General features: G+C 38.5%; 2 protein-coding genes across 11 annotated transcripts; one reads left to right on the forward strand and one right to left on the reverse strand.

Annotated features, from left to right (window-relative positions):
- Positions 1-48,902: 48,902 nt before the first annotated feature.
- LOC121498771 (inactive serine/threonine-protein kinase PLK5-like) lies at positions 48,903-170,491 on the reverse strand. 4 transcript variants are annotated; one of them, XM_041768910.1, is made up of 5 exons: positions 170,126-170,491; positions 78,310-78,484; positions 65,120-65,199; positions 53,611-53,667; positions 48,903-49,317 (listed from the first exon to the last, which is right to left on the reverse strand). In XM_041768910.1, exons 2-5 carry the CDS (start codon positions 78,329-78,331, stop codon positions 49,120-49,122), a joined length of 357 nt encoding a protein of 118 aa, XP_041624844.1. In that variant the 5' UTR covers positions 78,332-78,484; positions 170,126-170,491; the 3' UTR covers positions 48,903-49,119. The 4 variants fall into 4 exon arrangements, 2 of the variants coding, with proteins under 2 accessions (XP_041624844.1, XP_041624843.1); XM_041768909.1 differs by lacking the exons at positions 48,903-49,317; positions 53,611-53,667; positions 65,120-65,199; positions 78,310-78,484 and adding an exon at positions 153,662-154,725; XR_005989890.1 differs by lacking the exons at positions 48,903-49,317; positions 53,611-53,667; positions 65,120-65,199; positions 78,310-78,484 and adding an exon at positions 155,974-158,137.
- Positions 170,492-170,744: 253 nt separating this feature from the next.
- PCMTD1 (protein-L-isoaspartate (D-aspartate) O-methyltransferase domain containing 1) lies at positions 170,745-236,932 on the forward strand. Of its 7 annotated transcripts, XM_041768902.1 has the most exons (8): positions 170,841-170,976; positions 177,670-177,754; positions 178,457-178,576; positions 199,845-200,275; positions 213,923-214,025; positions 225,417-225,588; positions 227,191-227,314; positions 235,855-236,932. In XM_041768902.1, the coding sequence occupies exons 4-8, from the start codon at positions 199,969-199,971 to the stop codon at positions 236,217-236,219; spliced, it is 1,071 nt and encodes a 356-aa protein (XP_041624836.1). In that variant the 5' UTR covers positions 170,841-170,976; positions 177,670-177,754; positions 178,457-178,576; positions 199,845-199,968; the 3' UTR covers positions 236,220-236,932. The 7 variants fall into 7 exon arrangements, with proteins under 7 accessions (XP_041624840.1, XP_041624836.1, XP_041624842.1 ...); XM_041768908.1 differs by lacking the exons at positions 177,670-177,754; positions 178,457-178,576; positions 199,845-200,275 and adding an exon at positions 219,767-219,958 and having other exon boundaries at positions 170,845-170,976; XM_041768903.1 differs by lacking the exons at positions 177,670-177,754; positions 178,457-178,576 and having other exon boundaries at positions 170,860-170,976.
- Positions 236,933-288,358: the final 51,426 nt, after the last annotated feature.

The following is a 288,358-nucleotide window of genomic DNA, read 5'->3' on the forward strand; positions in this document are numbered from 1 at the left end:
CTTTGAAAACAAACAAGGGGGTGAGCATTCTGTGACAGTAAGATACTGAGGACAATGAAGGGTTTTCTATTAACCATTTATCTTCTACCCAAAAACCTATTAAATATTTAGATATTGTTTACATTAATTTCAGCCTCTGCTACACTCAGTTAAGCCATCTGCTAGAGAGATCTTGTTTGTTTTTTAAGTCCAAGCTAATTCTATTGCAACCCCCTCTTGGAGGGCAAATACAGAGTTTAACATGTAACCATATGACTATTTAGGTGCTCTGAACACCCCCATATTACCTCTCTTAGGACAGAAGTGACGATCCACTGTCCAGTTAATCATTCTGTATTTGATAGGCATTTGATAGGCAAATCCCTCTCTTTGATCTAATAACATTTAGAAAGCCACAAGAACTACAAATTTTAATTTTACAATATGCAAATAAATATTTCAGAGAAAGGTGTTAACAGCTCTTGATGTGATTAATTTAAGGATAGAGGATAACAGTCACAGTTTCCCAACTGCACTGGACTGTTTTCCATGAGGAAGAGAAAACATGGTACTTGGTATGAGTACTTTGTAATATACATTTTACCAGTGTTGTTGCTGATGCGTTGAAAGGAACCTGGAGGGATAAGAGAAGCTATTTTTATCTTGGCCAAGATTTTCTTGCATTTTCTCACCTGCAGATCTGTGAACAACAATCACTGCCTCTTTATGGATATTGCTTTGTTAGTTGGATTGGCAGTAAGAACTCTCCCCAAAAGGAAACTGTGTTTTTCCTCTAGGATAGGGCCTGGCTTAAGACTAGTCATCAGTCCCATCCTGTCACCTTGGTAAATTCGTCCTTATACTACCTGGTATGGATATAGCCGGTGTTCATTTAATTTTAATATTCATGTCCTTTGGACTTATGATAAGAACTCACTGTTCTGGGCAGCCTGGGTGGCTCAGCGGTTTAGCGCCGCCTTCAGCATGATCCTGGAGACCCGGCCCATATTGGGCTCCCAGCATGGAATCTGCTTCTCCCTCTGCCTGTGTCTCTGCCTCTCTCTGTCTCTCTCTGTGTGTCTCTCATGAATAAATAAATAAAAATCTTTAAAAAAAAAAAAAAGAAGAAGAAGAAGAAGAAGAACTCACTGTCCTTTACCCTCCTTAGCTTTTTCAATTCCCTCAAAATGGATACCCCCTTATCTTAGGTTTATTGTATGTAGACTAAAACCTGTATTAATGGCAAAGTAAATATGCTTATATAATAGCATTTTTATTGAAGTATAATTAACAAATAGTGGCGTATTAGTTTCAGGAGTACAATATAATGATTCAACAATTCTATACATTACTCAGTGCTCACCAAGCTAAGTGTACTCTTAACCCCCTTTATCTGCTTCACCCATCCCCCCACTCACCTCCCCTCTGGCAACCACCAGTTTATTCTGTGTTTAAGAGTCTGTTTTGTTGTTGTTGTTTGTCTTTTTTTTCCCTTCGTTTATTCATTTGTTTTGTTTCTTAAATTTCATATGAGTGAAATCACATAGTATTTGTCTTTCTTTGACTGGCTTATTTCACTTTAACATAATACTCTCTAGCTCCATCCATGTGATTGCAAATGATAAGATTTCATCCTTTTTATGGCTGAGTAATATCCCATTATACCTGTATCTTCTTTGTCCATCTTCTTTATTCAGTCATCTATGGATGGATACTTGGGTTGCTTCCATATCTTGGCTATTGTAAATATAATAGTATTTTTAAAAATAAGCAACAAATAAGTTATCAGTGAATCCTTCTTTTACAGACCTCAGAATTGAGATCTATGAAGGAAGTAGGAAGACAATGAATGGTTAGAGCTATAAGAGGATCAAAATAGACTCCAGTTCACATATCTCTTTTAATTTCTGGGATTTGTTATTGTGACACATTACAATTAGCTCCCCATAATGATATCCTTTTTTTTTTTTTTCCATAATGATATCCTATTGGATTTCTGTCCCAGTGTTTCTGCCTCCCCACACTCATTCTCCTTCCCCAGGCATCTCTTGACAATTCATACTAAGATTTGCCAAAGATTAATTTATTCTCAAAGATTCCTTGTTAATCAGAACCAATGCTGATAATGACCAATGCCTAAAATGGCCAATACTTTTACTCAACCTTGGTGAGCTTAACTAATCCTTAGCATGCCTCACCTCATGTCTGATATGATATCAGAAAAAAGCTTTTCTTCAAGTCATTTATGTTTAATTTTCTCTCTTTTGTGCACATGTGCATAAAATTAAAAAGATGTGTGCAAGTATGTTAATTGCAGTATTGCTTATAAGGAAAATATAGAATTATCTTCACCGTTAAATAAGAGGATACTTAAGTTACTTATGGTACATTCATACAATAAAATATTATAACCATTAAAAGGTAACTTAAAATTATGTGCACTAATCTAGAAAAAATTTTCTAGTATACTCTTATGAAAAAATTGTAAACTTAAAACAATATGAAAATATAACTATATTACCAATGGCTATCTCTGATTAACGAAATTCCTGTTGAAATATACTTATATTTCTTTTATATGTTTCCAGAGTATTCTTTAAAACTTTTGAGCTTATTCCATTTTCAAAAAAAATATCAGGACTGTTAACATACTTACTCCATAATAATACTGAGACAAATTATTGGAAAGGCAGATAAACATCTTCAGAGACAAAAAGAGAAGCCAACAAAGTCATGCATAATTGAAATTTGCAGATAGTTTAAAACTTATTTTCATATCTTCTTTCTCTTTTTTTTTAAGATTTTATTTATTCATGAGGGACACAGAGAGAGAGAGGCAGAGACACAGGCAGAGGGAGATGCAGGCTCCCTGCGGGAAGCCTGATGTGGGACTTGATCCCAGGACTCTGGGGATCATGCCCTGAGCTAAAGGCAGATGTTCAATTGCTAAGCCACCCAGGCATTCCTCAAATCTTTTCTTTTTAAGCAAACATGCAAATAAAATCAGTTACCGAGTTTAGTTTCAGCAATTCCCCCTGTTCCCTGACAAAATTAGGGGATTATGGAGAGTGAACCAGAGCAAGAAGGATCATATATATCCCCAAAATAACTCATCAGTTACACATTTACTGGCCCATTGATTGGGTCAAGGTTGGCTATAAGTTCTCATAATCAATATTCATGTTAATCAAAAGAGACTGAGAGGGCCCAGTAATTTTGCTGCAACTGTGTGTTACTGTAGTAAATTGTGAGAGTGAAGTGTAGACATCCATAGCATTTCTTGTCACAGTATTTTCCACGCTTCATTTTACCTTCATAATTATTATCTCCCCTTAGAATGTAAACTCTTAAGAGAAGGACACATCTGTTCTTCCCACAATTAGAGTTCCGTTCCCACCATATGCCTAGTATGGCTACTTTGGCAGTACACTGTATTTGTTAAATGAACGAATCAATGAATAACAAATACTTGTTGCTGCTCTTCCACCCATAAAACATATCTTATACTTCAGTTTCTGCTGGTTCTGATCTTATGCTCCTTCTAGCTGGGATGGGCAGGAGCCCTGCCACCATCATCAGGGGTAACTGTGGGCAACTTCCTGTCCCTCTTGCTCAGCCTCAGTGATGTCATCCAGGAAAAGAAATTGTGTCTGTCTGGGTAACTGCTTCTAGGTAAAGTAGCTGCATGAGCTCCTTGAGGGCAGGCTCAGTCTCTTAACTCCTTTCAATCTTTACCTACTGATTAGGGGCCCCTCCACCCTTGGCCTGAATAAAAGTTACTTCCCTTTCTCCCCTTTCCTAGAACTACAAGATTCAACCAGAATGCTTCTCTATTTGCAACAGAGAAGAGAAAATAAGTTGCTTTACCAGTATTTTAATTCAATTCCACATATTTCTTAGTCCCAAAATTGTCTCAAATGGAAGAATTGGTCTGAAAGTACTCTTTCAGCAATTCTCCAAACTACCATTTGGAGCCTGGATAATTATTAACGCCAATCTAATAATAGGAGAACAATCTGTTTGTAGATATTTTCCTGGCAGTGGTTGTGATGGTTTTAGTCCACTTTGGATCATTAAAAAAAAAAATATTCATCCTTTTACATTATTATCAAGTTGCTAATTTTTTACAGTTAAAAAAAATTCAATTTTGTAATAGCAAAGACTTTAGGAAATTTTTCCTTACTGATTTTCACAAATGAATCCAAGTTTTTTCCTAATATAAAAAAAAATTACACATTTTCCGTAGAATTTGACACTTTAGCTCTCTTAGATTTTAGATTTTTCCCTCAACACATTTAAAACTATTATTTTTAGCTAAACAGCATCAAAATAATTTTTTTCTGGGTTTAAGCATAGATGTATACATTTTTCTGTTTTCTGAAATTTTATTTTATAAAATGAATAACATTCATAAAATTATGCCCTAACAATAAATTTAAAAAGTGTGAAATAAGCAATTTTAAACCCAGAGATTACGGTTCATCCTCATGATTAAACATAACATTCCTGACATTGTTTTGCAAGCTTTATGCCATAATACCTTTCCGATTATCTCCATTGTGAGGAGGTGTGTAAGTTCATAAAGCAACTTTTTCTGCAGTTGGTACTTGTGATAACTGCACTCCCACTGGCTTTCTCCCCTACCTTGTACTGTTACACCATCACACCCATCACAAGTATCAAATACTTGTTACATTATATGCAGAATCCAAAGCCATTTAATACCACCTTTTACTGATGACTCCCAATTTTATGCCTTTAGTCCTGATGTAACCCTAAGTTTCCACATCTAATTCAATTGCATACCTGAAATCTATACTTGACCATCCAATGGGTATTCCAAACTCAACAAATCCCAAGCCCCTAAAGATATTATCCTCCCAGACTTTCCAACCTCCATACCTAGCAGCACCTTCCACACAATTACTAAACTTCAAAACCAAGAACTACAATAAACTTTGTCTTATCACTCATTCCCCACACCCAATCTAAACAAATCTCAAGTTTAACCCACTTTTCTTCTTCACTGGATTACTAACAAGCTTCTATTTTTGACCTATACATTCCATTCTGATTTCAGTAAACAAAATGATCTTTGTAGAACATAAATCAGCTTCACCTCTGACTTGAAACCCCTCAAAATGTTCACATTGCAGGTAAAGAAATACTAAGTTATTAATGGGCTGATTAAATAATATCTTTACACCCTAATAGATCCAGAAGACAGGCATATAGAAGGCAAAGCACAATCTTTACTTCTGATAAAACTATTTAGAGAATGCAGTGGAGTATCAGCCAACTAGGGCTGCTGACAGCACAGCCCTAGATTAGACAGTGGCACTTCCAGATGATCATGGGCTCGATAACAACAGCAGGCAGAGCTCATCACATGACAGAGCACAGACATGACACATGCCTTCTGCAGGCAAGTTTATTTCCCCACAAAGAAGAGCTTGGAAGGGGCGTGTTCAGCTGCCTTTCCCAGTCTCACCATTCAGCAGATGTACTGGCCCCCTGTGGATGGAAAGAAGCTGGGAGTATTCCCTAATGGAAACCTCACTTCTTGGGACACAGATTCTCCCAATATTCAGCATGGCTACAAGACCATTCCCCACCTGGATCCTGCCCTCCACCCCAGAGAATTTTTATACCAGACTTCAGCCACAGTGATCTCTCTTGTCCTCGGATATGTCAAGTTTCTCTTTTCCCAGCTTCCATGTCTTTGAACTTATTTTTGTTTGTTTTTTACCTGCAGAGTGTCTGTCCCAAGCCTGAATGCTTTTCATCCTTAAAGTCTCATACCAAATGGTATGTCCTTAGAGATGACAAACAATATAAAACAAAATCTTAAAAATATGCCCAAATTCATCAGAAATTATTACTATTGGAAACATTTTTTTTTAATCTAGCAATTTGGTGCTTATGTAATATGGGTATAAGGCATAAAAACAGAATTAAAAATAAAGAATTGGAAGAGGATATCAGGCAAACCAAAAGATAATATAAAGATCTTAATACCAGACAAGAGGGACTTTGAGGATAAAGCATTAAGACAGATGATGTGAGATTGTACATAGTAATAAAAAGGGACAATTATGCTAGCAGATATAATGAAATCATGAACTTATATGCCCCAAATGTCCCTGAGATAAATATAGATATTCTCAAAACCCAATGGAATCTTTTGGAAAACTGCCCAAACTATCATCATGGGGGGTGACTTTAACACATCCTCATCAGAAACTGATAGATCAAGATGGAAAAACTCAGCCATTCCATATTGGCTTCAAGGCCAGGCAGTGAGACAAACTTCCAGAAGCCTCACAAGACAGTGAAGACTAGAAGGTCAGTGAGGAAATAAGCAGCTGATTTGTGCCAGGATAGCAAGAAACTCTTGCTTTCAGTAAATGGACAACAAAAAGGATTCCTAATAAAATTAAAGATGTGGCTAAGGAGATTTCCATGACAAAATGTAACTGGCTTCTATTAGCTGCTTATAATAAATATTTTTCCCACAGGAAAAATAAAATGAGCTAAAGAAAGAACTGTTTCATTTTCAAGTGAAATTTAGAGGAAATGCATAATGACCAAGACCTTCTGAGTTCCAAAATAAAGCTATTTTTCATCCCCAATCTTTTGTAGTGAAAGATTCTCAACATTATCAATTTCCCCAGAGCAAAGATAAAATCCAAAGTGCTGCCAGTAAGAGAGTGATCCCCAGAATAAAACTCTGTAAGATACTTTGCTAAGACTTCAGGAATTTTTATAGTGAAACCTCACAGACTCTCAGGTTCACAAAAAAAGCTTCATTTCTAAGTACTGTAAGACTGTACCTAATGGACTACCCAGGTAGGCAGTAAAGCTTCTAAGAAATTTAATTTATCCCGTACTACCCTCACTTTCACCTCAAAGTAGAGAGAGATATTTCTTGAAGGGATTTTTGGATGTGGCTTTTATTCAATAGGGTAGATTTATAATTTGATACACTGGAAATTTGATAATTTTTCAAAGGACTTACAATATATTAGACTAAAAAGACCAGAGACAGTTCAAAATGAAAAGAGGCTTCTAGGTCTCCAGCTTCCTATGGAAGAAAACAAGCTATGTAGAAAAGGGCTAACTTAGAAGGCCTGAGTTTCTCAAACAGTTCATATTCCCAGGAAATATCTGTCTTCACAACTGGGCATTGGCTGGATCCTGGGATATGAACTCTAAGACCTGGAATATTTTGTATACTGGATGCTGGAGTCTGAGTAGCTGAAGTGTGTCATGCAGGCACCATACGCCTACATGACTGATCTAGTAAAAACAGTGGCTGTTAAGGCTCAGGTGAGCTTCCCTGGTAGTCAACACTTCCTATATATTATTACACGTCACTGCTGGAAGAAATAAGTCTGTCCATTGACTCCTGGGAGAGGACACTGGGAGCTTGCATCTGGTTTCTCCTGGGTATTGCCCCTTTACTGATTTTAATATATATCGGTTTACTGTTGTAATCCATAACCATGACTATAATGGCTTCTGAGTTTTCTGAGTCTTTCCAGTAAATCATTGAGTAAGGTTTGGTCTTGGGGACCTTTGATACAGTGGACACTCATAGGTGGCATTTTCTAGAATAACCCTAACTCACTTGAAATATGGTGACAGCATTGTTTGGGGAAAGGCAAGGTGATAGGATGGAGGATGACAAAACTGGTGCCTGAATGGCTACCAAGTCACCTGTGGAATGACAACTGCTGTACCATAACCAGTTATTGGAAGTAAAATTTATCAGTGGAATTTAGGGAGATAGACCCAACTCCTAAGGAATTGACTACTGGATATGGAAGGAAATGCAAAATAATGAGAAGCAAACTCAGTATGTAACCTTAGTTGGTCTTTATCTATAATAGCTTAAATGAAAGTAAAAGGTTGTTGTGGAGCAGATCCTCGACCTCTGATCACTAAGAAGGTAGTCTTGGTGGTTAGGGGAGGCAAAACAAGAAAGTACTAATATTTTCACTTTCTGAAGAACTTTTACTAAAATGGGCTAATTTAGGGATGGTCTCTTTGGTTTTGAATACTGCAGAATGGAGGAGCATGTTTGGGTTGATGCTTTTCTGGGTCTATCTAGGGAAGAGGGTATGCTAGGCTTGCACAGCTACTCAATTTCCCCCCATATCACCTCAACAGCTCCAGGACCAGAGCTGTAACAGTGGTGCTAGAAGCAGGAATGATCCTTAAGCAAGAATATTAGCTTTAAACATTTATGCCAGAATTCCCAAGGACTTTATGTGGTGCAGTGTGTGTGCCTTCACTCTTACTGTCAAAATTAGGGTTGACAGTGAATATAGCTATATTACCTAATGATCAAGATAGTCCATTAGTTCTGTACCTCATATCAGTGGAAACTTACCCCATGTCAGTGGAAATAGACTAAGTGGGAGGCACTTGCTAGAAAGCATTGCTGCTGGCAATCAGAACCAACACGGTGGTAGAACCTAGGTTCCTTCCAAAATTGGAAAAGTTTGTGTAAAAATCAATGACAAGTGGAAAAAAGGAGAAACTTTAGCCAAGGATAAAGTAATGCATAAATGAGCTATGAAACGATGGAAATCCAATATTACTTTGCAGCCTCAAGAAGGTCTCAGAGGAAGGGATGATATTCTCTTAGTTCAATTATAATAGATGTCTGAAAGGGTAAAGCTATATACCGCCAAGACCACACCTGCTTTTGAACCTGACAAGATTAAATAGAAGCCTACCCTACCCAGGTAGGCAGTAAAGCTTCTAAGAAATTTAATTTATCCCGTACTACCCTCACTTTCACCTCAAAGTAGAGAGAGATATTTCTTGAAGGGATTTTTGGATGTGGCTTTTATTCAATAGGGTAGATTTATAATTTGATACACTGGAAATTTGATAATTTTTCAAAGGACTTACAATATATTAGACTAAAAAGACCAGAGACAGTTCAAAATGAAAAGAGGCTTCTAGGTCTCCAGCTTCCTATGGAAGAAAACAAGCTATGTAGAAAAGGGCTAACTTAGAAGGCCTGAGTTTCTCAAACAGTTCATATTCCCAGGAAATATCTGTCTTCACAACTGGGCATTGGCTGGATCCTGGGATATGAACTCTAAGACCTGGAATATTTTGTATACTGGATGCTGGAGTCTGAGTAGCTGAAGTGTGTCATGCAGGCACCATACGCCTACATGACTGATCTAGTAAAAACAGTGGCTGTTAAGGCTCAGGTGAGCTTCCCTGGTAGTCAACACTTCCTATATATTATTACACGTCACTGCTGGAAGAAATAAGTCTGTCCATTGACTCCTGGGAGAGGACACTGGGAGCTTGCATCTGGTTTCTCCTGGGTATTGCCCCTTTACTGATTTTAATATATATCGGTTTACTGTTGTAATCCATAACCATGACTATAATGGCTTCTGAGTTTTCTGAGTCTTTCCAGTAAATCATTGAGTAAGGTTTGGTCTTGGGGACCTTTGATACAGTGGACACTCATAGGTGGCATTTTCTAGAATAACCCTAACTCACTTGAAATATGGTGACAGCATTGTTTGGGGAAAGGCAAGGTGATAGGATGGAGGATGACAAAACTGGTGCCTGAATGGCTACCAAGTCACCTGTGGAATGACAACTGCTGTACCATAACCAGTTATTGGAAGTAAAATTTATCAGTGGAATTTAGGGAGATAGACCCAACTCCTAAGGAATTGACTACTGGATATGGAAGGAAATGCAAAATAATGAGAAGCAAACTCAGTATGTAACCTTAGTTGGTCTTTATCTATAATAGCTTAAATGAAAGTAAAAGGTTGTTGTGGAGCAGATCCTCGACCTCTGATCACTAAGAAGGTAGTCTTGGTGGTTAGGGGAGGCAAAACAAGAAAGTACTAATATTTTCACTTTCTGAAGAACTTTTACTAAAATGGGCTAATTTAGGGATGGTCTCTTTGGTTTTGAATACTGCAGAATGGAGGAGCATGTTTGGGTTGATGCTTTTCTGGGTCTATCTAGGGAAGAGGGTATGCTAGGCTTGCACAGCTACTCAATTTCCCCCCATATCACCTCAACAGCTCCAGGACCAGAGCTGTAACAGTGGTGCTAGAAGCAGGAATGATCCTTAAGCAAGAATATTAGCTTTAAACATTTATGCCAGAATTCCCAAGGACTTTATGTGGTGCAGTGTGTGTGCCTTCACTCTTACTGTCAAAATTAGGGTTGACAGTGAATATAGCTATATTACCTAATGATCAAGATAGTCCATTAGTTCTGTACCTCATATCAGTGGAAACTTACCCCATGTCAGTGGAAATAGACTAAGTGGGAGGCACTTGCTAGAAAGCATTGCTGCTGGCAATCAGAACCAACACGGTGGTAGAACCTAGGTTCCTTCCAAAATTGGAAAAGTTTGTGTAAAAATCAATGACAAGTGGAAAAAAGGAGAAACTTTAGCCAAGGATAAAGTAATGCATAAATGAGCTATGAAACGATGGAAATCCAATATTACTTTGCAGCCTCAAGAAGGTCTCAGAGGAAGGGATGATATTCTCTTAGTTCAATTATAATAGATGTCTGAAAGGGTAAAGCTATATACCGCCAAGACCACACCTGCTTTTGAACCTGACAAGATTAAATAGAAGCCTGCAAGCATGAGAGGGATGGCTCTGGGAGATGTTTTGGCCATACAATATGATGAACTAGACCAATTTTTAATAAAGATGAATGGGACTCTAGTAATTTATCATTATCTTTTGACTCTTATTTTTCAGGTCACATCTATTACAAAGCGTATCATCTGGCAAGGAATTTCTGGGAACTACTCCACATATAGCCATTGAGCTGCATAGTGTACAAGTCTTGGCAGACTAATCTATGTAACTATAAACCTTGATGACCAGATGCTTAGAAAAGTTCATGGATGTAGTGAATAAAACATAGAGACTGCAAGCCTGACATGCTAAAATATTCTGTACACAAATACATACAAGCTTTGTTTTTGTGTATGGAAATCTATGAAACAGAATAGAAAGGCTGATGGGAACTAAGCAAGAGACATCACATGATGGCTCTGAAATTCCCTAAGCAATGGTCTCACTCTGAGACAAGGAAGGCTGTGGTGGCCTTATGGCATACTCAGACTAAATTACATCTAGGTGTGACTACCATCCACCTGATCCTAGTATGGAGGACCTAACATTTTTGGGCATACAACAAGCATCTAATGCACTTAAGCCATTAGAACATAGTGGCAGCAAAATGAATGGTGGAGTAAGCAAAACTGGCCCACAAGATGGAAAAGGGCCTTAGGGGGACATTGGTGATGGTCTAGGTATCCCAGGACAAATTGAATTTGCTTTAAATGAGGAGCAGCACTCAGAAGAAAAAGATTCACTAACTCGAATATGCAGATTCAAGGGTTTTCTCTCTCAGGAAAAGAGTAATGGATGACAGTCAGCCTGGAAAGATAGGGCGCTTTTAGTGAAGTGGTCAGGCAAACTCAACAGATAGTGCTGAATAAAGCCAGAACCCAGCATTGGGAAAGGCTTGGCCCTGGCCCAACAGAATCTCTGGACTGATTTAAATAGATGGACCTTTAAAATATCAAAATTCCCTAAGAGCACTTATAATTTACTTTGATGTTCTATGACTGCCTTCACCCCAAGAACAGATCAAAATAAGACATATCTTGTAGTAAGCAGAATTAGGAAATATTCTGAACACCACCTGGGTCCTTCCTGTAGAAGGCATGTGGACCCCACTTTATAACAATGCACAATGGAAGTCAGTCTCAGTACTGAAATAAGAGAGAAGAACTGGCTTTTCCCCCACTGACTTGGGATCAAAAACTGACCAAATCATAGCAAATGTAATCATTCCTATCCATTATAATTTCTGGTATATGGGTAAGGGATTGTTCTGTTGAAAAGGCATAGCAAATACCTCTGTAATTCTTACTGATATCTTCTCTAATAAAATTGAATTGTACCATGACCATACTGCAGTATGGTGTAACACTGGCATTGTTGAGAACAATCAAGTGCCTTATGTATAAATAAGTGATATGATAATACTGATACTGATGATCAAATGTGTTGGGAGATCAAGTTAAAACCCCCTCAAGATGTAATGCCAATGGAAAATTACCTGCCTGGGAAAGTACTAGATTTAGCAAACCTTCAGCTGATTTCTATGTTAAATAGTTCTGTACAAGCTTATCACAAGGTAAAAATAATAGATTTTTGCAAGTAAATCAGTGCAAAAATATAAAATGTATGTAATGGATTTGTTGTTTTTTAAATCTATCCCTATCCCACAGTGACCTCTCCAAATGTTAGGCATATTCATACTGATATTATTACTATATCTGTCATATAAATGTTATACTAAATGTAGGTGCTTATAAAAATATGATGATTGGCTTGCTGAAGGAGAGCCTAGGACAAGGACCAGAGCAGGTGGGCTATGCAAAAAAAGGTTAACTTAGGAGGTCTGGGTTTCTCAGACACTGCATATCCCCAAGAAAGGCATCATTTCAGAACTGGACCTGGCCTGGTTTCTGGGTGATGAGCTGTGAGCCCCTGAAATATTCCACCTGATATAAGAATTATTCTGAATTGGGCCATGCTGTACCAGTTTGATCAGAGAGTTCATGCTGATGATATGATTTTGGCGAATACCTGCTTTTGCTCTAATGATCTAGAGTCTGAGTAATTGAGGTATTGGGTACCTGTATAATTGACCCCAATAAAAACTCTGGACAGTGAGGCTCAGGTGGGCTTTCCAGGTTGGCAACATTTTACTCATATTGTCACACATTATTGCTGGGAGAACTAAATGCTTTGGGTCAGTTCAATGGAAGAGGATACCTGACAGCTTGTGCCTGCTTTCTCCTGGACATCACCACTTGTGCCTTTTCCCTTTGCTGATTTTAATCTGTATCCCTTACCGTAATAAGCCCTAACCACAAGAATAACAAGCTTCCGATCTCTGTGAATCTTTTTAGTGAATCACTAAAATTGAGAGTGGTCTTGGGGACCTCCAAAACTTAAGCTGTGAAAACCATCTTCCTGTAAGCAAAGGTCGTTCCTCATAGAAAAGACATATGAGACTCAGAGTGGGGAGCTGAAGTCCATGGAGAAACACTCCTAGGTAGGAGAACTGGAACTTAGTCAAGGAACTAGCAATCTGTGCCCGTCAGGATTTCAGAATTGCTATGGATCAGTGACTGCAATGGGCCTCTTATTTTTCCCTTTTCTGATTAGAGTTATCCAGTTTTACCCATGACTGCCTCTCTGAAGTAGGTTGGTGGATGGAGGACAGATCATTTGGATCTCGAGTTCACAGGTCTTCAGGCTGAGCCGGTCCAGTCCCAAGGAGCCCCATCTACTCCTGGACCTAATTTAGTAGATAAGGAGATCTGAGCCTTACATTATAATAGAATAAGACATTTGGAAGGCATTATAGGGAGTAAGTGTATAATATGTGATAGAAACAGGAATCATTGGGGGTCAGAAGGTAGATTGTGGTAGTCTGCTGAATTGGTATCTCCATTTAACCACATTTCCCAGTATTCATACTTCCCTTTGAGTCCAGGCGGGGCCTATGACTTGATTTAGTCAAAAGAGTATGATGGAGAGATATTGTGCTCATTTTGTGACTACTCTCAAATTCTGGAAGCTTTTAGTTTTGCACTTTGGCAATCTCTGAGCTTCCATGTAAGAAGTCTGGCCAGCCTGCTGGAGAAACCATATGAGGAAACTCTGTGACACCATGTGGATGCATCACAGGGAACAAGAGAACAAGTAAGAGCAAGACAGAGAGTGGCAAAGCCCCAGAAGCTACACAGAAGGAAACTGAGAAACACAGCCAATAAAGAGATCCTATGGCCCTAGACACATCATCCAAGTTGGATGGTCTCAACCAGCCATTGGTACCATCTCATCTGAGAAACTAGAAATGAGTGGAAAGAACATCTTAGACATTCCAATCCCTGAAGATATCACATGGAATTGGATGAACCACCTGCTGAGCCTTGCCTGAATCCCCAAACACAGAATCATGAATACATAAAATGATTGTGATTTTGAGCTGCAATGTTTTGGCGTCATTTGTTTCACAGCAGCAGATACTCTGTAACAAATGCTCCCCCCCACATTCCACTCTCATTTTACCAACTAGTTCCTTCTTCTCATCCAGAATTAAAGTCGAGTGTTACTCATCCATTTGATTGGTAGATAGTATGGAATATTAACCTGAGAACTAAGAGTCCAGTTCTATCACATTAGCTGCGTGACTCACTCCTTTACCTTTAAGTTACATTTTCTCACACAAGAAATAGGAATAATATTGCCTTGCTGCCTCATGATGAGAATTAAGTAAAATGATAATAGTAGAATATCTTTGAAAACTAAGCTTACTCTTCAGTTCTTCCCACAATGGAGACTGTTAATTTTTACATGAAGGAGCTTCTTCTTCCCCATGTGACATTGTAGGACAGTGAACATGGTGACTGTGTGGGCCATGTTCAAAAGGTGTCTGTCAGGTACTACAACATGGCAGTTATCCTGGCTACAGAATAAGAAGCCACAGCCTTCCAAAGGATACATTTTATATTTATACATATTTTAAAGTGACTATTTTGACTATCATTGAAATCATAGGGCTTTTAAGTGGCTGCTTTTTCACTTGGCATAAGCATAAACTTTAGAATCAAACATGGATTGAAATCCTGAATTTCTTGGTTACTCTATGAGTGATTTTGGATGTCACTTAACTTCTCTAAAATCTATTTCCTTTTTCTGTGGAATGAGAATAACAATACATATAATCACTTGATATTGCATGTTTTAAAATATTTCTGATAAAAATATTACACTAATTACTATCACTAAAATTTATATTCATCTACTCATCATAGGGACTGTTTTAAAAATTTTACCTAATTACACAAAGAATGTACCTATTTTCCATTCCATAAATAAAAACACTGGTGGTTGTTTTAAAATTAATGTTAGAATAAACTCTTATTGCATGAATTAGTCAATAGATGGCAGGACTTCAGGGAAAACTGAACTTTTGTTGCCTTGTGCAAAATACTATCTGCATAACCGAAAGATCATTAACAAAGATACCCTAGCTCCATTTCAGAGTTTTCAATTCAAGCTTTGTTTATTAATATCTTAAATGTTATACTATCCTCTTTTAGTCTAGCAATAATTTGTAATTTGTATTTTTGTATAATTTTAACAAAAACATTCCATTAAGCATGAGAATATGATGATATGCTATAGTGCTATGCTAAAAATATTTAGTGTTTTAACACTACAGAAGATACATAATTCATCTCAGAATAGATGGCTTTTAGTTTAGGAAAAATTTTTTAGGGAAAAGATAAAACCTTCAGGGTATAATATGGAAAGACATGGAGAATAAAGAAAGCTAATTTTTTTGTAGCTGAATTAAATGTTAGAGAGACCAGGAGAGAGAAATTGAGTAACACAGGAACCAAGAGAAAGGGCAAACATGTGAGGACCCCATGAGGAAGAGTTACTTGGGCCCCCCTTCTTGTAGCCACTTTTGAACTCTTCTGCAAAATCTGCAACCCCCAGAAGCATCTTGTCCTTTTGCATATTATATAATGTCTCCCTCTGGACCATGAGATCTCAGGTGTTTTAATGTGCTATAAGCCTGGGGCTTCATTCTGATGCATATTTGCATAGTTTTACAAATGTTCTTCTCCTTATGCAGAATCTGCCCTCAAGTTTAAATCTACAAACAGCAGCTTGAGTAGGGTTTTGTAAATTAAAATAATTTTCAGGCACACTGGGACATTCATATCCTATATTACCCTGGCACTCTTGGCAAGAGCTCAAAAGTAATTGTACACTACATTAATATTAAACAAGCCCTTTAAAAATCTTTCTGAAGGTGGTGATACAATTTCAGTAGCTTCCCCCCCCCCCAGGCATTTATAAATATCAAATTGGTTTAGTAAAGAGGCACTATTAGAAGGCTCCATCATAAACTGCACCTCTTAAGATAATCCTTCAATATACTATGTAGAAATCCCCAAAACTATGGTGTTGAAACAGATGGCACAATTGTGCTATTTAGCACCAATGCCACTCTTGGACTATTAATTCCAATTATAAAATTTGAATCATGGAGGGATAGATTATGCTACTGGTGCCAATCAGAAGAAGTGTGTTTTCATAAGGTCACACACTTCTTGATGTTAGGTTATACAGTAGGAGACAGGACTTATGACACTTATACAAGAGCACTGCCAGAAATACAGGAGCTTAATTTTAGGACACTCTGGGTTTGCCTCAAGTAAAACCAAAGCCTCTTGGGGTAGGTCTCAAGAAGTTGGCTGACAGAACCCCAAATTTACACTATCTTTCTCTTATTTGAGAGGTTCCTCTAAAACAAGAAGGCAGAATGAAATAATGGCTGAAAGAAGCAGGAAGCAACATCTTGTTTTCTGAAACTGGACAATGTAAATAACATCAAAACCTAAAAGTGGTTAAAACTTTGCAAGATCCTCCTACAAAAAAAGGGGTACAGCTTCACACTATTTATTATCCTGAAAAGAGAGTCTGAAAGAAAGAAAATCAAAATATACTTAGGATTTTTAAGTATCTCATACTCTTGCTTTCCAGTCCTTTGAAATAGTGTGTGTACTATTAATGATGAGAGTTAACAAACCTCAAAAATCTTAATAATACCACCACATTTGCAGAAAAGAGGTCCAATGGATTTGGTTCTTTGGAGAGTTAGCCCCAAAAGATGCAGAAGACCATCTGAAAGTAGAAATGCTTCTCACCACTTCAGTAGCTCACCATTTCCACTGCAGGTTGGGGAAAAACTGCCACAATTTGTCTTATTTTGTTTGATTTGGCTTTGTTGGTAATAAGAGGAAATGGAAAGATGTTGGCCCACCAATAATGGAAGAAAATATTAATGTAAAAAGGCAAAATTATCACAGTCATTATATTAGTTTGCTATAACAAAATTCCACAGACTGGGTAGCTTACACATCAGAAATGTATTTCCTGACAGTTCTGGAGGCTGAAAGTCCAAGATCAAGGTGTCAGCAGGTTTGGTCTCTCCTGAAGCCTCTCTCCTTGGCTTGTAGATGGCTCCTTCTTACCATTCCTCACATGGTCCTTCCTCTGTGTATGTGCGTTCTTGGTGTTTCCTTTTTTCTTTATAAAGACAAAGGTCATATTGTATTAGGGCCCTAACTATATGACATTATTTTAATTTAATTATCTCCCAAAAGATCTTGTTTCCAAATAGAGTCACATTGTGGAGTACTGGGAATTAAAAGTTCAACATATGAATTTGGGGTTGGGAAACACAATTAAGTCCATGACAGTGGTCTAAAATAATCTATAATCCATCAAAAGAGACTCAGTAAAAAACATGAGACTTAAGGAGATGTGAATGAGATGCATATTGGGCATGGAAATGTGAAAAACTCCACAGACCCACTCCACAGTGGAACTGGTGAAAATTATAAAAAGACAACCATTTAAATCTCTGGAAATAGTCCTAAGGTGAAACAGTAAGTGAAGGAACATTTATTCAAAAAAACCTACTAAAACTTGGTAAGAACAGCAGGAGTCTACCGCATATAAACCATGGCCCATTTCTTCTTCCTTTCTCTCTTTCCATTGAAACAGAATTCCATTCCAGATGCAGGTAACCAAGAATACAGGGTTCTCTCTCTCCCCAGAAACCCACTAGGAGGACTAAGTTATCTCCTTGGAAGGGTAGGATGTCAGCATTTGTCCTCCTGGTCTCAGCAACCTGGGGCAGAAGCTAAGTTACAGAAGGGTACAGCAAAGATATGGGGATTCTTCTTTAACACAGTCCTCATTTGTTAAAATGAGGGATTTTAACATTTGTTAAATGTTAACATTTTAACATTTGTGGGATGCAGGCTCTACTTTGGGTGCAGACTGAAAATACTGGGACCCAGATGTCTCTCAGCCCACCATGTCTCATAAGGTTGAGATTTTTCCCTGGAGAGACAAGCTAAGAAGACCAAAAGTGACTCTGCCAATTGGCAAGAGGTAAACAAAGTTTTACTCAGAAGGAAACCCCAATAAGATTATAGCAGACTTCTCATCAGAAACAATAGAGGTCAGGAAAAAAATGGGAAACATTTTCGAAGTGCTCAAAGAGAAAAAAAGTCAGCAAAGAATTCTATATCCAGCAAAGTTATCTTTTAGAATTGGAGGCAAAATATAGATATTCCTATATAAATAAACATAGAAATAATTTGTTGATAGCAGACCTATCTTATAAGAAATACTTAAGAAAGTTCTTCAGACTGAGAGCAAGTAACAGTAATTTGAATCCACATGAAAAACAAGGGCTCTGGCAAAGGTTACTATGGATCTTAAGACAGTGTAAATTCATATTTCTTCTCCTTTCTTCTCTTAACTGTCCTAAAAAAAATCAATTATATAAAACTATATATGTGTGTGTGTGTGTGTGTGTGTGTGTGTGTGTGTGTGTGTGTGTATATATATATGATTGTATTGTTGGACCTACAACCAATCCCAATATTTTCCCAAAATGACAGAAAAGAGAAGGATGGAAGCAAAACTGCATTAGGCTAGAGAGATGACCACATATATGTATACAATGGAATATTACTCAGCCATTAGAAATAAGAAATACCCACCATTTGCTTTGACGTGGATGGAACTGGAGGGTATTATGCTGAGTGAAGTAAGTCAATCAGAGAAGGAGAAACATTATATGGTTTCATTCCTTCGGGGAATATAAAAAATAGTGAAAGGGAATAAAGGGAAAAGGAGAGAAAATGAGTGGGAAATATCAGTGAGGGTGACAGAACATGAGAGACACCTAACTCTGGGAAATGAACAAGGGGTGGTGGAAAGGGAAGTGGGTGGGGATTGGGGTGATTGGGTGACGGGCACTGAGGGGAGCACTTGACAGGATGAGCACTGGGTGTTATACTATATGTTGGCAAATCGAACTCTAATAAAAAAAAATATATGAAAAAAAGAGAGAGAGAGAGATGACCACAGATGATAACTCAAAACTCTGGGAACAAATGAAGAGAATCAGCAATGGGAAAAAATAAGGTTAATATTACAAAAGCTATAAATATATACTTACTCCCCTTTCCTATCTCAGTTCTTTAAAAGATATAAAATTGTGCAAGTGATTATTTGTAACCATATGTTGTGGAGTTTGTAACATTTATGGATGCAATATGCACAACAATAGTGCCACAAAAAAACAGAAAAAAGTAATAAAGCTGTATAGGAGCTGCATTTCTATATCTCATTAGAATTAAGTTAGTATAATATGAAACTGATTTATAAATTAAGATGTATATCAGAAGGCCTAGAGCAACCACTAAGGAAATAATTCAAAAAATAGTAAAACTTTTTTTTAAAATCAAAATGTTTATTAGAAAATATTTACTTAAAAAAAAAAAAAGAAAAGAAAATATTTACTTAATGCAAAAGAACATAGCTAAGTAGTAAAAGGAACAGAAAAGACATGAGACACTTAAAAATAAAATAAAGTGGCACACATAAATCCAACTACATCAATAGTAACATTAAAATGTGAACGGATTAATCTAATCAAAAGACAGAGATTGTCACACTAGATTTTTTTTTTTTTAATTCAACTACATGCTGTCTATAGGAGATACACTGCAGATTCAAAACCACAAAAATACTGGGATGCCTGGGTGGCTCAGCCCAGTCAAAAAAAAAAAAAAAAACACAAAACACATACAAAAAGGGACTCATTTGTGGCTAGAGTTCAGAAGTGATATGATTGTGACAAACATTCCAGTGGGCAAGGCCACTGTGGACAAAGTACTGCTACCAAACCATTAATAATCTTAATCACCAATTGGTCTCAGACTCTTCAGGTTACTACTTCTAAATTACACATGGACAACAAGTTAAGTTTTATTAAACCAGACTCATAAAAGTAAGGATTGTGCTTCTTCAGGTTGACAAAATATAATTCTAAGATTCTGAGGAAAATAATCTTATATCAGTTCCAGGGAACTTTTCTCCCCAAGAGTTGATTGGTCACTTTCTTCTTGAATACCTGAGCTCGCAGCCAGTATAACTTATATTCCAATCTCCTCTTCTCTCTTTCTCTGCACTTCTGGAAGCTGCTCATAAATTTGTTTAGATCTCTGAATCATTTCCTTCTTCCCAATAGGCCTGCTCTTTCAGACACCCAGGAAGATGTTTCGGGCCTACCTTCCACCCAAGGCATAATCCTGGAGTCCTGGGATCAAGTTCCACATTGGGCTCCATGCATGGAACCTGCTTCTCCCTCTGTCTGTGTCTCTGCCTCTTTCTCTCTCTCTCTCTCTCTCTCTCTGTCTCTCATGAATAAATAAATAAATAAATAAATAATCTTTAAACAAACAAACAAAAAAACACAAAAATACTGAGTCAGAAATGAAATAGGGGCATTACTTCCAGCCTTACAAAAATAAAGAGGATTATAAGGAATAATATGAACAATTTTGTCAATAAATTAATTAAATAAAACATATGTCTTTCCTAGAAAGACAAAAACTACTGAAACTTACACAAGAAGAAATAGAAAAACTGAATAGACCTATATCAAGTAAAGAGATTAAATTACTAATAAAAAAAAAAAAAAGCTATGTTGAAAGAAATACGTAAGCCCAGATAGTGTCACTAGTGAATTCTACCAAATGTTTAAAAATTAATACTAATTCTTCATAATCCTTCATTCTGGGGGAGGGAACATTTCCCAAATCATTCTTTTTTTTTTTTTTTTTTAATTTATTTATGATAGAGAGAGAGAGAGAGGCAGAGACACAGGCAGAGGGAGAAGCAGGCTCCATGCACCGGGAGCCTGATGTGGGATTCAATCCCGGGTCTCCAGGATCGCGCCCTGGGCCAAAGGCAGGCACCAAACCGCTGTGCCACCCAGGGATCCCTCCCAAATCATTCTATGAGGCTAGTGACTACCCTGATACCAAAACCAGGCAGACATCATAAGATGTCTAAGAAAACTATAAACATCATAAAAAAAAACTACAAACAAATATGTCTTATGAATATGGATGCAAAAATCCTCAACAAAATACTAGCCAGCTGAATTTAGAACCATAAAAACATTATACACCATGATCAAGTGGGGTTCATCCCAGTAATGCAAGGTTGGTTTACCATCAATATATGATGGTTGGTTTACCATCAATATGATATCAATATAATATCACTATATCAAATGAATAATAAATAAGTTGGCTGAAGGCAAAAAGAATGGACAACTCAATTGGAAACCTCTAGATTCAACCTAAATAGGTTGAAGTTCTGGTATTATTCACATTGTCTGGTATATATTTTTTTATAATTATGGAATAACAAAATTTAAATATTTTTGTGTGTATATTATAGGGCTTTAAATTTAGGGCTTCTCTACCCAGATGTTTCTCATATACTATATCTATTAAGCAGCTACTTCATTTCCCATCTTAACCCTGTTTTGTTTCTTACATTCTAAAAAAAATAAGCTGCCTTTGCCAACAAATAGTGATACGTACTTCCTGACAGTGGCTCTTCTCTGCTTTTTTCTACTTCAGTATCAAAAGACTCCCTCTTTTAAACTTCTAAAATCCCACAGGAGCTCCCTGAAGTATTATGGGATTCCCATCATCAAAAAATCATTTTGATTCCTATTCTGTGCCTTTCAAGGCAAGAAAATGGCTTACTACATTTAAAAATGGTGCACAAAGAGAAGAAAAGTCATGGGCACATGGCCAGGCTGCTTCTTCCAATTGCCTGCTCTGAGGATGGGCCAACCAGGCTTCCCTTTAACTTCTCCAGCCATAGGGACTCACCACACAGAGTGATAGATCTAGGAGTCATCATCCACAAAAGAAGGAAGTTTTTAAAATGCTGAAAAGGCATTTATTTTTGTTATTAGATATTTCAGACATAACATGAAGACTTGAGGATAATTTAAGAAACACCCATGTATCTTGAATCCAGCTTAAGATATCAGCCAATATAGACACATTTTGTTCTTATATGCTTTAACATTTATTTGTTCATTGACCTTTATTTTCATTACATAACAAGAAGTCTGAAAATATGCTAAGAATTAGAATCAAAAGTTCAGGTCACATTCTTTGGCTGAAACATGGACACATATTTTTCCTTTTTCTTTTGCACCTCAGGCCAACTAAAATCTTTTTGTCATAATTGCTATTAGCTACAATGGGTTTTTATTTTTACTTTTTCAAAAGCAGGCAATCAAAAATTACAATAAAAATTCCTTTAAAATCAGTCTGTATAAAACTATTAAAATTTCTGACATATGCAGGTGGATGTACATAATGTACATAAAGGATGTACATAAAGGAAGCTTTTAGGGTATCACTCTTAATTATCTCTAAAAAAATTAGACTTCTTTTATCATTCACTAGATATTCAGATAACTAATGACTGTACCATCTGGTTATTTTTATAAATGCATATAACAATTATAACATGAGTATGGAAAATAGTCACTACTTGTTTGGGCCATTTTTAGGCTTTTTGAATCACAGGGTACCCTGGTTACAGCCAACCTCAGCCAGCAGAAAGATAGCATTGTTATTTTATGACGCAGGCACTTCTCAACATTCCAACAGAAAGAATGAGTTTTGAAGTATGGCCAGTTCTGATTGTAATCTAGTCTGGAAGCTGAAATAGTCATTTAAGTGTATATTAAAAACTCTTGTAAAGTTATCTCGTCAAAAGCAATTGCAGAAATTGAAGCAAAGTGAATTTACATTCCAATTTATGAACACTGGTTGGTTTTATCCTGGAATATATTTCACTAAGATTTTTAAAATACTTTCTCTGTAGAGTTTTTCTTCAATAAATTGGAAGTGGCCCTTCCAATTATTAAATTGTTTCACTCTCTAATTTAGTGGAATGTATATGTAATGTTTATTTTTTTGAAGAACTACAGATGAATCGTAGTAGATTTTCTTTTAAACCTTGGAAATGACCCAGAGCTATGACTTATCCATTGCCAGTCTCAAAAATATAACACTTGATAGGAGAAAAGGATTCAGAGACATATCTAACACATTTTCTCCTTAGTTTCCTAGCAAAAGGGAGACTGTGAGGTTAAATCAGGGTAAATGATTCACTACCTATTGTTCACTCAGAACAGCAGTGAAAAATCAAATGTAAATGTTATTGTGTAGTCTTCGAGGGCTGCCCTAACAAAATACCACAGCCTGGGTGATTTAAGCAATAGGAATTTATATCTCACAGTTGTTGGATTAGGGTCCATCCTTATGATCTCATTTTAACTTAATTACCTCTTTAAAGACCCTGTCTCCAAATACAGTCACATTCTCAGGAACAGAGATTAGGTCTTTAACATATGAATTTAGGGGGACACAGCTCAGCTTATAACAATTACATAACATTTCTGTAAAGCCAGGGAACAGAGGCAGGGCACTCATACATGGTGCCACTCTCTGGGAAAAGCCCTTTTATTTTAAATCAAAACGGTGATTTTCATCCTTGTTTTCAATTCTGATTCAATGTTAACTATGCTAGCGGACTCTAAGAATCTGCTAAGTATTTACAGGAAGAGAAATAAATTATTGGCTATTCAGCTGAAAAGAAAATACTCACCTTGATTTTCTAAGGCTGCGAAGTTTAGACGTCAACATGTCTTATGGCATTCCTAAAGGGGCTTTGGCATCTGTTAATAATGGAAACACTGCTCTGCTAGCAGCTAACAGTTTCAAGGACTCTACCACCAGACTAAAAGCACTTCAAGTAACAGGCAAGATCATTAGGCACATGGGGCCCTAATGTCCAGGTCACACTTTCATCTCCAAGAACAAACTGAGTCCTTCAGTGAGGTGAAGAGGTACCAAGAGTCTGCCCTTTGCCTTCATACTGCTTTCTTCAGTTGGACTCAAATTTAAGTAGAAAGATTCTAGTCCTTTTTATACATATAAATATATATTATTTTAATCTTTATAAATGTAGAAATTGAATGTTATACATAATGTATTTAAGGAAATCATGTTATATCCTGGGCATCTATCTAACACTCCTAATCTCTATGGCTTGGGAACTTATTACCATGGAACCTACCTCTGTGGCTTGAAATACCTGGTGACTCAGTGGTTGAGCATCTGATCCTGGGGTCCTGGGATAAAGTCCCACATCAGACCTCCTGCAGGGGGCCTGCTTCTCCCTCTGCCAGTGTCTCTGCCCCTCTCTCTCTCTGTCTCTCAGGAATAAATAAGTAAAATTTTGGGGGGAAAAATCTGTGGCTTAAGGAATTCTGAAATAATTCATGCTCTAGCAGCTCCTGGGGCTCAATTGTGAGCTTTAGGCCTAATATAAGAGAAGAGAAATCCCAGCACATGACTGTCCTGGGAGCAATGTCACAAGATCCAGCAGGGCCATTCAGCCTCTGAGTGAAGGGAAAAAAGCAATCTGGGTTGGGCACCTTCTTACAAGGCTCATCTTACCTGTTCATTTCATCCTTACAAGTTTAAGAGAAAGTATATGTGTCTGTCTGTCTTTCTTTCTTTCTTCCTTCCTTCTTTCCTTCCTCCTTTCTTTCCTTCCTTCTTCCCTTCCTTCCTTCTTTCCTTCCTTTCTTCCCTCCTTTGTTTTTTTTTTTTTTTCTGCCTTTTTAGAAAACTGAAACTCAGGGCTGTTACTTTCCTATTAGCTCATAAGGAGAAATGCCAAAATTCTATCACATAGTCATCATCCACCAATACTTATGGTATTTAAGCACTGCATGCCTTCAGTTAGGTGCCTGGGAACATGCCTAGTCCTGAGTGGCCATCAGAGTGTGGCAACCTTTTGTGAGATGTTCTGTCAACTTTTTAGGGAAATCCATTTAGCACTAAAGAAGTTATATAGAGTTTTCAAGTTTTCGAGAATATAATTTCAAACAAGTCTGTCTATGAGTTATTTTTATGAGTTAACTTGGCTCAAAAGACTAGAGTTTCCAAGGCCTTAGTAACTTTGTTGAGAGAAAAGAATAGAGACGCTTCCAGAAGTAGGTAACAGGGAATGAGCATGTCTCTCTTGGTGATGAACTTGACTTCACAAGTAGACTGTCCCAGTCCAAACCCTTCCTCTGCCTCCCACTAAATATGTAACATTGAGTAAGTTGTTAATATTCTGTGCCCCAGCTTTCTTAATTGTAAAATGAGTGTAACACTAGTAGATGAATGGATAAATAAACTCTAATATATCCAGGCAATGGAATACTATTCAGTCCTAAAAAGAAATGAGCTACCAAGCCATGAAAATGCATGAAGGAAACATGTATATTACCAAGTGGAGGAAGTTCAATCTCAAAAGGCTACATACTGTATGATTCTAAGTATATAACATTGTAGAAAAAGTATAACTATGGAAACAGAAAAAAAAAAATAAGTGGTTGGCAGAGATGGGAAGAGAAGGGCTAAAACAAATGAATACCTCTCTCAGTCAATCTGTCTTGAGACCAGTGGATTATTCTGTATAAACCACTAGAACTGGCTGGGTCAGAGTCAGCTCTAGAGACTCTGAAAGGTGACTTCTCTTCTTCAAATGAGGACACAGCTAGAAGGTAACCATCTGCAAACCAGTAAGAGAGCTCTAACTAGGAACTGAATCAGCTGACACCTTGATCTTGGACTTTCTAGCCTCCTGATTGTGAGAAATAGATTTCTGTTGCTTAAGCAAGACAGTCTGTCTGTGCTATTTTTCTTATAATTGCCTGAACTAAAACATTGAGTATCAACAGCACCTGGAGGGCTTGTTTGAGTACAGATGTTGGCCCCACCTCCACAGAAGTACTAATTCAGTAGGTATGGGGTAGGGCCCAGTAATTTATATTTCTAGCAAGTTCTTAGGGGATGCTGATGCTGGTCTGGGAACCACACTCTAAGAATCACTGGTTTACTGAAAAGTCTGGTGCTGAAAAGTCTTGCAAATTACCTAGGAGATTATCAGCACAGGTTAGTAAACTCAATATGTTTAAATAATTAGTGTTTCTGGTAGATCTATAATTCCTTGACATCAGTTTTTTCCAATGAGGTAAAATCAAGAACATATGGGAAATTGTAGGTAATGAAATAATGAAAAAGGTAAAAGAAGTGAAACACTCTCTTCCTAATAAAATGGCCAGCCTCACATATAATAGGAAAGGAAAGGGACCAACTTTTTTGAAGTAAGTTAAGCTGCTAAAAATTCAACAGAATTTTTCATAAAAGACCAAAGAAGGAGGGTTGAAGATGGTATTATAGAAAGATCCTGGGGCACCTGGGTGGCTCAGTGGGTAAGTGTCTGTCTTCAGCTCAGGTCATGATCCCCGGGTCCTGGGATTGAGCCCTGCATTGGGCATCCTGTTTGGTGGAGAGTCTGCTTCTCCTTCTCCCTCTGCCCTTTCCCCCACTCATTCTCCCTCTCTTTATCTCTTGAATAAATAAAATCTTTAAAAAAGGAAAGGAAAGGAAGGAAGGAAGGAAGGAAGGAAGAAAGAAAGAAAGAAAAAAAGAAAGAAAGAAAAAAAAAAGAAAGAAAGAAAGAAAGAAAGAAAGAAAGAGATCCTGAACTCAATCCTCCCACAAACAGAATAAATCTACAGCTACATAAGGAACAATTCCCTCTGGAAAGGACCTGAAACCACAAAAAAAAAAAAAGAGATAAGAGAGTCACATCAAGATAGGTAGGAGAGGTGGAGATGTGGTCTAGCAAGAAATCCCACTCCAGATGCAGAAATCCACAATTGGGAGAGATCTCATAATATGGAGCTTGCCCCTGAAAAGTGAAGGGTTTATACTCCACTTCAGGTATCCCAACCCTGGGACCTACACCAAAGAGACAAGCCCTCACAGAATCTGGCCTTGAAAATCAACAGTGCTTACTGCCAGGAGAACCACAGGGTTGTAGGAAACAGAAAATACACTGTAAAAGGCTTGTGCACAGTCACCTCAGGTTTCAGCACAAAAGCAACAATTTGTAAGTCACCAAGAATGTATGCAGAGGATACTCATTTATTAATCTCAAAGCATTTGCTGGAGAGGCAGGTACCTGTCGGGACTCCCTTGGGATGGAGGTACTGGTGGGCATAATTTTGTGCTCTCCATCTGCCTTATTGCTGCTAGTGTTGGCAAGTGCCATTTTTGCACCCTCTCCTGCCACATAGGCTGCTAGCTGTAGTAGGAGTACCTTGCCCTCACATGCCATAGTTCATCCCCACCACAGCTAGGCAAGCATGTGCAATCCATACAGGAGATGCCCCCTAAGCACCTGGCTCTGGTGGCCGGGAGGGATTGTGTTTCTGTGTGCCATGGGTCTGATATAATTGGAGAGACAATCTTTGGCTGGTTACCACCCCCAGGGAACTGCACAAACAGCAGACTGAAACATATCCCTCATCTTCACATGCAATAAGACTTCTTGTTCCTCAGCTTCATCCTAAGGATCAAGGCTTCAGGTTTGCCACATATCCAAAAGCTACAGGGGTGTCCCCCAGGAACATAGAAAAACATTATATAGTACCCTTCCTTGGTCTCATCACAGCTTGCTGAAACCTCAGAAAGGATTTATACATCCATTTAAAGCAATGATATTTGTAACTGTTGCCCAAAGGACACCTCCAGAACTCCTCATCTGGAAGCCACAATTTTAGGTCTACCAGACTGTATATATCTGCATACCTTAAAAGCTGCTGCATGAGGATCTGGCTTAATTAGGCACTGTCTGAGATCTCTGCCTTTGGAACACTGGCAGGTCTTGGCACATCTTCATCAACTGGGACCTATGAAGAACAAATCAGGCTACTTAGATAATCACAAAGGTCTGATAAAAAAAAAAAAACAAAAGCTATGGCAATGTTAAATAAGAAACTTCATCTCCTATACAAAACCACACCCTCAAGATTGGAAGAGGTAGCTATTTAACCTAATATATAGAAACAAATACAGAGAATCGAGCAAAATAAGAGAATAGGAAAATATGTTCCAAACAAGATAAAACCTCAAAAAAAAAAAAAAAAACCTTAATGAAACAAAGGTAAGTAACTGTACCTGATAAAGAATTCTAAGTAATGGTCATAAAGAAGCTTAGTGAAGTCAAGGGAAAGATAGTGAACACAGTGAGAACTTCAACAAAGAGACAGAACACCTAAGAAAGTAGCAAACAGAAGTCACAGAACTAAAGGATGTAGTAACTTATCTGAAAAATATACTAGAGGGGTTCAACAGCAGACTGGATGAAGCAGAGGAATGAATCAGCAAGATGAAAGAAAGGGCAATAGAACTCACACAGACAAAGCAGCAAAAAGACAAAAGAATTTTGAACAGTTAAAATAGCTTATGGAACATTTTGGACAACATCAAGAGGAATAATAATAATTTCTGCATTACAGAAATTCCAGTAGGAAAAAAGAGAGAGAAAGGGGCAGAAAACCTATTTGAAGAAATATTATTAGCAAGGAGATTGAATCAGTAATCAAATAAAAAAATCAACTTCCAGACAGAAGTTCGGGAACCAGGCAATCCTACCAAACATCCAAAGAAAATGTAATACCAAACATCCTCACACTCTTTCAAAAATTGAAGAGAAGAAAGTGCTTTCAAATTCATTTTACAAGGCTAGCATTAACCTGGTACCAAAACCAGGCAAAGACACACACAAACAAAAGAAAGTTACAAGCTAATGTCCCTACTGAGCAAAAACCCTCAACAAAATTTTAGCAAACCAAATTCAACAATACATTAAAAGGATTATACACCATGAATAAATGGGATTTATTCCAGAGATGCAAGGATGGTTCATCATCCATATATCAACCAATGTGATACACCGTATTAACAAACAAAGGATAGAGGTACCTGGGTGGCTCAGTCGGTTAAGTATCCAACTCAGTCAGGGTCATGAGTCCAAGCGTTACATTGGGCTCCACACTGGGTGTGGAGCCTACTTAAGAAAAAAAAATGGATAAATTTCATATAATCACCTTCATAGATACAAAAACAAAAAAAAAAAAGCATTTGACATGATTTAACATTCACTTATAAAAACTCTAAACGAAGGAAAGATAGAGGGAATATATCACAATAAATCAAGGCCGTATATGACAAGTCCCCTGCTAACATTATACTCAACAGTGAAAAGCTGAAAGTTTTTCCTCTAAAATCATGAACAGGCAAGTATGCCCAATCTCACCACTTTTATTCAACATAGTATTGGAAACCCTAGCCATAGCAATTAGGCAAGAAAAGAAAATAAAGTCATCCAAACGAGGAAGAAAAACGTAAAACTGTCACTATTTGCAGATAACAGAGTTCTATATAGAGAAAACCTTAAAAACACCATCAAAAAACTATTAGAACTAAAAAGTAAATTCAGTAACATTGAAGAATACAAAATTAATAGAAAGAAATCTGTTTCATTTCTATATACTAATAACCTATCAAAAAGAGAAATTAAGAAAGCAATTCTATTTATAATTGCATCCAAAAAATACCTAGGAATAAATTTAACCAAGGAGGTGAAAGACTTGTACACTAAAAACTACAAAACATTAATAAAAGAAATTAAAGAAGACAGAAATAAATGGAAAGGTATCCCATGCTCATTTACTGGAATAATTAACATTATTAAATATCCATATTACCTGAAGCAATATACATATTCAATGGAATCCATACCAAATCCCAATGGAATTTTTCACAGAACTAGAACAAAGAATTCTAAAACTTGTATGGTACCACAAAAGATGCCAAGGAGCCAAAGTTATTTTGAGAAAGAACAAAGCTGAAGGTGTCATGCTCCCTATTTTCAAACTATCCCACAAAACTATAGTAATAAGAACAGTTTGGTATTGTCCTAAAAACAGAAACAGACATTAGATCAATGGAACAGAAGAGAGCCCAGAAATAAACTCACATGCGTATGTTAAATGTATTTATAACAAAGGAGCCAAAGATACACAATGGGAAAAAGAGTTAAAAATAGACCTGCCCTATGACCCAGCCATTGCACTTCTGGGGATTTACCCCAAAGATATAGATGCAGTGAAATAGCAGGACACCTGCACCCCGATGTTTCTAGCAGCAATGTCCACAATAGCCAAACTGTGGAAGGAGCCTCGGTGTCCATGGAAAGATGATGGATAAAGAAGATATGGTCTTTGTATACAATGGAATATTCCTCAGCCATTAGAAATGACAAATACCCACCATTTGCTTCAACGTGGATGGACCTGGAGGGTATTATGCTGAGTGAAATAAGTCAATCGGAGAAGGACAAACATTATATGTTCTCATTCATTTGGGGAATATAAATAATAGTGAAAGGGAATAGAAGGGAAGGGAGAAGAAATGTGTGGGCAATATCAGAAAGGGAGACAGAACATGAAGACTCCTGACTCTGGGAAAGGAACTAGGGGTGGTGAAAGGGCTCAGTTGTACAGTGACAGTTGTTAACTGGACTTATGGTGATCACCGGGTAGTGTATACAAATGTGAAGTTACGACGTTGTATACCTGAAGTTTATATGATGTTGTATACTGATTTCACCTCAATAAACAAAAACAGAAAGGTCAAGGAAACGATAAATTAAATACAAGAGGAGATATCTATCTCCTTTAGATAGCAGAAAGAAGTATTTATACTGTTATTAAAGAATCACAAGATATTCAATGCCTGGAAAATTCAAAAGATAAAAACCACAAGTGTTGTGAGCAAGAGCCCATGACAAGGTATAGTCCTCTAGAGGAACCTCAGGGCTCATGTTTAACACCACCAGCTCAGGTCCTTTACCCACCCAAAGTGATTCTGTAAGGGAAGTAAACACACAGTTGTAGGAACACCTGCCTGAGGAAGAAGTCATTGCAGTCCCAACAACAAGAGGTAGTGATAGTGGCACAGGAGTTGCAGACACTGTCATTTGTCAGAGTTCTGCCCTCAGCTCAATCCTAGGAGGTCAAGGTCACTTGGGAAAAGAAGGGACAGTTGAAACAGAGGTTTGATCATGCTGTGTGGGAAAGAAATGCACATCAATAAAGCTTTGGGACTGTAGCTGCAGCTTATGCAAATTTCTAATTTTTGCAATGAAGTTCGGGAGGAAACACTGTGCGTAGATGAGCTTTCCCCAGCTTGCTGCATGAGTTTCTTGGGTTTTTTTTTTGTTTTTTTTGGTTTTTTTTTTGCATGAGTTTTTCCAATTAAACCTCAGTCCATACAGTGGTGCTTACTAACTGACATTGTGGTGCAATTGAAACCAAAAAAGTCTAGATTACCCTTCTTCCATCAGTCATCACCCCATCTTTGCACTGGGTGCCAACAGTGTGGGTCCACACCGCATGAGTTGCTGGGTTCGGGGGACATGATTTTGCCTCAGTTAACCATGATACCAATGATGATTTGCTTATGTATGGATCCGTTAGGTATGTACCCGTATGTGTGGGTACAAATATCTGTGTGTGCTTATTGTGCCTTGTATGCATGTGTGTGTGCACATGTTTGTGTCTATGTGTGTGCATAGTGCATGGGTGTGCGTGCATACTCATATATAAGCATTTGGCAGGAGTGGAGCTGGTCATGCGGGACATGTCCTATTAGCCCTCTGGATTCTCTAGATGATGAAGCACTTACAGGCTTGCATTACCTCAGTTGGACTTCTGAAGTCCTGAAGGAAGTGTGGTTGGCAGAGACAGCCCAGGCTACAGCTGCCACCAGGAATCACAATGAAGACTTTTTGGCTGAGGCTGAGAGGAATAAAAACTGGGGAGGATCATTTTGGGTTTCTACTTTCTCCCTGGAAATCTATTAATATACAGGAGTTCACCAGGGGCAAACTGGGAGCATTTCTATTTGCTGGTGTTATAGAAGGATGCACTTCCAGTTGGTCTTGGAGTGAGGTTGTATAATGTCTGGAGATCCACACTCTCCTACTCAGCAGGGCCTGCCCGGAGAACACAATCAGAAGGGGATTATCAGCCTCAGAGCCATTCTGGAGCGTAAAGGGGTGCAGTGACACCGTTCAGGGGCATAAAGGGGGGCAGTGAGTAACTGTGCAGGTACAGGTGAGGTAACCTGGAGTGATGCGGGCACAGCTGGGTGTCAGAACACCCATCTCATGAGAGCTAGAGGAAGGTTCATGATGAAACATTAAACCGCTGACTTCCTCCAGCCAGGGATCAAGCCTCAGCCTATTGTAGACAATTGAAACCCAAGGGAATGTTCCTCATGCCTTGGAGATTTCCGCGGATCACTTTGACCGGAGCACTCTTGATCCTTGTGGACTCCGCCTCTATCCCATACTCAGTCTCCCAGAGGGAGACCCGGTTTCTCAGATTGGGGAATTGGGAGAGGGGACTGAGCTTGTCTGCACTGCTTGCCCCTTTCCTTCCCTGAAGGCAGCTACCTGACCTCCAGGCACGCAGCCCGTGTTCCCCCATTCACGTATCACCCTCCAGCCTGCCGGGGAAGGCCTCCAGCTCGGGAGGCAGGTGAGAGAGCGAAGGTGTGAGCTTACTGGCTGGATGCCATGTGCATGCTCTCCCTAAGGTGCATCAGGAGGACAGAAAATATCATTTTGACCACCTGTCTGATTTCTGCATCTACTTCTCCATTGGTTCTGAACTTGAGAAAGGTCTGGAGAATGCATGATTATCTCTGCTTAAACCTCAACTGTGGTAGCAAAAACTTTTACTGGATATGGCTAGATTGGTCCTGAGTTACAAAGAATGGTGTCTCCTGGTCTGTCCCCTCTGTTTGAAACTCTGCCACTCGGGCTTTCCCACAGCTAAGACTCAGGACGTGCGCTCCAGGGGAGTCTCGATGTCTGCTCTTCGGCAGGTTTAGCACCGAAACTCAGCCAGCTGCGGTGCCTGGAGTGGGGAAGGGGAGGATAACTGAAGTCACCACCAATATGTAGAGCAAAGCCCAGTTCCAACTCCCTCCTCCATAAGCCCCTTAACTTAGTTACTAATCAAAACAAAAGCAAAAAAGCTATGCAACACAAAATCTGCTTTATTCATGACTGTTTCCCTCTGCATCCTGGCCAAGAGTAATTTTCTGCCTTCCATGAACTCCTCGAGTTTTTAAGGCTTCTGTAATGCCTCCACTATATTCTAACATATTATAGTATTCATGGCTTACATGCTACTTGACTCTGAGCTATTCAAGGGCAGGAACTTCATCCTGTTCATCCCATGTCCTCGGGACAGTGAGCAGTTGATACAAGTTTGCTCAATGAAATCAGTTTTTACCTCCTATCGAAAGTATTTAAAGTGCTCAGCATTACAGCTTTGTACATTCATCCCATGGGGAATTATTCTTTACCACCCAGAAATTGTGAATTGCATTTCAGATGAAAGCTTTTGATTAAAACAGGCCTTGCTGGCAAAAGCACCTCATGTCACTAGCTGCAAGTGGTGCCAGAATGCGAAAATGAGCTGGGTCCCATCCGGCTTTCAGATTTCAATAAACATCAATACTCATATGTTTAAAACGGAAGCAAAATCCTTCAAAAGATCTTAAACTGTGCTGGAGTGAGGATGAAATATACTGCTGATCTGAGAGTTGGCATAGGAGGCAGAATTTCTCAGCTCTTTGATCAATGCTGAAACGCTGAGAGTCTTACAATGGAAAATAACCATGTAGGTTATGCAGTCAGAACCCTCCTCTCGTGGATGAGGAAACTGAGGCTCAGACAGGGCTGTGGAGGTGACCGGTGATGTGACAAGCCAGTCAGTGAGATGGGCCAGAGCATACATCCCCCTGACTCCTGCTGAGACTGGCCTGTGAAGGGCCACAGATACCACTGCAGAGACTCAGGATTCGTCCAAGTCTGACTGCTGAGAGAGCCACCGATGACCTTTGAGCACAAAACGTCATGGATTCAAGTTATAGAAGGAACAGTCTGGAGGTTATGCTCAAGGCTGGACTGAAGCAGAAGAACAGGGACTAGGCAGGCCACCGGGGAGACTCTGGGCCGGGAGGAGCTAACAATGGCATGTGGGTTTTAGGAGACACACTGGGGAGAGAACATTCTATAGAAATAATTTGTTTGATAAACCACTTTCTAAATAAATTAAGGAATGTTAGTCCTTGTTATGCTTTTTGATACTTCTTTCCCTGGTGTCTCCTGCCAGATTGTTGTTCTTCTGGGCAAGACGTGAGAAAATGATAAAATTCAAGTTTTTTGTTCACAACAGGGAAGATGTGTCTCCTTTTACCCATCTCAGAGGAGGAAACAAAAAGACCCTAACACATAAAATAGGATACATTAACACTTTGGAATATTAGGCAGCTATGAAAAGACTATGGTCTTCTGTTGTGATGTGCCAACATTTCAAGAACCCCACGTAGTCCTGTGAATAATACCAGTCAGAGAACAATACAATAATACCAGCCTATTTATTTTTAAAAACAACAACAGCAACAAATAGGGCAACAATCAGCACATGCATACACATCTCTATGTTCATAAACACAAAGGTATCTCCCTGAATCATTTCTATGGGAAAAGGAAGCATGCCCTTGTCCGCCTATAGCCATCTACACAGTTCAAAGGTTCGCCCACAAGAAGGTATTTTTGTGATATTTTTACTAAAAAATAAATTTAAAGCCTGCTTACTATACCAATTATTTTTGCATTACAAACAAAAGGGAAATTTCTACCCAATTTTCTTGGCTTGTAGAGATGGGCAGAAGGTACAGTGAGAAAGTCTTGAGAAGATGTGGCCTTGAAGGGGTCAAGAGGAGCAGGTCCAGAAGCCTGGAGACTGGGTAAACCCTGGTGTGGTAAAGCAGACACCTGTCCAAAGAGGCGTCAACTGTTGTCAATGCAACAAGGTGGCATGCTAAATGGGCGGCCTCGGAAAGTCCACGTATACCTGGTATTGTCCTGCAAGGACTCAGCCAGCAAGTCTAATATATGGATTATAAGAATTTATTGCACACTCAACTGTACAGTTTAATCAATAATGTCTGTGTTTCTGTTTCTTTTCTTGATTTTTTGTAATAAAAGTCCTTCCTCTTCATTAAGTTAGCCTTAACGGTCAAATGAGACAAACTTTAAGTAGTAAGCAGACCCTTCTAATTCAGAGTAGCTAAAAATGACATTAAAATTTTCACCACATTCTCCCTTCCCTTCTTTTCTTTCACTTAGCAAAATGATCTGAGGTTTTACTGGCCTATTTTATTTTTGTTTTGAAAATTACTTGGTCTTCTAAAAAAAGTGATCCAGCAATTTAATAATTGATTATTTTTAAGATTAAGATTGCCTGGGGACCATAATTTTATTCCAAATACATTATCCATAAACTACAGAAAAATCAGCAACTAACTTGAAGCTGTGGAAATACTGTTAATATAGATCCTAACTAATACTGAATGTGCCCCCTTTAAAATGAGAAAATAACCTTCAGCTCCTTTAAAATGTAGAGTTTGGCATTTTACTAAATTTCATAGGGAGAAAATGTAATGAGTCAATAAACCCAATTTGGAGGCTGGTTATTGTCACATAAATTAATTTGCCTGCTAAATGATCAGATTCACATCCACCTTTTTCCCCACCATCTGCCTCACAACAAAGTTGGCATTGTACTCCTTTGAGGACGGACTGTAAAAATGTCATTACTTAAAGGCTTATTATCCACCAAGTCATGTTAAACTCCAATTTCCCTGTGCTTGCTAGCTAACCAGGTAAAGAACGAAGTTTAGATTTTTTTTTTTTCCAAAAAATTATATACGCCAATAGCATACCTCGAGGCGTTTCTTTTTATTGGGCTATTGTCCAAAAGAACAGTGCTGCCATGTGACCTTGGACTCCTGCTTGGCAAGCCACCCCCATTTAGTGGGAAGATGGCAGGCCACATTTCCATGGCTCGGTTTTGACTTGTCTCTCCAAACACTTGTGATCTGTGAAATCTCTCCTGACTGTCACACCGAGTGATCCCATCCCATTTCTCTGTGCAATCAGGCACCTGGCAGGCTTTGCCAAACAGAATGCTGGTCAGGGAGGGGTGTGCAGGAGCCAGATTTTGCTTTAGCCAAGTTCTAAATATGACCCTAATGGAATCCAAAGGCCAAGATAATCCTGACCAGGATCTTCATACAATCCTTGTTTGATGGAAGAATGGGAAATACGCTCAGTAGAAAAACAAACAAACAAACAAACAAACACAAAAACATGTTAGGTGTTAAAAACTGTTTAGTATTTAAGTTTTTAGAAGTCAGAAACCAAATCCAGAGTCAGTGGTAATGGCTTTTTTTCTTTAATAGCTAAGCTATACCACCCAGTTGTGGGTAATGTTTTTGTTTTTGTGTTTTGATTTTTTGCTTTTTCATTTGTCTTCTCTAGCAGTCAAGATAGCATTATCTATACCAAGCCATTATGTGCTGTATATTTCCTGTTTAAGCTTCCATAATGATACACTGTGGATTTTGTTAGATTAACTCAAAATTTTTTGGAAATATGTGATATGTAGATCATTGCAGTTACTCAAAAAAAATGGCTCATAATGATATGACTTGAGGAAAAAATAGTGGGGAATGTATTTTGACCTCGGATTTTCACAAATATATTATTAATTCACAAAAATTTGGGGATTTACTATGCATTAAATATGCAAAAACAAATACAATATAAAAATATATAATCTGTGTACATAGGGCTCCTTGTCTAGACTTCTAGTAGGAAAATCAGACAAGTCAAAAATGATGTACTCTAGTGTGTACACACAAAACAGATCACACATCCGTGATGTGATACCAGCAAATGTTATGTTAGGTACAATAGAGGGACAGAGTAAGGGTATCATGGAAGGTTTCCCAGTGACAGGGCCAGGGGCTTCCAAGCAGGAGGGTCCCTGTGAGTAGGGCACAGGACATTGTAGCCTGCAGTGAAGCCTGGGAGCAGTGGGGTCCAGCATGGAATGCGACTGGCAGCTGTGCCAGATGCAGGCAGGAATTCAGCCCTCAAGGGTTTCAGATGTCATGTAAGGATTTTAGAATTTGTCTAGTTGGGAGCCATTGAAGAATTTCAGACAGAAGAATAGCAGAAGGTATGAGTTTCGGAAAGCTCATGTATTCCGCCAGCACCACAGCAAATGTGTTGGGACTCAGAGGAAATTCAAAGCGTGGACCACCAGAGGAGGCTGCTGTGGGTCAGTCCAGAAGGAGATCATGGGTCAGAGCCACACAGCATCAGTTGAGATGCACAGAAGGGTGGGTTCAGGTGATGAGAAGGGACTGTGGTTAGCCATCGGCACAACACAAACAGAGAGGAAGGCAAATGTCAACTATGATTCCCAGATGACTCGAATTGACAACTCATCACAACCAGGTAGGTTGAATATCCACATCCAATACAAGTAAGAGTGAAAAGCAATGAGAGGCACTGATCACACAACTGACCTGCAGGACAGACAGTTAGCTTTGGGGAGGGGAAGAAGGTTTTGCTGTCCAAACAGCATGAAGATGAAGCAGAAGAAATGGACAGAAATCTAGTTCTCAGAGATTATTGTTCAGCCACCCAGAGAGGAAATGGGACTCGTGAATTCAAGTTTTAATTTTAAAATTAGATTAGAAAGTGGTGAAAAAGGGTGTCTGCGTAGCTCAATCCGTTAGGCATCTACCTTTGGCTCAAGTCACCATCTCCAGTCCTGGGATAGAGCCCAGGCAGGCATCAGGCTCCTTGCTCACTGGGGGGTCTGCTTCTCCCTCTCCCTCTGCCTCTGTTCCCACTTATGCTCTCTCTCTCTCAATCTCTCTCTCTCTCTCTCTCTTATAAATAAATAAAATCTTTAAAAAGAAAAAAAGGAAAGTGGTGAAAAGACACAAAACATTGACACATGCTAAATATGTCTCCCGTTGGTGGCAGTGGGAGGAGGAGGAATGCGGAGGTCAGTTAGGAAAAGAAGACAGTGATAAGGGAACAGAGACAAGGGTGCACACACACCTCCATGTGAAACCCCTCCCCGCCCCCGCTGCACCCTGAGAGAGGCTGCCAGTCTCCCGGGAGGGAGGTGGCCCAAGCCACAGAAAGCCCTGGCCCCTCCTGAGCTCCAGATCACCTTCCCTGAGCTTGCCCAGTGCAGCGTCAGTTCCTGCCTCAGCTGGAATCTTGTCTCCTTAAAAAGATCCACTCCTCGGTACATTTCCTCTATGAGACCCTGAAACATCTGGCTGAGTATTGAGGCAGCTTAGGAGGAATCGAAAACATTTAAGAAACAAGAATCCCAAGTCAAGTTCCAAGATTTGAGGTTTCTGGGCTGACATGAAACTTGTCAGATTAATCTAAAATATGGACATTAACTAAGTCATACTGCAAATATTTACCTCGAGACTTATATTATCTAAGCCTGTTATCTTTATTCACTCCAAATTGGATAATTTCCAGATAATCCTTTTACTTAATACTGCACAGACTCAGCTCGAAGGATTCATTTCCAGAAGAAATTTCAAAAATTCAATCATGGCTTCACATAGCAGAGTTAAAGAGAATCCTTCCCAAGGTTAATGCCAAAGAAGCCCAAAGTTCATACTACACCGCCGCATTATAGAAATAATCCCAACATAGCAAATATAGCTTGAGTAGACAAGAGTGCTATTAGAAACCAAAAGTATTATAGAAAACAGAGGAATCACATTTACAAATTGTCATTTGTATTCAGAAAATATAACATCTACTGGAAAGATACCCCATGCATTATTTACATGATTTGAGACCACTTTTTCATACAAATGATTTCAGTACTAACTCTAGCACCACATAGCAATTTAAAACCTTTTTATCCTGAACTTTGTAAAGACATTTTTGGTCATTTTCATATTATAGATGTTAGTGATAATGGCAAAAATCTGTCTGAATTAGTTACTATCTGATTTTTATCTTCTTCCTGTATACTTTCTAATTTTTAATTTAAAAATAAAAAGTATATGACTTGAGGATGCCAATTTAACATCAAACTTTTTGATAAATTAGTGCTAAGTTACACAGTAACTTCACTGAAAATTTAATTCTATTTTAAGTGTGTTGTAAATCAGGCATATTTATTTCCCTAGAAAAGAGTTATTTGTGTCCAAACACCCTTTAATAGTATTGGTTTGTTTTTAGTTTTGGAACAAGGTTAATTATGACTGTAACCGGATTATATGGAAAATAAGTTTTATTGTTTAGATTTTTTTCTAGATCAAATCTTTTGTTTCTCCATAAATTGTACTTCTGGCTGTGATTTTTGAGCTCTTATAAAATGTATTAATCTCTTTGTTATATTCTAATTATCATTATTCCTTTTCATTTTGACATTGTCATTCCTCCTTTTTCCTAGAGTCAAAAACTGCATGTCTGATGTGTCTTTAAATATTACGCTATGAGTCAATAATAATAAATTTTTATGACAAAGATGTTGGTATAGAATCAATACCCAATCTATGCACATCATTTCATTTTTCTTCCTGAAAATTATGACAAATTTAAGTACTAGTTTACTAAAAGGGGTTTGCTGTTGGAATAGGATTCACATTCTTTCAACAGAGATGAAAAAGGAAAAACTAGTCAAATGTCAGGGATATATTTAATGTTGAATGAACACATACACACACGTGCACATGTGCTCACAAGCATATGTACGTTAGAAAGTCTGAAACCAATGGATATTTGCTTAGAACCGGAGATGCCAGATGATCTATACCACACATTCATTATTCAGATCTCTGCTTGCAGCTCTGCACTGGTACTATTTAAATTGCATTTTGTTAACTCACTTTGATAATAGGATTAAGTAGCTGAATACAGTTTACTCACCCCAGAAGCAAGTACCTATATTATTCACAGCTGTTTCAATTTGAAAACCACAATATTTCCAGGCCCCGACTATGTACTTCTTAGATTGTGGATATATCTATTCTACTATTTGAAATAATACATAATGCATATTAATACATAAGTAATGTGAAAAGAAGATCTAATGACAAAGAACAATTTGATTTTTAGGATTCTGGATCTCATTCTGAAAAACTCAGAAAATCATAATTGATCACCATCCCAATGAGATATTTTTGTCTCCATCTTCTCATCACCACTGTGGTAAACATAAATGCTTTTAAGGAAAAAATGTTTTGGCTATTCCTCACAAAATTAATACAGACTGCTGTGTCACAATCCCAGTGGATCTCTAAGGGACCCAAATAAGCAGGTTGGAAAAATCACAGTCCACTGTCTGGATCTGATTTAAGAAGATCTTTCAAATAATTTATTAGTGTCTTGGTAGTTGAAAGACTATCCTCCTTTACATGAACTTACAGCTATTTTTACAAATATGATAGTAAGCCCTGGGAGGATGTGGGCATCTCTATCTTTAGAGCCTCTCTCCTAAGACTTACAGTAGCTGCTGTATAGTAGATGCTCAATAAATATTTGCTGAATGAAAGTTTCTACACTAATATAAATGGGAGAACTGAAAGACAGGAAAAGCTCCAGACAATTGGGTCTTTTTTTTTTTTTAAGATTTTATTTATTCACTCATTAGAATACACAGAGAGGAGAGAGGGAGAGAGAGAGAGAGAATGAGAGGCAGAGACACAGGCAGAGGGAGAAGCAGGCTCCATGCAGGGAGCCCAAAGTGGGACTTGATCCCGGGCCTCCAGGATCATGCCCTGGGCTGAAGGTGGTGCTAAACCGCTGAGCCACCTGGGCTGCCCAGCCCCAGACAATTGGAAGGTGCTGTGAACATTTTGCAGGCAGCTCACTTTCTCTTTATGTTGAATTCTACTTGATAATTAACAGGTGAGGCTAAATATATAGTGAACATGTTCACCAACATGATTATAGACTATGCATCACCCCAGCCAAGGGTGCACATTGTTCGAAAGGACCAAAGAGATAAATGAACAATGGATAGATGCAAACACACCCTCAAAGAAGTCTGACAATGGCAGAGATAATACCCAAATGGTAAGCCTAATGGATGAAATGCCCCGCTCGTCTGGCTGAAGACCTATTACTGAGCTAGCCCCCTGCATTAAGGTCCGAGGCATAGAACTAGTTGTAGAAGGATGTTGGAAATGCACAAGACAATTGGGTGCCAGTGGGAGCCTGCACATGGGCAGTTCATTTTCTTGAGTCAGAAAATTAAACCAGGACCTCCAGTCAGGTAGGCCACCTAGATGGAACCCACAGAGTTTTTTCTGGAACCTCTAAAAATGGACTTTCTTTCCTTCCTTTCTCCATATTGCCTTTCTCAAGGAACATTCTTCCTCTCCTAAGATTGCCTAAGAGACTGTTCTTATCTTTCCAGTTCCCATTCTCCTTGCTTTCTTAGAAAAGAGAAACACACTGTGTTACTTGGGCTTTTACTACTAATTTACCCAAAGGCAACAAGAGGTTTGGAAAGTAGCAAGCATGGGAAAGTTTCAAAGGCTCAGGAAACCCCCTGAAAATAATTGACATGAGTTATTATGTGGGTCCAGCCTTGCTCTAAGCACTTTCCATGTACTAGCACATTCGTTGTTATGGCAACCCAAATAGATAGGTGCTATCATGATTAGTCCTGTTCTTAAAATGAGGAAACCAGAATTTGCACAGTGGTTATTCCATTACCTGGGCTGTAATGTAAAATAATCCAGACCTCACTTCTCACAGTGTTTTCTTTGACTCCTTTCTAAAAAGTCTGGAAGTTTCTCTGCCATGAAACTTTCTCCCTTGGTTCCTGGAGTTCATCACGTCTACCCACCCCAACCTCATGAAACATTCTCTTAATAACTGGTGACGCTGTGTGAAACAAGAGGAAATGGCACTCCCTATGGAGCATCGTACTCGTTGCTTTACATAAACTTCTTTATTTAACCCTCATAGAAAACATAGGAAGGATCCTCCCCAGTTCATAAAAGACAATGAGACACAGACGTTAAGTGGGTGTCTGTCACGGAGCTGGCACTCGGGGCAAGGGTTTGATCCTACACTGTGGCATCCTTTCAGGCTGCCTGTCTGTGGGCAAGTAGATCAGGATCAGCGATGCAGCCCACAAGAGATTAGCAGAGGGGAAGAAGGCAAATAGCCTCCATAAATTCAGAATTTGAAGCCAATTGCCCAGGGACTAAAGTCTGGAGACCTGGACTGAGCTGGAAGAGGTAAGAGCCAGGGAAGAAGACAGATGTTGCAGATGTCACAGATGTCACAGTCCGGATTCAAATAGCACTCATGGGGCTAAGCTGGGGACCCTTGCACCTGCAGGCAGTTCCTGAGCTGGTTGCATGGGTTGGTAGCAGTCCATGGTTTTTCACACTTGTCTTGTGGGTAACTTCCTGTGCTCCTTCCAGTGCTGCTTCTCCACCCTTCCTCCAGCCCTGCACTACCCCCCAGGGCTCCTGAGCCCGAGCTGGAGACCAAAGAGAAAGCGGAATTTTTACTCCTGGTCCCTCCCAGCCTGCAAGTGGGATCCTCCCTTTGATCCCAGGTCTCCTTAACGCTCGCTATTGGCTGTGCACAACTTTCCCTCTAGTCTGGGGATAGCCCTGGGCTGCCCACACCCAGCCCACTCCTTAGGAAGGAGCCCTCTGTTAAACCTTCCTCACCGTCCTCAATGGAGCACGGCATCTGATCACTGCTGACTTCAGGAGTGATACACACAGAAGACTACAAAACCAGTGTGAAGAATATTTTAATCATAGATTCCTAATTTTGAGAAATTATAGAAAATATGGCCAACATGCACATGAGAAAATGCTCCGCATCACTGGCCATCAGGGAAATACAAACCAAAACCACAATGAGATCCCACCTCACCCCAGTGAGAATGGGGAACATTAACAAGGCAGGAAACCACAAATGTTGGAGAGGATGCGGAGAAAGGGAACCCTCCTGCACTGTTGGTGGGAATGTGACCTGGTGCAGCCACTCTGGAAAACTGTGTGGAGGTTCCTCAAAGAGTTAAAAATAGACCTGCCCTACGACCCAGCAATTGCACTGCTGGGGATTTACCCCAAAGATTCAGATGCAATGAAACTCCGGGACACCTGCACCCCGATGTTTCTAGCAGCAATGTCCGCAATAGCCAAACTGTGGAAGGAGCCTCGGTGTCCATAGAAAGATGATGGATAAAGAAGCCGTGGTCTATGTATACAATGGAATATTCCTCAGCCATTAGAAATGACAAATACCCACCATTTGCTTCAGTGTGGATGGAACTGGAGGGTATTATGCTGAGTGAAGTAAGTCAATCGGAGAAGGACAAACAGTGTATGTTCTCATTCATTTGGGGAATATAAATAATAGTGAAAGGGAATAAAGGGGAAAGGAGAGAAAATGAGTGGGAAATATCAGAAAGGGAGACGGAACATAAAGACTCCTAACTCTGGGAAACGAACTAGGGGTGGTGGAAGGGGAGGAGGGCAGAGGGTGGGGGTGAATGGGTGACGGGCACCAAGGGGGGCACTTGACGGGATGAGCCCTGGGTGTCATTCTGTATGTTGGCAAATTGAACACCAATAAAAAATAAATTTATTATTAAAAAAAAAATATAGAAGATACAGGAAAATTATTTTAAAAATATAAGAAATTATACTTCCACTGAAACCCGTATCTACTTAAAATTAACTTTGGGGCGCGCCTGGGTGGCTCAGTGGGTTAACTTGTGCCTTCGCTCAAGTCAGGATCCTGGCATCCGAGGATGGAGCTGCCTAGCCCTCCCTGCTCAGTGGGGAGCCTGCTTCTCCCGTCCCCCTGCCTGCTGCTCCCTCTGCTTGTGGGCTCTCTCTGTGTGTCAAAAAATAAATATGATCTTCTAAAAATTTTTTAAATTAATTTTTGAACTATTGAAGTGAGGCATTTACACATTAAAACATCCAATCTTTCACCCCTGCCCCCTTCCTGGGTATCTTTCTCAAAGCCAACTACATTCAATTCATTTAACTATTCCCTCAACACTTACCTCTCTATTTCCAGTTTTCAGGATTGTCTAAAATGCCTTTTTTATTTATTTAGCTATGGTCTGCTGACATATGAATGTGATGGATGGCGATTTAGTCTCTATCCTGGCTATGCTATTTTTTTTCCTGCTTTCCTCCTAATACAAACACATTGAAATGTTTCATCATTAACTTCATGTGTAAATACTTCTATTGACCTTCTGTGAGTATTTTTTCACTGCTGAGCCAATCAGAATACTATAAATATATTTTCTTTCCTATACAATTTTATTAATTGACTGATTTTTTTCCATCAGCTTAATTTGTCTGTCCTTATTATTAATTTTTTTTTAGTTTCAGATGTAGTGTTCAATAACTTATCAGTTGTGTAAAACACCCAGTGCTTATCACGGTGTCACATACCCTACTTAATGCCCATCACCCAATTACCCCATTCTCCCACCTGCCTCCCCTCCAGCAATCCTCAGTTTGTTTCCTATTCATTCATTCTTAAGCTTCCCAACAGTATCACTTAAACATTCTGAACACGATTTTCTATGTAGTCCAGTGCATCTAGTAGTTTATCAGTTTGTTTTCTTTTTCCCAGGGAGGGCCCAGTTCTTAAGCTCCAATAGGAACTGGACACCCAGCTCTGCTGCTCAAGTGTCTCACTGGGACTTTCATTGCTCTCTTATCTGTGTCACATCACCTGTTTTCCGGAACCTGAATCTTACTCTATTCTGACGTATACCTTCATACTGGGAGAAGACCCTCCTTTTTTTTTTTGAAAGTGTATTTGAGTGGCTAAGCTTTTTGAGAACTCCCTTGTGTGGAGTTGTCTCTGCCCTCATGGGTTAGAATTATTGTCCTTTGTGGTTTAGATGGTTTGTCTCCATTGTCTCTTTCAATTCCAATGTGATCTTCAGAAGTATCAGAGCATTCTGATCTTCTGTCTTTGCTTTAAACATTTATTTTAATTTTGTAATACATTTAGACTCTTTCCTTTGTTACCCATCGTCTTTGGGAGATAGATTAGTGGGAGGAGAGGCTAGGCCAACCCCAAAACTAATTTTCTTCAATTTGGAAAAAGAGAAAAACTTGCTTTCAGAAAAGATTTTTCTCTTGTGGAGGCCAAGAAAAATTAAGGCCATTCCACCTCAAGTTTAGCATTAGCACAAGTACAGCCATCTTAGGCCCCTGTGAATAAGAGCTGGTCTTTACAGGAAAAACTGCAGAATGTCCTCGGCAGGGAATCCCATATCAGAAAGACAACAGAGCTCAGAATTGCCCTCCACAGAGAATCTCATATCAGAAAGACAACAGAGCCCACGCCCGTGGCAGAAAGTCCCATAATAGAATGAGAACAGAGCTCAATGCCCTTGAAAGCCCCACATCAGAATGTAAACAGAACTTGAGAAATTCCTCCACCCCCTTCTGAAAATCCCCTAAACTAGCCCACAAAAAATCCAGCTGTAACCCACTTCGGGGTCCAAGTCCCTGCTCCGCTGTGTCGGGTATACTTGGACCCAAGCTTGAGCTTGCAAATAAATCCTCCTGCGCTTGCATCGGTGTCGGCTCCTCGGTGGTTTCTTGGGTTCACAATCTTGGGCACAACACTCTCTCCCAGAGAAAAAATCTGTTTAAAGAAATTCTTTATAAAACATTGGAATTCACAGACTACCTTTCTTATTTTCTTACCTTTCCTCTCCCAGCTTTCACTGTTTTACCATCTTATTTTCACTTCTTCTGGTTGACTTTCTCCACTCCACGTTCTGAATTTTCAACTGAGTTTTTAGTTTGAGTTCTCACATCATATTATCCAGAGTTCTTTCTTATTTCCTCTTTGTTCCTTCTAATATTTTTAAGTGAATAAAATAACATTTCTTGGAGAGGCTGGGTGACTCCGTCAGTAAAGCATCTGACTCTTGGTTCTGGTTCAGGGCATGATCTCAGGGTTGTGAGACTGAGCCCCACATTGAGCTCTGCACTCAGCACAGATTCTGCTTCAGAGTTTCTATCCCTCTTCCTCTTGCTCACACTCTGTCCCCCCTCAAATAAATAATAAATAAATAAATAAATAAATAAATAAATAAATAAAAGCTTTGATCACCTCTTATTTCTCTGAAAGTATTAAGTATAATTTTACTGTTTGATTCTAGTATCTTCATTATAATTTTCCCACTGAGTTCCTTCGTGTGTTTTTTTTTTTTTTCCTATTTTCTTTTTTTCTAAATCATTGACTTCATGACTTTATCACTGATATTGGCTGTCAATTCATACTTAAGAATGAGACACTGAAAAACTGCTTGAAACCTCTTGCCCACTGAGCAGGACTTGGAAGGAGTGGGCTTCCTTGAGGATGAATCAGCTGAGGAACTGGAGCCTCAAAACTCCCTTATCTCAGGCATTTTCCCTGAGGTTGTTCAGTTTCTCCAGGGAGGAGTCCCCCAGTGCCCCACCCGGAAGGGAATGAATGCCAGGAGCCCATGGGGAGAAGAGTATGAACATTTCCCCATTCACCTATAGAATCTCTCATTTCCCCAAATTTCTTCAACACATCCGCACCCCACCCTGTGTTGAGTCTAGTGAGTTTGGGCCCAATGAGACTCACTCTCATGAGATATTAAACTTCTCATGCCATTGTGGGAAAGAGTGTTTATGGAACAGAGCAGGGGAGGGGGAGAATCAAGTCTCCAGCTACTACACCCATTCCAGGTACTCCTCTGGTTCTTAGGCCCAGCCTTCCTCTATACCTGCTGGCTCCCCTTCTAAGCCATTCCTGAGACTTGGAGCAGGACTGGCCAATCCTTATCAGCAGTCCCTCCACCAACCCTTCCAGTTCTGGCATCTGTTCTGCGACCTTTCCTTCAGTCACCATCTGCTCTGTGGCCACTCATCCATTCTTCTGATGAAGGACAGACTGAAAGCTTCCTTCATTCACTCAGAGTTTATGGGCTTATGTCTTTCTAAGTTTTTAGCCTTCATTTTGGTGGCTAAGGAGCCAAATAGGGAAAGTTCAGGAGGTAGGGGCCACCTGACACCTGATGTGGTATGGGCCAGGAGCAAATGGTCAAGGAAGAATTCACAAGACTTTTTCTTTCTTTTAATATTATTTATTTATTTATTTATTCATGAGAGACACAGAGAGGAAGAGACATAGAGGGAGAAGCAGGCTTCCTGAGGGGAGCCCATGTGGGACTCGGTCCCAGGACCCCAGGATCACAACCTAAGCCAAAGGCAGACGCTTAAGGTCTGAGCCACTCAGGTCCCTCATGAGATATTTTCGGTGCAAAAAGTTCTTTTTACTATAGCACAGGGATAGGACCCATGAGCAAAAGATCTGCTCTGGGATTGTGAGGAGCCATTGATTATATACTTCTAAATTAGGAGGGACAGAGATGAAGTTTCCAAAAGGATTTTCATATGTTAAAGAAGACTTGCAGGATCCTGGAGGCCTGGCTATTGTCAGGCTAAGGTTATTTGTTCCCTCTAGCAAAGCATTAAGAGAGCTGGGAGTTCTGGAGGAATGTCATATTCTTTGTCAATGGGTTGCAAGTTGTAAGGAAATCGAATTTTATCTACATTTCCTTTTGCCTGCATTCTCCACACCAGTACCCATATCCCCAGTGAGCACTGCCTTCATCCAAAGGCTTTGTTCTTCCATTTCAAACTTTTTCCTCTTATTTCTGGGTAAAAGGTGAAACCTACGAATCTAGTCTTTAATTCAAAAGGAAATATAAAAAAAAAAAAAAAAAAGAAAAAGGAAATATCAAAATTTAATGTGATTCATGTGGAGATGTTTTTTGCATGATCTTTTTAAAAATTATTCTTGGGAGTTAAATAATTATGTTTCTTTTTTAGCTTTATAGGACATTTATAGTGGAGCAAAAACATCCAGAGAGGAAGCTGTGCTTGGCCAAAGGTTAATAGTCAATATTTTGACCGGACACGTAGGAGAGACTGTAGAGCTATTACAAAGGAGATCCAAAACCTGGCGATCATACTAAATAAAACTTTTGTGTTTATGTCTGACTATGAATAACATAGTCATAGAATTAAAAGGAATGAAAACAGCCCTAGAAGCACAAAGTGCAGTGATGATATGTGTGACGACGTAATGGTTATTTCTAAGTGCCAGATTTATGAGGGTGCCCAGATATTTGCTCAAACACAATTCTAGGTGTGTCTGTGAAAGTGTTTTGGGATGAGATTAATATTTACATCAGTAGACTGAGTAAAGCAGCCTGTCCTCCCCCGGGGTGAATGGGCCTCATCCAATCAGTGAAGGCCTGAGTAGAACAAAAGTAATCCTCTCCCAAATAAGAGAATTCTCCTTCCTGACAGTCTTCAAACTGGAACATAGACTCCTCCTGGTTCTAGAGCAGCTTCCAGCCTTTGGACTTGGACTGGGCATCAGCCATCAGCTCTGCATATTTTGGACTTACCAGCCTCCATAACCATGTGAATCAATTCCTTACAATAAATATCTTTTTATTTATCTATCAATTGATTGGCCGACTGATTGCTAGATATGTGTGTATATACACATCCTATGGGTTCTGTTTCACTGAAGAACACTGTCTAATCCACACTGTTAGTATTATACTGACCACCCCCATATTCCCATACTTCATGTCTTGACCACTGTCACTGGGTGCTCTACCACGTGGGTAGTGTGGGTAGGTAAGCGACTGACATTGAGAGTCTTGACCAAGGCTGCACACTGGAATCCCTAAGGCAGCATCACAAAGTGCACTATTTTTGTCCCCCCAAAATTATGTGGCTCAGCTTGGGCATTGGAGTTTGAGAACTTAGGTTATAAAACAGCACCTACAAAATTTTGACCTAGCAAATCTGAGGTATCATTAATTAAGCAAGTGTTGGAGGGTGGGTACATAGTAAATACTTTATTCTTTCATTTGACAAAAACGTATTGATAACCTCCCGTATGGCTGTCCAGTTCTAGGTTCTGGAGAAATAACATCTGCCTAAAGACAGAGGCTCCTCTCTCATATAGCTTACATTGTCTTGGGGAGCAAATGGGGCAAGTATGCCAGATGGCGATCAATGGGAAAGGGGGTCTGGTTAGGGAGGGTGGTCAGGGAAGCCTTACTGATACACTGGCATTCCATCAGAGTCTAAAAGAAAGAACCAATCAGGTAAAGGTCAGGAGGACAGCAAAGCAGCTGTCAAGTGCCAAAACTTTGGGGTGGGAACATGTTTGGGACATTCAAGAGATAAGGAGGAGGACAAGGTGGCTGAAAAAGAGGCATCAGAGATGAGATTAGTAGAGAGTCATCTAAGCAGCAGCCGGGAGCCAAATCAGAAGGAACTTGTAGATCACAGTAAGCACTTTGGATCTTGCTCCAAGTGAGAACAGGAAGCTTCTGGAGGGTTTTGAGAAAAAGAGTGAAATTATTTAATTTAGGTTACTCAGGACCCATGAGTATTAGACTACAGAAAAGAGGGAGTAAAAATATTCTAATATTATTATACGATCAATATTATTAAATTGCCACTAAAACTATGGTTTTTATTACTAAAATGAAGACTACATTTTGCATACAGAAGAATAACCGGACCACAAAAAAATAAAAATAAAAAATAAGTTATACTACGTGAGTTGATGGATGTGTTAACTAATACCACAATAGTGGTAATCATTTTACAATATATGTATGAATATGAGATCGTTATGTTGTACACCTTAAAGTTATACAATGTTATATGTCAATGATATTTCAATAAAACTAGAAATTAATTAATTAATTTAATTTAATTTAATTTAGTAAATAAGAGTAACTGGAATGGGAAGATCTGAGTCAGGGCCTCCCCATTTAAGTGGACAACAGAATCCCCTGAAAGCCCTGCTAAAACTCAGATTCCTGTGCCCAAGGGCTTCTGACTCAGTCTGTCTGGAGTGGGGCCAGGAATGTGAATTCCAACAAGCTCCCTGGGGCTGCTGCTGCTGCTGGCCTGTGTTCACACAGGGTTGCCTCATGTAAATAACACTGATCTACAGATTTTCTCCCTGTTTTCAGTATACTTCACGCCCCACCAAAATGTATATACTTAGTACTGATAGAGTGTATCATACGTGCTTTTAGTTGCATTCTGTCAATGCTTTTATTTAATCTCTGCTTACGTGTTTTATTATTCATTCAATAAATATTTGAGTTTACTATGCATAAGCACTATGGTAGGCACTGGAGTACAAGTTCTGTTTTTTGTTTTGTTTTGTTTTGTTTTGTTTTTTAAGATCAGTGATAGAATAGTCCTAGAAAAAAAAAAAAGACAAGAAAGAGTATTTAGCTGAAAGTAAGCATAAGATGGCTGAAACATGGACAGTATTATACAAACATTTTACTGTAAGCGAGCAATAATTGTGGATGGTTAAATGTTGCCCTGTGATTTCAGAGTGCTTAGCACTTCAGAAAGAATCCGCTATTCTCATTTGAGAATACAACATAGCTGGATTAGATCTATTTGGCAGATGAGGGAAAAGCGTAGAAAGATAAACCAGTTTCCTAAAGATACAAAGGTAATGAAATGTAATGCCTGGACTGGGACGTACATGCTCTGGTTGACAACCATATATGTTTTCCCCTATACACCACTGCCCGTCTAGAATGACAGCAATGAAGACAGAGGTTACATTTCAACATGGAAATGAAAGGTCTTGAGCACCTGGATGGCTCAGTCGGTTAAGCATCTGCCTTGGCTCAGGTCATGATCCCCGGTCCTGGGATCCAGCCCTGTGTCTGAGCTTCCTGCTGCGTGGAGAGTCTGCTTCTCCCTCTCCCTCTGCAGATCCCTCTGCTTGTAATCTCTTTCTCTCTCTCAAATAAATAAATAAAATCTTTAAAAAAAAGAAAGAAAGAAAGAAAGAAAGAAAGAAAGAAAGAAAGAAGAAAGGAAGGAAGGAAGGAAGGAAGGAAGGAAGGAAGGAAGGAAGGAAGGAAGAAAGAAAGAAGAAAGAAAGAAAAAGAAAGAAAGAAAGAAAGAAAGAAAGAAGAAAGAAAGAAAGAAAGAAGAAAGAAAGGAAGGAAGGAAGGAAGGAAGGAAGGAAGGAAGGAAGGAAGAAGAAAGAAAGAAAGAAAGAAAGAAAGAAAGAAAGAAAGAAAGAAAGAAAGAAAGAAAAGAAAAAGGCCAACTGGAATTACTAATCAGTACTATGAATTACAATTCCATTTTTTCCCATACAATTCTGTTATATTCTTCCTCAAAAGCCTCCCTTAAAATATCTCTTCAATATACACCCCTTATTATGTGGACCCATTGAAATGAAATAACAGGAACACTGGAGGTGATTGCAAACCAAAATAAAGGAAGGAGCCATTGCACCTGCTCGGGATATTATCAATGTTCAGACACATAGATTGCACACTTTAGAAAAGAGTTGACTATTTCTTTAAAAATACACTATGAACACCAAAATAACCCCATAGTAAAAATATTTTTTAAGGTAATGTTTGTTTAAAAACAGATGAGGCAAATAAATATCTTACTTTATACAGTGCTTTGCGATTTGAAAAAAAACCACTTCCGTTACTTTTTTTTTTAAACCTGGGCCATCACAGTCAAGCTATAGAGAAAATATATCTCATAGTTTTATTATCATTGTTTTATGGATGAGAAAGTCAAAGCTCAGAAGGGCTGCCCAACCACTCACAGTCACATAGGATCCATTGTTGTAAGATGTTCATTATTGTACAGTGGATTGACAGAGCTACTTGACAATGATTAAGGTGATACTGAGATTAAAACATTTCCCCTTAAATGCAGATTTTCTTAAATGTATTACTTAAGGGATCCCTGGGTGGCGCAGCGGTTTAGCGCCTGCCTTTGGCCCAGGGCGTGATCCTGGAGACCCGGGATCGAATCCCACATCGGGCTCCCGGTGCATGGAGCCTGCTTCTCCCTCTGCCTGTGTCTCTTCCTCTCTCTCTCTCTCTCTGTGACTATCATAAATAAATAAAAAAAATTTAAAAAAATGTATTACCTAAGATCCTCTGGTAGTAAGATGAACTCACTCTGTGAAACAAGTGAAAAGGGACTTATTGCAGGGCCTTCAGACAGTTCCTGGAGTGGAAAGAAAACTGCAGAACTTACCTTTGGGCTGATCAGAACCAAAGGCAGCTCTAGAGACTAGATGCAATGGACACCTGGACATATGGGGACAGAGTGCGGGATGGAGAAGGAGCCTAGCAGGTCACCACTGATTGCACAGGAGAGTGGGAAACATCTTGATCTACAGTCCTAGCAAGAGAGACGGCTTGGGGGAGTTAAATCCCCATCGTAAATGTGATGCTGTGACCTAACGAGAAATAGACACTAGGCAAGCAAAATGACATCGAACCAGTCTTCTTGGTTCAAAGCTCTAGCTTATTTTGGGTGATGCTAAACACAGAGTAGTCCAAACTAATCTGTGCGATTTCCAATGCACCTTATTCCTAGCAAGTGGAAAAATATGGCTTAATAAATGCGGAGTTGGGTTAAATCCCAAAGAAGTTGAAATTTCCAAGCCAACAGGAATAACTCTTATTGTTGCAGTTTTTCTCAAGAGAATGGAGCTATCAGAGCTGAATAGAACATTTGAAGCTCTGTAATTAATGGTCTGAATTAGGTTTGATTTTGTATTTAACCAAATTTTGAACGATTGAGGACCTCTGAGTTAAAAATTCTGAGTAGAAAGGATGGAAGCCAGTTTTTTCATCCTGGAAATTATTTTGTACAAGTGAATCAAGGCAGTAGAATTTAGGTTTCTGGTTTCTCTTTCTAATCAGAAGTTAAACTGAAAATATATTATTACAAAATATATTTTGTATTGTATATTGTCTATTGACAAGATGAGATTTTTCTCACTGCTTTAGCTGTACCTCATGTCCTGCTAGAGTTTATGTACTTGCTGCTAATAGACTACATTGTAAATATTTTTAGTTGCATTCTTGTCAATTCCTGTACTTAATCTCTGAGCATATATTCTATAATACATTCAACAAATATTTGAGAGTGTGCTAGAGCTAGACTCTGGGCTAGATGCTGGGTTACAAAGACATGAGTAGACATGAGCAGAACCTTATAGAAATCATAATGTAGCCAGTGTGGATGGAGAATAATGTACCTATTTATTGCCTTTTCTCTAAGGTAATCATATTCTCACTGCATAGAGGAGTTGTACCCAGAAGTCTATAGAGCTGAGGGTTGCGGTGCTGGAATTCAAGCCCTGTGCTCCAAAGTTGGTGCTATTTTAACAAGACGAGGCTTCCTTGGAGGAGTTAGCTATGTGCATGAGTGTGCACACTTTGATCAATGCTGAAGAGGTTGTACACTCCACAGTGGGACCCCAGAAGCACAGTTCATTCTACCTGGTGAAATGGTGACATTTGACTCGAGCCTTGAAGCACGTGTAATATTGTGCCAAGCAAAAAGGGAAGACTAGATACCTCAGGTAGGGAAAAAAAATAACAAAAGGAGCACAGAGAATTAACATGCACGGAGTTTCCATGGAATGATGAATAGCCACGTGGTAGGACATATGCTGACAGGGGAACCTGATTATGATGCTGAAAAGACTGGCCAGACCCAGTAGTGAAAGTCCTAAAAGCCATCAAAATTAGTTTGCTTCTCAAAATGCTGATAACAGTGGCTGAATGTGGCCATGTAACAGGAACCATTACCTGATGTTTCTGTTTTCCCAAGCTGTAGATAGATAGGCCCGGGAGGCGTAGCTCTCTCTTGGTAGATAGACAGACAAACAGATACAGAGAGATATAAATGCTAGAATTCTTTTAATTCAGAACACAAAGTGAATACATTCTCAATATAATGAAAAATATCAATCAGCAAATACAAAATTCCATATATTAACTACACGGGATAATCACAGCAGTGATAACCAATAATAATGCCCCAGCTTTATGACTTTGTTTTCCTTTAATTCTCATTTCTAGATGTACTCTTAAGTTTTTAGAAATATATATATATTTACATGTATATGATATATATATCATATATACATTATATCTCGCAGGGTGGTGTATAGATATAGTAATTTTTTTTTCAGAATCATATATAAGTTAGTGAGGACCTGGCACAAGTTACTACCTTACCCCAAATCTTAGCTCGGACTTAATTGAGAAACAGAATGCTAAAGGCAGACAGCATCACTCAGAATCAAGAGCTTCCACGACTATGAGGACAGAGACAGCAGGAACCAAGGAAGAAAAAAGAGGATGACAAATATGAACAGGATCCATTTTAGAAATACATATTTAGGCCCCTGCCCTGTCGGAAATACTTTCACAAAGTATGTTTTTTTCACTTTGGAAACTATGTTTTATTAAACCATTCCCATGCTAGCTCTCCCAAATTCCAGAGGACCCTAGTACAGTGTATGGGTCAGTGCCAGAAACTTCTGATCTCATTGATGTGGAAATTATGGTAGAAATATTTACATGCCATTAACAGTACTTACGTTAGACTGACACATTCCATTCATTTGCCATCAGATAGACTCTTTCTCTTCCCACTTCCCGTCAGCAAATCACTACTCGAAACCTGTGATTCTCTAAGAAAATATCTGAGGGTATTTTCTCTTTTGGAAGTATGCTGACATCTGTTAAATATGGGTGGTAGTTTCCTATTATGTTTTTTACTATGTTTTTTTTTTTTAAATACATTTTAAAGATGTAATCATAACTCTTTAAATGATAACTATTAAAAGGGAATTATTTGTCAGTGCAGAATGATTTACAAATTTTAGAGGAAGAAATTATCAGAAGAGGATTGTCACATTGGTCTGACTCATACCCTAACCCCAGGCTGGCATGACACTATGACAGTGCAGCCTGGCACAAACCAAATTTCTCTAAACACTCCTTCAGTTCCAGAAGGGAGGGCAGGCCTTGCTAAGCCTTTCTATTCGTTTGAATGTGTAGCACTGAGTATCCTGCGTGAGGGCCTTAAACTTTTACTACAATACTGTGATGACTAAGCAAATACAAATTCCTCTTTTTCTTCTACAGTCTAAAATCAAGCGCCTTTTTTAGAGTGGTTTTCTCTTCCTTTTTCTATTTCTAGTCAAGCTAAAATGATAGAGTTTATTGAAGATGTCTGAGAGAGCCAAGTAAAATTATTCTAAAAGAGTGCGTCTTATTTTCAAAGCTTTGATTAAACGTTTACAGGCTAAACGTTCAGTGAATCATATACAACAATCGGGGTGGCTGTTCTTCAGGACGTATTCTGTATATTCACTAAGATACAACGCAAGATGCCTCCACAGAATCTGACCAGCAGAAAGAAGCAGTATTTGAAGCCATTTTGTGGAAGATTTGTGCATAGCTTTGTCTTCCTGAGATACATTAAAGGACTCTACTATGAAATAAATTCTCCACCTGTCAACCCAAGTGGTCTTTTCTAAACAAAAGACAGACGGTGGTGTTCCTCTGTTCAAGCCCTGGAATGGCTTCCTAGCTCCTCAGAGTAATTGCCAAAATTCTTGGAAACCTCACCCCTGACATCCAGGAGCTGGCCCAGCACTCAAAGAGAACTCCCGGAACAAATGAGTGTCCTCCTGTTGAACACAAACAATTTCACACCAACATCAGACAAGGCCATTCTGTGGCCATGACCCACCAAAACAAAGGCAAGAGCCACCCCCCAATTTGGTCTGAACAGTCAAAACATTAACATGTTCAAACCACAAAATGACCAAACATCCCCCTCTCCTGGTTAGGATAAGTCATTGCAGGTTTTCTTTTTTCTTTTTTCTTTTTTTTTTTTTTTTTGCAGGTTTTCTTTATAAATCATAGCAGCAGCCTTGCTTCTCATCACGTAAGAGATTTCGTGAGGGATCCAATCACTGCTTCCTGACAGCATCGTTCCTTAGCCATTGTTGAAATCCAAAATCCTCATCCAAATCCTCATCCAAAATCACCTCACACAAGCCCAAATCCCATCACTGGCTCTTTCCAACACCTTACTGAGGGATCCGCGGCCCCCCACCCAGTGCGCATTCTCCCAGACTGCAAGAGCAGTAAACACAACTTTCTTAACCGCCTTGTGTGTTTGGGTGGGCTCTGGCATTTCCCCACTATGATGTGGCTTTTTGCCTTTTGCTATTAAATCCAAAAACTCAAAAAAATGGCTTCTAACCACTTTTTCATCTGATTTAATGAGATTTTATGAAGGATTATAATTGAATATTATTTAAGGTCAAACCACAGACTTCACATTTAAAATCTACACTGTGTCGATTAAGAACTACTTTGCAAGATGAAAGAGATTAACCCAGACAGGAAGCTGCAGGATCTTAACACTGTTTTTTTAAACATACAAACTGCAGGTCTTCTCGTCAACTAAGAGCAGCTTCCAGGACTGCAAGGGCAAAGGCCTCTGAGCCCTAGGAGGGAGGAGAGGGCATGTCTTGTAATCACAGACTGGGAAGCTTCAGAAAGGCCATCTGGAAAGAATCACCGTGTTTGTCTGGGAAATGTGATACTGAAGATTTTCTCTTTTTTTAGTGGGGACTTGAACTTTCTCTGTCTAGCAACCAATCTGCAGCACTGAGTGCAGAGATTGCATCTTTACTGACATATCTACAAAGATATGGAGATTTTTCTTCACGTTTGGTTGCCTGCTTTGTAAATATTGGACGCTCGTGATGCCTCTATGCTATTACTAGCGTATCCGTCAAGATACTAAGCCCAGGCTCATCATTACATTGCAAACGCATTTTTTTTTAACTTTTTTCTTATTGATAACATCCATTTTTGTGTGATTCATTGTCAGATGTCATTAAGCGTTTGTTGTTTTTTTAAAAAAAAATTTTTGCCTCGTAACATTACTGATAATTAGTAATTATAACTTAAAAAATATAAGAGCAACAGCTCTGACACTTTTTTAATTTTTAGTTTGTGTTTACGCTGGTGCCATTAGTTTGATTTATGATTTCTTTGAAGGAATCTTTTCAGTCTCTTGCTCATTTTGCAGCAGTGGTTTAGTTAATGCCAGAAAATGTAATCTGCAAATACATTTCACTAGGCCCCACCAAACTGTGTAACATCGCGGTATGCTGAAGACAAACAGAGACAACATGACACGCTTGACCCGAATGTTCTCCCCGGAGGCTTTGCAAGTGTGCTTGAAAAGGAACCAGATACAGGAACCTCGTGAAGACACAGTCTTCATTGGGACCGAATACTGTTGCAGCTCACTTGCTTTACTTACCTATGATATATAAAAACACATGGGAAAAGTTCTAGTTTTTTCTCTTCCTGCACTGAAATAGAGCAGAGCGTTGCTTCTCATATTATCTTTAGTGAAGGACTAGTGTCCTTCCCCCCCTTCTTCGACAAATGCTTTGGAAAATACAATAAAAATAAATTACTAGAAAAAATATTTCTTAACGCATTCAACATACAAAATAAGTTTTTGCTATGATATTCATAAAACATAAAAATATTATCAAGCTGCCATGTTTCTAAATGATCACTCTCAGTTTCCATGCTGCTCTTCTCACAGACCAAGAGTCTGTGGGTTGGCAATAGCCGTCCACCTTGCTTAAGGCAGCACAGCTCAGAGCGCTGAACGGGGAGGTGAGCTCTATAAAGACAGAAGTGGGGACAGCACCATTTACTACTGTACCCCCAGTACCTGACATGATGTCTGGAATTCAGAGGATCCTCAATACATATTTGTCAAACAAATGAATGAATGCAAGCAGGAATGATATGAAAGGAGCACCATTCATTCATTTGTAAACATGTATTGAGCATTATTTTGTATCAGGCATTGGTCTAGACGCTGGAAATGAAGCACTGACTGAGACAGACTAAGTGCTAACACTGCTTATAAGAGTAGCATTTATTAAGACTAAATGTTCATACTCAATGTCGGAAAACAGGAATATGTATCAAGTGAGGGTCTTTAAAAAGTTCATATCCTTTGATCTCATAATTTAATTTTGGAGAACTATCATATGTTATATAAACATATTCTATATAATTATGTATTACATACAATATGTGCATACTATAATAAACATATAGGTATGCGATATATATCTCACTATATATGTATATACATAGTAAGAAACAGAGTGAAAAGTTGAAAATCTACCACCTAAAAATCTAGCAAGCTAGAAAAGAAAGTTTAAAGATTTTGTTTAAAAGTCTACTTGGTGAAATATTATGCAGCTGTCAAATTATATGCTACATATAATTGTTATATATATTATTTATTGTTATATATATATTATATAGTGAAATATTTGTGGATGAAATGATGTAACATCTTAGATTGGTTTCAAAATACTCCAGGAGAAACCAGGGAAGAGGCAAAGTGACCGGACATATAGATGTGCCAGTGGCCTCTGCCCAAACTCTGTATCTTTACTTTTGCCAATATTGTGTCGACACATGACAGAATGGCAGATGCCTCTCTGGACTTCACTATGTGCCCAACCACTGTGCTAAGTACATTAGCTACTTCAATTAATCCTCACAAAACCCAAAGTACATACCTACTGAGTGCAGAGAAAGGATTGCCACACAGGCTGTCAAGTACGAACTACCACGCTCTGTAAATATTTCTACAAAACCCACATCAGTGTCTTTTCCAAAATAGACTTGGCTTCACCCCATAAGTAAATGAAAGTCTAACTTCTGGCAAAAGACAAAACAAAAGGAAGCTTTGAAATGACATTCTCATCTGCTTTTACCCTCCAATCAACTGTTCATTTCAAACCTCTTATAGATAACTTTTGCCTTCAGCTCAACACACTTGTATCCCTTTCATTCCTATCGACTATCTCTGCTAGAAAATCTCTTCTACCACCAAGATGGATCGTCCACTGAAGGAATCTTTGTATCCAAAATAGTTGACAGTGGGCCCGCAGCCAAGGACGGAGGCCTGCAAATTCATGACAGGATTATTGAGGAAGAAAGAGGGCGAGTAGGGGGTGGAACAGAGAGAGACAAGCAGACTCCCTGATGAGGAGGGAGTCCGACATGAGGCTCAATCCCACAACCCTGGAACCATGCATGACCTGACCTGAGACCAGGAGTCTGCTGCTTAACCGACTGAACCACTCAGACACCAGATGCCCCTCAAAAACGTCTTAAATTAGAAATACTGCCTTTATACCATCATATTTTATGAAACAGTTTTATTAAAACTTCACTTGCATATTAAAAAAAAAAAAAAGTCCTTGTTTTAAGAATGGAAGTTAGCCCAGCATTGGTGACAATAAAAGTCTTCCTTCCTCTTTTACATTTAGCTTCCAGAATTAAACATCCTCTCCCTCTGTTCTATTTGCACATAATTGAGGGAACTGCTTTTAACAGAAGCATAACATAACATACCCACAAAGAAGTAGAGATTCATCTTCATCATGTGTTTGTCATGTTCAAGGCCTCAGGTGGTTTGGTGTGGCTAAAGCATGGAGCACACAGGAAGGAGTGATGGTAAGAGATGGGCCCAAATGCTGAACACCTTGTAGACATACCGTGCCAAAGAGTCTAGATTTTTTCATATGCAATGGAAGAACCACTGCAGCAAGACAGTAACTTTATCAGATTCATACTTTAGAGTGATAGAGGCAGGGTTCGAATTAGGACAAAGCTTCCTACACTTGAATGATCCGCTCCCAGCTTTACAGTTTTTATAGAAAGAAAGTAAACAAGGGCTTCAATTTCACTTTTTTTTAGGAACTCATTTTTAAAAGAAACTTTATATTATCAGCACCACCATAAACGGCATGACAGTATTATTTGTCAATATAAGTAGGAAAAGACATTCAGGACAACACAATCACAGTCTTGAATCCTAGGTAGGCATCCTTGCCATGTAAGAACCCCAGCCTGAGGCTGTCTGATTTTAGGTATATGTTAGATCCAGGTTGAGATATTCCCTTTAAGTGATTGGAAGGATTGAAAAGGAATAATTTTTCTTTATGAGTCAGTATCTTTTTTTTTTTGAGTCAGTATCATTTAAAGCCATGTCTAAGAAATACCCAAAATGACCTCGTCCTGTTGCTGTGCATTTCACTTCATAGGAATCCCTGAAAAAGAATATCGCCTTGATAGTGAGGAAGTGGACCCACGGCCCGTTTAGGAGGCACAAATCATAAAACCAGGGGTCAGATTAGAAAGACTGCTAATTTCTTATGTCAAGCCACTCCCTTTCCTTTTTCAGATGTTGGAGTCAACCTGGTTAAAGAAAATTTTTCAGCAAAACAACTTAAAAATAAAAATTGAAACATATGAAAGAATAATAGTCATTATATACGCACATTATATAATTCATATAATACTTTCTTGTTCCTTATCCACGTGAACGGCAAGGAAACAGTTCCTTTGAATAAATTTATTGTAATGGGTAAAGATCTAAAACCAGGTATAAGTACAGGCCCCAGATTCTTTGACTAGACCTTGATTTGAATCTAGTTAAAACTAAGAATCCAAATTTCTGACTTGAAAACCTTGACAAATGTGTTTTTGGTAATACAAAGAGGTAGACTGACCATTGCTTTTTGTTTAGAGAGGAAAGAAAAAAGGTCATTTAATATTTACTCATTATTATAAAAAATAGATTAAATCTCTACCTATTCTGTGTCTATGTGTCTCTTTCCTCCTGTCAGGTCATTAAAAGGACAAACATTTTTTTTTAAGATTTATTTACTTATTTGAGAGAGAGCACAAGCAGGAGGGGCAGGGGCTGGGGGAGAGACAGAGGGTCTCAAGCAGACTCCGCTCTGAGCAGGAAGCCCCGCATGGGGCTCAGTCTCACAGCCCTGCGATCAATACCTGAGCTGAAGTCAAGAGCTCTATGATCAGCTGAATGTGCCACTTAGGTGCCCCAACAAAAAAATTCTCATAAAAATAAAAAGTTCACCTTAATAATTCCAAGAATTTATGATCTCAAGATTCTGATTGTTATAAGAATCTACATGGCAAGCACATTGGTCATAGGAAATTGTGTTTTTCTAAAGCCATAAACAATCTTTTTCTCAAGGAGATTGACTACCTTGTCATGATGAACTACAAAGGCCTCAAAGATGTTAAGAAGGCAGTTAGATATAGATGTAATAGCATTTTCTTATGAGTTAGAAACATCTAAAAGTATTTGTTCTGCCTTATAAAAGCTACTGCCCAAGTGAAATATATAAATACTTTAACACATTAACTAGAGAATACAATGAAAAAAAATCCCAATTTTTCACAAACTAAAAGAGAATAAAATATGAAGAGGTGTGTAGTCTCAATAATCTAAACCGAAATTCATTCAACACACTTTTCCTTCCTAACAAGTTCATTAAAATGCACTGCAGGAGGCTCTGGACTTCAGCAGGTTGTATAGGAAATGACAAGGGAGAAGCAGGTCCCGACCAGGCACGGGAGCAGTGTTCCTGGTGCTGCTGGGGAAAGAGTTTGAAAGGGAGGCTGAGCCCCACAGAAGGGCCGTGCAGGTGATGCTGCCCTTGGAGGAAGTCTAGTCACTTCCCGTGCAGCATGCGAGGTAGGGCCCAGGCCACCCGATTGCAGCGTGTGTGTTTGTTATAAGAGCAAAGGGCAGAAAGTTGCTGTAGCCAGTGGAAGTGAACCAATTAAGCTCATATATCTCAAGTCATGCCAGGGAGTTGTTTGCAGAACTTATAAGTCAGTCGCTAAATGAGAGCAAAGTACTTATCAATTTCTCTCTCTCTTTTTAAAGGTTTTATTTATTTATTTGAGAGAGAAAGCAAACACACGCAGGAGCAGGGAGAGGGGTGGAGGGTGAGGAAGAAGAGGACTCCCCTCTGGGCATGGAGCCTGAGGACTCGGGGCTCAATCTCAGGAACCTGTGATCATGACCTGAGCTGAAGGCAGACACAAGCGACTGAGCCACCCAGCCGCCCCCTGTCAACTTATTTCTGAAGAAGACTAAATTGAAATGCAGCCCCATTCTTAGATGGGTGCCAGGAGAAGAAGAGGCGACCCCTCATCCCCCCTATCACATCCCCCCTATCTGGAACTTCACACCTGGCCCTCCTTATCACTGTTTGGAAAGGTTTGAGGATAGGACATGCATCATTTAAGAGTTTTTAGCTTGATTTATCACTTTTAACTCACGATATATTTCAGCTGTTGGCCTTGACACCACAAAAGTGATGGAAATCATGAATAAGTTTAATATGTCGGGGTGATAATGAAAGTCTGAAAGGATTCCAGAAAAGTGAAATCAAAATAATAAAAAGTGGGTCAACAGGTCAGACTGATCCAAAATAGAGGGCATCTGAGTCCAGTGACCCTCAATTTAGAGTCAAATCCAGAAATAGACGTGAGGAATTCAGCATCTACCCTGGTGTCTTAGTTTGCTCAGACTGAGGTAACAAAGTTCCACACACTGGGTGGCATGAACACATGAGATTTATTTTCTCACAGTTCTGGAGGCTGGGATCTAAGATCAAGGTGTCAGCAGGGCTGGTTTCTCCTAAGGCCTCTCTCCTTGGCTGGCCGACAGTTGCCTTCTCCCTGTGTCCTCACAGGGTCTTCTGTCCATGTGTATAGGTGTCCCATTCTCCTCCTTTTATACAGACACTAGCCACTGGGTTAAGAAAACCCATATGGATTCATTTCACTCTCATTACTTCTTCTAAAGACCCTGTCTCCAAACATCGTCACATTCTGAGGGATGGGGGGCTAGGACTTCAACAAGAATGTGAGGGAACGCAATTCAACCTGTAAGACCTAGCTTAGAGAAATCTTATCCTCAGCATATGCAGCACCTTCTTCTGTTCCAATCCTATACTCAGTATGAAATTCTATGATGCAAACTTTTGTCTTCCGGTTCAGCTCCTCAGAAGGAAAGAGCACCATGTGCAAATGACAGTTATCAACCCATCGTAAAATCATAGACTGATATTTGGGCACCTTTCAGATGGTCTCTTTGAATATCAATGGGATTCCTAGATGGAAAAGTCCTGAATAAAATAATAAAACCCAATTCCTGGAACTACCCTGTGGAAGATAGAACCCTAATCCCACTGCCAGGCAAGTCGTGTTCCAGGGGAGGGCTTCACACAGACTGTTCTGCAAATGCCCTCTGCCTGCTCCCCCAGGTGCGCCAGGCTGCCCACCTGCCTGTCCTGCTGGGAAGTATACTGGTTGGATGACTTCAGTGCACATTTATAGGCGCAGTTTTATCGTCTATAGGTGCCCTCTTCAACACAGCGGCCACTATTGAGCCCTTGAAATGTGGCTAGTCCGAAGAGAAAGGAACTCTCACTGTTCACCCTAGATTTCAGAGCATGAGGAAGAAGAATGTGGAATAGCTCATAAACAATTTGATACGGATTACCTTCAAAACTATAGTATTTTGGAGATACTGGGTAAAATATATTATTAAAATTGTTTTCACCTGTTTTTTAAAATTAATTGATGTATTTGAGAGAGAGACAGGGTGTGAGCGTGAGACAGAGAGAGCACAAGCAGGAGGAGGGGTAGAAGGAAAAGCAGACTCCTCACTGAGCATGAAGCCCAAAGCAGGGCTCGACCTTGGCACTCTGGAATCGTGACCTGAGGTGAAGGCAGATGCTTAACCACTGAGGCACCCTAATTTCACCTGTTTCTGTGACTTTTTAAAAATGTGACTACTAGAAAATTTTAAATCACCTCTCTGACTTATGTTAGATTTCTATTGGAAGCACTCATCTATAACGTGACTTTAATGGCCATCTGTCCTGGTCTGCCCAGAACAGTGTTAAATTATGCCTGGCGTCCTTATGGAATGATCCAGTTTGGCACTTTTCCTGGATTTTTTTTTAACAAAGTAGTACTAATAGTTGCATTAAAATTAGCTGGAATGAGTTTGCAGATCTGCCTGCGACGTCTCCAGCTTTGGCTGTGCTCTCATTTAGCCGAAGAGACACATCTCACAGGGAACAGAGGCTGGCACGCAGGCAATTCTTGCAGTAACATGTCTCTTCTTGACCTTTTCCAGAAGCAATTTTACTTACACCTCCCTTTCAAGGACACATGCCTGCACTTGTGGATTAAACAAAATGCACTCAGAAACCGGCATATTTGCAAATACTTGTGCATTTCGACGGCTGCAGCTTATCTTTGTAGTGGAAGGACCCCACAGTTGGTGTGGACATGCCGTCACTATGTCTGCATTGCAACCAAGTCCAATTGCTTCTCAGCCCCAGTTTTCTTTTTTTTTTTAATTTTTTTATTTATTTTATGATAGTCACAGAGAGAGAGAGAGAGAGAGAGAGAGAGGCAGAGACACAGGCAGAGGGAGAAGCAGGCTCCATGCACCGGGAGCCCGACGTGGGATTCGATCCCGGGTCTCCAGAATCGCGCCCTGGGCCAAAGGCAGGCACCAAACCGCTGCGCCACTCAGAGATCCCTACTCACAGTTTTCTTAACTTAGTAAGTACAACATTGTTCCCATGTCCTTTACACCCACAACGTTTTGTATTATCTTCCCCAAACTCATATCTTCCACATGGCACAATGTACTCGCAGTTGCTAACACGTCAACACCCAGGCAGAGCTTTTCCAATTACAAGTGTTACAGTCCACAGAAAGAAGTCAGTGGAAAGTACCAATAATTCCAACTTCATTAATTCCGACTGGAACTTTGAAAAAGACGGCAGGCAATTTTATTTCTAATGATTTTAAATAATAACTATATTGAAAAAAATATATATTTTCAGAAAAATACCAGCACCATGCTGTTTAAAGAAAAGATATATCTTAAAAGTTGATTAGAGTATTTGAATATAAAGTACTATAGTATTTGAATATATAGCAGGAATAATGACTGTTTATTTTGATGATCAGATAACCAATCTCAAGTCATTTAAAATTTTTCTTTGATATACACAAATAAATGTTTTTTTTTTATTTTTTAGAAAGAATAGGCATTTGCAAAATGATTTTTGAATGTAATTATTTTACAGAATTGCCACTATAATAAACCAATGTGTTGGTCAATAGATTGATAATTCAAAATTTTTTTTTTTTTTAGTTTAGGGACTCCTTTTTATTCTCAGAAGTGTCCCAAGCTAAGTCATCTACCATTTGGTCACCCAAGCCCAGAGACAATCATTACCTCCTCCCCCCAGTGTTGTGCGCCGGGTCTGCGGGCTTCTGTGTGAAACATTTTGCACATACATCCTTCCAGATGCACCCGTCCTACCTGTGGCTGCCAGGCCTCCAAAGGCTTCCCATAGATGTTCCTGTTTCCCTCCTTTCCATCCACATCATCTTCAAAGGCCTCTACAATCAAGGGTGGTATTATTACACTCCATTGCTATGTTAAAGTAGCTGTTAGCTAAAAACAGATACTTTAGCACATGAAACTTCTCACCCAATTTGCCTGTTCTGAATAACTTTTTTTGGAGACTTTTTGATATAATATAGGACCAAAAGAAGTGTCCTTTCTTTGAAACGACTAAATGATCACAATTCAGAATTTTTATTACCCAACAACTATACCTTTCAAGTTAAGAGAATACTAATTAAATCACAGATTGTTTTACATTTTTAACCAGGACATTTGTAAAAATGTAACTACTTACATTTTTAACTAGTGGTATAATGTTTAATCATTACCTAATTTGCCAATATATGTCTTCGTTGTTAAACAAAATACAAAGACTAATTCATTAAAATTATGTTAGTTATGTATTAATTATTAAGACATCTGCATACCTAAGATGGCTTAAGAGTGAGTATGAAATGAAAAATTTGACCACATGCCCAGGACGGTTGAAATCAAATGTTTTTTAACATTTGGGGTTAGATTTGCATTTTCTGACATGTGGTCTTCCCAGATTTTCTATTTTGATGCTATTATTTTATAATATAAAATAAAGGCTAATAAATCAGTAAAAAATTTACCCTGCCTAAAACTCCAAGGACACGGGGGTGAATTCAGAGAAAAAGAGTGATCGCACTGCTTCCATTCCCTGGGTTGTCCTTTCCAAGCCTATGCCGGGAGGCCCTGGGCAGCAGGGAGGCAGCAGCCTGGCAGGGAGGGCGCCATCCAGGTCCCTGCCAGCCCCCAGCCTCGCCTGGACCAGCAGTCACACAGCTCCCCGGCGGTGCTGTCAGGGGCAGCAGTCTCTGGAAAAGCTCAGACTTTCTGGACCTTTCTACAGCTGTATTCTTTCATGAACTGCAATCACTGCAAGCCAGTGAAGAAGCTCACTGCTGAGACTACAACAGAGGTCCTGGTTAAAAATGTAAAACAATCTGTGATCTGGAAAATCGATGGTTCAAGCTTTCAGGGAAAGCTGTCTCAGACAGACACAAGCTTCACGCCCACGTGAGTCATTCCTTTCGTGCCTCCTTCTTCACTCAAGAGGCAGAGCTCCAGGGAAGTGTCCGTCCTTGTGTGCACAGTGGGCTGCACCTCGTGGAGGCTGCAGAGACAGAAGAATCTGGGTGGCAAGAGCAGCAGCGCTAGCAGCAGCAGTGGTGACCCCCCCAGAGAAGGTGGGGGTGGAAACGGTGAGCAAGTGTCTGCCTGGCACCACAGGCTGCAGCTGGAGGTCCCCTTGCTCTTCAGTAGGCCCAGATTTCTAAGGGAGGCCTCCAGGGCTGGGGAGAGGGAGCAGGGAAGAGGAGGGGAAGAAGGCCTAGAGCTCTGAAAGAGCAGGGTCCCTGCTGTCTGCCCTGGTTCGCAGAGGCCCTCCTCCCGGACTCGGGGACTCCCCTGCTTGAGCATCTTCCCACCAGCGGCCACACCCGAAGCCCCAAGGACTGAGCATAGCCTCCCTCTAGCTGCCAACCAGGGCCTCTCTTCTTTTATACAGGCCCCAAATCCAGGCCCCACAGCGCTCCTAAGAGAAGGTAAAAACTTGTGCTAAAGCTCCACCTACTGGAAAACAAAAGAACGGCTTTTTTTTTTTTTTTAATAATAAATTTATTTTTTATTGGTGTTCAATTTGCCAACATACAGAATAACACCCAGTGCTCATCCCATCAAGTGCCCCCCTCAGTGCCCGTCACTCAGTCATCCCCACCCCCCGCCCCCCTCCCCTTCCACCACCCCTAGTTCGTTTCCCAGAGTTAGGAGTCTTTATGTTCTGTCTCCCTTTCTGATATTTCCTACCCATTTCTTCTCCCTTCCCTTATATTCCCTTTCACTATTATTTATATTCCCCAGATGAATGAGAACATATAATGTTTGTCCTTCTCCAATTGACTTACTGCACTCAGCATAATACCCTCCAGGTCCATCCACGTGGAAGCAAATGGTGGGTATCTGTCGTTTTTTTGTTTGTTTGTTTGTTTTTTGTATTTCTCGTTTCTAATGGCTGAGGAATATTCCATTGTATACCCAAACCACATCTTCTTTATCCATCATCTTTCGATGGACACCGAGGCTCCTTCCACAGTTTGGCTATTGTGGACATTGCTGCTAGAAGCATCGGGGTGCAGGTGTCCCGGCGTTTCATTGCATCTGAATCTTTGGGGTAAATCCCCAGCAGGGCAATTGCTGGGTCATAGGGCAGGTCTATTTTTAACTCAGTTAAAGGTTGAGGAACCTCCACACAGTTTTCCAGAGTGGCTGCACCAGTTCACATTCCCACCAACAGTGCAGGAGGGTTCCCCTTTCTCCGCATCCTCTCCAACATTTGTGGTTTCCTGCCTTGTTAATTTTCCCCATTCTCACTGGTGTGAGGTGGGATCTCATTGTGGCTTTGATTTGTATTTCCCTGATGGCAAGTGATGCAGAGCATTTTCTCATGTGCATGTTGGCCATGTCCATGTCTTCCTCTGTGAGATTTCTCTTCATGTCTTTGGCCCATTTCATGATTGGATTGTTTGTTTCTTTGGTGTTGAGTTGAATAAGTTCTTTATAGATTTTGGAAACTAGCCCTTTATCTGATACGTCATTTGCAAATATCTTCTCCCATTCTGTAGGTTGTCTTTGAGTTTTGTTGACTGTATCCTTTGCTGTGTGAAAGCTTCTTATCTTGATGAAGTCCCAATAGTTCATTTTTGCTTTTGTTTCTTTTGCCTTCGTGGATGTATCTTGCAAGAAGTTGCTGTGGCCAAGTTCAAAAAGGGTGTTGCCTGTGTTCTCCTCTAGGATTTTGATGGAATCTTGTCTCACATTTAGATCTTTCATCCATTTTGAGTTTATCTTTGTGTCTGGTGCAAGAGAGTGGTCCAGTTTCATTCTTCTGCATGTGGATGTCCAACTTTCCAGCACCATTTATTGAAGAGACTGTCTTTCTTCCAATGGATAGTCTTTCCTCCTTTATCGAATATTAGATGACCGTACATTTCAGGGTCCACTTCTGGGTTCTCTATTCTGTTCCATTGATCTATGTGTCTGTTTTTGTGCCAGTACCACACTGTCTTGATGACCACAGCTTTGTAGTACAACCTGAAATCTGGCATTGTGATGCCCCCAGCTATGGTTTTCTTTTTTAAAATTCCCCTGGCTATTCGGGGTCTTTTCTGATTCCACACAAATCTTAAAATAATTTGTTCTAACTCTCTGAAGAAAGTCCATGGTATTTTGATAGGGATTGCATTAAACGTGTACATTGCCCTGGGTAACATTGACATTTTCACAATATTAATTCTGCCAATCCATGAGCATGGAATATTTTTCCATCTCTTTGTGTCTTCCTCAATTTCTTTCAGAAGTGTTCTATCGTTTTTAGGGTATAGATCCTTGACCTCTTTGGTTAGGTTTATTCCTAGGTATCTTAGGCTTTTGGGTGCAATTGTAAATGGGATTGACTCCTTAATTTCTCTTTCTTCAGTCTCACTGTTAGTGTATAGAAATGCCATTGATTTCTGGGCATTGATTTTGTATCCTGCCACGCTACCAAATTGCTGTATGAGTTCTAGCAATCTTGGGGTGGAGGCTTTTGGGTTTTCTCTGTAGAGTATCATGTCATCGGTGAAGAGGGAGAGTTTCACTTCTTTGCCAATTTGAATGCCTTTAATGTCTTTTTGTTGTCTGATTGCTGAGGCGAGGACTTCCAGTACTATGTTGAATAGCAGTGGTGAGAGTGGACATCCCTGTCTTGTTCCTGATCTTAGGGGAAAGGCCCCCAGTGCTTCCCCATTGAGAATGATATTTGCTGTGGGCTTTTCATAGATGGCTTTTAAGATGTTGAGGAAAGTTCCCTCTATCCCTACACTCTGAAGGGTTTTGATCAGGAATGGATGCTGTATTTTGTCAAATGCTTTCTCTGCATCTAATGAGAGGATCATATGGTTCTTGGTTTTTCTCTTGCTGATATGATGAATCACATTGATTGTTTTACGAGTGTTGAGCCACCCTTGCGTCCTGGGGATAAATCCTACTTGGTCATGGTGAATAATTTTCTTAATGTGTTGTTGGATCGTATTGGCTAGTATCTTGTTGGGAATTTTTGCATCCATGTTCATCAGGGATATTGGTCTGTAATTCTCCTTTTTGGTGGGGTCTTTGTCTGGTTTTGGAATTAAGGTGATGCTGGCCTCATAGAACGAATTTGGAAGTACTCCATCTCTTTCTATCCTTCCAAATAGCTTTAGTAGAATAGGTATGGTTTCTTCTTTAAACGTTTGATAGAATTCCCCTGGGAAGCCATCTGGCCCTGGACTTTTGTGTCTTGGGAGGTTTTTGATGACTGCCTCAATTTCCTCCCTGGTTATTGGCCTGTTCAGGTTTTCTATGTCTTCCTGCTCCAGTTTTGGTAGTTTGTGGCTTTCCAGGAATGCGTCCATTTCTTCTAGATTGGCCTAATTTATTGGCGTAGAGCTGTTCATAATATGTTTTTTAAAATCGTTTGTATTTCCTTGGTGTTGGTAGTGATCTCTCCTTTCTCATGCATGATTTTATTAATTTGAGTCTTCTCTCTCTTCTTTTTAATAAGGCTGGCTAAGGGTTTATCTATCTTATTAATTCTTTCAAAGAACCAACCCCTGGTTGTGTTGATCTGTTCCACAGTTCTTCTGGTCTCGATTTTGTTGAGTTCTGCTCAAATCTTTATTAACTCTCTTCTTCTCCTGGGTGTAGGATCTATTTGCTGTTTTTTTCTCTAGCTCCTTTAGGTGTAAGGTTAGCTTTTGTATTTGAGTTCTTTCCAGTTTTTGGATGAGTGCTTGTATTGGGATGTATTTCCCCCTCAGGACTGCTTTTGCTGTATCCCAAAGATTTTGAACGGTTGTATCTTCATTCTCATTAGTTTCCATGAATCCTTTTAATTCTTCCTTAATTTCCTGGTTGACCTTTTCATCTTTTAGCAGGATGGTCCTTAACCTCCACGTGTTTGAGGTCCTTCCAAACTTCTTGTTGTGATTTAGTTCTAATTTCAAAGCATTATGGTCTGAGAATATGCAGGGGATGATCCCAATCTTTTGGTATCAGTTCAGACCTGATTTGTGACCCAGTATGTGGTCTATTCTGGAGAAAGTTCCATGTGCACTTGAGAAGAATGTGTATTCAGTTGAGTTTGGATGTAAAGTTCCCTAGATATCTGTGAAATCCATCTGGTCCAGTGTATCATTTAAAGCTCTTGTTTCTTTGGAGATGTTGTGCTTAGAAGACCTATCGAGTGTAGAAAGCGCTAGATTGAAGTCACCAAGTATAAGTGTGTTATTATCTAAGTATGTCTTAATTTTGGTTATTAATTGATTGATGTATTTGGCAGCTCCCACATTCGGGGCATATATATTGAGAATTGTTAAGTCCTCTTGTTGGATAGATCCTTTAAGTATGATACAGTGTCCCTCTTCATCTCTCACTACAATCTTCGGGGTAAATTTTAGTTTATCTGATGTAAGGATGGCTACCCCTGCTTTCTTTTGAGGACCATTTGAATGGTAAATGGTTCTCCAACCTTTTATTTTCAGGCTGTAGGTGTCCTTCTGTCTAAAAGGAGTCTCTTGTAGACAGCAAATAGATGGGTCCTGCTTTTTTATCCAGTCTGACACCCTGCGCCTTTTGGTGGCGTCATTAAGCCCGTTCACGTTCAGAGTTACTATTGACAGATATGAGTTTAGGGTCATCATGATATCTATTCAGTCCTTGTTTTTGTGGATTGTTCCACTGAACTTCTTCTTAAAGGGGAATTTTAAGAGTCCCCCTTAAAATTTCTTGCAGAGCTGGTTTGGAGGTCACATATTCTTCCAGTTCCTGCCCTGTCTTGGAAGCTCTTTATCTCTCCTTCCATTCTGAATGAGAGCCTTGCTGGATAAAGTATTATTGTTTGCATGTTCTTCTCATTTAGGACCCTGAATATATCCTGCCAGCCCTTTCTGGCCTGCCAGGTCTCTGTGGAGAGATCTGCTGTTACCCTAATACTCCTCCCCATAAAAGTCAGGGATTTCTTGTCTCTTGCTGCTTTAAGGATCTTCTCTTATCTTTGGAATTTGCAAGCTTCACTATTAAATGTCGGGGTGTTGAACGTTTTTTGTTGATTTTTTTGGGGGGGTGTCTCTCTATTTCCTGGATCTGAATGCTGTTTCCCTTCCCAGATTAGGAAAGTTTTCAGCTATGATTACTTCAAATTCATATTCTGCCCTCTGGCCCTTTCAGTGCCTTCGAGAACCCCAATTAAACGTAGGTTTTTCTTCCTCAGGCTGTCATTTATTTCCATTAATCTATCCTCATGGTCTTTTAATTGTTTGTCTCTTTTTTCCTCAGCTTCCCTCTTTGCCATCAACTTGTCTTCTATGTCACTCACTCATTCTTCCACCTCGTTAACTCTCGTCCTTAGGACTTCTAGTTTGGATTGCATCTCATTCAACTGATTTTTAATTTCTGCCTGATTAGGTCTAAATTCTGCAGTCATGAAGTCTCTTGAATCCTTTATGCTTTCTTCTAGAGCCACAGTAGCTGTATAATAGTGCTTCTGAATTGGCTTTCTGACATTGAATTGTAATCCAGATTTTGTAACTCTGTGGGAGAGAGGACTGTTTCTGATTCTTTCTTTTGAGGTGAGGTTTTCCTTCTAGTCATTTTGCTCATGGCAGAGTGGCCAAAAACAAGTTGTATTGGGAAAAGGAGAAAAAGAGAGGAGAGAAAGAAGGAAAGAAAAGAGAAAAAGAAAAAAGAAAAAAGGAAGAAAAAAAGGAGAGAAGAAAAAGAAAGAAAGGAAGAAAAAGGGTGGGAGAAGGAAACAAATCAAAAAGCAAAGAAGCAAAAAACAAAAAACAAAAAACAAAAAACAAACAAAAACCCACAGGGCAGTATCTTCTGATTCTGTAAACTTTAAGTCCCTTGACTCTCCCTGGAACTGGTCCGTCCAGCTGGTCTTCTGCGGGAGGGGCCTGCTGTGCTGATTCTCAGGTGTTAGCACTTGGGGGAGCTGCTCTGCCCCTGCCTGGTGCAGGGCTCAGTGGGGGTTGTTCACCCCGTGAGGCCCCGGGAGGAACAACCGCAGTGGGGCAGCAGCTCTGCAGCTCTGGAGTCAGCTCCCGCAGTAGCTCCAGGGCTCTCCGTCTGCAGGGCCTGGAGGCTCCGGGCGATGCCGCTGATCTGCGCAGCTCGGGGCAGGAGCGTCCTCGCTGTCCTGGGCCCTCCCGGCCTCTGCCTGTCCCCGGGGCGCAGGTGCCTGTTAGTGTCCCCGGAGCCCGAGGGCATCCCCGCCCTCCTGGGTCCTGCTCTAACTCCCTGCGGGCCCCTTTCCGCCCGGGAAGGTTGGTGCAGCTCCTGCTCCTCCGGGACGGGGCTCTCCTGTCCTGGGGACACTCGCCCCGGCCTCAGCCCGGCTCCCTCGGGGCCCCTCCCCCTTGGGGGCCTTTTGTGTCTTTATTTCTTTTTCCCCGTCTTCCTACCTGATAGAAGCGTGAACTCCTCTCACTGTAGCGTTCCAGCTGGTCTCTCTTTAAATCTCAGGCCGAATTCATAGATTTTCAGGATGATTTGAAGGTTATCTAGGTAATTTGGTGGGGACAGGTGACCTGGGGACCCTGCTCTTCCACTGTCTTGCCCCTCCCCCTCAAAAGAACTGCTTCTAATTGCCAACCTGTTGAACCGTCAGAATCCAAGGGAACTAAAAACCTTACCTAAATACCTAAATAAGAAAAGTGTTCACTATTTCAAGTGCAGCAGCAGAGGCCTGTTTCATCTAATAGGAAAAGTCACAGCAATACGGCATCACAAAAAGAAAATGACAATCCTTCAGCAACCCAACAAGAGACATGGAATATTGGGAACTAACTTATATTCAACAGCTGTTATGAAAAAATTCAACAAGCTACAGTAAAACTCAGAGAGGCAGTTCATGAACTCAGGAATAAAATTAATGAACAGGAATACTTTACCAAGGTGACTGAAATGCTAAGAAAGAACCAAATAGAAACCCTGGAGCTAAAGAACTCAATAAACAGGATGAAGACTGCATTTGAAAACATTGGAAACAGAGCAGATCAGATGGAAGAGAGAATTAGCAGTCTGGAATATAAGAACTGATGCAGGTGCCAGAGAGAGAAGAAAGATTTTTAAAAAGGGAAGAAATCCTCTGGAAACTGTCAGGCTCCAGTAGGAGAGTCAACATAAGAATAATGGGTATACTAGAAGGAGAAAAGTAGGAGAAAGGATTGAAGAGGTTATTAAAAGAAATAATAGGGGGATCCCTGGGTGGCTCAGCAGTTTGGTGCCTGCCTTGGGTCCAGGGTGTGATCCTGGAGACCCAGGATAGAGTCCCACATTGGGGTCCCTGCATGGAGCCTGCTCTTCCCTCTGCCTGTGTCTCTGCCTCTGTGTGTGTGTGTGTGTGTGTGTCTCTCATGAATAAATAAATAAAATCTTTAAAAAAAAAAAAGGAAATAATAGCTGAGAATTTCCGAGACCTGAGGAAGAAACTAGATATCCATGCCCATAAAGCTAAAAGAATATCTTACTATCTCAATACAAAAAGACCTTATCCTGGACACATTACAATGAAGTTGTCAAAAGTCAATGATGAAGAATTTTAAAGGCAAAGAAAGAAAGTAACTGGCCCACTAGGCCATCAGCAGATCTTCGGCAGAAACTCTACAGGGAAAGAGAGAGTTGAGTGATATATTTAAACTATTGAAATTTTAAAAACTGCCAGTCAAAAATATTCTAATTAAAAAATACTTTTTTAAAGAATGGCCTATCCAGTTAAGTTATCCTTCAGATATAATGGAGAAGTAAAGGTGTTCCCAGGCATATAGAAGCTAAGGCAGTTCACCATCACTGGATCTGCATTATAAGAAATGTTGAAAGGAGCTCTTCAAACTTAAGTGAAAAAACAAAAAATGCACAAACTTCAATTAAGGTGATAAACAGGCAGTCAGATTTTTAAAACTGTAACTGTATTTTAGAAATAGGGTGTTAATTATACCATCAAGGTTAAGGTAAAAATGTATTAAAAATAGCAATAGCTGGGGCACCTGGGTGGCTCAGTCAGTTAACCGTCTTGCCTTTGGCTTGGGTCATGATCCCTGGGTCCTGGGATGGAATCTCCCATCAGGCTTTCTTCTCAGGAGGGAGTCTGTTCTTCCTCTTCCTTTGCCTACTGCTCCCCCTGTTTGTGCTCTCTCTCTCTCTCTCTCTCTCTCTCTCTCTGTCAAATAAATAAATAAAATCTTAAAAAAAATAACCATAGCTACTACAATTTGGTAGCAAAATCACAGCATAAAAAGAGAGGATTTATGACATTAAAAATATAAAATGAGATGAAAAGGATGAAACTTTATAAGTGAATGAAGATAAGTGCCTGTCAACAGAAAAAGGATGATTTATTTATGAAATGTTTTAGGCAAACCTCATGGGAACCACAAAACAAAAATCTAGAGCAGAGACACGAAACATAAAAAAGAAGGAAACTCAGAAAAATCAGCATGGAAAATCACCAACTTACAAAGGTAGAAACAGAAGAAAAAAGAAACAATGGAGATACAAAATAACTAGAAGGCAGTAGTAAGTCCTTACATATCACCCTAATGTAGCCACCCAATAATTACCCTAAATATAAATGGATTTAACTCACCGATAAAAAGGTGCAGAGTGGCTAGATGAGTAAAAAAGCAAGATCCAACTCTGTGCTGCCTACAGGAGACTCATTTCAGCTCTAACGACACACATAGGCTCAAAGTGAAGGGATGGAAGACAATATCCCGTGTAAGCAGAAAACAAAAGAAGGCAGGCACGGTAGCCAGGCTGTATCAGACAAAATAGGCTTCAAGCCAAAAAACATAACAAGAGACAAAGAAAGTCATTATATAATGATAAAAAGTTCAACACATCAAGAAGATATAACAATTGTAAATATACACATTCCCAGCATCTGAGCACTGAAATATATTAAGCAAATGGTAATAGATCTTAAGGGAGAAATAGATAACAAGACAATCACAGTAGAAGACTTCAGTACCCTCACTATCAGCAGGGATAGGTCATCCAGACAGAAAGTCCACAAGAAAACATTGGACTTGAAACATCCCTTAGAACAAATGGATTTCACAGGCATACACAGAACATTCCATCTGACAACAGCAGAACACGTATTCTTCTTACACACCACACAGAACAGTCTCCAGAATGGATCATATGATAGGACACACACACAAAAAAAATCTTAGCAAATTGAAGGAGATTGAAATTCAATATATAACTATCAAAGTAACACATTGTGCATCTTAAATTTACATGCTTATTTAAAAGTGAAAGAAAAAAAAAACTATCTTACCCTGCTTTGCACCTAATATAAAGTAACATAGTTCTTTGCTAGTTTAAGTACCATAAATTATGCCTAAGTTGTTGTTGAAAGTGAGCTAAATCAATGAATCGGTATGAATTGGTATAAATATATTATGTATTACTCTTCATTATTGCATAATAGTTTATTACAAACAAAAGATTATCTTAGATTTGAATCCTGACTCTGCTGCTTACAAACTGCATGATTTGAGGCAATTTGTGTAGTCTTTTTGGAATCCTATATCCATAAATAGTTATAGATTTTTTTCATAAATAGTTATAGATTCTGTTACATATAAAGAAAATCCAAAAGAACTGGCTTAAACAAGATGGACATGTCTTTCTATCACACATAAACTCTACCATCATTTGGGATCCTAAAACTTTCTCTTTCTGCTCTTTTGCTCTCAAGTTTTGGACTTGAGATTTATCTTTAAGATTTAATCTGTAAGATTACCTCATAATCCAATATAGTGCCCAGATCTCTAGCCATCACTTTCATAGTTCAGGAGGCAGAAGAATGAAAAGGAGAAGATCAGAAGCTCAATCAAGTTAGGTTCTTAACATATGTCTCAGAATTCCTCCACAACACATGCAATCACATCTCAGGAAATAGAATGCAGTCCCATGGTTTCATCTAGTTGTAAGAAAGCGTACTTTTGGGCAGCCCGGGGGGGCTCAGCGGTTTAGCGCCGCCTTCAGCCCAGGGTGTGATCCTGGAGACCCGGGATCGAGTCCCATGTCCGGCTCCCTGCATGGAGCCTGCTTCTCCCTCTGCCTGTGTCTCTGCCTCTCTCTCTCTCTCTCTCTCTCTCTCTCTCTCATGAATAAATAAATAAAATCTTAAAAAAAAAAGTGTACCTTAACTAGGTACCCTGATAGTTGCAAATGTAGTAAGAACTATGCTTCTTAGGAAGATGAGAATGGTTATTGGGAAGCAACTATCTCTAACACTGTATTGATATATAAAATGGAATAAATAATACCCAACCAAATGGCGGGGAATCCAGTTCAGGTCTGAAGGCCTGAGAATCAGAATCAGGAGCACCAAGGGCGGAAGATTGCAGTTAAGCCTCCAGCCGTCAGGCAGAGTTCCTTCAATCTTTCTCTGCCTTTTTGCTCTGTTCAGGCCCTCGGTGGGTTAAACAACATCCACTCACATGGGGAAAGACAATAGGCTTTACTGTCTTCATTGATTCCAAAGCTAATCTTCTAGAAATCCCTTCACATAAACACCCCAAAATAATGTTGGAACACATATCTGGGCATCCTATGGCCCAGTTAAATTGATGCATCAAATTAACCTTCATTCCATGGGATGCCTGGTTGCCTCAGCCGTTGAGCGTCTGCCTTTGGCTCAGGGCGTGATCCCAGGGTCCGGAATCGAGTCCCACATCATGCTCCCTGCATGGAGCCTGCTTCTCCCTCTGCCTATGTCTCTGCCTCTCTCTGTGTGTGTGTCTCTCATGAATAAATAAATAAATCTTAAAAAAAAATTAACCTTCATGCCAGCAGAAGCAGCCTCCCCCCGAGAACACGAATCAAGCAAGTAAAGGCTTCCTTTACATAAAGACACATAATAAGCTCACCTAGGGCAGTTTCCATGTGAGGGGAGGCCTATTTTCCTTAAGATCCAATTCAGCTGCCTCTTGTTGCCACAAGACTCAAAGCTGGCATCACGTATCAGCATCTCCAGGGGGAGAAGAACAAAATCTGACTGGAGGAAATGGTGCACCAAAGTAATTACAAGATTTTGCTAATTTATGTTGTCTGAAAGCTGAGGAATCTGTATGAGAATGGGTTCTCACGATGTTATATCAAGGAAAATATATTAAAACACCATATGGAGACAGAATTACTGAAATGAGTGCACCTATTAGAGATTCTGAATTTAATGTGCTAGTTTATGCCGTTATAGATAGGTCTGACAATTTATTTGGGTTTGTTGTCATTGTTGTTGTATTTGAGTATAGTTGACAGATGATGTTACATTAGTTTCAGGCATACAACATGGTGATTCAAAAACTGTATGTGTTATGCTATGTTCACTATAAGTGTAGCTATAATTTCCAATAGTTTATCCGGTTGGTTGGTTAGTTGAATCTTGGACCTAATGGCAGCTTAAAGAAACAAATATATTAGAGTGAATATATCACTCCATGACCTGTATACCCACCCACCCCACTGCATTCCCTGAAAGGAACCAGAGGACTTTCCCTCCATTAAGACACTGAGAAATGTATTAAGCATTGGGGCGGGGCACTAGCATCTTTGCAAAGTTCTGTAGTGATTGCCCTCTGCACATCAGATGTCAAAAGAGGAAATACCACCATTGAGGTGGACTCCCTGATTTCAAAGGATGTAAGTGACAGAATCCGAGAACGGCAGAGTTCAACTGGCAACGCATAACTTCCAAAGACAAAGCAGGTCACTAACCATGATGGACAAAGCAGGTCACTAACCATGATGGACAAAGCAGGTCACTAACCATGATGGACAAAGCAGGTACACTAACCATGATGGACAAAGCAGGTCACTAACCATGATGGACAAAGCAGGTCACTAACCATGATGGACAAAGCAGGTCACTAACCATGATGGAAAAGGGATGGAGTAGTCATGAAAATGTTTTGGCCCACCGGGATTTTTGGCCGTGGCAAATTGTAGTGTCTCTACAATGAAAGACGGAAGCAGCTTACTAAAATGTTCCTTGATCTCCATAACAGGGAAATTTTCCAGGCCTGTGACCGAAATCTGGACTTAGGACACCACAACGAAGTGTCACCAACTTTCATGTAGGTTCCATACGTAAGCCATTCACAAACTCACAGCGCCTTGACTACAGTGAAGGCAGATCCTCTTGAGAAAAGGACCCTGCAACACAAACACAAGTGTATACATGAGTCCTTTTTTATAACAATGTTCTTCTGGAGAAACAGCTTCTGGTTTACCGGGCTCTATCCCACAACCTCAAGATCATGACCTGAGCCAAAACAAAGAGTCAGATGCTTAGCCTACTGAACCATCTAGGTGCCCCATATTAGCCAATTTCTTACCTCTTCTCCTTTCCCTTAATTTGGTACAAGATCTGTTGGTGATGGTAAGTATTCCACTTCGGTGTTTAGATAACAGAGTATTTACATAGATCTGTGACTGAATTTAAAGAACAATTAATAGCCCAGAAATACATAGTATCTCTCTTGGCACCTTAGTCATCCCTGCTCTGGGGAAAGAGTGAGAAACTCTTTGTAAAAAAGGCGACTGCAGCTCATTAAGAAGATTATGGAATTATTTTGGATGTAGTATGGAAGTTCAAAAATGAATGGAAAGGTGGTGATAGACTATATCAATGATTAGATGTACTTTCTCAGCTTTGTATCCATCCTTCTAAACTCCACTGGGGGGTTTGCAGACCACACTTATATTTTCCCCACTGGTTCCACGTTAGACTCTGCCAATCAGGGCACAAGAGGGTGACCAGAAGTTGAAGGAAGAAGAAGGGACACACTACTTCTTTTTTCTTGTTTGTTCCAGATTCTGCTTCCTGTCACTGCCACCAGGCAATGTTCCCTGAATCTGGTTGTGGCAGTTTGCTCCAATAGCAGCAGTTGAATCACATACCTAAGCTCATCATGTCTTTTTTTTTTTTTTAAGATTTTATTTATTTATTTATTTATTTATTTATTTATTTATTTATTTATTTATTTATGAGAGACACAGAGTGAGAGAGGCAGAGACACAGGCAGAGGGAGAAGCAGGTTCCCTACAGGGAGCCCGATGAAGGACTTGATCCCAGAACCCCAGGATCACGACCTGAGCCAAAGGCAGATGCTCAACCACTGAGCCACCCAGGTGCCCTTCATCATGTCTCTTCAAAGATAACAGCACCAGTTGGTGCCCCCTCTTTGGAGGTCTGGGTCCAGCTCCCTGGAGCCTTCCATGAGCTCAGAGACACCAGCCTGGTCAAGCAGCCTCCCTTCCCCAAGGCATCCTCAGTTCTTTGGGGTCTCTGCTCCAAGTGTGTAAGTTCTAATAATCCCACCCACTATCTCACCCACTTCCCTTTGTTCCCCCAGCCCAAGAGGTGGCAACTGCTTCCTGAAAAACAGAGCATCCACCTTTCTGAATTTTCAGTTCATCGATACTAGTTAACAGTTGTTATGTAAATTATCTATTAAATACTAACTAATGGAAAAATGACTTTGAACTTGGGAGATTTGAGCACAAAACCTGGGTGCACAGAGCATGAGCTATGTAACTCGGTAAAGTCATCCGTCCAAATTAGTATTGCTGAAGCCGTGAGGATTAAGTGAGGAAATTCAAGTAGAACAGGTTTATTCATGACAATCGCAGCACTGATGTACAGGAACAAAACAACTTTTCTGTTATAGAAGTTAGCTTAGCTCTGAAGCACCCATTTCCATTGGTGGTGGAAGTAACTTAACCTCGCCAGCTAACACGACCACGAAGTTAACGACATCACTTTCAGGCTCACCCCAGTCATGTTCCCTTTTCAAAGATTCTTTCTTCCTGTCTTCTTTCATGGTCTGACCAGTTGGCTCCTGGACTCTCAGGAAACTTAGGTAAAACGTGGCACCAAGCCAGCACATCATGTCCTGTCCTCATGGGCTCCTCAGAGGCTTTTCACCGGCCTTGTCTTTGGTGTGTCATTCTGTCTTTGGTCCTCCCTGTGGAGCTCTGACTGGTTCACTCCATCTGCATGACTCTGAGCCAATCGGGCCACCTGGTCCCCCCAGCCACCTCCTGCGCACACATGCCACCCAACACCCCAATTAAGGACCCTCTTAGTCTTGGCTCTGTTCCCTGGGGTCCCTTATGCTCTCTTGGCCCTCTGGGTTTCTGAACAGTCAGAGGGCATGAACCCATTGCCTCCTCATCCTCCAACATCCCAGGGGCATCTGTCCCTCCCACCCCTGGTCCTCCTCCTGGAAGGACCTCAAGGACACTGGCTTTGTAGAAAGGGAACGAAGCAGAAACTGATAGAAGGGATTTATTTTCACTACAAAACACGCTGTATTATTTGAATTTTGTTTCATAAGTGGGTTGTCTCTATTTCATTTTTTTTAAAGATTTTATTTATTTATTCATGAGAGACATAGAGAGAGAGAGAGGCAGAGACACAAGCAGAGGGAGAAGCAGGCTCCATGCAGGGAGCCTGACGTGGGACTGATCCCGGGTCTCCAGGATCAGGCCCTGGGCCAAAGGCGGCGCTAAACTGCTGAGCCACCCGGGGTGCCCTCTATTTTAGTTTTTAAATGGTACAGAGCTTATCTGGGTAGTGGATTATGAGCCTTTTTTGCTTTCTCATAATATTTTCTTCTAAAAATGAATAAATGCTTGATTAATATAGGGGAGGGGCACTGAAAAACTTTCCAAAGCATTTGCATACCCTAAAGGGTCTGGTGGCCTGTCCTGTGTCCCATTCTGCAGTGACTCATCTCAACCACTGGCCCACATAAAGCCAGACAGCCTCAGTGCCAGGAAGGACAGACATCCAGTTTGAGAAAAGCAGGGCAATTCTCTGCTTCAGTAATTGTGGCTTTTAGTCACACAAGGAATATTGCAGGTTTATGCTAGATGAGGCTTGCTTCCAATTTATTATACATTATTCTGTGAAGCATTACTCATTATTCCACATTTGTGTGAAAGATAATGTCGTTAGTAGGCAAGAAGCAGAATGTGGCTAGGGAGTTTACCAAAAAGAATTGATTCAAAACCATGCTTACTGATTATGATCCTTATTGGAGCAGGGACAGAAAAAGAACTGGTTATGTATTAGCAAAAATCAAATTGTGATTTAAAGGCAGTAATTTAGTTAACCGAATGTATGCAAGTGATTAAAATGCAATATTGCTGTGATTATAATGCAATCAGCAAATTATTAAACTGCAATCAAAATGTAAACAAGTCCTATGTGTCTGCCAGAAGTCTCCTCATCTCATTATTTTAACTCAATCTGTAACTAGTTTTTTAGTAAATAAACTCTTTCATATTTATCAGCTGTCACATTTCATTTTTTTTCTTTTAATTGTTAACTGAAAGAAAATAGCAGAGGGGCACTTTTCAAGAATGTAATGTATCTTTCCCAATATAATTTTTAAAAGTATACAAATCAGGGTATACCAGTATTATTGTATAAAATTTGATTTGCTAAAAGAAAAAAACTTAAACATCTTGTTTGCTTGTTTATAACACAAAAATTAAGCAACATGTTAATGAATGATAAGCTTAACACTATTTTTATAATTGGTAGATTAGTTTACAAATTAAGTTTTTAGAAGTCTATTACATATGTAAGTGTACTCAACACTAGCAGTGGGTATGATTACACTTTTAAAATGTTTTAATGCAGGCGATTGTTAAATGTTAAAATTATACCCTTCTCAAAACGTAACTATCAAACCAGTGCATTTCATTTAAATCATACATGCTGACCACATCCTTAGCTTTCTTTGTCCTGCCTATATTCTCTGCAATATCTTACTAATTTTCTGATCGTAAGTCATACAAGAAAGAAATAATCTCTCAAGTATTTCACCTGTCTTATCCCAGTACATGCCCCTAAAAGAAAACCTAAAATATTTTTCATCAACAATATCCTAATTTTTATTTTAATTTAACATTATACTATCTATTGTTTGATGTGAACCATCACTTCCAGACTTCTTTGGATTCCTACAATTTAAGCTTCAATGAAGCTTTGTCCTTCACTGGAAAATTCTTGCTAGAAATTCTGACTATACCTGTAATGTTGCAATATAAGTGGGTTGGGCTCCCTTCAAAGGTTGAGACACAAAGAGCTATTTCATTTAAGCAAAATAGCATGTCTCAAAATTGTTTTCTCAGAGTAGGATGGGTCCCAGTGACAATTATGATATATGAGGCTTTGCTTCCAGACAGCCTACATTGTCTGTCTCTGGAACTAGAACAGCTTAAAGGCATTTTAAAACTGACCTGGTTATTAAAGGAATTTTAATTTCTCCTTTCTGTATTTTCTTCTTTAAAAGAACAATGAACCAAGTTAAAACAAAAAATGTAAAATAGAATATTTTCTGATTGCAATCCTTAAACACTCAAAAGTTAAATATAAAATCAATGCATAAGTATATTAGGCATTCATATTTTTCTTTTCCATACAAAAAATTTTATGAATCTACTTTTCCCATGTTTGCCTTTTAATTTACGATAAAATTCTGTGGTTTATTTATTCATTCTATAAGTACTAAAGTTGTTTTTAATTATTAGAGCTATTATAATTATTGAGTTGTTTCTAGTTGTTTTTAATACTTTATAAAGCTATCTTTATACAAATAATGTTTTTCTCACCTTTGAAATAAGTAAATAAAATGGATTGATGGTGTAATTCATAAAACCAAAAAAATTTAAACACCAATATTAAAGAGAGAATTCATTGAACTTCAAGAACATTCTATATACAAAACAATAATATGTACTGGACAATGTTCTAAGTGACTTACACATATTTACTCCTAATCCTTTAAACAATCTCGTAGAGGTGAGATCATTTGTAATCATTAATGTTGTTACACTTTACAGATAAGGAAACTGAAGCACAGAAAAGTAAAGCCACCTGCCCAAGGTCACACATTAACATATAAAAGAGCTAATATTCCAACTCAGGCCATCTGGTATCAAAACACCCACTCTCAACCATCATAGTACACTGCCTCTTTAATAACAATAAAAATAAAGGATCCAAAAGTAAGAAAGACTGGATTGAGACAGTGGACTGAAAATGATAGTGGACACACAAAAGGAAGGAAGAAAAGAAGGAAGAGTAGAAGGGAGAGAAGTAGGGAGGACAGGAGAAAAAGAAAAAGGAAGGAAGGACAGAAACACAAAACCAGTAACACTGCTGGAAAACAAGAAATAAGCACCAGTGGAAGAGAATGGGTGAGAAATTCCTGCATGCCAAGGCCATGATAGTGAATGGAACAGTGGACCAGTTGAGAGCTCCTCACCACACGCACACACACACACACACACACACACACACTCACACACACACACTCACACACTGCAGGAGAGGTCAGCACTTGGCCTAGACCAGAGCTTTAAACCGAGAACACGTCCTGTGAAGAAAGTGAGCTATATGCCTTTGGAAGATTCCAAGTAGGGAGTAAATACCTGCAAAAAAGAGAAGTATAAAAAAAGGTGGGGGGGGGAGTATATCTCCAGAAACTCTGGACCTTGTTTTATAATAACAATCATAAAAGAGAAAGAAATAAAAAAGAACCTTCTACCCAGATTGGGAATACCACTCAGCCAAGTAAAGATACGTTGACTTGGTTCTTTGGGATCCTTGCCCTGCCTATGTCATGCTCATGACCCTAAAGTGAACCTACCATTCACACACTTTGTCCAGCTCAATGACCTGCCTGGAGTCAGCCCTCCCATTCAAGGAAGAAGTCAGTAGAAATATGGACCTACAAATTGCAGAAAAACTCACACCAGCAACCTGCAGGGGGTAGGGAGAGAATCATCATGAAACAATTGATCCTTAAAAGTCTAAAGTGATTCAGGATGCAGAAAGAAACTAAGAAAAAAACTAAAAAGTTATTAAGTATATCTGAGAGAATAATGTACAAAAAAGAACAGAAACGATAGACTGTCTTCTGAGGTAATGGAACTGTTTCATATCTTCACTGTAGGTTTGGTTACATGACTGTGTGCTTTAGTTAAAACTCATGGAACTATATGCTAAAATGGGCAAATATTACTCTATGCAAATTATATTCAATAAACACGACCTTAAAAGAGTTCTAAATGTGATTGTATAAAGTTTTTAAAATTAAGACACCTAAGAGAAAAGAAACGACATAAGTAAATCAGTAATCTGAGAAACAGTAAGAGGACAAAGTCAAAAATTCTCTAAGAACATAAAGTAAAAAAGACGAAAAGAAGGGCCATATGAGAAAACATTTTGCAAGGACAAATCACGAAGTCCATTGTGCTTTTAGTAGGGGAGCTCCATTATATTTTTAAAAAGAGAGTGAAAAGGGAAGAGAAAACATCAAAAAAGAATAATATTTCTTCCAGTTAAAGAGAGGCACAAGTCCTCGAGTTCACTTGCTTAGTCTAATACTGAATAGGATAGTAAGTCAAAGACCATAACTAACATGCATCTTGATGAAATGAAAGAACTCAAAACACAAAACTTCTAATAGCGCTGGTTAAGATAGAAGATGGAAGAATAAGGAAGGATCAGACTGGCATCAAAATTCTAATGGCAGTTAGGTTGCTATTAAATAAAGAATGTTATGGGCAGCCCTGGTGGTGCAGCGGTTTAGCGTCGCCTGGAGACCTGGGATCGAGTCCCACATTGGGCTTCCTGCATGGAGCCTGCTTCTTCCTCTGCCTGTGTCTCTGCCTCTCTCTCTCTCTCTCTCTCTCTGAATAAATAAATAAACAAATCTTTAAAAAAATAATAAATAAATAAATAAATAAATAAATAAATAAATAAATAAATAAAGTTATTTTAAAAATTCTGAGGGAAAATGCCAGGTTTCTCCACTGGAAAGGTGCTATGTTTCCTTTTCCAGACTCTGTTAGAAGCCCGTCACAACAACCAGCTCACTTCTCCTGGAGAGAAAAGTATCAATGAATGCATGGACAAATGTGAAAGTACCAAAGCAAAGAATAAGTATTTTGATAGAGATGCACTGAGATTCTGCAAATACTCTGTTTTCTTCTGAAAGGTTCAGGCTAGGCCTTCAGCAGATAGAGTTCACACTGCTCCATAAGTACAGAATTCTAGTGATCCCATCACAAGTAAGAGCTCAGCAAAACTCAAAGTAAGGACAAGCTAAGCATGGTAAGTCTATCATCATTCAGTAAGTTGATAGCCCAGAGAGGCCACATTTTCATTTGAACCAGAACTTGCCTAGAACACAGAAAGAAGGTATGCTATGAAACGCATTGACCAAAAAACCCTATCATACATTTCTCATGTGTATTCTTCCTTCAATTAACTGAAGATGATGACATTGAAAGGAAGGGAAAGATAAAGCAACAAATAATTCCTTTTCCTTTGTCTTTTCTCAGTAACCCTCAATAACCCAAGGCAGACAGCCATGGTGGTAGAATGAGTGCATATGTACACATAAGCCATGAAATACAAATCATGCAACTTCAGTGATTGTGCAAATGAGTTCAATGTTTTTATATTTGCATTTTAAACTGGCACTGCACCATATAAAGACAAAGGATAAGAATCATGCTAATAATTAAAAATTGGAGGGGGGCAGAAAACTTACTTGAAAAAATAATGGCTGAAAACATTCATAAGCTGGGAAGGAAACAAACATTCAGCTCTAGGAACTACAAGGAATTCCAAAGTGGGAAAAGCTGTAAATGTCTACCTAAGGACACAAGAAGGTTCTCAAATAAATAATCTACCTTTACATCTCAAGGAATTCAAAAAAGAAGAACAAACAAAAAGCTAAGTTAGTAGAAGGCAGAAAATAACAAAATCAGAATGGAAATTAATGATCTAGAGACTAAAAAGACAAAACTAAAAACTAAAAAGATAGATGAAATGAAATATTAATTCTTTGAAAACATAGATAAAATGACAATCCCTTAGCTAAACTCACCAAGAGAAAAAGAGAGAGGGCTCAAATAGAGGGGACCTGCCCCCTGAGCCAATTGCTTCCAAAGCCCCCCTCCCCCATCACACTGGCCATTATGGCTTCAACACATGAATTTGGGGGGACTCAAACACTCAATCCATAGCAAAGTCCTGGCACCACATGCACATTAGTTAAAAAGTAAGATGAAGTGTAATATCTCCAACTCCTCCCTAGTACATAGTGACAGGGAAAGGACAAATAGGGTCTGCTTTGGATGCTGTCAACTTGTAATGCTTTCAAATTATGCATGTGATATGAAGAGTTTCAAACATCTTTGGCTGAATTTGTGTGTGTGTGTGTGTGTGTGTGTGTGTGTGTGTGTGTGTGTTAAACCTGGCTCCTGGCAAACTAAAATTAATTAACACTTATTCCTTTCAGTTTCTGTACTTTGATTCTTTAAAATATCAACTTCAACATTGTATTGCTCCGCAGTGCAGAAAATAAGCCACTTTAAATATACACTTACATATTTAAGGCCTAACACATGGGATGTAATGTCTAATTCTGAATTAAAAAGGTTTCCTCTAAAGTCAGCAGTGGAGAAAATTAGCTTCATAAAAATGGTTTAAACTAGATGGAAATGTTTTATTTCCGTGTTTCAAGAAAGAAAATTAATGAGTCTCTGGGATCATTAAACTCTAAATAAAAAGTTCCTCTGCTGAAACGTTATTTTTTTTTTTTTTAAGAGTGAAAACATCTTTCGAGCCAATAATATGCTACGTAGGTTTGGAAAAAATGACTCATTTGGGGAGTGTGAGTGTGACTAAAATATTTAGTGAGCTTCATTCACTGCCTAATATGGACCAGTTCGGATGAGCCTGCATGTTTGCTGAAATAGATAAGCAAAAGGGAATCTAACTGGTAGCATTTTAGAAATCTCCTATATTACTATGAGGCTCCTATGGGATATCTTTCATTCACTTACACATTTATTCACTTCACAAAAATCTGTTGAGAGTAGATTAATCAAAGACAAAACCTCTGCCTGCCAGTCTGGTGGGAAAGATCATCCCATCAAGGACCCCACAGGTCAGTCCTGGAGTGAATGGTGACAGCCGGAACACAATCCATGTACTACAAAGAAATTTCAAGATGAGTGTCCTCTTAGGTTTTCCCAGAACCCAACTCTAAAACAAGAGAATGGATGTGATCTGGGAGTTGATTCCAGGAAACACTACCCCTAAGTGTAGAAGTGAGACAGGGAGAAAAGCCAGTAATGGGTGGGGCTCCTGAAGGCCAGTGCTGTGAGGACACTGGATGTGGTGCTAGAGTCGGGGGCCAGGCCAGCTTGCCCCGTGACGACTGATGGGGACAGCAGTTTGGGTCAGGTCCTAGCAGTGTGCTCTGTGGAATTTACATGGGTTTGAGAAACACTCTAGGCGAGCAGGAGACCCTCCGCATATTTCTTACAGGGCCCTCGATCTCCCCAGAAAAAAACTTCTTTAGACTCCTAGCCTCTTCATCTTATGATACTATCCCTTCCAACTCTGGTTCAGAAGAAGATGAAAGGCTTGAAAACAGTCTTAAATGATCAGTTTTTGCCTCAAACTTTATTTAATCCAATAATTACTATGCCAGAAGTACTGGGATGCTGTCAAGAGCACAGCGAGGGGATGGCAGCCTCTACTCAGGAGTGTTGGAGAAGGCTTCTTAAGAGGTGAGGTATAAAAGGAACCAGGAGTTTGCAAGGTGACGAAGGGAGTAAAGCCATGGACAGGAAAGCACATGTGCAAGCCTCCAGGGTGCCCTAGAAAGAAGAATATGTGCTTTGGGTCTGGAGTACAGGGTACAAAGGATATTAGAAGAGGTCTCAGCTTAGATAGAGCCAGACAGCACATTGGAGGACTAGGAAGGACAGCTTCCAAAACCAAATGCTTTCCTCCAAATTTGCTAGTAACAGTGAAGATTTAAAGTCCAGTATATATAAAAATAAAAAAAATAAAATAAAATAAAATAAAAAATAAAAATAAATAAAGTCCAGTATAACCCAAACTCCAGTATAACAACATAATAGGAAGATGGAGAGAAAAAAAGTTGTGTGTGTGTTGGGGGGGCAGGGAGGTGGGTAACATAACCAATCCTTCATTTTTCCATAATGGAAATAACAAATAATAAGTAACTAAGCAATCACAGAAATTAGGAAAACACTGTAAAATGGCGACAAAATGTTACATACAAGTAGGATCATTGGACATTGCTAAATAGGCTAAAAATTATTGTACTAGGAATGGGGCTTGGAATAAGAGGGAGAGACAAGTTGATGTAGGATAATTCGATTTTAAAATATGAATATGAACATGTGCTATTTCCATAAGAGTAAGGATAAATTTTATCACAACTTCGCAGTTCAAAACCTAAAGGAATGCAGCTAGTCAAGAAATATCATTTGAATGAGACTCTGTCAGATGTGTTTGTCATCTGTATCTCCTGTGAAGAGAACCATTGAATATTCTGAAAAGTTTTCTTGCTTCCTTTAAATTTATTAGAATTATAGTCAGTAAAGGGTAAAGCTCTTTAATGTGTTAAAAGTTTGCTCCCTTACGGTTTAAATAATTTTCCGTAAGTATAGCCACTTTGAAGATCAAAAGCCTGCATTAGGATAACAACAACAACAACAAAAATTCACTATTTTTCCCCCAGAATTCAGAATCTCTTTAGAGCCATATTAAATGTTTAATTCAAATTTGCAAGACTGCTGAAACTTTGAGAGAGAGAGGCCACTAAATGTATGTTCTTGCTTTTTGAGTTTTACACTGGAAAAAACTAAACATTAAAGTGTTTTCTGCTGAGCCTGGGCGGCTCAGCAGTTGAGCGTCTGCCTTTGGCTCAAGTCGTGATGCCAGGCCGGATGGAATCCCGCATCGGGCTCCCTGCAGGGAGCCTGCTTCTCCCTCTGCCTGTGTCTCTGCCTCTCTTCCTCTATGTCTCTCATGAATAAATAAATAAAATCTTTTAAAAAATTAAAAATAAAGTGCTTCTTGCTGAACAATCACTAGCCAATAGTCATTTTGTAAAATTAATTTTTTAGTTAGATAATGTTTTTAGCCATAGGTGAATGTTATTAACTCTTTACATAGGCCCCCTCGACAAAGTCTTTGATTGCCAGATGACCGACTACAAAGTCAGACACGCTTAGCAGAAACATAGGATGTGCTTATGATACCCTGCTTCCGTTTTGTCAAAAGTGTGTCATGTGTTTGTGTGAGTGTGTGCACATGCGTGCAGGGCTTCCTATGATGACAATGACTGGAAAATAATTGCTGTTTTAGAGTCCCTGTAAAATGTCAGATGCAAACAGAATGGATCACTTTTTCCCTAAAGTTCCTATCAGTGACATTGTATCTGTCACTTACTAGACATTGGTAATTCGATAAGCAAAGGAATGTGCCTATATCTTGTACTGCCATAAATAATAAATAGGCCAACAATACGTTGTGGCATAGTGTCTGCTGGCTTAGATTTAGAATGACAATGCTGATCACTTACAAAAGAGGATAGTTGCCTGAAACAGGTTTTTTCTGTGGTGTTGGTGGATTTCCACCCTGATAACCTTGCTAACCCTTTGGTGCATGTTTTTACAATGGCTGGCCAGAGCTGCTTAAAGTCACATGCTGTGGCCACAAATAATGCAAAGCTAAGTGACCCATAGAGAAAATAACTGAGTTCCATGCTATGGCATTGGCTTCACTTGCTGCTAACTAAACACATGACTTAACCTCACTGTACAGCAGGGTGAAAAAGCACAGATCATGTTACAAACTCTAGTAGATCAAGCACCTCAAGTGACACATTCTCCAGCTGCTCGATTGTCATCATGAAGGAAAAGAAAAGAATAAACAAAAAGCGTGAGATGAGACAGTATATTTTTCAATAAAACTAACTGGAAATTTAGGCAAGGAAGAGATTTGTCAACAATTTCACCTTGTAGAAATCTGCATTATAAGAGTTAAGTATGTCAACTCTTTTTTTTTAGGACTGTTGGGCAGTACTTTGAAATCTACTCCAGAAATATTGTGTAATAATTTTATAATGAGTACAAGTTACTCTTCACTTAAATTTATAAATGTCACTATCCCCCCAAAATAGACATTTTTTTTGACTCAGTGTGATTTAGTAATATGACATCTGTCATGTTTTTTTTTTTTTCTGTCATGTTTTATAAACTTAACAACCTGATTTTCTTTAGCCCTGAATTCGTAGCCTTGCCACAAGGTGGCAGTAGGTCTACTGCTTCAAGTAATCAAATACCACTTCCTGAGATCCAAATTTCTATCAAACTTGTACAAATTCTTGTTGGTATGTCAATCCAGCGTATGAATCCATTAAGCCACCAAACATCACAGACGTGGAGAGTACACAAGGCATTTTATGGTTGTGCCCCAAAGAGATTTGTTCCTCTTTGCTCCCAGCTGTGTCCTGCCCCTAAGGATCCTCTGACACCAAGTAATTACTCAAGGAATACTTCTGGAGTGGACAAAGAATGATACAGAAAGCTTTCTAAAATGGGTATAATTTGGTACTCACCTTAATAATCATAAGTTTATCATTCTGAGCAATAAATTACTGCATTCTATTCATAGACTTTTTGTCCTAGAGTCAACCCCCTCAAAGGACATGTATCTTTCTGTGAATTCTCAGCCTGACCTGCGGTCCAGAGATTTCTTCAGAGAGAGAAACTAGTCAGTCATGTTTGACAGAGTGACTCCTTCAAGAATTGTGGATTGAAGTAAAAATACCTTTTTGTATTTCTGGCAATATTCAATAGATCAGACAGGGGAACAGAAGGATAGGATCGGAAGAGCTATCTAGTAACAAAAAAAATATAAACGTTACAGTCCAACAGGGTGGAAGCAAGCAATTGCTGACTCCTTCCACCAGGCCAGAGTGTGTGCTAAATGCTCAGGATGTGTTTTCGTGTTCCCTTGCTGAGTAAGCCTCAGCCTCCTTACCTCTAACTGAGGATACCTGCCTCCTGGGGTCATTCTATCAATGAGGTGGCTCATGTAGGCTGCTTACCACAGTACTTGGCAACATTCAACCAGCTTTAACCAATATCTAGACTTGCACACTCAATGATAGACTCCGGAAGGTTGACAAATGCCAATAAAGTCACAATTCTAGTAAAAAATGACAGAACTGGACTTTAAACCCAGATCCTCCCATCTCAAAGCCTGTGTCTTTGATTTCCTTGCAGGTAGTGTCCCTGTTCTGTATAAGAAAATCCTTTTTGACTTGTTTTTGTCATCAAAATATTACTTTTTCTTCATTCATCTGTTGTGTTCTTTTTAAATGAACTTTCTCTAATTAAGTATTTCTTATCTTTTTTGAGGTCACATCTGACAGAAGTTCTGCACTACTTTCCACCCCTAAAACAAATTCCAAGACAATCTTGGACTTATAATGCATAAAGTTATAATTTTAATGACAGAGATTACACAAAGGAGAGGAAGAAAGGAGTGCTATATTGGGGCAAAGTTTTTGTATGGTATTGAAATTAATATTTTAAAATTGAGGATACTAATTGTACTAATCGGGCTCTCTCCATCTGTTTACCATCTGGTTTCTTAGCTGGTTATCTGACCACCCTCAGACCCACTTCCTCATCTACATAAAGGGGTTTATAAAAGTAGCAATTACCTTAGGAGGATCTTGGGAAGATTAAAGTGAAATCATTTGCATAAAGTATATGACACAGCACCAAGTATATAGCAAGAGCTCAGTAAATGATAGTTGTATATGTTTACAGCAGTGAGAAACATTTTCCTAACTTCAGGATCTCCTCAACTTCACTCCACCTTAAATCATAGAGTTTCCACATAAGCCATTCTATTTTGCTTCTTCTGGAGAATGGTCCATTTCCTTTGAGTACTCACAAAAGATGGTTAAATCATTTAGTGCCAGACTTAAAACCATACGGTTCTCAACACTTACTGAGCATAAGTATAAGCTAAGGAACTTAAAAATATTAATGCAGATACTTGGGGCCCATCCACAAAGATTCCAATTTGATTTGTTGGAGGTATATATCAGTATTTTTTTTAAGTTTCTTACACGTTCAAATGTATAGTTGGAAATAAGAACCAATACTCTAATTTAATATAAACTCTATATGTAAATTTGAAGCTATATAATTAAATTTTTGCCTTTGCATAGGAAAAAAAATGCAATCAATAGAAACTGTCCCCAAAGAAACTCTGATGCTGGACCTACTACTAAAAGAATTCAAATCAGTCACAATAGGCATGTCAGGGAACTAAAGAATACAGTTTTGAAAGAAATAATGTGTACAGTGTTACCCTGCCAACTGGAGAATATCAGTAGAGAGATACTGCATAGAAAGGACCAAGTAGAAATTCTGGAATTGAAAAATATAATAACTGAAATGAAAAAAAAATCACTAGAGGGAATTAACAATAGATCTGAATGGCAGAAGAAAGACTCAGAAATCTTGAAGAAAAATGAGAGATTATCCACTCTGGGGAAGAAAAAGAAAAAGAGTGAAGAAAAATAAAGAGCATTTTGGAGAACCCTCAATACCTTAAGGCGTGACAACTTATACATAATAGAGTTCCTGAAAGAGAGGGGGAAGCAAAAAGAGGCCAAAAGAATACTTGATAGAAACAAATGGGCTGAAAACTTTCTAAATTTACAAAAACATAAATCATTTGAGAATTTCAGTCAACCCTAAATAGGACAAACTCAAACAGATTTTCACCTAAATACATGCTAGCCAAAATGTCAAAAGACAAAACATGAAAAGAAAATCCTGAAAACAGCAAGAGGAAAAAGACTCATTCTGTACAAAGGAGCCTCAGTAAGATTTACAGCTGACTTATGATCCCAAGCTATGAAGGCCAAAGAGCAGTGGGATGACATATGTTCACAGTGCTGAAAGAAAGCAGTCAGTAAGAATTCTGTATACAACTAAACCATTCTTCAAAATGTAGGAGAAATTGAGATATTTCAGGTAAATAAAAACAGAGAATTTCTCTCTAGCAGCACTGCACTACAAGAAATACTAAAAATACTAAAGGGAGTCCTTCAGTATGAAATGAATGACATCAGACCATAACTCAAATTCATGGAGAGAAAGAAAGAGCACTGGTACAGGTAACCACATATGTAAACATAAAGGACATTATAAGTGTATTTTTGTATGTTAGTCTGTTCTACTTCTATCTGATTTAAAAGACATTTGCATTGGACACCTGGGTGGCTCAGCATTTGAGTCCCTCATTGGGCTCTCTGCAAGGAGCCTGCTTTTCCCTCTGCCAATGTCTCTGCTTCTCTCTGTGTGTCTCTTATGAATAAATAAATAAAAATCTTTAAAAAGCAAGACATTCGCATAAATCAATAATTTTTAAATGTATTAATGGGCTTATAATGCATAAAGTTATAATTTTAATGACAGAGATTACACAAAGGAGAGGAAGAAAGGAGTGCTATATTGGGGCAAAGTTTTTGTATGGTATTGAAATTAATATTTTAAAATTGAGGATACTAATTGTAATCTCTAGGGCAACCTCTAAGAAAATAACTTCAAAATATAGTAAAAGAAATTAGTGAATTAAAAGGGCACAATAGGAAATACCTATTTAACATAAAAGAAAGTATCAATGGAAGAATAAGGGAAAAGGGATGTAACATGTAAGGAAAACATAGAAAACATAGAAAACATAGAAAATGGCAAAAATAAATCTTACCTTTCAGTAACTGTGTTAACTGAAAATTGATTCAACACTCCAGTCAAAATGTAGAGATTGAAAAAATTGGTTTATTTAAAAAAAATTTTTTAGAGATTTTTATTTATCCATTTGAGATAAAGAGCTAGAGAGAGAGATAGCAGGATCAGGGAGTAGGGGCAGAGGGAACGGGAAAAGTAGACTCCTCGATGGGCAGGGGCTCAATCCCAGGACCCCAGGGTCATGACCTGAGCCAAGGCAGCTGCTTGACTGGCTGAGCCACCCAGATGCCCTAGTAAAATGGATTTAAAAAGGATTATTGAGCTATATGCTGTTTGCAAAAGATACAATTTAGGTTCATTGAAAGACTCATTGAAAGTAAAGTGTAGAAACAGTATGAGAACAGTAATCAAAGGAAAAATGGAGTGGCTATCAAAATATTAGACAAAATAGACTGTAGACAAAAACTATTACTAGAGATAAAGGACATTCTGTAATGACAAAAGGATAGATCATTCAGGAAGATATATAACTGTGGGTAAGAAAATAAAATAATAATGAATAGGTAAATTCATAGAGACAGAAGAGTTACCAGAAGCTGAGAGGAAGTAATGGACAGGGGATATTTTTGTGTTTATAAAATATGTAAAATTAGAATATACTATGAATATGATGCATTTGTGAATATGCTAAAAAGTACTGAATTGCACACTTTAAAAGAGTGAATTCTGTGATCTATGAATTATATCACATAAAGTTGTTGTAAAAACAAAATATAAAACCTTCTAAGATGATGTGACAGTCCTATTATTATCTATTAGATAAATAAGGAAGTCTGGCATAGCATAAGTATAATGCCAGATTCATTGCCCTCCGTTATTCTATTCTTAAACATTTTGGAGATCAAGATCATTCATCTTTGCTAAATGATAGCTAAATAGTTGACACATATTTTAGCTGTTGACCAGAAGTGGGAAAGCAAAACATGGAATTCTTGTACCTTCTATAGGGAAAAATGTGTTGAACTAGTGATCGAATGACCAACTGTTTGCATGGTATTACCTTGAAATCTCCCTAAGTCACCTCTGTCTGAGCAGTTGGTTTACTTCCTAGTTATTTACTTGAGAGAACTGAGACTGAGGATCCACCGTGATTCTTAGATATTGTCAGAACTGGTCATTTCTAGTGGACATTTTTCATGACAGAAATAGAATCAACAGTCTATTTTCAACTATGTGGCATATAACCAGACGCAAAATACTACTCTATGAAAGACATTACCTAACCAAAGTAGCATGCTTGGAACTTAATCAAAATTACCCTTTTATGTATTTCTAAATTTCTTGAGATGGGTAGAAGATAGGTAGGACTCCTGGCCATGGATACGCACATCTACATATATGCTATATGTATGGGAGGCTTCCCTCCAAAATGTGATCTTATTTCCATCCCTCAATGCCTCCACCTGATTAATGCCAAAGTGGTTTAACTATCGTGTCATAGTGCCCTGGCAGAGGTGAGTTCATACTCAGGAAAAGCTCAGGTGGCAGTCCTGTGACATGGAGATATCTTCCATGCTATAGTAAGAATTGGTTGCATACTAAAGCCCACTTAGCAGTTGTGATGATGTAGGGAGAACCGTTTTGGTGCCTGCCTATCCATTGTCCGTGAAAACTGAGAGTTTGTGTGGCTTCAACCTTTCTATTCACTTTGATTATGAGCACTGAACACTCACTAAAATTTTAAATAACAGAGGAACCAACTAGCACGGTGCAAACAATAGTCGCATATTCACTGATAATTTGATAACGGAACCTTTTTATAGTGTTGCAATGTGTACAATAAAGCAACGGCTAATCAAACTTTGTTTGCTAATTACTGTGTGTTCGGAAGCAGGATCCCCCTTGGGGCAGATTTATCAACATTCAGTCTGCAGTTCTGCAAACAATGACTGCAAAGAGCAATGCTTGGGCTCTGCAGCACTTCACAGTGCTCTGCCATCCCGGCTTCCTTCACATGCTACCCAAACACGCACCCTCCCTGAGGGTGAGTTCACGCAATCGCGTTATCTAAACCCTCCCCCTCCCTAACTCCTTACTATGCTTTATCTTCCTTCCCAGTGTTATTCCCAACTAAAACTATATGGACACTTTCCTTACTTGCATGTTCCTTTCCTTCTCCTTTATTAAACTCCACATTGCAGAGATCTTCTTGTTTAATACCTCCAGCATGAGAGATGCACCTGCACGTAGTAGTATTCAGTGATATATGTGATGGATGAATAAATAAAAGTTCATTTCAGGCTATGAATGCAAAGCGTTACAAACTTTCCTTGCTCCCTAGTTTTACATATACATGAAAGTCAATGAATTTTGAGTCCTTCACCAGCTAGGAATTTTGTCTTGGCTGTCTGGCCCTCAGGCAAACTTTTGTCCTCTGTTAGGGCTCACTGGTGAAAACTAACTCTAGCCTGGAGGTTCAGCTATTCTGAAGCCTGGGTGCGTAACACGGCCCTTAGGAAGTCCTGGGTTCTAACAGAAGATTTAATGTAAGTTGATTCATCCAAGCTCAGAGTGAACCAGAAAAATATAGAGGCATAATTGGTAGCAGTTAACATTTGGTGAAGAGAGTGATAGATTAGATCTAAATGTGTTATTTTAAACCTCTCTCATAATTGCATGTTATTTTAATTCCTAGTGGTGAGTGACACTTGCTTGGTAAAATCCCATCTGCTTTCTTCTGCCTTCCGGAGCAGCTGCATGTCGCTAGAGGAAATTACAAACCTAGCTGAATGGTCTCACTTTAAATTCATGACCACAAAACTAAAATGCGCCTCGTCAGAGTGCAGGGCTCCTACTATGTTTCTTTAGTATTTCTATACCTCTAAGCAACTATGTCAAACCTTTTTCTTTTTATCTTTTTTAAAGATTGATTTATTTATTTGAGAAAAAGACAGACAGAGAGAGAGAGAGAGAGTAGGGGGAGGGGCAGAGGGAGAGAATCTCCAAGCAGACTCCCCACTGAGTGCAAAGCCAGACCCCGGGCTCCATGTGGGGCTCGGCGTGGGCTCAACCCAGGGCTCAATCTCATGATCCATGACATCATAACCTAGGTCAGATGCTTAACTGAGCCACCCAGGTACCCCCTTTTTCCTCTTTTTAAATCTCCTCCCCATACATGTTTCACTGAGACTGTAGAAGCCACAAATTACACACACTGTGCCTGCCCCATCTTTCCCCCCTTCTGTTACAAAAGGGAAAAAATGCTTTTCAGCCCATATTCTGAATTATATGCCCCTCCAAAATTCATGTGTTGAAGTCTTAACCCCCAGTACCCCAGAATGTGACTGCTATAAAATAAATGTTTGTGCACCCCTTGCCCCCCTCCCCTGCCAAACTATGTTAAAACCTAATTCCCAATGTGATGGTGCTTGAAGGTGGAGCCTTTGGGAGGTAATCACGTCATGAGGACAGAGTCCTCATAAATGGGATTAGTTCCCTTAGAAAAGAGGCCCAAGAGCACTCCCTTGTCCCTTTTGCCAAGTGAGGATACAGTGTAAAGTTGGCTATCTGAGAACCAGGGAATAGGCTCTTACTAGACACAAACTCTGCCAGTGTCTTGATCTTAGATTCTGAGCATCCAAAACTACAAGAAACAAATGTTGTTTAAGCCACCTAGTCTGTGGCATTTTTTTTTCTTCAGATGAATAGTTTTTATTTCCATAACAATCATTCCTTGTGTTTGACACCTATAGTATTTGGATCATTCATATTCAGTGTACACTTGCTATTTTGAATTGTGACTGTGGGGTCAAGATTCTGGCAGAGCTGAGATGTTTACTTGTTACATTAAATGGGTAAAACATTTTATTCCATCTGTTGAAAATATGACTTTACTCCCTAGATAAGGGATGAGAAAGAGATTCGGAATTTCTCCGAGTCAAGTTAAGTTTTTTCCTGAATCCCCATGCCACTGGGCTGGGAGCAGTTTTAACCAGAGGGCCTAGAGGAGAATTTCTTCCCCTTCCTTCAGGGTTGAAGGAAAGTCTTTGGGTTTCTATACCTTGTAGAGCACTGGCCACTGCTAACATTTTCATTGAACCAAATCCGGAAAATATGGATCTCAAAAAATCTTAAGCTGAATTTGAAGACAGGTTCTTTAGTAAAACAAGCCCTCAGGATTTAAGTCCCTCGGGGACACCACACTGTTGTTTCCTTCAAAGATGCCCCTTTCCTATGATTCTGTATAAAACCTCCTCAGTCCTGCTCCCCCTGGCTCTGCTGCCAGTAATATCTGCTTTGGTTCTCTTTTCATTTTTTAGTAGGTCTAGGTAGAATCTACTGGACTTTCCCCTAGAAGCTACTTTAAAAATAAAGAAAATCTCTGATTTTGGCTAAGTTTTTTGTTTTTGTTTTTGTTTTTTGTTGTTGCTGTTGTTGTTTGTTTTTTTTTTTTTTTAAGTGAGATTTGGGAAGGACAAAGTTCTAGGTAGAGATGAAAGCAAAAAACACCTACAATTTTATTATTTAATACAATAGAAATGTATTAAGTGCCCACTCTTTCCCAAGTACAGTTCTAGACATCAATTGCAGCAATAAACAAAACAATATTCTGTCCACATGGAGCTCGTATTTTACAGAGAAGACAAGATACAAGAAAATTCACTGCTACTCCCTCTCCTGTGTCTCTGCCTCTTTCTCTCTGCCTCTCATGAACAAATAAATAAAATCTTTTAAAAAAGAAAGTTCATTTATTCACTTACCCAGTTAATGATAGGTGCTCTGAGAAAAGTACTGGAAAATAAAGGAAGAAATAGCAATGAAAGTAAAATGTAGATTGTAATGTCAGGAAAGAGGCTGTATTACGTGAAGAACAGAATAAAACTACGGGAGAAGACATGTAAATATAGAGAAGGGGAAAAAATCATTCCAGGACAATGGAAAAGGCAAGCCTCAAGGTCTTCATCTTGTATGCTCAAAGGCCAGCAAGGGAGCCAGTGTGGCCAAAGGGAGAACATGCAAGACAAGAAGACCAGAGAGTTCCCTGATCATGGAGAGACTTACAGGTCAGAGGTGGAACTCAGCGCATCCTAAGCGCAGTGGGAAGCCTTAGGAAACATTCATTTCATTGTTGCTTCGGTTGCTTATATGCAGATATGACTCATGTTGGCCAACAACAGACGACGTGTCGATGTTTTGCAGCATCCTAGTCATTACATAGTGTAGCTTGGATCAGGAGGGGAAATATTTTCCTTTCTTTTCCTGGACAATTAATATACAGTTTGAATCAAGAAGCAAATATTTTTTTCCTGACAAGATTTCTTGAAGTGTCCTATTAAAAATGTCCTCCTCTATTTTTTTTTATCTTCATTTATTTTTCACTGCGGTGTATCTGAAACCCTATTATTTTGATGTTGGACCTCCCATAATTATCTTCTAATTTTCATATATTTTTACTCATTTTGCTTCTATTTTTTAAGTGAGATATCATTGATGTATAACATTATATTAGCTTTAGGTATACAAAATAATGATTATATGTATATGCGTGTGTATATATATGTATACACACACATATATGTATATATATACACATATAGTGAAACGATCACCACAATAAATTTAGTTAACACCCATCACCTCATGCACGTAATAATATTTTTCTTGTGATTAAGGCTTTTAAGATCTACTGCCTTAGCAACAAAAAAATATACTGTACAGTACTGTTAATTATAATACAATGCTGTGTATTACATCCCCTGGACTGACCATCTTTTAACCGGAAGTTTGTACTTTTTAACCCCCTTCCCCATCCCACCCCCACCTTGGCCCCCAGCAAATACCAAGTTGTTCTCTGTATCTACGAGTTCAGTTTTTCACTTGGACTGTTTTGTTTTCATTTTTGTTTTTTTACTATTCCTTATGTAAGTGAGATCTATGATGCTTTTCTCACGGCAGCTCATGGACTAAGTAACAATAATTGAACACAGGGATCTTACAGAGATAATTAGGTTAAAATGAAGTCATTACACTTGCCCTTAACCCAACATGACTGGTTCCTCACAAGAAGAGGACATTTGAACAGAGACATGCATGCCCAGAGGAAGACCACCTGAACACACATGGAGAAGACAAGAATGCACATACAGGCAGAGGAAAAGGGTTTGTCTCTCACAGCCCTCAGAAGGAACCAACCCAGTTGACACCTTGATTTCAACTTCCAGTCTCCAGAATTGAGGAAATGTGTTTCTGTTTTTTTAAATTCCCAGTCAATGGCACCTTGTTATGGCAGCCCTAGGACTGTGTTCTATACCTTGCTCTTACCAATTATACGTTGCTCTTACCATAATGTGTACCGGGAGACAGTCTCTTCAACTGTGGTGTGGTGCCTGTGCCTTTGTCTTCTCTAGTCACTGCATTCTGTTACCTACTCTCCCTTGAATCACTGATCCTTTCCTCTCTCCTGGATAACCCCTCATCTGGAATGCCTCATTTGGGCCTCTGTCCAGCCACTGTTGGATGTCTTGTCTCTACATCTACACCATTGTGGCCCGTTCAATTCACGACTCTGAGCAAACCCCGTCTGTCTCTAGCCTCACTCATGCCAGAGTCTTGTCCAGGGCACTGGCTGCCCTGCTACCGTAAGCTGTGGAAAATTGGGTCTTCATCTCACACAACCTCTCAGCAGTTCTTAGGAGAGGTGCTCTTTCCCCTTCCAATTACACTCCCTCCCCTTAGCTCCCAGGACTCCACCCATTCCTGTTTATCCCTTCCATCTTGTCGAATCCTCCCTATTTTCCTCCTTTGACTTTCATTAGTATTAGATCCTTGTTCGTCTTCTATACACATTCATCCCAGGTGATTTCATTCTACGTCTTAAGTATCAACTATATAAAAAGCCTCTTAAATTTTATCATTTTAACCCAGAAACACCCCCTGAAATCCAGACCCATATGTTTGGCTGCTTATTTGACTTCTCCTTTTTTTTTTTTTTTTAAGATTGTATTTATTTATTTGACAGAGAGCTAACAAGCAGGGAGAGCTGAAGAGGGAGATGGAGAAACAGGCTCCCCAGTGAGCAGGGAGCCTGACGTGGGGCTTGATCCCTAGATCCTGGGATAACAATCTGAGCCAAAGGCATATGCTTAACTGACTGAGCCACCCAGGCACTCCTGACTTTTCCATTTAAATATCTTTGCAAATATCTCAAAGTAATGTTTCCAAACTAGACCATTTTTTTCTTCTAAGCATAACCTGTATTTCCTAGTCTTCCCCACCATCTTCTTAAGTCAGAATACAGTGATCACTCTTGACTGCCATCTTTCTTTACTTATCATATCCAAACCATCAGTAAATTCCATCATCAATAGATTTTTCCCTTAAATATATCTGCAATAATGTACCTCTCTCTCTCTACTACCATTCATTGATTAAGTTACTTGTGCCTCTCATCATAGAGTTTCTCACACAAACAACTTACTAACTCTCTCCCCAGCTCTAGCCAGATTTCCACAAGAAACCAGAGTGAAATTCTTAGTACTTGAATTGGACCATGTCATTTCTCTCCTCAGAATCCTGAGGTACTAACTTCCCAATGGACACAAATTAAAATCTCACCTGCATGACCTCTTCCCTTTGACACTGTGTTTGTGTCAGACCCCAGACGGGATCCTTGGTTCCATGCAGAGCCCTTGCATCAGTTATTCCTTATATTCCACATATCCTCTTATACCCACTCCACATATAGCCAGCTCCTTTTCATCACACAGGGTTGGGTTTATATTTTGGCCATCCTCCATATCGTGTTCCCCACCCATTTTTCTTCTCAGTACACTGGGTAGATTTTCATTCATGGCATGACAGTTTTTGTTAATTTTTTATATGTCACATTTTCTCTGACTCTTCGACCTGGCTACAAGCTGCACAAAAGCAGGGATCAATTTATCCAGCTTATCATTTAACCCCAGTATCTATCATGGAACAGAAGGAATATCACAGAATAGAAGGAATATCATGGAATATCGGAAATCAATAAACATTAAGTAACAAATGCATAAACAGCTGTACTCTGAGCTTTCAGTTCTCTGTAACTATTAAAAAAAAAAAAAAAGACTAGGATTTCAGCCACTAACCCCTGAAGCTTCAAATCTAATACAATGGTGACATCAGTCAGAAGTTCAGGACAGCAAGTACATTATTTAGTATTTCCCTGCTACTAGCAGGAGGAGTAACAACGTATTAGGGTAAGAGCAAGTGCCAGAAGTGGCAAAAAGGCTCTATGAGCTTGTTCCTCAACAATAATCAATGCCCTGGATTGCATGAGATCAGTATCACCAACAACAATATCATAATGTGCATGAAAAAAGAAGCCACTCCAGTTTCATGACACTAAAATTATTATGTAAATGTCTAATAGGAAAATGTGATTAGTTTATTATAAAGTTTATTACAAAGGAGTGGACAAATCCTAAGCAGTTCAGTTGATGTTGCTTTTTATATGATGTTCTCTCTAATGCTATGAAAGTCAAAGTTTGGTTTTGCAATAAAGCAAATTTCAGATTTGCAAGAAACACCTTTTAAGCCCAGATCTCCTAGAAAGTAGAGCCGGAAGTAGAGATTCGGTTCCTAATGCTCATTTGAGAGGTGCACGCCCTGGGCAGTGAGGTGAGGAAAAAGGCAAAGCTAGGCAAGGAAATACATGAGACACTCCGCTGTGTGACACATGACAACAGTTCAAAACAGCTGGAAAACAACAGCATGTCCACATGCAGGACTCCAGGGCAGTCCGCAGCAGAGCAAAGGAAGGATGAGCTTATTTGCTCAGCTCCCTCCTACGTCCCATTTCTCGCTGTTCAAGGTTCACTCTGCAGGCAGGTAACTCCCACGCTCTGGTTCTTGTTCCATATCCTGTTCCACATGGAAGCCAATTCCCACATCATCTAGTTTCTTTCCGAATCTGAAAGTGGAAAGGCAATTCCGCATGGGGGAGGCATCAAGTGAAAGAGAAGGACTCAGGGAATCTGAGATAGGACAAGCCTGTCTGCAATCTGACTTTCTCCATAACTTCCTTGAGATGGGATCATCCAAACTAAGACTTAGCACCTCCAGAATTAGTTACCTCCTTTGGTGAGGAAGTTTTAACTTATCTTGAGTTAAAAATCTGACTCCTAATGATCCTACTTTTTTTGTTGCCACCTATATGCTACTTGCATTAATTGCTAGGCAGCGGACTGATCACATCACTGACATCGTCTCATGTGTGCCTTACCTGGACCCTGTGGTATGGTTGTCTTAGAACAGAGATGAGGGTAATCAAGCTTAAATATATTGGCTAGCACAGCAAATTTCCACAGCTACTGAAGGATGAGCTGGCACATAAGCTGCCAGACTTTGAGTTCGGACTGAACTGCTGTGCTAAACTGTTACCCTTTCAGAGTCCTATTGCTCAGGATTTCTTCCCTAGATAACACAGAAGCTTACTGTCTCATCAAAATACAACCCCTTCAACATCAGAGGTAGCTCTCATGGGCTAAGCCATGACCCCACAGCCTGTTCTTTATTTTCATGATTACCTTGGTCAAGCCTTGCTAGCCCCTTAAAGGTTCTCAGAGATCATCTCTTTATATAGCCATTTCCCACCTTGGAGTATAAATGAGGAGAAAAGAAAATGTTATCCTGTTTTCTATTTTAATTTGGTCTTTCTGCAAGTAACACCACACACACATGCACACACACACACCATCCCTCCAATCTTTTCCAATGGCACCTGGTACTAGAACCTAATATGGAGGAATTTACAGCTGTACTCCACAGCTTATTTTTTACAGCATTTAGAAGTATTTAAAAAAAAAAAGAAGTATTTTTAATTTCTAGCAGAATTATTAAGTGTTACTATGTTAAATTCATTTATGATGCTTCTATTTTGTTTCCAGAAAATTCTGATTTCTCATCAGTTGTGGAAAACTAATTGCCAAACCTCAGAGTGAGAAAATTAACATTAGAATAATATTTTCTTTTCTGTTTGTTTTATTTGAAAAGTTATAACTTTTAGATGGTCACAATCTTCAATAATTAAATCTCTGATAGAAATAGCATATTGAGTCATTTAAGGTAAAAGTTACATTTTAGAATGCAGAAGTACAGGAAATAGAGTACAGAGCTGTGCAAACTTTGCTTCAAATCTCAGTTCCTTGATGTACTAAATGAGTGCTCTCAGGAAAATTACTCCTACTAGCTAACCTTGCTTTTGGCAAATTGAAGATAAGGGTTTCTATCTAACAGGATTTGGGGAGAGATGAACATAAGATAACGGTAGTTCTTGACTCAACTTTAAGAGTCAATAAATGGGCTCTTTTTGGTGGTGGCTATTCTTATCATATAAGAATAACATAAAAGTAAGCAAGCTTTGTGATCCTCAATATTATCCATTAATATCTTTAATGTGAAGACACTCACCTTATCAAATTCAACCCTTAAACACTCCTTACCATATGTGGTAGCATTATCCATTTTTTAAGGCAACTTAATGCAAAATATTTCCATATAGTTGCATATTCAGAGATGTCCCCTGGAAATTACCAATGCCCCACCCATATTGTTAGATATTCCATGAGAAATTTTCCAAAATTAACAAATGTGGGAAACCACCTGATATTCCCTCTTGAAAATACACATGCACAATAGCATAATAAAGTTTCAGAGATTCTTTACAGTAAAGAACCTATAAATCTGTGCTAACCCAATGATGTTTGGAAATTACTTGGCCAAAAAATAAGTTTTTCACAGAATATCTAGTACTATGTTTCTGGACATTAGTGTTACACAGGACCCACTTTGGAAACACTTCATTAGAACATGTAAAGATGAAGTGACTGTAGGAAGCATGGAAGGGATGTATGGAGATAATTATATAGAGTGTGCTTCCCTGATGCTAAGGAACCCTAAGTCACAGTGTCATTATGTGGAACTAACACAGTTGCATTTTTCAAGGAAGTCATTTTCACGGAGATTACTGGTGGCAAATAAAACAGCATATTATGCATAAGGCAGAAGAGTGGATACTTCCATAGGCTCAGGACCGTCATAGTGATCTGTTCACTTTGGTAGTGCCCATACGAAGTTTGCTATTTTGGTTTATTTTTAATAATATGGGTTTAACTTGTAATTCTATATTTCAAATATTGTTTTGCCCTTTAAAAGCAAGCAGTCACACCAGGAAATTGCATAAATTTTATAAAGATCGTTCCTGCTTCCTAGGTGATCAACAAAGGTGAGCAGGCAAAGGCATGGACTTGGAGTCAGAGACTTGGCACAGGGTCAAGCTTGATTACTCGTGAGCTGTCATACCCTTTGGAGATCAGTTTTCTATCTGTGAGTCTGGAATAAGATAACCTATGCAGTAGCATTTTACGTGATGATAAACTCTGTGTATGCAGAAGGTGGTAGTATCAAAGTCAATATTGCTAGAAAATGGAGAATAAAGGTTTACACATGTGTATGAGCAAGAAATAACAGTCATGATTACAAATTTGAAAGGGATTCTCTTCCTCTTTGCTCATATTTCTAAGTGGGGATTTCTACTCTCTTCCCCCAAATGGATCTATATCCGAGGACCAATTTAAGCCTTTCACATGGCTTTCCACATAAAAAATGATCTATTGGAGCAAGGAGAAGGCAGCATCTGACGTCTATTGGTTTCCTGTCATCTACTGGTTCTGATGTTCACTGGGACCACGGTGTTCAGCTCCTTGCTCTTTGCTCATGGCTTTCAGCTTTTCTTCTCTCCCAGGTAGCCTCACTGGGCAGACTGGGACCCTGGGAGGTAGGAGAAAGTGAAAGCGGCTTGCATTTTGGGGTAGGTAATTTCAATTCAGAGATGACATGATTAGCAACTCTATTTTCTTGTCCAAATGTAAGCCATATTCTCCAGTCTAGTTCCACCAATAATAAAAACTACATCTTTCATGTCCTGGTGTCCTACTTCTCTTCTCCTCTGGGTAGAAAGAGTGTGATTGGCTCTTCAGAGAGGAATCTAGTGACAAAGTGCATTACTTATAAAAACCACATATCCAGTCTGTAACTATTGTTGAAGATGTAGAGAACATGGACTGACCCCTTATATGCTGCTGGTGGGAATGTAAAATGGTGCAGTTGCTTTATTGTTTTGGAAAAGAGTTTGGCAATTTCTGAAAATGTTAAACATGAACTTACTATGTAACCCAATAATTCTACCCCCGGAAATTCACCCAAGAAAAATAAGAGCATGTGTCTACCCAAAGATATGTATGTAAAAGTTCCTGGCATTCGTATCCTTAATAGACCAACACTGGAGACAATCCAAATATTTATCAAGAGATAAATGCATCAGGGATGCCTGGCAGACCCAGTCAGAGGAGCAGGCAACTCTTGATCTTGGGGTTGTGTGTTCCAATCCCCCATTGAGTGCAAAGATTACTTAAAAAAAAAAACCAACTTTAAAATAAAAAGTGATACATGCATTAAAAATGTATATTCATACATGAAATGTTATTTAGCTAAAAAGTAATGAACTACTGATACATGCTGAAACATGGATATATCTCAAAAGCACTATGCCGAATAAAAGAAACCTGATAAGAAATCCACATTTATGTGATTCTCTTGGTATCAAGTGATCAAAAAAAGCAAATTCGTAGAGTTGGAGAGCATATCTGTGGTTGCCTAAGGCTGCAGAAGGAGTGGGAATTAACCGAAAACAGGCACAAGGGAGTTTTTCTGGGAGATGGAAATGTTCTAAAATTGGATTGTGTGATAACTGCACAACTCTGTATATTTACTAAGAATCAATGAATTGTGCTTATAATGGGTGAATTTTATAGTATGCAAATGAAAATCCAACAAAGCTGCTAAAAATTAGCAAAGCCGTATACTAGTTTAAAAATTGGTGTGCCTGATATAACTACTGAAATACAGGATTTTATTCGAAAGTCTGCCTTCCCGGCACCCTGTCCTTCTGGCCAGCACCCACTAGGTGCAGAGGTTGTTCCCGTCCAGGGTCACAAAGCCCTGGCGGTGCCTGAGCCCGCAAAGTCGGGCGCCGAGGGGTACCGGGGGGCGTGGGAGGGAAGGGCGGCAGCTTCAGGGGAGCTAAATCTGCTGCCCTCAGCTCCGTGTTGGCTCAGATCAACTGGTGTTAGAGAGGGACGACCACCTCCACGCCTGCCTGCAGGGGCTGCATGACCCGACCGCCAGACACCCCTTGGGTTCCAGCAGCAGCTCCAGCAGGCCCCAAGCAATCCCAGTTCCTGGGCTCTGGGAGCCCCCCAACTAGGCCCAACCTACATCCCAGGGCTAGGGCCTGGGACCTGGGCACTCACCACCTGGCTCAGATACCTTCTCAAGGGCTGTCCTACCAGTCCCCAGCTGGGTCTGCCTACCTGGGCCCCGACTTCTGGTACTACTGCTTGTGTGCCTGGGCCAGCCCCCACCATCTGGCATCTCCTACTGGGGTCAGGTGCGGGCCTGGAACCCATTCACCTTGCCTGTCTACTCAATTCCAAGGCACTCCCCGCTCTGCCCAGGCCTTGAGCGTCTGCATTTTAGTGTTAGTGATCTCTGACACTAAAAAAGAAAAGAGAGGAAGAGGGAAAGGAAGTGAGAAAGAAAAAGAAAAGAAGACATGAAAAGACAAAATGAGAAAAAAAAGAGATGCTTTTAGCAATATTATAGTTCTCTGGATGATTATTGTCTTCCACCATTTAACATAGCATAATTGTACAAGAGGGTCCATGCGGGTGAAAATTCTGTTACCAATAAAGTACAGTCAGCTGGATTTTTGAACTAATCTACAGGCAGCTCCCATCTACACTCCCAGTTTGTACCCCTTCACATCAGAGTATTCCTGAAGCTCTTTCAGCTTGGAGTTGTGTGAGAGTATTAGATTTGGAGAAATCCCAGGTGTCTGGGTGGCTCCATCGGTTAAGTGTCTGCTTTCATCTCAGGTCATGATCCTGGGGTCCTGGGATCCAGCCCCACCCTCCCTGCCCCCTGCCTCATGCTCTCTCTCACTATCTCTCCCTCTCTCTGTCTCTCTCTCAAAGAAGAAGAAGAAGAAGAAGAAGAAGAAGAAGAAGAAGAAGAAGAAGAAGAAGAAGAAGAAATAAAAATATTTTTTAAAAATTTGGAGAAATCCTATTTTTTTTCAGGATTTTATTTTTGGTGTGAAGTGTGTATGTGCATCCTTACAACTACTTAATATAGTCTCTAGTGTATGGCACCTTATTTTCTGAGAGGCTGTATGTAAATTCTCTGGCTAATTCCTAATGCCCTTAACACCCTTGCTGATATAGCTACATGAAAGACGAGCTACAGAAAATATCTCATTAAAATAACAGTTTTATATCTAAAACGCCTTGAAGAGTGGTACCTTACATTTTCCATGACTAGTTTTTGTTTTTGAAATCAAGAAAATGTTTATAAAGCAGACAGAGGTCTGATTCAATAAACTGATAATTTATTAAACAACACTCCTGAAGCTTAAGGGCCATGCCCAGAATACTGATTTTCTCTCAGGACCTCATTGGTAGATTCAGGCACATTAATAATACCAGAAATGGTTTAGGTACTGTAGGCTGCAATGAAGAACTGCTACCTAAGTCCTATAGTTTGTAAGCCGGATAAATAGACAGGCAACACCAAACCTGGAAAGCAGTAACTTAAGTTCAATTGTTATTTTTCTCATGCTACATGGCTGAAAATTCAGACAGAAACCAACTATGCAGTTGCTAAAGTGAGAATAAAAATGATCATCAGAATTAAGAAGTAAAACATTGGGAACTAATCAACTTCCAGTAATTAAAACATTCTGGTGGGCAGCCCTGGTGGCTCAGCGGTTTAGTGCTGCCTTCAGCCCAAGGCCTGATCCTGGAGACCTGAGATCGAGTCCCACGTTGAGCTCCCTACATGGAGCCTGCTTCTCTCTCTGCCTGTGTCTCTGCCTCTCTCTCTCTCTCTCTCTGTGTCTCTAATAAATAAATAAAATCTTTAAAAAAATAAAATAAAAAATAAAAAAATAAAACATTCTGGAACAGAGCCCCATGGAAAGAGAGAGCCTCTAATCACTGAAACTGCACCATGGCCAAGGAAGGTCCAGCTCTGCACCTGAAGCATCTTTCAAGTCTTAAGACTCTACCCCAGATGGTCAGACAAATGAAAAATGGATCCAGCAAGGGCTGGCAACTAGTAGCTGTGTTCCAGAAAACATCTTTGAGGAGTTGAGCCAGAACTCTTATGGGAAAAATGTAACTTTAACAAGAACTTCATGCTCCTCTTTTTTTTTTCTTTTTTTTTCATATTTTGGAAGATTAAAAGTTGTTCTCTGAGTTGCACATGAAAATGACTTTTACACACACAGCAAAGTTGTCAGATCTATTCAGGATTGTTTTTTATGGGATATATTTATTTTCCTCTGTGACATAATAAGGCCTAAGGCTTCCTTGCATAGAAATCCTTGAAGCTGTTTTATATTCTTAAAATTTTTTATTGTGGTATTACATGAGCATAAAATTCACCATCCTGTTTTTAAGTGTACAGTTCAGTAGTGTTACCCATCATGTGCACCTGCTGTGCAACCCATCTCTAAAATTTTTTCATCTTGTAAAACTGAAACTCTATACCCACCAAACCCTAACTCCTCATTTCCTTCTCCCTGCAGCCCTAGTACCACTATTCTACTTTCTGTCTCTATAAATGCAACCACTCTAGGTACCTCATTAAGTAGAATCATACAATATTTGGGCTTTTTGTGATTAGTTTATTTCACTTTGCATAACGTCTTCAAGGTTTAACACGTGGTAGCACACATCAGTACTTCATTCATTTTATAGGGTGGATAATAGTCTATTGTTTATATACTGCATCTTGTTTATCCATTTATCTGTCATTGGAACTTGGGTTGCTTTCACCTCTTGGTTATTGTGGATAATGATGCTATGAACATAGGCGTACAATTATCTCTTTGGCATTCTGCTTTCAATTCTTTTGGATACACAACCAGAAGTAAAATTGGTGGTAATTCTATTTTTAACTTTTGGAGAAACTGCCATACTGTTTTCCATAATGCTTGTACCATTTACATTCCCACCAACAGTGCACACAGTTTCCAATGTCTCCATATCTTCATCAACATTTGTTCTTTTCTGTTTGATTTTTTTATACTAGTTATCTTAATGAATGTGAAATGTTATTGCATTGTGGTTTTGATTTATATTTTCCTAACAATTAATGATATTGAGTGTCTTGTCATATGGTTTTTGGTTTGGGGACCAAACCAGGGACAGAATTTCAACATATGAATTTTGGGGCAACACAATTTCCCCCCTAACTAGCTGTAAACGATGAAAAGATAACACATGTCTGGTAGGAGCCCTGCTGAGAGACCAGACTCCAAATCCAGCTGGGAGGAAAGCTGTGTGGGAAAGCCTGTTATGGAAAACTAACAATACTCAAATGGTTACAGATGGCCTTCATGACACTGTGTGGGGTTGTGCGTAGAGAATGAAGAGTCCCTAGGATCAAGAAAAACACAAAAACAGGGATCCCTGGGTGGTGCAGCAGTTTAGCGCCTGTCTTTGGCCCAGGGCGCGATCCTGGAGACCCGGGATCGAATCCCACGTCGGGCTCCTGGTGCATGGAGCCTGCTTCTCCCTCTGCCTGTGTCTCTGCCTCTCTCTCTCTCTCTCTCACTGTGTGCCTATCATAAATAAATAAAATAAAATAAAATAAATTTAAAAAAGAAAACACAAAAACAGAATCTGTCTTCTTGGAGCAGCAAAAGAATGACCTAGACAAAAGAAGGGGTCACTCTCTGATATTTCTATGGCAGTTGTTTCCTCCAACGACTGACACTAACTACGAACCAAGATTGGCTTCGAATCTGTTGTGGCCTGCCCCTTTCATGGCTTTCTCTTTTCCTCAGCCTTGCATCCTACCCACTTTGTTCTTTTTCTGTTGTGTTTTACTTGGGCTACTACATTAGAAGGGATGCTATTTCCTACTTCCATTGGGGAGAACAATAATATTTGTATTGAGAGTTAAACTGCCCATCAAGCAAAAACATAAATGCAACCCATTACCCAAGTAACAGAATTCTTTCATGCATAATGGAATCTTTTCGGTCTTATTAACATAAAGACCTCCATGGATTAGCTTTCTGAGCAGGCAATACCTGTTGAAAGTTGAGTTTATTTAAAGAATTACATATCTTCTATATAAATGATAGAAGTAAATTTAACCAGAGAGGTAGAAGATCTCAACACTGAATATTATAAGACAATGATGAAAGAAACTGAAAAAGACACAAATGGAAAGATAGTTTACACTCATGAATTAGAAAAATTGATAATGTTAAAATGTCCATACTACCCAGAGCAATTGCAGATTCACTGCAATCCCTATCAGAATTCCAATGGCATCTTTTACAATTCTAAAATTTGTATGGAATCATGAAAGACCCCTAATAACCAAACATAATCTTGAGAAAGCCAGAAGCATCACACTTTCTAATTTCAAGCTATACTACAATGCTATAGCAATCAAAACAGTGTGGTATTGGCATAAAAACAGACAAAAGGATCAATGGAACAGAATAGAAAGCCCAGAAGTAAACCTACGCATATGTAGTTAATTAATTTTTTACAAAAGAGCCAAGAATACACAGTGGGGAAAGAATACTCTCCTTAATAAATGGTGCTGGGAAAACTAGACAGTCAAATGCAAAAGAATGAAACTGGATCACTATCTTATGCCATACAGAAAAATCAACTCAAAATGCATTAAAAAGTTGAATGTAAGATCTGAAACCATAAAGCTCCTAGGAGAAAACACAAAGGGTAAGCTCCTTGATATTGGGCTTGGCAATGATTTTTGGATTTGACACTCAAAGCTAAGAAAAACAAAAATAAATAAGAGAGACTGCATCAAACTAGAAAGCTTCTGCACAGCAAAGGGAACCATTCACAAAATGAAAAGCAACCTGTGGAGCAGGAGAAAATATTAGTAAACAACATATTTGATAAGGAGTCACTATGCAAAATATATAGGAGACTCCTACTATTCAATAGCAAAAAAAAAAAGACATAATTTAAAAATAAACAAAGGACTAGATTAAACATTTTTTTCTGAAGAAGACATGCCAATGGCCAACAGGTACATGAAAAGATGCTCCACATCACTAGTCATTAGGGAAAGGCCAATCAAAACTTACAGTGAGATATCACCTCATACCTGTTAGAATGGTTATTATTAAAAAGACAAAAGGTAAGTGTTGGTGAGAATGTGGATCAAAGGAAGCCCTTTGTACTATTGGGAGGAATGTAAATTGGTGCATCAGACACTATGAAAAACACTTCGGAGATTCCTCAAAAAATTAAAAATTGAACTACATTATGATCCAGCCATCTCTTTTTTCCCATTATTTTATTTTATTTTATTTTATTTTATTTTATTTTACATTTGTTTTTATTTAAGTTTGATTTGCCAACATACAGTATAACACCCAGTGCTCATCCCATCAAGTGCCCTCCTCAGTGACCACCACCCAATTACCCCATCCACCCACCCACCTCCCCTTCTGCAACTCTTTGTTCATTTCCCAGAGTTAGGAGTCTCTCATGGTTTGTCACCCGCTGTAATTTTTCCCACTCAGTTCCCCTCCTTTCCCTTATAATCCTTTTCACTATTCTTATATTCCCCATATGAGTGAAACTATATGACGACTGTCCTCCGATTGACTTGCTTCACTCAGCATAATAGTCTCCAGTTCCATCTACATCACAGCAAATGGTGGGGATTCGTTCTTTCTGATGGCTGAGCAATATCCCATTGTATACATAAACCACATCTTCTTTATCCATCATCTTTTGATGGACACCGAGGCTCCTTTCTTGGCTATTGTGGACATTGCTGCTAGAAACATCGGGGTGCAGGTGTCCCGGTGTTTCACTGCATCTGTGTCTTTGGAGTAAATCCCCAGCAGTGCAATTGCTGGGTCGTAGGGCAGGTCTATTTTTAACTCTTTGAGGAACCTCCACACAGTTTTCCAGAGTGGCTGCACCAGTTCACATTCCCACCAACAGTGTAAGAGGGTTCCCTTTTCTCCACATCCTCTCCAACATTGTTTGTTTCCTGTCTTGTTAATTTTCCCCATTCTCACTGGTGTGAGGTGGGATCTCATTGTGGTTTTGATTTGTATTTCCCTGATGGCCAGTGATGTGGAGCATCTTCTCATGTGCTTGTTGGCCATGGGTAGGTCTTCTTTGGTGAAATTTCTGTTCATGTCTTCTGTCCATTTCATGATTGGACGCTTTGTTTCTTGGGTGTTGAGTTTGAAAAGTTCTTTATAGATCTTGGAAACTAGCCCTTTATTGCTATGTCATTTGCAAATAGCTTCTCCTACTCTGTAGGTTGTCTTTTAGTTTTGTTGACTGCTTCTTTTGCTGTGCAGAAGCTTTTTATCTTGATGAAGTCCCAATAGTTCATTTTTGCTTTTGTTTCCCTTGCCTTCATGGATGTATCTTGCAAGAAGATGCTGTGGCCAAGTTCAAAAAGGGTGTTGCCTGTGTTCTCCTCTAGGATTTTGATGGAATCTTGTCTCACATTGAGATCTTTCATCCATTTTGAGTTTATCTTTGTGTCTGGTATAAGAGAATGGTCTAGTCTCATCCTTCTACATGTGGCTGTCCAGTTTTCCCAACACCATTTATTGAAGAGACTGTCTTTTTTCCAGTGGATAGTCTTTCCCGCTTTGTCGAATATTAGTTGACCATAGAATTGAGGGCCCATTTCCGGCTTCTCTATTCTGTACCATTGATCTATGTGTCTGTTTTTGTGCCAGTACCCCATTGTCTTGATGATCACAGCTTTGTAGTACAACCTGAAATCCAGCATTGTGATGCCCCCAGCTCTGTTTTTCTTTTTCAATATCTCCTTGACTATCCGGGGTCTTTTCTGATTCCACACAAATCTTAAGATGATTTGTTCCAACTCTCTGAAGAAAGTCCATGGTATTTTGATAGAGTTTGCATTGAACATGTAAATTGCCTTGGGTAGCATAGACATTTTCACAATATCTATTCTTCCAATTCATGAGCATTGAATGTTTCATCTCTTTGTGTCTTCCTCAATTTCTTTCAGAAGCATTCTGTAGTGTTTAGGGTACAGATCCTTTACCTCTTTGGTTAGGTTTATTCTAGGTATCTCATGCTTTTGGGTGTAATTGTAATGGGATTGACTCCTTAATTTCTCTTTCTTCAGTCTCATTGTTAGTGTATAGAAATGCCATTGATTTCTGGGCATTGATTTTGTATCCTGCCACACTGCCAAATTGCTGTATGAGTTCTATTACATGTTGAGGTGTTGAACAGTTTTTATTGATTATAGGAGGGATCTCTCTATCTCCTGGATCTAAATGCCTGTTTCCCTCCCCAAATTAGGGAAGTTCTCAGCTATGATTTGTTCAAATATACTTTGTGGTCCTCTCTCTCTCTCTTTCTCTCTCAGCCTCTTCTGGAATCCCAATTAGACATATATTCTTCCTTGTCAAGCTATCATTTATTTCCCTAAGCATTCCTCTTGAGCTTTTGATTTTTTTTTCTTTTTTCCTCAGCTTCCTTCCTTGCCATCAACTTGTCTCCTTTTTTTTTTTTTTAAAGAGCTTATTTATTTATGCATGAGAGACACAGAGAGAGAAAGAGAGAGGCAGAAACACAGGCAGAGGGAGAAGCAGGCTCTCTGCAGGGACCCCAATGTGGGACTCGATCCCAGGACTCCAGGATCAGGCCCTGGGCTGAAGGCAGGTACACCACTGGGCCACCCAGGGATCCCCATCAACTTGTCTTCTATGTCACTCACTCTCTCTTCCACCTCATTAACCTAGCAGTTAAAGCATCCAATTTAAATTGCATTTCATTTAATTGATTTTTAATTTCAGCCTGATTAGATCTAAATCCTGCAGTCATGAAGTCTCTAGAGTCCTTTAAGCTTTTTTTCCAGAGCGACCAGTAGCTTTATAATTGTACTTCTGAATTGAATTTGAATTCTAATTCTGTAACTCTGTGGCAGAGAGTATTGTTTTCAGTTTTTGTTTTATGGTGAATTCTTCATTCTGGTCATTTTGTCCAGTGCAGAGTGACTGTATGAGCAGGATAAGTCAAAAATATCAACCACGACTTAAGTAAAATACACCCTAGATGATTCTGAAGAGGTCAGAGACTAGAAAATAAAAGAAATAGAAGAACAGAACAAAATAAGACAAAAGGACCACTAAAGTGAAAAACAAATTTTAAAACAAAGTAGTAAAAATAAGCCAAAAACTGAAAGCAAAGAAGAAAAAAGTAAAAGAAAGAAAAGAAAAGAAAAAGAAAAGAAAGAAAAGAGAAAGAAGAAAAGAAAAGAATAGAAAGAAAAGAAAAGAAAAAAAGAAAAGAGAAGAGAAAAGAAAAGAGAAGAGAAAAGAAAAGAAAAGAAAAGAAAAGAAAAGAAAAGAAAAGAAAAGAAAAGAAAAGAAAGAAAAGAAAAGATAAGAAAAGAGAGAGATGGTGGTGGTGAGGAAATGGTAGTGGAGAGAGAATGTTGTCTACCTGAGGGGTCCTAGAGGGTGATCCTCTTGGTTCTGAGTGTATTAAGTTATGCATGTCAGAAGATGCTTAGTTCCAAATTTATATAAAACAGCAATTCTTTTAAAATCCCCAACATTGACCACAAAACCATAAACAAGATAAAAGAGGGGGCCAGAATGGGAAGGAAGAGAGATTATAATATCACAGAAGGAACCAACACGGTGTTCCACTTGGTTCTGGGTGTATTTTGGTCATGTGTTACAAGGTACTAACTCCCACCACCATTGTAAAATAAAACAAGGCAGAAAGAACAAAAAACAAAAAACAAATACCCATATTTTATATATCTACCAAATTTAACTTGGATATGTTGAAGGGAATACAGAAGTGAAAACTATATCTAGGACCTGTAATTGTAAAAATATGAAAGCCAAAAAGGAAGAAACCTAAAAATGAAGAGGTGGTAAAATATTATAGTTAAGGTGGGAAAAAGAAAAAAAATTGGAAATTTACAGTCTAATATAAAAACAAGTTGTACTGGAAAAAGGGGGGAAAAGGAAGGGCACCCTCTGGTTCTATATACTGGAAATCCCTCGACTTCCCCTGGAGCTTTCCAGTGCTGCTTGGTCAAGAACTTGCTCTTCCCCTGTCCTTCCAGCTGGTCTTCTGGGGGGAGCTGCTGTGCTGATTCTCAGGTGTGTGCACCTCGGGGGATGCCCCGCCCCCTGCCAGGTGCTGGACTCAGTGGGAGCTGCTTACCCCATGAGGCCCCTGCTCCCTGGTGGCCGCACTCAGTCCCAGGCACAGGGTGACACCAGGAGGAACAACACCCCTGGCGGCGGCCAGCTCTCCGGCTCTGGAGTCAGCTCCCGCAGTAACTACCGCAGCTCTCAGTCCACACTGGCCTGGATGCTCCGGGGCATGGGGCGCTGATTGCACAACCCAGGGGCGCCCGGCGGCAGGAGCGTCCTCGCTGTCCTGGGCGCTCCCGCCTCCGCCTGTCCCGGGGGGACCGCAGGATCCTGGGCTGTGTCCCGGCGCCCTGGGATCGGGGCCTGCGCTGCGGGAATCGCTCCGGGGCCCCCGCGGCTCCCGAAGGCAGCAGGACGCAGCCCCCGCCCGGAGCCTCCCCCGCCGACCCGCTTCTCCCCAGGCCCCGCCGGGCCTCCAGCCCTTCACCGAGCCGGGCTGCGGCCTGGGTGCGCGATCCCCGGGCGCCCCCTCTCCTCGCGCCCCGGGAGACTGGATGCGCCCCCGCCCCTCCTGCGGTTCTCCCGCTTTCCCTGCTGAGCGCCTTTCCCTCGGGAGGAATCCGGCACCGATTTCTCAAGTTCCTGCCACGATCCCTGGTGGCTCAGTGGTTTAGCACCTGCCTTTGGCCCAGGGCGCGATGCTGGAGACCCGGGATCGAGTCCCACATCGGGCTCCCTGCGTGGAGCCTGCTTCTCCCTCTGTGTGTGTGTCTCCCATGAATAAATAAAGTCTTATTATTATTATTATTATTATTTTTAATAATAAAGTTCCTGCTTCTCCAGGGCTGGGCTCTCCTGTTCAGGAGGCTCTCACCGCCCCCCCTCCCCGTGGCCTTAGCCCCACTCCTCTCAGGGCCCCTCCCCGACTTGATTCTTTTTTATTTTATTTTTTCCGCCTTCCTACCCACTAGAAGTGAAAACCCTTATCTCTGTAGTGTCTGGCTGTTCTCTCTTTACTCTCAGGTGGGATTCGTAGGTGTTCAGGATGGTTTGACAGTCACCTAGGTGAGCTGGTGGGGCCTGCTGAGCTGAGGACACTATTCCTCCAGCAACCTCAATTCTCGTCACATCTCCAAAGGAAATAAAAGCAGGATCTTGAAGAGATATGTGCACCCTCATGTTTATTGCAGCATTGTTCACAATGACCACGATATGGAAACAAAATAAGTGTCCATCAATGAATGAACAAATGATTGAATTTTATATATAGATATACATAGTATGGAATATTATACAAATTATATATAATTTTAATCATAAATATATATTTATTATATTATATATCATATATAAATAAAAATTATACGTATATAGTATGGAATATTATATAAAATATGGTATATTATTCAGTTATGATAAAAAGGTAATCCTGCTCTTTACAAAACCATAGAGAGACCTTGGGGGCATTATGCTAAGTGAAATGAGACAGAGAGACAACTACTGCGTGTTATCACTTATATGTCGAATCAAAAAAAAAGAAGTCAAAGTTCTAGAAACAGCAGAAAAATGGCTCCAATGCTAGGGGCTAGGAAATGAGGGAAATAGGGAGAGGTTGGTAAAAAGGTACAAACTTCCAGCTATAAGATGAATAAATTCTGGGGATCTAATGAAAGCATGATGACTATAGTTGATAACCTTGTATTGTATAAACAACATTTCTTAGGAGAGTAAGCTTAAATGTTTTCTTTTTTAAAACGATTTTATTTATTTATTCACGAGAGACACACAGAGAGAAAGGCAGAGACACAGGCCGAGGGAGAAGCAGGTTTCCTGTGGGAAACCCAATAAGGGACTTGATCCCAGGACTCTGGGATCACAACATGAGCCAAAGGCAGACGCTCAACCACTGAGCCATTCATGCACCCCAAGACTTAATGTTTTAATAAAAAAGAAAAAAAGATAAATATGTGAAGCAATGGATGTTATGAATAACTAGATGGTCAGATTCCTTTTAACAATGTATGTGTTTATCAAATCACCACAATGTACACTTTTAAATATTTTACAATTTCATTTGTCAGGTATACCTCAATAAGCTAAAAAAATATGTATGTAATGTATGCATATCTGTGCGTGCATATATATGTATATATACATACATATGTGTATATATACATTATTTATACACATACATATATATATAGTTTAAAGGCATAGGTCAGGTGGACCTTTATTTCTAAAATTAAATATCTATTTTGATTGTTTGGGGTGCCTGGGTGACTTATTTGGTTAAGCTTCCAACTCTTGATCTGAGCCCAAGCCTTTTTTTTTTTTTTAAGACTTCATTTATTTTTTGAGAGAGGGAGTGATAACATGAGAGAAACTGCAAGCATGAGGGAGAGGCAGAGGGAGAAGCTGACTCCCGGCTAAACAGGGAGCCTGACATGGGGCTCAATTCCAGGATCCTGGGACCACGACTTGAGCTGAAGGCAGGCGCTTAACCAACTGAACCACCCAAATGCCCCTTAGCTCAGGTCTCAATCTCAGGGTCGTGAGTTCAAGCTCCACGTTGGAGCCTACTTAAAAAATAATAAAGTAAATAAGTTAAACAAACAAATATGTATTTGATGCCTGCTAAGCAGTTCTGCATAAGAAGTCTAGCATTCCATTGTTGCCCAAATAAACACAAGTGGATGTATTATTGTGAGACACAGATAAAGGGAAAGATAGTCCATGTTCACAAATTGGAAGAATTAATAATGTTAAAATGTCCACATTACCCAAAGCATTCTATAGATTCAATCTAATCCCTACCAAAATGACAAAGCACGGGCACCTGGGTGGCTCAATCACCCAACTCTTGATCTCAGCTCAGGTCTTGATCTCAGGATTGTGAGGTCAAGCCCTGTGTTGGGCTCCTTGCTGGGCATGAAGCCTACTTGAAAAAAAGAAATGGTGGGGGGGTCCCTGGGTGGCTCAGTCCATTAGGTGTCTGCCTTCTGCTCAGGTCATGATCCCAGCATCCTAGGATCAAGTCCCACATCAGGACAGAGGGGAGTTTGCTTCTCCCTCTCCCTCTATGCTCTCTCTGTCTCTCAAATAAATAAATAAAATCTTTTTTAAAAAAATGGCAAAGCAGCCACACAAATTTTGAACTGACCAGGAAGAAATGATTCACTGTTTATGTTTTATTTAGTCCCACTGCTTCCCACAGTCCCTCCGAAATTGTGTGCAGGAGACTTAACCAGAGGGCTGGAGACTAATTCCTGCAAGACCAGTCCTAGCCAGCCCTGACAGGCCCATCTCCTGACTCATCGTTGAAACATTTTAGCATAGTCTAGGACTCTGTGAAGCTTAGGTAAACCTCTATTTTTAACGAGCAGAAGGACTCCTGCTTCCCACGCAAGGCTCGTGGCCACAAATTCAGGAAGTTCCAACTATGGTCTTCATGTGCCCTTTCCTTTACTTACTGCTTGTGGCTCAGTGTGAGTCCTCAAGGATATGTTTATTAATGAGAATAACAATCCTCGTCTTCTTTTTAGACCAAAAAAAAAAAAAAAAAAAAAAGGGAGGTGGTGCTAGTAGGGGTTAATTTGACTCAATATAAGACTAAAATACTCTCCAGCCCTCTTTCACCTCCTTCCTTGTTCTCTCAGAGGCAGGCACAGCCCTCTTCGGTAGGCCCTTGCCCTCAGTGAGCTCCCTCTGAAGTCCCTGAGGGCCCAGGGTGTGGCGTCTTTCAACTGGACCACATGCACACAGATGAGCTCTTCTTCCAACCCAACCTGGGGTCAGCACATTTTCCTTTACCCAGATTCTAGTCTGTGATTAGCAAAAACAGTCCAAAGTAGCAATGGGGCTCACTGGAGGGGGTGGTGTCACTGTGGTACTTCCTCAGCTGCTCAGCATCTCGCCGAGTTTGGAGCTGGAAGGAAGAAACCTGCACACAAGGTGGTCGATGTGAGAAACAGCAGCGTGCAGGAGACTGTGGGGCCGGGCCAGCTCAGGAGCATCCCTGGCCACACCATGAATACACTCTCCCTGGCCACATGTCTTCCTCCCGCAGGGGCTGAAAGGGACATTGTGTGCTCAGGGTGTCTGGTGAGGAGGGCAGTCATGCACTCTGGGAGTCATAGAAATGGGCTCCACTAGGAGGTTTTGTTTGTGTTTGGAAATAGGGAAGTGGTCTGCAAAATTAAGAGAAAATGTAACTTCTTTATATATATATATATATATATATATATATATATATATAGGTGTTTTTCAGAGTGATCTGACTATTCTATGACATGGAAGTGCTTCATTCTGAGACCCCGGTATCAGAGAGAGGGAATGAAAAAGGAAGGAAAGGAGAAAGGGCTTTAAAAAGATGTGCTAATTAGAATTCTGATATGATGGCACGCATTGCAATTAAGGAAAGGAGTCTGAATCCCAGACCTGCTTTAATCACATTTCCCCTACGTGACCTCCAGTTTTAGGCACTATCTGTTGTCTCTGTCAATTTTGTTGTTTATTAAACAGTCACCTCAGAAAACCTGGTCTAGCTTTTACTTTCCCCTAGTTGGTAGATAGGCTTTATGTAACTAATGGGTTAGGAGAAAGATCTTTGTTGACATCTATTAGCCTTGACTGAAACCTACTTTGAAGTAAGATTGACCAGTATTGTCTAATCCTATGACGCTGGTCTTACATGAAATCAACATTATATTTATTAATTAACAACTATTTACTGAACACCTGCTATTGCATGCAATGGTCTAGATCATTGAGTCTAAACCAATGAACAAGACCAACCAGGTGCCTGCTGTTGTGCAACTAATATCCTTGTGGGAGGAGACAGTCAACTGACAGGTAATCAAATGAAAAATAAAATAGCAACAATGAAGAGTACTAGGAAATATTTTAAAGAGTGTCATGATAAGAGTGATGTTGGGTTTACTTCATACTGGGTGACCAGGAAAGGCCCTCTGATGAGGTGACATTTGAACAGACCCTGAATGAAAGAAAGAAGCCCCGGGTGCAGAGGCCTGGAAGCAAAAACATGCCCGGAGGTTTCAAGAAGCAGGAAAAGTAAGCCTGTGTAGCTGGAGACACAGTGTGTGGGGGGTGGGGGGTCTCAGCAGTCCTGTTTGCTGTCTCCTCCTGGTACCCAGGACCCAAAAGAGCCACAGCTTATGAATGGGTGTAGGACATGCAGAGGGTAGAGTAAAACTCCAGGAGTGGCAGCAGGCCTGGGGAATGAAGAAGGAAGTACCCACCCAGGCACCCAGGCAGGTGATCTACCTGAGGTGAGGTACACACCTACTGTCATGGAGCCCTGAAAATGCACATGGCTCTTGAGTGTCCTGCAGCAACAGTTGCAGCCCTCCAAGGAGAGCGCATCCTACACCCTCCAACCCTGGCCTGCCCCTGCACTTAGAGGAGAACTTAGGTGCTTAGAACTAAGCACCATCCTTGGGTCTTAGCCTGAGTTCGTCTGCAATAGCAAAACCATTTTGGTTGAAGATCTTTATTCCAACCTTTCTAGACAGTTTTCTCTTCATAGCACGGAGAGCATTGCCTCTCTCTCTTTCTTCCCCCATTTTCTTCACTGGGTAAATGAACACTCAATAGACAACGTTGGAATGTGTTTAAGAATTTTACAACAGGGGCACCTTGCTGGCTCAGTCAGTAGAACATGCAACTCTTGATCTCAGGGGGTGCGTTCGGGCCTCACATCAGGTGTAGAGATTACTTAAAAATAAAATCTTACAAATAATTTTTTATGTAGAAAAAAATGTTTGAAAAGTACTTTCTTAAAGAAAAAAATGCAATACCTTCTTCTGGTTTCTTGAACTTAGGTTGTGTCTGGCACATGACATCTGAACAGAAACACAGGGTAACACACTCTGAAACTACTACGTGGCAAAAGTTGGCCACTAGCCTCTTGCATTACATCCTGACACTACATTTTAAGGCGAGCAGATCCAAGCCACAAGTGTTCTAATGCCTAATGATACTGGTAAACATTTTGCTTCTGAGTTCTTCAAAGAAGATTTGACATTTCATTTTTTAAACTGCTTTTGAGTATGAGTGACACACACTGTCACGTTAGCTTCAGGTGTACAACAGGGTGATCCAAACTTCTCTATCCATTATGCTGTGCTCACCACGAGCGTAGCTCCCATCTGTCACAATATGACAGTATTGAAATACCATTGGCTATGTTCCCTATGCTGTGCCTTTTATCCCCATGACATACTCATTCCATAACTGGAAGCCTGTATCTCTTACTCCCCTTCACCCATTTTGCTTATCCCGCAGCCTCCTTCCCCCTGGCAACCATCAGCTTGGTCTCTGTATTCATGGGTCTGATTCTCTTCTGTTGGTTCATTTGTTTTCATTTTCGATTCCACGTATGAGTGAAATCATGTGTTATTTGTCTTTCTCAGTCTGACTTACTTCACTTAGCATAATACCCTTGAGGTCCACACATATTGCCTCAAATGGCACGATCTCATTCTTTTTTATGTCTGTGTAATATTCCATCTTTATTATACATTAGTCTATCAATGGACACATAAGTTGCTTCCATATCTTGGCTATTGGGCTCCAATATACATAAAGGTGCATGTATATTTTTTGAATTAGTGTTTCTGTTTCTTTGGGTAAATACCGAAATAGTGGACTTATTGGATCATATGGTATTTCTATTTTTAATTTTTGGAAAAATCTCCATGCTGTTTTCCACAGTAGCTGCACCAATTCACATTTCCACTAATAGTGCATGAGGGTTTCTTTTTCTTCATATCCTCACCAGCGTTATTTTTGTCTTCTTGATTTTAGCCATTTTGGCAGGTGTGAAGTGATATCTCCTTGTGGTTTTGATTTGCATTTCTCTGGTGATTAGTGATATTGAGTATCTTTTCATGTGTCTCTTGGCCACCTGTATGTTTTCTTTGGAAAAATGTCTATTCAGGTCTTCTGCTGATTTTTTAATTGAATTGTTTGCTTTTTTTGGCATTGAGTTGTGTAAGTTCTTTTTATGTATTGGATATTAACCTCTTATCAGATATATCATTAGCAAGTATCTCCTCCCATTCAGTAGGTTGTCTTTTTGCTTTGTTGATGGTTTTATTCACTGTGCAAAAGCTTTAGAGGATTTGATACTTTAACTGAGCTGAGATGGAAAAGTAGAAAACAGAGGAATATATTTTGAACTACTCTTGTACAAAAATAATGTGACTCTTTGGAAATACCTGAAAGTCTTATATTTGACTGATGCATCCTGTGGTCATTGCACATTAAGCAAATAAATAAACATTAAAAATAAATAAATAAGCAAATAATCTTGAACATGGAGTCCAGGGAAGAGCTGCAAAGTTGTACATTACACAGCCCACCCAAGTAGAATATGAAAATGAAATGTGAATCTGTTATTTGAGTCGTCTTGGCAGCTCTCAGTGGGTGGAGAAGTTGCATGGGATCAGGGGTCATGTGGAATATGGCTATTCCCACCATTAAAATATTTACAAAGAGGAGAGATCAAAGATCAAGGATGGCTCACATGCAGGTGCTAACAGCTGCAGAGACTTTGGATGTGCTCAGTACCTCCCTGAACAATTTAGCACTTTGGTGAGATTAGTTCCCTAGGCAGAAACTCTTCTCACCTTTCAAAGAAGTCCTTTAAGAATCAATAGTCAGAGCTCTCCAATATCTGTCCATTAATTCTAAATAGACATACATGCTTGGAGACTTGTCAGGGACCTCACGCTGGAGAACACCAGCAACACAGAAGCCTAAAGCCCTGTCCAGTAATGGTGCATGAATCCAGGTTCTGAGCAGTAATCCATTAATAGCAACCAGCTCCAAAATGATCAATACCTTCCAAGGGCACTGACCTCTACAAACTCAAATCTGAACATGTCCTGTCCTAAGTCTATCATCATTTATGGATCATAACATGAAACTTGTCACGCTTTAAGACAGTATTGGTGGGCGCTGAAAAGTAATTTGAGCAAGGAGAAATTACAATTCAAATATGGGTATCATAATGTTGAATATTCAATGCTTATTAATTAAAACTGTCTTTGGAAATTATTAGCAATAAAATTTTAATAACGTGTACAATATTAATATTGGGTGAAATTAACTTGCTAATATAGCGTACTGAGTGACCTTACATTAAAAAATGTAAAAATTTTAGTTGCAAAATATATTTATGGTAGCACATAATATTTTATGATTTTAAGAAAAAGTATGAGGTTGAAGAGAAAAAAAGTGTTAGGGAAAGTGTCTGATAAATGAGTTTAAGTGATTCTAAAAGCCTGGTTCCTTTGATTACTGCAAATCATGATAGTATCATCTACAGATTATGCTGAATTCTCTCGAAAAGTGAATCTAGAAATAGCTTATTTAATATTAAGAACAAAAACCCTGAGTTTTTTTTTTTAGCTAGTTATGTAACCTAGCCAAAGAGAACATTAAAATTAAATGTGAGATTTGAGATGAAAAAAAATAAGGCCCCTGAGAGTGTGAATGACTTACTGGAGGTCAAACGGAATCATGCTGAGCAGGGTCTTGAAAACAAATCCTCAAACAGGTGCTAGTAACCCTTCAGTGGTGCCAGACTGTCTGCAATAAATTAAATCTTTCCACCTCTTCTCCATTTGGAGAATAAATGCCTGCTTGACAAACAGCTAGGTGAAACCCTCACGCTTAGGATGATAATCAGCTTTTTAAAAATACACCTATGTCGCTTGTTTGGCTTAGATCCTCTGCAAAGTCGCAGAGTTGTTTTTATGAAAACTTGCAATATTCATGCAAAGCAAGACAGGAGATTTTTACCTTTGTTCATGAAGTTTTTTTTTCTTTTTAATTCCATTGTTTTTTAGTCTTAAATAGAATAGATTGGGGGACAGTATTTTCACTTATATTTAAAAAGCACTATTATCAGTGTGCTTTATACTTGGAAGTTCTCAATTAAGATTTCACATCTATTGTTAGATACTTTTTTGGAGTAGGTATCAGTGAACAAATGAAAACAATGATCTATTCGTTTCAAGTTACATGTGGCCAGTGTGAGTATATGATTCATTAATAAGTTCATCTATCACCATATTTTAAAAGAATTAAATAATCCTCCCTTTAAGATTATAAATTTTTGTTTTAAAAGTATGATAATATCTGAAAAGAGTCCTGCCTTCATTATATACTAAATGTTTTATTTCAGATTTTTACAGTTACTACCTTTCTGGGAAATTAGTTAGCAGGTAGTGCACCCCAGTGTTTGTGATATGAATCATACGACAATATTTCTACTTTTAGCTTTTGAAATTTTTTACTTCAACCATAAATCACCTGCAACACAGCTAGGTATAAATGGTATACTACATAGTATAGCATGTGCTCACATTCATCTTTAAAATTGTTTTAGTTCACAGCTGATGCAAAGTTTCTCTGTGTATATATAAAATTAACATTCAACTTCAAAATACTGAATAACATTATTTTATAATTATGTTTGAGACAAGTAGAAAGCCTAAACAAACAGAAATACATGGGCTCTATGGAGCAGGCCATATTCCAGAGAGCGGTGCTCGATGCAGCAATGAGATGCCTATTGCTCCCTTTTCGGTGGTTGATAAGACGTCTCTTTTGTTATTCCCTTTCTGTGCTCCCCACTTCTTCCCTCTTCCTTTTTTTTTTTTTTTTAATTTTTTTTTTTATTTATTTATGATAGTCACACAGAGAGAAAGAGAGAGGCCGAGACACAGGCAGAGGGAGAAGCTCCATGCACTGGGAGCCTGATGTGGGATTCGATCCCGGGTCTCCAGGATCGCGCCCTGGGCCAAAGGCAGGCGCCAAACCGCTGCGCCACCCAGGGATCCCTCTTCCCTCTTCCTATTGTTGAGTGAATTGCTGATGTTGCCAAATGAGTTGGAAGATTAATTTACTTGAATGCATGTTTAGCCATGACATGCTAATTTTTTTAAAATTTCAAAGTAGATGTTTTCAACTGACATGGAAAAACCGAAACCAGAGGCATCACAAATCCTGAATATAAAAGATCAAGCATTGTTTATAAACATTTACAACTATTATCAAACAATTTCAGGGTTAGAAAACTTTTTAAAGATTCTGCACCAATTCCAACGTGTGGGTATTTTTCCCATACCACCAAACAATTCTCTGACACCACCAGAGTGTCATTTCTGATATTATCTACTTGGAAACTGTGTCAGATCTAACAGGTTAAAGGCTCCACAAGACTCCCCCCCCGCCCAACTTCCAATACCAATCACAACCTCTAGTTTCTCTCCCTGCCCCAGAGATTAAGGAGTGGAACTGAAAGTTTCAACCCTCTAATCATGTTGGTTCCCTTGGCAACCAACTTCCCCATATTTAGGGGATTTCCAAAAGTCACCTCATGAACAAACTCAGTTGTGGTTGAAAGGTACTTGTTATGAGTAACAAGACAAACAAAAACTCCAAAGCGATTTCAGAAACTGAAGACTAGAGACCAAATATTATAGCAAAAGAGGCTCCCATTGTTGTATTGCTTAGGAAATTCCAAAGGTTTTAGGAGCCCTGTGCCAAAACTGGGGACAAAGACCAAATATGTATTTCTTATAAATCACAATAGCACAGTCTACCCCCTGGGAGTCTCTGAAGAGGGCCTGGAGGTTGAATCAATCACCGATGTCCAGTGACTTAATTGCTCAATCCTATGTAATGAAGCCTCCACATAAACCCAAAAGGTTGGGGTTTGCAGAGATTTTAGGTTTTTGAACATGTAGAGAGTCACAAAGAGTGCCAAGCTTAGAAAGGACTCAGAAGCTCCATGCTTCTTCCCCATGCCTTGCTTCCATCTGGCTGTTCCTGAGTTATATTCTTTATAAACTGGTGTTCTAGTAAGCAGAACATTTCTTTGAGTTTTGTGAGTCACTCTAGCAAATTAATCAAACCTGAGGAGGTCATTGGAAACTTTGATCTATAGCCCAGTTGGTCAGAAGCACAGGTGGCAATCTGGGCTGGAAATTGGCATCCAAAGCATGTGGGCAGATAGTCTTGTGGGACTGAGTCTTTAATCTGTGAGATCCGATGCTTCTCCAGGTGAACAGTACCAGAGGTTACTTGAATTGTAGGACACCGAACTGGTATCAGAGAATTGTTTCATGGTGTGGGGAAAATATCGCCCCTCACATACACACACAAATAAATAAAAAAGTGCCACAAATCCCAAATATGACATCCTTCAAACTATAAAATAGTATCAAATAATTTTAGGATTACAAAGATCATTCAATTTCAAATACCTAAAGCTGTACTTTCCTTCACATTCTCTTCTTAGGCTTAAAAAACTTCTAAAATGATGGGAATTTATACAAAATGCACCCAATTCTCTTTATATAAATAAATAGCTCTTTCCCTCATAATGTCTTTCCTGGTAATAGTTCAACCAGACTTTTGATATTTTCCTAAATGTGGTTTTGTTAGGGGTTCTCTGAGCAAACTGGGTACTATTTCTTGTTAAATGTGTTTGTAGTATACACACACATACAAATAATATTTGGAAAAGTCTGGATTCTTTTAAAGTGGAAACATTAATTGAAGTAAAGAACAAAATGAAGGAATTCATGCAGAAATACCAAAAGGATTTTTAAAAGTTGATAATATTAACAATATATAGCATTAATTATACTTTGTTAATATACAGAGTATATATCAACAATCTATTCTGTGTTGTATATATATGCTATTTTGTCTCTATATAATATATACTAAGTAAATTAACTGTATTGTTATATGTCCTTGTTTAGTTAAAGTGCAGATACTCTAGATCCTGATTCAACCATTACATGCATAGGGAATTCAGAGCTTCATTACTATGGCTGCTATTCAAGTAACTGCCACAGTAACAGTAGTGTTTTACAAAGTAACTCAAATATCCTGTGGAGACACCCAAATTCCACGTGGCAGAGTGTATTTCACATCATTTTTAAAATTGAAGTATGATTGACATATAATATTCTATTAGCTTCATGTGTACATCACAGTGATCCAATATTTCTATACTTTACAAATGATCCTGATGCTAAGTCTAGTTCCCATCTGTCCCATACAAACTTATTACAATATTATTGACTATATTCCCCATGGTATATATTATATCCTCATGACTTATTTATTTTATAACTGGAAGTTTTTTTCTCTTTATCCCCATCACCTACCTCATGCATTCCCCTGACCCTCCTCCTTTCTGGGAACCACCAGTCTGTTTCCTGTATCTATGAGTCAGTTTCTGTTTACTTTCATTGACTTGTTTCTATATTTCATATGTAAGTGAAATCATATGGTTTTCGTCTTTGTCTGACTCATTTTACTTAGCAGAATACTTTCTAGGTCCATCCATCTTGTCACAAATAGCAAGGTTTCATTCTTTATTTACAGCTAATATTCTGTTTCTTATTTATACACACCATAGTTTCATTATTCCTTCATCAGTGGTTTGCTTTCATACCTTGGCCATTGTAAATAATGCTTCAATAAGCACAGGAGTGCATATGTCTCCTCAAATTGGTGTTTTTGTTTTCTTGTATAAATACCCAAAAGTGGATTTGCTGGACTGTATAGTAGTTCAGTTTTTAATTGACCTGTGATCTATCCTGGAGAATGTTTCATGTGTACTTCACAACAATGTGTATTCCGCTGGTTTTGTATGGAATTTTCTGTATTTATCAATTAAGTCAATCTCATTTAATGTGTTGTTTGAAGCCAATATTTCTTTATTCATTTTCTGTCTAGATGATCTATCCATTGATGTAAGTGGGCTATTGAAACCCTCTACTATTATTATATTGCTCTTGTTTTCTCTCATTATGTGTTATATTAACTTTATATATTTAGGTGTTCCTATGTGAGGTGCATAAGTATTTACAAATGTTATTTTCTTTTCAATTGAACCCTTTATCATTACAGTCTTTCTTTTTGTTTTAAATTTGATTTTGTCTGATATGAGCTACTTCAGCTTTTTCCTTTACTACCTTTGCATGGAATATCTTTTTCTATCCTTCCACTTTCAGTCTGTGCATGGCCTAACATCTGAAGTGAATCTCTTGTAGGCAGCAGACTCGTTTTTCTACCCATTTAGCCACTCGATGTCTTTTGATTGGAATATTTTGTCCATTTACATTTAAAGTAATTATCCATAGACATTACCATTTTGTTAACTGTTGTCATTTTGTTAACTGTTTTGAGGTTGTTTTGTAACATCAATTTTAATTTAGGAAGACCTCGTTGTTGAGTTCTTCCTCCAAAGGTTGATAAAACACTTAATTTTCCATATTATATTTATTTTATAATTCACTCCTAAATTTACCTAAATAACAATATAAGATTTGAAGGATATCAAGGTTATTCTTAGGGTTATTTTTCTATATATGTTTAACCGAGGCCCAGGGAAGTCAGGTGATACAACTAAGTGAGATATTTCATACAAAACATTTGTTTACATGTGGTGATGAAGCCTCTGCTATATATCCACATACTAAGCAATTAAAGAAACTCACAGCAATTATACACTAGCATTTAAAATGTGACCTGGAGAACTTTATAAAAGATTATCATGAGTAAACTATGGTGCCATCTGTTCAAACAAATGAGATTTTCTTGCAAGTTTTATTTTCATCAGCTTTCATCAAAGTTGAGTATGAAGAAAGCCATAAGTTGTCCCAAGACCCAAAGGAAGAGATTAGGAGCAATGTAAACTGGGTTCTCTTTGGATTTATATTTAGGGAGAAGGGAAAAGTTTTACTCTTCTTTCTTATGATATAGCAGAATGGTTAAGAACCAAGTATTAAAGTTTTTCCTTCCACGACCAGGCATAAACATTAACTGAGAAACACTTACGTTGCTGAGATACAGAGGTAAATGAGATAGCCCATGCCCTGACTACATGGGGCTTACATTCTACCACAGGCATCAAAGAGGTCTGCACTGAGTGGCACTTTGTTGCATACCAGTGCAAGACTATATTCCACTAGGCTTTGGCTTTTCTACCTGTCTAATGAATTTAATATTAGTTCCTGAGTTACATGGAGAGATGCAGTTTTGATCATGAAGAGAGATAATGAATGAAAAATTAATAATACAAAGTAGCAACATAGTATCATGATATTTTAGCTATCAATAAAGATGAGTTACTATTACAGATTTGCTTTTTTTAGGTATCATATTATAGGGACTATTTTTTTCTTCAAACAGGCTTTATAATCTTTAAAAAAGACATTTTATGTTAGACTTTTCCTCTTAGTAAAAACAGTATAGTGATTATAACTGAAGTAGGCACCAAATATTCAGTGATTAGCTGACTGACCAACTGACTCACTGAATGAGAGGCTATTATTATTGCATATTTTTTATTAGTAGTCAATATTTGCTCTTTATCTTTCATTCTTTTAAGACTTTTCATTGGTAAATTTAATAGCCACTTGATTATCAACTAAAACATCATCTCTTACCAAAAGATGACATATTCTTTTAGTATGTTAAATTATATAATATTATCTCTAAAGAGTAAACTTTTTAAAAATACAGAATGATGCCAAAATCTCAGGAAATAAAAGAAAAAAAGATAAATTAGACTTCATCAAAATTTAAAACTTTCGTGCATAAAGGCACTATCAACAAAGTGAAAGACAACCCACAGAATAGAAGTATTTGCAAATCATATATCTGATAAAGGATTGATAGCTATAATACATAAAGAACTATAACTCGACAGCAACAAAAAATAAGCAACCTGATTAAAAATGGGCAAAAGATTTGAATAGACATTTCTCCAAAGAAGATATACAGATGGTCAATAAATACATACAAAGATGTTCAACATCACTAATCATTAGGGAAATGGAAATCAAAACCACAATGAAATATCTATTCACATTCATTAGGATGCCATCATAAGAAAATAAAAACAGAAAGTCACAAATGTTGGCAAGGATGTTGAGAAATTGGAGCAGTTATGCATTGCTGCTGGGGATGGAAAATGAAGCAGATGTTGTAGAAAACTGTATGGCAATTCTTCAGGAAAAAAATTAACACAATTACTATTATGATCCAATAATACCATTTCTGAGAAAATACCCAAAAGAATTGAAAGCGGGGACTCAACAGATATTCACATAACCATGTTCATAATAGCATTTATCACAGAAGCCAAAAATATAGAAATAACTCAAATGTCTGCCAATGGATAAATGAATAAACAATATGTGGTACATACGTACAAGAGGATATTATTCTACCTTAAAAAGGAAGGTGACTCTGGCACATATTAAATATGAATGAGCCTTGGAAACATTATGCAAAGTGAAATAATCCAAAAGGACAAAAATTATGTGATTCCAATTACATGAGGTACCTAGAGCAGTCCATGCATAGAGAAAAAAGAAGAATGTTGGTTCCCAAGGTTTAGGGGAAGGGGGAATTAGGAGTTACTGTTTAACATCTATAAAGTTCAGTTTGAGATGCTGCAAAATTTCTGGAGATGGATAGTGGTAGTGGTTGCACAACACTACGAATGTACTAAATTCCACAGAACTGTACATTTAAAAATGGTTCAGATAGTAAATTTGTTATGTATATTTTACCATAACTAAAAAATCATGAAAGTTAGAGACAAATATCCTGTAAAACTCTCTTTTGAATATTAAAATAACAGTGATTGATGAAGAATGAAAATGAGCTCTTATGTAATATCAGTGTATTAATGATGATGGATAAGGATGAGTTCTAAAAATTTTAAGATTTATAATTACCTGAATAGAAGACTGCTCATTTCCTTAAAAAGTTTATTTTTTAAACCTCTAAATTTAGCCATTTCAAAACACATTATTGTATACATTAAGGGAGAAATATTTCTTAGAACCATTCAGCGACCTGTTTGCAATGTCTATATACTTTTTCTGTTACAAAGCTCATTCTTCTACTTAAACCAAATGCATTAAGTTGCAATTTAATTTTGTATCTTCTTCTTCAATGTCTAGGGGATTTGTTATATCTGGTTTATTCAAGAAGATTTAAATTCCAAAATTAAAAAAAAATATGCTAGTTAAATCATCCTTAAGGAAGCAATTTTCGCCTTAGATTTGCACAAACTTTCATTTTCTTCACAGGGCAAGAAACAATGACTGGAATAGAGCCAAAGTGAATTTCTGAGATTGAAACTTTTCTATCACCAAGCTCTGGCTGCATTGCAGTCACAGTGCTTTGGGTAAATCCCTGGGATGTTACCAAAACAACAAGGACCCTCTGCTCCCAGTCACACTCCCTTCCTGGTAGAGAGCTGTGCTTCTTGGTTGCATTTAACTAAGGCATAGGCTTAGCTTTCCCTGACCAATCTGTTTTATATTTAATTATAACTTGCTTTCTTGATGTGTTATTTACTTTAGCAATAAAAGATTAAGAATAGTAAAGTTGTGAAATTTAAATATACATATTTTTATGAGTTTTCCTTTTGGAATGTTCAATTGCAAAATATGTCCAATAGAAACAATCCAGTACTTCCAGAATGCAGGTTTCCTTCTGATCAAATATTTGCATTGTCTGGAAACTAAAATAAATATTCAATGCAGAACTAGAGGTTGAGTCTTTTCTTATCTAATTCTTCATTCCCTCAAGTAATTACATTATACTAAAATTTACAAAAAGAAAAAGGATAAGGAAATCAGTATCTTGTTCAGGTAACTTCATACTTTGATTCATGAATGAGGATATAAAACATTTCACAAAACTATCTTTTAGCAAGGAGATGATTGTTAATAAATGGGTTACCATCATCTGTTTTTCTCAATGAAAATCATTATTTCGACCTTCATTTTTTTAGTTCAATAAAAATTGACCTGAGAAATTAGAAATAACTAGCTAAAATTTGTGGAAAATAAGCTAGATAGTTGGTAGAGGTGGAATCTTTGTCTACTGGCTTCAAATTTATGTAGTATGATCCATGATGCTTTAAACAGAATTTTGCACACTGCACTGCCAGGCACATAGGCAGTGACTAGTTGGGGACAGGGCTGGCCGCTTTCCAGCACAGTGTGCTTCGATGTCAGCTCTACCGAATGGTGCTATATCTCCAAGAAAAGAGTTATTTTTTAATACTTAGGAAAATTACATTGGCTAAAGAGGAGGGGGTTGGATCACAGAATTAAGTGAGCACTACTATAATTTAATCTTCCATTCATCCAGACACTGGACAAGGCGCTGGGGTAACAAAATACATAATCAGGTCAGGGCACCCATTACTCACAGCTCCCCAGAAACTTGCAAATCTGTGATCCTGTGCTGTGAGGCCTGCCCTGAACTCCCCTTCCCCTGGTACCAATACCCCTTATCTCCTATCCTAGTGCTTCCCTACCTCACTGAGCTCCCTGTTCTTCCTAACTAAGAAGCACACCTCTCCCTCATGATATTTGCACTGCGGTTTCCCTTGGCTAAAAGACCTACATGCAGATATTATCTTGATTATATTCAGAGTTCTGCTCAAATACTACCTTTGCCCTCAGGTCTTCGAAAAACTGACTACATTTGGAGACTTCTTGTTCCAACACAGGTCACCCCTTAGCCTACTTTATCTCCTTAATACTTATCCCTACCTGATATACCATAAATCTATTTGTTCATAGATTTATTGTTTGTTTCTCCCATGAGAATATAAACTCCATTAGGGAAGGGACTTTGTTTTGTTCAGTAATGCGTTCCCACAGATTTAGAACAGTGTCTGAAATGTAGAAATAAATAAATAAGTCATTGTTTGGGGGAATGAGTGAATGAATGAAGACATAATTCCTGTGGGGAAGATAAAGATGTCAAAATAATTGGAGCACACAGTTCAAGTCCTTCTGGGTGGAGGGGGCAGAGAAAAGACTCCCCAGACGAGTGGTACTTGAGGGGGATCTCAAGGATGAAGAGGTAGGGGCAGCCCGGGTGGCTCAGGGGTTTAGCACCGCATCCAGCCCAGGGCGTGATCCTGGAGACCCGGGATCGAGTCCCACGTTGGGCTCCCGGTGCATGGAGCCTGCTTCTCCCTCTACCTGTGTCTCTGCCTCTCTCTCTCTCTCTGTGTCTATGAATAAATAAATAAAATCTTTAAAAAAAATGAAGAGATAGATGCTAGGCAGAAAAGGAGGAAAAAGCGTTATATTGCAGGAGGGGAAACACAAAGGCACAGAGGTCCAATACTGTTAGGTTCAAGGAAAAGTGGAACATGACGTGTTTCATACACTATGTGGTATCAAGTGGAGGTTACGACATCGTAACAGCAGGCTCCTAATTCATCACAGCAAGTCAGGCTCCTGGCACACCCACCCAAGCTGGGTAATGTGAGGAGAGTTAACAGATCACTTACAAAGGCGAATCAGGGTTTGAAGACACCAAAAAGGGCTAACAGCACTCCCTGGGAGCCCTTTGCCAGCCGTAGGTCTGAAGTGGAAATAACATGGCCAAATCCAGAGAGGGCATTTGGAAAAGATACGGCCCATCCTGGGACCTGCCCAGGTGCCCAGGGAGAGGTGTGCCTAGACCTCCCATCTTCCTCAGTGCCTGCCACTAGCTGAATCTAACTGGGAGCCTACGATGGGAGACTTTTGGTTGGTGGGGCCCACAGGCTTCCTGGGCCACAAAGCAGCACCCAGAAAAGCCCAGGAGACCGTGAAGAGCTCCCCGGCACGGGAGAACTCCCTTTCGTGGGAAAAATTCTCCATAGAACATCTTGAGATGGATGCTGAGAACCCAAAATTATGTCCAGGAAACCAAAACTGTTCATTATTAACACCTGCATAGGCAGCAATGAGAAAAGTTTGTTTTGCCTCGAGGAAGGAGGGGAGAATTTGAAGAGAGGCAGAGAAGAGAAGGGTCAGGGACAGGACCTTTGTGTCTCCCATCACAGTGTAGGTAGCTTCTCCTCAAGGATCACAGACCCTCAGGAGCCTGCACGTGCCTCAGTGGATCTATGGTTTTTCTGAGTAGGTTATCTTGATTGCGGTATGTGTGTGTAATCTCATAAGGAACTAGGTTTCACACATGGGACAACTTGGTGTTACCGGGCAGCCTTTACAGAAGCAGAAGTATGGAGGTAGAACAGAATTTCCATAAATCTTTTAGGGCTATTAGTTTTCCACAGGCTATGAAATTGCCAAGTTTTGCCCAATTTTACTGAAATCTTTTGGTTTCAAAGAATTTTAACTTTTGCAACTTTAAGTTGCACCTTACAGGGTGGGCCCGGTGGCCCAGCGGTTTAGCGCCACCTTCAGCCCCTGGGGACCCGGGATCGAATCCCACGTTGGGTTCCTTGAGTGGAGCCTGCTTCTCCCTCTGCCTGTGTCTCTGCCTCTCTCTCTCTCTTTCTTTCTCTCTGTGCCTCCCATGAATAAATAAAATAAAATCTTTAAAAAAATAGTTGCACCTTACAATTATTAAGAAGCGTGGAATTTTTTCCCCCATGCAATGGTCAAAGTATGGGGGAATTTCTATAGAAAGGCTGTCGTGGGAGTGTGGAAGGTGAGCAAAGTGGCTGCTTAAGAGGTCCTGAAAACAGGTTAGACAAAAATGACAATGTCTCCACCTATGACAAAGCCACTGAGAATGCTCTGGGCTCTTCTTGAAAATGTGTGGTTCTACACTTAGGCCATGAATATCATCCTTAATAAATCACTCAGGGCCTGAGTTCACATATACTTAGTCTTTATGCTGTTTCATTTAAGATCTGCCCTTTGTTCAACTGCTACTCATCACTTCCTCTGGGCATTTTCTAAGGTCTATTTCCCTCTCTCCTTGAGCTTATTTTAAATAGAGGTAATAATGTCTCCCGTTTTTTCCCCACATAATGTGACACTGTGGCTCTTCTAGAGGTGCTGTCTTTCATATACAGTCCTTATCGTCCATTATTTTCATGAATTAATTATTCTAACTGGAAAATGATAGTTTCACCTTATTAGTGTAAAGGAAAATTTATTTAAAGTCTCTGTTATTTGACACTGGAAGAGAGAAAGATGATTTAAAAAAAAAAACTAAAGACATTCCTTTCCTTTAGAAAAAAAAAAAAGAATACTTCAGGAAAACAAATTTTGATTTTTCATTAATCCCTTATTTTCAACTAAGACCAAAGTAGGCTTCTGGACTCAAACAAGATACATTTGAGCATTCTGAAAAGGCCAGAGCTTTTATAACACCATCAGCGTGACCAAAAGTCATTGTCTATAACCACCTACTGTCCCACATGCTTATCTGAAAAGGCATGACTTCAAAGGAATGTCGAAATTTAAAAGACCATTGTCCTTGGTAGAGACACTAACTTCCTAGAATTCAGTGGTCCTGTTTCCTGTAATTTTCATCTTTGGGAAAACCATGATTTCTATGAGATGTGACATTTATTTATGGCATTGTTTTTTTTTTTAAGTTATGTAACATAAGCCATTTAATAATACCTACATAAGAATAAAGTCAAACATTGAGCCGCAGATAAAATTCATCCACAAGCACTCCCACATTTATTAAGTCAAAAAAAAAAAAATAAAACACGCTTTCATGTACTTTAATGTAACCTATGGCTACAAGAATAGCTATTTTAATAGCATGATCTTTCACCAATTTTTAAAAATTTTTGATATAGCTGGTTAAAACATTTCTGGACTTTGTTTTGTGGTGCATTGCAAAAGCATTGAATAAAATCCCAATGTATAAAACTTTAGTCATTGCATGGACACCAAGCTCACACCCAGACAAATAATATTATTTTCTGGAATACATGAAGCTGGATTGCTTGAACCACTCACTTGCTTCCCAGTAGGTTACAGAACAGAGAAAGAATTGAGAACTCTAATGGGATATTAAGGGTTAAAGCAAAAATGTTAAATAAAGGAATCTGCTTCTATTCAGAGAACATACATTTACCATGTAGGAATCCAGAATAACTGTTCCTAGGTCTTTTATTTTCATTTCATCTAAAATTATAAAGAATGGAAAACCTCAGGTAGCTTATTCAATTCAATTACAATATATTTTAAAAGTCGTGAATTTGACTTAAATTTAATAAAGGATCAGGTCTGTGTTTCTCTGAGGGTGATCCTCAAACCACCTGCATCAGAGTCAACCGAGGTGTGTATCAGAAATACCATTTCCAGGGGCCTAGGTGGCTCCGTTGAGAAGCAGCTGTCTTCAGCTCAGGTTATGAGCTCAGGGTCCTGGGATTGAGCCCCAGGTCGGGCCCCCTGCTCAGTGGGGTCTGCTTCTCTCTCCTCCCACCCCCCACCTCGCTCCGGTCCTCTCTCAAATAAATACATAATAAGATATTTTTAAATGCCATTTCCCAAATGTTCCAGGAAACCCTGGAACACTCTTGAACCCCAGAGCTTGGGTTCCTCTGCCAGGCGACATTTCTTTTACCTCTGCGTACCTGGCAGTAATAAAGTACCTTAGGGGACAGGTGCTGCTGCTATTTCAGTCCCATGAGATACGGTTCAAAACAGAAAGAACAAAAACACGAGGTGTCCTTTGATCTTTACATCTTGCTCTAGAGCTTCTGTGTGCTTGGAATTTTGTTATATTTGTGTTACAAAGCAGATACACTTCTTCCCTCGGTGCCCTCAACTGAGAAAGAGCCGCAACTTAACACCCGTAAGAGTGGAAGGGAAGGCAGGGCCTCCTGGCATCAGGGTGCCCTGCCCGGCCCCGGCCTTTGTTACCAGCCTGATTCATGGCACTTCATTGCCTCGGCGGCGCTCCCAGAACTTTGCCCGTAGTACTGGCTTACACAGACCTCTGGACAGGCCTATGGGGTCGGCATTACTGGTATCCCCATGACACATTACGAATGGACATTTTTCTGGCCACCTCATCTGAGAGCACTGTGTATCAAGCTCTCAAAATTTTGAAACACATCACCAAAAACCCAAACAAACAGTTTTGTATAAATAGAAGATGGAGAACTTGGTGCCAAAAATTTATTATCACAAAGTAATCCTTGGAAAATACAAAGGCTACTGGAAAATGCTTCTGTGGGAGGTCCGCTAGAGCTCGGCTATAAATCTGGGACATAACAGAGGGGGAAAGAGATCTCCCTTCATATTTGGATAAGAAGCCCCTGAAACTCCGGGTGCAGATTGGGACCTTGCCACTCTGAACTTCTGGGGGTGGAGCACAGAATACACAGGCGGGCTGTCCCTTCCCGCACACGGTCTGAACAAGCTGTATTCAAGGAAGCTATTAATCCCCTCCGCGACCCCAATGGCAGGCAAACACTGCAAACTTTGCGTAAGGAAAGAAGTTAATTTTTAATGGAAGAGGAAATATTTTTGCAATGTGGTCATCTACAGAAGCTACGGTTCACCGTTGTCAAAGTACATAATCATGGTCTCAAATATTTCTTTAAATTGTTTTGCAGGAGTGAGAACTGGACTTCAAACTGGCCAGAGAGGACGGGACACAGCTCACCTGAAAGTCCCTCTCAGGGGGTTGCAGCTTCAAGTGGCTGAACTTGTGATGTCTTTCCATTCCAGATGGATATAGAAGAGTTTATCTGACAATTAAACATCTGTGGGACTTTTTTTTTTTTTTAACTCTTTGCAATATCCAAATTTAGTAGGAAAATGAAGGATCCTTACATGTGAGAAGGAACCAACATCTACAGACAGTTGATTATACGTTCACCTCCTTTGTTAATGACTTGAGCAATTAAAAAGGATGAGTCAGTGCAGTTTCTTAGATCAGCTTATATTACATTTGAATAATGTGATCTTGTTTATGACCCTCAAATGATAAAACATAGTATATTAGTGAGGATTCTCCAGAAACACAGAAGCAGCAAAAATGTATATATGTATCTTTCTCTCTATAAACATATGTATAAGCTGTCTCTAACATATCTATAACCATATCTATCTATCTATCTATCTATCTATCTATCTATCTATCTATCTAATTATTGGAAGAGACACAGAGAGAGATTTATTTTAAGGAGTTGGCTCAAGTGATTGTAAGGATTAGGTAGCCCAGACTCTGCAGAGTGGGCTGTCAGGCTGGAGACACGGAAGGAACTGATGTTGCAGAACAAGTCCAAAGGCAGTCTGGAGCATAGTTTCCTCTTTCTCAGAAGGCCTCAATCTTTTTTCTCCCAACATTTTCAACTGATTGGATAAGGCCCATCTATATTATGGAAAGTAATCTATTTATCAAAATTTACTGATTTAACTTTTTTTTAAAGATTTATTTATTTATTCATGAGAGATACAGAGAGAGAGAGAGAAAGGCAGAGACACAGGCAGAGACACAGGCCGAGGGAGAAGCAGGCTCTTTGCAGGAGCCCAATGTGGGACTCGATCCTGGATCCTGGGATCACAACCTGAGCCGAAGGCAGATGCTCAACTGCTGAGCCACCCAGGTGTCCCAGAATCTACTGATTTAAATGTTAATCTCATCTAAAATATACCTTCACAGCAATATCTAGACTGGTGTTTGACCAAATATCTACGTATAATTTGACCAAATATCCAGGTATCTTGGCTACCTAGCCAAGTTGACACATAAAATTAACTATCACAATAGGAAAATGATCAACATTGTATTGATAGGTACTTTGTTGATTTACTAACAGTTCCCATTTTAATAGAATTTTGGAATTGGAAAGGTTTTAAAAGATGAAACATCTTAAAATCAGAGATGTTTAAATGATAGCCCCCAAATCATGATTGATAACTGTCAGAATCCTAAACATCTGTAGGCCGTAATTCACTGCTACTTTCCTGGCACTTAGGAATTAATGAGTTGTAGTCTAACATATACACTACCATTGTCAGGCATTATTCCTCATAACAATTATCATTAAATCCTTGTAACTATCTTGTAAAGTGGGTACTCTATTATTTCTATTTTATAGATAAGGAAAGAGAATCATGGAGATACAGCTCACATGCCTATATGAGGATGAGCTGACATTCAGTCAATGTGACTTCTCCATCCACACGTTGACAGAGGAGTCTAGTAGCAGTTTTGTCGGAGTTCTGGGAGACCACAACTCCTCAACTCTTCCCCCCAAAGTCTACTGGTCCTGCATTCCCACTCAGAATTCTTCACCATCCTTCAAACTGCCTGGGATGGGCAACGGGTTAAGGTTTAGGAGAACTTATTTCACAACCTTATAACCTTCCTTACAGGAGTGCTCTAGTGTTACTTTTAGAATATGACAATACTTGATGCATATTTTGCACTTTTTACTCTTTTGAGTTCTCTGCAAAAAGTAGAAAATAGTAAATCTATCATCCTATATTAACAAGGTTTATAAAACTGTAATTCAATTCTAAATGAAAAAATAAATTATTTCACCCTATTTATTCAATGTGTTTTAAGCACAAAAAGGGAAATATTTCTTCTCTGTCTACTCAGGCCTTCTCAACTGAATTAGGGTCCAAAGTCAACTCCCAATCTGCATTTATCCTGGTGTCTTCACAGGCCAGAGTGAGCAATCAGGAATCCTTATAGAATGAGATTCCATAGGGCTCATATTGAAAAGGGCTTTGATCTCAGAGGTAACCTGCCAGGCATGCTTAGAACTAGGATTAAGGCTCTAACAAGAAGATGATACAGCAACCACACCCAAATAATTTGCCATGGGCCAGGTGGGCAAGTGTTTGTTCTCAGGAGAAAGATGAAATGTCCAGGCTCCATCCTGAGACAAAGGGGAAGGTGGATTTGAAATAGACAAGGTGGACCTCGTTACTCAAATATCCCTTGACCTGGGTACACTTGTTTCATGAAAGTTGAGAGAAGAGAATGCAATATGCCATTCTCCCTTTGGGGGAAATTATTTGCAAGTGTTAAATAGTAAAACAAAACAAAAACCAAAACCTCTCAGTTCTTGCAGGCACAGATGTATTGGCACTAATTAGGAAGGACATACGGATCAGTCTTAGAACATTGTTTTCACAGGATGATCCTGTGTGAAATGCAAATTCATGTGCTCCATTCATATCTAGTAAATCAGAATCTCCTGGAAGAGAAACTTCCACCTGGAGTTTTAACAAGTTCTCCATGTGATTCTTAAGCACAGAGTTTGAGAGCTACTGCCTTAGTGATATTTTTTGTTATACCTCGAACTCAATATAGAGGTGACACCTGCACCCTTTCCCATCCATAGGAAGCATGGTATGAGTTCATCCAATCCATAAAATTCAAGCAGAACACAGGCTTTACAGCATGTTTGAGAGATAACATAGTATAACGCAGTGGTTCTCAAAGAGTAGATTTTATTGCATTAAAGATTTGTAGCAATCTTCATGAAGCCAGTCTACACTGCCCCAGGCACTGCTCTGGCTCTCAGGATACATGAGAGAGAGAGGGAGAGAGAGAGAAAGAGAGAGAGAGAGAGAGGGAACAAAGTGCCTGCTATCAGGAAACTCATATTCTAGCAGGGCCAGACTCACAAATGCATAAATGACACAATGTTTCATGGGGATCGATGCTATGAACAAAATAAAACAGGGGCATCAGGTGCAGACACAGAAACTGGGGCTGAGACAAGAGGGAAAACCTCTCTGAGGAACTGACTTTTCAGATGAGAAATAAGAGCAAATATGAGACAGTAAAATGTAAACTGAGTAGCAAGAATTCGGTTATATATCTACAAGAATTGTGATTATTAAGATTCAGGAAAACGTAAATAATTAGAAAAAGAAGGCTTCTGGATGATTTAAAACCACAACCAGGCATTTTACCCACCTTACTATGAAAGCATTAGATATTCTTAGGGATCAAATGGAACTTATTAATAGAAATTGAAACCTGGAGCAATTAAAGGTACAAAAACCAAGAATGACCTCAGGTTCAGCTACAAGGAAGCAGCAGGCATCTGGGGCAGAAGAGCATGAAGCAAAAACTAGAAAGAGAGTCAACAGAACCCACACAACAAAAGAAGAAAAATCTGCAATAGATAAACCCAGCTGGTAAACTTTGTACTGGTTCTAAGTGAAGAAATACTGAAAGCTATTTGGAAACACCAATTTAAGAACATTAATATATGTTCTGCATAATTTGTTGCATAAAATTATGCATACTTGAACTGAAAACTATACAATTCTCATCCATAGTAGTCCTTCATTATATCCTTTTTATACTCTGTATTTATCAAGTCCCAGGTTGAACAATCCTTATAATTTAATTATAATTTTATTACAAACAATAAAAATAATATGACCTTGAGTGCTCACAGTGATTGGAAGTTGAGAAGGGAACAAGAGGAAGTGGGGAAGAGAATGCCATTCTCATACAAAGTGGAGAATCAAGAGACTATCTATGATTGACAGAGCAGGAAACATAGACTTACATAGATATTTCTAAAGATAGAAGATATAGTAGAAGCAATAAATTCACAGGAATAAAATGAGAGCAGCAGTAGTGAAGGGAATAATTTCTATATACATTATTGGAAGAGGATGATAAAGTCTAAATTAGACGATAATCAATAAACAGTAATTCATATGTAATTTTGGAATAAGGAAATGAGCACTATAAGAACTTAAAAGTGAATGATGAGACATGGTGTTTGTTCCATGGGGAGAATGGGTCAGAGGTAAAGAAGGATAGGTGAAAGGATTGTTGACTTTGTTTTAAGTTCTACAGGAAGATTTGGTTTTTATTAATCATTTGGTTTTTATTAACCATGACACACATCACTTTGACACAACTTCAATATAGAAAATTAAAAAAAAAACCTTCTAGGGATTATTATAAATAAGTATTTATTAACCATGACACATGTCACTTTGATACAACTCCAACATGGACATTTTTTTTAAAAAAAAACCTTTCTAGGGATCATTATAAATAAATTGTAAGTAATGAAATTGTAAGTGCCTGTAATGAATTGTAATGAATTGTAAGTGCACACTGTTCTAATACTTAGAAGTTCACAACAGGGAAGCAATACCGCTTGTCGCATTGACCATCAGTGTGCTGCCCAATGACAGCCTGCATCAGAATCACCTGGATCCCTGAACTCCACTCAGAACCACCAACTGAATCTAAGAGAGGGGAGGATGGTGACAATCAGCATTTTTAACACAAGAGGCTTTTGTGAATATGAATGTCCAAAGACTAAGTCTTCAGAATATTTTGAACACTAGATTCTATAAAATCTGAAGTGACAAGGCCCCTCTGTTTGAGATACAAGGATACTTCTTAAATCAACAAATTATTTTAAATGTAGGTGTAGGGGCTAGAGTTAATGCTTGAGTCCACAGCTACTACATACCTGAATTGATAGCCACCAGAACCCCTGGATCAGCAGTGAAGTGAGAAGCATAGCACTTTGCATCATGTTGACACTGACAAGGAGAAGTGGCACATCTGTAGTCTGCAAGAGCTACAGGAGCAGCAAATAAGTCAAGAGATGAGAGAACAGAGTGTCACCAGGCCTGCAGCAGGTGGGCATCCATCCCAGGACATTGCCAAGGGAAGGTGTATATTTGAAATGATGTAAGACCTCCAGTTATTGAGCCAGTGAGACCCAAGGGCTAAGGATTATTTCTCTTCCACAATTACATTTTACTTATAGTCTTTGATTACCCCTTGTTAGGGCTGGTATTTCCTAAGAAAGAAAATGATGAAGAAAGGAGGAGAAGGAACAGAAGATTATTAGTGTTTTTCTTTAGATCAAGATACAGAAAATATTTTAATTGATATGCATATTTTTAGCAAGACTTGGTAAGCCCAGTTTGTGGTTCACTTAACATTCGTTGACCCTCTACTATGTGTCTGACATTGTCCTATGAAAGCTGAAGAGGAAATGCTTGCCCTCAAAGACTCAACTCAGGAAAGCAAGTAAGTAGATAGCCATGAAAGTGATGGAGGGTTGGTTTGACTCTCCCCAGAAAAGTCAGAAATGGTAATGCAGTTTGAGTGGGAAGCTCAAAGATGTAATGAATTCACTAGCAGGCTGTGGCTATAAACAGTTTGACAGAACTGGAGAGACGGTGGTGACAGATGATTATGGAAAGGAAGACAGTGGTTACAGTGGTTCTTATCTGGGCTGCTCACTAGAATCATCTTTTCAAAAATAATAAAGATGTTAAAAAGTAGTAAATGGTCAGTGAAAATGAGGAAGTAGGCAACTATAAGCACTCATCCCTCCACAGATGTATTAAAACATAAAATAAAATAAATCAAAGGGAAATGATCAGAACCACCTTTGCCAGAGCTCTGGAAAACAGCCATAACTAAATGTTGAAGGAAAAAACAACTGGAAAAAAAAAATGGTAGAAAAGTTTGGGGATATTTTTACGTGCCCTTGCCATACCCCCAGCCCAGCTCAGTGGTGGTCTTGAAGATGGCCACCCATGTTCCCAGGGTAGGATCTGGCTCTGGCTCTGGCTCTGGAAGGAGCCCAGAGGAATTTATTTGCAAAAAAATTGTGTCTCAGTGTTTTAATTCGTGTAAGGCTACCTGAAGGATGGACAGGAAGCACGTGTTTTTGTTTGACCTCAGAGCTTTGGTTGGAAAAGCAACAGGCATGCCTTAAATCATTCTAAGATGAACTAGCAACCTGTAGTCACCTGGGACAAAAGTTTACAGTTTAGGTATATGACAGAGTGCCAAAACCTTAGAGAGAAGGATGGGAAGAGAGTTTCTTCAGGAATTTAGTGCATTCGAAAGCACCTATGTACACTATGGAGTTTGAAAGGCCATGCACATGCTCAAGCCATGATAGATGTTCACAGAAGAACTGAGAAAGCTTTCAGCTTTCACTTCTGGTTGATTTCTGGGCTCAGTGCAAGCAGAATGATCACTGAGACAGTATTGCTAATAACTTGGCTAAGTACTGATGGGATACGCTAGCACAGAGCCAATCTGCAAAGACTGGGGGAGGTTTTCTGTGGGTTTGTGTGTGTGTGTGTGTGTGTGTGTGTTTGGCTCTTTTGTTTCTTCTTTTCCTCCTCCTTCTTATTCTTCTCCTTTCTTTGTCTTTTCTTCCTCTTAGTTCCTGATGTTCAAGGAAATTACTCTTAAAACACTAGCTGAATATAAACTAAAGAAACAGAAGCTTCAGAGACTACACATGACAAAGAACGCACACTTCACAAAAATAGTTTAGAAGGGTCACTAAACCAAAAACAGCACACAACAAAAACAAATACTGAGGAAAGGGAAAATTCTGATTTCCAGATTTACTACATTCTACTGTTTAAAATGTTCAGTTTTCTTTTTTTTTTTTTAAACATTTTTTTAAATTTATTTATGATAGGCACACAGTGAGAGAGAGAGAGGCAGAGACACAGGCAGAGGGAGAAGCAGGCTCCATGCACCGGGAGCCCGACGTGGGATTCGATCCCGGGTCTCCAGGATCGCGCCCTGGGCCAAAGGCAGGCGCCAAACCGCTGCGCCACCCAGGGATCCCTAAAATGTTCAGTTTTCAACAAGAAATTATGAAGCATGTAAAGAAACAGGAAAGCATGGCCCTTCACAGAAGAAATTAATAGAAACTCTGCCTGAAGAAATACAGATGTTGGACTTAACTAAACAATGACTTTAAATCAACTGTCTTAATTATGCTAAAAAATCCAGCATAGCAGGAAAATGATATATAAGCAAATGGAGAATAGCTGTAAAGACACAGACAAAAAAGGAACCAAATAGAAATTCCAGAGCTGAAATGTACAATAACTGAAAGAGAAATTAAAGAAAATTTAAGTAAATAGAAAGACATCTAATGTTCATGGATTAGAAGACTTAAAGATTCAAAAAAATCCCTACCAAAAATATCAATGGCTTTTTTTTTATTTTTGCAAAAGTTGAAAGCCTTCCTCAAATTTGTATGGATTTTAAGGAGCTCTGAATAGCCAAACAATGTTAATAAAGAAAAACAAAGTTGGAGGACTCAAACTTTCCAATTTCAAAACTTATTACAAAGACATAGTAATCAAAACAGTGTGGTACTGCATAAAGAAAGACATACAGACCAATGAAATAGAATAGAGAGTTGATAAATAAGCTCATGTGTCTATGGACAATTGATTTTCAACAAGTATGTCAAAGCCATTACACACAGCACAAAAAAAAATATATATATATATATATATATTTTTTTTCAACAAATGGGGCTGGGACAACTGGATATCCACATGCAAAAGAAATAATTTGTACCCCTATCTTATACCATAAACAAAAATTAACTCTAAGAACTAGATGCATAAAATTCTTAGAAGAAAACTGAGGGGCAGATCTTCATGACTGTTAATTGGCAATGGATTCTTGGATAATATCAAAGCATTAGTAGCAAAATAAAAAAATAGATAAATTCAATTTCTTGAAAATTTAAAACCTTTGTGCACCTAAGGACATTATTATCAAGAAAGTGAAAATACAGCCTACAGAATGGGAGAACATATTTGCAAGTCATATATCTGATACAGGTCCAGTATCCAGAATATATAAAGAACTGTAAGCTCACCAACAAAATAATAATAAACAGCCCAATTAAAAAGTAGGTAAAAAAATCTAAACAGACATTTCTTTAAAAAAATATGCAAATGACCAATAAGCACATGAACAGATTCCCCACCTCATTAGTCATTAGGGAAATGCAAGTCAAAACTATAATGAGGTACTATTTTATACCTGCGAGGGTGGGCTACAATAAAATAAAACTGGAAACAGCAAGTATTGATGAGGGTGTAGAAATTGGAACCCTCATACATTGCTGGCAAGAACGTAAAATGGTTTAGTTGCTGTGGAAACACGTTGGTAGTTCCTCAAAATGCTAAACATAGAATTACCATATACCTCAGCACTTCTATTCCCACATCTTTTGAAAGGATTGAAAGCAGGTACTCAAATCCATTTTTTTTTTAAAATTTATTTATGATAGAGAGAGAGAGAGGCAGAGACACAGGCAGAGGGAGAAGCAGGCTCCATGCACCGGGAGCCCGACGTGGGATTCCATCCCGGGTCTCCAGGATCGTGCCCTGGGCCAAAGGCAGGCGCCAAACCGCTGCGCCACCCAGGGATCCCTCAAATCCATTTTCATGCATGCTTATGCATGCTTATTCACACTAGCCAAAAGATGGAAATGGCCAAATATTCATCAATGGATTACTGGATGAACTAACTGTGTCTATATACAATGGAATAGTATTCAACCATAAAAAAGAACAAAGTACTGATCCATGTTGCAACGTGGGAGGACTTTGAAAACATCATGCTACATGAAAGAATCCAGACACAAAAAATCACGTGTTGCTCGATTCCATTGAGATGAAATACCCAGAACTGTTAAATACATAGAGAGAGAACAAAGATTGGTAATTTCCAGAGGCTGAGGTAAGGAGGAGAATGAGAGAAAATTGCTTAATGAGAATGTGGTTTTCTTTTGAGGTGATAAAGAATTTAGAGCTAAATAGAGGGGGTACTTGCAGAGCAATGTGAATATACTAAAAGCTTCTGAATTACTCACTTTTAAAATATTAATCTTAGGTTAGTTTTACCTCAACGAAAAAAGTGAAACAGTAACAGTAATAAAGCCTGGACATCAACTCAGGCCATTAACTTTTACATGTGAGGTCCAGAACTTTTAAGTCTGAAAACTGCCCTGGTGATTCTAAGATATATCCAGATTTGAGAAACACTGGGCTGGATTGGGAAGAATTTGCGTTTTATGAATATTTTGTTTGAACATTATATTTTGTACTTGGAAAGAAGGAAGCCATTAAAGAATTTTGAATAGAACGTGACAAGACATGCCTTTCAAGATATTTGGTAGCAGAGTAAAGATAAATTGAAGGGGGCTTAGGCTGGAATCTGCGAGTTTGAGGGGACTGAGATTGACAGGCCTAATGCAGGCAACACCAGCGAAGAATAAGAGGACCTAAGAAATAAAACACATATGGAGGTGGAGCACAAGGATAGAGTTTTGACCTGCAGTTTTTTTGAGTTGGGCAATTGAATAATTAGGGTTATTAACTGAAAGAAAGCTTGAGGAGATGGAGGTAGGAAGAAATGTTGGATCCCAGATCTGCCTTAATTTAGGATGTACTGTGCTTGAGGTAATGTGCTCATAGGACATGTGGGTGGAGCCATGCAAGGGGCAGTCAGAACTACTTATCTGGAAGTCCTGATTATAATGTGCCAATTGGCTTTCTACAACATGACTTCTACTTCGGCGATGCACAAAAAGACAACGAGGTGACACCAAAAATAAGACTGGCAGCATACTTCACAATAACTTGGAAGTGGGGCACTTGGGTGTCTCAGTGGTTGAACATCTGCCTCAGGGCATGATCCTGGGTCCTGGGATTGAATCCTGCATCAGGCTCCCCACAGGGAGCCTGCTTCTCCCTCTGCCTATGTCTCTGCCTCTCTCTGTCTCTCATGAATAAATAAAAATAAAATATAAAAAAAACCCCACAATAACTTGGAAGGAATTCCCAAAAATAATATCTGAAGCATAAATGGATTACAATCATAAGCAATAAATGTTTTGTCACCAAAACAAAGTGAAACTTATTCCTTCCTCCAATTCTTACCTTGTGACTCTGAAACTGAGGGTTTCTAAGTCCCTTAGTTCATACTGAAACCTCTACTTTGAGAAAACATCTAGCCTTCTACAGTAGTTTCTACAACCATTCTGAACCCCAGAAATCAACAGAACAATAATTGGCAGAGAGGGAATAACAGATTGACTCTGAGGTGTACATAATTCTGGGAAGTATAGGCCCAATTATAGGAGACTGCCTTTGCAGGGCATCAGAGAAAAGAGACCAAGAGAAAAAAAATTCTCAAGTACTTGATACATCAGCCACATCCAGAGGGCCTTTGAAGAGCCTGTGAAGAAACACTATTGTCTTAAAAGATGAGAGAAGTTTCTTTTCCCTACTTCTGCTAAGTACAACTAAAAATCCCTGGATATTACATATAAGGGACCATAAGAAGACTCAGAACATTGTAGAGAAGAAGTCAAACAGGATAGTGACCTCAGGACCTAAGAAACAACCCAGCAGTGAGTTCCTTGGTTTTATTTTTAACCTCGTCCTCCCAGACTGGGTGCTGGAAAAGTGGCAATGCAGAATCACAAATGAAGGCCTACAAAAAAAGTCCCAGGCTAAGCCTGCTATCTCTAGTTAAAACATGAGGCAAGAGACAGCCTAGCAATACAGAGAACTTTTAGAAAACAACTGCTTTCCTGCCAAGAAATTCAGGCAGCCTCTGGAAGCTAGAGAAGGCAAGAAAGGGACTCTCCCATAGAGCCTCCAGAATGAATATCCTGCTAACACCTTGATTTTAGACCAATGAGCCTCATTTTCAGAATCTTGACTTCCAGAACTAGAAGATAACAATTTTTTTTTTTTTTTTTTTTTTTTTTTTTTTTTTTTTTTATGATAGTCACAGAGAGAGAGAGAGAGGGGCAGACACAGGCAGAGGGAGAAGCAGGCTCCATGCACCGGGAGCCTGATGTGGGACTCGATCCCGGGTCTCCAGGATCACGCCCTGGGACAAAGGCAGGCGCCGAACCACTGCGCCACCCAGGGATCCCCAAATTTGTGTTTTTTTAAGCCACTATTTGTTTATAGCATCAATAGGAAATGGATATAGATTTTGGTACTGAGGGTGGGGTGCTACTGTAAAATAATACCTAAAAATGTGGAAATTGCTTTAGAATTGGATAAAGTGTAGAGGCTAGAAGGATTTTTTTAAAAGTAGTCTCCACACCAGCATTGAGCCCAATGTGGAGCTTGAACTCAAGACTCTGAGATCAAGAGTCTGATGTCCAACTGGCCGAGCCAACCAGGTGCCCCACGGCTAAAAGAATTTTAAGAAGAGTGATAGAAAAAGTTTAGATTGTCTTGAAGAGACTGTTAGTTGAAATACAGGTGTTAATGGCTCTACTAGTGAGGACTCAGAATGAAGTGAAGGGCAAGGTTGAGAAGAAATGACACTGTTTTAGAGAATGCTTAAGTGATCATCAGCAGACTGTTAATAGAAAGAAAGACATGAGGGCCTAGAAGGAAATGAAGAAAATGTTACTGGGAATTGGAGGAAAAGCAATCCTCTGTCTTATAGTGGGAATAGCTTAGCTGAATTGTTTCCTATTTTTAAGTGGAAAGCAGAACTTACAAGTGATGGGCTTAAACACTGTTAAGGAAAAATAAATTTCATGACACTTGTTAAAGACAGTAAGGCTGTCACTAAAAATGAGAGGGGGTGGTCAAAGATTGAGCTGTTACAAGGATTTACAGCCAAGGAGTAGGGTTGGGGGGGGGAGGGCAGTGGACAGAAGATTATTACTGGGAAATATCAGGGATAGGGGAATTCTGGCTAAATCAACTTGACAAGATTTTTGCTGAAGACAGGTTAACAAAGGTTAGGGATAGGAATTGGAGTAGATACCAAGGATAGGAATTTTCGCTAAACTGACCCTGCAAGATTCTTGCCAAAATTGAACTAAATAGGCCAAGGACAGAGCTCAAGGGCAAGGCCTAGTCAAAACAGGACTCAGAGGAATCTGACCAAAGTTTAGTCAAAGGAGAGAGAATTTGTTAATATTTAGCTGAGATTTTTTTTTTTTTTTTTTTTTGACAGGGAGAGAGAGATAGTGAGCACAAGTACAAGCAGGGGGAATGAGAAGGGAGAAGCAGGCTGCCTGCTGAGGGGCTCATCCCAAGACCCTAGGATCATGACCCGAGCCAAAGGCAGATGCTCAATGAACTGAGCCACCCAGGCACCCCTATAGCTGAGATTTTCAATCAGAGCAATGAAAGTGAAGCCTGGTTCCTTCTTGCTGCTGGTAGGTAAAATGTGAGAGGAACGAGATAAATTGAAGTAAGAAGTGTTAAGCAAAAAGGAATTAGGGCTTGATAATTTAGGAAATCTTCATCCTATCCAGACTGCCTAAGAGGCTAAAATTAAGAGATTCATTGTCAGGATAGCATCCTCTGAGAGAAATCCAAAAGAGTGGCTGGATAGCTTTTGGTAGTGCCTCAGAAGGATAGAATGTTTGGAGAATTCAGCCACGCAGGAGACTCTTTGAAGAGCAGGCATTTAATTCATGGATCTCCTCAGACATCTAAGCAAAAACCAGGAATAGATGTAGGATTATCTAGGAATGATTTGTGGAGGAGCCTCTTGCTTAATGGAGTGAAGCTGAGATATACATGGGAGATCCATAAGGATCCTGGCAAAAACACTGAACTGAAATGAAGACAAGCTGCCCAGGCTGTCAGATTCCCACAGTCCTTCAGACAGGAGAGAGGCTGATGAAACTACTCAATTGCAGATAACTGCCAACTTTTATGAAAAAAGAAAGGTAACTCCAGGGGTGGAGCCAGGAGCCCAGAAGGCAAAGCTGAGAAATCAGAGGGTGGATTGGTGAGCACAGATGATTATTCTCAGTCCCTAAAACCTAATGGAGTTTGCCCAGTTGGATTTCTAAATTGCACCCAACCAGTCAGTCCTTTTCACCTTCCATTTTCTCCTATTTGGAATGGGAATGTCAATAACTGGTATCCTATACCTGTCCCACTGCTATATTTCTTGTTTTCTAGTTTCACAGGCCCACAGATTGACAGGAATCTGGCCCCAGGACAGATTATACAAGTTTAAAAGAAATCATAGAAAGTATGTTCTTTGAGTATAATAGAATCAAACCAGAAATCAACTACAAAAAATAACAGAAAAAAATCCCCAGATTTAGAAATTAAATAATATACCTCCAAATACCCATAGATTAAAAAGAAAATCTGAAGGACAAGATAAGGATAAGAACAGAAATCGACAAAATTGAAGGCAAAAAACACAGAGAAAATTCATGAAACATGAGTGTTTCGGGGTAAAGATTAATGAAACTGACAGGTCTCTAGGAAGACCAAAAAACAAACAAAAGAGAGAAGGTACAAATTACAAGTATCAGGAATGAAACATGGGATATCACAACATATCCTGCATTCATCAAAATGATACGAGGTTAACTGAATTTTTAACTAAAAACATCTTGAGAAAGACATCCCTAGGCTCACTTTCACCAAAAAACTCTACTAAACTTTGGTTTAACAAAAAGCTCCATCTCTTCCAGAAGTTAAAAGAAGAAACCCATTCTAACCCATTCAATGAAGTCAGTATTATGATTTCAAAAGAAGACAAAAGAGCAAAAAAAAGAAAACTATAGACAATATCTCCCATGAATATAGATGCAAAAAATTCTTAACAAAATATTAGCTAATAGAATTAAGCAATATGTAAAAAGGCTTATACACCACAACTAAGTTGTGTTTTCCCAAGATACAATGCTGATTCAATATATGAAAATTGATTAATGTAATCTACACTATTAAAAGACTAAAGAAGAAAAATAACATAATTATATCAACAGAATCAGAAAAGGCCTTTGACAAATTCAACACCCATTCATACCAAAAACTCTCAGGAAAGTAGAATAGAGGGGGGACATCTTCAATTTGATGAAGAACATCTACAAAAAAACCTACAGATACCATTATGCTTAATGATGAAAGCTTAAATCCTTTCCCCCTAAGATGAGGAAAAAGGAAGCATATGTACTCTAGCCACTTATAATCAACTTAGTACTGGAAGTTTAGGCAGCACAAGAAGACAAGAAAGGAAATAAAGGCATACAACTTGGAAGGGAAGAAATATTCTGTCCCTATTTGGGATGGTATGCTAGGCTACATAGGAATCCCATGAAATCCACTCATACAAACACAAAAGTTCTACAATTAATCAATCAGTGTGTTCAGCAAGGTCACAAGATAGAAGGATAACATACAAATACCAATTGTATTTTATATACCAGCAACGAGTATGTGAAAACCAAAATTTAAAATTCAATACTATTTACATTTGCTCAAAAAAGTGAAATAAATACTTAATTGTATATTTAACAAAATATACACAGGATTTGTATACTGAAAACCAAAAAACACCACTGAGAGACAGTCTGCTCCATGAATGGAAAAACTCAACACAGTATTGAATTTTCTCTAAATGTTGAGATATAGATCTAACATAATTCCTACCAAAATCCCAGAATTGTGTTCTTGTAGATGTGGACACGATTGTTTTAATATTTATGTGAAAAGGCAAAAGGATTAGAACAGCTAAAAGAATTTCTGAAAAACAAAGTAGTTATAATCATTATGTTTTCAGAACTTATTATATAACTAGAACTATAAAGACTATGTGGCATTGGCAGAGGGATAAACTCATAAATCAATAGAATAGAATAGAAAACCCAGGGCAGCCCGGGTGGCTCAGCGGTTTAGCACCACCTTTAGCCCAGGGCATGTTCCTGGAGACCCAGGATTGAGTCCCCCGTCAGGGGGGGGACTCCCTGCATGGAGCCTGCTTCTCCCTCTGCCTGTGTCTCTGTGTCTCTGTCTCTCTGTGTGTGTGTGTGTGTGTGTGTGTGTGTCTCATGAATAAATAAATAAAATCTTTACCAAAAAAAAAAAAAAGAAAACCCAGAAATAGTTTCATATACATACTACCAGAATCAGTGTCATCACAGGCCCCCCAAGGGCAAGCACCCCTATTGAACTTTTTTTTTTTTTTTTTTTTTACAGAGTCAGCTTCTTTTTAATGAAAAAGGAGCAAAGCCAAAGAAAAGTGGGGGTTGAACAGGCAAGGACCCCCAGCTCCTAGGCTGCCCCCAGGGACACCCCTCTGGGGAGACAGCAGAAGCGGGACTGGGGCCGGGGACCCGGTCACCTTGCAGGGGGCACTAGATGCTCTGCAGCATGTGAAGAGCGTGGACAAGGTGCGGGCGGGCTTGTGGGGTGCAGCCGGGGCTCTGCAGGGCGCCCCGGGGGTAGGAGGTGCGGGGCTGGCCGCCTTCCCAGACCGTGAGCTGCAGCTCCTCGCAGCCGCCACTCAGCACCAGGTGAGCCCTGTCGACCCTGCCCCTGCCGCTGATCTGCACCGTCCCGTCGCTGAAGAGCAGCAGCAACGCCCGCTCGGACACAAGGAAGCGCAGCAAGCAGAGGCCCAGAAGTGAGGTCTGGGCTGCTGGGCTGGAATCTGACCTGCTTTGAAGACCAGCCACCATCTGGATGTCGAGTCTGAGAAGGCAGGAGTCGTAGGAGCTCAGAAATCCCTCCTGAATCTCAAAATGGACAGTGTCAGCATCCAAAGACCTTTGCATTCAGAATCCCGGCCTGCTCCTGAGGCTGAGTGGCCAGCACAGATGGCTCGACTGGATTCTCCAAAGCTTCCCCTGCCCTCAGGGCTGACGCCTGCTCCTGGAGCGTGCCCGGCTACCGCCACCGTGGAGACAGCACTCTCTGCACAATCCTGGCGAGAAGAAGGCGGCCCATCCTGTCCCATCCTCCTCCGAGGCGATGGCCTCCCGCCACCCCCTGAGCTCCTGAGTCCTGCGAGGATCCTGGCTCTCCACAAAGAGCTTAGACAAAGCATTTGCAGCAATTCGCAGGTCAATAAATCACCGCTGGAGTTATAAATTTAATGCAACCAAAAAAAAAAAAAAAAAAAGGTAAAGTTTATAAAAGTTAATTTACAAACCAAGAACAAAAGTGGTATGCACGCATTATGTACAAGCATCCTTAAAACGTCAAAATTTTCAAATGCATAGCCAAAAGAACAGAAAAACCACCACTGCCCCTTGGTGGGAGTGGGGGGGGGGGGGGGGTGGGGAATCCCCAAATCACACCATTATTTTCTCTGGGTGATTATACATTTCTGAAACCACCAAATCCACAATTTACTCAATCTTTTTCATGATACAGTAACTAGATGTGCACAAAAGCCATATAAACTTAGTAATACACAGAATGATCTAAGAATTAAAAATATGAGGGTAAGGCATTCCTGCTGGTTAGTATGTCTGTGGTGATATGGTTAATTTATAGATCCAAAGAGGCCACAGAACCAGTCTCACATGCTTTGGTGTCCTTCCCTAAAAAACTGTGTTTCCATATACAATAAGTAATTAGAATAGAAAACCCAGGGCAGCCAGGGTGGCTCAGCGGTTTAGCACCACCTTTAGCCCAGGGCATGATCCTGGAGACCCAGGATTGAGTCCCCCGTCAGGGGGGGGACTCCCTGCATGGAGCCTGCTTCTCCCTCTGCCTGTGTCTCTGTGTCTCTGTCTCTGTGTGTGTGTGTGTGTGTGTGTGTGTCTCATGAATAAATAAATAAAATCTTTACCAAAAAAAAAAAAAAAAAGAAAACCCAGAAATAGTTTCATATACATACTACCAGAATCAGTGTCATCACAGGCCCCCCAAGGGCAAGCACCCCTATTGAACTCCCCAGAAATGGCATCCCCACACATCCCTGGACTGATGCTGGACCTGTCACTGCTATGTACCCTACCCAGCAGGCAATCTTGTGCCTACTGCTGGTGAAGGTCTTTCCCTACCAAAGCCAATCCATAAAGTCTGCTACAGGTGATTGTTCTTTCAAATATAAACACCAACACAAGGCTACAAGGAACACACACACAAAATCAAAGAAACATGAGACCACCAAAGAAATAATGTATTTCTAGTAAACAACTTCAAAGAAATGGAGATCTACAAATTTCCTGACAAAGAATTTAAAATAATTGCTTTAGGGATCCCTGGGTGGCGCAGCGGTTTGGCGCCTGCCTTTGGCCCAGGGCGCGATCCTGGAGACCTGGGATCAAATCCCACGTCGGGCTCCTGGTGCATGGAGCCTGCTTCTCCCTCTGCCTGTGTCTCTGCCTCTCTCTCTCTCTCTCTCTTTCTCTCTCTCTCTGTGACTATCATAAATAAAAAACATTTAAAAAAATAATAAAAAAATAAAATAATTGCTTTAAATATGTTCAGTGAGCTGCAAGAGACCACTTATTTGCTGGCATAAGACACTCCAAGAGAACACAGATAAACAATGAAATCATGAAAATAATACATGAACAAAACAAGTTCAGCAAAGAGAGAGAAAAAAAAGAACCCAACAGAAATTCTGGATGGATAAAGTGAATGAAATGAAAAATGCAATAAAGAGCTTCAACAGCAGACATGATCAAGCAGAAGAATCACACAAGCATACTGTGCAATGTCAAGTTCCTGGTTTTGATATTATAAATATCTAAGATATTAAGCCAGGTAAAAGATATATGGGAACCCTCTGTACTAGTTTTATAATTTCATGTGAATCTATAATCATTTCAAAATAAAAATAATTTCAAAAGAAAATGAACAGAACTAGAATCTGATAATCCAAAAGGGTGTGCTATACTTTTCTACTGAAGCAAAAACTTTCTCTCAACAGTCACAATGAATAGTTTTCACAACAAATATCCTAGTAGACCATTAATGTGCGTATGTGAGTTAGCTTATGGTTTTTATTCCAGACTACTGTTTAAATTAGGGAGCTATGCAATACAAATATATTCATAGAGTGTTTGTTTCATGACTTTATTTTTTTGTTAATGTTATCAGACTCAAAAGATCTTCATATTTTGGATATTATTTTCTTGTCTACTACTGATTTTCTTGTTTAGTGACAAACAAAACTTTAAACTCTCTTGTGTTTAAGAACTGGGACTACAGCCCTCAGAGAACCATCATCACCAAGATTATAAGTAAGCAGGAAGGTAGTGGCAAAGGAGTCCATGTGAGAGCGTATTTTCCAGCTTTATAATAATAATAAACAGGACCCTTGGCACTTGGCTTTTTTGTTTGAATATCTAACAGTCAGACTTTTCATACTCATATTTTGGCCTTCTCTTTGTGGAAATGGGAAAATTACCCATCCCCTTACAGATAGACTGAGCCCTATGAAAACTTCTGGCCGATGAGTTCTGGTCAAAAATAATGTGTGTCACTTCCAGGCTCGACCATGTATTAGCTGGCATAAGACACTCCAAGAGCTCTCTTTTCCATTATGACAAGTGTGGAAAGCACATGTTAATATGGTGATGTCTGGAATACTGACCCTATCCATGGAGGACAGTTGCCTAAAATGTCATCTGATAAACTTGCATTGTGCTAAGCCACTGAAATTTGGTGTTATTTGTTAGAACAGCATACTCTGGCCTACTGAGACTGATATGGTTGAATAAGTTATATGTCAGGAAGCCATATAATTTATCATCTAAACCCTGACACCTTTGAGAATAAAAGGATACATTATTAATAATCACAACAGGACAACAGGGACTAGGACTGTCCTGAGCAACTAGGATGTACGGTCACCTCAAATATGTGGTAAATAAAAGCAAAGGTACTTGGAACAATGGACTGCCAGAGAGCTCTCCATGAATATTCTCTAGTGGCATGTTGGAATGTAGTTAAAACCACAGACTATTGTGCAAGTTTTAGATCATTGAGACAATATGCTCGAACTTTTCTCTAGTCAAATTAATTTTGAGTTTGTATTCATATTCTATGGAACCAAGGACAAATTTTTAATTTGAATTATGTTTTCAGGTCTCCTCTCTCCAGGATTCTGGGTTCTTATAGAAGGTCAAATCATTGAGGAGGCTCTGCTAGCCATGAGCCATCAGTTTACAGTGGTTACTGCTGAAATACCCATTGTCCAAGCTGCTGTGGACTCTTCAGTTCTGAAGGTTCTACTGATCCCATCCCACCTTTGGGGCATGAGAAAATGTAGTAAACCTGGAAACTCCAAGTCTGAAAATCCAGCCTCTCTGGATATACTATGCATCCACTTTGAGGTTTTGCCTCCTGCTTGGGGAACTCCTTGGTAAACAGGTTTTTGTTTTGTTTTGCTGTTCCTTGGATCCAGGGTCATCGCTTTCATTCCCATTCTGGGGAAGGCGTGGAGGGTTATTTTTGTGTAAGCAAGTCTGGCTTCTGCCTCACCAAAACTTTACCTCTTCAACAAGGCAAAGAACCACACAACTTGGGTACCTGCTAAAACAGATTAAGAAAAAAGGAAAAGTTTTAGAATAAAAATATAAACAATTAGTTCAGAGATATATTTAATTTTTCAGTTTTTTAATTAGAAATTGAAGGAAAAAATCCTACCGACTATAACCATCTAGCAGTAGCTTACCACTGAGCCCAAAAATTGTCTATCATTGGTAGAACATTATTATTTAATTCTTTTGTAATACTTTTAGATTTTATGATTGTCTAAATAAAAATATCACTGGAGATAAATCAAGCTGATTTTATATATGAAATATCTTAGTATGAATTCCTTTATCATATCATATGGTCTTTCCAACTTGGTTCTAGCTGAGTGATAAGTTGAATAGGGAACATGGTAGAGAAAAGGTTGGGTCATAGGACAATACAGATGGGCAAGGTGGATGAGACTACAAAGGGATGTCCACACAGCCTCAGGCAGCATGAGGGCACTGTTTCCTGAAACTGTAACATACTCTGCTCATATTACATACTGATTTATAGCTAGCCCTGGCAGTAGGAGCAGTGGGATCCAACCATTTGTGATTTTTGGACTTCTTTCATCATTTAGCCATGACTTTCCAGTTGGGCAACACTGAACACTTTTCCAGAATGTTTGCTATCGACCAGACTCTTTAAATGTCTCCTTGAAAGGACATTGAATCTAAATCACATTCTGATTTATTCAGCATTTGTTTAGCATCTAAAAGGAATGGTGTTGGCCATTTAGGACAAGGATGGCTTTAGGATTTTTCACTTAAAAGATTTGTTATGTCCTAATAATGGATTTGTTGTCACAACCCCTATTTTTAGTATTATTTTTAGCAAACTATTCAATTTAGTGAGATTTTTAAAAACACTCTATTTGAAGATCAATTGGTTCTAGCCAATTCCTCATAATTACTGTGTTCAACATTATCAACCTATTTAGGGCAGAAAGAATCTATAAATACTAGTTATCACTTCAGTGCTTGGACTCATTACTGTGGTTCAGTTTCTGATCAAGTAAGTCAGACTTTTGGCCAAGTAATTTATCATCTTCATTTCAGAATTCTAATGCCATAGCTTCCATGCACACACACACACACACGCATGCATACACGTACAGTAATTTCATAAATACTATGAAACACTAAGGCAAACTCTCAAATGGTTTGGCCTAATAGCAATATCTATGTATAGTATGATTTTTAGCTCTGATATCAGGTATTAGAATCAATTACACATAAATAAAAATGAATATGGCTTTCCATTCTATTGCCTCTTGCATGAAATTTAATGACTAACAAAATCTACCAAAGTCGTAATCTACTTTTCTACACTTGGCTCCTATCATCTCTTTTGCACTTTATGTTATAGCTAAGTAAGATTAATCTCCACTCTTTGAAAATGCACTATGAATTTTCTATTTCAATGTTACTTTTTAAAAAGATTTTATTTATTTATTTTTGAGAGAGTGAGAGAGAGAGAGAACAAGTAAACAGAGGAGAGGGAAAAGCAGACTCTGCAGGGAGCGTGATGTGGGGGTGCATCCCAGGACCCTGGGATCATGACCTAAGCAGAAGGCAGATGCTTAGCCAACTGAGCCACCTAGGTGCCCCTCAGTGTTACTCTTTATGTTATTCCTCGTCCTGAAAATGACTGTTTTCATCATCTTTGTAATGCAAAAATTGTATCTAAATTTGAGATCTTGATTCAAATTTGACCTCTGCCATCCAGCACTTCTATGAAGTAATCGCATCTTGTTTGTATCCTTTTTATTATGTCATGGGTCACTTTTATCCATGTATTATTTTAGAATAATTTTGTCAAGAAATCAATTATGTTACAAATTGTATATCTTCAGCACCTATCATAGTTTCCCCAAAAATGTTCATTGAATTTTTAACAGATTCTTCACAAATTGAAATTTTAAATATAAATTTAAAAATATTTTTATCTGTAGTTTTGATGCATTTAGTTTATAAGCAGAAGTTTTAATGAAGGGAAAGCATCAGTATAGTTTAAAAATCGTAATAGTTTTAAAGTTAAAGTCACTATTTACTCCACACAATAAATTAGAAATGTTTATTTTCCTAAAAGAAATTCCTTTTGTGGGTAATTTTTATATTTCCTCTTATTGGAAAAATTTCCAATATCCTATCAATATTAAATCTAGTAAATTGCAAAGTTAGTTAATACTCAATCCATCTGCAAAGCATGAGGAGCTCCCCAAATGGCTTCTAAGGTAATTTTTCATTTTAAAAAATTTTATACTATTATTCCATAATTTCATCTTGCATTGAAATATGTGCTCAAGAAGGCAAGGGCCTTTGCTGACATGCTCCCTGCTACATCTCCCATTCCCAGCATCTCTCACATCCTAATAAATACTTGTTGAATGAATGAATTTGTCTTCCCTCCCCCAGACGTTTATATACTATGGAAATTCTACTTGATACATTTTTTTGTGAAGCACAATCATCAGCAGACCATTTTGGTAGGCCCTGGGCCTCTGTTAACCTTCTCACAATCTATTTGGAAAGGCCTGTCAACAAATTAAATATGAACCCAGCTGTAAAAGAAGTTAAAAACAAGATAATATGGAAAAGGCAATACAAAAGGATAAGAAAGATCAACTAGTTAGGCCTATTATGAACTTTATCAAATGGGAAGTGTTAACAGTTTTTAATTTTCTTTCTCTCCTCTCTTTGCTCCCTTCCTCTTCTTTCCTTCCCCTTTCCCGATCATCCTCCTTCTTAGCAGAAATGTAGTATTTTATTTGTACAATATAATCTCATGGTATCAAGGAATCGGAAATAAATGGACATACTTCCAATATTTCTCTCCAATTCCTCAGTAGAAGACTGACTTTACCAAATTTGAAAGTTATATGCCAGTATTCTTTAAGTTTCTAATAGAAGTTTGTTTATATGCAGCTCTCTGGGATAAGCTTTAGTATATAAAAAAAAAAAGATCTATAAATGGATCTGAATCCAGAACCAAGATGAGAATTATATTTTTATCGTAAATATTAACGGTCTCTGGAAAAAAAATAACCTACTTTTTCTGTTTACTACTGCTGATACTCTGAGAAAAGAGATAATGAAAGCTTGGAAAAAGAGGAAGAGGTTGAAATTTTTTATGGATACAGAGTATCTTAAATGCTGTTTGTCAATAAAATAATATCCTCATATCTATTATTTTAGTAGCTTAACATATATACTTATATAGTTAGCTAATTAGGGTAATCCCTTCCTTAAATTATTATTCTTATGAAAAAGAAAACTACATATTCATATTTGAGTTCCAGGAAAACAGCCTGTTTTGCAAAATTTGAAACCAAAAAACAATACAAATATCATAAAAAGTGTTTTGACTTGTACTTTTAGGCTATTACAGAGAGGCAAACATCTGATACGTGCAGGGAAAACAAATTCCAGGGCAAGAGAAAAAACAGGCAAAAATAACTATATGCTCAATATACAATTATTTCAATTGTTTAAGATGAAGCAATAAAAGTTCTTTTGTCCTGTCCCAAAGCAACAAAATACACATTCTTCTCAAGTGCACATGGAACATTTTCCAAGACAGATCATATGTTAAGTCACAAAACAAGTCTCAATAAGTTTAAGAGGTTTGAAATAACATCAAATACATTTTTGGGCCATAATGATATGAGACTAGAAATTAATTACCTAAACAGAAAAATTCATAAATATGTGCAGATTGGAACAACATGCTACCAAACAACCAACGGGTCAAAGAATAAATTTTAAAAAATACTTTGAGACAAAGGAAAATGGAAATGTAACATACCAAAATTTATAGAACACAGCCATAGTAGCTCTAGACAGGAGTTCATAGCAATAAATGTCTACCTCAGAAAACAAGAAAAGTCTCAAAAAAAAACAACCTAAGTTCCCTAATTACCCTGAAGGAACTAGGAAAAAAAGAACAAAAGAAGTGCCAAATTAGTAAGAAGGAAATAAAGGACAGAAAAAAATGTTTAAAAACTAAACAAATAATAGAAAAGACCAATGAAACTAAGAGCTGGTTCTTGAAAAAGTAAAAAAAAAAAAAAAAAAATCGACAAACCTTTAGTTAAGCTCACCAAGGATATAAAAGAAAGGACTCAAATAAAATAAAATCAGAAATGAAAGAAGAGATGCTACAACTGATGCCACAGAAATACAAAGTATCATAAGAGACTATCATAAATAACTATATGCTCAGAAACTGAACAACTTAGAAGAAATGATACATTCCTAGAAACATACACCTACCAGGACTGAATCCTGATGAAGTAGAAAAATTGAACAGATCAATTACTAGTAAGGAGACTGTATCATAATCAAAAACGTCCAATAATCTGGGCAGCCCTGGTGGCACAGCGGTTTGGCGCCGCCTTCAGCCCAGGGTGTGATCCTGGAGACCCAGGATCGAGTCCCACGTCAGGCTCCCTGCACGGAGCCTGCTTCTCTCTCTACCTGTGTCTCTGCCTCTCTCTCTCTCTCTCTCTCTCTCTCTCTTTTTCTCTCTCTGTGTGTGTCTGTCATGAATAAATAAATAAAATCTTTAAAAACAAAACAAAACAAAAACCCTCCAGCAATCAAAAGCCCAAGACCAGAGAATTTTATTGGTGAATTCTACCAAACCTTCAAAAAAGAGTTAATACCAATCCTTCTCAAACTCTTCCAGAGGATAGTTGAGGAAGGAACTCTTCCAAACTCATTTTACAAGGCCATTGTTACCCTGATACCCAAACCATACAAGGACACCATAACAAAAGAAGATTACAGGCCAATATCCCTGATGAATACAGATGCAAAAATCTTCTAAAAATATTACTGAATCCAACAATATGTTAAAACTGAATCCAACAATATGTTAAAAGAACTGAATCCAACAACATGTTAAAAGAATCACACACTGTGATCAAGTGGATGTATTCCAGGGATGCAAGGATGGTTCAACATCCACAAATCAGCCAATGTGATACATCACATGAACAAAATGAAGGATAAAAATCACATGGCCATCTGAATAGATGCAGAAAAAGCATTTGACAAAATTCAATGTCCATTTATGATAAAGATTCTCCACAAAGCAGGTATAAGGGAATGTACCTGAACATAATACACACCATATATGACAAGCCCACAGTAATACCACACTCAGTGATGAAAAGCTGAGAGCTTTTCCTCTAAGTGCAAGAACAAAACAGGGATGTTTATATTCTTGTTGCCTTACTCATTATGGTATTGGAGGTCCTAGTCACAGGAATTAGGCAAGAAAAAGAAGAAAAAGGCATTCAAAATGGAAGAGAAGAAGAAAAGCTGTCACTATTTGCAGATGACATACTACTTACAGAAAATGCTAAAGACTCCATCAAAAAATATTACAATAAATTAATTCAAGTTGCAAGATACAAAGTACATAACACGAAATTCTGTTCCACTTCTATATACTGATGAACTCTCAAAAGGGGAAATTAAGAACAAATCCATTTACAATTGCATCAATAAGAATAAAATACCCAGGAATAAATTTAACCAAGGAGGCACAAGACCTGCATACTGAAAAATATATGACATTAATGAAATTAATTGAAAAAGACACAAATGGAAAGATATTCCATGCTTATGGATTCAATATTGTTAAAATGCCCATATTACCTAAAGCAATATATAAATTCAATGCAATCTCTATCAAAATTCCAATAGCATTTTTTTTTTTTTGTAGAAAAGAACAAAAAAATCCTGAAATTTGTGTGGAGCTATAAAAGATCTCAAATAGCCAAGGCAAATTTAATAAAGAACAAAACTTGAGGCATCACGCTCCCAGACTTCAAACTGCATTACAAAGCCATAGTAACTAAAACAGTATGGTATTGGCACAAAAATAGATACATAGGTCCATAGAACAGAATGGAGAACCCAGAAATAATCTCACCCATATATGGTCAATTAATTTATGACAAAAAAAGAATATACATGGAGGAAGGACAGTCTTTTCAGTAAATGGTTTTGGCAAATTGGACAGCCACATGCAAGAGAATAAAACTGGACCATTATCTCCCACCATACAGAAAAATTAATTCAAATGAATTAAAGACTTGAACATAAGACCTGAAACCGTAAAATCTCTAGAAAGAAAAATAGGTAGTTAGCTCCTTGACAGAGGTCTTAGCAGTGATATTTGAATCTGAGATCAAAAGCAAAAGCATAAAAGGGAAAATAAACTAGTGGGACTATATCAAACTACAGACCTTCTACAAAGCAAAGGAAACCATCAGCAAAATGAAAAGACAACTTGCTGAATGAAATATAGTATCTGCAAATCATGTAAGTGATCAGGGGCTAATATCAAAAATATATTTAAAAAAAAATCATACAACTCAATAGTGAAACAACCCCAAACAATACAATTAAAAAATGAACAGATTTGAATAGACATTTTCCAAAGGCATATAGATAGCCAAAGGATATCTTTGCATGAAAAGATGCTCTACATCACTAATCATCAGGGAAATGCAAATCAAAATCACAATAAGATATTATTTTACACCTGTTAGAATGGCTGTTACCAAAAAGACTAGAAATAATAAGTATTGGTGAGGATGTAAAGAAAAGGGAACACTCTGCAGTGTTGATGGGAATGTAATTGGCACAGCCACTACAGAAATTATTTTGGGGGTTCCTAAAAAAATCAAACATAGAAGTGCCATATGATTCAGCAATTCCACTATGGTTATTTATTCAAAGAAAGAGAAAACACTAACCTGAAAAGATATATGCAACCTCATATTCACTGCAGCATTACTTACAATAGCCAAGAGACAGAAACTATCTAGTGTCCACTGATGGATGAATGGATAAAGTAACAATAGTATATGTATATAATGGAATATTATTGAGCTATATAAAAAAGGAAATCTTGCCATTCATAACACTAAGGATGGACCTCACGGGCATTATGCTAAGATAGAGAAAGACAAATACTCTGTGATCTCTTATATGTGGGATCTAGAAAAAGATAAATAAATTAAAAGAAAATAAGCACATAGATATAGAGACTACATTGGTGGTAGCCAGAGACCTGAGTGGAGGGTGAGAGAAATGGGTGAATTGTTTTTTAGTTTAAATAAATTGAAACAGAACAGGTACTTATGTTGTTGCTTCTAAATAGTTATTTCATATGTTTAAATGTATATAGCAATAAATTATCTAATTCATCAACTTAGACTCATGACATCAAAACATATATATATATATATATAGCATGTTAGGTAACTTGACCTCACAAATTTTATAAATGATAAGTTTTTCTCCTTTTTTTAAAGATTTTATTTATTATTTTACAGAGAGAAAGAGAAAGAGAGAGAGAGAACACACAAGCAGGGGGAGAAGCAAGCAGAGGGAGAGGGAGAAGCAGGCCTCCTGCTGAGCAGGGAGCCCCATATGGGGCTTGATTCCAGGACTCCGGGATGATGACCTGAGCTGAAGGCAGATGCTCAACTGACTGAGCCACCCAGGTGCCCCAACGAGAATTTTTTTCTTTAGAATAAGACTGGTACTTGCGCTTTTCTTTTTTTCACTGAATATCAAATTAATTAGCAATTGAATGGATATAATACATCATTTTAAAAACCACTGGCCAATTTAATATTACATTAGTATATAATTATAATGTTTGGTAAATGCAAGGTAAGAACCTTAAGATATCTCAATTTAGGTCAAAAAGTGCTATCTGTGTAGCTCTTTAAGTATAATGACTTCTTCCCAGCCAGCAGAAAAAGGAGTTGGTGTGGGAATCAATTGTCCATTATATGTTAATTTTTGTAAATCCTAAAAGAGGGCAGCCCCAGTGGCGCAGCGGTTTAGCGCCACCTGCAGCCTAGGGCGTGATCCTAGAGACCCGGGATTGAGTCCCATGTCTGGCTTCCTGCATGGTGCCTGCTTCTCCCTCTGCCTGTGTCTCTCTGTCTCTGTCTCTCTCTCTCTCTCTGAATAAATAAATAAATCTTTAAAAAAAAAAAATGAGTCCTAAACCAATTATTTAAGTGATATTTTTTGTATTATTAGGTAAAAGATCTCTATATAAAAATAATGACATTTGTACATATATTATGGTTTATAAGCACTAGAGAGGAATTCTCTAATTAAAATTCATTTCTAATTGGATATAGTCTGGACAAACAGGTTTCATTTTCAATATTGAATAGGTCAGGAATTTCTCAAGTATCCACTTAAAGAATAGGATCAAATGACTTAGGGAAAGTAGAGTTTCATTTTAGTATTTCAATGTTTAGTAAACTTGAGATGCTAAAAGCAACTTTTCTGCTTTTCAGAATTTTGCTTTGAATACTTTTGGTGGAGGGAGGTGCCTGAACATGACAAGCCATGTGTATTTACATTTTTTGTTTGGTCTCGTAAGAGTTGTATTCTTTGTTTTTCTAGTTTTTTTTAAAAAAAGGATTCTCACTAAAACTTTACATAAACTTTATCACAGCTTTTAAAAACAGATTTGGAAACTTTAGAAAATATAGAGTAGTCTGGAAAGACTAGGAAAATATTGGTGTCTGATCAACTTGGCATTCTGGCTAGGTAGCTCCTGAGGAAAAGACAGAGAAAATAAACAAGTTACTAAACATTAAGGCTCCCTAAAAGCCACAGGGGTGTAAAATTCTGGGCAACTTTCCAGTGTGGAAAGGATTGCTTGGATAGTCTTTTCAGTCACTTCCACAATCACAAATACAATCTTTACATGTGAACGACGACAGCAACAAAACATCATCTTATGGTTCACGGGATTGAGAAAGACTCATAAAGGAAAAAATACTGGGGTGGGTCCATAAGCCTTGAGTACAATTGCCTTAAAAGGGAATAAAACAGACATTGAGAATAACAGGAATAGAGTATTGTCACCAAAAGAAGCCTGTTTTTCCCCCCCAATTTTGTATCTACGAATATGTATTTTAGAAAAAAAATAATGTACTGAGGGTGTGCATTTTCTGGTTAGAACCAATGGTTATCAGGCAGCCCGGGTGGTTCAGTGGTTTAGTGCCGCTTTGAGCCCAGGGCGTGATCCTGGAGACCCAGGATTGAGTCCCGCGTTGGGCTCCCTACATGGAGCCTGCTTCTCCCTCTGCCTGTGTGTCCGCCTCTCTCTGTGTGTCTCTCATGAATAAATAAAATCTTTTAAAAACAAAACAAAAACCAATGGTTATCAAATTTTAGCATTTATCAAAATTGCCAGAGGATTTGTTAAATTGGGGTAAGGCCCCATGAATTTGCACCTCTAGGAAGTTCCCTTATGATTTGATGCCTCTAATCCCAGACCATGTCTTGAGAATCACTGATTTAAACATATGTGGAGTAATCATACGTGGAATTTCACAACAGTAGAATACAATATCAGGGGGGTAGCTTGTAAATAAAAAAAGTGCTAATGGCTATAGACAAAGGCTGTAAGTTAGAAGATTCCCTTCCATCTGTCAGCTCTAAGACTGTTTTCTACGTCCTCAATTTGTAAACTGCATAGATATTACTTCTCTGGAATGTGGGGTCTTCAGTTTCCTCCTTCATTTTCAAAATCTAGTCCTACTTTTGAAAACATTATCCCCTTCCCAACAAACTACAATTATGTTTCTTAACATCAATAAGGAAATGTTGATATGTTTTTTTTTTCAAACCGAGAAAAATAAGTACTGTGAAACTAACCTCTAGAGAGCAAGTATTTGTTTTTGTTGTTTTTTTGGGGGGGTGGGGGTGGGGCAGGAGGTGATGGACTTGTAACTGTACTGAAAGTAGTAGAAGGAAATAAAATTGTAGAACAAACAGTTCTATATTTAGTAGGATTTAGTTCTGGATTTTTCCCAGACACTGCAGGTCAAATGAAAGATATAAGGGAATTTTTTCAGGCCTGACAGGCCAGACTTGGCACTATTAAACCAAAACCAAGGCCTATCATGCAACACAGGTGTTTGCAAATAACCAGATGATTTGTTAATCGGGGCAACACACGGAGACCTCAAATTCTGAGGCTGAAGAAACACACAGCAACCCTGTCATGCCTGTGGGAAATGTGAACTCCTAGGACCGTAACAGGGGTTTGTATGTCGAACTTGATTAATTTAATAAGCATATGTTGAATGTCTTGCACACTCAAATAACAGAGCATTTCTGACAACACAAGACTCCTGCCTATCTAAGGACTCCGTATTCACAAGCGTTAACTTTGGGCATTTTCCACTTCATGTTAAAATTGAAACAACCTGGTATGGAGAATTAGGTTACTACAGCAAGTGTTACTTTGCTGTTGCAAGGATTAGACTTGTTGCGACCGTGGACCAAGACCTCCAGGAATAAATTGTCTTTGGGCCATCTAAAATGAATTCCAGGCTAAATAAACCTCTAAATAATTCTACATGATGGAATAACTTAAAATCTAAATTACCCATTCAACAAATGCAGGGTACCAACACTGAAGCAGATTTTTGTAGTAAGCACTGGAAAGCAGTGGGCACATGCCCAGACTCTGTGGATTCTAAATCAGTAGGAAGACATACATACTCACCAGAAGTAAATTACGTATGAAAACGTGCTAAATGGTGGCATAACCAGAAAAGGTCTGAATGGTGGCGTTGAGGTGGCACCACGAGATGTGTGTACCATAGGAAGATACACTGATGCCTTACCTGCTCCTAAACTACTCACCCACAAGAATAGCACTTAGTCCTCCTGTTCATCAACAAAGTACTGACCGCTAAGTACTCTTAGTAAAGATGACCTGTGGTCCACTTCAGTGTACTAGAGGAAGAGAAAAAGGTCTAGAACTCTAAAAAAAATTTTTTTAGAGAAAATAAATGGAGAAAATAGCAGAATGGAGAAAATAAATACCTATACCGAGGAGAAAAAAAAAAAAAAAAAAAAAAAAAACAGGAGAAGGCCCTGGCCGTTGTTTAACGGCTTTTAACTATTTTCCTAACTTAATCATTTCTATTTAATTTGCTTATGGCAAGATAGATATTTTCATGTGCTGAAATTTCTGCTTGGGATGGCAGGCAACTAATCCTGTAAGGCCGTTATATGATCCCAGCACAGTTAGAGTGTCCTGGAACCGGGCCAAGTGCCAAAAAGTCTGTGACCAAGGGCTCCAATCCAGAGATTTTGCAGTTAGGAGCAAAAGGTCCACTGTGCTTTGCATTCATTCATATTTAATACAGCAGTTCATTAAAAGGACGCTGGGTTGTTGGGTCGCTGGCTGACCACTTTAGCAGCAACTTGCTCGCTTGCAAAATTCTTAAAATTGCAATGTCAAGCTTTGACCTTGACAGCATGTGCTTCCATGAATGTCATCATCTATCCATTTTTGCACACCATCAGCTATGGTGGGAAACCGTCACCTGGGCATCAGGGATGTCTTATTTACTTTATTTTTGAAAACAATTTTATTTATTTGAGAGTGAGCACGCACGAGCGGGGGAGCAGCAGGCCAAAGGCACCACCCCGCTGCAGCAGGGAGCTCAATGCACAGGGCCAACCGCACCGCCCCGCTGCAGCAGGGAGCTCAATGCACAGGGCCAACCGCACCGCCCCGCTGCAGCAGGGAGCCCAATGCACAGGGCCAACCGCACGGCCCCGCTGCAGCAGGGAGCCCAATGCACAGGGCCAACCGCACCGCCCCGCTGCAGCAGGGAGCTCAATGCACAGGGCCAACCGCACGGCCCCGCTGCAGCAGGGAGCCCAATGCACAGGGCCAACCGCACCGCCCCGCTGCAGCAGGGAGCCCAATGCACAGGGCCAACCCCACCGCCCCGCTGCAGCAGGGAGCCCAATGCACAGGGCCAACCGCACGGCCCCGCTGCAGCAGGGAGCCCAATGCACAGGGCCAACCCCACTGCCCCGCTGCGGCAGGGAGCCCAATGCACAGGGCCAACCGCACGGCCCCGCTGCAGCAGGGAGCTCAATGCACAGGGCCCATCCCAGGACCCTGGGGTCTGACCTCAGAGGAAAGCAGATGCTTAGCCGGGCAGCACCGCCAGGCGCCCCGCGGATGCTCTGTCCCAGGTAGCCCATCAACGCCGGTAGCCTACAACCGGTGACACGGCGGCGAGGGGTCCAGGCAAGCCCCGGGACGCCGCCAGCCCGCAGCGTCGCTGGGCTTGTGACTGGCCACGGGGCAAGCTCCGCTCCGCTGCGCTCCGAGGCGGGCGCGCTCCCACCGGGAACCCGGAGGCTCCTGCGCGCTGAGCGGACGGTTGAGAGGCCCCTGGACAGCGACCCCGCAGCGGAGCCCCTCGAACGTGCTCCGACGCCTTCGGGGCCCTGTCCCGGGCCGCCGTGGCACAGCAAGGCCCCTCCGCCAGTCCGCGGGCAGACTCCAGCCGCCGCGCAGCCCCCTGCAGCTCCCTGCCTCCGCGCGGGCCGACCCACCGGAGGGGGCGGGGCGGAGAGGCCGTGTTCTCGCGGGATCTCTCCCCACGCAGTCGGTCCCCCAAGCCGCCCCCAGACCTCGCGTTGTTTGGGGTGGGGGCGGAGCGATCTCCGCGGCGGGGGTGCGGCCGCGGGCGTCCCCCCAGAGGTCCTCGCGCCCTGCGCGCTCTGCGCACGCGCGGGCTCCCGACGCCTCTCGGCGCTGCGCCGTCGGGCTTCCCCCCGCCGCGGGTCCGGGCCCCGCCCCTCCGCTGGGCTGCGGCGGCGGCGTCGGCCGCGGCGTTGTTGTGGCGGTGGGGGCGGCGGGCAGCCGAGGAGCCCGCCGAGTGCTGGAGCCCGGGCCGGCCCGAGCGCCTCGCCGCGGGTGACGCTGCTGCCGCGGCCTCGCGTGGTGCGGGTCGGCGTGTCCCGCGTGCTGGGGTGAGGCTGGGCGCGGGGGTCGCGGGGGTCGCGGGGGTCGCGGGGGTCGCGGGGTCGCGGGGGCGGGGCGTCGAGGGGGGCCCGGGGGATTCTGGGGGCTCGGGGGTCCGGGCCGCCGGGCCTGCTGGGTCCCACCGCGTGACCGCGTGTTGTTGTTTTGATCCGGGAGGAAGAGGGTCGGGACGCGGCTGCGGCTGCGGCTGCGGCTGCGGGTGGTTGGTCGCTCGCCGTTTGCGGGAGCGCTCGGGGCCTCCGCGGGGGGACCGATGCAGGTCCGGGGCTTTTCCCTTTTTTGACTTGTGGCCCTGCGCGTGTGTACGTCGTCGTCGTCTTCTTATTTTTTTTTCTTTTTTTTTCTTTTTTTTAAAAAAAGAAGAGAGCTCATAGTTCTGTTTTTTGAAAGTGCACCTGAATTTGAAGAATTTGGGTACGGAGGGGAAAGTATAGAACTGCCGATGGCTCTTTCCTCCCACTTGGTTATTTTTTTTTGTTTTGTTTTTTGTTTGTTTTGATTACGAAAGTCCTACGTGCTCTTTAAGAAAAAAAACTTGAGCAGCAAAACAACGAAGACGTCTGCCCCCCCTCCCCCCCCCCCCCCCCCCCCCCCCCGCTTCCCCTCTTTCCCGCCCCGGGTCAGCAGCCCACGAGGGTGCACTTGAGCCACTCAGGACTTTTCTACGCGTGTAAGTAGGTTTTTAAAAACAAAATCGGGGTCGTGCATAGTGTATTACTTTTTATTTTTTTTTTGTCTGTGTGTGTTGACAAAGGATACTCACAGGTAATTCTTTCGTTTTTATTACATTCTGTTTAAAAGCCACGTAGCTGTGTGTGTGTGTGTTTTATTGCAGAACATTGTCTCCAGGTTTTCTAGCATCTTTTGACTCTTATTAAACAGCTTTTAAGAAGGGCCATACAAGGTATTATTTCGAGACGTGATGTGGCAGAACCTTCAGGTCCTTGAAGGGCCAGATGGGGATACTCAGCATATTAGGCAAGTTGAGTAATGTGTGTACACAGGGTTTGTGGGGGGAGCTGCGGGAGGCTTGGATGACTTCATAAAGCAGCTCGCTGAACTAGTTTATTATTTTGCCTTTTGGTGAGGGCATTTTTCAGGGTGAATCTGAGTTCCCTGTGGTCAGTTGGAAACAAATTCGGTTCCTTCAACGCGAACCTGCTCCCGTCTGCAGATAAGGTAAAGAGGTAGAAAGCCAGTGGCCCAGAAGTGTGTATGTCTGAAAAGACTAGGAAACAAAAGCAAACCTCAGAGCAGCCGGAGACTAAACAGTTTTGAGAGTGGACTGCAGGGAGTAAGCTGCAGGTGAAGGGATGATGCCACACTGCTCACTATTAAGTAAGTGAGAAAGCTGGGAAATAGGGATTTTGTATTTCTGTGCGCAGAAGAGCTGGAGGCTTTGTTGACCTGGTCGCTGGCCTGTATTTATTTAAAAATGTACGGCGTGTTCGTCTTCTTGTTAGCTTCCAGGGAAAACAACTGAGTAGGATAATCTCTGGTTCTAAACACTATAGCCTGAAATCTTAGGCCCAGTTGCGTGATTATTTGGGGAGCTGTGTTTAAAAGCATATATGTAAGATCTATGGCATTTTAGTTATAGTTGCTGGTAAGAATATGCTTTTCCTTAGTTATTTCTAAACATGCGTGGTATTCCCTCCAATCTAAGGATCAATAAACAGACGCTCTTAGGGATTAATTCAACTGCTCAAGGTCTCCTCACCTTTTTAGTTGTGGTGACTACATTAGACTCAGGGCTAAGCCCAAAACCCGTGTTTTCTGCTCTGCTGTTGATCTTAATAGTCCCTACCCCCCCCCCCCTTTTTTTTTTGGCTTGGAAGTGTTCCTTACAAAATAGAGAATTGAATATAATCACATGCATTGAAAAATAATCTAATGGATAAAGTGTGAAACTCTGGTATCTTCTTGAATGAAGTTTTTGTGCTGTATTAAGACATTCCTTGATCTGGTGCCACTAACCAAGAAGAATTGGGATTTGACACCATGGCAAATTTGGATACTATAGTAAATTGTAGCTCTTACAGGTGCTTTTATTCCTTACAGACTTGGATAATCTCATTTCATTTAACATTTTTATGAACCCAGTTGTACTATTTGTAAACTAATGTGATAAAAAGAATATAAAAGGGGCCCTAGAAACATTGAAGTGTGCTTGTTTCACTTTTAGTATTTTAGTCTCTTAAAAATGCGTCATGACAATTGATGAAGTATAGTATAGTTCCTAATATTATGGTCTATTAATCTTTTAGTTTTCCAACATATGTGACAGCTATGTATTTTAAAGATATAGGGCAAATGCTGAAGTTAATAAAGTATGAACATTTCTAATATGTATTTGAGAAGAAACCCACATACAGGAAAATATTTGAGCTTCCATTTCTTGGTGGTTGTTTACAGTGGTAATTGGATTCACATCTAAGTGACATATCTGCTTTTGATTATCTCTTGGACAACTTAACATTGAATGTGGGTGGGCTTTATAGTTGTGGGATACAAAAATGTTTCAGCATCAGAACGAAGTGTAGGCTATGGTAAGATCTATTGACTTTTCAGCTGTTTGAGGGTGGGGAATCCAATACTGTGTGTGTCTCTTTTCAAAAATTGGTAAGAGATATTATATATTGCTGATGGATAGAAATAGAAAGTTTATTTTGCAGTTTAGCCTGCAAGTCTTTTTTGGGGACATATATTCGTGTGTAGCCAAAAATCAAGAAACCATGTAGGTCTTATTCATGATAACAAATGTTAGGTAGGATCCAGAGTTTAAAATCTAGTTGAGTTTTAAAAACTAGTTGTTTAAGACAACTGTTGTGGAATTACAAAGAGGACTATTGTTCCCTGGTGGTTCTATTTTGAGGGAGAAACTAGCTAAGATGAAAGGAGGCCAAAACAGAGGGATAAAACCTGAGAATTGGCTGTCTTAAGTAGACAGAGGGTGGGGGGTTTCCTCAAATAGTAGATAATCAAGGCAGTCAAATGTGTGGATGAATGTCAAGATGAGGACTTAAAAGTTAAACTTCGAGCTTTGAGCTACTGGAAAAATATCTAATTATAATTATACTGTGTTAGCTGTGTCCTGCTGGGGGTTGAATCAGAATAATTAACACTTTTCAGTAACTTGTAGGCTCTTAAAAGCCTATAATAATCATATCATCATAAGTCCATTTAGAATTTATTATGAGCCATGGGATATGAAGTGTTGTCAAGGCCTTGTCTTCTCTTGAACTTGCATAAGCCAGCACCTCAGACTTGTACATTCTTGTGGCTTTGTTCATTTACTCGTCTCACTCATAAACAAGGGTTAACTTTAGATTGAGTTTGCACTTCTTTTTAGAGTTGTGTTTTTTCCTTTCTAGTCCTACGCACACCCATGGTTTCCCACTGTTCATTCCCTCTGCTGTTGAACCGCCAGTTCTTTTTTTTTTTTTTTTTTTAGATTTTATTTATTTATTCGAGAGAGAGAGAGAGAGAGAGAGAGAGAGGGGCAGAGACACAGGCAGAGGGAGAAGCAGGCTCCATGCAGGGAGCCTGATGTGGGACTCGATCCCGGGTCTCCAGGATCACACCGTGGGCTGAAGGCAGCGCCACCTGGGCTGCCCTTGAAGCTCCAGTTCTGCATCACCAGCCTCATTATCTTTCCTAAGCTTCGCACTTGCCTTTTGTTGTTCTCCTTGATAAACTTTGTAAGTAATGGTCGTTTGTAACCTTGAATCCCTAGGTTCAGAATTAAACTGTTTCCTCTCCAAACTTAATTCTTCAGTCATTTTTTTTGTTTATATAAATGATCTTAACATTTTCTTAGTCATCTAGTCTTAAAATCAAAGGTCACCTTTGATTCATCACTTTCCCTTTTTCTCAGAAATTCTTTGTCATTGTGTTGCATTATGGTTCAGGAATCAAGTTCTCCTGCTGCTTTTCCATTTTCCTAGCAACAAAATACTTTTAATCCCTTTGTCTCAATTGCCATTAATAAGAGACATCTCTAATCTCTAGGTTTTGCCATTCATCATGCATACTGCTGTCAAATTAATTGACCTAAAGGCAGTTCTTTTTCTTTTTTTTTTTTTAACCTAAAGGCAGTTCTGATCATATTTTCCCAGCTTGACCGAAGCAAACAGAACAAAAAAAAAAACACTCAAATATCTTATGTCAGCCTTTGTGCTAAATGCTTTGTTCTCATTTGGTCCTCATAAGTTTTATGTTGTAGATATTACTTTTCCGGTCTACAGATGAAGAAATTGATATTTTATGAGCCTGGAGGGTTGCTAGTAGGTAGAAGAGCTGGAATTCTTGAGTTCTTGACCACCATGCCTCCACTCAGTGACTCCTGATCAACTCTAGAATGAAGTTCGTATTCCTTGGTATTGCCTTTCAAAATTGATTATTTGGCCTCTGTGCTCTTTTTTAAATTTGATTCTTGTTTTATTCAAACTTGTGTTTACATTCTTTCTAGATGTAAACTTTTGGTTTCTTCTGCATCTCCACTTGTAATTTTCCCTCTTTCCTATCTCTGCCTTCTGAAGTCCTTCAAATAAAAGGCCAGTTCATATACTGTTTCCCTAGAGCCCCCTCTTCTCTGTCTTCACAGTGATTAAAGTCTACTCTTACTTGTGCAGTTACTTCTTGATAACAATTTATTCTGAAATTGTTTTTGAGTACTCTAACAGTTGTAATTGAATTATAAAATGCCTGAAAGGAGAAACCATGTCTTATTGTGGTTATCTCCCACCGAATGCTCATATGTGTGAACAAATATGAAAATGATTTCTAGTCAGCTGCTCCTTTCATGGCATTTAAGTAGTAGTTGATTTTAGTTGCTAGATGACACATACAGTAGTTCACTGTAGTTTTTAATTGTGTATGTATGTAACAAAACCAGATTGTCTTGTAGCCTATCTAATGAGTTTTTTATTTTCAGATTGATTACTAGGTAACTTTGAAAAGTTGTTCATTTTAAATGCTTTTTTCCCCTATATTCACATGTCTGTGTTATTGTATATAAAACTCTTAAGGTTAATGATTTGGTGTGTGAATTCTTTTCCCTGTTGTTGAATTATACACATTTTCAAATGAACTACAATGTTATAATTCTTTGGCCTCAGTTTCTTCTATACTTATAGGGATATGAAAGGTAGAATAAAACTTTCCCTATACTGCAGTGTCATTTTCTGCTTTATGGTGATACCAGGAATCTCCAGCTATGTGATTAGCTGAAATGCCCTCACACAGATTACACATAACTCTTTGCTTCCTAAAGAATTCATGTGAAATTTCAGACTATTTGGATTCATCAAGATTAATGGTTATCATGTAGAGTTTTATGATTTTGTATTTCTCTTATGTCTGTCTTTGTGTCCCATATGTGTTAGAGTGTAACAACTTAAGTAATTATTGCTTTATTAAATAAAAATGCTTGCTGTTAGAAATTGATAAGGTAAGATATTTTGGTGATGCTGTTGGGGCAGTCATTGGGGTTTCTTTTGGAATGCTAAATGTATGATTATAAAGAAGTGAGGTTGATTTTCAAGGTCATCAATTTGTTGTTCTGCCTGCTCTCAACTTTGAAGTATTAGCAGCAATACTCTAAAGATAAAAGTTTTAAGCAAGTTTAAAACCATTGATTTTAAAATTAGGTAATATAGTCACATGGTTCAAATTGTAAACATAGAAAAATTTTATAAATTGGAAATGTCTCCCCCTCAGCCTCCTACTTTCCCTACTAGGAGGTAGCCATTCATCTCTGGAATGATATAAAAGAAACTATTAATTTACTGTATGCAAGTAAATATGAATACTCTTTCTTTCTGCTTACATAAAGATAAGGCACACTGCACAGTTTTTCACTTGCATTTTGCCCTTAATTTATCACTAATATTCCATGTTACATGGTAGTAAAAAGATTCATTCTTTAAATTTTTTTGCAGCCTCAGAGTGTTTGCTATATATAGCTTACATACATAGATTGTATATATAATAATTTAACTGTATTTTCTATTGGTGGGTGTTTAGATGATTTTCAGTTTTTTTACTGTTCTATCCATCACAGCAACACTTTGAGGGAAGAGAAATAAAAAGTAGCAACTCTTTCCCTGTAGCAGAAAATAAAGCTTGAAAGCTGAAATGGTTATATTTTCTGGCCTGGATGATTAATAGCTAAGTGAATGGAGAATCATGCAAAAATGCTTGCTGGAATTCATAGCTGACTATTGAATTGGAAGGGTAGGGATGGCAGTGCTGATGGGTAGCTTCTTTCATGACCAGTTGTTTGCTATGGGCAAAGGTCAGCCCTGGATGTGTTTAGAAATTTGCTTCTGAGAACTAGTTCTTGATATCTGTCTGGAAACTGGTCTCTGGGAATGTGGCCTCTAATAATATATTTAATATAATAAAGCTGTTCAGGGGATGAACTAAATTTGTTGTATCATCTCAAAGGAAATATCATGGCCTACAATGCACTATATTTTATGTGGTCATTAATTTTTTATTGTATTATTGTAAGTTCAAAGATAAGATTTGAGTACTGAAACGCATTTCCTTCTTCAGCAAGTCCCCCTCCACATCTGTTCCTCAGGGGTTGCTTGGGTAATGGTTTTTTAATAGTGTGGTGTGAATCTTTTCAGACTTTTACACATAAACAGAAATAACATATTCATGCCTTTTAGGATTGTCATTGGGGATTCTGGTAAGGATGATGAAAGTCTGAATTGAATGGAATAACAAGTGAATAAAATGATCACCAGATACAAGGTAAATAGTGAATGCCCTTTGATTCTTTCAGAACAAGGATGCTGTAAATACAGAGTATTATTGTGTAAAGTTTAGCAGCTACTGAGGTTCTGTAGCTGCTCCATCAGGTTACTCCTGACAAGTCATTTAAGGTTGTGCAACCTGTGCCTTTTTTTTTTTCTTAAGTAGTACTATATGGCTTACTGAATAGTGATGTGTTTTCTTTGTCATTTTCCAGTCTTTCTGTTCTAGATTTATGATTTATTTTTCTGATTGGCATTAGAAAATTGGTTTTTAGAGATTTGATATGTCATTTCTTTTTGTGATGTAGTGTAAATATTTTAGATGATACTTGATATGGGTTAGATATTTTAAACAGTAGTTCATTTGCATCTGTGATTCTCTTTTGGTCACGTAACATGCATGTTATTCGTAACTTTAGAAATAATAAGTAAAGGGTTATTTGATTTTGCTTTTTTCCTTCATACAATAACAGTAGGAATTCACTATAGAAAAATTAGAAAATGTGAATAAAGAAGCAAAGGATTGTCGTGAATGTTACTGCCCAGGGATGGTATATCCTGTAGTTCATTTTAAGAGACTTGCTTCCTTTTATATTCATTAGTGCCCTCTGTTGTACAGAGCATTATTAAAATCAAATCCTGTTTCTAAATGTCTTAATATTTGTTGGCTAGTATGTCTTTCCATTCATTTTTTTGTGAGGCACTGAAAGCATTTACCTGCAGGACAGTCTGTTTTTAAAAGGATGCTGCTCCCTCTTGAGGCCAATCTGGAATCATACTGCATTAAAATTTGAGAATTTTGAATCTGCTACAAATCTTGGTAGGTACCAACAGCTAAAAAAGCTATGTACTATTGTGTACAGGGTCTTTCTCATGCTGCACTGAATTTTTGTAAGTGCTCAGAATGAATATGCATAATTACTTCCCGCGTTTCTAAAAGTAAGGTCAGGACTTAAGCAGTACTGAGCCCCAAGCAGTTTTTAAGCTTCAAGTTTATATGTAAGCACAATTTTTTCCAGTGATGTAAAATATTAGAAATACTGAATGTTTTTTGCAGTACTGTTTTCAAGGGTTATTAAGACTGAGCATATATTTTCTAAGAGAAAATGGATTGCACAGCTTAATAACCAGACCAAAAGGTTGATGGTTTTATTTGTTGCAGTGTTTCCAGTTGCTATTTCAAATGGAATTTCAGGGTCTTCAAAAGATTCTTTTACAGTTAGTCTGTAGTGTAGCTATTATTGGTTTAGTTAGAGGACTTTGAGCTGTCTTAAGAATGTGACTATGCATCATAAACAAGAGAAAGTGAATTCTGAGTTCTGTCAAGGGATGAGAACATATCTCTGTACTGATTATCCGTGTGATCTCCTATTTCCTTTCCTGTATCTTGTGGGAAAAATAGGATAGGTGAGGATGGATTTGGGTTGCACATTTAAGTTGGGTTTGTTTGATTCTCTGTGGAGCAGTACTCTGCTAGAGATAGAGGGCAAATACAATTTGAGTAGTGTAGTAGGCAAGTAATGCCCCTTCCCCTGCAAAGATGTTCATGTTGTAATCCTTGGAATCTGAATATGTTGCTATATAGCAAGGGGGAATTAGGGTTGCTGATTCTCTGGCTTTAAGTTAGGAAGACTATTCTGGATTTTCCTGATGGGCCTAGTATAGTCATGGGCTTCCTTAAAAGTGGAAGAAGGAGGCAAGGTGAGGAGAACTCAGCCTGGTGTTGCTGGCTTTTCAAGATGGGGAAAGGATCATGAGCCAAAGAAGTAAATGGGACATTATACAGTGGAAAATGAAAGAGAACAAACCCTGTTAAAGCTTCCAGGAAAGAATGCATGCGGCCTTGCTGACACCTTCATCTCAGCCCAGTGAGACCTGTGTCAGACTTCCCACCTCTAGAACTGTAGTATAGTGACCTTGTTTCGGTTTAAGCTATTAGTGCTTGTGGTGATTTGTTATAGCAAAGATAGAAAACTAATATAGGTAAATATATTGAGATCTATTTGATCCCTTAGGGAAATGATTGCTAAGCAAACCCTTCCCCTGACAAAATACTAAGATGACACTTATAAAACTGACAAAACCAGTGCTCCCGGTTTTAGATGGTGATTTCCTTCAGCCTCTGCCTGGTGGGATCTCTTCTCATTTTTGTAGCTTCCTGGAGGCACCTCTGAATTTTTGGAGCTTGCATCCTTTCTTTGATGATGAAAGTGTTAGATTGGGCAGGTGATTCAGAATGGTATACAGGGTGCTATTGAAGTTGGGAGAACCACAGGTATTAAGATCAAATTGAAGTTAGTTACAGTAATCCAGCTAAAATTGATAACGATAGTGGCAAAATAGGATTTTCACTAAAGAGGAATATGAGTAATTGAAGAGCATGACTAGTTTGAGAGGTGGGCTATGTATAAGGTTTTGGGTTTTTATATAATTTGAAGTGATGACAGAAATCCTTTCCCCTGTGAAATTAATCTAGACACTTATTAAATGCACTGGGAAATCTGTGCTAAAGAGGAGGGTGATTTTGAATCAGAGCAGGGGAAAGGAGAAATACATACCTGTCCTAAAATTGCTGAAGCAATTATGTTGGAGAAAGGCAGAAACAAAATTAACAGCTATGACATTGTTTTTTTCTGACAGACAAGAAGCTGGGATCCTTGTCAGTTTGCTATGTGGAGTCTTTCCTGTTGGGAGGCAAGAGTTTTGTACTTGAAATTGTACATATGCTTTCTTCTTAGTAGGAAAGAAAGTCTATTCCTGTGCATTCACTGTAAATACACATAAATGAATTTCTACCCTAGGCTCACCAGCTGTAAAACATGTTTAGAGACATTACAGTAAGGTAGTAGGATAAGAGAAGTTACCATAAGTTACTATTTTTGAAAATATTTTTGTTCCTCCCAAACATATATAGCTTCCAACCCAGCACACCTTAAAATGAAACAAGTACCTTATAGAGACATAAGGCTCTCTTTCTGGCAATTACCTCTCTTCTTTGGGGCACAGTATATTGCAATTGTAGTACAGTAGCAAAGTAGGCGTGGCTTATGTAGTGTCATTTACTGTTGATTTCTTCCAAAATTGTTTTCTGCTAAAGGAGTGAATACAACACTTTTGTTGAATTTTTTAGTGCCTGGTTATATTTTTAGTTTTCCCTCTATGTTCCTCCAACTCTGGGGCTGTTTTTTTTTTTTTTTTTTTCCCAAGAAATATGTTTTGATGCTTTTTTTTCTATCATTCTGAAATGCCACTAAACAAGAAAAAGTAACCTTTACCATTGCTTATTTCTGACATTTGTTTCAAGAATTTGACTTTGCTGTTAACTTGCTCCTTTATTCCTTTGTGGGTTTCTATTTTTGGTTTGCCTACCATACATACATAAAATTTAATGAGTTTTTCGTGGTTTTATTTTGTCCTTCTCCAGGTATTCTAATAATCATTGAAGTCTACAAAGGGGAAATAGGGCCTCAGAAAGATCTTGTGCTTCACTTAACGAGCTCATGTTTAGGCTGATTCCCAGTAGAAGAGGCCACTAAGCCATCCTCCTGCCTAAAAGTTTGACAGTTACGGATTTCCTGAGCAGCAATTTAAGATGGCAGAATGGACAGCTGCTGCCCTCACTTGGTTCTCTAATGTTCCTCTGTGATCGGGATGGACAGCTTCATAGCACAGAAAACCTACTGATGGCATTTTGCCATGAATCTAAGATAAAACATACTCAAATACTTAGAAGTTTTTTTTTTAAAAAAACCCTAGACTGTTTTCAGGATATAGCAGGTTAAGTCAAATCCAAGAGATTGTGGATGTTTTGGTTGGCAAAGAAAGCATCAGGATCTATTGTATTCACATTCATCTTATTGCCTGTGTGCTTGTTCTTCATTCCCTCACTGACCTGTCATCTTAATGGTTTTCAGGACTGTATCGGTATAGTCCAAACAGGAAGGAAAAAACCACACAGGGTAGTATGAACAGGGAAAGTTTAATGTAAAGAAATGTTAACAGTAACAAGATTGGCTAGTAAGTAAAGAGAATTCTAAAGAATATGGAAATGGGGTGCCTGGGTGGGCTTAGTCTGTTAAGCATCCCAGTCTTGATTTCAGCTCAGGTCATGATTTCAGGTTTGTGAGATGGAACCACCTTGGGCTCTGTGCTTAGCATGGAGTCTCCTTAAGACTCTCTCTCTCACCCCTCCTCACCACTCCCTGTGTGTGCGCATGCCTTCTCTGTCTCTCTCTCAAATAATATCTTAAAAAAAATATATGAAAAGAGATCTAAAGATTAGTCTCTCCCCCTAAGAGCCATGATTAAGCACCTAAGGAACAGATCCACCCAAAGCTTAGACCTGGACCTTGTTGAGAGGATGTGTGGCTCACTGGATGACAAGGAAGTTGCTATGGTACCTCCTTAATGGAATTTGCCAGAAATCTGCTTTCTGGGTACCAGGGAAAGATGTTCACAGAGAGGTGTTTTACTAGAGGCTGTCTTCTACAGACCACCCAAGGGAGGGTGCTGGGGTAGTCTGCTGGCTCTTGTGCACTGTTGGAGTGTGTTGGTGGAGAACCCTTAAGCACTCCAGGAGCCTCCCAAGCAGTGCACCGGACCTAGGAGCAAAGCTCTTTTCTCAGGCAGTGTCTCTCTGGCACCATCCGCTCATGCTGTGGCTGAACGTTACCCATCAGTAGGAATTGATACGGGGAAGTAGATTTTTTTCCTGTTTTTTAATTGAATAAATTTTGATGTTTTAATACAGTATAAATTCAATATATATGATGTGTTACTTTGATAGATTCATATCTTATAATCCTTTGTAGCAGTATTTATCATATAATTATAGTACAATATTGTCTATATTATATCGTCCATTAGGTCTCTGACTTATTGCTCGTTGCAAGTTTGCACTCTTAAACACCATCAGTCTTATCCCCCCACTCCCCATGCCCTGGTAACCATCATTTACTCTCTGGAATTAGAATATTTTTGGATTTGTACGTACTTTCTCCCTGCTGTAATCAGGGCAATGAACAGCTGTTGTTCTTAAAACCTGTCTCCATTGCTTTTGCTCCCTTTGCTATTCTAAACCTTTCTCCCAGCTAAAATGTTGGTAGACTCCTTTTGACTTAAAGGCCAGTTGCTATTTTTATATTTTTTTCCTGGTCAGCTGATCTTGACTATTTCTTGCTGGCCTCCTCTATTCTCACATTTAAATATCAAAATGGAGTCATAGTCCCTGGACCAGATATTTAGCATGGCTTCTTTCTTTTTGCTACACTGACTTGAAAGTTAGCAGCTCTGTCTACTCCTTTAGAAAGGGCTCTATGCTTCTTCCCTGTCTTATTTTAACAACATGAAGGTTTGTTGTGGTTTAAAAACAGTAGACAGGCATGTGTTATCTCAGAAAAGGTGTCACTTTTGGAGCTTTTATTTTATGATGTTTTGGAAAGAAACCAACCAAGACTCAGAAGCCTTGAATTCTGTCAGTATGACCTTGAATAGGTAGTTTTGCCCCATGTGTGACAGGCTGAACTGGATAATTTTATTTTTTTTACAATTTATTATTTTTCTTGCTTTTCACAAATATCAAAATGCTGTATTTTGGGTTTGTATGCACAGATAACTATATGGATTATGCCTTCACCCTCATGGATTACAAACTTTAAAAATTTAAAGTTCTGGAATGAGTTTTCAAGTGTCAGCAATATGTAGGTATCCCTCACTTTCTGAGAGGTCTCATTGTGCCACTTGGCTTTTTACAAAAGACCAGCGTTAGTACCTAATCTCATGAACTGAAATCTGTATTTTCACTTTTAGAAAATGAGCCATTACCGTACTAATTAATGTCGGTCTTTGTTAAAGCTAAGTGGCATTGGAAGGCAGGGGGAGTACCTTTTGCTTTATGCCGTTTTGGCTTAAGGTTTTCATAGCAACATTCTGCCTTCCCAGGATAGCCTGGGAAATCTATAATTTGTTTTTGATTCATTTTATTCTACTTATTTTATTGCAACTGCCGCAGTACTTCAACTATAAAGAGTTAAGATGCCAAAAAAACTCTTGTAACCTATGTTAGTTAGGTCTGTACCTCATAGGAATGATTTAGAAAATGTAATATACATGACTAGGTTCCTTTAAGATTGACTTTCTGAACACATTTGTAAGACCTCTTGGGCACTTTACTAACCTTTGTGTGACTCTGTATACTCACAGTATATGTGACATTATTTAAAATATTTCACCTCTTGTGAAATTTATTATGGTTTCTCATTGCGTTAATAATTCAGAAGAAAGTTTGTTGAATTTCCTTGCTCTCTCCCCACCCTCCATGTTTGTCTATCTCTTTGTGGCTATCTGTCTTTTCCTAGGAATAGTAACGTCCCCACTTTCCATCATGAGGACATTAAAATATCAACATTTCCACCTTTATTAAAGACTCAGGATTCACTACCGCCGTATTCTCTGCTCCTCAGCTTACCTATATATTCATTACTTCAATCTGTTAAAAATTACTCATATGTTTAAATTCTTTTTAATATTTTTGATTATCATAGGTTTATCAGTTTCTGGCTGTTCCTTGCTAAATTACTTTCATTTTGAACTCCTGAAACACCCTGTTTATTTATTTTTTTAAACTATAGTTTTACTATAGTATCAACTAAGTTTTAAGTTCTCTTAAGACTTTTTTCTCTTCTCCAATGAAATATGCCCCAAAGCAGACTACAGTAATATGCAGTGGAGTATATAACTTGTCTAATACAGATATATCTGCCCTTTTTTCCATATCTTATTACTGGGAAACTAAGCAAAATTGTTCATCATTGGGGGCAGGGGGACTTGAATTATGTCTTCTCTTTTATAAGCTCACCAATCTCAGAGGCAGAACAGCCTTTGGGGTCTGTGTAACTCAAGTATTGGTCTCACCCTTTTATGTCATTAAATGAATATCATGCCAAAGGTATTTTACTCATTTAGTCTCTTTCATCATTTACTGATCATTTCCATGATACCAGGCCCTCTGCTTAAGTGATAGAAATAAAGTGAGTAGCATGTAGAGCTTTCTCTTGAAAAGACCACGTCAAGTGGACCAGAAACAAAATAATAACTTTCCAGAACAGTGATACAGGTATACTCAAGGTGTTTAAAAGCACTAAAGAAAGACATTGTTGTGGGCTGAATATTTGTGTCCCTAAAAAATTTACACATTTAATCCCTAACCCGTAGTGTAGTTGTATTTGGAGATGGGGCCTCTAAGGAAGTAATTAAGGTGAGGTCAAAAGGGTTGAGCTCTGCTCCTGTAGGATTAATATCTTTATAAGAGGAGACTCCAGAGTTCTCTCTTTGACCACATGGGAAGGGAAGGCTGTATGAGGTCACAGTGAGAAAGTAGCCGTCTACAAACCAGGAAGAGAGTCCTCACCAGAAATTGACCATGTTGATACTTTGATCTGGTTTTTCTAGCCTCCATTAACAATGAGAACATTTCTGTTGTTTAAGCCACCTAGTCTGTGATATTTTGTTGTGATAACCTTAGCTGACTAATAGGCACCTGAGTGTTTTGAAGGTGGACTTAGAGAGAAGATTTCTAGGTTGAGGGATTTCTACTTCTAGAATGATTGAGAGATGATTGGTAAAACACTTATTAATGGAGCATTAGGCTGCCAATAAATGTAGTTATTTACTAAAGTACTTACATTCTAATAATGGACAATATCAAATCTGTTGAGTTTCAAAGGCTGAACACTCTGCCTCTGAATGTGTGTACAGACACAGGCATATCTGTAATACTATTGTCCAGTGGCATGGAGTTAAGGTGACAGTCTAGGAAGTTGAGGCTTCGTCTCATGACCTGTTTGTAGAAGGTGAAGTATGACCATCTGTTGGGTTAGGAAGATTCATCTTGACCGATGGTGTTAGTAATGAATTTGCTGTGGGGAATGGGAGCCAGAGTGACTGAAGACCCAGAGGTATTGCTAGGTGCTATTGAAAATCCATTTGGGGTTGAAGAATGTAACTGGTAATGGTTCCGTGGTACCAATCCAAGCTGGTGGACTTTTTTCTTCAGTAACACTCCATGGTATAAATCACTCCACAGAGGAGAGATTATTGGATTGGTGTGAAGTCAGGTGTTTGTAAGAGGGGTGAGGCAGAAAGTTAAAATAAGGGGTGAAAATAATGGAGAGTAATGGAGTGAAGCCATGTTAATGGGACCTATTTGGTTTGGGAAGAAAGTGATCCTGAGAGATGTCAACAAATTATGGCCCACGAGCTAAATCTGGCCTACTGCTTTTTTTTTTTTTTTTTTTTTTTTAAGATTTTATTTATTTATTCATGAGAGACACACAGAGAGAGGCAGACACATAGGCAGAGGGAGAAGCAGGCTCCTCTCAGGGAGCCCGATATGGGACTCAATCCTGGGACTGGGATCATGCCCTGAGCCAAAGGCTGATGCTCAACCGCTGAGCCACCCAGGCATCCCCCTGTTTTTGAATAGTCTGGGAACTAAGGATAGTGTTTTCATTTTTAAATGGTTGGAAAAAAAATTTAAAAATAGTATGCAAAAATTGTATATAATTCAAATTTCAGTGTTCATAAATTAAAAAATTGGAATATAGCCATGCTTTTATTTATATTTTGTTGCGGCTGCATTTGCTCTTATAGGCACAGAATTCAGGAGTTGTTAACAGAAACTAAAGTCTGCAAATTCTAAAGTATTTACTGTTTCGTCTTTTGTAGAAAATCTTTGCTGTAGTACTAGTGATACTGAAGATTAATTGTAGTGGTAGAAAAAGAACGGGCAAACTAGATGTAAGATGTGATGGTGGAATAAAATAAGGATACAGAGGTTAGAGAGCCTCAGAGTTTAAGGCGTTGTGATGGTCGTTACTTCTGGGGCTTGAATGGTTGTCGAAAATGCCCAGGATGCTTGTGAGAGCTGGGAGCATAGAAGACTGCAGCAGAGATGTAGAGTCCCTGCTACCAATGAAAGAGTGGGAACCCGAGTAGGGACCAGAATAGGGAATAGGGAGATTACTAATAATAAGAAAATGTAGTAAATAAAAATGCAAAACATATTTTCCTATACATATTTTCAAGAAAAGTTTGGGCTTTTTTTGAATTATTGTCTAAGGCATTCATAAACAAGGAAAAGTAAATATATGTATTTTCTGTAGCTTTGTATTTTATATGCGTGTGTGTATACGTATGTATGTATGTGCATATACTCACATGTGGGGGGTGTGTGTGTGTATATATATATGTATGTATATATAGTTTTCCAAGTCAATTAATGATTCCTCTAATTCCATCCAGAATTACAAGGTATGTCCCCAAGATCTTTCCCTTCTTTGGTTTTTCCTCAGAAACTCTATAGTACTTTACATATATATTATTACTAGATATAGATATTTATGCATTTGATAAATGTTTCTTGGAATGGGAACATGTTCTTTTGTGAGAGGATGAAGTAGGCCTGTGTTAATAGAAACAGGTAACACCTATTGAGTTTGTGGTATGTGACCAGTTTATATGACATTATCTTGGATACTTCTCACATGGGTGTTGTGAGGTGATTATTGTTATTAATAGTAACATAGCTAGAATGTATAGAATTAGGGTTCCAATCTAGAACCCTCACTATATGATCTTTTAAGTACAATTTTTACTTACATTGAAAAACATTCTATTAAAATATAACTCAATAATGAATCTGAAACTTGATATGAAATCATTATAATTTGATATACTAGTATTCAATCTACAAATAATCTTTCTAAGGGTAGTAAATGAGTAAAGTAAAATTGTTATATTCCTTTTTTTTTTTTTTTAAGATTTTATTTATTCATGAGAGACACAGAGAGAAAGGGAGGCAGAGACACAGGCAGAGGGAGAAGCAGGCTCCATGGAAGGAGCCTGACATGGGACTTGATTCCGGGTCCCTAGAATCACACCCTGGGCTGAAAAGCGGCACTAAACCGCTGAGCCACCCGGGCTGCTCAGAATTGTTATATTCCTATTAATATAAATCCTGTTTAATTCAGGTCAGAATTTTACATGCTTAATGTTATAATTTACCACTATAACCTGTGTGGATTCAGTCTAGATAATATTTAATGCATTGTTATATAATCATTGTCTAGAGATTGATAATAATTAATAAGCTTTCCTGTGAAGAAAGTGATAGCTTCAAGTATGAAAAAAAATGATCTTACCTATCTGACTTTTTTTATTATTATGTTTTCTGTGGGTTTCAATTGGGCATTTTTTTTCCTTACAGTCTCCCTACAATTTGTCAGAGTCAGGTTTTAGTTAGTAATAATGCTTACTATTAAATATTGAAATTAAATAGAAAATTTAATTCTTTTTAAGAAGCATTCTGCTCACTTAATTTTAAGAAATCTAAAAGGAGTAAATTAAGGGGTTCCTGGGTGTCTCAGTCAGTTAAGCTTCAGTCTTATGCTCAGGTCATAATCCCGGGTCCTGGGATCCAGTCTTGCATTGAAGCTGGGGGCAGGGAGTCTGCTTCTGCCCCTCCCTCCCCCCACCCCCGCTCTGTCTCTCTCAAATAAATCTTTTTAAAAATCAAAGGAGTAAATTAGGTCTTTTTGGCCTTATATGTTCTAATGTTTGAACAGATTATCTCTTATATAAGATTATTATGACTTGCAAAACTTGGGTTTCTTTCTATCTTGTATGATCTTGGACAAGGCACCTGCTATAGCTCAATTCTTTATTTGTGAAATGAAGTGAGCTCTTTTGCAACTCTTACCTCCAAGAAAGCTCCTTAGTTTTAATTTAGCTTCTGCAGTATGGTCTCTGAATCCTCCATGCTTATCATAGTTTCTGAGGCATAAATATGTGATCAGGTTTTGTTAATTGAATGAAGAAATCAAGTGGAAGTCCTTTTGTGCAGAACTTAGAATATCTAAGTGTAAGGCAATACTAATTGCTTTGAGTAACTTTTTGTTGAGAGACTTTTGGTATTTTAATGTATACTGTTAATAAACATTATACTCACTTATGAGGACACAGTTTGACGATCAATCTAATTGATATGAAATATTCCCTTACATTATTAAAAAAAACTGCAGTTGTGAACTTATAGCCAAATTAAAAGTAATTTTTAAACCTTTTTTTTTGAAAATACACGAACCATTTAAGAGACTGATTTCATGAACAAAGACTGTCTACTGAACTGTACTGAAGCCATTCTTTGACTTCTATATCCTTAGTGTCGCTGGGTCCTACTCAACTTGCTGAACCAGTGGTAAAGAACTTGTTAAATGAAGCCTGGAGGGAGATACTGAGCTCTAGTTTAACAAGCTTTCACAGCATTTTGGTTATTCAGTTTGCATGGTGTTCTCCAAATGAGTTTTATTGATACAAAGAACTACTGATGACAGATTAATCATTTAAAGTTAAGGTGAGCTTCCTAGCACTTATTGAGAGTCTATAGTATAATGGTGATAATCTTATGATTACAGTTTTATTTTATCTTATTTTAAAGATTATATTTATTTATTTGAGAGAGAGTGAGAGAGCTTATGAGTCACAGTTGGAAGGGATAGAGGGAGAAGCGGAATCCCCGCTGAGCAGAGAGCCTGATGCAGGGGTCTGTCCCAGGACCCTGTGATCATGACCTGAGCTGAGGACAGACGCTTAACTGACTTAGCCACCCAGGCATCCCTTATTACAATTTATTTTTAAGAACTTCTTAAACTTCCTCTGGATCATGAGTAAAAAGTAAGGGTAGTTATTTGTCCCAATAAATGAAGCGAAGGTATTAGTATCAAATGTGGTGTGTGTATTTGTCATAGAGTCTCAGACCTACATTTCTGGTTGCTGTGTTTTCTTATTTATGATAACATGAATATGTTATGTAGTAGTGTATGCCATTAGATCTATGAGTAAGACTGAAATATCTCTGTATTAAATGGGAAATCTAGAACAAACAATTTTCTCAATTGGTTTTCTTCATTTGCATGGTGCAGGTAATACCACCTGTCCTGTGTAGATACCTTGGGGAAGTTAATAAAATTTTATGAGTTTGTTAAAGCACTGAAAAATTAAGAATGATATATAACTAGGTATTTTATTCTATATAGTTTTTGCTGCCTATCTATAGATAAAATGATCATCATGCACTTTGGAAAGATACCAACTTATATGGCAAAAAAACTTTATAGTTAACTTATATACATTCTTTATCTTTGTATAGTAAAGACATTTTTAAGGTTTTTACAGATGCCATCAAGAAAATTTTATTTAGTGATAGTATCATCCAGAAGAAGAAAACCAAAGCCAGAAAAGATAACCATTTCCTCAGTCATATGGTGTGACAAGGCCAGTCTTTGTATTCCATGGTATGGTAACATGCAGAAAGAATATCTTCGGTGTGAGCTCACATTGTGGTTTATGATATACTAGTAGAATGGAACAGATACAGATCATCCGAATACCCAAATTGTGGAATTTTGCTTTGGAATATTGTTTTTTTTTTATTTGAATATTTTTCTTGTGAACTCAAAATTTTTCAGATGAAATAAGCCTAACTTTAAAAGCCTGACCTTAAGGCACCAAAAATGTGTACGCTTTTCTCTCATGCTTCTTTATTGATCTCATTACTTCCTAAGAACATTGTTACTTAACGGACTAAAGCCAGAAAGCTCATTTGTCATTTTCGTATTCTACTTCAGACTTTTTCTGAGTTACAGGAGGTAAACAACTCTTCTGTTTGAAGGGGTTTTCTAGGCTGTAGCTTCTATAAGGAATGTTTTTTTAAGTGTTAAGGATGATTATTAGAGCACTTCTTATATTTCTTGAAAAACTGGAGATGTTAAGCAATAATCCTAAAATCTGAGGCAGTTATTTTCTGATGATTTTGTTACCTCAGAGGTACATGAAACTTTGCATATTGAGGGCATTTGTGTTATATGGATATGATTGTGTTTAGGAATACAGACACATGATTGTGTAGCGATACAGGTTTGAAGAGATCATATACTCAGATCTTTAAGTAAAAGGAGTGGAGGGGACATTGGAGGTACATGAAATGCTGTAACTTCCAAAATGATGAAATTTCAGCTTGAATTGCCTCATCTTGTCCTTTAAAAATGTTTTATATTCTTCCATCCCCTTATATCCTATCCCTTGAACTCCCATAGAGCTACTTCCTACTGTTTCTCCATCTTGTTTGAGTTTATGTTGGTGTTCCCTGCCCCAGGAAAGGAGAATAGGAAATTAAAAGAATGAAGGGGAAAGTGGAAAGAGAGAAAAGGCATAGAAGCAAAACTGGAATAGAATTGAGAATATGACCGAAAAGCCTACATCTATGAACAAAGGCATCTTAAAACTTGCCAAATACCAAAATATAGAACCTCTTTGTTTCCAACAACTTTCTTTTGTTACTTGAAACTATTTGTAGTAGTGAATTGAAAGATTGGGAAGCAGATAGTCTTTCTCTTAAGACAGTGGTTTATCAGCTGTCTGATCAGATGAAGGTTCCAGAGTTCAAGGGATTATAAAGGAAAAATATACTTTCACTTTGCTGCAGCTGTTAGGTATGTTCACATTTCAAAGGATGCCCTAGAGTAAAAAGCCAGAAGTTACTCTGCCAGTATTTTATATTTAGTCACTATTTATTAAATGCTTGCACCTTTACAACTGTGAGGAATATTTTAAATATATGATTTTATCTTCATTTTATGTTATCTTTATTATTATTGAGTTTAGAGTTTGGACAGAAAACATGTGTTAAACCAAACAAAATTATATAGGACAGGTAATTCGCTAATTTATGTGACGAATGCTCCATTAGAGAAAATTAGCACAAGTGGAAGTTAGCTAGTAACTACCAGAGAGAGGTTCAGTACCTGATTGCTGCCTGAGTACAGAGGGCAGCTGGTCCTAATTTTGGCCTCTTCACCTAGTTTGTGGCCCAGAGTGTGACAGAAGGCACTGCATTATTTTTTGGGGGGTTTTGTTTTGTTTTTACATTAACCTCTTTCAATAAACTTATATATGAATGAGTGTATTTTTCTTCTCTCTTCTGTATATATTGTGCTTTGGTTTTTCTTCTTCTTTTTTTTTTTTTTTTTTTTTGAGATTTTATTTATTTATTCATGAGAGACAGAGAGAGGCAGAGACATAGGTAGAGGGAGAAGCAGGCTCCTTGCAAGGAGCCTGATGTGGGACTCAATCCCGGAACCCCAGGATCATGTCCTGGGCCCGAAGGCAGTCGCTCAAACACTGAGCCACCCAGGTGTCCTGGTTTTTCTTCTTGACACCTCTAACTTGAAGATTTACATTTTCATGCTGTGGTTTTGTATTAAGGAGGTCATTAGGTGATCACTAGATTTCAGAACGGATGCTTTTTTGTTTTCCCTTTCTGGTCTTTTGTGTTTAAAAATGAACATTTTGAATGTGTCTTTTTGGGCCTTGAATGTGAAAGAAAGTGAATAATTTATTGGACATGTGTATGTTCGAAGCTTTATGTGCAGTGCACTATGCACTGTTTACGAATTTATGATGTGGTTATTATTTTTCCCATTTTATAGACAAAGAACCTGAAGATCACAGGTTAAATAATTTGCCTGAGGTTGCAGTCAGTACATGACATCAGAGGCCTTATTTCCACTATTCCATTCTTCTTTTGGAACTGAGAGTACTAAAAGGGAGGAAAAAAGACGAAATGAGAGGTTGAGAGAGACGGCAAGAGATCTGAATCTTTCTGGACAAGGGGACAAAAACTCTACTTTTGAATTATGGAGCCTCTTTGCAAATTGTTCTGTTTCAGGAGGATTTTATGGCTTGCCAAACTGGATTTGAGTTGTGGCTCAGCTACTCATGAGCTCTGAGTTTGTCTTGTGGTCTCTCTGAACTTTGGTCTCCTCATTAGTAAAATGAAGTTAGTGCTTCTTCATAGAGTTTTGGTGAAGAAATAGAACCCAGTGCCTCTATGTAGTAGAGACAGGAAATTGCATGTATGTGTTATCATAGCAAGAAAATAAAAAATAAAAAAATAATAACATTGGCACATGAGTAGTGTTGGAGGAAAAACTCTTTCTTCTAACCCTTCTAGGCTCTTTGGCCAGTCTGATAATCATTAACGTAATGACAGATATATGTATGGGAGCCCCACAAAGACAGTGAGACCCAAGGATAAGCTGGGCAGTTGAGGCTTACCTGCCATCAGGAGCTAAGGAGTAGGATAGGCACCTGGAATGTCACAGGGGAGGAGATGATTCACAGCAGATGTTTGGTAATTAGATGTTTGCCCTCCTTATACAGATTGGTCATTCAGATAAAAAAAAAAAAAAAAGTTATGTCTTGGTAATAGCTCTTTTTCTGGGCCAGGCTCCTTACCTAAATTCTTTGAGGTAGTTTAAAGGGAGGTGAATGCTTTTCTTCAGTCTACTGGGTCTTGGTTGCCTTCAGGTCAGAATGGTCCATGTGCCAAAGTTGGCTGTGTCTTAATTGCCTTCAGCTCAAATGGTCCACAGCCCATGGCACAGTTTGAGGAGACTTGTTCTGAACCCCTTCATTAGCCTCGTCTTTCCTTTTCTTTCTTTCATTATTCTATATTTATGTCTCATTACACCTATTTGCTATCATTGAGAAAATTTTTTCTCCCTGTGTAGTTGTCTCAACACTCAAAGTAGCCTTTGCACATGACTCCTGTGACAAAATCTTTGAGGGCACGAGGAAGAAAGATCCTTTGTTCATGCCCTCAAATGGTGTGTTCTCCTTTGGGTCACTAGTCTCCTTTACCCCAAAGCTGAGTGAGCTTTCTCCTCACCTTTGCAGAGAAAGGACAGCAGTTGGCTGCTTGCCACTGGTTGCTAGGAGGGAAAGAAAATGAGTCAGCGTTCGTTCTGTTCTCCGACTCTGCGACATCTGTCTGCCATCTGTGGTGGTGCTTCCCACCTCCTTTGACTTGTCTTTAACCTTCCATAAAACATCTCTAAGCTGCCTGAAGGACACCATTATATTGTACTGGGCCTTCAGTAGATCGTCCCCTAACCAAACATGTTAATGCCACGTATCTTATTTTGAAAGACTAGCAAGCAAATTTTGGAACACTTTGAACATCATTTCAGGTGAGCTTATGTGAATGTATGTATCCCAAACACACATACTAGAAAGAAAATGCCAAGGAGTGAGATTGTGTTCTGTGATGAAATATGACAACTTCCTTCTCAAACAGACATAACTGCAGATAAGCTGTTCTTTTACTCTATTCTGACACTTCTCTCTTTCGCCTTTACCTTTTCTTCTTTTTTTTAAACTCCTTATTTTACTTTTATTGTTTAATGCAAGACTTGAACATTCCTCTAATTTTTTTTTCTTTTCCATGTTAGAAAAAATGGCAACAGTGGGGCACCAAAAATGTGAGGAAAATAACAGAAATGCTGAGGCAAGGACAGACATTCCTGGATAACTAAAACTGAGCTGTACTCAAATACGGATTTAATGCCAAGATAGCAGGGAAATTAGAGCTCTGGGGAACCTTAGGAATCATAGAATTTATCCTCTTCTTTTCACAGGTGAGGAAATGATGTTCTGGAGAGCTGCCCAGAGTCATACAGCAAGGTTATCAGTGGGACCAAGGCTAGACCTTGGTCTCTTGACTTGTATTTGGCACTTTTTGCATGATTGAGATGGAATTATCTTAGAATTAACAAATATCAAATGCTTCCATGACTTAATGCTGTGATGGCTTTTTAATAGTGCTTGCCTTTTAAAAAATGAAGTATATTTCAAGTTAGGGGGTTATTGAATTATCACAATATTTATTACAGATTTTAACTTGCAGACTCTTCACATATACATTAATTATAATACAAAATTCATGGCCTAGCTTTTAGGGGACTGATTACATTTTGGTGCCTCCATGTGGCAGGGTATCACACTTCTGGATTTTGGAAGAGTTTTTGATGGCATGAAAATGTGTAAGACAAACAGAAGTTTGAAGTAATATATACAGTATAATACTAATGTGTTAGAAAGCATATAGGTGCTTAGTAAATGTTAACAGTGGCTCTTTGAATATTAGGGTTATGAATAATTTTATTTATTGGTTTTCAAATTTTCTACAAGTGCACATACTATTGTAATGGAATCAATCAACATTATGAAAGTAATTTATAATAATTTGTTTTCCACCCACTGTCAGAAACTATGGATATGGTAAAATGACTTATGTTTGAAGCTCTGTAGTATAAATTCTTATATTATCTTTTTTGTTCTCTAACTTTTCTGCCATAGACTATTTTATTTATTAAATATGTTTATATTCCTTAGGAAATTATTTTCTATGTGTCTTTATCTTATTCTGGTCTAAAAAAATACATACACCTATTTATCTTTCCCCTTTATTTTCAGCTTTATTTGTCAGTTTTTTTTCAAATAATGCATGTACACAATTTGGAAAGTCAAGTGATACCCTGAAGACAAAGAATAGCAGTTCCTGGCTTTACCTCTTTCCACCTGGAAGCTCACATTCCGGAGGAAACTTAATGCTTTCAGCTGTTTCGTGGTAGGGAAATTACCTCCACATTGCTAAGATACTTTTAAAAAATTCATTAATTTTAGATAGTATTTACTTTCTATAATCACAGATGAGGTATTAACTTCCATACCCCTCTTTACCTCTTCCTTATCATCATCTTGTTGTGGTTAAAGGACTATTCAATTTGAATCAGCACTTGTGTTCTCAGTATTCTGACTACGTAAACATTGCCTTCCCTAGACCAAATAATGTATTATGATTATATTCTCTTTCTTTTACAGTTACGGTTTTTCCTTTACATCTTATTTTAAAATTAGTCATACAGTATGTCTGTCATTCTCTTTGCTGGCTCCATTGTCTATGGGAGGAAGTCCAAGCTCCATGTGTATGTGGCCTGCAAGCTTCATTTTTCATTCCTCTTTGTTGTTTGTTCTAGCCTCACCAAGCACTGCTTTCTATTCCTGTACTTGAGCGCTACTGTACTATTTGTAGTACCTTCAGTGGGTGGGTGCATTGCCTCTTGTCTCTTTGTCTTTTCTGCTTATTCTGAACACCTTTCCTTCCTTCTGCCTCTGTGCTTACCAGGTCTTCATATTTAGGAAAATCTTCCCATCATTTTGTCTCCAACCCCATGTTCGGGCTGGTGTTCCATGACATCGCTGTGTAGCTCTACCACGGCTCTGCTCATCCCATTTTGTAGTTTCTCATGCAAGCTCTTTTCCAGAGGTGTTCTGAGGTCCCTCAGGTTTCCTAAGATTCTTCTAAGGGCTTGAGAAGTCAAGTACTGGGTTTTTCTATAACATTTGAAAGCACTGATGTTTCGCTAAACAGGGCTTGTGGGAAAAATAGCCTTGGAGCATACCACTGAAAACCTGTGCAACTGTGTAACCAGTTTATCAACAAAAACAATAGCAGTCCTAATAAAATTTCTAGGATAGCTAAATGTGCTGGGATTAGCATGTAGCATTACAGTCAGTCCTTCACAACCTTAAACTCTAGGGTTCATCTTCCTTTTTTGAAACTTAGGTCCTAGAAGATAATTTACTTATGGATATAATTTTGTTTGTATATATTTCTATCAAAATTAAAGAAATCTGAACCTAGGTATAGCCTTAATTTATCTGTTTGGGTTTCTTCTTCATCGTCGTCTTCTTTTTTTTCTTTTGTATTTGTATTTTTTAATTTATTTTATTTTTTTAGATTTTATTTATTCATGAGAGCCAGAGAGAGAGAGAGAGGCCAAGACATAGAGAGAGAAGAGGCTTCCTGCAGGGAGCCCACTATGGGATTCGATTCCCAGACAGGGAACATCCCCTGAGCCAAAGGCAGACGCTCAACTGCTGAGCCACCCAGGCATCCCCCTGTCTGTTGTTTTAATCTAGAAACAGTGTCTTAACAGTTTTTTTCATCTGCATTCACAGCTTCCCCAGACCACTTGAAGAAACTGTACCAGCATCCGATTGCCTTAGAGGCAGGTACTCGATATTCTCAGCTTTTTGCTGAAAGTTTTCATAAGTTGCTAAGGTATCTCTAATATATGTAATCTTATACCTTCCTGTCACTTCGAACCATGAACATGGAAACCACCACAACTTCTTCATTATCTGCACATCATTGCCTTATAAACTAAATATATGAGCTAACAATTTGTGTTAAACATGATGCACTGTATCAGATTATGTATCCTATTCCAGAAAACCTATCCTGACCACCAACCTCCTGGATACCCTAGAGCTTTGTGTTTAGATGTGTTTGTCTTTCCTGTCAAACCAGAGGGAAGGAAGTCAGGAAATCTGGCTTCAAAGTATTATGCTGCTCCTTATTCACGAGGTGATGTGTTCCCCAGCTTTTAGAGTACCTGATCTCTGGTCTGTTGCAGTAGGTCAGAAACACAATTACACATTTCCTAAAACGGAAATGTAATTCTCCCTCCCTTGTTAGTATCTGTGGCTGACTCTGTTGCATCTAATAGGTGCTTTTAAATTAGATTCAACTCATGGATCTGTAGGAACTTGGGATCTTTCTGAAGTTGGATGTAAAACTTCTCATTCATTCATTTTTTAATTAGAGAGATGGGCCATAAATACAATCAGTTTCTCAAAAGGGTCCAGGCTTAAAAAAAAATCACTGGCCTTACAAGATGAAGATTTTATGGTACAACTATATGTAGATTTCTTTACCTGCTTTCTTGCTTTAATACCAGCCATATCCTCAGCCTTTAATTTAAATCCCTTAGTCCTTTAATTGCATTATATAATCTGTGCCTTTTTAAGGAAGATTTCCTGGGTCCCTGGATCCACTTTGCTCTGGGCTTCTGTAGTCCCAATGTAGTCACATGCATTGTAGTGCCCTAGTCCTTTACAGATTGTTTCTACTTGAAAGTGGGCTTGTGAATGCCTTCCTCCATAGGCTTATTGTAGCTTTTAATGAGAGAATGTACAGAAAACAGTACGGTGTCTGTCAGCAAATGGTAGTAGTTCTTGTTGGTTTGATGATGATTCTTGCCTTTTTCACCAAGAGTGTACACTTTTGTGTAGTGAAGTCCACATTTGTTTGTTTTGCTGTGGTAATTTTGGACTGGCCAGGTTAGAGCTTAGAAGGACCTGAGAAGGATTAAGGTCACTCTGTGGAATAATTTTTCCAACTAGTAAAATACAGCATTTCCAGTAGGGCCATTAACTGTGTGCATAGTCAGAATTAGGCTTATGAAGTCCTAAGGTAGGTACCACACGGGAGACTCACAGAAGCTGCCTCCTAGTCTAATATACCCGCTTTTTCTTTCATCCTGGGAAGGCATTCACTCCGAGTAATTGGCCTCTAATTTGTTTAGAGGCCAAAACAAAACAAAACTCCCCGCACAAAAACAAACTTTACATGCTAGAATTGTGCTCAGCAAGTTGAAATGCTTGGGCTGTAAAAGGATGCCCAAACTAAGACCTGTTGAAGGAACAGTGGATTGATGTTGCCAGTTGCACTATGTGCTGGGAAATGCACTCATTGAGGAGAATAGTGCTGTGGGCCCATATATTTTTTTCCGTTACTTCTTTTTTGGGTATAGGGGATGCATTGGAGCCAGCTAGGTTTGTATAAGTGAGTTTGAATAAGTTAAATAGGAATGAGACAGGAGTTCACGGTATTTCCTCTACTCAGATAGTTTAAGGAGATCATAGGAAAATACAAAAGAGGACACAGGCAGGCAGTGGGGACAGGGGCAGGACTTGGTGAGACAGCTGCCCCAGTAGTGCTGGAGCAGCTCGGTGCCAGAGGTGTGAGGACCTTGATGAAGCTCGAGGTTATCAGTTGCTTTTCTTCTCTAAAGTCAACAGTGAGGGTACAGCCTTGCCAGAGTAGGCTCTCATAACTCTTTTTTTTTTTTTTTTTTTAAGATTTTATTTATTTGTTCATGATAGACACAGAGAGAGGCAGAGACACAGGCAGAGGGAGAAGCAGGCGTTTTGTGAGAGGCCTGATGCAGGACCTGATCCCAGGACCCCCGGGGTCATGACCTGAGCCGAAGGCAGGAGCTCAAACACTGAACTGCCCAGGTGCCCTGGCTGTCATAACTCTTGTTTTTGGTCAGAAGCATTTCAGTTTTCACTTTCCCCTCTCCTGATTTATTAATTCAGAAATTTAAGTATTGTATGAATTTATTTATTGACTATAGTTGAATAAAAATTAAATTGTATTCATTATGATGTATTAAAATTTTTATTTAGTTTATCAAATTGCAATTGTGTCTCATTTAAAGATGCTGAATTTGACTTTAAAGAAGTTTGTTGTACATATAACATATGTTCTAGTGCTTATACTATTAAAGTTGTTACTAAAATTTGTGGTCTCCTTATCACTACGGGGTTTACCAAATAAAACAATTTTAATATATATGTACTTGTATGTGAGTGTATTTTAAAGGTGGATCTGTTTTGTTTCATTTTTTATATTTTGTATTCAGTTGGTAATATGTTACTTTGTGTTAACATTTTGAATTTATGTGGTGCATTTAGGATGTTTAGCATATAGGTGTTAGATTTTTTAAGTGTAGAAATTTTAAATCAATCAAGTTATTCATGCATATTAAACTAGACTTACCATACTCTAAGGGCCACCTGGCTTAATGCTTAAGAACATGGTTTTTGGAGTCTGAAGGACCTGGGACTGTGTCCCAGCAGTGTCACTTTCTAGAGCAGCTCTGTTTGGTATAGCAGTGACTGGCCACGTGTAGCTATTAAGCACTTGAAGTGTGGCTAGTGTTCCTGACTGAATTTTAAATTGTATTTAATTTTAATTAGTTTTGGTCTAGGTAGCCACATGTGACTAATGGCTATCATATTGGGCCTCACAGTATGAGGTGACTTAACTCTTTTGTGTCCCAGATTTCCCATCTATACAGATGAGATCAAACTTAAGCTATCTTTTGTGATTGTTAGAAGAATCAATAAAATAGTAGATTTAAGGAACTTTAAACCATTCCCAGAACAGAGTATGTCCTTGAAAAATGGTGGTTATGATGACTATTATATATTTAATAAACTGGAATTACTTTCCTGTGAGCATTAATTTAAACCTGTTTATTTTTATTCTTCCCTTTCAGGATTAATTTATTTTTGGAAATCAAGTGCAATATTAAAGGGAAAACAAACCACACTACATTATTGGAAGCCATTTCTGCTAATTTTATTACATTTTAAAATTTATGATTTGATTTGAATTCTATCATGGGAGGAGCTGTGAGTGCTGGGGAAGATAATGATGACTTAATTGATAACTTAAAAGAAGCTCAGTATATCCGCACTGAAAGAGTGGAGCAAGCCTTCAGAGCGATTGATCGCGGAGATTACTATTTGGAAGGCTACCGAGACAATGCTTACAAAGACTTAGCCTGGAAGCATGGGAACATACACTTGTCAGCACCTTGCATTTATTCTGAAGTTATGGAAGCATTGAAACTTCAACCAGGATTGTCTTTTCTTAACCTGGGAAGTGGAACCGGATATTTAAGTACAATGGTGGGCTTAATTTTAGGTAATTTTATTTTTGTAAAATTTTATTTTAAAAAGTAAGCTTTGTGTTACTGTTTATGATTTACAGGGTTTGTAAATTTGTCAGTCTTTGAATGTATATCCTCGGAGTAGTCCTCTTCCTTCCTTAAGTGTGGAAACACAAGATAGTAGTAGTCTTTTTTTTTATTCTCAGCCCTGACCCTGAAAGTTAGCTTGTGCATTTAATCCTAGGCTTAAGAAGCCCTTGGAACTGTTTTTCCAATCATTGTCTGTACTTAAAATTGAACAACTGGTAGGCAGGAAACTCAGGGATATCATGTAATCTGTCTCGGGTACAGGGTTGTGACTGCTGGCATAGACAATTCAGTAGTCATCGATGTCCCATTTTAAAGGGAATGGTGCCAGGTTTTTGATAGAAATACAGGAGTATGTGTGTGTAGAGTATATGGCACTTGTGAGGCAGAGCAAGTATTTGGGAGAAAAACAGAAGAGAAGTGTATGTCAATAAGCTTTCAGCATACTTACTGTCTGTTCTGTCAGGTATTATTCCTGGTACACGTATACAGCAGTGATCAAAAGGGACACATAGCTCTGCCTACGAGAAGCTTACTGTGTGCTTACTGTCAGGGTGAGGTGGTGTTTAAAACACTTCACATAGAGTAACTCATTTAATGTTCCTGAGAATCCTGTGATGTACACACTATTAGGATTCCCATGTGTGTAGGTGAGTAAACTGAGGCACAGAGAGGTTAACCTGCCTCAAGTCACAGAGCTAGGAAGTGACACCTGGGAAATACAGAATGTGGGTTGAAAAGGCATGGATGGAAGAAAATATGTGTTAAGACCTTAGGATGATGTTGGAGGGTGAACAACCATTATTTTTACTAAGCCAGTTGGTATTTCCTGAGTGCTGCTGTGTGACAAGCCTTAAGGTAGAGCCTCAAGGCCTGTAACCTAGACTCTTGTCCTTGAGTCAGACTGGTGGGAGTGGAGAGACAAGAAAATCAGCCATTCTCATCTAGTGTGATAAGTGCTACCGTTTAGGCAAATGCCCGAGTTATAGGGATGAGACTGGTTTAGAATTCAGTCTGCAGTGATGGAGAATCATTGAAGGATTTTGAATAGAGAAATGAATATACTCTAGCGAGGCGACTCTGTGTCCCAGGGTGCTGAGACAGTTACAGTTTCTCTCTCTTGTCCTAGCATCAGTATTTATGATATCCTTGTCTTTCCCAAAGTCCTAGTTTTGACAATAAATTTTTTAGCCACATGAAGTGACTTTTAAGGCATTTTCAGGCCTGAAATTCCTCTTTCTTACATATTAACCAGTTCTTTACTTTCTTTCCTAGTCATGGAACCTGCAGTTTATTTCATAAAAACAAAGGAGTCAGTTCCTAATACATAAAACAGTCTATTTCATCCCACTACTAAGTTTCTGATACATAATGGTATGCCTAAAAATAGTAGCCAATTATTTTTACCAAGAAGGAAATCAGCTCACATTTAAATTTGGTAATTCCTGAGACAGGAATTTCTCTGCAGGTTGGGAACCCCACATAATCTATTAACTTTTGAAAAAGGGATCTCAGGGTTTGAGACTCTGTCCAAATTGAAAGAACTTAATTGAGGGAGTAAGTAGAGCTTTTTTTTTTTTTTTTTTAAAAAAGAGTTTCCTTCTTGAAAGTGCATTTCTTGACCAGTTCTGGCAACTTCAGGCTGGAGTCCAGGCATCCTAGCATGTCTGCCTAGCCTCAGATCACTTGTTACCCTGTGTCCCCCTCTCTCCACCTCTCTGGCCCTGTCAGCTGACTCCTGCCGAGGGAGGTCAGTCTTAGCCAGAGGTCATCAGGGAAGTGGGGGGCGGAGGTCATAATTAGCAACCTTGCTAGCAATGGAATTGCCCCCTTAAACTTTACTCCTCAGTCTTTGTTCCAAGAGATTAGATTCTGTGGTCAGATGCTTTTGTAGGCTGACCTCAAACTTTATTGTAACTTGAAAACCATACCAGAGGGCTGCGTGGAGAAACAGACCCCGGTGTAAGCGATCCACAATGCAGTAGAGATTTTCCCCCTGTTATAAGGCTCCGGGGAGGCATGGTCTTTAGTTACATGTATGACTATCGTTACTGGACATTATTCCAGGATTTACCTGTGTAAATAGTTCTACCTATTTACCTGTGTAAATAGGCTTCTAGTTGCTTTTTTTCTTTCTTGTAATTTCTTTCTCAGGCTTTAGTATCACGATTATGCAAATAACTGTCATAACTGTGTGTGACCCTGCGGTCGAGACCAAGATAAAGTTCAACTCTTTTTGATGGGAAATGGTCATTTGGTGAGAAAGATAAGAACTCTTTAAAGAAGGAAAGTCAGAAAGAACAGTCTGTAAAACAGTGATTACTAACAGCTAATAAATCTTGGATCTGTCTAGCTTCTGAGGAAGCTTAATGCTTTTGCCCCTCCCCCCTCTTTTTATGGTTTGCTCTGTGAGCGTTTTAAGTCAAGGAGGTGGACCCAGAGAAAGGTGCTTACATGTTCCCTACAATATCTGAGTACAGTGAATCAGATTTGGCTTTGTTGCTTCACAGTGACCTTACTAACAGAAGTTTTGTCCTTATTGAGTAACTGTAACATCATGGCTCTAAGCCCTGCTTGTCTCCTAGTCACAAGATAGGAATGACAGGTGCTCACCATAGGCAGGGATTCTCACTGACGACGTGCTGAGCATGCTCTGGAGGAACCGTGGCTAAGGGCTAAGGCAGGGAGAGCAGGGTGTCTGCGATTTGGTAATACAGATAGGAGAAATGCTCATTGGCGGGTTGCCCCTGCTGCTCCCTCTGGAACCACACCTGTAGAGGACGGGAAGCCGTCTTGTGAGAGCTTTTGTTCAGTGTCAGGAAGTTCGGTTTATCTTCAGGACATTTCTTGTGATTGAAGTACACCTGAGGCAGTTATTCATAAGTGGAATAACATTAATTTATTTTGCTCCAGACCTGGAGAATGGATCACTCCAACTCCTAATGTGCCTCATTTAGACAACTTCTGGTTTTACAGTAAAGATAAATTCTTGTTCACTTGTTTCTCAAGACTCCTCCTAGAACTAAGGATTTTCACAAAGAATCAAGCGCTTAATTCTCTCAATACTGTCTTTCCCATACCTAGGAAATCCCATTGAAAAATTGGTCCAAGAGACGAGGGCTCCTAAGTCCTCTGTTTCCCAGAGGTGAGTTATGAATATCAGGTCTTGAAAGCAAGTTGGTCTGATCATCTTTTGATTCAGGTAGGGATGGTTTTCCATTTAGATCCTTTCTGCTTAGAGATTCACTCCCATTTTCTTATATACCCATAATATAAAAATTATAGCTTTCTTACGAAACCTGTAATATGAGAGTTCATCCAACTTAATGGCTTTTTCTTAGTCACTTGACTAGTTCCTGAGTTAATAGATATGACTGGAGAAACTGCTAGAAGCATTCCAATATTATGTTTGCCACTACCTCAGCACTACATTAGTTTCTAAAGGTGAAACAGTTGGCAAGCTCGTGTGATCAACAGGCAACCACCTTATATTGTCTAATGCTGCTGTGTTGTCCAAAAGGCTGTTAGGTAAGCTACATGTTGCTATCATATTTGTTCTCCATAGTCTTTATCTCTTTACCAGACGTTATTAAATGGTCCTTATTCAGCTGCCCTTAGATTGCCTTTGACTCAATCAAGATACTTATTTTTTAGCTCCTGTTTTAGCCCACCTTCTCCCTTTAATAAGATGCAACTTACATGCAATAAAGTTTGCCCATTTTAAGTGTACAGTTCAGTGAGTTTAGTAAATTTGCAGTTATGTAAAAACATTACCATAGTCCAGCCTGAGAATGCTTCCATCATCCCCAAATAGATCCCCCATGCCCTGCTGAATCCACTCCTTATCCCCACCCCAGCCCCTGTCAATCATTTACCTATGTTCTGTTTCTATAGATTTGTCTTTTCTGTACATTTCATATAAATAGGATTATATAGTATACTGGCTTTTGTGTATGGTTTCTTTGACTTAGCATTATGTTTTCAGGGCTGCTGTAGCATGCATTAGTACTCCACTCCTTTTTATGATTGAATAATACTTCACTGTATGGGCATACATTATTTTGTTTGTCCATTCACCACTTAACGGACATTTGGGTTACCACTTTTTGAGTATTATGTATGATACTGTTAGGAACATTCAAAACGTACAAATTTTTGGGTGGACATCCACTTTCTTTTCTTTCTTTTCTTTCTTTTTAGATTTTATTTATTCATGAGAGAAACAGAGAGAGAGAGAGAGGGGCACAGACACAGGCAGGGGGAGAAGCAGGCTCCATGCAGGGAGCCTGACGTGGGACTCGATCCCTGGTCTCCAGGATCACAACCTGGGCTGAAGGCGGCACTAAACCGCTGAGCCACCCGGGCTGCCCTCCATTTTCATTTCTCTTGGATGGATTCCTAGAAGTGGAATTGCTTGGTTCTATGTTAAGTTTATGTTTAACTTTTTTTTTTGGTAAAGTTTTACTTATTTTGAGGGAGCCTGTGCACAGGAAAGAGAGAATCTTTCAGGCAGACTTCCCTCTGAGCGTGGCTCAATCCCAGCTCAATCGCATCATCCACATCCACGAGATCATGACTTGAGCCTAAACCAAGAGTTGGACACAACCGATTGAGCCACCCAGGCACCCCTTGTTTAACTTCTAAAGAAATTATCAAAGCATTTTCTAAAATGACTGCAATGGTTCTAGTTTCTCCACATCTTCACTGGTGCTTGTGTGTTTTTTGTTTTTTTAGTAGCTATCATAGTAGCTATCTTGCTGTGGTTTTAAGTTGCACTTCTAATGATGTGGAGGAGCATTTATTCCTGTGTTTTTTAGTCATTCCTGTATCTTTAATTAAATGTCTTTTCAAATTTCTTCCCCATTTTTTGATTAAGCTGTTGGGTGTTCTTATTGAGTTGTAAATGTTCTTTATAGATTTTGATTCAAGCCCTTTATCAGAAATACTGTTTTCAAATGTTTTTTCATGCTCTTTTAAGCGCCTCTTTTTAGAAATCTCTTGGCTCACTGTGAGCCAGACAATCAGGAAGATCCAGAGTGTTCTTCAGCTCCCCTCCCCCTTTCTTTTTGTTAAGACAAAACATATTCTGTAGGTTCTCAGGGTTCTCTTTGTAGAGTATATTTTCTGTATTAAACCAACCCTCAGTTTTTCCTCTTTTTTTTTTTTTTTTTGAATATTTTGTTTTTACTTTTTAGGAATTACAAAGGCTCTTGGTATGTGCTTTATTTTGGGCTCTGAGTAAATCTGTTTTGAAAAGAACCATTTCATTTAGACTAGTCATATTTTCTGAAATCAGTAAGGCTACTTGCTGTTTAAACCATTCTTCTTAGTCCCAGTTAGGCTTCTCTGCATCCTTTCTTCTGCCAACATACCCTGTATTGAGTTGCCATTATTTTTCTGTATCGTAGGGTTTTCTCCCCACTCTTGCTTCTGGGTATGGAGTGGAACTCATTACTCAACCGTCTCTTTCATTGCTGCTACCTCTAATAATCAAAACATGGTCTTTGTGTTTGGGATATTACTGCTAATTATTATTGGGTAACAAATGGTAATAAAAATATCAAATATTAGGAAATAGTACAGGTTTTAGAAATCTTAAGGTTTTCATAATAATTTCTGGTTGTATTTCCTCACACTGTTCTTCAAAGTTGTAAAGCAATCCCTTCAGTGGTGTGAAAAATCTTAGGTGATTCTCTCTGTGCATCTTGAGTTTTTATTTACCTTTAGGATTGACTCTACCCAACTCAGATTATCGTTTTATCAAATACAGTTGATCCCTGTTATTTGTGAATTCACTACACCTTAAAATTTGTAAACTTGAGATCAGTACGTGGTGGTTTTTCTTTTTTTTTTTTTTTTAAGATTTTATTTATCCATTTATGAGAGACACAGAGAAAGGAAGAGAGAGAGGCAGAGGCACAGGCAGAGGGAGAAGCAGGCTTCCTGCAAGGTGCCCGATGTGGGACTTGATCCCAGATCCCAGGATCACGCCCTGAGCAGACCAGACGTTCGACTGCTGAGCCACCCAAGCATCCCTGTACATGGTAGCTTTTAAAGCCATTTGTGCACATGTCTGCAAATACTGAATTACTAAATGCTGAACCATTGCTACTTAGGGAAACATGTACATTCACATACCTCAAATTGTTAAAATAATCTTAACTCCTAAAAACCTAACCTCTTCATTTATTTGCTTTATCTTATAAAAGAGAAAATGAGCTTCCAAAATATTAAGAGATTTGCCTGAGAATGGCCCAGGAAGGGCCAGAAATGGGTCCTAGAACTAGAAGGAGCAGCAGGTTGTGCTGTACTGTTCCTTTCTGTCTCCATTCTCTAAATTTTCACCCTATTGTGTTTCTCATTCTGCTGAAAGGTACTTTTTTTCTACCAAAAATGACTCAGGTGGAAACCTGAATATCAGAATCTATTCTCTCTTTAATTATGTTTTGTGAAATAGGTAACATATTGGTAGGGTTAAAAAAATCCAAAAGAATCAAAAGGCATACTCTTATTTTTTATTTTTATTTTTTTGAGAGCGAGCGAGTGAGAAAGAGAGAGAACGCTGCATTTGTGTGGGGGGAGGGACTAATGGAGAGGGGGGAGGGAATCCCAAGCAGGCTCCATGGCTGGAATGGAGCCCATCTTTGGGCTCGATCTCATGACCCTGAGATGATCTCATGACCTGGGCCCAAATCAAAAGTCAGATGCTCAACCACCTGAGCCACCCAGGTGTCCCTCAAAAGGCATACTTTAAAAGGTTTTCCTTTTCTCTATTTTATCTAGTTGTCTCCCCACTTCAGGAATAGATTCATAGAGCCTAGAATACCTCGACATTGCATAATACTCGTATGATTATAGTTGACCTGAAGTCATAATTTTCTTAGGTACATAAAGGAAAAGATGTATTGCATTTTAGAAGATTCCTATCACAGCTGAAATCACTAAGAAATTTCTTTTGAGTGGAATGTATTTATTGCTAAGTCTTCTGTGGAATGCCTCATTCTGTGATAATAACTATAAAAAAAATTTGACATATACTTAATGACTTTCGCCTGTGTACTTTATATTTAAATTAAGACATGAAAAATATACGTTTTAGGCTTTGTATATTTCATTTGCCTCAGTCTTGGCTGTTAATCCTTTAAGTTTGGGACCATAGCTACATTTTTATACTTTATCATTCTTTCAAAAGATATTTACTATATTGAACATTGTGCCAGCTGCTGAGGATACAGCAGTGCACAAGACACATCCTATAACCTTGAAATTATTCATATCGTCTCTGAACTAGTAGTAGAAGTGTGATGTCAATTGCATTGGCCATTCTTTTCATTTAGTTCACTATTTATTTTGTGAATTGGTCAGTATGCTGACCCCAGCATCTCTTCAGATATTTTACAAATAAAAACCCAGTGGAATGAAAGAGCTGCTGAAAACGGCTTCCAGGGGAAATTAAAAAGAATATATAGATCAAGAACTAAAGCTGTTTAAATTAGCTTTTAAACCTATTTTCCATTTTATAGGTGAGCACAACTTTTTCTTTATTTACTGAATTTACTGTCATAGAAACTTAAATCTGTATTTTGATGTTCCACTAGATGTATGAGATAGTCATGAGTTGTGAACATATAGACTTGAGTATTAGCCTGCTGAGTGGAAATATGTAAATGAGCTGATTGTGATGTTTGTTTTTGATATTTTAGACATGCAATTTACATAGGGGCTTGGATTCATTTTCTGTAAACCAGTATGTTCAGATTTTGTGTCAACATAGATCTTAAGATTCAAGTATAATAAAGAAAAGCAGCACTTATAAATCCATCAGCTGAGAGGAGTTCAAGGGACTGGAACTCTTAACTTTCTGGAAAATTTTTCAGGATTTGCTTCATGAGGTCTTTCCTGAACCAAGTCTCCAGTCTAGTCGTCATACATATATCCGGCTGGCTTCAGAATGGTTACCCTAACGTGGCCAGACTCAGTAAACATTTTGACAGTGTTTGTTTTTCTTTAATGTGCTCTTTTTGTGTAATGTGATAGAATGGAGAAACCATAAGAAATTAATTGTATCTTAAGTGTCAGTTCATGAGGTCTGTTTCTTTGTATCTGGTTAATGATTAACTTAACTTTTGCTGATTTCTTTTACTCCCCTTTGCTTTATCTACCTTTGCACTATTCTTTGTCTCTTTGTTACACTTCAAGGTGTTCAGAGTGAAACCTAATACTGTCTGCTTACCTGTTACTGTCTCTGAATTCTTATAAACTTATTTATAAATCTTCCCCAAAGATGCTTTATTTTATACAACTGAAGTTAGTAATAAAATGACATTGGAATTTATTAAAAGATGTTTTTACATTATATATTTCGGTTCTTATGAGAAACATTACCCTAGTGTCATAGAAATCAAGTAACTGATTCACGTGCTCCCTCTTGTGGTAAAAACTTAGTTTTATCCATAATGCTTTTATTTGTAGTTACTAACTCTTGATAACACTTTACCGATGAGAGCAGAGATTTGGGTAGTCCAAAGAGATTTTAAAAATTGGGAGGATGTGGCTCGTGTGCTCAACTTGGGCTGCATTTAAGGTTATCTGCTGGGCCTGGGTCACACCCTGGGAGATTCCCTCTGCCTGTCTGGGGTGGCAGCCAAGCATTTACAGTTGAAATCAAATTAAATTTAATCTACTTTTAAATATAATTCAAAAATTCCCACATATGCAGTCAGGGTTAAGAACTATTTAGAGGTTAGGATTTTGCTTCTACAACTAATCAGTTTTGTATACAAAGAGAGGGCACGTGATGATTTATAAATTGCACCCATACTATACTTTATAGTGTGTGAAGCACTTTTATGTAATTTACTTGATTTTCCCAGGAACTCATTTTATGCAATAGGAAAGACTTCAAAGGGTAAGTTACTGGTCTCTGATTATAAAGCTGTTAGGAGAAGGAATCAGGATTGGAAACTTAAATCTACTCTTTTTCTTACTGCTCCGTGGAATGCAGATCTGAGTCCTCAGTTGAAATGATGGATCTTAAATTAGCTCATCTTGAGAGCTCTTCTAGTTACTTTTCAGGAAGTAGTTTTTGCTGTGGCTGTGTTCTGTAAATTAGCTTTACACAAAATACTGAAGGTGCTAAAAACTTCATTAAAACATTGTGTGGAACTCTCCTGATTTCCCTGGACTGCCTTAGGCCAGCTCTACCCTCCATACTATACTCAAAACAGCCTTTCAGGGTGTCTCAGAGAAGGAAGCTGTAGTATTGGCTGTCACAGAGGGTCAACATTGATGTAAAAAGATCTAGTTATTGTAGAGACACCTAAACCTGATAATTATTGACCTTTATATAACTTCTATGCTTTAATTATTGACTGATAGATGATAAATGAGCTAGATTAGCTCCAACTGCTACAAAGGAAAAATAGTCTGTAGATTTTATTGGAATTCCAATATTGGGATTTTGTTATATTTATTATTGCTCTTAATAAATAGGCCTTTGCCAGCCTTACAAATCATGTCTAATATTACAGAGGCTACCTAGGTTTTTCTAGTAACTATTTGTCTTAATAAACTTTGACTTCTGTGTATATTTCTATTTTTTCTCTAATGTTTTCACTATTAAAGATAATAGTCAACTGCTAGTACTTTTATTTTTCTAATAGATATTACAAAAATGATGCCTTTATCATTTTATAGAAAAACTTCTTCACATTGTCAAATACAAAATAGCATTGAAAGCTATTGAATACAAAATTAAGTTTATGCTTCATCTGTTAGATGGTGTTAGAAAGTGTTGACGAATACTGTCTTTTGGATACCATTTAATTTTTTTTTCATTGACCTTCCCATTGTACCTTCCTGTCAGAATTATTTTCTACTGTTTCTTTTATTAATTTGAAAATCTTGTTTTCTGCTATCTCTTTGACTAGCCTTTCTTTTCTTTTCTTTTCCTTTCTTTTCTTTTTTCTTTCTTTTCTTTTCTTTTCTTTCTTTCTTTCTTTCTTTTTTTCTTTCTTCTTTTTCTTTCTTTCTTTCTCTTTCTTTCTTTCTTTCTTTCTTTCTTCCTTTCTTCCTTTCTTCCTTTCTTGAAATTTATTTATTTATTTGGGAGAGAGAAGAGTGCACAGAGAGAGAGGGAGAAGCAGGCTCCCTGCAGGGACCCCCCCCACCCCACACACACACCCCTTGGCCCCATCACCCTATGTGGGGTTTGATCCCAGGACCCTGAGATCATGACCTGTGCCCAAGGCAGATGCTTAACTGACAGAGCCACCCAGGTGCCCCAAGCCCATTATTTTTTTTTAATAAATTAATTTTTATTGGTGTTCAATTTACCAACATACAGAAAAACACCCAGTGCTCATCCCGTCAAGTGTCCCCCTCAGTGCCCGTCACCCATTCCCCCCCACCCCCCACCCTCTTCCCCTTCCACCACCCCTAGTTCGTTTCCCAGAGTTAGGAGTCTTTATGTTCTGTCTCCCTTCCTGATATTTCCCACACATTTCTTCTCCCTTCCCTTCTATTCCCTTTCACTATTATTTATATTCCCCAAATGAGTGAGAACATACACTGTTTGTCCTTCTCCGATTGACTTATTTCACTCAGCATAATACCCTCCACTTCCATCTACATCAAAGCAAATGGTGGGTATTTGTCGTTTCTAATAAGCCCATTATTTTTTGATTGAAAAAGTTACATATGGGTATAGTCCAGAGATTTTAGACAAAAAGGTGTAATGATGGAAATGTCTCCTTCTTACCCTAGAGCTTAGTCCCTTTCCTAGAGGTAGCTATGTATACTTTAAGTTTTTTGTGTTTTATTTTTCTGTTCTATTTAATATAGATGCCAAATATGAGTTGTAGTAAACAGTGTCACAGTACATTTTTATCATACACTTGATGTGTTCTAGTTGCATATCATATTCTAAATAAATGAGATACTGGTGACATTGCTATTTAAATTCTACCTTTTAATAATGCATTCTTTTAAATTTATTTTCAATATGTAAATTATTATTCAGTTTATGATAAGGATATGTCTGTGATATTTAAATTAATTCCATGCATTAAAAGTCATAAATGGTGTTTTTGCACTAGAAGTTAATACATAGAATATTCTGCTTGTCTGTTTATGATATTGCCATATCCTTTCTATGTTAATAAAATTGTTTTCATTTTATATCAAAGTACTATGAAATATAAGTAATGTGAAAAAAATTCTTAAGAAATTTTCTTAATGAACTTTAACCTTATTTCCAAAACTTGCCACTTTGGTTTTAGACAATAAGCAGAAAGCAAGGAAAAGAAAAAGAGACCAGTGGTGTCTTTCAGTGATGAACAACCTGTGTAGTCCCTTTGCTCTAGAACTCTGAAAGTCAACTCTCTTTGTTAAGAAAGCAGTTTGAAAGACTGAATAGAAACTTAATTTTCAGATTCCTTACTGGACACCTTTATTATAGTGCTTATGCATTTGGCCTTAACAGGAAATGTCAAATTATATAGTATTGATGCTTTTCATTGATCTTTTACCCATTTAGCCCTAATTTTGTTTTGTTTTGATAAAAATAGGTGATTAGCTAGATTATTAATGGATGATAAAAATATGAAAGTCTGTTCTACATTAAATGGATCACCATTAAAAGGGTAAAAGAAATTCATCAACCAGTATTTTCCTTATAATGTACATAATATTAAATAATTGTGGTTTAATTTGAGTTTTTTTTAACTTTCTTTTTTTTTTTTAAGATTTTATTTATTGAGAGAGAGAGCAAGAGAGAACATGAACAGGAAGGGGAGGGAGAAGCAGGCTCTTCACAAGTGGGGAGCCTGACATGGTGCTCCATCCCAGAACCCTGGGATCATGACCTGAGCTGAAGGCAGACACTTAACCAACTGAGCCACCCAGGTGCCCCTAATTTGAGTTTTTTAAAACGAGGGACACTCTGTTCAGGATTTCCTAGTATTCTTTGTTTCCTTGTGGAAATTCAAGTTATCAAAATATTCAGATTCCGTATAAATTAAAAAGAGATGTCACCATGTGTTCTTCTGTAAGTTTATATTGTAGGTCATTTTTATTTTTGAAAACAGCAAATTTTTGTTTGACTCAGTTTACAGTAATAATAAGGAATTACAAGAGGTCTTAAATGCTCTCAGATGGATGTTTCAGTTTTCAGATGAAGACCAGTAGTTCAACTGTAAGGAAACAAAAAATCAAAACATTTAGGATTGCATAGATCAAAATAATTTACTTTGAAAGTATAAAAAACATTACAAAGGGAGTTAATTCTATCTGTTGTGTTTTGATGGATCAAATACCGTTTTATTTAACCTTTTTACCTGAGTACATTTTTCAAGTAGAACTAGTTTGGTTTTTTTTTAATAATACCAATCAAATGCAATCTGATACAAATGTAGTAGGTTAAAGGATTATCTGATTTTGGCTTAAAGATAGTCTCTAAACATTTTGGTTTATTTTTTATAGTTAGGTAGTTCTAGATCACTCTTTTTTTTTTTTTTTTTTAAATCTGTCCTCTGACCATTCAAACATGATAATTGATGACTGATTTTTTGTTATTTAAAAAAATCTTAGAGGTCATTGGAACTCCACTTACATTGTATTTTTAATGGCATTCAGTAGGGAGCATATTGAGTTAATTGGTTCCTAAGATGCAAGATACAGAAAATAAGTACCTATAAGATAGGGAAAATAAATACATACACACATTTTTTTCCTAGGAGACCAATTTCAAAATAAAAATATAACAAAAATGTAGGGTGGAAAACCCTGTTTGGCTCAGTTTTGGAAGTTCAAAAGCAACTCACTTAACTAGATGAGATTGTGTGTTACTTTCATGTACATCCTAGGGCAGGCAGTAATGCACAGTAGCTTTAGGAAATGTGAATCCCGTTGGTCATATTCTCAGCGATTATACCATGACCACTTCCTGGGCTGAGAGAGCTCTCCTTTTCCTCATTCCTAGAATGTCACTTATCCATAGCTTTGGGTAAAAAGAAATACTAAGTGAAGTGTGCTAGAACAGGAAAGTAAAATCAGCTCTGCAGTGAAGTGTCTCAGTGGTCACATTCTGCTAGACACTGGGAGCTCCTTTTAAAGGCTTAGAATGTGGTCTTGGCACTCCAAGAATTTAGCATGTAATGGAGTGATGTGAGATAACTTCTATAGCATCTGTGTTAACACATGGTTTCAGGCATTTTAGAATTCTCAAACTTTTAACAAATGATAAATGAAAAATGTGATGGTAATGAACTTTTACTGTATATAGGAATATGATTATTTCTTTGTCAGTGTTGTCCTGACAGATAAGCTACTCCCTTGAGAGTACTCTCTGTAACTTAGTCTTTGTTTTTTTTTTTTTTTTCTTTCTTTTTTAAATTAAAGCTATGTAAATAGTGAGATTTCCATTCAGCTTTTTAAGTCTGGCCAGTAGATGTGCACATATTTGAGCCTTTAAATGCTCTTGTGGTAAATAAATGAGCAGAAATTAAAAAAGCTCTGTAAAGACATATTTTATATATATATATATATGTATATAAATAAAAATATATTTTATAAAAATGCTGCTGCTACAATTGCAGGTCCTTTTGGAATAAATCATGGGATTGAGCTTCATTCAGATGTGGTGGAATATGCCAAGGAAAAATTGGAGAGCTTCATCAAAAATAGTGATAGCTTTGATAAGTAAGTATTCTTATCTATAGTTTTGGTTTGAAAGCAGTTGATAAGTAGATACATATTGACATGTCTCTTCCTCAGTGCTGTTAGTTTATTGACCTGAATTGCTCAGTTGAATGCAGCAAAAATCAGTGTGTATAAAATGACTGAAAAATGAAGTTAGAAAAATTATTTGATGCTATAATTTTTGTTCTATGTAAGTCTGTAGTAGATTACAAATAAATCTCTTATAATTCTGTATTACTATCACTTTATTAGTAATTAGAGTAATATTCCCATCATTAAATATCATACAAGTACCTTTTCTGAAAATACAATATTCTGGCATTAGAAAATTTTGTCCTGGAACAGGTTTTATGCCTTTGGAATGGCAATTTAATAGTTCTTCCCTCTTTATTCATAAAATAAGAGGGATACCTGTTAGCATACAAAGGGCTTTCTTAAAATGTTCAATTACCTTATAATATAGCTAGAGTTAGTTATTATAGAAATACATTGATATATTTTTTTGATAGGGTTGTGTTTGAGCAATTTTTTAGAAAACGATTTTTTTTTTGAACTCTTATTTTTGAAGAAATACTGCACAAATGTTGGTTCTTAGCCTGGCAGGGGAGTCTTCTTGGTGTGTAATGTTCTAAAATTCAGCAATGATGGAACTATGGAGCAAAGGTGTCTTCTGCTAAAGTCTATGAACTCTGTGAGATTATTTAAAATTTGAGGACATTTATATCTCCCAACTAGTGATATTTTTAAAGAAAGAAAGTCTTAAAAAGCTTAGAAGACTAGCTTAGTACCCAGTCACCTTAGATAGCAAAGTTTTGTTACAAAACCGGAGTTCCAATTCAGCTTGTTAAGAGTGGGTCTTCTTCACTCACCTCTAGACCCTGGCCATGACCATGAAAGGTGAGAAACTTGTGAGTCTGAATCAGGGCTGAGGGCTTTTCTCTGGAGAGTTTTAGGCTTGAGACTACCATTAAGGACAGAAAAGACCCTGTGAATGTCTGCTGGAGTATGTTTTCCTTTTCTTCCCCTTCTCTGCCTTTTCTCTCCTGCCCCTTGCCCTTTGCCTGTGTGGCACTTGATTGGTTGAAGAACAGAATTGCTGCAAAATCCTTGGTGTTACAGAGGGAAGGGGAGGTCTTGTGTATAGATAGGTGTGATTGTAATTGGGTTATTAAAGACTTCAGTCAGACAGGCTTGAGAGAATTGGAAAATTCTCAGGTTTTGAAAATGTTCAGGTTTATTTTGTTCTATAATTAATTCAATGTGTTTGAGCAGGCTACTTGAATTTTCTGCATCAATTTGCCGAACACCATCTTTTATTTATGCTTGTTTTTATAAATAATTAAAATTTAATTCACACTTTGAATCATTTTGCAAGTGCTTACCGTGTTGGTTCATATTCTCTTTCCAAGAATAGCATATTGTTTGACAGAAATAAAAAAGTTTTTAGCTGTTATTTTATAAAAAATTGGTATTCAATTTTAACCATTCTTTTGTGTTTAGTATTTTTGTCTGATGATTGGTAGCATGTTAAATGCTTAGGATGTAGACATGAATATTTTTTATATTGTTTTTAGAACTATAGAATTTTGAATTTATTGAATTCCTATTATATTTTGATGCTGAAACAGTATACACATAAGGACTTTTTGAATACATTTGAACTTAGAAAATATACTATTAGAAATACACTTAGAAAAGTACTATTAGTAAAAGCCAATGTTTACGCCTATCTTAAGGTTTATTATATATTAGATAGTAATACATTTCAGGCAGAACACATTCAAGGATGAACCTTGAATCACTGAAACACCTCTATACAAGTATCTGTGGAGCTCAAGTTTATTGGTGGCAAATGGGCGTAGTCCTGGGAAATACTAAAATATGTCATTATTCAAAGCATTTCTGTGTTGATGAAATTTACATGCTAAATAATCTGTAACAGATAAGTTTGAAGACTACATATTCGTGTCTCAATTTAAAAAAAAATTCTAAAATTGTTTCCATATAATTGTAAAACAGATTTCTTTGTATTTCTTGAGTTTTGTTGTTACTCTGTTATACAGATTTGTTATTCATAAAATGGTGGGTGAATCATAAAATGTGTGACATGACCTAAATGTTTCTTTATAATTTTCATTAGTCTTGTTTTTTAGTTAAAATACTCAGGCTTTATAATATAGTTGTTTCTGAAGTGTTGCAACTTGTTTTTAAAACAGATTCATGCATTAATAAACTAGGCTGAAAAAATTAGTTCTGGAAATGTTATCTATTCTGGTTTTCAAGTAGTGTAAAGTATTGGTTAAGTATTTCAGATTACAAAAGTATCTTGCATACAGAGTGTAGTAAGTACTGGGAAAATGTTTTGTTTTGCATAAAGTAGTGGTTGAAAGCTTAGTAAAGTCATTGACTTAACTCACTGGACTCCTTTTTTGGTCTTTTTATATTATTTGGCTTTGGTGACAGAAATTATAAAGATATAATAATGTCCATTCTAGTGTTTTGATGATTTCCTAGCAGTTTTCCTTCATGTTTGTGGATGATATTTTTATTTATAATCAGTTTTTTGAATTTGAAAAACTTGCCAAAGTGATTTTAAAAATCCCATTTCCAAGTGGTTTCATTATATTTAATTGTATACAGGTCATCAAAATACATATTTTAATTAACAAAATATAAAGTAACTCTGTTACATTAATATCTAAAGTAAATTATTAATTAATATTGATTAAATTAATATCTATTTTTGTATTCTTCAGTACCAGATTATTCTTGATCATGTGTAACACAGAGAAGAGATAGCTAAAACCTAATACCTTCCAGTCTTATCCTATTTGTTTGGATCTATTTTAATAAATTCTTTTTTCAAAAGTATTGTTAAGTCACTTATGATTTAAATTGCATCTTTAAAATTTTCCTACATATATCTATTGGAGTTCATAGTGAACTCCAAATATAGTAGGTGGGAAAGAATCTATAAACTCAACCTTAAAATATATAAGGTAAGGTAACCTTTTAAAAAATACCAGTGTGTGTTTTTGTGTGTACTTTATAAAGCAAACTTGGTTCCTGAGTCTTGAAAGTAGTATTTTTTTTTCTTTTAGGAGAAAGAATCTTTATTATAATGTATGCATTTTACTTTTCTTTCCATGCCATACTCCTGTATCAGCAAATGAAATAATTTGAAGAGGCTACTCTGAATTTACTGTATTTGGAGATGGGCACGAAGGGGGAGCTCTCTTGTATGGCTTTTCCCTTTGCTCTACCTGTGACATTTCCAGATTTGCTGAAATTTCCTTATAAAACTGACATTTGATTTTAAAGGTCTTCCTAAACACGGACAAAACTTTTCCAGTAAAAGTTAGTAACTATTTTGGACTTCCTGGGCTAACTGGTCCCTGTAGTAACTGCTCAACTCTGCGGTTGTAATGCGGAAGCAGCATTAGACACCATGGAAGGAAATGGGGGTGAGATGTTCTAGGAACATTTTATTTACAGAAACAAGCAGCAGGCTGCCCTCACTTCTGCTCTTCACACAGACTCTTTAGAATACCTTTGTTTTAGCCCACTCTGATCTAGACAAGTCTTTGGGCCTAGGTTTTAAAGGCCCTTCAGTGTCTGGCTTTCATAAGAGAAGAAGTTTGGAGAAGGTCAGGTTATTATCAGTATTTGTGCTTAAGCAGTAAGCAAAATAATCTCGCCAGTTTATAGTAACTTGGAAAAATAAGTTAGTTAAAGTAGCCTGAATTGTAAACCTTTATCCAGTTTATACTTTGCAAATGAGTTGGTGTTTGGTATAGCATTTGTTTATAGCAGTGTTTACGTACTTACATGTGTACCTGTGCATGAGGCTGACTTAGCACTCTGGAATGCATGTTTTGGAGTGTGCCATTTCCTATATAGAGATTGGTCGATCCTATCTCCCCTCCCTTTCAAGGATACTGTTAGCTGACTTTGGAAATATTCTAACATCAGTAGCAAAATGAGTGCAGTGTAGTCTGATTTATTTGAAGATTTTCATTCTGTTCAAATGGGGAGGACTTTTGTTTCTATATAATTTTTCATATAACTGAGTCATGATAGGAGTACTGAAAACCGTAATGAGGTAATAAAAAATAATAGCACCTAATATGTATTGTCTGTTCATTAAGTACCATGTACCATTCATTCATTCTAAGTGCTTAATCCACAGCCCAAGAGGCTATATTGATGTCCACATTGCCCAGGTAGGAAAACTGAGGAATAGACAAGCTGTGACCTCATTAAGCCAGCCTTTTTATTTAGTTCTGATTTAGCTATGATAATGTAAACACTGATTTATTCTAATATTTCTTCCCAGCAGTAAGCTGCTCCCCATGAATTACAGTCAAGCAACTTAGCCCAAGATACAAAAGTTGAAGCAGCACTTATTTTTTCATCATTTACTTCCCTTATATTAGAATTAAGGAATGCTGTTAACATGGTTACATGCATGATAGCATTTTTATTACAAAGTATACCTACCCTGTTCATTAATGAAACTCACTCATGGTGTGAGTTACTTTTGAGGGCACAGATGACTCAGAGAAGCAATGCAGTCCTCAAATTTAGTCGAGGTATAAGTTTTAAGGTAAATGCACAATTAGTATACTCTTCTGTGTTTTAGAAGATTTGTTTAATTGATTTATGACAGTATCTAGTGGCCTAAGTTTATCCTTAATTATAGGTTCATTTTTCTCATAATGTGGTTTTTATTTGCATTGGAAAAAGTAAATGCTTCTATATTCTGTCAACTTTATCAGCAGAGTAGTCCTGCTTCATCTTTAAGAGAATTATGCATACTTGAAATAGTTTTGTTATCTGTGACTACATATTCAACATTATTTCAAAATATTTCTTAGATACTTGAATATTTTGATGCACCAATAATGTTCAGATGTTAGTTTTATAACAGGTATTACAGGTCCTGAACAGTTTTTAATTGTGCCCAACATTCAAATGGTGGTAACAGAAATGCTTGAGAATAGTCATCAGGGCTGTTTATCAGTTATATATTTTTTCCATCAATGAAAAATGGCATTGGGAAAAGTTGGATGGCTTCAAACACATTGTTAGGGGAAATAATTGTTGAAATACTGAAAGGCTTACTTTTATGTGATGTACCTGCACATTTCCTATAAAGCATTTAGAGATTGTTTTTGATCTATGGATTTTCCAAAAGCTTCACTCAATGGAAGAACACTGTATTTACTTACTCTTAACACTTTGCTTTAAATAATGCTTGAATTATTCTGAGATGAGTTTGGTGCAGTTGGAAGGGAAAACACTTGAAAAGGTAAAGTAATTGATTTTTAAAATTTTACTTTATACTATAGCTTAATTATTGATTGTAAGAGTTTTTGAGTACTATAACTGCATTTGGAGATCAAGAGATAATGTTTCCCTGGATTTTCTTCCCAATGGAAAATTCTGAAGTTTTGTCTTGTTTTAATTAAGTAGTCATAGCTCTTAAAACCCAAAATGTGTATTTTGACAAAGTGTTTTAAGAAAAAGGTTTCTGTGATTCATTTGGCAGATTGTTTTGGATGAGGTATGAGAACAAGGTAGGATTCTTTCCAATGACCTTGAAATCCTTTATTCCATTGGAATAATTGTCTAAACTTTCAATGACAGCATCCTGTGGCACATGATAAACTAGGTGTGCAAATTTTCAGCCCCCACTTCAACAGTGTATTGAAGGGGAATGTTGTTTTTTCTACTCTCAGTCAGCTCCTAGACCTAGACTATCCGTCTAAGAGGGAAGCTGCAGGGCAAGGCTAGGTCACCCTGATCTCCTAGCAGCTTATCAAAAGAATTATATGGGCAAGTTGGCAAGGTCCCTGCTGTGAAGGAAATCATCTGTCCGTCTCCAGACGAAGATATTCCAACATGCACCTATAAAGAAAACCACTGCTAAGGTAAGTGATGAGAATCCCGGTGGTCTTTTGGGCAAGTGTTCATGTTGAAAACCAAGATAATATGTGCTCTATATTTTTCTGCAAATGATTTCCAGTCTACATTTTAGTAAGAGTGTGTCAAATATTTTCCCTCTGCATAAGAGTCTAAAAACAATTACTAAATTTTCAGATTTAAATCAACAAACTATAAGTCTAAAGTGAATTAATTTATAGTTATTATACACATTTCAGAACTGTTTATTTTGTATACAGATAACTTACATTGTTAGGTCTAATTCAGTGTAATTTAGGAACGTGAGTCATCTCCATCTGGGAAATTGTGTTTGAGAAATTTTCTTCAAAGAATAAAAATGATTGCTGCTTTTCATTTTACTAACAGTCATAAAATTTTAATGAACTTTTCTAAATTAAGAATAAAAGTTAGGGCAAGTACATGTGAACCATACTTTCATGAGTAAAATAATAACCACATAGGAAATGCCATTTTGGTACACCTCTTGCTTTTCCTCTCCCCCTCAGGTTTGTGGTCAATGTGAAAAAAAATGAAATTTGGATTTTCTTTTTCACTATTTTTAACCTAGATTTTATATATATATATAGATCTATAAATAGTGTAGTACTATTTTGTAATAAAGTGAAAACTTCTGATTAGTTTATTGCTAAAGTCTTCCAGATTATATCCAACTTGTATTTGTGGTTTAAAAATATGTCCTTTGCCTCTATAGAGGTTTGTGGAAACCTAGGTGAGATGCAGCTTTCAGAAGATAGTGAAAGCTTATGGAAGAAAATGTTTTCTTTATTTTTCTGTCTACAGTGGAAGTCTGAGTAGGAGTTGTAATTTACTCTTGATAACACGGTAGCCCTCATCCATATCTCCAGTCAGTTGTTTAGTTCTTTGCAAATATCAGCATGAGCGTGATCTGACATGGGTAGGAGCATATCCATAAAACATAGGCCTAAACATTTTTAATCATAGACTTTATCAAAAAGTATTATTAGCTGTGGAATTGGTATACTTTTGTGAAATGCTGTTATAAAAAATAAGCCATAGTTTTAATATTAGAATACAAAATGTCTAAGATCCTCAACTATGTACCTAGTTAAAAATATTTAAGCTCATCTCTAAGTCCTTTATTAGGAAAGATAATCCATTACCCATTTATTTGTATGTATGTATGTATGTGTGTGTGTGTGTGTGTGTGTGTATACATATATATATATATAAAATGGTATGCAATTTGCACATTGTTTTGTGTTTTTTACTAATGTGAAGGATTCATGTATTACTGGTAAAAAAGACCAAGCCATAGTTACAATAAAGAACCCCCAGATGGAACACTATCTATGATAGATGTTTTCCTTAATAACTACTAAATTGGTAGTGTTACAACTTTTTTGTGATGTCTTTGGCATATGAATTTTCTAATATATTCTAGGTGTTTTAGTGCCAGTATTTAAAAATATTACAGTGTTCTCCAATTTTATTTATGTCCTTGAAGTTTTTTTACTATTTTGTATCTAGAAATAGTCCAGCCCTTAGGAACATCTCAAGTTTGATTAAATTTTCAGATTTGAATATTCTTTCAAAGGAAGTTAATTTGACTGTTAAATGAAAGTGTAAGGATCCCATATGTATTTGTTAGAAATATATGTTCCATTTGCATTAGTAGAAATTTATAGATTTATAGATTTGATTTCAGTGAAATTATCTTTTGTAATTCTCCCTAAGTGGAAGCAAATATACTTGTTTTGATCTGCATTACTGGGGAAAGAAAGCATTAAATTGTTTCCTAAAGTTATGGTGGCTTATTTAAGGTCTTCAGGAGGGCCCAAAAAAGTGCCTTTCAGTTATAGGACAGTTGACTGACTCATTAAAGGCAAGGATTTTTTTTTTTTAATTATTTGAGGGTTTTTGTGTTTTTTGTTTTGTTTTGTGTTTTTTTTTTTTTTTTTTTTTTTTGCATTTTGAGAAAACTGTATTCTGTAGTGTCAAGTTACAGCTTCTATAGTGACTAATTTAATAAAACAAGAACCATCATATTGATACAGAAAGTGTCATAGGCACATATTTTTCCTGTAACTTTCTGGGCAAGTCTCTCTGCTAGTCCTGAGATTTTATTTTGGGTTCATGTTCTAAGTTGATAGGTGGAAAAATTGACAAAATGTTTGTTTTTTATATGGTTCACTCAGTAAATATATTTTGAGGACTATAATAGGTAATGGAGATACATCTAAAATTCAGAAGAAATATTCACGTAAATAGCAGGAAAACCAGGAGAATATTTCAAAGGGAAGATTGTGTTAAGGAGAAAGTATTTGAAGCTTCTAGTTGCTGGTGATAAGTAGAAGGGTATTTAGCATCTTCAGTTTATGTGGCTGAAATACATATACACATACATACACAAGCATATTCACCGCTACACACATAAGTATAAAAGAAATATTGAGCTATTTTATATTTATTTTGGACTAAATCTTTGAAATCCCATGTGAATTTTATCCTTATAGTACATTTCAATTTGGACTAGCTGCATTTTAAAACCTCAATATCCACATGTGGCTAGTGACTACCATCTCGGCTACCATATAGCTCTAGATTACCCTGTCTCATCTTTCAGATCACAACTTGTTGTTTCTTAAGGAAGCTTTCTCTGATTTCCTCGGTCTGTCCATTTCTTTACACTGTCAGTCTTAAGGAATCCTATTCTCTTCCTTCAGAGCATTTATCATAGTTTAAATCTTTATTCCTGAGATTCTCTGATGCTCATCTATCTCCTTCACTAACTGTAGGCATGATTGTTTCCCAGTGTGTTTTCAATCTTTACACACAACTGGTGCTCAGTAAATAATATTTCACTTAATGGATTGTGCTCATTTGTAGTATAAGGAAATTTGACCAGAATCACACATTTGATTTTAAAATCAGGCACTAAATTCTTTCTAATTAATTTTGCTGTGATAAGGATGTATAAAATATTAATCTGAGAAGTGGTTTTAATTGTAAGGTGTTCACTTGGAATGGTGTTGTCCTAGATCATACTTCTGTAAACTATCATGTATTTTTAACTAGTAGACAGATTTTAAAACCATAAGCATATTTTTGAGTTGATTTAACAGACCTGATAAAAAAGTATTAATAATTTAATTTTTTAAAAATAAATTCCCTGCTCATATTCATCCTGAAAATAAGACTGACTTAAATTATTATAAAATTAAATTATTTAAGTTGAATTTTTATAAGAATAAATATTTTTAGATAGACTTCCTTGAAAATAGTCTTTTTCATTTTAAAGAATGCTTATTGTGATTTTGGTGAAGTGATTAAACCACATGATCTGCATTATCTGATTAGTTGAAAGTCAAGAAATTATAATTTGGCCATATTTTAGACAGTCATAGGTTGTACCATAGTCTTAAGTTTAAAAGGGATTTAAGCATGGTCCCTAACCTAGGTAAGTTTATACTTTCCTGTGTACTATGCAAGTAGCAAGAATGAGACACTGTTAAAACAGAGTTGGATAAGATTTCATACTAAAACTGGTATTTGAACTGTATCTTGAAGGGATAGGAGGCATTTATCATGAGAAGAATTTTAGTCAAAGGAACAGCATATATACACAGAGTTTCAAAACATTTTGTAATACTTCACTAAGCAACTAGAAGCACACAGTTGACCCTTGAACAACATAGTTTTAAACTGCAGGATGGCTTAAATGCAGATTTTTTTTTATGGCACAGTACTATAAATATGTTTTTTCTTCTTCCTTATTTTCTTAATATTTTCTTTAGCTCTATTGTAAGAATATAGTATATAATACATGTAACATACTAAATATCTATTAGTCAACTGTTCATGTTAGTAAGGCTTCTGGTCAACAGTAGGTTGTTAGTAGTTAAGTTTTTGGGGAGTCATAAGTTATACTTGGATGTTTGGGGGAGGAGGTCTGCACCCCTAATTTCTGCCTTGTTCAAGGGTCAACTGTAAGTCAGTCTGGCTACAGCATAGTTTGGTTGGAAGAAGGGGGGATGCAGGGGAGGCAGAACCAGGAAATGAGTCTGGCAGGACAGTTTGATGGTAGGGTCATAAAAAGCCCATGTGGTACTATAAGGAAACTTCACCCTATCCTGTAGAGTAGGGAACAAAACCATGGAAGGGACTTGAAAAATGTGACTAGCAGGGAGGCAGTTGCAGTGAAAGGAAAAATGAGGCATGGACTTACCCTAGTATGTGGGTGTGGAAAAGAGAGTATACACAGATTACTCACCCCACCCTAACCCCTCAATCCTTCCCACCCTACCCTTGACCCTTCCACTTAGAAGACAGGATACTGAAAACGGCATAATTCTGGTAAATTCTTCTTTAAATATTAATGAAGATAATGTGTCTGTGTTTTAGTGAATTTTAATTGAAACTTGTTATGTAATAAGTCTATTAATTACTAAAGGGCAGGATATGTTTTATAAAGCAGAAATGATTATGATTCAATCAGTGTCATTTTTCACTGCATGCCGAAACTTTTAATATAAATTATTTTATTCTCAAATAATAGCCTGATTTTGCTGTTTGGTCATATTAACTTTAATCAACTTAAAAGTAAAAGGATATTCCATGAGTTAGTTTTTTAAAAGATTACATGTTTTATTAGTGCATTGGGATTTTAATTAATGTTACATGTTAGTAACTATTTTCCAATTTGTTAAAATTTAAGGAATAAAGTAGAAGTCTAAATAGGTTAGTTTGTAAAAGCATAACTCTATATACCATGAACCAACACTGTAACCAGGAACAGGTGGCCTGGATAAAATGCCTTTGCTTTGAAAACAGTATCTCCTTTTGTTGCATAGGGAGATCACAAGGCAGCAGTAACATCCTATAACAATCCTGTAACATAGCTCTGCTAAAATCTGTAAGGAAAATCTCCCTAATCTTAGTGGTTGCTAAGGTATGTGGTCAGGACATTGATGTCTTTTCCTGACAAAACTTTCCACTATTAGCCATAGCAAAAACATCAAACAGAGATGAATACTGCATGAGCCCTTCCCATTGACACTGGCCTGTCAGCTTTTTTTTGGAAAGGGCAGTGAAAGGTGAATCTTGTTTGTTTGACCCTTGTGATTCTCATCCTTAGTATATGTCATTTGTGGGGCATCATAAGATGGGTATCATGAAGGGCTTTTCATTATATTCATTTTTTAAGCTCTAAATGAGGTTTCAGTTTGGCAAAAAATAGGTTAATGTTTTGTAAACATGTGCACTCTTATCATTGATGCTAAAACACTATATTTATATATATCAGTTAAGCTTCATAAATATGATATTTAAATCAAATTTCATAATGATATTTATCCTAAAATTAATTTTGGTAACTTCACTGTTACAAAAAACTGAATTATGTTAATTTTTTTAGATTTAATATTTTATTTAAATGAATTAAAATATATTTGTTTTTTCATGCAGATTTGAGTTCTGTGAACCTGCATTTGTGGTTGGTAATTGCCTCCAGATAGCATCTGACAGTCATCAGTATGATCGAATTTATTGTGGGGCTGGTGTCCAGAAAGACCATGAAAACTACATGAAAATATTACTGAAAGTTGGAGGCATTCTAGTCATGCCTATAGAAGATCAGGTAACTTTACTGTCCTTTGCTTAAACACAGTAGTTTAGGGTGGGAAATGGAATCAGTGAAAAGTAGGTTTAATTTTTAGAGAAGTACCTGCCATAGATCAAAACTTGAAATGGAGTCTTAATTACTGAACCAAAGCAGATATAGAAGAAATTCTTTATACTAGGATTTGAAGAGATTTGGTGTTTCACCAAGAGCTTAGCTACCACCTACATGGTGTTTGCCAAGTCGTTTCTTCCTACAGTTTCTTTACCTGGAGCTTGTTTCAGTTGGATGTAATAATCTCTACTAGTTGCTCATTTTCAAACATTTTTGTAGTTCTTTGAACATGAGAAAAAGAAAATCTATTTGGGATTTGATTTGGACTGCTTAAATCCATTGAAGAAACAAGTAAATTTTTAATTCTTCATTTAGTACTACATCGACTCACTTGAAAATACTTGCTTGCCTTCGGTTGAGAATTACTAGGTATAATAAATGCATGAAAATACTGATGTATTAAAAAATGGGTGGATCTTTCAAAAGGAAATTACTTTAAAAATGTACAAAAATGCAAAAAAAAATGTACAAAAATGCATTTCAAAAAAAAAATCTGTAATACTCATTTTAACCTAAGTTTGAAATGTTTAAAATGCTTTGTGGTTTATACAGAAGATAAATTGTGTAAGACGACTGGGACCTTGCCTGATCATTTTGGAGTTTATCATCTTAGGGAGTCCCTTAACATCACAGCATGTTATTTGCAGTTAAGTAGATTTTTGCCATTACCTTGTGCTGTGCTCTATGGCAAATTGTCAGTTATTAAAAAGACATAATATAAACCATTAATTAAAAAACGCTCCTGGAAAAAAGTTACTCAAATGCTTCTGGAGTTGAGACTCCCAGATGAACAATCTTCTGTTTTCTGTTAAAGATACATCTTCAAACATTTAAGATATGGCTTCCCATTGGTATTTTATTAAATATTAATTATATACTATTATACTGATGTGAAATATAATGCACTGACTTTTATGGTAGAAATTGAAAGTATTAATTCAACTTGATCAAGCCATGTACTGAGCTAATAATTTTTTTCCAAGGACTGGGGATGGATTTTTGCCAGGTGGGTAAACTTCTAATCCTCTTGTGATTAATTAAATCTATTTTTGAAATACTAAGTTGAGATTAGAATTAGAATCTGCCTTTTTTACCATCATGGAAGACCAAGAAATTGACTCTTTGGTACAGTAATCAGAACATGGTTTTATTAATATAGCGCTTTAACCAAACAACTGAACCTATGTGAGACATATATTTTGGGAGCCACTGGCAGGTGTGGATTGAAATAAGACCCCCAGAAGCTGTCAGAGCCCAAGTATAATATTATGAGTCAGTAGACCATATTTGGATCTACTTACATGGACTTATCTTTCTAGAGCTGCAAATATTTGTCATTCCTTATTATTTTATGGTAAGTATTTAAATGAAAGTAATTTGATTGCATTCAAATAGAAGTGACTATAGCAACCATTGGCATTTATTTTGTTAAAGCAAAATTGTGACTATAAGATGATCACATTTCTAGGACTAAGCTATTCTATTTCTGTTTTTCCCTTTAAATAGTTAACACAAATTATGCGAACTGGACAAAACACTTGGGAAAGTAAAAACATCCTTGCTGTTTCATTTGCTCCACTTGTACAACCAAGTAAGAATGATAATGGCAAACCAGATTCTGTAGGACTCCGTAAGTAACTCTTGGTCCTTTCTGATTGAAATGTGGCTTAGATTGTTCAACTCTTAATGCTTGAGATTTAATGGACTATATAATTATGAAGAAGTAAATATGTAGGCAGTAATATATTCAATAAATTTATTCAACTTTTTTATGGAGGTGGGTTAGAGCTCCTCCTACCTTGCACCAGATGCTGTTAGCTGCCTTCATGGACATATGAAAAGAAGGGGCAGGTCAAAGAAAACATGAATTTATTAATTATAGTTGTGAATTTATTATATTAAATTTGTTGGCATTTTCTGTACAGTAGGACAGCAAACACAAAAGCCTTTATTTGGGCTGCAAGGAACTTGGTTGTTCCAAGGCCAGAAATAAATTTCAGGGTAGTTGAAAGTCATCGGCTAGAGTGTAGAAGATAGATTATACAAGACTTAAAGGGAAAATCAGTGTTGGTGTGGACAGAGTTGTTTGAAAGGAGAAAAATAGTAGACTTCATGGAAGATGGTGGTAAAGAAAAAAGGAGGATGTAAAGTTTTACCTTGAATAGGTAGTTGAGGGATCCCTGGGTGGCACAGTGGTTTGGCGCCTGCCTTTGGCCCAGGGCGCGATCCTGGAGACCCAGGATCGAATCCCACATCAGGCTCCCGGTGCATGGAGCCTGCTTCTCCCTCTGCCTATGTCTCTGCCTCTCTCTCTCTCTCTCTCTCTCTGTGACTATCATAAATAAAAAAAAAAAAAAAGAGAAAATAGGTAGTTGAGTGGTAGTATCATTTATTTGGTGGTACCATTGTTTGCAAGACTGGCAATGGAATAGTTTGGAAATAGGTGTAGGAGGATCACATACTTTATTCTGGCCACGTTTAAGTTTTCTGTTGGCATGCATGTGTCAGGTAGTCAAGTAGATAGAAACCTACTGCATGAGGGAGATATAAATTAAAAATCATCAATGAAAAAAGACATTTTAAGCTATAGGAGTGGGAAGAGTGAGGAGAGAGGTGTTTGTGTTGGAAACCAAGAAAAAAAAAACTATTTCAAGAAAGGGAGTGATCAACTTACTGCAGTTGAAAGACAAAGAGATGAGAGTAGCTTCAATTGGTTTGTGACTTATGATTTTGGAAATCAGTAAGTAAAGTTCTGTACCAGAAATGAACTTTACCATGGTAGACTTCTTCCTTTAATTTGCTTTTTAAATGAATCTATTTTAGGGGCTCATATGGTTGAGTGTCTGCCTTCGGCTCAGGTCATGATTTCAGGGTTCTGGTGTCAAGTTCCTCATCGGGCTCCCTGCTCAGTGGGGGACTCTGCTTCTCCCTCTCCCCCATGCTTGTGATATCTCTCTCTCTCTCTCTCTCTCTCTCTCATAAATAAATAAATAAATAAATAAATAAATAAATAAATAATCTTTTTTAAAAAAATGAATCTATTTCAGGGAACCTGGCTTTATACTTAATTTTTAAATTTTATTTTCATTTCATTTTATCTTCTTTTGAGCTTTGTGATTTTTGTGGTCTGTTTGTCCCTGTTCAGGTTCTTAACAATGGAGAGATGGACTTGGTGGGCGGCAGATAGCTAGGAATTGAAATGTCACTTTTATCACCTACTAAAGTAGATGGGGGAATATGGCTAAGGTCTGCATGTTAAATTCTTTTCTCCTTCCTGTTTTCTTAATGTGAGAATTACAGGTTATTTTTGACTGTTTTCTTTATCATAACTGGTTAGAGAGTCATAAAGAGAAGTAATGAAAACAATTCTGTCACATAGTTTGGTCTTGACAGTGGCCTGACTTAACCGTAGCATAATGTGCATCTGTAACGGTATTGAGGTGCCCTTACAGAAGCCCCTGTGCATTTCTGTGCACCAGCTATTTACTGATGTGTTACTTTCTAATAGACGTTGTAGTCTGACTATCCACCCAGCTAAGGCAGTGCTGGGCAACCTCCCATCGTGTAGGCTTACTCTGTCAATACAGGTGAGCAGAGCTTAATGAGTATGCTTGTAAACAGAGGAAAAGAGAAAGGAAAGGATGGAGCCACATGACCAGCTGTTTCTTACACACAAACTGTATAGGCCACTCCTCCTGCCTTGGGGAAGAAGGTGTGTGGTGATGCAGAGAGACCCAGGTAGCTCTGCAGCAAATGTCAGTGACAGGGAGATCTCTTCCCCAGAAGCCCAGGACAGGGCTTACTAGCATTCTTCTCTAACAGGAGCTGCCATCAAAGGAGACTTATTGACCACTCTCTTCATTTTCATAAGATTCATAAATTCTGACACGGTGCTCTTAATTTTAATCTCATTTAGAAAGAAATCAGGCTTTCAGTTCTAAAAAACTTTTGAGCCTTTCACAATTCAGAAAGTGTTAATCAGCCATTTTTTCCAAACATACTTGTTGCTACTATGTGCTGCTTACAAAAATGACATAACAAAATCACTTAAAACTTCCTTATAGGGACGCCTGAGTGGCTCAGCAGTTGAGCATCTGCCTTCCAACTCAGGGTGTGATCCTGGAGTCCTGGGATCAAGTCCCACATCGGGTTCCCTGCATGGGGAGCCTGCTTCTCCCTCTGCCTATGTCTCTGTTTTTGTCTCTTGTCTCCTGTGAATAAATAAATAAAATCTTTAAAAAACAAAACAAAACTTCCTTATGAAAGGAAACTGGAGTATATGAAAAATTAAAAATAAGAATGATTAAGACAACCAAAGGATTATCAAAAAGATTGATTCTATTGGAAAGGTAAAGTTACTCTGCTAGAATGTTAAATTTAAACTTCCTCCCTGTCTTTTTTTTTTTTTTTAAAGCCAATTCTTTTTATTTTTTTAATTTATTTATGATAGTCACAGAGAGAGAGAGAGGCAGAGACATAGGCAGAGGGAGAAGCAGGCTCCATGCACCGGGGGCCCGATGTGGGATTCGATCCCGGGTCTCCAGGATCGCGCCCTGGGCCAAAGGCAGGCGCCAAACCGCTGCGCCACCCAGGGATCCCCTTCCTGTCTGTTCAGAAAGAGACATGTGATTGTATGTGCTATGGGACTAAAAGGAACTTTTTAGCACCAGAATCGAGTAACTGTCACTTGTGTTCACATGCATGATATAATTATTTCAATAAAGTATACTTTTTGTTAGACTGTACACACACATACCTGTATATATATATACATGTATGTAGTTACCATATAGTATGGGCTATACTATACAGTAGACTACATCATACTGTTGTTATCAAATACTTAAACTCCTTGCAAAGAGCATAATAATAACAAAACTATTTACTCCTTCCTGTTTTCCAGACATTAGAATTACAGGTTATTTATGACAGTTTCTTTAACCTATCATAACTGATTAGAGTGTCACATAAAGAGATAATGAAAACAATCGTAACACAGTTTGGTCTTGACAGTGGCCCACCTTAACCATAAGCATGATGTGTATGTATCTGTAAGGATATAGAAGTGTCCTTACGGAAGCCCCTGTACATTTCTGTGCATCAGCCATTTACTGGTGTGTTACTGTCTAACAGACGCTGTTGCAGTCTGAGCATTCCTCATTATGACAGTTTTCCTAGTTTAGTGTCCTTTAGAAAACTGTATTTTATAAGTGTGATTTTACATGACATAGTTATGAATGGCATGGATGATAATAGGTGATTTTGTTCTTTCTCATTTTAAGGATGTCAATATAAACAGATTTAGGTAGTTAATAAGACTGTTGTTGGTTGGGTTGATTGACATGGTTGTGAATGTAAAGTAGGGATAAATTGGTTAAAAGGCATAGCATGGAAGACAGGCCTAAATTAAGAAACAAGTATCTATCATGCCTCATAAGTATTTAAATGACCTGTCTGAATTTTCATCAGAATAATGTGGTAGGGATGGGAAGAGGAAATGGCAGTGTTGATGAAGGAAGATGAGCTAGAGGGGATAGTTGTTGAAGCTGAGTGCTACATGGGGCTCATTACATTATTAACTCTCTTGTGTATACTTGAAAGTTTCTATAATAAAAGAATTATCAACTCCCAATAGCAATTTATAAAAATAAGTCGGGAATTATGATTTGATAAAGAATAAAGGCTTCACTATGAATAATGTTCACAGAATGAAAAATGTTCTGAAAATATTATTTGTCAAAATTTAATAGGTTGTTTGGAAAATAAGAACGTTTCCTTTTCTTGCTTAAAAATGCTTTCTGTTTAGAAACATTATTTCATTAATTATAGGGGATTAAAATAAAGAATGTTAGCAAAAAAACTAAAAACTTACACGTGCAAATCTTTTGCCAAATGTATTTTGTAGCTGTGAAATTGCCCATATAAATAGTTACTAAAATGTAGTTAGAACTTTTCCTGAAGTTTATTTATCACTACTTTTGATTGACCTTAAAGTACTATTTGTTTTTGGAGGAGTATACAACATTATAAAAAAAAACAAAAACAAAAACAAAACAACTGCTTTAAGTTCAGGGCCGGCCCTTTAGAAAGGGTGAAAGGAAAGAGGAAAAAACTCTCTACCAACTAAAGAAAAACTGTTTTCTCTGTACACCACCCAGTAGGTACATCTTTCTTTATTCCGGATGTGTGGGTTTTTCCACACCAAGCAATTCTACAGTTCTTTGTGGACACCAACCAGGTGTCCTGTGATCTAACTCCATTCTGACACTAGCTGGTATTAGCATAGACCTTGAAGGCTTAAAGGGCTCTACCTCACAAGGCTGCCCACTCCTCCTCCAGCTTGAGACACCAGTCAGTCACAAGTATGAGTTTTCACTTGTGTTTCTGATTGCCTGGTTGTAAATCAGAAGTTTGTTGGAGTGGCTTACAGAACCCAGGAAAACAGTTTACTTACTAGATTACCAGGTTTTTATTATCAAAGGATCCAACACACAAACAACCAGTTGGAATTGATTGATTTATGAGAAGGACAAGAGCTTCCATGCCTTCTCTAGGTGCACCGCCTCCTTGGTACTTTTCTGTGTTCATCAACCCGGAAGCTCTCTCTGAACCCTTTCGGTTAAGGCTTTTTATAGAGTTTGATTGGCCACTTATGATGAACTCAATGTCCAGCCTCTTTTCCCCTCCCAGAGGGTAGTGGAAGTTCCAGTCCTCTAATCCCATGGTTGGTTCCCCTGGCAACCAGCCCAGCATCCTCTGGGGCTTACCAAAAGTTGCCTCATTAATGTAAACTCAGGTGTGGTTGGAAGGAATCTGCTATGCTCTTATCACTTAGATAATTCCAAGTGTTTTCAGAGCTCTGTGTCAGGAATGAGAAGCCAAATGTATATTTCTTATAAGTCACAAGGGACAAAAGAGACCTAAGAAATTGTGACACTGAATCACTTTGAGCTATATGAAGTTGCTGTTTTTGAAGGTTAAAAATGGCCCCAAATCATCACTTTTGTGAGTCTGACCTAAATATAATGCCCTTTTCAATTTTTATTAATAAATAAAAATGAAAGTGCTGAGTGCTAGGTTCCTATGAAATCTTTATGAGACTGCCCTGTGGGAAACAAAGCTTATGTGTGTGTGTTAGAGATAACCTTAATTATAATTTTGAAGTGAAAGCTTTAATTCAAAATCAATTTTTTTTTTTTTTAAATCAAATTTTAATAGCAATCAGGATTAGCATTGTCTAGTCCATTAAATCCTTATCTCATAACTGGAAGCATTAGAAACAAGTGAATGTTAAAGCATAGAAAATATGGGGGACTTTTGAATAACTAGGACTGAGAATTATCTAAAAGTTTTTGTATCATTCAGAAAAACTTAAATGCAGCTCCTGTGGATACTATTTTGGGATTTAAGTAAAGTCTGAATCCTTTTCCATTCTGAGTCTATTTGGTTCTTTATGAAGTTAAGTATTCTGACAGTTTAGGATTGAAAGGTTCATAATTCTAACAGTGTCCTTGGAATAGCAATGTTGGCAGAGGAGGAACATAATTAACGTGTGAAAAGAGAGTACCAAAAATGTGAGAGAGGTTCAAGAATAAAGACCAGCTGAAAAGACTAATTATAGCTCTATTTCTTAGCTTTTTTTTATAATTTCTAAAACTCTTTTATAGATTTATTCTCCCAGCTTCCTCATGCCCCTGCTTTTTCAGAGCTCACTTAGTCCATTCTTCTCTGTCTACACTCCCTCTTGGGTGCTCAGGGAGAGGCTGGTGGCTCCCAAATTTCTATCCCCAGCCCTGACCTTGCCCCTGAGTCCCAAGGTCATGATTCAGCTGCTTGTGGTTGGGCAGGAACATAGTTTGCAGTTAAATGTCCATGTTCAGATCCCAACTCGTCACTTATGAGCTCTGTGACCGGTATCAAGTTATTTTACCTCTTTTCCTCACTTAGTATAAAGTGTATTATTGCCCATAACACGCCAAAATGGTGATTAGTATGTCCCTGTTGTTTTTCTTCCTGAAATCTCCATTCAGGAAATGTAACAGACATTACAGATTTAACACAGAACAAAATTTTGATTTTCTTCTCACCAACTACACTCTTCCTCTCTGTCATGTCAGTAATTGACATTAGCATTTTTGTATGGGCTAAAATTCTCCTACATCCAATCCCTTGTCCATCCTGTCTTCAAAATGTGTTTCAAATTTGTCCACTTCTGTGCATTTTTACTGCCATCTTCCTCACCCCCATGTGCATCAGAGTGTGGTCAGATCTCAGGTGGATTACCGGAGTGTTCCCACCCGATCTCCTGCTCCTTCTCTTTATGATCCATATTCACAGAGGAGCCTGAGTGCCATTTTCATTGCATTATGACCCTGCTTTTTAAAAACCCTTGAGTAGCTGCATGGCCAAAACAGGGCACGTTTTTTGTTTTTTTGTTTTTTGGTTTTTTTTTTGACCAAGGCCTGCAAGGTCATCCATGATTATACCTCTTACTGTTTCTTCCTGCTCTGAACTTTATCTATGCTAGCCTTCTTTCAGCTCCTTGAATATGCTAAGCTCATTTACCTTTTAGGGCTTTTTGCATTTACCTTTAGGTATTGAGTGAATGTGAAACAACTTAAACAGTTTTAGGGAGGTAGGCAGAGCAGGTAGTATTTTACACATTTTAGCATATAAGGGATGGTATGTCCCGTGTTTTTACCAGTGCTCACAAAACTTCATCACTGACAGAAGCAGGACTTGAACTCAAATTGTTATATGTTGTTTCAGTTTCCATCTCACACAGTTGGGGGCAGGCACAGGCAGTAGAACAGTTTCCAATAGTCATATCCAGTATGGTTCTTTGGAATTCTTTTCTATTCCAGTATTCAGTAGGGAGTTGAAAAAAGATAGTTTGAAGAAAAGATTTTGTAGTTGGCCATTTAGGCCTGTGCTAAGAGGTCTTTGAATCAGTCTGAAAAACTGGAGTTTAAAAACAAACAAACAAAAACTTATCTCCTACTGCAGGGTGTATGGAATTTGTGATAGGATCTGGTGTTCAGAACACAGGAGGTGCTCTGAGCCTTGGACAGGATGATGTACTGTGCAAGCCTAGTGCCTCCAGGGCCCGGTGGGGAGCACAAACAGGAAATGCTGTGACCCTCACTCCTGGAGCTTATAGTCTGACGGTAGGGAGAGACCGCGGACCAGAGTTACTGAAGAAGGCAGGATTTCATTGGTTATAATAAGAAAGTTTCCAAGGTAAGTATCCAGAAAAGACTACCAAAAGTAAAGAAACAAAATATAAATGAAGATTTTTCATGCTGTTTAAGCGGAGGAGGGTTATGTTTTATATTGTTGAGGCATTTGAGAAGGACCCTTAATGATGGTTTCATTTCCATAGGAATGGAAACTTACTGGGATAGAGAATTAATTTCTTTCTTTATAAAGTATTGGAACAGGCTACAGAGAAGAATGTGTGTTCTAGGGCTTATGCATTTATAGATTTGTGGGAGACAGGAGTGAAACGACAGGATAGGGTCCAACTGTGGTGTGTTCGGTAGAAGTAAACATCAATAAATTGAGGAAATCTGCAGTGTGTTCTTGGGTTGTTATTATTATTATTTGGGTTATTATTTACAGCATGATTTGTGGTGTCTCTTTGCCTATGAACCAGTTCTATTTGCTGATTAACAGAGAAAAATTGTGTGTGTGTATGTACGTGTGTGTGTGTGTGTGTGTGAGAGAGAGCTTTAAAGCTCAGACTGAGACAGCTCAAATGTTGCCTTTATTTGAGTGTGTAGAATAGATCACTTTTGTATCAAAAAGTATAAAAAAGATATGTAGTATAAAAACTCCCTTCTATTCTTGTTCCCTAAATACTTTATTCTCATGTAGCCTGTTTCCAAGCTCTTACTTATTCTTTCAAAGAATTTTTATGCAGGTATGGGAATATACATATACACATATCTGTACATAGAAACTTTCCCGCTGTCCACAGAATTTAGAATAGTGGCCTGGCATTTAGTAAGTGCCTTGAAGTCTTTGTTAGATGGCATCAGAGTTTTTATACTTTCTGTGTTTTCTAATGTTTGCTAAGAAATACTTGTTCTGTGAAGAAATGAACAAATACATAATGTTTTACTTTTTTATGTTTTATGCGTGTGTTTTGTTTTTGTTTTTGTTTTTTAGCCCCCTGTGCTGTCCGGAATCTACAGGACTTGGCTCGTATTTATATTCGACGTACACTTAGAAATTTCATAAATGATGAGATGCAGGCCAAGGGGATTCCTCAGAGGGCTCCACCCAAAAGAAAAAGAAAGAGGGTTAAACAAAGAATTAATACTTACGTATTTGTGGGTAATCAGCTTATTCCTCAGCCTCTAGACAGTGAGGAGGATGAAAAAATGGAAGAAGATAAAGAAGAGGAAGAGAAAGATCACAGTGAAGCCATGAAGCCCGAGGAGCCACCTCAGAATTTACTGAGAGAAAAAATCATGAAACTTCCCCTCCCTGAATCTTTAAAGGCTTACTTGACATATTTTAGAGAAAAATAACTTAGATCAAGAAGAAAGAATGCCTACTGATAATTCCTTTGGTCTTGAAAATGTAGCATTTGTTAGGAGTTAAAAGAGAATTCTTTCATCAGTGCGAATTATAGTGATAAAAGTATAATTTGTTTTTGTCTTAGTAATAAAAATGATGTATTCAGTAAATAAAAAGAATCCCTTTTATAAAATATATTTTTCTTTAAATCTTGGAAAAAAATGCTGTTTTAACTCAGAGTGACTTCAAGAGTGGAATGCAACAATACTCAAGATTTGTGTACTGTAAATCCTTTTCTGGTTCCTTACAGATTTGTAGTGCTGAGGCTTACATTTAATTTTGTATAAGGTTAAATAATTGTTAAGCATATACTGATTTTTGAATTGCAGTTGTTTGCATTTCCTCTATGAAAACTTTCTTTTCTAATCAGGAAATCAAATGCCGTATAGACCACTGACCTTACTTTGTTGCAATCACTATTGCTGAGTCGCTGTAGTATTCCGGGCAATACATGAGTGCAATAACAATACAGATACTGAATAATTTAGCTTTAAAAAAAAAGCAAAAAACAAAAAAAACAAACAAAAAACGTTTCGTGAAATTCAACAGCACTGCTACTTTTGCTTTTGAATCTATTGCCAAAAGATACGGGAAACTATCTGCTTCTCTCATAGAGATTTTAAGAGCACATCAAGTGAGTATTAAATAAAAAGTATAAACCTAATACAGTTCTTAATTTGTGTGGACCCTTTACATTTTCAGTATTTAAAAATAATGAGGTTATCTTACTTGCTGGAGTTTTAGAAGATAGTATATTTAGGTTTGATTTTTCTATTATCCGCTGTGCTTTATACAGTATTTGGTTTAAAAAAGAAAACCCATTGTTCTGTATGACTGTTGACAGCGCAAACAGTTAGGGAGTAAATGTGGGTAATGGCCTCTTTCTTAGGTTGTGCTCAGAGGCAGGACCAGAGCAGATTTGGTCAGCAGGTGCACTTTAGCAAATGGAACTCCCAGTTCATTTGAATATTTGTCTTTGACAAGGTAGGACTGAGCTAGCCTACATTTGCTTCGAATTCATCTTTGTAGTGTATGAGATATTCACAGGAATTGTATGTAGATGCCTTTTGCTTTGAAAATTGTGTTCAGAATCATAAGTTTAACCTTTGGGACCTATGTTGTGCTCATTTAACTTCTCATGGTGTGTTGGGGGGGGTTGTTTTGTTTTTTTGCTAAAATTTTAATGATTTTCACTTTTTTCTTAATACCACATAAACTATCCATCATTTGACTGTTATAGCTTATCAGTGATAAAAGAGGTAGTAAATGCCATTTTTGGTTTCTTTCCTTCCTACTGGGGCCTGAAAACAGTCATTCCTTGTTAAGAAAGTGTCACATGGATTATGTATTTTTTAAAAGGAAAAATTTGAGAGTATCATTACCACCAGCATCACTATTTCAGTAGTTGATCAAATACATTTAAGGAAACCCAGTTGATGTATAGTAAAAGGATTATTATCTCTTGAAAGATTTAACTATTAGTAAGACACAGATGGTTTCAAAAATCTCAGATCTGGTAATTCTACATATTTAAAATAAGTGTCTGAAATATTCTAAGGATGAATTCTCCCAAGTAAATTAGACTATTTTAGTAATGGGAAAGATAATTTCATGGAAGAAGGTATTTGTTTTATACCAGTGACTCGGGGCTACATGTATCTCTACATTTTTTTTTCTAGATGATTACTAAGCTGTTACTATAAAGAAATACCCCATCTCATTTCTATCAAGGGAAAAATAGTTTTATACAATTGTCATGTTAGGAATATTCATTTTATTTTGAATTGTTAGTTTTAGAAGCTTAATATCAAGTTCCTGGTACCCACATATTTTTATCTAGTATCTACGTCCTTTTATCCGGCACCCTTCCTTTGGCTGCCCTCTACACACTTTGTTGGTTTTGGAGCTAGTGTTCAGTTATGTAAACATAAATATTCTTAAATGATGATTTTACTATTCAAAAGAGAGTTTTTGTCAAGGACATATTTGAAGATTGATTTGTTCAAATGGTCTTTTATTTTGTTGACCTTAGCAAAGTGTACGGTAGATTCCCATTATCATTACATATTTTTTGTCATTGAAATGTATCATTTGTGTTTTTAAATGCATTCATTCATTTTACAGTTGTGACTTTATCATTGACTTTAAATAAAGAAGTAGAAATAAAAAATGAAAATTCAAGTGAAAAGCCCTTTTATCTGTTAATGGGAATATATTAGAATGATTAAGAATATTTTGGGTTTGGGTGTATTTTTTAATTCATGGTTACTTGAGTATGGATAATTATGCTTTATAAGTGGAGAAGTAGCAAATAAAGGTGAAATAAAGTTAATTGAAAATGATGAGGGTTATATTAAAAGGATTTTAGCAGCCAGATAAAACAATAGAAATAATCTAATTATTTTACAAAAAGAAAGTAGGGGTAGGGAGATAACATGATTTTCCTAAGTCAAATAGCTAGATGGAGATGGCTTGAAATAGTGTCCAGCATCTGATAAATCTGACAGACTGTCAACAGCACCGTTACTACCAAGAAGATGATTTAAATCTACACCTCTTGTTGGTTAGCATGTTTGGTTCCAGTCTTAATAAAGAAAATGTCATTAAGATAGCATACATAATGGTCAAAATGCAAAAAATGTTAGGTGTTGGTTTCTAGCTGTTTGAGAGGCTAAAAGTGAAGCAAAGCCTATGAAATCATGGGAAGACTGAAAACTATTTCAAATAAACAGTTGCATATAATTAAATTTTGTTCTCCAGTAGCCTGGCTTTCTTTTTTTCTTTTTAATTTAGAAAATCTCAATATACCTATGGATATATGCTTGAAGTATTATACACAATTGTTTGTATTTGGACATCTTACTTCCTTTTGACTGTTGCCACCTCTGAAGACAGTGTAGGTTTTTTTTTTTTTTTTAATTTGTTTGTATTAAGTATGAAGTAGATATGAAGAATATTTAGAAAATACATGCAAAACACAAGGGATAATAATTCAGTGTACATGTAAGTACACATGTGTACCTACTACTAGATTTGATTACTGGCATCACCATGACTTGTGTGCCCCTTCTTAATCTTCTCTTAATTACTCTCTGGGGTACTCTCTCCTTTTGTGTTTATCATAACTTTGCCTTTTGCTATAGCTTCAGCACGTAGGTTTGAATCTCTAAACAGTATATCATTTGGCTTCATACATATTTAACTTTATACAAGTGGAATCATACTGTATGTATTCTGCAGGATTTTTTTTTCACTCCACATTGCCTTTCTGAGATTGTTCCATGTTGTACATGGTTACGTTACATCCACAACTCATTTTAATTATTCATTCTACTATTGATGGACATTCGTTGTTACATCAAATAGTTCGGTTGTCAACATTCTTCAACATGTCTTGTGGCTGTATTGTGTGCAAGAGTCTTCATAGGGTGTGCATCAAGGAATAAAATTACTGGATCACAGAATATGTTTATATTCACTTTCATGGATGGTGCAAGTATATCTCCCTGAATAGTGTAACAGTATGTTCCTTCCTGCAGTGTTTAAACGTTCCAGTTATTCCATAACCCTACCTACATTTGATAGCAATTTTTTGCCTGTTTCGAGCGTGAAGTGTTATAGAGGCTTTGTTACTTATTAAGGAGGTTTTGTACCTTTTTGAGTGTTTCTTGGTTTACATCTCCTTTCTGTAAAGTTTACATTCAAGTCTTGGAAATGTTTTATTGGGTAGTTTCTTTTAAAGAAATTGGCTTGTGTGGCTCCTCATGTAGTCTGGCTATTAACCCATTGTCAGTTACATGTACTACAGATCTCTTTCATTAGCTTGTGGTTTCTGTTCTTCTGTTTGTGGCGTCTTTCATGAATTAGAATTTTCAGTTTTAATTGTGTCCCATTCATCTTCACGCAACCTCAATCCAGAATCATGAAAATATTAGCCTATATTTTCTTTAAAAGTTCTGTGATTTTTCTCTTTCACATTTAAGTCTTACACATACTGTTAATCTTTGTCTAAAGTGAGAAACAATACTTTTTTTTCTTACTTTTTTGATCAACTGTTTCAACACCATTTTTTGAAAAGTCCCATTTTCCTCTTCTGATCTACAGTGTTGTCATACATCTTTGTATGTTTGTGCTTTGTGTCTAGATTTTCTTTTCTATTTTGTTAGTCAATTTATGGATCCCTGTGCTAAAACTACAGTCTTAAATAGATTTACAATAATTCTTGCCGTAGTGAGATAAGCTCCTTTAATTTAAACTTAGGTATTTCTTGGCTATTCTTGAATCATTTGACTTTGATAGACATTACAGTCCACTTCTCAGAACACTTTTACACAGTCATTTTGGGATCACTGAATTTATAAATCAATTTGTGTGAGAATTAACATGTTTATGATATGGAATCCTCCAATCCATGAATAGGGTACTTCTCTCCTTTTATTTATATCTTATTAAATGTCTTACTAAACGTACCTAATTTTGTTTCAGATGTCTTGATTTATGTGTAAATATTTTGTATTTTTCAATGCTATTGCATTGTTTGTTAAAATTATATTTTGCTCCATTCTTGATTTTTGTACATTACTTAAATCATACCATCTTGTGATTAATCATCTTTATAAAGACAGTTTATTTTTTCCTTTGGGTTTTTTTTTTTTTTTTTTTTTTTTTTTTTTAAATTTTGCCAGATATGCTGGTTGGGACCTCCAGTACAGTGTTGAATAGAAGCAATGAACAAGAGCAACCTTGTTTCTCGTTTTATTGCCCATATATAGTCATTTTTAATAAACGCCTTGGTGTCCTTTGAAAGAATATATATTTTGTTGTTCGGTATAGTATTTTGTAAATGTCTTTTTTTTTTATTTTTTTTTAATTTTTATTTATTTATGATAGTCACAGAGAGATAGAGAGAGAGGCAGAGACACAGGCAGAGGGAGAAGCAGGCTCCATGCAGGGAGCCCGACGTGGGATTCGATCCCAGGTCTCCAGGATTGCGCCCTAGGCCAAAGGCAGGCGCCAAACCGCTGCGCCACCCAGGGATCCCTGTAAATGTCTTTTGAATCAAATTTTTGATTGTATTCAAATCTAATACAGTCTAAACTTTTTTTGTATGCTCTTGTGTTTTTTAGCAAAACCTCTCACTTGGATGGCAGAATGTCAGTTCATTGTAGTTTGGATTTTTCTTTGTATATTTTGATGCAATGATGCCACACTTTCGGTTTGCTACGTCTGTTTGGGCCTTTAACATTATGTGGGAACGCTCTTTAATATTTTTCAGTTTAAAGTCCATTTGGTTTGATACTCCTATAGCATGTTCTGGGGTTGGTGGTCACCTAGTGTACCTTTTTAAATTTTATTTTAAAAGCTAATTTGGAAATACTACATCTCCAGGGAGGTGGTTTGTTTGTTTGTTTGTTTTTAAATCCCTTTCTCCCCATGGAAAGTTTGAAACAGGCAGTTTTTCTTGTGTTCTCTGGGTGGATGGAGGCAGGGGGTAATGTGGATTATTTCTAGTTCATCCTTAATGAACTTGATGAAAATAGAGGTTTTCCCAGTTAAGACCCTCCACTTAGGAAAAAGGCTTTTTCTTCTCCTTTCTGTAACCCTGCTATCCCCAGATCTGTTTCTTTTACTTGGTTGAGCAAATACTATCAAGGTGAGCCAGCCTTTGGTGTTTTATCTTGCTAATAACTTCTCATTTTCCCTTCATTTTTGGACTCTTATGTGTATCTTTAACTTAACATATTGATGCATTTAAAAAATATTCATAGTATTTAACATATCTAATAATACTTTTCTGTGGGAGAGTTGTCCTGAGGCACTCCAGAGAAGAATCTCGCATCTGCAGTGGCCGTGCCATTCATGGGGTTCCCCGGGCCTTGCTTGCATCTCTTAGCCCTGTATCCCAAGAGGTAATCAGATTTTTTTTTCATTTAATGGCAGCTCAAGTAGAGAGTGCATAGTCTATCCTGGAAAAATGCTCTATGAATACAAGCTAATAATTGTGTTTTGAACTGAAAACAGTGCACAAACTTGTATGCACAAAGCAAAAGCACAGTCCTTGTAAGGCATGGGATCGAAAGGAAGAAATGACCTTTTTTAGTTCATTGCAATACTCAGGAAATAAAATAGGCACGGACAATGTCAAGCACACCTGGTTCATTTTAAAATCATTCTTTTTCATAGAGGTTACTTTTTCTTCTGATCTCTGGATTTTAAAAAAATACTAAAACCCCACATAGTCAAGTTTGAACGTTTTGCCAAAAGAGGGCAGTATTCACCCACAGTGGAAAGTTAAGGGGCTGAAAAACTACTGGAAAGGCGAGTGGGTCTCTTTTTCCTCCTAAGGTTGATCAAGTCTGGAGAGACTAGGTCTGCGGCCCTGGTCGTCTGGGACCGTCCCAGGCTGTAATTCGTTTTTCTAGTACTTTTCCGCTTTTTAAGGTGCTAGTGTGAAAAGTTTCAGTCTTTGAGGATGCGCTGAAAAACCTTCCCTAGGTACCTGTCCAGGGTGGCTCGCCCCGCCCCCGCCCCCGCCCCGCGACCTGGGGGGTCCGGATCCAGGATACAGGAGGCCCTTGGCGGGGGGGGGGGGGGGGGGGGCGGGGAGGGGGTCTGCCGGGCGCCCCATCCCCTCCCCCGGACAGCGTCGTGGCTCCGCGCTCTGGGAGCAGCACACGGGAGCCGAGACGGGGGATGGACTTGGACGACGGAGACTTCGTGGACTTGGACGACGGAGACTTCGTGGACTTGGACGACGGAGACTTCGCACCTCGAGCCTGCCGGTCCCCCGCGCGGGCTCCGCCTACGCCCTTCACCGTGTGCCCCAAGGTCTCCTGGCCCCGGTCGCTCAGCATGTGCCTGCCCCGTCTGGGGACCAAGACAGAACTAGCAGGGCTGGGGCTGGGCTGGGGCTGGGGCTGGGCTGCTGGGGCTGGGCTGGGGCTGGGGCTGGGGCTGCGGCCCCCAGGGCGGAGCGAGCGGACCCCCAGACCCCCAGACCCCCAGGGCTCGGCAGGGCGCGGGCTGCCTCGGGGCCTCGGGCAGCACCGACTGAGCCGGCGTCAGGGGCGACTCTGGGCTGGATACTGAGACCGGGGAGCCCATCAGAACAGGCGGCACGTGGGCCTGGTTCCAAGGTTCCAGCACCACCCCGCGTCCCAACACGGGGGCAACGAACCTGTCCCACTGAGCTGACGTTTGCATTAAGTGAGATAATACGAGTGACACACAGACCCCCTCACCACACTTTCCAGGCCTTCCACCCTAAGACAAGGACAGATGCTGAAAGCACATGCTGACGTGAGGCTCAGCCACTCCATGGTGAAGTTGCTGTGGGGTCCGCGGTGTCCACGGAACAGAGAACTTCTCTCACGGTCCCAACTTCAATCTTGAGCAGAGGGAAATAGCCTGAGATTCTTGGAATTTTGAGATGCGAGATAATATCAGCAGTGTATGTTTTTTTGTTTTTTTTTTAATCATCATCATGAAATGAGGAATTTAGCCTGGTGATGAAAAGTTGAAGTCAGTGGTCGGTGGTTGTTCAGAGTTGAGACACACGTATTTGCCATACATCTTTACGGTGGTTTCCATTAAGTATTTTGCTTATTTTATAGGCTTGCAAACGCCAAAATCAGTCTTACTGTAAAAAGTAGTCAGACCGACTCTTGAACCTGGGAGCACTGCACTGTGCAGGCAATCAGCACAGCTCCAGAGGGGCCTTGATACGTGCAACCGTCCCTGTGTCACTTTGTGATAGCAGTTCCTGACAGCAAAAAAGCTTCAGACAAGGGGCAGTTTGTCTCATCAAGTGCCATAGACTTAAAAGGCTACTTAGGTCAGATCTGGACCCAAAGTTTTGATTCTTAGGTGTTTCAGAGAAGAAATTAGCACTCACTAGACACTGTCTTCTAGATGCAATGGACAGAATTTAAAACTGTTGATGTACTTGTGAAGAGCCTTCCAATACATATGGAAATAAATTCTTTTTTTTTCTTTTTTTAAAGATTTTATTTATTTATTCATGAGAGACTGAGAGAGACAGAGAGAGAGAGAGGACGAAGCAGATTCCATGCAGGGAGCCTGACCTGGGACTCGATCCCAGGTCTCCAGGATCATGCCCCGGGTTAAAGGTGGCGCTAAACCCCTGAGCCACCGGGGCTGCCCCGGAAATAAATTCTAATGGTTGGGTCTGCAGGGTCCAGACTGGGCCTGCTCATGAGCCAGATACTCCTACAGATGAAATGTGTGTTGCCATGGGTGAGTTCTCGACTCCTTGATGTCTCAATTTCCTAGTCCCTAAATGGGGATGCTGATAGTGTCCACTGTCTCGGGTTATTCTGAAGACTAAATAAGCTGATGCATGTTAAATACTTAGGACAGTGTCTGGCCCTACTAAGTACTATGGAAGGGTTCACTATTATTATGTTTACAATTAAGGATAGGAGCCGCAAATTCAAATACCTCCAGGAAGCTGCCCGGTCAAGCCATGTGAGGGAGGTGGGAAGATGAGAGACAAACTACTGCGTGAGTCGTGTGATGGACTGCAACCAGCTTTGCTTGGATCTGTGGAGGTCAGGAGGGGTGAGAGGTAAGCCAGCAGCAAGGGCCAGCCAGCCACTGAGGTCATTGCTGCCCTGTGGGAATTTGGGCCTATTGTTAGTGAGCTTGCTGCATTTTTCAAGAAGGTATGGAAGTCGAAAATGAAATTCCCTAACTTTTAAATCTTAGAGGATAATTTAAAAAAATTTTTTAAGTGAAAGGCAACACCACACAGGCCCAACCACACATGTTTGTAGGGTACTTTTATGTCAGGACCTTCCATTTGTGAACTCTATTAGGGAAATAGTATAAAGGCCAAGAAATATGTGTAAAGTCTACAAAAACTGGTGCTCTACTTCTTTTGGGCTCCAAATCCTTGACATAGGATTATATTTACAAGTAAGCAACATCATGAAGGCACACTACTAACTGCATTGAGATAAGAATTCTGGAAGAGAAAAAGCCCATCAGCCTTTGGAAGCTAAGGCCTGGCCTGATTTCTCCCTAACAGCAGCATCAAGAATTTTTGTTAAACGACACTTAAACATGTATGGGTTGTCATTGTAACAGTGGAAACAATGTAAATAAACATAGCCAAAGTGCTTTGTAAATGTTAATTAGTAGTAGTATAACTTTATTGAGTTTGTCTTTCCATGTTTTTAAAATTTTCACCTTAATATATTTTTCTCAACTGTAGGTAAAGAAACTTCACTATACTAAATGATTGATTACGGTTGGTGTTTCAAATCTAGAAAAGTGCAGAACTACTCCCTCCAATTTTAATTTACCTCCATCTATAAAGGTATCATTGGGTTATACTATATGTTGGCAAGTTGAATTTAAATAAAATATTTTTAAAAAAGAGATATCATTAGGCATTCAAAGCAAATATCGTTTACCAAATAGTCCACTACCATTCAGAAACTCTCACTTCTTACACTGAGTACTTCACTAAAGCAAATCTTTCAGAATTGGAATTAGCAAACAAAAAATTTCTAGTAATGAACTTTAGGGAGCCTGTTCAATAATCAGAAGCCCCATGTAGCTTTTGTTGACTTTACTTCAGCACCAGGTCGCTAGGTGGTACCTCCAGAATCTCAATTGCTGGTTATGAAATGTGATTCTTAGAATTCCCAGGAGTGAGAGATCGAGCTTCGGTTGAACTCAGGGACTGTGATTAAACAAACTCTAAAAACCATCTCGATGCCACTAGAAAAATATAAAAAGTGATTTGAGAATTTCCCCAAAAGTTTTAGATTGGAGAGTATGGGCAATGTGAAGCATTAACTATTTAATTAAGGCATTTCCTTTGTGTACAAAGCTCGCCTTGCCCTCCAGATATACCAGCCTTGAGAGGGAGGCTGTGGGTGGCAAATGGCAAAAGAACAAGTTCCTGTCATGAAAACATTTATCTAGCTGATAAAAATGTCATCTCGTTCAAGAAGAAAATAGGATTCCTTCAGCTTTTTCCAGTTTCCAATCCAATCAGACAACCAGGTTTAAAAAAAAAAAAAATTAACTCTCAGGGATTACTTTGGCCTTTGAAACAGAATTTTTCATAACTTTTTTGTAACTGACATAACTTGCTGGCTTTGAGTTATCACTTAACCGTAGTGAGCAGGCCTGGACTCCCTAGACACTTCCTCCATTTGGCATGGTTGAAGGTAGGGAGGAGGGACTCAGGCGAACTATATCTAAATTCAGACCTACCCCAACTATTGACCTGTTGGAGAGAAAATGGAATAGTTGAAATGTGTTTCCTATTTCATCGCCTGCTTAATAAGTCAGGGTACACTATTTCAGCAAATGCCTCCAATCTTGGGGGTCTAACATGGTGTAGTCTCACCACCCTAACGATTCAGGACAGCTTGGTCCTCAGAGAGGAGCTAGAAGAGGCTGTTCTAGAAGGTGAGTGTTCATGGAGCCCACTTGAGGATCTTGGGTGGAGGAACAGTGAGGAGAGGGCAGGCCCAAGGCTGTGAAGTGATAAAAGCTTCCAGCTGTTGGCATTGTGTCCAGGGTATGCCCCATCCCTGATATCTGGGAGTCATTCATCAATCAAACCAACCTATGGGAGAATTAGTTTAGGGGATAAACAAGTCTTATCTGGACATGTTAATTTGAGGGTCTCTCATGGGACAAATAGTTGAAGCCCAGCAGTAGTTATGAGGAGCTAGAAATGTATGAGGAGCTAGAAATGTAGATCTGTGATGTTGAGTACTCACTCCCCTAAAGTGCCAGGGAGGGTGCAGGGTGGAGGTGTGGGACAGGAACACACCACTGAAGGGGATAAAGTGAGCTAGCCAACATAGGACAGGCAGCAGGATATGTCCCAGGAGGCGTGACCCAGGTTTGACAGAGTCGGGCTTGGAAACTGAAAGCCTGAGAGTTGGATGGTGCAGATGATTTAGCAAAAGCACCTTCAGCAGAAAAGGAATGGAAGCCAGATTGCAAGGATAAAGGAGTCGTAGGTTTGCTTTTCCAGATTTCAGAAGTTGGCCTCCACCAGGTATTAGCATCCCCATCTCTGAAGTCTCAGGATTCTCACCCAAAAAATAGAGATGAGCAATTGCCTATTGATGCCAGGACCCAAGGGGTCTCGCCTCGGATTTCCTACAATAGCTTGCACTTAGATGATGTACGCAGATTGAATTAGTGAAAGAGAATAGTGTTTTCTACACAGAACTCCACATTTCAATCCCTACTGTAGATTCATAAGTGAGATGAAGAGAAGCATTGCACAATACAGTTTTTGCGGGAATAATGATAATACGAGGCCACAAAGCTGAAGTCCTTGTTCTAGTTAGAGAGTGCATATATCAAAAGTCGAATAACAGTACAGGTCCGATGCAATAAAGACCAATCTGTTTTTTTTGCATTTATGGAGTAAGAAAGGATAGTGAATGTCCTGGTTTGTCAGCTTGATAGGTAATGTATATAGTGAAAATAAGTGACAAAGGGTAAATCTGAAAAATAGAGAAACTTTGTTGAGATTTACTTGGGCATCCTGGTGGAGAGGATGCAGTTCTGAGAGATCATTGGGATAAGAGTGTGCATTAATTCAGCTGGAGGGGGGAAATGTGATTTCCCAGGAGGCGCTTGTAGAATGAGAAAAGTCTGCATAGGCTAGAACTCTGGAAAGCCCCACAGTCAAGGGAACACATTTATAAGCAAGAGCCAGGACTGTGGGCTGTGGGTGCGAAGTCTGTGCACTGCTCGACTCCCCATGGTGCTGGGAATGGTGCCCGCTGCAGCTGTGAGGTGTGCTGACCCTGGGGGGAAGAAGAAGAGGAGTCAGAGAAGAACATAGCAACAAAACAAGGAGTGGAGGAGGGTGGTCAAATCTGTCAGAAGAAATCGGGGGTAGCAGAGAGCAAATTTTGCCTTCAAGGTGTTAGAAAAGAAGAAGGTCGGAGGAATTTTGCTGTTTTGTTTGTTTTTTAAAACATGGGGAATGTTTTGTGTGAGCGATAGGCAAAGAGAACGGAGGTCCTGTAGGAGGAACACATAGGGAGGAGCATGTTTTCCTTGGAGCTTGCGGTTCCAAGGAGACGTGTTCGCTAACAGGTTAGTGTTAGCAAGTAGCTGGGTGCCCGAGGTCTGGACGGATGAGGCAAGACGCAGACCTTATGTGAAAGAGGGAAACAGGCTACAAGCCTCAGAGCCAAGGCATCTGGAGCCCATCACTGCTGTAGCAGATGTGCCGGCCCAGGCTCCGAATGAGCCCGATGTTTCTGGCTCCAAAGGGGGAGAGAAACATGATAGTAATGGTGAGAATCACAGAAATCAAGTTAAGGAGATAGTGGATGTTGAGCACCTAAATGTTTCTATTCGCCCATTCCATTGCTTCAATGGCATCTTCAAATAGTTTTTAGAAAGTTTTTTTTCTTTTTTTAATCCAGTGGAGTGGTACATTTACCTAAGGGGATTGTGTTGGCATGGGCGAACACAAAATAAGAACAAAATACCAGAGACTGGGCGACTGAAATGCCACTTGGTTCTTCGAGTTCTGGAGGCCAGGAGGTCCAAGGTCGAGTGTCTGCTGAAAGCTCCCTTCCTGGTCCGGTGAGTCAGACGCTGCCTTCTCATGGCTTCATGTGGTGGGGAGAGAGACCATCTCCCTCCTGTCTCTTCCTGTAAGGGCCCTAATCCCATCATGAGCTCTCCACCCTCAAGACCTAATTGTGCCCCCAAAGACCCCACCTCCTAATACCACTATATGGGGATTCAGGCTCAACACGTGGATTTGGAGGGGAATCAAGCATTCAGTCCATAGTAGTGACCTGGGTTTACGTCATTAAAATGTTTATCAAAAACAAATAGGTTACTGATATAGTTTAAACAATTTGGTGTGTTCTTTATCTAATCTGTATGTTCCTTTCTACTCTGAGTTACAATAAACTGTTTCTTAAGGTACGTGGAAGGCCTTCTCCTTCCTGCTATTGCATGAGATTGAGCGCACCTGACCAAAATTCACACCATGGGATCTTTTCCAAATGCAACATGAAAACATTTAAGCATTTTAAATAGTCTGCCTTTCTTTCAGGCAACAGAATAGCTACAACAAATGACATAACCCGGTTTTATTGTCTAACTCCAGACCATGCAGTGAAAAACTGAGTTATGTTTAAAAATCATCTTGTTTTATTGTTCCATCTGATCAGTTTGGATCACTGTATCATTCCTCTCCCAGTGATTTTTTCTTCTGAGCAGGAAAAAAACGTTTTATGTTTGGATTTTAAAATGGAAAAAAGAAAAACATGAACATCATTTCAGCTAAAGATACTGTAAAAAAAAAAAAAATTCCTAAGTCTATTAACTTCATTTAACAGCAGAACCAAAAGGCCCTCATTTAACCTCAACTGCTGCAGAATCCTTTATCTATATAATATGAGAGATACCCATAATACTTTGTGTAAATGGTTTCCAAGAGTAAGGACACAGATCTTTTATTTTTTTGTGAGTATTTTTTAAGTTTTTATTTTATTTTTTATTTTTTTAAAAAATTTTTTTAAAGATTTTATTTATTTATTTCTGACAATACACAGAGAGGAGAGAGAGAAGCAGAGACACAGGCAAAGGGAGAAGCAGGCACCATGCAAGGAGCTTGACATGGGACTCGATCCCGGGTCTCCAGGATCAGGCCCTGGGCCAAAGGCGGTGCTAAACCGCTTGAGCCACCCGGGCTGCCCTAAGTTTTTATTTTAATTCCAGCATAGTTAACATAGAGTGTAATATTAGTTGCAGATGTACAATATAGTGATTCAGCAGTTCCCTAAAATATCAGGTGCTCACCACAAGTGCACTCCTTAATCCCCGTCACCTATTTCATCCATCCTCCCATCCCCCTCCCCTCTAGTAACCATCAGTTTATTTCTCTATATTTAAGACTTTGTTTCTTGGTTTGCCTCTCTCTCTTTTTCCCTTTGCTTCTTTATTTCTTAAATTCCACATGAATGAAATCGTATGATAATTGTCTTTCTTTGATTGACTTATTTTGCTTAACATGATACCATCTATGTTGTTGCAAATGACAAGATTTCATTCTTTTTTATGGCTGAGTAATATTCCATTCTATGTATATACCACATCTATTCATCAAGTGGTGGACACTTGCGCTATTTTCATAATTTGGCTATTGTAGGTAATGCTGCTATAAACCTTGGGGAACAGGTATCCCTTTGAATTAGTATTTTTGTATTTCTCAGGTAAATACCTGGTACTGTGATTGCTGGATTGTAACGTAGTTGTATTTTTCTTTAAAAGATTTTATTTATTTATTCATAGACACAGACACACACACACACAGACACACACACACACACACAGAGGCAGAGACACAGGCAGAGGGAGAAGCAGGCTCCACACAGGGAGCCCGACGTGGGACTCGATCCCGGGTCTCCAGGATCACACCCTGGGCTGCATGTGGTGCCAAACCACTGCACCACTGGGGCTGCCTGATAGTTGTATTTTTTACCTTTTGAAGAATCTCCATACTGTTTTCCACAAGGCTGCCCCAGTTTGCATTTCCACCAACAGAGCAAGAGGGTTCCCCTTTCTCCACATTCTCACCAATGCCTGTTGTTTCTTGTGTTGTTGATTTTAGCCATTCTGACAGGTGTGAGGTGGTATCTCATTGTAGATTTGCATTTCCCTGAGGGTGAGTGATGTGGAGCATCTTTTCATGTGTCTGATGGCCATCTGGATGTCTTCTTTTTTTTTTTTAATAGTTAATTTATTTATTAATGAGAGACGCAGAGAGAGAGAAACAGAGACACAGGCAGAGAGAGAAGCAGGCTCCATGCAGGGAGCCTGATGTGGGACCCGATCCCAGGACTTCAGGATCACGCCCTGAGCCAAAGGCAGACACCCAACTGCTGAGCCACCCAGGTGTCCCTGGATGTCTTCTTTGGAAAAATGTCTGTTCATGTTTTCTGCCCATTTTTAATTGGATTATTCCTTTTTTTAGGTGTTCAGTTTTTTGACTTCTTTATATATTACTAACCCTTTATCAGATATGTCATTCACAAATATCTTCTCCCATTCCATAGGTTGCCTTTCAGTTTTATTGATTGTTTCCTTCACTGTATAGAAGGTTTTATTTTGGTATAGTCCTAATAGTTTATTTTTGGTTTTGTTTCTCTTGCCTCAAGGGATATATCTAGAAGGAAGTTGCTGTAGTCAATGTCCAAGAGGTTACTGCCTGTGTTCTCCTCTAGGATTTTGATGATTTCAAGTCTCACATTAGGCCTTTAGTCCACTTTGAATTTATTTTTGTGTTTGGTTGTAAGCATGTGGGCTGTTCTGTTCTTTTACACGTAGCTGTGCAGTTTACCAAACACCATTTGTTGAAGAGACTGTTTTTTTCCCATTGCATATTCTTTCCTTCTCTGGTGAAGATTATCTGACCATAGAGTTGTCAGTTCATTTCTGGTTTTGTATTCTATATGTTGATCTATGTGTCTGTTTTTGTGCCGGTACCATATTGTTTTTATCACTACAGCTTTTTGATACAACTCAAAGTCCAGAATTTGGGCCCATGGTGTAACGGTCAGCACTCTAGACTCTGAGTCCAGAACTGTGATGTCTCCAGCTTTGCTTTTCATTTTCAAGGTTGCTTTGGTGACTTGGGGTCTTTTGTGGTTCCACACAAATTTTAGGCTTGTTTTTTCTAGCTCTGTGAAAAATGCTGTTGGTATTTTGATAGGGATTTCTTTAAAAGTGTAGATGGCTTTGGGTAGTATGGTATAGACATCTTACCAATATTTGTTCTTCCAGTCCATGAGCATGGTCCATTTTTGGTGTCATCTTCAGTTTCTTTCTTCAGTGTCTTACAGTTTTCACAGCACAGGTCTATCAGCTCTTAGGTTTATTCCTAGGTATTGCTGTTTATGGAGCACTTGTAAATGGGACTGATTCCTTAATTTCTCTTTCTGCTGCTTGGTTATTGGTGTATAGAAATGCAATGGATTTCTGTATGTTGATTTTGTATCCTGTGACTTTACTGAATTCATGTATCAGTTCTAGCAGTTTTTTGATGGAGTCTTTCAGGTTTTCAGTATAGAGTATCACGTCTTCTGCAAATAGTGAAAATTTGACTTCTTCGCTGATTTGGATGCCTTTTATTTATTTTTTTGTTGTCTGATTGCTATGGCTAGGACTTCTAGTACTATGTTAAATAATAGTGGTGAGAGTGGACATCCCTGTGTTATTCCTGATCAGAGAGGAAAAGCTCTCAGTTCTTCCCCATTAAAGATGATATTAGGGCAGCCCGGGTGGCTCAGAGGTTTAGTGCCACCTTCAGCCCAGGGTGTGATCCTGGAGACCCCGGATCGAGTCCCACGTCAGGCTCCCAGCATGGAGCCTGCTTCTCCCTCTGCCTGTGTCTCTGCCTCTCTCTCTCTCTGTCTCTGTCTCTCATGAATAATAATAATAATAATAATAATAATAATAATAATAATAAAAAGATGTTATTAGCTTTGGTTTTCTCGTAGATGGCCTTTATTATGTGGAGGTATGTTCCCTCTAAACCTACTTTGTTGAGGGTTTCTTTTTTTTCATGAGTGGATGCTGTACATCAAATGCTTTTCCTGCATTTATTGAGATAATCGTATGGTTCTTATCCTTTCTTTTACTAATGTAGTGTATAATGTTGATCAACTTGCAAATATTGAGCTACCCTTGCAACTCAGCGATAAATTCCCTTGCTGAATGATTTTTAAAATGTGTGGTTGGATTCAATTTGCTAGTATTTTCTTGGTGAGTTTTTACATCCATGTTCATCAGAGATATTGACCTGTGGTTCTGTTTTTTAGTAGAGTCTTTATCTGGTTTTGGTATCAGGGTAATGCTGCTCTCATAGAATGCCTTTGGAAGTTTTCCTGTCCCTTCTATTTTTTGGAATAGTTTGAGAAAAATAGGTATTAACTCATCTTTAAATGTTTGGTAGAATTCTCCTGGGAAGCCATCTGGTCCTGGACTTCTGTTTGTTGGGAGTTCTTTGATTACTGATTCAATTTTTTTGCTGGCTCAGTCTGTTCAAGTTGTCTATTTCTTACAGGTTTAGTTTTGATAATTCATTTGTTTCTAGGAATTTGTCCATTTCTTCCAGGTTGCCTAAATTGTTGACATATACTTTTTCATAACATTATCTTAATAATTGTTTGTATTTCTGCAGTGTGGGCAAGAGTTTGTGCTGGTCTTCTGCGGGAGGGGCCTGCCATGCTAGGACTGAAGCTGCGGACAGCTTGACTGAGAAGGACAGTCCTGCCACAGCACAGGGCGGGTGTGGCTTGGTGTTAAGCAAATTAGGCAACCAGTATTGGCCTTGTATTGCTTTCTGCAGGCGGCTCCATGTTTATGCTGAGGGGCGGGGGAGGGAAATGGTGTCAGTAAGCAACTTTCTTACCAGAGAGGTGTATTCATGCTTGTTGCCTCTTATGGCTATGCTCTGAGAAGGGTGAATAATCTCCCCACTAATGTGCCCCTAGTGTCCTCAGATCACTTTTCCATGCTTTTTGCCCACCACCTCCCCATTGTTTGCCTGCCTTCTGTCCAGGAGCAGAGCAGTGGCCTGTGGGCTCTCTCCCAGCCAACCCCGCTGACCTTTAAAACTCTAGCCTCAAGTCCACCTGATTGCAAGTGCTCCCAAAATTCAGCTCCTCTCGTTTTCCAGGTCAGTGGCTTTGGGGAAATGTTCTTGTGCATTCCCCTACCCCTACGTGCTTCTCTACCTCACTCTTATCCTCCACCATAGCTCCCTCCCCTCTGCAGCAGCCAGGATCCATTTCTCCCCTAAGCCATGTCTCTACACTTCCTACCTTCTGCCATGTGGCCTCTTCTCTCCCTTTAGTTGTTCAGTTCATTCTGTCAGTCTTCAGGTTAACTTTTGGGATGTGTAGGATGATTTGATAGTTCTCGAGCTGTGTTTGTGGTACCAAATGAGCCTACGATCCTCCTACTCTGCTGCCACTTTGAAAATCCAGGACACAGATTTTAGGATTCATTTACCAGTGTCCCCTGGATTGTGAGCCCCATGAGTAGTTAGAAGAGGCAGCTGCCTACACACATGGTTTGGAAAAAACTTGAGAGGTCTCCCAAGGATAGATTTCCCCAACTGCTTGCCAGATCCTGGCATTTTTCATGGTCTGCCCTTGTGTTAGATCAGCTAAAGCTCCAATGAAAAATCATCTGTTGTGCCCAAGATCGCGAATCCGAGAAACCACCAAGGAGCCGACACCGATGCAAACACAGGAGGGTTTATTGACAAGCTCAAACTTGGGTCTAAGTACACCCGACACAGCAGAGCAGGGACTTGGACCCAGAGGTGGGTTCCAGCTTAGTTTTATGGGCTGGTCTAGAGGACCTCCAGAAGGGCTGGAGGGATGTCTCAAGTTCTGTTTATATTCTGATATGGGGCTTTCAGGGCGTTAAGCTCTGTTCTCATTCTCATATGGGGCTTCCTGCCACTGGCTTGAGCTCTGTTCTCATTCTGATATGGGGCTTTCTAGGGCGTTAAGCTGTAAACTGTTTTTTCCTGTAACTGAAGCAAGGTAAAGTTCAGCTCTTATTCACAGGGGCCTGAGATGGCTGTTCCTGCGCTAACGCTGAACCTAAGGTGGAATGGCCTTAATTTTCTCAGCCTTCACAACTAGATGCCAAAATTCCAGCAAGTAGAAATGGGCTATCTGAGTGCTGGCTGATACTGTAGTGCGGGCGCATGGAAGAGGTACTAATGAAGATTCTTGCTGCTCGAGTTGGTCCCCTTGGTTTAAGCAAAACATTGGGACACAAAAAGATGGTTTGTTTCCTTCTTCACCCCACATACATGCATCAGAGTGCATGTTCACCTGAACTGTTCCCTTCTTTTTTCATCCACCATCCTTCCTGTTGGCTATCATCTATATTTGGCCACCTCTCAAGACAAGCACGGATGAAAAGCTGGTGCAATATTGAGAATTTATTTTTAAAATGTTCTAAAAGCAGTCTCCAACTAGGGATTATAACTCAGGCCCCATGGGAATCCTTCCAGTGCTCACAAGGAGCACCAAGAAAACAGGGCCATCCCCTGTCATACCATCACAACTTCCCAAAGTCAGTTATAGTAGCATTTTATTTACTTATACCTCACATTTGTCCAGAAAGGATTTCAAGTGTCTAACAGCTACTTTTAGTGATGGGAGAAGATAAAAATCAATGTCTCCCATCTACCTTTCCTAAATCTTATATTTTTCCCTTTTTGCATTTGCCTTATTTCTGATTATGTTTTTCTTTTAACTCTTTGAACTTACTGAATGCAAAAGAAGAGGAAGTGGAGTTTTGTCAGAGCAGAATACCATTTTTTTTCTAAGCATGACATCAGAGTATAATCTAGTGCTGAATTTTAGACATCTGGCTTATTATACTAAGAGTGGGACCCACACAAAGAATCAGATATCTAAGAGTATCAGTCATTTTTAAAGACATGAAGGATTTTGCATCCATGACTGAATTTCCATTTGCCTTTATTCAGTGCAGTAGGTCAAGTTCAGTAGTAACCTGGACTGTCTAGAGGCAGCAGGAAGCAAACTAACTTTAATTTACTAAGGGAAGTCTAAATTGACACTCTAAAGTTCTGACCAATGTTCGGCAGAACTTCCCATGTACCATCCTGTACTCTTCTTCCTCCAGCAGGCTTGAGCAATGGGGTCCTGGCTAGGGCAGCAGAAAGTCATCAGGCTGAGGCGGTTGCCCCCTGGCCCTTGCTTCCTCTCTCACTGTCTCAGAATAGCTTTTCATTTTATAACCTCCAAGCCCTGCACAGTTGTTTCTAAAAGGGTGTCCTTCTCAGTGATATTATGCATATCGTGTCTATGCAGTGTGCTATGGTACCTCATGGCCAGTATGGACTGTGTACCTGTGATATGATTCCAGGCACACTGGGAATAAAATCCCACTGAAGGCATTTGACTGCATGACTTCCCAGTATTTTTGTGCGAGGAAGAATTTTAGTGAATTTATGTTTTGCCTAAAGTGTATTGACAGGTCTAGTTGTGAGGCTGCGTGCTCAGTAGTTAGGATCACGGACCCTGGAACCGTGCTGCCTGCATTTGAATTCTCCGTGCACAATTTATTAGCTGCATGTCCTTGGACAAGTGTCTTAAGTTCTTTGGCTTCAGTCTTCTCCTCTGTAATATAGTGCTCACCATTTGTTGGGAACTATTTAAATGTTACTTGCTGTAATTAGCCCTAAAATTATCATAGCCATTGAAGTCTAGAGGTAAGATGTCAATTCCAAAAGGTTCTCTCTCTCTCTCTCTCTCTCTCTCTCTCTTTTATTAAGGCAGGGTATAACATTATTTACAAAGATTATTAAAATGATCAACTCATGTCTCTGGAAACGAAAACCTTACTTTTGTTAAGGAAACACTGGAAACGCTCTTAAGCATGACTTTACTAAGGTTGCGTCTGAAATGATTTAATGTCCAGAAAATGTTATTGGTTTCTGACATACAAGTTTTTACAGTCTGAGAATGATACGACGGTCAAATCATTAGCCTAGAGAGTAGGTTTAGGAGATTGTAACATTTTGATAAGATTTGTAAATTTACTTTTTGCCAGTGTAGAGTCACACTTGTTTTGACATTATGGTCATTCTGCTCAGATCTTGTTCTGATCCCACAGCCAGCACGCTATTTTAGCAAGCAGCATTGTGTAATGGAGAAGGGGAAACTCTTCAAAGTCCCTGCTGATCATAATACAGAAAGAGTTCCTGGTTCTGGCAGTGAATGTCATAGGTTAGAACAAACTTTTATACCACTTAAAACCATAGATTGTAAATTGTACATTTTTCCTAGATTCTAGTATGTATTTGTAAGAATTCTGAGATTTATACTGCGGGAAAATGCTCTCTTCGTCTTTCCCTTGGGAGGTATGTGTAAGGAAGAAGGAGAATCTTAAGTCATGTGTGTGTGTGTACACTGCTGTGGAAGCCTGAATTCTAGAGTTCTTAAAAATAAAAGAGGATGGAGACAGTAAAAAGATCAGTGGTTGTCAGAGCTGGAGAAGGAGGAATGAATAAGTGGAGCATAGAGGATTTTTAGGGCATCGAAAGTGTTCTGTATGATACCAAACTGGTGGATACATGTCAACCTGTAGCGTGTGATGTAGCCAGAAGTGATGATTCTAATATACATCACACCCAGAGTGAACCCTAATATAAACTATGGAACTGTCAGTGTGGGTTCATCAGTCATGGACTGCACTACTCTGAGGGGGATATTGATAACTGGGGAAACTGTGAGCAGGGGGTATATGAGAACTCTGTACTTTCTGCTTAATTTTGCTGTGAATTTAATACCGTTCTAAAATATAAAGTTTAATTAAAAATATAAAGTAAATAGAAAAGATCCCTGAGGAGGTACAATGTAGGAGTCCCTGGCCTGGGTCTCTTTATAAATGTGATCGGGCAGTCATCAAAATCCGAGATGTGAGGAAAGCATATACAAATTTATTTTAAAAGTTTAAAAGTTTAGAGCCCGCTGCTGTAATGCTTTTGACTTCTCAGTGCTTTCGACAACTCTGATCAATGCTTATGCTTACCGATTTAATGTTTTCCCCGTGACTTTTAAGCTCCACAAAAGAAAGGACCATCCTGTCTTTGTCAACACTCCATCCTCAGCTCACAACACAGTTTCTGGAATGTAGGAGATTCTCAACAAGCATTTGTTAGGTGAAATACCTAAGAACATTACCATTAACCACAGTGGCTTCATGCAGCATTTCCTGCGTGCCAGGCTTGACAAAAGGTGGGAAGACGTCCATGTGCACGGATCCTTCCAGCAGATTGGACAGCTCCCTTGGGGTGCAGACATTGTCTTTACTATTCTGTCATTTTGCAGGTTCAGCTTGGAGCCTGCTCCATGCTGGGACAGAGGCAGGGAAGACACTTTCTTCTTGGAGCTTCCACTCCGACTGATGACACACACAGTTCTGGTTTGGGATGGGAGGATGTGTTTGTTTAGATCGAATGGTCCCATAGGCCCACTGAGGCAGAGATGTTTGTCATGGGATCTGAATGACCAGAGGAGCAGGTTTCTGAGGTTTAGGGTGAACATGCCAAGCAGAGACCAAAGGTAAGGGACAAGCACGGTGCTTTTGAAGGGTCCAAAACCAGATCAGGAGAGAAGATAGGCAGGAACCCAGGGCAGAGACGGAGTGGTGGTGTTCAGAGTGCAAAGACAGCCATGGCGACCCAGCAGGACATCCGTGACAGAGTGACAAGGAGACCTTGCACTCGGGGGTGGGGAGCGCAGGTGCAAGGCAATGCCAAGAGAGGAGAGGAGACAGAAATCTGGACCCAAGGTCTCGGGGAAGTGCATGTGGCATGGTCTCCTTCCAGACCCTTCTTCCCGCTACCCAGAGTTGAGTTTCCCGGACCCCATCAGCCCTTGCCTTCTCCTTCCCTCATTGCACCCAGGCAACCTGGTCTTCATGCCTTTTGTCCCTTGTGTGGCTTTGCTTTTGCTTTTGTTTTGTTTGTCTTAAGCCAAGACTCCCCATCTGCAGGCCTTGTCTCCAAGCCCTTGTGTTGCCCTTAAATGCTAACGTTGGAAGCCTAGAGCACTGTTGGAGAGAGTAGACTCCTGGCCATTGTTTCCGTAGAGGAATAGAGGAGTCCTGGGGTCTTTGCCTCACAGAGGAAAATGATGATGCCACTCACTCAGCTGCTTGGGGATGTGAGAAGAGGAAACAAGAAAATGGCGTAGCCTTAGAAAGGCTTCTTTATCTTAAAAAAAAGTGGTAGAAACTTTTACTAGAGAAATAACAAATGACATAAATATTTAAAAGTAATTTACTAGTTTGGGGGGAATATTCACTCTTTGGGGTCTAAGGGAAGTCTCACCTCACAAATCATTGACTGACACAATACCATACTTGCTGTTGGAAGGAAGGTTGATAAAGAATTTTATGCCTCTTATTCTTGCCTCTAAGAGGTTGTTTATTCACAATACTTTCTCTCATTTTTCTTTCAAAATAGAGTTTGTGCAAAAAAAAAAATCTGTTAATGCAAGTTAACATGGAAGTAGATTTTTCTTGTGAGTTGTTCCCATTTATCTCTAATCTAATCATTTTGTTTTCTTTTCCCATAAAGTTATACTATGCCTTTTTCCTTTCAAAAAATACTATATTTAATTATCCTTGAGTAATCTCATGGATTTTAATATGCCAGAAGCATTTTTTAAAAAACAAACATCTGCCTTGGTGGTTCATTATGAGTCTTGCTGCATTTCAGATTTTCTGTAAACTTCGCAGAATTGAAAAATAGGGTAGAATTTAGTAGAAAAATATTTTGCAAATATATTTTGTTTAGGGCAATAATAATAATGGGTACAATAACTCATTTTTTAAAAAAAAATGACTGAATCTGAAGATAAGTAGACACAAATTTCCCTTTTATTTTCAAATATATGTTATTTCAAAACTCCAAACCCCTTTATTTGTATGTTCTTTCTCCAGAAAGATACTCCCTGTGTTGATTTATCTTGTAATAAAAAAACCTTTTCCTGTTTAAGAAAAAATAGGCCATATGGAAGCCAAAAGAGTGCAAAATAGAAGATAATGCTTATAGTTCTTTTGGTATTATTTATTTTCATGCAGCATTTGAAATTGCACAGGCATGGCATCATTGAAGCCCATGAATCCGAATACCTATTTCTTTCTGAAACAGGTTTCCCAAGAAAGTACATGATTTTGGGCAAACCACTTATGCCCAAGCTTCCAGGGTTTTCTTTTTTCTCAACGTATAAAATGAAAACTATACCCAATAACTGCAGGGGGCACTGCTGAATGCTGGTCATTGCTTATCCCGGAAGACTCTTGGGTCGTGCCCCAAACCTTTGATCTTGTTAAACTCAATGATTATTCCTTCTGAGGAAGAGAAAAACCAAATGTTTTCTGTCATAGTATTCTTTGAAGTACAGATCTTTTCTAGAAATATCAACATGTTATCTATGACTTTGTACCTCGGGTTTCTTCATTTTGTGTTTAAGGTAGAATGATCATCATCTCTTCCACTGTGAAAGTATCCCATGAGTGATTAAGTGGTGGACTCTGTCTCCCTGCAGCACCTCCCCAACAAGGGCCTTTCCTCTGGAGAATTCACTCTTGCACCCATTCTCAACCACACATTTTAGGTGAGAGTAATTTCATTCCTTCCTTCAGAGGGCCAATATTTCCACTAATCCTGAAAATTATCAGCTGATGTACAAACATTTATTACTCATAGTTATTATATTTATCAGAATAGCAATAAAATCTCATTTTGCTCCTTGGAACTAGACTTTAAATGTTCTTGCCTCAAGTATTATTTAATGAGTCCTTTCATTCAAGTCCTTTGATAGGTACAAATAATCAGCATTATATTATTGGTAATGAAGCCAAAACAGTGAATTCTGTACGTAGAGTGAGGACAGGTTTCAGAGAGTGTGTAATAATACAGTGATCAAGGATATGTTAAAAATAAAAAAAAAGAACATGTTAGGAAACAGTTTGTTCATCTACAATGAAATATTTTGTGCCACTGAAGATCTTGATGGTGAGCCCAGGGCTTTCACTGGAGACCACTTGCTGAGAGAAGTGTGTCTTGGGTGTTTGTTCATTATGCATCATAGAAACATTGCAGTCTGGAGTATTTCAGTTATTTCAATAAGCAAAAGATACATAATGAAGATATTTTAATTCTAACAGTAATATAATTTTTCTTATTAATAGAAGAATGGTAAATGAGTCTGTTTCTCAGGTGTTTTAGGTACTAAAATATAACTTTTTTTCTACATGTATCATACTGTGCTATAAAATTGACAGCAACATAATAAAGGGAAACAATGTGGAATGATGGTTTCTGACTGCCGGAGAAAATTCTGTGCTGCTTAATAAGTCTTCTCTATGAACGAGCATACTGTTTATCGTGTGTTCAGACACTCTTCTATCTTTTATTACTAGAAGCTAATTGTATTTGTTTCCTTGTAATATTGATGCAATTAGGAGTAATGCTCGTGTAAAAGGAGATGGAGGGTGCAAAGATGGACTACAATAAGAGGAGGACATCACACAGGCTCTCCAATTGCCATATTTTCTGTTTAATGTTATGCAAACCGTCCAAGGCCTTGAGGCCTCTTTGCTACTCATTATGATTTTGCATCGCGCTTGTAACAAATGGGGAAGAAGCATACAAAATCCATGAATGAGATATAGTGTGAGTGTACTACGATGATCTGGAAATTCACAAACATCAGGAAAAGGCCTAAGTTGTCAAGGAGAAGTGATTAGTTTTTGACTGGTAGCATACTCATGCATTTTGGTTCTTTGGCCCTTTCACATGAATCTTTCACCTACTGACAAACATGAAAGTCATGCCTCATTGAGATGTCTTCTCAAGAGCTGACAGAGGACAGTGCATTTATTTATCAAATATATCTACTTCCTGCTAGGAAAAAAAAAAAAAGCCTTTTAAAGATTTAGTCTCATAGGACTTTACAGTTTGTGAAAGTAAGAGTATTTGAGGAGAGATTTCCAAAAAGGTGAATTATGCTATTATCTGTCCCAGCAACAAATGCTTATTAATTTGTTGCAAATTTATTATTTTTGAAAGAGAATATATTTATTTATTTTTAAGATTTTATTTATTTATTCATGAGAGACAGACAGAGAGACAGAGAGAGAGAGAGAGAGAGAGAAAGAGAGAGAAGCACAGGCAGAGGGAGAAGCACTCTTTTATTTTTATTTTAAGCACTTTTATTTTTTATATATATTTTATATATATTTATATATTTTAAGCACTTTTATTTTTGAAAGAGAATATATTTATTTATTTTTAAGATTTTATTTATTTATTCATGAGAGACAGACAGAGAGAGAGAGAGTGAGAGAGAGAGAGTGGAGACACAGGCAGAGGAAGAAGCAGGCTCCATGCAGGGACCCTGATGTGGGACTTGATCCCGGGTCTCCAGGATCATGCCATGGGCTAAAGGCGGCGCTAAACTGCTGAGCCACCGGGGCTGCCCTGAAAGAGAATATATTTAATCAAAGTCCATCTGTCTGCCAGGAGAAAAGGACAATCACGACTTTGGAATTTCCAACACCAATCCTCCAAATCTTAGCACTATAATTGACTTAAAATGTTTCAATTCCACCTGACCGATTCCTTTCCAACGAGACTCCTTCTGAGCCTTACCCATCATAGATAACATGAGTTGTTTTACGGTGATGTTATAGTAGGACCCCAGCCATCTGACTGATGAAACTCTTAAAATTCAGAATCCTATTCCCTATGGAATTTCTCTTGGTTGGCAAAAGGCATGGAGAGTGCCTTTCCCCTAAAAATCAAATATGTATCATATTTCAGTAACGGCCTCCGTTAGTTTATCCTCTGTTTATCCTGTATTGGAGATGGGAGAGTAATACTCCTATGCAGTTTAATTATCATAATGCATGAATGTGAAAGCATTGAAATGAAGAGCATCCTGTTATCTTTTTGTTTACTGACTCTCGGTGTGAATGCTTCAGTTTAAAGGGATCTGAACACCCTAGGAAGCCAAGCAAAAATATCTAGGCAGGATAAGTTATTCAATTACTGTTTTATATTTCTTGTGTCATGATCCTGAGCCACTTCATTCTCTATTAGTAGAAGCATTAAGTGTTACTCAGCTCAGCAACATAAAGAGGTTTTCTGCTATGACTAGCGGTTACTGGTATTTCACACTTATGTACACCATGGTGAAAAAAATAAAGCACTTCCCATTTTTATGGTAGAGGTGCGTATGGCCACCGAATGCCAGCCAGGTAGTTCTAGACACCAATTACTCACGGCTTAAGAACTGTATCTTTCGGCAAAGTAAACTGGGGTGAAATGGTCTCCAACTAAAACTATTCTGCTTTTAAATCTATCTGGATACATTTTTACCAAGAGGAAGCCTATAGCCATAGTTATGCAATATTGAATTTTTTAACTCAAGTTTTATAAAACTTCATACATATTTGAACATTGTCAGTTACCTGAATGATCAGCCACTGCAGATCTGAGAACGCTGTGCTTTTTTTTATAAGTCAATTTGCTTTATCAATACAAAAATCTTAGATTGCCCTGCTTCTTAAATTGAGTATAGAGGGAATGCTCAATAGGGAGCATGTTTGACATATTCAGGACATTCATAAACCACTATTCTAAATTTTCTGCCTGTAAGGAAAATTTAAAAAGGATAAGGTTATGTTAACTCTGGAAGATGGTTGTTGGTGATATTAGCTTCGTGGAGATGTAGATGTCTTGAAGTGTTGGCTAAAAGGCACTAAATTTAAGCTATAGAGTGAAATTATTTTTATTTAACATACTATAAAGAACTGAGCATATGCTAGATGGATTATTGAGCATAATTCAATAAATAGGAGAAATGATTGAGAAGCATCTGTCAATATTCTTAGGTGTGGCGATTTACTCAACAAATATTTGATCAGTGACTGTCCTGAGTCCTACACTATAGTAAGAACAAGAGAAGAGAATATGAATAAATCCTTTAAGGAGCTTGTAGTCTACTGAGAATGGAAGTAAGCCTACCAAAAGTTACGGTGAGTCCTGCGGTTGGAGGGAACTAGCAGAAGCACTTTAGCCAGATACGCTGGATCACAACGGACTACTCTGTGTGACTTTAAAACAGAGAAGCTAGTTCTTTGACCTTCTTGCCCTTGAGAACTGGGGTTTATGGCCCTTCCCTTAAACCTGGGACATCATCATGACTGCTCTAACCTGGTGGGGTCCTGAGGCCACTCTGAAGGTCAGGTAGTGCTGCTCAGCTTGTGGAAGCTCTTGCTCAAAGTGCAATGGGGCCTTTATAAAGGTCTGGCCTCCCTGAGGTGTGTGTGGGCACTACAGGCAATAATCTTCATGATGCCAATAATAATAATAATAATAATAATAATAATAATCTCCATGATGCCAACTTTTCCATCTTTTCATGGAGGCCCTAGACGCTAGTGGGAAAGGACAAGCCAGTCATGCTATGTTCTCCCCAAATTTCTGACCCTGAAAGTCATGATGTTTTAAGCTGCTAAAGTTGGGGATGGCTAGTTTTGTAGGCTTTGCACTGAATATTTTTCATGAAGTGGTGGTAGCTAAGGATGCCCTGAAAGCAGCTGGGTGAGGAGTGAAAGGAGGGTGCTGTAGGCAGGAGCACCTGTAGCAAAGGCAGGATAAGTTATTCAATTACTGGTTTCTAGTCTTAGAAACCAGTTACTGGTTTATTAGTCTTATATGGTGTTAAAATTAGTCTTATATTCCTGCACCTCTGTTTTCTGTTTTCCTTTTTTGTTGTTTATTTTTGCTCTGGCATAATAAGTATATTTTTGAGCCGAGGTCCTTGCAGTCATGGGGACATACGTGTATTCTTGGCTGTCTGAGAATTTTCTTTTTTTTTTTTTAATTTTTTATTTTATTATTTATTTATGATAGGCACACAGTGTGAGAGAGAGAGAGAGAGAGAGAGAGAGAGAGAGGCAGAGACACAGGCAGAAGGAGAAGCAGGCTCCATGCACCGGGAGCCCGACGTGGGATTCGATCCCGGGTCTCCAGGATCGCGCCCTGGGCCAAAGGCAGGCGCTAAACCGCTGCGCCACCCAGGGATCCCTGTCTGAGAATTTTCTATGAGAAAAGCTGCATATTTTTTTCATTCTGTTGGCATTCTGAACTACCTACTTTCAGTGCTCCTCACAATTTACCATGCAAGCAGATCACTGGAGGATGTTGTTACAAAGCATGTTCTGAATCAGGAGGTCTTAGGAGGGCCTGTGTTTCTAACATATTCTCCAGTGAGGACAATGGTAAGGGTCTGGGGACAACACATTGAGTGGCAAGGGTTGAGGTGCCACTTTTCAAGTGACATCATTACTTGCTTTGTGTTTATGATCCATGATGCACTGCTAGAATTGCCACAGTTGAAAAAAGGATTAGGACGCCTCTTATTCAGAAGCCCTTTGTCATTGACAAGTGCCTGTGTCAATGCAGAAAAAGCAAAATGGAATTTATTGGCACACATATTCAGGAGAAGGCCTGGCTCCGGGGTGGATCAGAACTGGAAGCTCCAGGCCATCAGAACTCTCCACCTCTGCTCAGCCTTCATGTCTATGGGCTTAGCCTGACTTCCTCAGACACACAGCTTTTTCCCTGTAATGAAGGTCACTACTCAGATTTTACTACATCCTCCATTACTGTATCATTTCTATCAGACCTGTTTTTTTTTTTTCTTTAAAAGAGAGAGAGAAAGAGAGAGAGGCAGAGACACAGGCAGAGGGAGAAGCAGGCTCCATGCAGGGAGCCCGACGCGGGACTCGATCCCGGGACTCCAGGATCACTCCCTGGGCTGAAGGCAGGCACTAAACCGCTGAGCCAGCCAGGGATCCCCCTGTCAGACCTGTTTTGATTCTTTTCCTCACTCTTACCTTTTGGTGTCCCCTAAAGTGGGATTTTGTGATAAGTAGTTTGAGGTAGATAGGAGGTTCCCTCTCATACCCCAGGAAACTCACCCAGGTGTGACGTGGACTTTTCCCAGCCTGATCAGACTGTGTTATATTGTGGCCTTTCCTTGTGGCCTTGCCTAGGGAACACTTAGACAATGATTTATGATGTGTGTGTGTGTGTGTGTGTGTGTGTGTGTGTATTTGGGTACAGAGTAATTACATAAAGCTGGCATACTGATGAGGGACTATAAACCAATGACCATAAAATATTAACATTTATCCATAATCTGATAACAATATTATCTTTTTGCCCCTTTACTCCACCCCTCTTTATTATTAGTGCTAATTTATTCAAAAATTTTTCTGTGTTTTCTGTTTTAAGTGACGTGGTGTTTTAGAATCACCTCAGAAGCAAGTCTGATTGATACCTCTGAGATAGAAATAGGGATTCAGCAAAAACTAGTGAATAACATAAAAGTTATTCCTAGGTTGTAGCTTTTGCATGCTTTTTAAAATCTCAGAACCGTAAATAGCAAGAATTAGTGTGTTCTTTAAAAAGTGAAAGAGCATATTTTTGGATAAGAATACTTGCAAAAACTGAATCATAAATAAAATATAGCTTCTGGCTGCAATTGGACTGTCAAAAAGAAGACATAAGATCCGTTTTAAGATGTATCATTATCTTCCATTTAAAAGTGAAAGAGTGGGAGGCTGCGCAGCAGGAGGAAAGAGCTGGGTTTTGAAGTCTAACAGCTGGAGTTTGAATCTTGGCTCTACCACGGTCCAGCCCTCTGATCTGGGGCAAGCTGCTCGATCTCTTGGAGCCCATGTCTTCCTCTGTAATAATAACCTCTAACCTGGAAGGTTGTGGGTATGAAGCACACAATGTGCACAAAGTGACCAGAGAGTGCCTCCCCCATAGGAACCGGTCACTCGGTGAATCCTGCTTTTAAAAACTGTGTGCAAAGGAGCGGTGAGGCTATTGGATTGACGGTGCCCCTGGGACGACTGTGGGCGAAGGAAGGAGAAGGCTGCGGAGCCAGGCTGAGGCCTGTCGTGGGCAGGAGAGAGCACCTCACCCCTGTGGCTCGTGGCCACCCTCCTGAGGGCACCGCCTCACGATTGTTGGCAGCACCAGAAAATTCTTGTGAAGGAATACAGGCTCAGACTGGCTTTACTTATTGTTGGTTTATTGGTGTTTGTGTCAGGTCTTGATCTGCTAATAGCCATGGCTCTTATTTCTGGCTATTTCTATTCACTTTGCATTTTCCCAGTACACAATGAAGAATAATTTCTCTACACCCGATGTAACCTATGTATTTGGTACTAAATTTGTGGTTTAAAAAAAAGTCAGTTGATAGAAACTTCAGAGCTGAACATCATAAATAAATTTGAGCATTTTTTCTGTTAATGGTTGATGGTGTTTTACCTGGCACAGAATACTCTGTGGCAGCCGTGGATTTGTTTTCTCCTTTCATTATTTTTGTGAAGTTCAAATTTATTGAGAATGATTACATCCTAAGTGCCATCGCAAGCACTTGACATATATTAACACTTTTTTTAATTTTCACAACCCTATGTGGTAGATAATAATGTTATTTCCATTTTAGGACTGTGGAGATAGGCTCAGAGAGGCTAAGTGACTTGATCACAGTCACCCTGCTGAGTAAATGGTGGAAAATTGGAACTTGTTTGTCTGCCTTAGGAGGAAGCACTGATATTTATTTAACAGAGGTTTTAGAAACTGTTGTCATTCATATATAAACATAAATGTATATACACACATATACATGAATATATACGTGTATGTACATACATGTACTCGCATATGTAATTCATGAATACGTATATAGATATAGCGGACACGTGGCTGTAAGACATGTAGGAAATGAGTATTTAGTGCATTTTATTTATGTATTTTCTTTTACGTGAATGTGAAAATACTAAAGGTTTGAATCAAGGCTTGTGGAAATCTGTAGTGAAATACTTTAAGTTGCTAACAATAAGGTGTGTAACAGTTATATGGTGTAGGCTGTTTGCAACTGCATTTGTTGCTGGGCTAACAAACAATATTAAAACTAGAACAAAGCGAGAGGGAGTAGTGAAGAAAAAGAAAATTATTCCGACAGTTGTTAAAAGGCAAGGAAAACTTTATTCAGGAGCATTGTGGTAGGTATTAAGACTGTTGTAATAGGGGAGAGAGATTAGGTTCACCTGTGGATATAGCTGGGGCCTTAAAGCCATGGAGCAGAATGAGGGGGTCAGTTGATGAAAATTACTCAAAGGAGACACTAAGGGTAAAGGCAATTCTTGCTAAACCGACTTAACAAGATTCTTGCTGAAGACAAAAGGGGATGATCTTATATTGAGGGTGGGAGGATTCTCTAGAAACTGACTTAACAGGATGCTTGATACAAAGGGACTAGGCAGGTGGAAGATGGCCCAGCTGAGAGGAGGCTCAGACAGCAAAGGTTGCTCAGGGGTAGCACTGGTGCATCCTGTAAAGAATCAGGAAACTGTATTACATCTGGACTTGAAAACAGGACTGTATTATCCATTTGAATGTTAATGGATGGAGCGGTATGTTAAGTTGGTTTTAATATTTTTCTTTATTGATTAATTTCATGATAAAACTAATAAGTATTAAAACCATTGATTTTCTTCCTATTCTCCACATACTTCTCTATTGAGGGTACAAAATTTCATTAGCTCTCTTTTTACTCTTAAATTGCTGAGTTCTGTTTTTTTAGTAATCAGATCAGCCTGTTAAATTCTCACTAAATGGCCTTTGTGGATAGATACTGATTAGTAAGCAAACTACCTAAGTAAATAACTATTGTACAAACATGTTCAACATAATTAATGGGAGAATAAAACCCATAAAAAGCTATATTGTTCTAATGTTCATATTTAATTTTGGAAGGAAATGAATCACTCTGAAACCATAGACTTTTAAAACCTCTTGCTTGGGTGAATTGTAAGCAAAGTACAATTCCACAACGACTTAAAAATACATTGTATATCTTATTCTCAGGTCTGAAAATGTATTACGATATTAAATGCATTTTTCTTGACCTTTTATGTAAACTTCATAAAACTATATGGGGGAATTAGTTGCATGCATTTTCTACTTCATGTTGTAGTTCTTTAATTTCCTTATTTTCTTTATTTTTGCCTTGTATCAGATGAGACCAAATGACAAAAAGCCAAACTGATGTTCTAACAAGAGTAACCAAGGTCTGCTCTTTTTGCTTCCACCCAATCCACAGACTTCTAATTAATCTTTTTATAACTTTTCGTGGGGACACCTGGGTGGCTTAGTGGTTGAGAACCTGCCTTCGGTCCAGGGCGTGATCCCAGAGTCCTGGGATCAAGTCCCACATCGGGCTCCCTGCATGGAGCCTGTTTGTGTCTCTGCCTCTCTCTCTCTCTGTGTGTCTCATGAATAAATAAGTAAAATCCTGAAAAAAAACAAAACAAAACACTTTTTTGTGAACTTACATAGGCAGAAGGTCCACATGGTCTTTTAAATGTCTTGTCAACCTAAAGCTATTAACATTTTAATCTTCCCACCCTGGATAACTCAGAAAATGTAACTTTGATGATGGAAAGTAATAAAGAATAGCCCTTAAAAATGTCATTTTTATTAATTAACTAGTGAATACCATTGGAAGTTAAGCTCCTTTTACTCGAATGATTTTCAACATTATTGGAGTTAAGTAGGGAGAAAAATTCTGATATTCTTCTGAAACAAAGCAGTTACGTAGAACACAGACCACAGTTTGAAAACCACTTAGAGTTCTGAATATTATGAAATGAAAGAATTCAGCTACTTCAACTACCATGAAATAATTAAAATTGCAGAGATCTTCAATAATTTCCTGTAAGTCATACCACAGTGGATTAAAGAAGACATTCATTTCAAAGTGCTGTATTGAAATTACACTGACAATTAGTATTTGATGGTCTTTTCAGATTATCTTCTACATAGTAACCATCTTTTTATATGCCATTTTACATTTATCTGAATACTAATTCCAGGAATAATACTACTTTAAGTATTTCATTGAAGAAGAAAAGACTTGATAAAAGGTAACTACAAACCACTTTTTCACAGGTTGCACACGAGGATTCTGTTCAGCGAAACAACCCTGAGTAGCAACAAAAAAATGAACTGCTGCTGCAAATGACTTAATTCACATGTACTTAGTGGAAGGACTTTTCAACATGAAGTTTTCAAAATACACTCTTCCTTAGCAGAATGCTGAACTTGATAAATAGCCAATAAAAGTAACGTATTGTAAAACTCTAGCAGAGTAATCTGGTAATATCCGATTTCCACGAGGAATTCCAATTTAAAAGGAGACCATAGGGCACCTGGGTGGCTCCGTGGTTAAGTGTCTGCCTTGGGCTCAGGTTGTGGTCCTGGGGTCCTTGGATCAAGTCTCACATAGGGCTCCCTGCATGGAGCCTGCTTCTCCCTCTGCCTATGTCTCTGCCTCTCTCTCTATCTCTCATGAATAAGCAAATAAAATCTTTAAAAATAAATACATAAAATGCAGACTGTGTTGCCTTGTTTCTTGTGATGGGAACTCAGGAGCAAACTCTGGAAGGTGAGGGTGGAAGGACCTGGCTGCTGGCCCCCCTTTGGGTGTCTAGTTTACTCAGCCAATCTGCTGTACTTTCCTCTACATCCCTCCAGGCACCAGATTAGCATCTTGCAGGAAGACTCCTCTGCAGGTCCTAACAGAGGCTTACTTCAGCCTGGGCTCTCTTCTCCCAGGGGTCTTAGAGCCAAAGGGGTAAATAGTGTAAATAGGCTGAGGGTGAAGTGGTGTTTCCTAGCTAGAGGTGAGGGCTTAAATCCCAATTTATCCCTTACTAGCCCTGCCCTCAAACATGAAAATCAACAACAACAACAAGATAATAAGAGTCTTTCCCTATTGTTTGTTGTGAGGACTAAATAAGAGAATATTTGTAACGGGGTTAGCACCATGTCTGACACATAGTGAAGTCAAATATAAGCTGTTGCTTCCTTCAAATATGCTAGGTTACATATCCCAGCAACTGATGTTATTGTCCTACTATCTCTGATTCTCTTTAGTCTAAGTTTTTTAAATCCATTCTCTCGATATTCCAGTCCTACATCTTGTCTTAGAAATCGTAGAGCATTGCCATGTTGTAAGGGTTAAAGTGGATCTATGTAATTACCTAGAGCCATAGCAGGGCGTTAGTGTGCAATAAAGGCAACGTCTAACATCTTGGTTTACTGTCTCTGTTCATAAGGCCAATGTCCCCTCAGTTTTCCACACTGGAACCCTTCCAGTGACGCTGCGGTCCCCCAATCCTCTTGGTTCTATGGAAACATCATCACTTATCTAACCTTACTTCCTCAGTCCCTTCCTGTCTCATGACAGCCACCCAGCATGTCACAGCCTCTCTTTCTTCAGCCCTTCTCCCTCTGTGCATCCTCCACTCCAACCCCACAGGTATCTTTTTCAGCTCCTCCTGGGTCGCCTCAACCTGAGATACAATAAGATCAATCACAAAGTTGCATTCCTTAGCTTCCTACTTTCCTGTTCTGAGATAATTCCTCCCAGAGAGTTCTGGGGTCCTCAGTGCTGATGCTTTTTAGTGTGTGGCATCTACCACTTTTCTTTTCTGCCACAGCATGTTGAACTGAAAGCAGGGCTCTCTGTTGAGGTATGCCCAAATATGCTGAGGCTACCTGTACTCCAGGTTTCCCATCACACCCTCCAGTTGCTACCAGATTTTTCTTCCTTTTTTTTTTTTTAAAGATTTATTTATTTATGTATTTATTTGAGAGAGAGAGAGAGAGAGAATGTGAGCGGGGTAGGAACAGAGGGAGAAAATCTTCAAGCAGATGCCCCGCTGAGTATGGAATCTGACTCAGAGCTCTATCTCACTACCCGAGACATTGTGACCTGAGCTGAAACCAAGAGTCAGACACTCAACTTACTGAACCATCCAGGTGCCCCCAGAATTTTCCTCCTCAAAAAGAAAATCTGATCCTGAAAAACCCATTAGGTTCTCTCAACACCAGAAGATATCCCCCGGAAGCAGAAGAGCAGGTGCCAGCTGGTTCTAGGCAGCCAGAGAAGAGAGTGTGGGACACACGAAGAGATGGAACCTTGAGGCATCTAGAATGTTCACCCATCCCATTGATGTCCTGTCACCTCCCTCTCCAGCTAATTTTGTTAACCCCCCACTGTTCACCTCCATAACTGTTTCTCTAGTCTCTGACAAGTGTCACTATCTAGTTCTAGGAGTGTGGTTCTCTCTCTCTCCCCCTGCTCTTCTATACTCCAGGTCTGCCTTTGTGGCAAGTGACAGACTTGCAAGGGTCCTTCTTTCCTTAACTGTCCCCAGTGATAATTTAGGGGTCTTGGCAGCTGAGGGACAGCTCCTGAAGCCTGGGTGTCTCAGGGCACTTTGCACGTATCCCTACCACAGGTCCTGTTGTAAGAATTACAGTAGCTGAAGTAGATCACGTCATTATTCATTTCTTATATGTTTATTTTCCCATCAGATTCAAAATTCCTAGTGTAGTTAGGAAAGTATATTGTTTATAACTCTCCTGATTCAATGACTGTAAAAGAATAGATTCATGTCATCTGTGTTTACTAAAATTCATCATATTGTACTGCTGTGAGTAGGTTTTGTTTGTTTTAAAATTTTCCCTTAACATTCTCTGCAGTATTGAGTTTTATCAGGAGCCGTGTTCCTTGTGTCACTTGATGGATTTGGCTAGACATATTTTTATCTTAGACATATTTTTGAAAACTCAAATGCCAGCCCCTAGTTTTATTTTTTTAAAGATTTTATTTATTCACGAGAGACACAGAGAAAGAGAGAGAGAGAGAGAGGCAGAGACACAGGCATAGGGAGAAGCAGGCCCCATGCAGGGAGCTTGATGTGGGACTCGATCCCAGGACTCCAGGATCATACCCTGGGCTGAAGGCAGGCACTAAACCGCTGAGCCACCCAGGGATCCCCCAACCCCTGGTTTTAGAACACTCTTTAGTTCTGGCGTTGTTCTTGGCTTCCAGAGATGAGACTGATAGTACATGCTATCACGTGTTTGTCATTCCCTTTAGGTCCCAGTTACTGTCATTGCTACTGACACCATGTGTGTGTCTGTGAAGGCCTTTGGGAAGCGGGCACTTCCTTTCTTGGAAATGATGTGGTATGCTGTAGTGTTTAGGAAGATGTTTATGTATTGCGTATGAGAGGCCACCCTCTGTCTGAGAGCTGCCTAAGTGGCCCCATCTGCCATTGAGAGCCAGCACAAAGGCATCCAGAAGTATTTCTTCTACCTTTAACACTTTCATTACCTCCATTATTTTTGCCATGAAGATATCCATCTTACTGAAGATATGAATGTTTTGTCTGGTTTATAGATGTGATGTAACCACCTTAATTTTAAATTAAATGAGTAGTTTGCATCTGAGAGCCTGCTGAAGCCTGTCATTTCCTGATCAAGAAACAAGAAGATGGGATCCCTGGGTGGCGCAGCGGTTTGGCGCCTGCCTTTGGCCCAGGGCGCGGTCCTGGAGACCTAGGATCGAATCCCGCGTCAGGCTCCCGGTGCATGGAGCCTGCTTCTCTCTCTCTCTCTGTGACTGTCATAAATAAATTAAAAAAAAAAAAAAAAAAAAAAAAAAAGCACCGTTTGCCACTCCCCCCAGCCTCCCGTGCCCTCCTCTCTCCTCTCCAGCTGTCGCTCACTTGCTGGACAAGATGATCTTCCTCACGACACTGCCTCTGTTTAAAAAGAAAAAAAAAAAAAAAAAAAAGAAACAAGAAGATTATACAGATATTGCTGCCACCTAGATTTCTTGGGCTGAAGGAGAGAAAAGCCAGTCACATTCTGCCACAAGGGAACAACAAAAGGAAAATATACCTTCAGAGTAGGAGTCAGGGCATCTGTGCTGATCCTCCTCCAGCAAAACCAATGTTTTGGGAGCCTCTGTTTTCTCTTTTGTAATATTAGCTTCATGAAGGCAGAGATTCTTTCTTACTTTGTCACCTTGATAATAGCTCCTCACTTAAAACTTGTTGACAGAATGAATGTACAGTGGTTCTAAGTTTCTTTTAGTACAAAATTTCTATTATTAAGTGTTAAAGTGTGTATCACAAGAAGAGGGAGACACAATTGAAGAAGTAGGACATTAGGTTATTAAAGGCATGTAATTCTTCAATAGCCCAAGAGTAGAAGGGGCAAAGTTTTCACACACAGGTGTTTAAGACTACCCAGAGAATAGGATTGAGAGCTGTGAAGTCAGCACCAAATATCAAATAACCTGAATCAGGATAAAGTCTGCTCAGTCACAACCCCACAGATAGTAAGTGAGCTAAGGGGCGATCTAGATCCATAACTGCACTTTGTGAGTAGGAATGAGAGTCCAGGTAGGCAGCAGGAGCCCAAAGCTAGTAGAGAACTTTGAAAACATCAAGCTTTCCTGTTGCTGAAAGTGATATTTGGAGAAATGGTAACTACTGAACTAGTTTCATTAGAATGGATGTAAGGTTGCCTGGGGGTCTTTGGCTGCTCCTGGGTCTCAAAGACAAATACTTAGGATCATGGCATTTCTTCAGATTTGAACTGATAGGCATATGGTAAACCATTAATAAATGTGCAGTTAATGTCACAATTTATGTTTACCAGTGATGTTCATTCTTATTCATTCTATGTTTTAACCTGATTTATAATATATAGAATGGTGGTTTCTGGACATGTTTTTAAGTTATCATGTAAGTGTTTGTGCATGTATGAACTCATGAAAAGTTGAAGCCAGCTTGGCACTCAGAGGTTCCTTTTTCTTTTCTCTTTAAATTTTTCATGGCTCATTTTGGATGCTGAGAAAGTCTTCCAGTCCTGTATTAGCATGATTATCTAAAAATTTAGAACTCGGCTTTTATTGGCATCATGAATTTTTCCACAAGTTCTCTTTTTCCCAGAATTTGCACTCATATTTGGACTTGAATGTAACAAAATTAATTTCTTATAATTTGTTCCTAATATGACAGAGAGACTGAATTAGACATCAAACTTGGATTTTTATAAAGACTCAATTATCAACTTGCTATGTACCTTGAATGAGTCAGTTGAAATTCTCTTTTTGCTAGAGGAAGCACTCTTAGAATGGTGGAATAAGGACTTCCAAAAATCTATTTATCCATTATATACAATAAGGACATTGGCAAAAAATGGCAAAATCATTTTTTCCTCAGAATTCTGGAAATTAACCAAAAGCTTACAGCAACCTAAGGAACATTTATTGTAAGAAAAGTGGCTACATTTCAATAAGGACTGAGATTTGTAATGTTTTACTTGTTTTATTCCCTTTTCTTTCTCCCCAGCTCCATGGTAGCCTTGAAAACCAACAGCCTCACAGCCATGGTAATTGTGAAAACAAACTGTCTACAGATCATTAAGAGGGAAAAATAGGTTTGATAATCCTTAAAATAGACCAATCCCTAGAGAATTGTTACTATTTGACCTATCTGGAAACCCACTTCCTTTAAAGTCCTATTCACACATCTAGTCATTACTTTATTTGATTCAGTGCTATCTCTGTGAGGAAAGCCTTATCCGTAGGGCATCGGTTGGAAACAATTGACAGCAGTCATTTAATATCATAACTGCCTTAAGCAATGGTAGTAGTTAGTGTAAAAGTGAAGATAGCCACAAAAACTTAAAAGGAAAATATGAGAAATGAAATGTCTGTAGAAAGCTTTGAAAAATGCTGGCATATTCCAGGGGATGTAGAAGGTCGTGTGTATGTGCAGGAAAAATTTGAGAAGGCCCTAATCTCACCTATGGCTGACCTTGAGACTCTGCAAAACAGGAAGTGAAAGCTTACAGCAGAGTAGTAAACTGCCTGAGTTTTTGAAGGCCTAAGACACACACACACACACACACACACACACACACACACACACTTACACAGAGACACTGAGCAAAGGGTTGGAAGACTTAATGGTTCAAAGCATTTAAGGAAATTGCTGTTTAATTATTTGCTACCTAATGATTAGCTATATGAACAGAGAACTGGCATTACAAAACAAAAAATGCAGACTTAAAAAAATATTTCAAGAAAATCACTGAATAAATAGCAAAAACAACTAAACTGGGGGAGGGTGTCTGATTTTCAGTATTGCCACACTATGTTATGTTAAATGTTTACTTTTCAAAAAGAGGGAGGGGGAGAGAGAGAAATAGAATGAGGGAGGTAGAGAGAGAGAGACAGAGACAGAGAGAGAGGCAAAGAAACAGGAAAGTATGGCACATGCAGAAGAAAGAAAAAACAATCAATAGAAATTATCCATAAAGAAGTGAAGATGTTGGACTTACTAAATAAATATTTTAAATTGGCTGTTATAAATATGTTCAAAGAACTAAATAATTGTTCAAACAATGCCTAAAGAATTAAGTACAATGTGAGAATGATGTCTTACCAAATAGAAAATATTAGTAAAGAGAGATAAATTACAAAAAAGAACTTGATAGAATTTCTAGAGTTGTGTAGTACAAAAATGGAAATAAAAAACAACTAGAGAGGCTAAAGAGTATTTTAAGTTGTCAGAATAAAGAATAAATTAACTTGAAGACAGGTCAATGAAAATTATCTAAATTAGGAACAGAAAGGGGAAAAAATGAAGGAAAATGATCAGAGCCCAAAAGACCATAGGATATTATCAAGTGTACCAACATATACATAATTGGAGTTTTAAAAGGAGAGGAGCAGGAGAAAGGAACAGAAAAAAATAGCAAAAGCAATAATGGCAGACAGCTTCCAAAATTTTCTGAAAACAATAAACACGTCAAACAAGTTCAACAAACTACAAATAAGATGAACTCAAAGTGATCCACACCTAGACAAATTATGCTCAAAATGATAAAAGCCATGAAGAATATTAGAAGCAGATAAAAAAGAAATATCACATACAAGGGATTCTCAATAAAATTAACAGCCAATTTCTCATACTATAGTTTGGATACCAGAGGACAGTGGGATGACATATTAAAAGTGTGTAAAGATTGTCAATTAATAGTTCTATTTCCAGCAAAACTATCCTCCAAAAATGAAAAAATAATGACATCCCCAGATCAGCAAATACTGAAGGATTCACTACTAGCAGACCTACTCCTTCAGATATACTAAACAGATTTATTTTCAGGATGAAATGAAAAGGACATTAATCTATAATTCAAATTCATACAAAAAATTTTAAAAAATCATAAAGTTTACCACATCAGTGAAAGCATATTTTTGTTTGTAACTCTTATCCAACTTAAAAAGCAATCAGAACAAACAATATTTAATAAACTGTGTTGATGAGCTTATAATAGAGATAAAATTTGCATGACAATAATAGCACAAAGAGTTCTAGGGGCACTTTTTTGCATACTATTGAATAGATATGGTATTAATGCAAGTAGTTTAAGATGTTAGCTATAATCCCCATGGTAACTACTAAGAAAATAGCTACAAAAAGCATTGTAGAAGAAATAATGAAGGAATTAAAATGGCACACTAGAGAATTTTGACTTAACAACAACATAACAGGCAGTAACTGAAGAATACAGGAGCAAAAAGATATGAGACATAGAAAACAAAAGGTAAAATGGCAGAAGTAAATCCTACCCTATCAATAATTATATTAAATGGAAATGGATTAGACTCTCCAATCAAAAGGCAGAGATTGCAGAATGAATGAAAAAAGATAATACAACTATATAATATCTGTAAGAGATCCACTTTTAATTAATTTATTTTTTTAATTTTTAAAGATTTTATTTATTCATGAGTGAGAGAGAGAGAGGCAGAGACACAGGCAGAGGGAGAACTAGGCTCCATGCAGGGAGCCTGAGGTGGGACTCAATCCCGGGTCTCCAGGATCACAACCTGGACTGACGGCGGCGCTAAACCACTGAGCCACCTGGGCTGCCCCCACTTTTCATTTAAAGAGACAAATGTAACAGGGAAAGAATAGAAAAGATATAGTATGCAAGCACCAACCAAAAGATGAGTGAAATAGCTATACTAATAGCAGAATAGACTTTAAGACAAGTTTTTGCTAGAAACAAAGCAGGAGTTTTACACATGATGAAAGATTTAATCCATCATGAACACATGATAAATATAAATCTATATTCACCTAACAACTGAATTTCAAAATACATGAATAAAAATTGATAAAATTGAAGGGAGAAATAGATATTTTAATAATAACAGTTGGATACTTCAATACTTTCAACAAAGTAATTCAAATAATACAAAGTATTAACTCTTTGGAATGGAATTTGAAATGAATAACAAGGAAATTTGGGAAATTCATAAATATGTGGAAAATAAGCAAAACACAGCTAAATAAACAATGGGTCAAAGAAGAAATCACAATGGAAGTTAGAAATGAAGAAGAAATCACAATGGAAGTTTGCAAAAGTGCAAACTCAATATACCAACACTTAAGGGATGTAGCTACAGCTGTGGTAGAGGGGAGTTGTAAATGCTTGTATTGAAAATAACAGAATCACAAATGAATAACCTATCTCTCTCTCCTCTTAAAAATAAAAAAGTGCAAACTAAACCCAAAGCAAACAGAGAAAAGGAAAAATTAATATTAGAGCAGAAATAAATGAAACTGAGATTACAAAAACAAAAAAGCAAACAAAATTGAAAGTTGGTTCTTCAGAAAGATCAACAATATTGGCAAACCTTTAGTAGACTGACCAAGAAAGAAGAGAGAAGATTCAAATTACTGGATCTGGTATGAAGAAGGGGACATTACTTGTGAAATTATAGAAATTAAAAGAAGTATGAGAGAAGACTGTGCACATAGTAGGTAATGTAGAGGAAATGGACAGAATCCTAAAAAGACACATAGTACCAATGCTGACTCAAGAACAATTAGAAAATCTGAGTAGACCTACAACAAATAAAGAGACTGAATTAGTAATTAAAAAAAAATAATTCTCATAGTTATAACCCAGGCTCAGATAGCTACCATAGTTAATTCTACCACACATTTAAAGAATAATTACTAAAAATTCTTCACAAATATTCCCAAGAATCAAAAGAGCAAGGAGTACTTCCCAATTCATTTTATGAAACCTATATACTTCTACCAAAACCAAACAAAGGCATCACAGGAAAGCCATTGACTAGTATTCTTTATGAAGAGAAATATAAAAATCCTCAACAAAATATTAGCAAACTAAACCTAGGAACTTATAAAAAGATTATACAATGTGCAAATGGGAATTCACCAAAGAATGCAAGATTGTTTTTGCATGCAAAATCACTGATGTCATACAGCATATTAATAGAATAAAGGACAAATTCCACATGACCATCTCAGTATATGCAGAAAGTCACTGACAAATCGGACATCTCTTCTTGCCTGGAAACAGCCAGCAAATTAGGAATAAAAGGAAACTTTCTCAACCTGATAAAATGCATCCATGAAAAACTCATAGCTGGCACCATACCTAATAGTGAAAGAATATATGCTTTCTACCTATGAGCAATAACCGAGCAAGGTTGTCTGCTCTTGCCATGTCTATTCACCATTATACTAGAGTTTCTAGCCAGAGTAGTTAGGCAAGAAAAAGAAACAAAAGGCATCTAAATTAGAAAGGAAAAAGTAAAGTTATCTATATTCAAAAATAATGTCATCTTGTAGATATAAAATTCTAAGAAATTCACATACATACACTATTAGAACTAATAGGTAAGTTCAGCATGATTGCAGCATACATCAGTATAAAAATGCAATTGTTTTTCAACTCCTTAGCAATGAGTTTGAAAATGAAAGCAAGAACATGGGATCCCTGGGTGGCGCAGCGGTTTGGCGCCTGCCTTTGGCCCAGGGCGCGATCCTGGAGACCCGGGATCGAATCCCACATCGGGCTCCCGGTGCATGGAGCCTGCTTCTCCCTCTGCCTGTATCTCTGCCTCTCTCTCTCTCTCTCTGTGACTATCATAAAAAAGAAAAAAATAAAAACTCTTTAAAAAAAAAAAAAAAGAAAGCAAGAACAACATTCCATTTACACTAGTGTAAAAAAGAATAAAATATTTCTAGATAATTTTATAAAAGAAGTTCAGACTTTTTACTATATCTTAGTCTGTTCAGGCTGCTATAACAAAATATAGACTAGGTGGCTTATAAACAACAGAAATTTATTCCTTACAATTTTAGAGGCCAGAAAGTCCAAGAACAAGGCACTAGCAGATTTGGTATATGATGCAAGCCTACACCCCAGTTTATGGAAAGCCATCTTTCCTCGCATCCTCACATGGTGAAAAGAAGTGAGAGATCCACATGAATTAGGAATGAGGCTCCAACATATGGATTTGGGGGAAGACAAACATTCAGTCAACAGCACACTGCAACCTTGTTGAAAGACATTGATGAAATAAATGGAAAGGCACCTCATATTTATGGGTTGGAACACTTAAAATCATTAAGATTAAGCAATACTTCTCAAAGTGGTCTACAGATCAAATAAATCTAATTCTAGCTGCCTTTTTGCAGAAATTGACCAGTTGATGCTAATATTCATATAGAAATGCAAGACACCCAGAATAAACAATCTTGAAACAGAAAAACAAGGTTGGAGGACTTGCATGTCTTAGTTTCAAACCTTAATACAAAAATGTAGTAATGGCATAACGATAGACATACAAATCAATGGAATAGAATTGAGAGTCCATAAATAAACTCATATTTATGATCAAATGAATTGACAGGGGTGCCTCGACAATTCAATGTGTATAACAGTCTTTTCAACAAATGGTACTGGAATAACTAACTGTATGCCCACATGGAAACAAATAAAGCTAAACCTCTGTTTCAAATAAAAATTACTGCAAAATGGATCATTAACATAAATGTAAATGTAAAAATTATAAACTCTTAGAATAAAACATAGAAATAAATCTTCATGGTCTTGGGTTAGGGAATAGATTTTTACAACACCAAACGCAGAGTGACAAAACGAAAACAATAGATAAATTGTTCTTTGTCAAAATTAACAACTTTTGCACTTCAAGAAAATGAAGTGTGCCCCCAAGAAAATGAAGATATCTCTAAGAATGGGAGAAATATTTTCAAATCATATGTCTGACAAGGATCTAGTATCCAGAACATAGAACACTGTCATGTCAACAATAAAAAACAGCCTGATTAAAATTGGGCAAAATATTTGAATAACTGTTTGTTGAAAGAAGATACACACCCAGTAAAACACATGAGGTGATGTTCCACATCATTAGTAATAAGGAAATGCAAATGAAAAATATAATAAGAAAGAATTTTACGTATACTAGGATGGCTAAAATTTAAAAAAGACAGATAATAAGTGTTAGTGGGTGTGGAGAAACTGGAACCCTCATTCACTGCTGATGGAAATGGAAAATGGAGCAGCCAATGTGGGAGAACTGTTTGGCAGTTTTTTAATATGTTAAACACAGAATCACCATATGAACCAGAAATTCTAATGTCAGGTAAATAAACAAGAAAAATGAAAACCTATTTCCACACAGATGGTACACAAATGTTCATACATTATTCATCAGGAAGAGTAGATAAAGAAAAAATGGACTACGCCTACGATGGAATATTATTTGGCAATAGGAGGGATGAAGTACTGATTCACGCACAATATGGACAATACTTGAAAACATTCTGCTAAATGAAGGAAGTCAGTTACAAATCATCATATATTGTATGATTTTATTTATATAAATGCTCAGAATAGACACATCCATAGAGACAGAAATGCAGATTAGTGATTGTCAGGGGCCGAGAGGTAAGAGTCAATGGGGGAATTAGAGCTAATGAATATGGTGTGATGATATGAATAATGGGGATAATTATATGGGGTGATCTTTTAGAGATATTCTAAAATTAGTGGTGATGTCTGTAAATATCTCAATATTCTAAAAACCACTGAATTGTACCCGTTGGGTGATTTTTTTGATATGCAAATCATTATCTCAAAAGAGCTATTATAATTTTTTTTTTACTTGGCCTTCAGTTTCTCATTTGAGAAATGAGAGACTTGGGGTTGATTATCTCTATGACGTCTTCTAGCTCATTTTACTCAAAAGATATATGCCTAGTAAGTTGTATGGAAATTGAGCTTTGGAAAGCAGAAATCTTATTTGCTCATTGTTTCATTCTCCGAGATGCCTTAATTTTATTTGCCATGTTCTTTGTTAATCCTGTACTCTAGCTCCAGTTGGTCTGTAGAGAATGCAAACATTTCAAGGCCTCCCAAGAATGTACAGTTTTTTGAAAAAGAATGTGTATGTGTGAACACATATGCTGTGAGTGTTAAGTTTAAAAGAGATCACTTTAATCTAGCAAGAGAGGTGATCTAAATTAAGTGAAATTTTCTCAGTAAGCATTTTTGGAATACCTTTTATTAAACAAATTCTGGAGACACAAAAATAAGTAGAAATATTTTAGATTAAGTAGATACAGTTATTGTATGTAGTAGCAAGAGCTTTAAAAAAGGAACACCAGAGCATGTGGGTTTAATTTTAACTCTGATAGCAAGTTTATTAAGAACCTTAAACCTTAGCTTTTTATTTCAAAATATGGATAATAAATTAACCTTTATGTGTATATACGTATGTGTGTGTATGTGTGTATATAGTTACCATATGGAATTCCCGTAGTATTTTTCAGAGGTAATAATAAAATAATGGGTGACATTTATTGAGCACTGGATATGAGCTGAATGAAGAATCCCCTGTGATAAGGATTATTTCTCACTTCATTTTACAGATGAATAACACTGAAGTCATCAGGTTAATGGCAGAAACAGGCACTTAGCCTCTAGGAAATGTTCTTCATAATAAAATTTCAGCAAATGTCCTGAGGCCTCTAGGAATCCTGACATTTGTAAAAATCATGTGCAGTAAGGAGCTACTGAAGAGTTTAAAGGATTTCCTTCAGGCTTACAGTGGAAGTTGGCTGGGGACAGGCACTTCCCAATGAACTAGAGCACATGATTATTTCTTTTTTTTTTTTTCAGTTCTTTTTTTTTTTGTTTTTGTTTTTGTTTTTTTTGTTTTATTTTTTTTATTTATTTTTTTTAAATTAATTTGTATTGGTGTTCAATTTACCAACATACAGAAAAACACCCAGTGCTCATCCCGTCAAGTGTCCACCTCAGTGCCCGTCACCCCTTCCCCTCCAACACCCGCCCTCCTCCCCTTCCACCACCCCTAGTTCGTTTCCCCGAGTTAGGAGTCTTTATGTTCTGTCTCCCTTCCTGATATTTCCCAACATTTCTTCTCCCTTCCTTTATATTCCCTTTCACCATTATTCATATTCCCCAAATGAATGAGAACATACACTGTTTGTCCCTCTCCGATTGACTTATTTCACTCAGCATAATACCCTCCAGTTCCATCCACGTTGAAGCAAATGGTGGGTATTTGTCGTTTCTAATTGCTGAATAATACTCCATTGTATACATAAACCACATCTTCTTTATCCATTCATCTTTCGATGGACACCGAGGCTCCTTCCACAGTTTGGCTATTGTGGCCATTGCTGATAGAAACATCGGGGTGCAGGTGTCCCGACGTTTCATTGCATCTGAATCTTTGGGGTAAATCCCCAACAGTGCAATTGCTGGGTCGTAGGGCAGGTCTATTTTTAACTCTTTGAGGAACCTCCACACAGTTTTCCAGAGTGGCTGCACCAGTTCACATTCCCACCAACAGTGTAAGAGGGTTCCCTTTTCTCCGCATCCTCTCCAACATTTGTGGTTTCCTGCCTTGTTAATTTTCCCCATTCTCACTGGTGTGAGGTGGTATCTCATTGTGGTTTTGATTTGTATTTCCCTGATGGCAAGTGATGCAGAGCATTTTCTCATGTGCATGTTGGCCATGTCCATGTCTTCCTCTGTGAGATTTCTCTTCATGTCTTTTGCCCATTTCATGATTGGATTGTTTGTTTCTTTGGTGTTGAGTTTAATAAGTTCTTTATAGATTTTGGAAACTAGCCCTTTATCTGATATGTCATTTGCAAATATCTTCTCCCATTCTGTAGGTTGTCTTTTAGTTTTGTTGACTGTATCCTTTGCTGTGCAAAAGGTTCTTATCTTGATGAAGTCCCAATAGTTCATTTTTGCTTTTGTTTCTTTTGCCTTTGTGGATGTATCTTGCAAGAAGTTACTGGGGCCAAGTTCAAAAAGGGTGTTGCCTGTGTTCTCCTCTAGGATTTTGATGGAATCTTGTGTCACATTTAGATCTTTCATCCATTTTGAGTTTATCTTTGTGTCTGGTGAAAGAGAGTGGTCTAGTTTCATTCTTCTGCATGTGGATGTCCAATTTTCCCAGCACCATTTATTGAAGAGACTGTCTTTCTTCCAATGGATAGTCTTTCCTCCTTTATCGAATATTAGATGACCGTACATTTCAGGGTCCACTTCTGGGTTCTCTATTCTGTTCCATTGATCTATGTGTCTGTTTTTGTGCCAGTACCACACTGTCTTGATGACCACAGCTTTGTAGTACAACCTGAAATCTGGCATTGTGATGCCCCCAGATATGGTTTTCTTTTTTAAAATTCCCCTGGCTATTCGGGGTCTTTTCTGATTATTTCTGTATAGAAAGAGGAAAAGAGAATTTCAAAGCCAGCCTGGGACTTCTGTGTTGGGCTAAGCCTATCTCACCCACTAGCAGTTCTCTTTGCACATACACACTGTACATCATGGATATTAGTGCTGACGTTTGCAAATGCCACAGGTCCACTCTGTTTTTTTTTTCTTTTTTTAAAAACTGCTTTAGAAATGACATGCTATTCTAATTATAGGTGTTTAAATCTTATCACAATACATTAATATTACATGGAGTTGGAAAGTTCAAGCACTTAATCATATTACAAAAATCTCATTTGAGTGTATGCCAGTGTATATGTTTGTCTCACATCCTGTGACAAATTTTTAAAGGACTTAATTTTAATATCATACTAAAGTACACATTTGTAAGATATAATTAATGATAAAAGTAGCATGAGTTCCAAGGTAATTGTTAAGAAATTTGAGTTTTTTCCTTTTTCTGGAGAAGATTTGCCCAAGAGATTTTAGAGAAGTTTGAGATATGTGTAGAGAATCTTAAAGGACCCTCAAGTGACATCATCTAAGGGATGTTTGGAGGTAGCTAAATTTAGCAGGGTTTACTAAGGGCTCCTAGACCTCCACAAGCTAATTTATCTGTATACAGCCCTGTGACCAATCAGAATGTTTCCTGGATGCATCCAAATGGAGATCCAGGTTAAATCGAATGCTTAGACATCTGCCTAGGATATCCTAGGCAGAGGGTAAGGAACTTAGCTCTTCTGATGTTCACATTCACATTTCAAATCCTCTCTGCACTCCAATGCAGTGGCCCTGCATTGGAACTTAGCTCTTCTGATGTTAAGTCTTGTATGAAAACAACATAATTTTATTGCTTACTTTTGGTTTTCTACAACAGTAAAACATGGCAAACTAATGAATGGTCACTTCTAGAAATATTTTTAAAAGATTTTCTCTTAAATAAATAAATAAACACACAAACAAATAAATAAATAAATAAGAGAGAGAACATGCATACACAAAGTGAGAGGGAGAAGCAGACTCCCTGAGGAGCAGAGAGACCAATGTGGGACGCCATCCCAGGACACAGAGACCATGACCTGAGCCAAAGGCAGATGCTTAACTGACTGAGCCACCCAGGTGCCCCATAGAAGTATTTTTAAATGGAGAATTGATCTGTTTATAACTCTTACCTATGGAGAATTCTGTAGTCTTTTCCCTTCTCTGACTCCCACCAATAATAATGGGATGCATACTGTGTGCTAATCAGAGTGCTTCATGGTCCTTTCTCTTATAGTCAAAATGGGACATAGATAATAAAGGAAACAACCCAAATATATAGAGAGAAAAGTCTGAGATGTCCTATGTAGAAAACAGTGCAGTGATGGTTGGAGTGGGAGAGTTTATTTAGAAACACCAGGGTTCCTGTGCCTGAAAAAGGGACGTTTGAGACCTGCAGAATGAGGAGGTAGCCATTTGAAGAACTTCAGGCAGAGGTGTGAAGTCTAAGACAGGAAAGATTTTGGCGCTTAGAGAAACTGAAAGAAGGGCAGTGGGACTTAGTGGCTGAAAGGAAGATATCACAAGATACCTAGTGGATGAGGTGAATAGGTGAGGTGCCTCCTTCAGCCAGCTGGGAGCCAACAAACAACCCATGGGTGCCTCTGTCCCTAGAATCTGGTGCTCAGTGCTGACACAGTACACCTGTAACCCTAATATCTGATTTTACGGTCAATTCTATTCTGATCCTGGAAAATACTTCTTCACATATTTTGCCTCAGTTTCTCAAAATAAAAGGTGATGTTACCTCTCCAAATGATGCCAGGATTTATGGGTTATGTCAGTGCCAACACTGAAGAGGGCCACTGCATTGGAGTGCAGAGAGGATTTGAAATGTGAAAATGTCAGTAAGAGAAAGCACAAATATATTAACTTGTCAAATCCCTTCATTCAAAATAGCGTGAAAACCATCTGAATTCTTGCATACTAAAATATTGCTTCCCAGTATTGTTGATCATCCATTTTCTTGATTGCCTTCATATACCGGTCTTGAAGTACTCATAAATTAGCATGGTATTTTAAATAGTTGCACATGGTGGCTAAGGAATTTATAACTATACAATTTAATTTAAAATTTATAATAATACAATAATAAGAGTTTATCTTAGCTTTAAATTCACAACACTTTATAGTTATATATACATGTATCTAGTTGAATACATGTAAAGTATGATATGGATTCTTTACACTGGTAACTATACAAACCTAGAATGCTTAATTGTAAATAGATTTACTTTTGTAAAAGTATTTAATGAGATTTAATTGAAGTTTTAGAATTAAAGATTTTAGTTTAATTTTAATAAATTTGATTTGAAATGTGATACAGACTATAATTTTGCATTGCCTTTTAATTGTATTGTTTTAGATTATTTTCTTAATTTTTGTCAGCTTTATTGAAGTCTAATTGACAAAATTATCAGTGTGATGTACAATGTGATGAGTTGAAATATATGTACATTGAGAAATCATTACCACAATCAAGTTAATCAACACATCCATCAACTCACATAGTTGTCTTTTTTGAGTGTATGTGTGAGAATGTTTACTTAGCAAATTCCAAATCTATGGTACAGTATTATTAACTATAGTTGCCATGCTGTATACTGGATCCTCAGAACTTATTTTATAACTAAAGTTTGTACCCTTTGACCAACATCTCCTCATTTTCCCCATTCCCAGACCTATTTAAGTCTCTGATTCTGTGAGTTAAACATTTTTTTTTAATTTTAAGATTACACACATAAGTGATACTATACAGTGTTTATCTTTGGCTTATTTCATTGATAAGGCCCTTCCAGATTCATCCATGTTGTCACAAATTGCAGAATTTTCTTCTTTTTTTATGACTAATATCCTATGGTGTAAATATATACCACATACTATTTATCTATGCATTCATAGATGGATGCTTTTATAGTATTTCATATCTTGTGTATTGTGAATAACACTGCAATAAATATGAGAGTATTTCATCTCTTTGAAATACTGATTTTGCTTCCTTTGGACACATATGCAGCAGTGAGATTGTGGGATTATATGGTAGTTCCATTTTTAATTTCCTGAGGAGTCTCATATTGCTTTCCGTAATGGCTGCATCAATTTACATTTCTACCAACAATGCAAAAGGGCTCCCTTTTCTCCATATCTTTGTCAACACTTATATTCTCTTGTCCTTATGATGAAAGCCATTCTAACAGGTGTAAGGCGATATCTCGTTGCGGTTTTGATTTGCATTTCCCTGATGATTAGTGATGCTGAGTACCTTTCCATGTACGTTAGATATTTGTATATCTTTTTTTGGAAAATATCTATTTGGGCCCTTTGCTCTATTTTTAAATCCGATTGTTTTTTTGTTTGTTTGTTTGTTTTTTGCTATTGAGTTGTCTAAGCTCCCTATACATTTTAGATATTAAACCTTTAGCAGTTATATAGTGTGCAAATACTTTCTCCCATTCTGTAGGTTGCCTTTTTCATTTTGTAGAGTTTCCTTTGTTGTGCAGAAGCTGTCTAGTTTGTTACATTGCCACTCATTTACTTTTCCTTTTGTTGTTTTTGCTTTTAAAGTCAAATTCAAAAAAATCTCAAGAAACATATTCCCTATCTTATCTTCTAGGGGGATTTAAGGTCTCAGTTCTTACATTTGAATTTTTAAACTATATTTAGTTAATTTTTGTGAGTGGTTGTAGGTTAGGGGTCCTTTATTCTTTTGCATGTGGTTGTCCAGTTTCCCCAACATTGTTTATTGAAGACTGTCTTTTTCCCCTTATGTATTCTTGGCACTTTTGTCAAAGGTTAGTTGACCATACTTCCGGTCTGTCTGTTCAGTTCCATTGGTCTATGTGTCTCATTTAATGCCAGTATCACACTGATTTGGTTACT

The sequence above is a fragment of the Vulpes lagopus genome, chromosome 9 (assembly GCF_018345385.1).
Source record: "Vulpes lagopus strain Blue_001 chromosome 9, ASM1834538v1, whole genome shotgun sequence".
In the NCBI taxonomy this organism is placed as follows: domain Eukaryota; kingdom Metazoa; phylum Chordata; class Mammalia; order Carnivora; family Canidae; genus Vulpes; species Vulpes lagopus.

Bases quoted from the DNA above. Each gene is read 5' to 3' on its own strand.
- PCMTD1 (XM_041768902.1), top strand. From the start codon at position 199,969: ATGGGAGGAGCTGTGAGTGCTGGGGAAGATAATGATGACTTAATTGAT. The intron at 200,276-213,922 runs GTAATTTTATTT...CTACAATTGCAG, and splicing joins AATGGTGGGCTTAATTTTAG to GTCCTTTTGGAATAAATCAT. The intron at 225,589-227,190 runs GTAACTTTACTG...CCCTTTAAATAG, and splicing joins TCATGCCTATAGAAGATCAG to TTAACACAAATTATGCGAAC.
- LOC121498771 (XM_041768909.1), bottom strand. From the start codon at position 154,422: ATGCAAAGGTCTTTGGATGCTGACACTGTCCATTTTGAGATTCAGGAG.